Below are 255,662 nucleotides of genomic sequence, written 5' to 3'. Positions count from 1 at the left end.
TGAAAAAAATCCAACCCAATAGTAACCCTTTACATGATGCAAAGTCAAGAGGAAAGTTTATAAATCTTATTTCAGAGTAGAAAGTATGCACATACATTATGGGTGTCAATGTACATGGTAGCAGCTTTACTCAAATCAGAGCTTCTCAATGCCTAGGTTTCTGAGATACAGTCTTGTTCTATATCACCTTAATAGCCTCTTAGAAGTATTTAGGAAACCTGGAGTTCAAACATGCATTCTGCAAACACATGAGTAATTACTTTACAGTGTTAGGACAGCCACCATGCCACTAGGCAATATAAAATTTTCAGCTCCATTAGAATCTTATGGAACCACCATTGTATATGTGGTCCATCATTAACTAAAATGTCGTTATGTGGTACGTGACTGTAATTGAAACCATACAGCACTGCCTTCTCTTACTACTAGTAATATTCATTAGATGTCCTAACGTGTTTTTTGTTTTTTTTTAAAGCTTTTTTAAAAAAATATATTTTATTGATTTTTTGCAGAGAGGAAGGGAGAGGGATAGAGAGCTAGAAACATCGATGAGAGAGAAACATCAATCAGCTGCCTCCTGCACGCCCCCCACTGGGGATGTGCCCACAACCAAGGTACATGCCCTTGACCAGAATCGAACCCGGGACCCCTGAGTCCGCAGGCCGACGCTCGATTCACTGAGCCAAACCGGTCAGGGCCCTAACGTGTTTTTTAATGGCTTGAGGACCTCATTTCATTTTAGCACTGAATATTCCATTTTCTGGATGTATCAGTTTATTTATCCATTCACCTACTGAAGGACTTCTTGATTGCTTCCAAGTTTTGGCAATTATTAATCAATTGCTGCAATCATACATGTGCAGGTTTTTATGTGGACATAAATTTTCAACTTCTGTAAATACCAAAAAGTGCAATGCCTGGATCATATGGTAAGAGCATATTTAGTTTTGTAAGAAATGCCAAGCTATCTTCCAAAGCGGCTATATCATTTTGCATTCCTGTTGTTCCACATCCTCACCAGTATGTGGTGGTGTCAGTGTTTTGGATTTTGGCCATTCTGGTAGGTATGCAGTGACATCTCAGTATTGTTTTAATTTGCAATTCCCTAATCTATATATATAAAAGGCTAACGTGCAAAGTGTCCCCTCGGGACTTTGACTCGGAGACCGGGAGTTTGATCGTTCGCTATGATGTGCACTGACCACCAGGGGGCAGCATGGAATGAAGGAAGTCCCCGGCCAGCAGCTGGCAACTGGTGAAGGTAGGCCCCAGCTGGCAGCCAGAAAGCCCCCGTCGGCCCTGATTGCTGGCTAGGCCTAGGGACCCTACCCATGCACAAATTTTGTGCACCGGGCCTCTAATGTCAAAGATACTCGTAGTTGAGTATCTTTTCAAATTGAAGTCTGTTCAGATCTTTGGCCCATTAAAAACATCAGATTGTTTTCTTTTTTTGCCAAGAATATGATAGAAAAGAACTCTGCATTTAACCACAAATAAACCTTTATTTGCAGAACTCTAAAAAAAAAAAAAAAAAAAAAAGCATTCTGCCCTGGCCTATGTGGCTCAGTTGGTTGGGTGTGGTCAAGGCACATGCCCAGGTTGTGGGCTCAATTCCCAATAGGGGGCATGCAGGAAGCAGCCAATTGATGTTTGTCTCTTACAGATGTTTCTCTCTCCCTAAAATCAATTTAAAAACATATTTTTTAAATGCATTTTGTCATGTCGCTATTTTAATATAGTAAATTAGGAGCATTGACCTAGCCACAGGGCCACATAAGAGGTTATACATGGTAGCAGCTCTGATTTGAGTAAAGCTGCTACCATGTACATTGACACCCATAATGTATGTGCACACTTTCTACTCTGAAATAAGATTTATAAACTTTCCTCTTGACTTTGCATCATGTAAAGGGTTACTATTGGGTTGGTTAAGCAGATGCTTTAGAAGGGAAAGGGATGGGAGAACTATGGCAGGTACATGCTGGGGAGGGGTCAGAAGATACCCATGCTGAATGTAATTCTTATATTTATCCCAAACCAGTCTTGGGCTTCTCCATACATTGGCTTTGTTTTACCCTCTTATTTCCCTTGAAGGTTTAAGTTCAACCACATTCTGTCAACTGTTCTAGTCTCAGTGGTATCTTGTAGTTCTGGTTTATTATAACAAGAAATTGTTCTCTCAAATACAAAAAAAAAGGAAAAGAAAGAGAGAGAATCTGATCTAAAAGAGCAAGGCTTGTAGTGAACTGTGTGATGGGTCCAATGGATCAGGGCCGTGAAAAAGCTACACTGTACAGGAAGGGCTATAGGAAGCAGCTTCATGAGAGAAATGGCATTTGGGCTGGGATTTGAAGGATGGAAATAATTTTGATTTATGGAGATGATTGGAAAGGGCCTTCTAAATAGAGACAACAGCAAGGATGTGATATAATGAGACTAGGGTTGCCAGATGAATAGGGTTCCTGGACCCCCAATTCCAACTTGGGTTTAGGTTTCCCCGCCGCTCCCCCAACAGACAATTCTCAGATACCAGCAGAATGTTCTAAGAATTCAACTCAATTCTGACACACTCTAGCAGGAGAAAGCATTAGATTCTGCAGCATAGGTTAAGAGTTCAGCCCACAACTCCCCACACATGCACATTCAGATACTAGCCACAGTCCAGGCTCTAGCCCCCTCCAACACAGCATGGCAATTGCAAGTCCACGTTGTTGCCGTACTTCTGACCAATTGACTATAGTTTGCAGATTCCCACAACCCTGTTCTCGCATTCAATTAATTTGCTAGAATGGCTCACAGAACTCAGGAAACCATGTTTACTCACTAGATTACCATTCATTACAAATGAAAATAAAGGATACAAATCAATAGCCAGATGAAGAGATACATAGGGCGAGGTCCCCAACAAAGAAGCTTGGGAAATATTCTGGTTCCCCAATGTAGCAACTCCAAAAAAGGGCCAAGGAGCTGTCCTGGGTTTTATGGATCATTACATAGTCATGATTGACTAAGTCATTGGCCATTGGCGATTGAACTCAACCTCCAGCCTGGAGAGATGGGGGAGATGAGACTGGAAGTTCCAATTCTCTAACCTTAGGGTTGGCAACCAGCCCCACCCTTGGGTGGGATCTAAAGTCACTCCTTAACAAAAGACATCTCCTTCACTCTCAACACTTAGGACATGTCAAGGTTTTGGTGGCTGTGAGCCAGGAACTGTTGGTGAAAACCCACTATCTTATAAATCACGATATTGTACCAGATAAGATGCAGTTCAATTTTAATTCCAGATTAGCAACAAATACTTTTTTAGGGTATGTCCCAGATATTGCATGGAAGACACTTGTACCAAAGGATTTGTTGTTCATCTGAAATTCAAATTCACTTGGGTGTGCCCGTATTTTCATTTTCGAGGTCTGGCAATCCTGAATCAGATACTAATGTACCAAGCTTGCCTCCCCTGAGCAGCTGTCCACAAGTGGTGCCACCACCTGAAGTCCTTGGTTTCTAGCCTCACAAACTGGGAAAAGACAGCATGAGAAGTCACTTGGCTCTTCTGTGGACAGGCCTGTACATGGCCCACCTCAACCCTGGCCACATTCCAGTAGCAAAACCAGACAGGTTGCTCCACTCAGACACAGAAGGGCGGGGAAATGTTTTCCTGTGTCCCCAGAGTTCGATGCCTTCTCTGGAGAGCAGATGCGTAGAATGAGAGAAGGGAACATAGCTTTGGCACCAGAGAACTCTTGTGTTTTAATTACTATTCATGAGACTTTGGACCAAATTACACAGTTTTTTTTTTCATTTGTAAAAAAGCCACAATACCCCGCCCCCTTGCAGTATTGTCAGAGTGCAGTGCCTGGCACATAGAAGGCACTGACTGAAGAGTTGTTACTACAGTATTATATTTTGTCATTAAAAATATCTCCATGACTTGCCATGTGTGGTTTTGGTTTCCCCAATAGCGACATAGAACAGCAGTATCAGAATTTTTCATATCTTAGATTTTTCAATCTAAGAAACCATCGATTCCAGTCAAGGCTCAGCAAAGTTCAGTAACTTGGCGAGCCCTTAGAGCAAGTGTCTCAAAGAGCAGCAGGCAACCTGCTCTCAGTCAACAGGGTGAGCCATTCACGGAAAGTCACACATTTCCACATGAATGGTTCAGCTGCAAATAGTTGGGAGATTTTTTTCTTTCTTTTAAATATCAGAATTGTGCCTAGGCTCAAATTTCAATTTCCCACTGCAGTTGCCTGAATATAATCCAGTGAAAGAAAAACCTAAGAAATATTCTTTTCTTTTTTTATCTTTATTGTTAAAAATATTACATAAGTCCTCCTTTTCTCCCCATTGACCTCTTTCAGCCCACTCTGGTCCCCTCCCCAGGCCCTCACCACCCCATTGTCTGTGTCCAAAGGTTATGCATTTATGCATACAAGGTCATTGTTTGATCTCTTTCCACCCACCCTCCCCTGCCTTCCCTCAGAGGTTGGACAGTCTGTTCATGCTTCTATGTCTCTGGGTCTATTTTTGTTCATCAGTTTATTTTGTTCATTGGATTCCACATATGAGTGAGATCATATGGTACTTATCTTTCTCTGACTGGTTTATTTTGCTTAGCAAGATACTCTCCAGGTCCATCCATGCTGTTTCAAATGGTAAGAGTTCTTTCTTTTTTATTGTTGCATAGCATTCCATTGTGTAAATGTACCACAATTTTTTATTCACTCATCTGATGAGCACTTAGGCTATTTCCAAATCTTAGCTATTGTAAATTGTACTGTTACAAACATAGGGGTGCATATATTCTTTCTGATGAGTGTTTCGGGATTTTTAGTATAAATTCCTAGAAGTGGGATCACTGGGTCAAATGGGAATTCCATTTTTAATTTTTTGAGGAAACTCCATACTGTTTTCCATAATGGCTGCACCAGTCTGCATTCCCAACAGCAGTGTACTATGGTTCCCTTTCTCCACAATCTCGCCAACACTTGTCATTTGTTGATTTATTGATGATAGCCATTCTGACAGGTGTGAGGTGATACCTCATTGAACCTGAGAAAGACTCTGATCTTTCTCACTGTTTTCAGCACCATGTGCAACTACTCAGTGGCTGAACTTACCCTCCACAGGTCCTACTCATTTTTTCTAGCATGTATGACACTCCCCATAACAAGAATAAAACACTTCTACTATTCAGATTTCAGCTGTCAATCTGTACCAAAGATGGATTGCTGTGACAACAGACAACCTGCTGGACCACATTTTCCCCTTGCTTTGCTTTTTGGTGTTTTTGGTTTTGAACTTGGTTTCATTTTGCCATGTCAAGGACCCAACAAAGGAGGCTAGACTGGCCATGACCCGACAGCAGGGCCTGAGACAGCCTGTAACTCGGAATCTTCTGTGGTCACTGCATTGTTGGGTTAATGTATCTTTACCATATTTTCCCAAATGACAAGGGAAAGTGAGTGAGTCAGACAGAGAGAAGGGGATGATGTGACATGAACTTCTCAGACATCTCAGCTGTATCACCTATTATTGGTGTGGCCTTGTTCATCTGCCAGTATCCAAAAATGGGACAGGAGCTGAAATAAAAACTTCTCCCCAGGCTTAGGAAAAAAACAGTAATTTCCCCCTTTTAACCCAAAGATGAGGTGGTATGCTATGTAGGCAAATAACGTCTTTCACAATGATTAGCCCACTAGCACCTCTAGAACTAGTTCTTTACAAGTTATTTTCAGTGAGAAACAAGATACCATTCTCTGGTCTAGATATTTCAGGGCCAATTACAATACAAATTGTCCCCCTGCCAGATTGGCAAGTAAATTTGTTCAAGGCTATGTTATAAATGAAATACGTAATTCTACAGGAAGGCTAAAAAAAATACTGTTGACAAGAATGAGACAAGTTTTAGGATTTAGAGTGTTTTTTAGAGCAATATTTGAAAAGATGTTCCCTGGGAAAGAAGCATGATGCCATTCTGTTTGCTGTGTCCCCTGAGGGAGGAGCAGGTGCCCCGAGGAAAAGGCTGCCTTTGGGGTTGACCCACATAGAAGATGAGAAAAGATCATTAGGAGCCACTGAGCCAACTCCTATGCCTCAAAATTGAGGTACACCTTGAACAACCAAAGACCACATTTGACTACCCTTTTTCTTTTTAACAGATGAAAGCATTTCACGTGGTAACTCTTAATAAAAAGACCAACCAGTAAGTCCAGTTCCTCTTATGTTACCCCTCTGAAGTTGGTCATCATTCTTTCTGATGGCCAACTACAAGACAATATACATAGGTTTTATTTCAAATAAGCAGAGAGAAAAGAAGAGAGAGAAGGCAAGTGAATAGAAGGAAATTATTACTTATTCAGATGGAAATGACTGTGGTGATTTCATATTTTCTTTTCACTGAGGCAGGAAGGAGAAGCTATTTGATAGAACAGCTGCTTGCCCTAACTGGTTTGCCTCAGTGGATAGAGCATCGGCCTGCGGACTGAAGGGTCCCAGGTTCGATTACGGTCAAGGGCATATACCTTGGTTGTGGGCACATCCCCAGTAGGGGGTGTGCAGGAGGCAGCTGATTGAGGTTTCTCTCTCTTTGATGTTTCTAGTTCTCTATGCCTCTTCCTTCCACTCTGTAAAAAAGTCAATAAAAATATATTTTAAAAAAAGAACAGCTGCTCTTTCCATCATGAGAGCTAGGGAACCTTTGAAGAGTCACACTGTGCTGGTTTTAATTGTTCAATTAGAAATTATAATTCTTTTTTATTTTTAAATATATCTTTACTGATTTCAGAGAGGAAGGGAGAGGGAGAGAGATAGACACATGATGAGAGAGAAAATCATCTATCAACCCCCCTTCAGTTGCACGCCCCCCACTGGGTATAGAACCCTCTACCTGGAATCGAACCTGGGACCCTTCACTCTGCAGGCTGATGCTCTATCCACTGAACCAAACTGGCTAGGGCTAGAAATTGTAATTCTTGGCACTCTCCCTGTAGGAAGCACGTGCCTTTCTCTTCCCTTCCCTTCCTTCCCCCCTCCTGCTTCCATCCCCGCCCCAGGCAAGTTACCAGTAGCTCCTCATTCCAAAATCCAAGGGCCCTTCCTTTACCTCTATAACTTGTAATTTAAGCCCATTTCTTCTAGGGATTACTTTTTTCTACCTCTGTAATTTACCCAATAAATGTTCTCTTACAAAAAAAAAAAAAAAAGAAAGAAAAGAAAAGAAAAGAAATTGTAAGCCTCAACTTCAACACAAGTTTCAAGAATTTGATTTTTAACCAGTGTGCAGACCACACACAGAACATTACCAAGCACTTCAAAATCTCCCTTTCTTTTCCCCACTCCCAACAGTAACTATATACTACATAATCTACTTAAAGTATAGCTTAAGGTTGCTGTTTTAAAAATTTATGTTAATTAAATAACAAACAATCCGTATTTTTTTTGTTGTTCTGGCTTTTTCATTCAATACATTTATGAAATCAATCCATTTCTCACGCTGTAATTGTCCATTTGCATTGCAATACTTTATTTCCATTGTATGAATATAACAAAAGTTATTTTCCTACTGCTTTGGTTTTAATTACCAGACATTCCTAATACTAATTTTCATGTCTATCTTAATGATTTTGCCTCTATTCAGGAGTATTTTCTCTAAATCAACTTAAAGGGCAGTTATCTAAGGTTGAATCCTTAAATACAACAACCAGGAAGCAAAAGTATAGGGTGTCCTCAAAAACTGTATACATACACTGTGAATAATTATAGAGGCAGTGTTCATTACAACACATTTCATTTTCAAAATCGAACGATTAGCTGTTAAAGTGTGTATACATTTTTGGGGGATACCCTGTATGTGCCACTACTTACTTTTTGCTACAGCAGTTTCTGTTTTCCTTTGCCCGACTACCTTTGATTATTGAGAAACTAGTTGACCATGCATTAGATGACATTAATCTCCTTTTTATTCTTCATGGTGGCCTTTCGCTATGTCAAATGGATTTAAAATTTGGGTTGAATGATTCATGATAAAGTGGTTTCCACAGAGGAATGACTTTCCTTGTTCATTTTCCCCAGATCCTCTGGGAGAATCCAGATTGTTCTTGCATTTTTAGTGAATGAACACTTGCCATCTTGCGTAATCTAATTGTCTGAAACTGCCCACATGCTTACCATCTGAGGGAGGGTTGTCTGCCAAAGGTGTCAGGTTATCTTTCATATGGCTTTAAGAAAGAAGGCATTTTAATCTGAAAACATGGCAACAAAACGCATCTCTCCTGGGTGGCTGGAACTGACAGTTCTTCGACACCTTTATTAAAAATACAATTCACCCGTCCGAAAAAAAAAAAAGAATTTGATTTTTTTAAATGAAATCTTCCCCAAAAATAAAGCTGAAAAGGGTGATTTACACTTTTTATTGCTACCACATGGTTAAATGCAAGAAAACATAAAAAGGAAGAAAAGCCTAAAGAATAGATGTTAGGGTAATCAAAAATGGCAGCATAAGTAAACACCTGTACTTGCTGCCTCTCACAACCATATCAAAATTACAACTAAAAGACAGAACAGCTATCATCCAGAACCGTGGGAAAGCTGGCTGAGTGGAAGTTCTACAACTAGAAGTGAAGAAGACGCATTGAGACTGGTAGGAGATGCAGAGGCACGAGCAGAACGGGTTGGCAACCGGGTATGCTGCTTTTTTTAATTGAGAGGGAGATACAAGCTCCCAATTGCTCTGAACTCCAGTTCCAGGTGAGACTCTGGGGAACCAGGCACATACTGGGAGAAACTGGACTGTCTGGCATTGGGTGGGAACGAGAGGGCGGCTTTCTTTCAGACAGAGGTACTCCCAGTGGTCATTGTTCCTGCACCAGGACCTCTCTGGTGTATAGTTGACAGGCAGCCACTGCTGTTTGCTCTGCCCTGGTGATTCCCTGAAACCCTGCCCTACCCAATTTACAACCCCACCCAAGCTGTGTGCATCGGCTTTTGCATATGAATGGCCTGTCCTTTCTCAGTCTAAAACCTGTCAAGCAGGCAGCAGCTGGGTCAGGGAGCCTCAAAGCTACCAAAAGAAGGCCCAAGGCCCAGCAGCAGCAGCCTGCCTTGCTTCACAGCTAGGCCTCGTCTGGGCACTTCCAAACCGGGTACAAAGAGGAAGAATCTGCAGATCTCTCGGTGGTTCCTGTTGGGTGGCCCCAGGCAGTTGCTGACTTTGCACCTCCTTGGAGATCCAAGAGCCAGTGTACCCAGTGGTCAGTGTGAGACCATACCAGATTACAACTCTTTACATCCATAAGCAACACACTCAAGGGGCAGACTCAGTGAGCACCAGAGCCCCATTGAAGCAAGTCCTGCCCCATAAGGGTGTTTCCTGCATAGCAGCTCTTCCATTGTAGACACAGCTGGTCCTCACAGCCAATGGGCCTGGAGGTCAATCCCTCCTAGTGATACCAACAGCAATCAAGGCTCAACTACAATAAGACTGTGCACACAGCCCACAAAGGGGTGCACCAAGACTGTCCACCTCAGGTGATTGGGGAAGCTGAGCCACTGGGCCCTAAAGGGCACCTATCATACAAGGCCACTCTATTAACACAAGGAAGCAGCCAAAATGCAGAGACAAAGAAACATGTCACAAATGAAAGAAATGGAAGAAACCAAACTACTGGATATAGAGTTCAAAACCACAGTTATAAGATTACTCAAGAATCTTCTAGAAACCTCCAAGGAACTTAGTGAGACCTTCAAGAATCTTAATGAGAATGCCAAAAAAAATGGAAAAGGACCAGTCAGAAGTTAAGTATATACTGACTGAAATAAAGAATAATATACAGAGATTTAACAGTACACTAGAGGATCCCAAGAATCAAGTCAAAGATTTGAAATATGAGGAAGCAAAAAAGACCCAACCAGAAGAGCAAAAAGAAAAAAGAATCCAAAAATATGAAGATAGTGTAAGGAGCCTCTGGGACAACTTCAAGCGTTCCAACATCCAAATTATGGTGGTGCCAGAAGAAGAGAGAGAGCAAGATATTGAAAACCTATTTGAAGAAATAATGACAGGAAACTTCCCCTACCTGGTGAAAGAAATAGACTTACAAGTCCAGGAAGCGCAGAGAACCCCAAACAAAAGGAATCCAAAGAGGACCACACCAAGACACATCATAATTAAAATGCCAAGAGCAAAAGACAAAGAGAGAATCTTAAAAGCAGCAAGAGAAAAACAGTCAGTTACCTACAAGGGAGTACCCATGTCAGCTGATTTCTCAACAGAAACTATGCAGACCAGAAGGGAGTGGCAAGAAATATTCAAAGTGAAGAATAGCAAGAACCTACAACCAAGATTACTCTACCCAGCAAAGCTATCATATAGAATTGAAGGTCAGATAAAGAGCTTCACAGACAAGAAAAAGCTAAAGGAGTTCATCACCACCAAACTAGTATTACATGAAATGCTGAAGGGTATTTCTTAAGACGAGGAAGAAGAAGAAAAAGGTAAAGAGAAAAATTATGAACAACAAAGTGACAACGAATACATATTATCAACAAGTGAATCTAAAAATCAAATGAATAAAACATCTGATGAAAGAATAAACTGGTGAATGTAATAGAATTAGGGGCATGGAAAGGGAGCGGACTAACAATTCTCGGGGGGAAGAAGGTTTGGAAGGTGTGGGAAGAGATTGGAAAAAATCTTATACCTATGGACGAGGACAGTGGGGTGGGGCAAGGGCATGGGGTGGGGTAGGAACTGGGTGGAGGGGAGCTATGGGGGGGAAAAGAGGAACATCTGTAATAATCTGAACAATAAAGATTTAAAAAAAGAAAACAATTTTTTGTTTTCTAAACAAGATTTCTAAACAAAAAATAAAAGTTTATTCTTAAGAAAAAAAAGAATAGATGTTGAATGTTTATTAAAATTTATATATATATATATATATATATATATATATACACTGTGAACAACATAGAAATAGTAACACAAAAAGGGAAAGTTCCCTATTCTCCCTTTCCCAGGAACAACCAGAGTTAATGGCTTAGTGGACAGCTTCCAGATCTTTCTCTGTATGTATGCAATCAAATACAGGTTGAGGGAAGGGTACAATAAGAAAATATGACTATACTTAAGTACTTCCTTTTTGAAATTTACTTTCACTTTTCTCATAACTATATCATGGACATCCTTCCATGCTAGTACTTTATATACCTACTTTATACTTTTTAACTGCCATGTAGGGTTCCACTCAGTGGGTATAATTGCAAGTGAATATAACCCCAACATTTTTGTATTGATTTTTAGAGAGAGAGAAAGACATTGATTTGTTGTTCCACTTATTTATGCATTCATTTCATTTGTTGATTCTTGTATATGCCCTGACCTGGAATTGAACCAGTGATCTCTTGGTGCATGCCTCATTTAATCCTTGTAATTACCACATAAGTAGGTATACCGGCCAGGGCAAGTCAAATGCATTTAGTACACCCAACCTACCGAATTTCATAGCTTAGCCTGGCTGGTTTCTGCTGACAGCATATCGCTTTCACACCATCATTAAGTCAAAAACTTATGACTTTAGCTCAGTTAGTTAGAGCTGTGTCACCATATGCTGAGGTTGCAGGTTCAGTCCCCAGTCAGGGTACATACAAGAACAAACCGATGGTCCTGGCAAGTGTGGCTCAGTTGACTGAGCATTACCTTGTGCACCAAGAGGTCACCAGTTCGATTCCAGTCAGTGCACATGCCCAGGTTTTGGGCTTGACCCCCAATGGGGACTGTGCAAGAGGCAGCCAATTAATGTTTCTCTCTCTTCCTTCCCCTTCCTCTCTCTCTAAACCAATGAAAAAACATTTTTTAAAAAAGAATCAACCAATGGATGCATAAAAAGTGACACAACAGCCAGAACCGGTTTGGCTCAGTGGATAGAACGTCGGCCTGTGGACTCAAGGGTCCCAGGTTTGATTCCAGTCAAGGGCATGTACCTTGGTTGCGGGCACATCCCCAGTGGGGGGCGTGCAGGAGGTAGCTGATGGATGTTTCTCTCTCATTGATGTTTCTAACTCTCTATCCCTCTCCCTTCCTCTCTGTAGAAAACCAATAAAACATATTTTTTAAAAAAAGTGACACAACAAATCAATGTTTCTTACTCTCTCTAAAAAAAAATCAATAATGTTTTTTAAAAATTTAATTAAAAAAAACTTAAGTCAGAGACCTGCTGTATAAGATAAGGGGACGGTGAAGGAAGTGACTTCGATGCATCTGTGCTCATTCGGTGTCATCTGTATGTTCTCCCCATGTCTGCATGGTTTCCTCTGGGGACTCGGTTTCCTCCCACATCCCAGAGAAGTGCACTTGACATTGATGTCCTGCCTGCATTATCCCCTGTCTAGTGAGTGAGGGTGGGTGTGAGTGGCCCTCTGATGGGAGGGCTATTTGTCCAGGGTGGGTCCCCACCTTGGCCCTGAGCTTCCTGGAGGACTCTGGCCGCTCTTGACCCTTAACTGGAATCAGCAGGTTGGAAAATAAGAATCTTACTTGTTTATATTTATCAATAGATTCCAAGAACCTATTGATGCCATTAGGTGAGGACTCACTGTATACCATCACTACCACAAAAATCTGTTATTTTCACCCTATTGAGACATTATGTCAATCGGGAGGGATAATTTCTCCGATACCTGGTTTATTAGTAGGGACCAGTTTACTGAACATTAAATTTAGGGTTTGAATCCTATCTCACCACTCACCAGCCATTTACCTTGGCCAAATCCCAATCTCTCTGAGTCTGTTTCCTTAACTGTATACCAGATTTAGTAATACCTACTTATGTGGTAATTACAAGGATTAAGTGAGCCAGTGCCTGGCCAAATAGAACCTGAAAATAGTCGTTTTATTTTGTGTCAGAAGACCTTGCAAGAACGGAACAATGGAATACAAAATGGGAGGGTTGGTATTAGTGAAGAAGAGAAGCCAGGAGTGATCAGGTGTTTATTAACAGAAAGGTTTAGCTGGGCATCTGAATGAGGGCTTGACAATGAGGAAGTGAAAGAAATGGGGGAGGGGTGGATAATGGCAGAACTGGCCCTGCTGTACCGCCTCCAGACCAAGTGCAGCAGTGAGACCTTGTGGGAGAGCATGCCATTTGGTTCTGTGATTCTCTCCTCAGTCATCAAGGGATTGCCAGGAAAGCTTTTCTTTTAAAAAAAAATTTAAATTGATGTTTTAGAGAGAGGGAGAGAGAGAAGGGAGAGAGGGAAGGAAGGAGAGAGAGACAGAGAGGCAGAGAGACAGAGACTTGTTGTTCCATTGGGGATGGAACACGCAACCCTGGTGTAGTGTGACGATGCTCTCACTCACTATGCTACCTGGCCAGGACCCACAGGGAAAAGCTTCTGATTTGGCCTGAACACTTGGTCAGCCTATACTTTGGGCTCAGGGCAACGAGTGGCTCCTTGCCTCCCCGTCTCCCCACTCTCTACAGCATGCAGTTTAGACCTGAGTGAACACGAGGGCCCACTACCTCTCAGACATGAAACAGGGTGCTTGTGAAATGGAAAGAAATCTTTGCAGGACTGGCAGTTCACCCCAGAGAAAAACGTGTTTTCTAACTGCTTCATCCACACAACAGCAGCTTTGTTCCTGCCCAGTAACTTGTGGCCTTCGGGGATGCTGTGCAGGCCCTCCGTGATCGGGCAGGGAACACACAGTCCTTTGATAATAGCACTTTATCCCGGCCTCTAAATCACAGCAACACACCCATGAAGAATGGTTCAAGCAAACGCAGCCCAGCCTCTGGGTCTGACCCTGAAATGAAGACCCACCTTTGTGGAGAGAAGCACTAGCTTCCTTGGATATTCAAAAGAATCAAGAACTTTGGGACCCTGCATACAGCTGCACTTACCTCAGTTGCTCAGACTAAACACCAGCAGAGAAAATGTGTTACCCATGGAGGCCTTCCTAAGCCCACACTTCGTCACCCGTCCTCTCTGGGAAAGAGAGAGAAAGAAGAAACATCTATCTGTTCCATTTATTCCACTTATTCATGCATTCAGTGGTTGATTCTCTTTTTTAAAAAAATATATTTTTATTGATTTCAGAGAGGAAGGGAGAGGGAGGAGAGAGAGAAAAAAAATCAATGATGAGAGTGAATCATTGATTGGCTGCCTCCTGCACTCCCCCTACTGGGAATTGAGCCCACAACCCGGGCACATGCCCTGACTGTGAATCGAACCTTGACCTCCTGGTTCATAGGTCGATCCTCAACCACTGAGCCATGCAGGCCAGGTTACTCTTATGTCCCATAACCAGTGATGGCGAACCTATGACACACGTGTCAGAGGTGACACGCGAACTCATTTTTTTGGTTGATTTTTCTTTGTTAAATGGCATTTAAATATATAAAATAAATATCAAAAATATAAATCTTTGTTTTACTATGGTTGCAAATATCAAAAAATTTCTATATGTGACACGGCACAAGAGTTAAGTTAGGGTTTTTCAAAATGCTGACACGCCGAGCTCAAAAGGTTCGCCATCACTGCCCATAACTATATTGCTTGCAGGGCTGTTATTGACACAGTAGTTGGCTGTGCTCCAGACAAATGGGATGCTGATCTATTCCCACAAGCCTTTATCCCCATCTTCATCACAAGGAAGGCACTGCCATGTGCTCTCAACCAGAATCTCTTGTCCAAGGTTCCTGGTTTGGTTGACGATGTCTTGCTCTATACAACTTTCGCCATCACAGCTTGAGATATAATGACTGATTTTGGTCCAAGGAACCTGATGGCGAAGAGACAGGTAGCCAATTTGCAACATCAGGATGATTCTTTCTGCACTTGATAAGATGATAAGGAAACCTGCAGACTCTGATCTGGTGGTTTTCTCATAGGGACATTGTAATAGCTTGTCAGGGTCCAGGGAATCAGTGTAAGTTTCTTCCATGTTGGAAATTAAATAGCTGAGTCCAAGTGCTGAGTCAAGACATGCTCTCCACACAGTCGCGTCCACATCCTGGTTGATTCTTGTTTGTGTCCTGACCAGGGATCAAGCCTGAAACCTTGGTGTTTCGGGATGATGCTCTAACCAACGGAGCTACTCAGCCCAGGCTGCAGGTTACTGTTTTATCTAGATGTCTCCAAACTTTCTACCCTCAATGCTTTAATATACAGTATAGTATAACCTAAAAATGTATAGCTGAATAGTAGAATGCTATACAACTGTTAGAATGAGTTAGATCTATATGTGTAGAAACAAAACAATCTGTAAAGTGTGTTGTTAAGTGAAAAAAGGAAGGAGCAGAATGTTACCTATGCTGCCCTTGGTGTTACCGTGCATCTATAAACAGGTGGATGTATGCTTGTGTGTGAATAGAATGTTTCTGGAAGGAGACATAAACTTAACAGTGGGGAATGGACATCTGGGGAGAAGGAACACATGCTGCTTTCCATTGTGTACTCTTATTATCTATTTTTAAAAAGTGTGTGTCATTTTTAAATCAAAAATTAATTTACAAAATATAGAAAACATTGGCTTTTGGTGGGTGAAATCTGCAATGTAAGTTTTCTAACATTGTGGAAATGAGTCTACAGCAGACAGTTTCTCTCCTTCAAACTAGGGTAAGCCACAGAATGGGTCAAGGTTAGCTTCGCACGTCGCGTAAAGGAAGGGGAGGGGTCTTGTGCACCACAGTATACCCAGACACTTCCCACAGAAGGACATGTGCCAAGTGACCTCAATATGCAGATAAAGCTGTTTGAACAAGATGCCCATCTTCAGAGCAGTTTTCCTGGGAGGCACTTGGATGAGCTGAATGAAGCAGTACGACACAGCGAGGCATGCCCCCCAAGTCCACATCCCAGGTCACTTTTACTCCACACCAGGAGGGTTTTTTTGGCACTTGGGTGGCAGGCCCCCTGGAGAGCCCTGACAAAACCACCATCTGACAGCACTAAATGGGCAGAGAGAGAGGCAGGGGAAGGAAGTTCATGGTACATTCCAGAGGATGGAAACACCTAATTATGCCACGTTTCCAAACAGCACACGTAGGCAGATTCTACCTTCTCATGTCAGTAATTTGGAAAAGTGTCAAAGGTGCCACTGGAGACAAAAGCAAGAAAAATAGGGAAGAGAAGAGAAGGTGTGGGGACCACAGGATGTGCTTCCACAATCCAGGGTAAACCTCGCAGCTCACTGACCCAACTTCTAAACCTGTGATTTGTTAAAAGTGAAAATGCTATATTTTATTTTGTTAAAATGAAATTCTGTCCCAAAGCATTTTTTAATTAATTAATTAATTAATTAATTTATTTATTTATTTATTGTTGTTAATCCTCACCCAAGGATATTTTCCCATTGATTTTTAAGGAGAGTGGAAGAGAGAAGGAGAGACAGAGAGAAACATGGATATGTCACATGGATTAGCTGCCCAGGCCTGGGAGGAGCCTGCAACCAAGGTACGTGCCCTTGACCGGACTCCAACCTGGGACCCTTTGGTCCGCAGGCTGATGCCCTGTCTACTGAACCAAATCAGCTAGGGATAAGCCAGAAGTTTTAAAAAATGCTTTGGGCCCTCCCTGGTTTGGTTCAGTGGATAGAACAGCCTGTGGACGAAAGGGCCCCAGGTTGGAGTCCGGTCAAGGGCACATGCCTTGGTTGTAGGCTCTTCCCCGGTCTGGGCCCTGGTCAGGGCTTGTGCAGGAAGCAACTAATCAATGTGTTTTTCTCACATTGATGTTTCTCTCTGTCTCTCCCTCTCTCTTCCACTCTCTAAAAAATCAATGGAAAAATATCCTCGGGTGAGGATTAACCCAAAAAAAAAATTTTTTTTTAAATTCTGGTTTAGCTCTGGCATGTAGCTCAGTTGGTTAGAGCATCGTCCGTATATGTCAAGGTTGCAGGTTCAAACCCTGGTCAGGGCACATACAAGAATCCACCAATGAGTGTATAAATAAGTGAAAGAACAAATAGATGTTTCTCTCTCCTTTCCTCTCTCTCTAAAATCAATCAATCAATAAAAAAGGAACTTCTGGCTCTAGCTGGTTTGGCTCAGTGGATAGAGCATCAGCCTGCAGACTGAAGGGTCCTAGGTTTGATTCTGGTCAAGGGCACATGTCTGGGTTTCGGGCTCAATTCCCAGTAGAGGGCATGCAGGAGGCAGCCAATCAATGAGCAGTTTCAGATTAACAGCAGAATTGAGCAGGAGGTACAGAGATTTGCTATGTGCCTCCCTGCCTCCTCGTTATCAACATCTGGCACCAGAATCCCATTTGTGTGATGTGGCATGATGTTTCTCTCTGTGCCCAGTGTGCCAGATCAGGATCTTTCTGCCTCAACCTGTCCACAGCCAATGTCTGCCTTGGTGGTGGAGGGGAGCCGGGCACCCAATGCTCCTTGTACACAACCAGTTCTGTTTCCACCCCCACTCATGGTCTGACCTTCCGGGTACCTTTTCTCTGCAACTCCTGGTCTTTCTGGGTCCTTGAGCTTGAATGAGTTTGCTTCTTAATGTCTTACCTCCATGCAGGCCCTGAGGTTTCCACTTTCTCTGGCCTGTTAGGTCACTTAGATTTGACCATCTGCTTTCTTTCAAAATTTCATTACCTTCTTTTAACAGCTGATCTTTTTCATTCTCTTTGAACACTTGAGTTTATATTCTTAAATTTTAATCCTTTAATGCCATTTTAGCAGACTTTGGGGAGGGAATAAAGTTAAAGGCATGTGTTCAATCTGTGAAATGTCATCTCAAATTCAGTCTTTCATTTTATTATTGTTTTCCTACTCCCTCCTCAAAGCCCCCCCCCCCCCCCACACACACACTCGCACCCACTCTAATGAATGCCCTTACAGTTCAGCTTCCACTTTGTAAGTATATTTTGAACATGATACAAGATATGCATGTGTCTTTATTTTTACAGTAATGGTATTGTACTAGAAATCTCATCTGTTTCTCGCTTTCTCAACACTGTTTTCAGTTGCCTCCACTTGGCTACATTGTAGTTTAATCCTTCTGACGGCTGCATGAAGGTTACCTCCTCAACTCCTGGCTACCATGTATTAGAACTTGATGAACATTTTATACACCAGAAAATTTTTCCCCCTATGTATGCAGGAATAGAGAGCTGGGACATAAGATTCACACATGTTAAATTGATGAAATATTACCAGATTTCTCTCCAAAACGGCTATGGCAGTGAAACCTTCTCAGAACCCTTGACATCTAGAATATGACTCTCTCAAAGGAGGATATGACAGGCAGCATTTCTCAAACATATGACCATGGAACTTTCTCCTTGAAAAATACCATGAGCCTTCAGTCTTCATGTCTCCCAATACACTGGGGATACTAGGAAGATTACACAGGACTAGAGGAGCAGCATGCTCTTTTGGGAAATGAAGCAACATTAGTAGCTATAAACCCAGCTTTTTATTTGTTTGTTTTTGTTGTTAATCCTCAACGGAGGATATTTTTCTATTGATCTTTTTAGAGAGAGTGGAAGAGAGAAGGGAAAGACAGAGAGAAACATCAATGTGAGAGAAACACATCGATTGGTTGCCTCCTGCACGTGCCCCAATCAGGGCCCTGGCTGGGGAGGAGCCTGCAACCAAGGAACGTGCCCTTGGCTGGAATCGAACCCAAGACCCTTTGGTCCCCAGGCAGACGATCTATACATTGAGCCAAACTGGCTAAGGCAACCCAACTTATTTTTAATCTAACAAAGTCATTCTTATATCCTTCACTGCAGAGTAAATACTTATTTGCTGGCTAATCCATTAAGTTATTTTTCTGTTATTTGAGGAAAGTCAAGATATTCTCCCTAATACTTTGATATATATATATATATATATATATATATATATATATATATATATATTTTTTTTTTTTTTTCCCCCAGTAGGAATCAAGACTAACCTTGGAATTTTTTGCCAGGGCCGTGGGCAACTGAGATTCAGTGGTCAAAATTGTAACTTCTTCAGTAAACACAGGCATCTGTTCCCAAACCACTGGTAAGAATGCCAAGATTAATATTCAGTTCTGACAGGCAGATAACCCTACAGTGGTATAGAGAGGAGAACTGATTTTAAGACTTTAAAATTAAAAGCAGTAATTAGATTTCAAAGGTAAAATGGCTTTGAAAATGAAAAAAAAAAAAGCCCAATCCAAAGTAGGACTATACCATCGCAATCATTAAACAAATAAATCTGGAATTAAAATGTAATTTCTGTGTAGATAGGACCCAGTCTACTTAGCTCACTAAGCCCTAGCTCAGTGCCTGGCACAGAGGAGACACAATAAATAATTGTTGAAGAAATAAATGAAAAAAAATCATCGATTTTTATTTCAAAAGCCTGATAGTGGAAGATTGGATATAAAATGTTAAAGGTATATATTTATATAATAAATGCAACTATGAAAAAATGTTCCCCTAAACCACCTAAAAATATAGGAGATAGAGTCAGGCTAGAAGACCTTTCTTCTGGAGTTAAGGAAATGTAATGTACACCTACTGGAGTATCTGTCCATCCCTCTTTCCTGGGAACTAACCACCCCTCCCACAGGTGTGGATTCCTGGATTTCTGCCACTTGACTCTTTGTCCTAGCTGTTGGATCAAGTTAATCGGATCAAGTTGGACATAGCGCCCAAGATAAGCCAACCAGATTCTCTCTTCTGGAAATTTGATGTTGAATTATGAAAACCGAGATAGTCTAGACCAGTGGTCGGCAAACTGCTGCTCGAGAGCCACATGCGGCTCTTTAGCCCCTTGAGTGTGGCTCTTCCTAAGCCTTAGGAGTACCCTAATTAAGTTAATAACAATGTACCTACCTATATAGTTTAAGTTTAAAAATTTGGCTCTCAAAAGAAATTTCAATCATCGTACTGTTGGTATTTGGCTCTGTTGACTAATGAGTTTGCTGACCACTGGCATAGACCAGTGGCTCTCACTGGAGGTGATCTTTGCCCCCAGGGACACTGGCAACATCTAGAGACATTTTGATTGTCACACTGGGGCAGGGGAGAGGTTGGGTGTTCTGGCATCTCACAGGTGAGGCCAGGGATGTTGCTAAACATCCTACAATGCACAGACCTGCCCTCACCACAAAGAGTGTGAGGCTGAGAAACCTTGCCACAGTGTGAGCACCTGAAAAGACAATGTGTAACTCAGTTGACTGGGGCTGCCAGCTGTCTATACTCCATCCACGGGAAACAGACAGACTTAGCCTGTACAGAGAGAAATAATGAAGAAGTGGTACCAAGAGGAGCTGAGCTTAGATATAGAAATTCCTGATTCCAGTTCCTCCCGGAGACCTGACTACATTTTTGCCCCTTTATCCTTCTAATATATTCTCCTTTTATACTTAAGAGAGCCTGGCATGGGTTTTTGTTACTTAAAACCAAAGTAAGTTAAATTAATACAAGAAACATTCAAGTAAATTACTTTACAGTGACTTGAGAGATATTAAGGCTCATGCAGCTTAGAGACTGGTCAGTCTTCTAGGATTGAACAAATAAATAAAAATGGAATAATCTATTTTCATTACTTTTCCTTGAAAGCCTTGTTGCTTCCCCACAGCTTCTCTACAATTAGGTGCTAGAATGAGTTAAAGTTTTTTGAAAGGTAAAGGGATGTAGAACATGCTGGCATTTTGCTTATGAGTCTTCTGGGAATCAGGACACCTGGCTCACCTGCTCTGCCACTCCACTGAGCCCCACCCCATTCACCAACTCCTAGTCATTATTTACACAGCTCCACAATGATTTCTGTTTTGCATATTGTTTTGTATTTTCATGTACCTCATCAGTCTTGGTACTGATTTCATTTCTCTATATACAGGAATTCAATTGTGATCTAGGGTAAGCCACTGAAATGGTCTTTGATACTTAGTTTCGTTCTGGAAGTTATATTTTTCTTTATCTAAGTCTTAGGAATATTGTGAATTCGTTATTGTGAATTCATTCCTTTGTCCAAACACAAATGGTTTCTTAGTTATTTAGGAGTCCTTGACCCCATTGGGAATCTGATGGTGGATCCTCTCTCAAAAATGTATTTGTGTACTGTCTTTTGCATACAGATCTGAGGGTTCATAGACTGTTTAGAGCCATTATAACTACCTTTCAGCTTATGAACTCTGCATTAAATACTTACTTAGTGTCTCCTATGTTCTAGATCAGGGGTCCTCTAACTTTTTAAACAGGGGGCCAGTTCACTGTCCCTCAGACCGTTGGAGGGCCGGACTATAGTTTAAAATTAAAACTATGAACAAATTCCTATGCACACTGCACATATCTTATTTTGAAGTAAAAAAACAAAACGGGAACAAATACAATATTTGTATTTGCATGTGGCCCGCGGGCTGTAGTTTGAGGACCCCGTTCTAGATGGTAAGGAAAAAAGGGTGAAAAAGTAGAGTTCTACCCTTCAGAGGAATACAGCTTGGTAAGACTACAGAGCAGCAAACATCCAATTACAACCCAAGTTATATATGTTAAGAGAAGGGTGATAGAGAGTACTGTGGTAACCCCAAACAGAACATAATCTGGATTGGGAATTAAAGAAAGATTCCTGGAAGAAGTGACATCTGCACTGAGAATTCTGACAAGCAGAAGAAAGCAAGGTCGAGTAGAAGGATAGGTAAGAACACTGCAGACAGGGAAAAGTATATGTGGAAGGGAAAGAGCCTGGTGAAATGTTCAGATCAGCATTGCTAATCGTCTGTCTGTTGGCTCTCGGCTCCGTTCCTGCTGTATCTCAGGGGGCTGAGTCAGCAAACCACACTGCCCAGATCCCTCTGCCAACTGGTTTCTGGAGAGGTTCTGCCAACGGAAAGCCTTGGTGGATGGCTGGAGGGAGAGAAGCCATGCCCCCCACCCCCCCGCCCCCCCCCACTGTCGGTAGCATCTCCTGTTGTGGCAGCAGTAGCATCCAGTGAGTGGGGACTGCTGGGCCCAGCAGCAGTGGTGGCCTCAGCCATGTCACTGGCTCCAGCCGTGGCAGTAATGGCTGTGGGTGGGCTGACCAGCACAGCAGTCATGAGCATTGGTAACACCGTCCCCCCCTCCTGCTCCAGCCTAGAGTTCCAGGCAGTTCCTAACTCCTGGGTAACCTTATCTTTTTTGCCCCTCTGGCCCTTTCACGTTTTGAAACCAATTCCCTATATTGCCCCTTTAAAATACTTAGAGTGTTTCTGTTTGTCTGACTGGACATGACTAATACAGTAATGAATCAGAAAATATGGTGAGGGGTGGAGGAGGGTTATGGTGAGAGATGTGGTTGACCAGGTAATTGAAGGCCAGATCATTCAAACTCATCTTAGGAAATGATCAGATGTTTGGATTTTATTCTAACAGCAATAAAAATATTTTATTTTATTTATTCAAAGGCAGTTGTTTAAAAAGACAGCACTGAAATATTTAATTACATAAAAATTAAAAATATCTACAGGTCAATAACAAATAAACATCATAAACCAAACCTAAAGACATATTGCCAGTGGGTATTATTTTTCAAATCAACTATGATAGTTTTTATATTCTGAATTTGTTAATGCATTTATAGTTCTATAAGCAAACTATGCTTATTCGACTAAAATATAGGCAAAGGACATAAATTGGAAACTCAGTTTTATAACTTTAGTCAACAACCAGCAATTATTTCTCATCCACATTAACTGCTTGTAGATTTTTTTTTTAGTATTTATTATTTTTATTTATTTTATTTTTTTGTTAATCCTTACTCAAGGATATTTCTATTGATTATTTTATTTTATTTTTAAATACATTTTTATTGATTTCAGAGAGAAAAGGGGGACAGAGACATAGGAACATCAATGATGAGAATCATTGATTGGCTGCCTCTTGCACGCCCCCCACCGGGGATTGAGTCTGCAACCTAGGCATATGCCCTAACTAGGAATCGAACTGTGACCTCTGGGTCATAGATTGACCCTCAACCACTGAGCTACACTGTCAGCCAGGCTCCATTAATTTTTAGAGAGAGTGAGAGGGAAGGAGGGAGAGAGAAAGTAAAACATCAATGTGAGAAAGACACATCGATTAGTTGCCTCATGCATGCGCCCGACGGGGCCAGGGATGGAACTTGCAATCCAGGTATGTGCCTTTGACTGGGAATCGAACTTGAGACCCTTCAGTGCTCGGGCTGGTGCTCTACCCACTGATTAACACCAGCCAGGGATGTTTGTAGATTTTTGAAAGTGGTGACAGGTACATAGGTAATTAATGTGTAGAGCTTGTTTGGTGAATCTTCATCCTTATTACGTTTTCTAGACAACCACACCGGGATACGGCATGGAACATTCCTTATTGCTTTTGCCCAGACAGCTTTGTTGAGCCTGGTGAATGTGCACATCTGAAGTTTCCATATCCTTTATGGCAAATTTTTATATCCCTTTAAGTGCCTGAAGATCACACTTCTTGAAATCTACTCCATGGATGGGCTTGTGAATGTTGATGGTGTATTCTCTGGTCACTACCTCGTTGGTGGCAGAACGGCCCTTCTCACCATCTTTCTATGAGGGAGCCATTATGCTGGGCTCAAGTTGGAAAGCTGGAGACCCATGAAAGATTTTAAATACATGGTCAATTCAGTCACCTTTAATTTTCTTGCCCCCCCCCCCCCTTTTTTTTAGAGAGAGAGGAAGAGAGGGGGAGAGAAACATTGATGAAGAGAACTATCCATCGGCTGCCTCCTGCATGCCCCCTACCAAGGATCAAGCCCGAAACCTGGGCATGTGCCCTAACTGGGAATCGAATCAGCAACCCTTCGGTGTATGGAACCATGCTCAACTGAGGCACACTGGCCAGGGCAGTCACTTTTGATTTTTATGAAGATCATGTGGGTCATAATATGGAGAACAGGTTTGAGACTACCAAATTGAAGGTCAGGTGTCCAATTAGGAAGCGTTTGCAATTATCTAGGAGAGAATTTGATGGTGATCTGTACTAAGTTAGTGGCAGTGAGTTTGAAAAGAAGGATTGGAAGGATTTTTATGAGGTGGAATGGCCAGAACGTAATGGGGTATTATGGCAGATGAAAGATGGCTACAGATTCATTGACTCTCTTCCCATTGATAGGTGGGATCTATGGCTCCTCCTTTTGAATTTGGGTGATTTCTGTAACTGCTTTGACAAACAGAAAATGGTAGAAAGGACCCTGTGCTAGTTTCTGGGCACAAAGAGACCAGAAGCTTCCATTTCTTACTTCTTGGAACTTGTACTCCTGGAACACAACCACCACACTTTGAGAAGTGAAGCCAAATGGAGAGGTCACACACACATAGCTGCTCTGGTTGGCAGGCCCAGCTAAGCTCCCAGCCAACAGCCAGCATCAGCTGTCTGCTGTGTGAGTGTGCCATCTTAGATGTCTTGTCCAGTCTACAGACAACCTACAGATGACCCCACCTCAGCCACTAACTACAACTGCATCATAGAGCCAAGCAATTTTTACCCACTTAAGGCCATTCAGCTTACGAAACCAAAAGAGGCTTTTGTTTTAAGCCTCTAGGTGTTTGTTTGTTAATATATATTTTTATTGATTTCAGAGGGGAAGGGAGAGGGAGAGAGAGATAGAAACATCAGTGATGAGAGAGAATCATTGGTGGGCTGCCTCCTGCATGCCCCACACTGGGGATCGAGCCTGCAACCCAGGCACAATGCCCTGACTGGGAATCGAACCGTGACTTTCTGGTTCATAGGTCGACGCTCAACCACTGAGCCACGCCAGCTAGGCTAGGTGTATTTTTAAGTCACTAAGTTTTGGGGTGGTTTGTTAAACAGCTGGTTTGGGCCCAGGGTGGAACCAGTAACTGCTGAGATGGGGAAAGAGAGCAGATGAACAGTTCCTGGAAGTGAGTTGGATAAATGATCTATCAGAAACTAGGAAATATATATTTTTGGAACTTCATTAAATATTTTTTCTAGATGTCCTATGGTGTTTTATCTTCAGCATTAGCTATCCAGGTTTTAGATCCCTATCATTCAGAACTTCTACACTAATTTTAGTATCTTCTGCCATAAGAGCAGCTGCACTTCTCAAAAGTATAAAAGAGGAACTGGTACCTATTTCATCACATTTTTCTCCTTGTTGATCAAAGGATCAATTTCCAGGTCTCTTTTTCATTCGTCAAGTATTTACTCATTATCTGCCAGGTACTCAGCACTGTTCTGGGTGTTAGGGGCATAACATTGTCACAAGATAGGTAATATTCCTGCCTTCATGGAGTTTACATTCTAATTGGCAGGCAGATAAAAACCAAGAAAAGAAAATGATTACCAACTTGATAAAAAGCAATGAAACAAGTAAGCAGGTGCTGATAGAGCATAAAAGTTGAGGGGAACTTTAGAAAATGTGGTCAGCGAATATTTTTAAGCTGAAACTTAAGGAAGTGGAAAAAACTAGCAGTGGGAAGAGGTGCAGAAGTGAGGGTTGGTAGCTGTGGGAAACACAAAAGTGCAAAGGCCCTGAATGGTTAAAAGCTTGACCAGATTAAGGAACTGAAAGACTAGTATGTTTGGAGTATAGTGAGCAAGAAGACTAGCAAGATGAAGTTGGAGAGAGATGCAGAGGCTGGATTAAACAATGCCTTTTAGGCCAAATTAAAGGATTTGCGTTTTATTCTAAATGTAAAAGATAGGCAAAAGCATGAATACGAACAGATTCACATTTTAAGATAATGGTCAGAACACACAGGGGAAGACTGGTTGAGCAACTGTTGCAGTAGTTCATGACAGAGAAAGATGGCCTGGACTAAGGTTCACTCTAATTTTCTTTTCCCTGGACTCAGCCTGTTGCTTTTTAAAGTGTAGGTGGAGGCTTAGTAAAAACGAATCACCAATCATTCCCAAGTACCCAAGTATAAATAAGACTCCCAGGGGACTCTTGCTCTGTATAAAGATGTGAATTATTTTCTTGTTTCTCTCTCTCTCTCTCTCTCTCTCTCTCTCTCTCTCTCTCTCCCCTCCCCCCTTCCCTCTCTCCCTCTCTCTCTCTAAAAATCAATGGGAAAAAAACCCTCAGGTAAGGATGAACAAAAAAACAAAGTCTCCTATTGGGGGTGGTGCCAGCTGAGCCTGCAGGAGGGGGCCATGCACTTTGTCCCAGTCCCAGAAAATAGCCTCTGAGAGACACACACTCCAAACGTCCCAGCTCCAAGCAGCTCCCCCCCCCCCCCCCCCCCCCCCCCCCCCCCCCCCCGCCCATGGTGCTCAGCTCATCAGGGCAGGGCCAGTGGGACTTGGAAGGGCAGATCCAAATAGTCTGTAGGAGGGGGCAGACACTTCTGCCCCTTACCACCGGGATATGAGGGCTGAATTCCCAAGGGAGATAGGAGTGGCTTCCTTGTGATGTACAGACACAACCCAGCACCTGCCCATCTGATTCCCAGACAAAAGCCTCCCTGGAGACAGTGCTCTGATGATAGTCCCAGCTCTGGGCGGCACTCTGATCCCCTTGAGTGACAGAACTCTGCAGGGTGGGGCCACAGGGAGTGGACACCAGGCCAAGTGGTTTGACAGGTGCGTGTGTGGGGTGCGGGCTGGGTGCTTGAGATGGGGAAGAATGGTTCTCTTTTCACTGAATGCCTACCAAGAACTTCTTCAGAAAAGGAGCACCACCATGCTGATTGCAGCCAGCAGACCCTTCTGCAGGCTGAGCACTGTCTAGGTAGAGTGGCATTGCCAGCAGTTGCAGGACCAGGCAGTGCATTCCCCAGGCTGGTGCTGTAACAATACAAGTGCTGGACCCTGGGCAGGTGGCGTCTGGGTCTCTAGCAGACTCTCCACCCCCCTCCACCCTCCCCCCACCCCCCACCCCTTGCTCCAGACAGACTGAATCCCCACTGACTTTCACCACTAGAGGCTATTCAGGCTCCTTTTCCCATCTCTGTTGCTCTGAGTTGGGGATCCATGTGTGAGGTTGTGCCCCACACACCTGGGGGGAGGGAGTTTTGCAGTCAAGATATCCCTCTGGCTTCTCAGTTGCCACCCCAGGGGTGCAGGGGCCAGCCCTTTCTGTGTATTTGCCCTTCTCATCCGTCTCCATGTGGCTTCTTCTGTAAGTCCTTAGTTATAATATTTCAGTTCAGCTAGGCTTCAGTTAGTTATTCAGGTTGGTTGCTCTATAATTGAGCTTTAAATCTGGCGGTGGGAGCAGGTGAGTGTGGCTTCTACCTATTCTGCAGCCATTTTGGAAACTGAAATGTTTTCAATATTAATGGTGTTTTCCACTTCTCTCCACCAACCTCCTCCTTCCCTCACACCCAAGGTTTTCCTCTATCAGGAACTATCTTCTGTGGCTTTTGCTACATGAACTAATTAGTGGTTTTCAAGCCACTTCACTCTAAACAGTATTTGTTGTCTACCAAGTTCCTTGGCAACTGGAATAGGTGGGGTAGAAGATGCAAGAGAAGACAATAATTTGGAGGCGGGGGGGGGGGGGGGGACTCAATCTGTTGAAGATTAGTCCAGTTTTTTTGTTTTGTTTTGTTCCTTCTGCAGGGCCATAGACTTGAATTGTCAATAAAACTAAACTTTATTAGATTGAGACTTACTAGCTTTAAATTCAGTTATTTCATCCAATGCCTTCAAGTTAGTCAGTAATTTCTTCTGAATATGGATGAAATATCCTTCACTTAAAACATGGAAACATAGTTCAGCTGATATTGTTTTTTAAAAAGTGAATATCAGAGATAGAAACATCAATGATGAGTGAGAATAATTGATAGGCTGCCTCTTGCATGCCCCACACTGGCGTTCAAGCCTGCAACCTGGGCATGTGCCCCAACCAGGAATCAAACCATGACCTCCTGGTTTGTAGGCCAATGCTTAACCACCGAGCTGTGCCAGCAGGCTCAGCTGATATTCTTGAAAGCCTCAACATTCAGCGGCTAATGGCAATACGAGAAAAAGGCTCATTATTGCTAGTGGTTGTTTTTTTTTAAAGGGTCAGTATTTCATGTCAGTTCAAAATATAGGTAAGTTTATAAAAGCAGAGCCAGAGGAATCTCTTATGCTTTCTGCCATGTGAGGACACAGTGAAAAGACAGCACAAACCAGGAAGAGAGCCCTCACCAGACACACCTTAATCTTGTGCTTCCTAGTCTCCAGAACTGTAAGAAATAAATTTCTGTTGTTTATAAGGATATACCCATATATAAAAGCCTAAGCAACTGAATGACCGAATGACCGGCTGACCAGTCGCTATGATGTACACTGATCACCAGGGGGCAGACACTCGATGCAAGAGTTGCCCCCTGGTGATCAGTGCGCTCCCACAGTGGGAGTGCCGCTCAGCTGACTGATGGGTGCCAGACTCTGGGCTCACAGCTGGTGAGTGCAGCTGCGTGGCGTGAGCCTCTCCTGCCTCCGCTGCAGAGGCAGGTGTAGTGGCAAGTGCAGCAGGGCTGGGATGAGTGGGAGCAGCGTGGCGCCCAGCCAGAGTTCAGGGCTCCTCCCCAGTTGCCTGCCATTTTGCGCACTACTACATCCCTTAGGGGATGGATTGAGCCAAAACCGGCAGTCCGACATCCCCTGAGGGGTCCCGGTTTGCAAGAGGGTGCAGGTCAGGCTGAGGGACCCCACTGGTGCACGAATCCGTGCATCAGGTCTCTAGTATAAATATCCATGGTGACTTCTGATTACTTGGAGAGCAACAGCAGTACTTTCTTAAGCCATCATCTGCTTAGCCACCAAAAGTCAGTTACATCCACTATTACATAATTTGTTCAACAGTCTAGTAAACTTTGCACTTGAGTTTTGTCTATTTATAAAAATTTATTTGGTCACTAATGAATACAAATCCAATTAAGTTGTAGTAAACATAAACTGCTTTCCCTCTTCCCAAGAAAGGTGCATTGTCCAATATAACATACCTTCTCAAACTCTCCTTATGGGACAAAGAAACATTGTAAAAAGTTGTTACATTCTTTCTTGAATCTGAATGATTTAACTGTGAAGGAAGGCAGTTCTGTTTAGCAAGATTCAGTTTGAATAGCTCTTATACAGCTGATATTTGATAGTAAATCTTGAAGGAAATACAAACTTTCTTCCTGCTGAGTATGCAGGCCTATCACAGGCTAAAAACTGGTTGTCAAGGTCTTTAGGAAAATCACTTGTATAGGCCTTTATACTAGAGGCCCGGTGCATGGATTGTGCACATTAAAAGGAAATTAATTAGAAGATGGCCAGCAGGGCGAGACTGGGTGGGGCAGTCGAACAGTCAGATGGTCGCTTAGGCTTTTATATATACACTAGAGGCCTGGGGCATGAAAATCGTGCACGGGTAGGGTCCCTAGGCCTGGCCAGTGATCAGGGCCAATCAGGGCCTTCCTTCCCCAGCTGCCGGCTGCCGGCCAGGGCCTTCCTTCGTTCCGTGCCACCCCCTGGAGGTCAGTGCACGTCATAGTGAGCGATTCAACTTCCAGACTTTGGTTGATCTCCCGAGGGGACACTTTGCATATTAGCCTTTCATATATATAGATTTGAGAATACAAGCCTCTGCTTATACCTAAAAAAAAAAAAGGGTATGTGTGTTGGAGGTAGTATGGGACATGAAGGCAAACAAGGGAACTTTTCTTCTATGCTCATGGCCTACTAGTAAACCTATTCATATACTGATTAGTTACTATTTTAATAGTTGGTTTTAGTTATAGCTCTCAGTAGGCACAGACTTAATTCCTAATAAAATCTGGCCTTCCCCCTATTTATGCTGATTATTATTATTATTATTTAATGGTGTAGCAAGTTTATTACAAAATTTGAGAGCCAAATACTTTAATAAGAACCCCCATGGCCCTAGCCAGTTTGGCTCAGTGGATAGAGCGTCAGCCTGTGGATTAAAGGGTCCCAGGTTCGATTCCGGCCAAGGCTACATGCCTGGGTTGTGGAATCGCTGCCTCCTCCCACAGTAGCGGGTGTGCTGGAGGCAGCAAATCAATGATTCTCTCTCATCATTGATGTTTCTCTCTCTCTCCCTTCCTCTCTGAAATCAATGAAAAAAGTGTATTTAAAAAAATAATAATAAGATCCCCCACGAACATGGGAGCAAAGGAGAGCAGGGGAGGGAGAAAGGCTCCAGATAAAGCAGTCTAGTCTCTGAAGTTTCATTCAGGTGGGGGCTGAGGGGTAGACCCACAATAAGGGCAGCCTTTCCTCTTGACCTCCAGGCTGTCCTCCAGGCTCAGCAGGTGTTTTGGATAAGACGCTTCTGAAGGCCATGGAGAAGCTGGATACCCTCCTGATGTGAATCCCATGCAGAAAATGCCTTTGTAGTTTGTACACTTCCATTATTCACTGGACCAAGTGGGGAGGGGGCGGGGAGAGAAACATCGATGTGAGAGAGACACATCCATTGGTTGCCTCCTGCACACACCTGCTACTCAGGTAGGTCCCTTGACTAGGAATCGAACCCACGAACCCACGACCCCTTGGTGCGCAGGCCAACACTCCACCACTGAGCCAGGGAATAGCAATTATTTTCTTTAACATTTCTCTCCTAATGTCTCAGCTTTGTGTAAAGGGAATCTTAAGAGGGATTAGTCTGTGAGGTTTTCCTTCTATAACACTTTAATTTTTACCTTACATCAATGATACTCAGTTCCTATCCAAACGGGGTCATTTAATTAATTCTAGACAGATGTTTACAAATTACAGTCAGTGATTAGGAAGGAGAAAAGAGCATTTTAACAAAAGCTTCCAGTCTATGAGTTAATTATACCCATTTATAAAAATGGTATTAATAATTACTTAAGAAATAATGCCAATAGAACATTTTCTTAGCATAATGATCTCTTTCAGCAAGGTAAATACAGTCACAAAGAGAAGACATTTAATGTAAAACTGTCAAGGCAAAAAAGCCAAGCTTAAAAAACAAAACCGGCAATAATCTTTTTCAGTATGCTACATCAATTATACACATAGCTGTGCCCAACTGAGCATATAGCTTAAAAAATTTGTTTTTCTTCACCCTGTAATTTGCTTAGTTTGGCAGGGAGGTGAACAATAAATTTAACTTGTTCTTGGGAGTAGGAAGGACTTTTTGCTTTACTGTGCCTGGCTCTTCCTGAAAGAGGACTGAACTCCTTAATCCTTTCAATGGATCCAGACAAATCCCGGAGAGCTGCTCCTTCAGATCTTGAAGTTCTTCATCACATCTTCTTGGGAATTTCTTTAATTGCTTTACCTCTGAAATCTCTCCTTGCTGCTCAGAGGCCACGCATAGTTGAGTTCTTTCCAGGTCATCCTGCATGCTGCCTATGAGCACACACCAGCTCATTATTGGGTGCTTACTAGTACTAAGGATTATTTTTAATTAAAAAAAAATTAAAAAATTTATTAACTTGAGAGACTGAGGGTGGGGGAAACATCAATTAAAAATATTTTTATTGATTTCAGAGAGGAAAAGAGAGATAGAAACATCATTGATTGGCTGCCTCCTGCACACAGCAACCTGGGCTTGTGCCCTTACCTGGAATGGAACCCGGGACCCTTCAGCCCGCAGGCCAATGCTCTATCCACTGAGCCAAACCATCTGGGGCCGTTGATTTGTTTTCCCACTTATTTATGCATTCCTGGGTTGATTCTTCTATGTGCCCTGACCAGGTATCGAACCTGCAACCTTGGCTATAGGAACAACGCACCATCTGAGCTACCTACTCCGCTAGGGCCATACTAAGGTTATTTTTTTAAAAGGTTGTTTTTTTTTCTTCTAAATTTCCTAAGGCCGCACGTGGGTGGGCGACACCAAGTAAGAATTACATAGGCCGGAAAAAAAGATAAAAAAAAGTGATTTCTGAACTTAAAACACGTTAGGTTCTCTCGCCTTTAGAAAAGAGGCAGGCTAGAAAAAAAAAAAAGTTGCAAATGACAATCGCTTATGACAACCCCAGGCGCTGCTAAGGGAGAGATCCGGGGCGGGACTCCGCCGGCCGCAGCGGGGGTCAGGCCACTTTACGCAACCTCCCGGGGGGCGGGCCTGACCCGAGCCGGCCGCCCGCACCGGCCCAGACCCCGCCGCCTGGTTCCGGCCCACGTGGCCGGCGCAGGCTCAAAGTCCAATGGAGCCTCGGGGCGTCGGCTGCCACACGGCGGCGGGAGTAACGAACAGGTCAGCCACTCTCCGGCGCCGAGCACGCTTCCTCCCCAGCCCTCCGGGGCGGCGCGTGACCACCTCCGCTCCCAATCACGGTTGGAGCTGACCGAGCGCGGTGCCGGAATCCAAGCCAAGGACGTCCCACCCTCATCCCGCGAGAACTCGGAAAGGGAAAAAATGTTGGGCGGGCGATGGGGAAGTGGCCAATGAGAGAGCGAGAAGGGTATGATGGGCGGCTCTCCGTGCTCCTCCTCTGAGCCCCGCCCGGCAGCGGAGGTCCGGCTCGCCGCCCGCCTGCCCCTCCCCTTTCCGCCCTCCCTCCCCTCCCGGCCCTGCTCTTCTCTTCCCGTCTGAGGTGGCGGCTGGCTTCCCTCCTCTGCAGCGCTGTTCTCCCTCTCCTCCCGACTTCCCTTTCTCCTCGGCCCGAGGCCGGTCTGAGCGCGTGCCCCGCGTCTTCGGGGTGGTCATATAACCCCTGTCCCCCCGGTATCCGGCACTTTCTCCGTTCTCTGGGCTTCTGTCCGCGCCTGCCCCGCCATGAATGAGGAGTACGATGTGATCGTGCTGGGCACCGGCCTGACGGTGAGTGCTGAGTTCTGGGCGGCGGCGGCGGCGCCCTGAAGACGGGGAGGGCGGGCGTGCAGGCCCGGCGCGGGGGAAGGGAACTGGGGCCGGGCCGCGGGAATCCCGGCCTGCGCCTCAGGGTTTCCTTGTGGATCCTCTCGCCGTTCTTCCGTGTCTGTTTTTGGAGGGGAGTCGGGGAAGGGCGTTGGGCTGCCTGCGAGAGGCACGTTCCGCCGCGTGTGGATCGGAGCGGGTCGGCTCTCGCTGTGGAAGGAAAGATGCAAAACTCGCGCAAGTTCGTGATTTGCTGAGCAGTCACCGCGAAATGGCAGTGGGTGGGAGACGAGTTTCACTGCTACAGAAGAGACCCCAGAAAGCCGGGCTTGGGGGAGTGCCTTCCCACCTCCCTGACGGGTGGACGGCCTCTCCCGAGTGGAGACGGAAAAGGCACCGGGCGGGGCGGGGCGGGGGAGGGTGGAAGCCGCTCTCAGTTGCATTTCCTACTCGGCCTGCAGCCCCTGCTAGTCCGTCTGCAGCTGCCGACGCCAGGCTTTGTGACAGGTCCTCGGATAGTTACTGTTTTGTGATTGTTAGAGTTCCGTTCATCCAAATTTTTGGAGAGCCTTAGTTTTCTTATTCCCTCTCCCCCCTCTCTAATGAGGAGCATTATCCATTATTTTTTTAACCACCTTCCAGTCCCACTTACTGAGCGTCCGTAGAATTGGAAATGAGTTTTCTCCAAACTTGTCGATCAAACGCTTTCTCACTTGACCTTTGCCATCTTTTCCTTTTGTTCCGTCTGTTCCATGCCTCCATTGTCTCTTCTTTATGCTTCCCCCTGAGCAATGATTGGTGGTGGATTTCTAGAGGCCAAGTTCTCTACTACAGTGGGGCCTTGACTGACGAGTTTAATTCCTTCCGAGACCGAGCTCGTTAAGGAGCTCATTAACCCAAATTACTCTATCAACTCAATGCAAAAAATCGGCCTGAGAGACAGCTGGTATCTCAAAAAACTCGTTAGTCGGGACACTCGTAAATCAAGGCCCCCACTGTACTTCGCGCTTTAGGAAGTTAGAAGGTAAAGCAATAACAAAATAGAGAGTGCGAGAGTAATGTGAATGGCACTTGTTCCAAAGGCCATGGTAAATTTATTTTTCTGGGTGTCTGCCTGCTTAGAAACCTTTAATAGTATTCTGCAAATAATGCAGGCAGGTGAGTTGTATCTTGTATTTCTCTCTCTTCCATAAGAAAATGAAGACTATTCATCTTGTAGAAGAAATCCATTTGAAGAGGAAGAGAGGACCATTTTCATTATCAAAAAAGTTTTTTGGTCCTGGCCGGTGTGGCTTGGTTGGAGCGTCCTGCCATACACGAAAAGTTTCGGGTTCGGTCCTCCCTGGGCAGCCAATTGATGTTTCTCACATGGATATTTCTCCCTCTCTCCCTTTCTCCCTCCAAAATCAATAAACATATCCTTGGGTGAGGACTAAAAAAAAATTTTTTATTTTGAAATTTGAAATTCTGACTTTGGGCTACTTCATCTTAATAAGATGAACACTGATATATAGTATGTTCTATAGAATCTGACCTCAAAGTTCCAAATAATTTAATGTAACCCACCACTTCAAATTTGTTGAAATATGTTATCTCTCCGGATCAAATTAATGTGTGTTTTTTTCAGGTAACACCCCTAATTCACTTTTAGATTTCTCTAGATAAGAAAAAAACCTTTGAACTTTCATTTGACTAATTTTTTAGTAAGAGGTTGTTAGGAACCAGAATGGCATATATCTGGCCTGTCATTTTTCTGTTTATAGTGATTTGTGGTGAGTGCTGAATACTTATTTCTGAATTCTTCATTATGTTTGACCTGTCCAGAAATATACCTGTGACTGGCTAGGAAATGGTACCAAATAGATGAGGTTACTTACCTACAAAGCTGTTTCGTCATTTTGAATGTGAGATACTAGGTTGAAATTCATTTTTGGTGGTGAGTTGGAAGACTGTTACGTAGTTGCCTAAATGAATAGGCCTACCTACTGCAGGTTTTTTAAAGCTTTTTAAAGTGCCTATTTGGGAGTTTGAACTAAGCTTAGTAGTTTGTGATGATGGATCTTGCCCATTGGCAACATATTGTAAGAGCCAATTAGTTCCACTGTTTTTCCACGGTTATGGCTAGTCTTCAGATTTGCTCTTGATAAAGGTCACTTGAACGGGAACAAATGAGTGCAGATTTGTCATCATGCCTGTTTCTACATGCCTAATTCAGAACATTACTTTGTATCAAAGATGCAGTCTTATTGCACAATGACCAAGTTAAGATAAATACACTTTAGATACTCATTTAGATTGTGATGAGTGGTAGATGCATACTTAACTATAAATCAGACCAGCTTTCTGTAATTTTATAGCTATGATAATACAATAATCCCTATAAACCTTTCTAGATTGTTTCATGAGATATTCTTTGAGAATTATATAAATTCAGAGCAATCACATTATTATCATCATTGATGGGAGCAGCAGTGATGGGATGATTTTGGTAAGTCTTTTACCCTCATTTTTACTGATACAAGGACTTTGGTTACTTAATGTTAAATTAAGAGACCACCAAAGTTAAAAACCTTCAAATTAAAATTAACTTTGAGTGTTTGGAGTGAACAAACCATTTACTTTTTTTAAGTTTTGGTTTATAAATATTTAGTGCCTGTGATTTAAGAACCTAAAAACAGTCTCAGTAATGGGTACCAAATATTACATGATGCCAGCATGTGAAGTATTTTTAGTGCATTTAACTTGATACTTTTAAAATAAAGTGTAAGAAAGTGTTGGAGTTTTTCTGCTTGCCTAGTGTTGTCATTGTTTTGTGTTGGTTGTTAGAAAATACGGTCATATTAATTCACAAATACTGATAGTAACTTTAGTAAAGAAGGTATAATAGTATTTGGTATGAATTAGAGCAAAATTTTCATCCTCTGTCTAGAATAATTGGAATATTTTGTGTAGTAATTGAATTTTCTAAGGAATTGAGAGGGTTATACCTTTAAAGAACTACAACTTTTAGATAAAAGCCTTCCAAGTGATATCATAACTTCTTTAACAAACTGAGGGACATAATTTACTTGATCAGTAAGATTTCACATCATGAGGTTAATTACTGTGATATGCTAGAACATAGTGAAGCCACCGAGACCTAGTGAGGAACTTGGCCCTTCTTACTCAGTAGTCCGAGACTGCTTGGCTTTGTGAATTCTTCAGTCTACTTTTCATATTCCCCTTTGGTAACTTTGCTGTTAGGATGGAGAGTTTTACTTTTCTTTGATTTCAGTGTGTATAGACAGCCTCTGACTACCTAATTTGCTACTTCTGATTGACTCTGAGCTTGGCAGTAAATTCATGAATCTTCTTAAAAGTAGTAAATAAAATAAGGGTAACTAGCACCACAGTGTACCACCAAAATATTTGTTCTACATAGTAATTCTAGTAAGGAGTTATGAATATAAACTGTACTTTAGTGATATTAATCCAGATTATTCTTTGATACAAAGTAATGTTCTGAATTAGGCATGTAGAAACAGATTGTATTTTAAAACATACAATGCTTTAAAGCATTGTATGTTTTAAAAAATTGTTTTACATCTCAGACATACTTTCCTCCTTTCCTCTGATAAAATTTTATGATTTCCAAGAGGAAATCAATTAAAAAAAACTTTTTAAATTGCATCTTAGATTTGCTTGAAAATCCTTGACATTGCTGTGTTAGACTTCAGTAGACAAAGGATTTTACCCATTGAATTTGTGATCTTGGTCCCATATGTCTTACTTTTGGAAGGTAAAAATATCTTGTAGGTAGTCTCTAATTTTTTAAAAAATATATCTTTATTGATTTCAGAGAGGAAGGGAGAAGGAGAGAGAGAACCATCAGTGATGAGAGAGAATCATTGATTGGCTGCCTCCTGCACACCCCACACTGGGGTTCGAGCCTGCAACCCAGGCATGTGCCCTGATTGGGAATCGAACTGTGACCTCCTGGTTCATAGGTTAATGCTTAACCACTGAGCAACGTTGGCTGAACTAAGTAGTCTCTATTTTTAATCAGCCTTATGCATACTGGCCCAAAAGAATAGAAGTAAAATCAGATATTTTAGCAAATAGAAGTAGTAGTGTGGCATTTGTTTTGAAGTATCACTTGGTAAATATTGGTTCACATACATGAAATCTGCAGTTATAGGCATACCTCAGAGATATTGCCAGTGGAGGGTCTTTTTGCCTTCAGTTTGTAAAAATTTCAACATCTGTGAAGCACAATGAAACAAGGTATGCCTGTACCTCTGTTTCCCTTTCATTCATTGTACCTTATTAAAGACTCTCACTGGAGTAATGGCTTCCCCAAATTCTTGTTACCTGTGACTGTTGTGATTCATTATGGGTAATAAGGTAAACACACCTGTCTGTAAGTAGCTTTTCATGTAGGGGGTTAACTATAAGAGTTAATATGAGAAAGTCCTAAGTGCCAGAAGAGAGCTATACATGAGGAATTCAGGGTAATACAGAAAACCTTCTTCAAGAGAGGAAGCTGGGCCCTGGCTGGGTAGCTCAGTTGGTTAGAGTATCTTCCCCTTATACCAGGGTTGCGGTTTAGATTCCTAATCAGGGCACATATAAGAATCAACCAATGAGTACAAATTAATAGTGACAAAAAAGTCACAGGGATGTAAAGTAAAGCTGTAGGAACAGAGTCAATAATATTGCGATAACCATGTATGGTGCCATTGGGTACTAGAAATATCAAAGAGAACACTGTGTAAAGCAAGCATGTCAAACTCAAAGGCTAACAACGGGCCAAATAAACAAGGTTTAAGTTTACATGGGCCGTAAAAAAACAAAAGCTTCAATTTTCCTAGAAACGTAGGTTTATTTCGATAGAGACATGCTGAATACAAAGGGCTGAAATAAATGAGTCATTAACATAAAATAATAGAACATTTTAATAAAAATTAATATTTTTTGACTTCCCAGACACTGAATAACTGCATATATTAATAAGCATAATGCAAATAAACCTATTTTTCTTGTTCTCTGAAAGCAAAATATTTCCTGTTGTGCACACCAAGCAAGTCAGTCCAAGACTAATGACCTGGCAGTTGGCTGCTAAAATAGTCACTGCTAGTATTATTGGAGAGAAATGGTGTGCCTGTGCATAAAGGAAATGAATGCAACACAATAATAGTAACCAGTCATAAGTGAACATTGTAGTTCATTATTAATAATTACGTATAACAGTATATTCTAAAAATTAAGTTACACAATTTTTAAAACTATTTTTACATACCGTTATGTGCCCTTGACTGGCTGGGCTGCAAAAATACTTGTTGTGGACCACATGCAGCCTGCGGGCTGCGAGGTTGACATGCTTGGTGTAAAGTATATTATTGACTAACCACCAAACTACTCTGAAACCAATACAAAATGAAATTGAACTATATAATAAAAGGGTAATATGCAAAGCGACCGAACAGCAGAATGACCGGTCGCTATGTTGCGTACTGACCATCAGGGGGCAGATGCTCAACACTGGAGCTGCCCCCTGGTGGTCAGTGTGCTCCCACAGGGGGAGCGCTGCTCAGCCAGAAGCTGGGCTCATGGCTCACAGCTGGCGAGCGCAGCAGCGGTGGCATACACACACACACACACACACACACACACACACACACACACATATATTTATTGATTGATTTCAGAGAGGCAGGGAGTGGGAGAGAGATAGAAACATCAGTGATGAGAGAGAATCATTGATCAGCTTCCTCCTGCACACTTCCTACTGGCGATCAAGCCCACAACCCAGGCGTGTGTCCTGACCTGGAATCAAACTACGATGTCCTGGTTGATGCTCAATCCTGAGCCACACCGTCTGGGCTTCTCTGGCTTTAATATGCTTTGCTTGTTATTATGTACTCGCCAGATAGGTAATGGTAGATTTTAAATTTCAGTTGTTAATTTTGGAAGATAGTAAAATTTTAGGATCACTAATGTGTTTACTATGCCCAGATATAACAAATTTTTATCGGTGAATACTTTTTATTAGTGAAACTTCATGTTTTAAAGCAAAATTTTAAAGTGTCACATTTGTGCTATTATGTATTTTATTCTTTTGGCAATGTGAAAGCATTCTTTTTCAGAGGAGTTTAGAAAAATTAGTGGGCCTGTGGATTTTTAATTAGCTTTTGTCATATTAGCTCCAGCTGATGCCTTTAAAGGTAGTTAGTATCAGCTCTTCAGACTTAGCTGAATCTTTATATGATTGGACCCTTTGTTAGACCTCAGCCTTCAGTGCTTGCTAGAGGAACCATGGTTTAGTGAGTGGGTCATGCTTATTTGCAATGGAGTGTGAAAAATTATGTATAGAAGTTCTGCAACACTCAAAGTTGCTTCCTGTGATTTTGCTTCCAAAAGTTGAACCCTGAAGTCTACTTTTGTCAGCTGGAAATGTGACTTGTCTCCCGTTTATATCGTAACCAATTTTTGAGATAGTAAATGTTATTCTACTTTCATATAAATGTTACATCATATATGTTAGTGCTTTAGATATTTTTTGGAGTGAATTACTTTCGATAGTATTAGGATTGGTTTTTCTAGGTAAAATGCATTCAGATGTTTATCAAGACATCATTAAGAAAGTGAGCCCTAGCCGGTATGGCTCAGTGGTTAGAGTGTCAGCCTGCCTACTGAAGGGTCGCAGATTTGATTCCAGTCAAGGGCTCGTGCCTCATGTCTTAGTTGCAGGCTGGATCCCCAGCCATGGTTGGGGCAGGCACATGTAGCAGGTAACCATTCGATGTGTCTCTCTCACATCAGTGTTTCTCCCTACCCTACCCCACCCTTTTTTTCCTCTAAAAATCAGTGGAAAAAATGTCCTTGAGTAAGGATTAACAAACAAACAAAGTAAAAGGCAAGCCACAGAGTAGAAGAAGGTATTTGTAATACATATACCCAATAAAGGACTTTATATATCGAGGATATATAATAAACTTTTATATAGCAACTAGTGGCCCAGTGCACAAAATTCATGCACATTAAAAGGAAATTAATTAGAGGAAATATTTTAATATTGCTGTTTGCCCTTTCTCTATAATAGAAGTGTCAGAGATGAAAGGAAATTAGTAAAATGTATATGAAAATCTTCCTCCTGTCAGAGTCTGGGGTGCACCACAGGAAGCAGAGTTAAGTCCCTGCCCTCCCACATTAGCCTCGAAATCATGCAAGACCCAGACCTGGCCACCCCCCCCCCCCCCCCCCATTGGGCTAGATCCAGACCCGGCTGGCCCCACCCCCATCAAGCTCCACCAGGTGGGGGGGCATGGCCTCATGTCACCTGGCCTGGCACTGGAGTGGGGGGTGTGGCCTGAGGTCCCCCAGCCTGGGGGTGCACCTTGAGGTCCCCTGGCCCAGGCCAGGGGGCACGGCCTGAGGTCCCCCATCAAGCCCCTCCAGGCGGGGAGTGCAGCCTCAGGTCCCCTGCGCCGGGGGCATGCCTTGAAGTCCCCGTCAAGCCCCGCGGGGGGGGGGGGGGGGGAGGGGCATGGCCTCAGGTCCCCTGGCGCTGGGGTGGGGGGTGGACCTGAGGTCTCCCAGGCCGGGGCGGGGGGCGCACCTTGAGGTTCCCTGTCAAGCCCCATGGGTGGAAAGTGTGGCTTGAGTTCCCCCATCAAGCCCTGCAGGTGGAGGACATGGCCTGAGGTCCCCCATGAAGCCCCACATGGTGGGGGGTGCAGCCTCAGGTCTTCCAGCCTGGCACCGGGGCGTGGGGTGCAGCCTCAGGTCCTCTGTCAAGCCCTGCTGGGGTAGGGGGCGTGGCCTGAGGTCCCCCCAGCCTGGGGCAGGGGGCGCAGCCTGAGGTCCCCTGGCCTGGTGCCGGGGTTGGGGGGTGGGGAGCATGGCCTGAGGTCCCCTGTCAAGCCCCACCAGGCAAGGGCCGCAGCCTCAGGTCCCCTGCCCAGGCCCAGCACCATGCAGCCTCAGGTCTCTGCTGATTGCTCATTAAGGCTCATTACGGGAACTCAGCCTCCACTGTGGGTGCAGCCATCTTGTGTTATGGAGTCCCTGTCTCTGCTGTGGATGCAGCCATCTTGATGGTCAATTTACATATTCCCTCTTTATTAGATAAGATAAGAAAAAGACAGAAAGCCCATTTTATTTAGTTTTTGATTTTGAGAGTACGTTTAATAAGCTGGGACAGTGAAACAAGGAAGGGCTTAGGATAGAAGAAGCAACAGGACAGAGCCTAGGCAGGGCTGCTTTGGCTCTCTAGAAATTTTATAAGGAAGAAATGAGCCTAGGTGGGGATGCTTTGGCTCACTGGAAAGTTAGAGAAAAAGGGCCTTGGAGACAAGTTCAGGGGTTTAGACCAGTACAAGCTTCCACTCCGCCTATTGCTCCCCTAGTTATAAGTCTCATGGCGACTTAGAGTTTAGAAGATGCGCATCTGAGAGGGAAGAAAGACAAAAGATGTGCGTTTGCTCCTGAGGGGGAGAGTGCCCAGAAAGCCCATTTAAAAAATGGGCAAATAGTCCAGGCCGGTTTGACTCAGTGGTTAGAGCCCTGGCCTGAAAATCAAAGGGTCTTGGTTTCAATTTCTGGTCAAGGGCATGTACCTGGGTTGCAGCTTTGATTCTTGGTCCCAGTTGGGGTGCGTGCATGAGGCAACTAGTCTGTGTGTCTCTCTCACATCCATGTTCTCTGTCTTTCTCTCCTCTTCCTCCCTCCCACTCTTCCTCTAGAGATTAATGGAAAAAATATAATCAGGTGAGGATTAACACAATAATAAATAAAAATGGGCAAATAATTTGAACTTATCAAAAGAGGATACTGTAATTATCAGTAAATTATAAATTTGTTATGGGGTGGGGCCACAACATTAGTAACAAAGAAACAGAATTTCCAGAGGATGAGGCCCAGAAATCAGGATTTTAAAAAGATTCCGAGGTGATTCTAATGTGCAGCCAAGGTTGAGAACCACTGCTCTACAGCTTTGTTATGCAATGTAGTTCATGGATCACCTGCTTCTGCAACACCTAGAACTTACTAGAATTGCAGGTTAGGTTTCACTCACCCAGGATTTTAAAAAAATCAATCTACAGTTTAACATGAGCCCCAGGTGATTCTTATGTTTAATAAAATTCGAGCAGCACTGCCTTAATAGTGCAGTGGTTCTTGAAATTGGTCCTGTATCAGTAGCATTAGTAACTCTTGGGAACTGGCGAGAAATGCAAATTCCCAAGCCCCATCCCCAGACCTACTGACTCAGAAGCTCTGGGAATGGGATTTAGCAATCTATTTTAACAGCCCTTCAGGGTGGTTTGGGTGTGCAAACTGAAGTTTGAGAATCTGCTTATAATTTACATTTCTAAGATCACAGGTGATAGCAACTGGAAAGCACACTTCGAGACCCACTGCTTGCAGGGTTAGCCAAACCTGTAAAGGTCTAGATGGAAAATTTTTTAAGTTTTGCAGGCCATACAGTCTCAACTGCAGGCACAATTACAGTGAAAACAGCCATAGACAATATTTAAACAAATGAATGTGGGTGTTTACCAGTAAAATCTAATTCATAAAAAGACCTGCAGGCTGGACTTGGCTCATGTACTCTGTTCTGTAGTGATGATTGTAAAAAAATTTTGATGACACACAAAGCATTGATCAGTTGTGTAAACATACTGTTGAATTAAAGGTATATATACAAATACTAGAGGCTCGATGCACGAAATTCGTGCAAGAGTAGGCCTTCCTTTCCCTGGCTGCTGCCACCGGCTTCCCTCTGGCACCCGAGACCTGGGCTTCCCTCCGGCTGCCGGCAGGCACCCAGGACCCGGGCTTCCCTTGCAGCCTGGCTTCGTCTGGAAGGTTGTCCGGTCTAATTAACATATTACGCTTTCATTATTATAGGTATTCTACATGAATCTCTTGATTCTGAGTTCAGAAACAGGCAGAACAAATCTTTGCTCTTGGAAGTCATGTGAGTGGCTGGGGGTGGAGGGTGTTACGCCTGGAATAGGGCATGATGGTGGCCTTGTAGGGTGCTTATGTTTTATTTCTTGATCTAAAGAAGAAATGATTTAACCTCTTGGAGTAAAGTTTGAACCTTAGAGTGATTTAAAACATTTAAAAATACTAAAATGAATAGATACAATATGGAGGAAAATTTGAAATACGTGTGAAAAATTTTTATTTTTTTAATCCTCACCTGAGGATTTTTTGCATTGATTTTTAGAGAAAGTGGAAAGGAGAGAGACAGAGAGAAAAACTGATGTGAGAGAGACACATCGATTGATTGCCTCCTGCATGCCCCTGACTAGGGCCTGGAGCCTGCAAATCAAACCCAGGATCCTTCAGTCTGAGGGCTGATACTCTATTCCAGCGGTTCTCAGCCTGTGGGTCGCGACCCCTTTGGCGGTCGAACGACCCTTTCACAGAGGTCGCCTAAGACCATCCTGCATATCGGATATTTACATTACAATTCATAACAGTAGCAACATTACAGTTATGAAGTAGCAACGAAAATAATTTTATGGTTGGGTCACAACATGAGGAACTGTATTTAAAGGGCCAGAAGATTGAGAACCACTGTTCTATTCACTGTGTGAAACCTGCTAGGGCTGTGTGAATTTTTAATATTCAGTTTCAAAGTCAGACCTCTATGTAGGTGGAACAGAGATTGTTCTTTATTATCTAGGGTCATTTGGATAAATTTGAAAAGCACTAAGAATTTTAAAAGGTACATGGAGCCCTGGCTGGTTTGGCTCAATGAATAGAGCATCCGCCTGCAGACTGAAGGGTCCCAGGTTCGATTCTGGCCAAGGGCACATGCCTGGGTTGCGGGCTCAATGCCTGGGTTGGGAGCGTGCAGGAGGCAGCCAATCAATGATTCTCTCAGATCATTGATGTTTCTATCTCTTCCTCTACATTTCTCTCTAAAATCAATAACATATACTTAAAAAAAAGGTACATGGAATTTTCTTTGTTCTTTAAAAAAATAACTCTCTGATCACCAAAACCCCTTGGTATAACAGTTGTGAGTGTATATCCCATCTCTGTGTTTCTCCTCATTAATTGTATTCTTTTTTGTTTTTTTCCCCCAACCTTGATTTTGGTATGTCTTAGTATATCCATGCTTTGTTTACCTTTTTCCTGAGAGTGGTCTTTTATACTCCTGTCACTTTTCAATTTATTTATTTACTTATTTTAAAAATATATTTTATTGATTTTTTACAGAGAGGAAGGGACAGGGATAGAGAGTTAGAAACATCGATGAGAGAGAAACATCAATCAGCTGCCTCCTGCACACCTCCTACTTGGGATGTGCCCGCAACCAAGGTACATGCCCTTGACTGGAATTGAACCTGGGACCCTTCAGTCCGCAGGCCGATGCTCTATCCACTGAGCTGAACCGGTTAGGGCTATTTATTTTTAAAAATACATTTTCATTGATTTCAGAGAGGAAGGGAGAGGGAGAGGCGAGGTAGAAACATCAATGATGAGAGAGAATCACTGATTGGCTGCCTCCTGCACACCCCCTACTGGGGATCAAACCCACAACCTGGGCATGTGCCCTTGACCGGAATCGAACCTGGGACCCTTCAGTTCGCAGGCTGACACACTATGCACTGAGCCAAACTGGCTAGGGCACTTTTCTATTTATTAATGGTTATTCTGGATGCTTCCTTTAGGGCTCTAGTTCTCAGACTCTTCATCTCAGCATCTGTTGACACTTAAAAATTGAGGACCCTGAAGAGCTTTTGTTTATAAGGGTTTTATCTATTAATATTTATCATATTAGAAATCATCACTGAGAATTTAAAAACATTTATTCACTTAAAGATAACAATGATAAATCCATTAGATGTTGACGTGTATAACATTTTATGTTATAACTATATTTCCAAAAACAAAATAAATTTATGAGAAGAATATCATTGTTGTATATTTTCTGCACATCTCTTTAATGTCTGGCTCAAAAGATTGCTGAATTCTCATCTGCTTTGGTGTTCAGTCTGTTGTGATATATTGTCTTAGCTGAAGTAAATGAAGAAAATCAGGCCTCATACAGATGTGTAGGTGGAAAAGAGAGAAGTGTTTTTGTAGCTTCTCAGATTAGATCATGAATCATACCAAAACACGAGTGGCAGGTTTTTTGTGTTTTTTTTTTTTTTTAACATAAATTGCAACAAAATATCTAAAACCACACCAATGAACATTTAGTATTCTATCATATTAAAATCCATTAATCTATCTTGCACTTTGAATTCCTCTTTTATTCCCCCAGCATAATATTATTTATTTTATTTTTTTTGAAAAATAGGACCTTTTTAATCGTAATAGCTACTGTTTTTTTTAATTGATTAAGTTATTACATATGTGTCCTTATCCCCACATTCCCTCCCATCCCCCCCACTCATGCCCTCACCCCCCTGTTGTCTGTGTCCATTGGTTAGGCCTATATGCTTGCATATAAGTCCTTTGGTTGATCTCCCCCCCTCCCCCAGCATGATTTTAAGCATTATTCATTGGTTGTTTGGAAAATACTGGTTTACTGAGTAATGCCAATCTTGAATTGTTGACTCATTTCATTATGCAATACCAGAAACTCGTATTTGTTGATGTCATTGCTGATGCTGTTTGAAAAGTTCTTTTAAGTATTGGGGATCTGACATACGCCCTGGTGGGGGATATAAGTTTTCCAGAATTCAAATTTTCATTAAAAATTTTGACGTTTGGTTTTTGGCAACAAATACTGTCAGTTATTTTGAGAAAATGTCTACCAAATACCTAAGTCTGAGTAATCATAGTTTGTTGTTCAATGGTTCTTTCAAATAAAAATGATGGTCCATGAAAAGAGTAGCTAGTTCATCATACAAAAGGCTTTCCTTGAGCCAGAGTGGCTTTATGTGTACATTTAATAGAGGTAATTTTTTAAAAAAAATGTATTTTATTGATTTTTTACAGAGAGAAAGGGACAGGGATAGAGAGTTAGAAACATCGATCAGCTGCCTCCTGCACACTCCCAACTGGGGACGTGCCCACAACCAAGGTACATACCCTTGACCGGAATCGAACCTGGGACCTCTCAGTCTACAGGCCGACGCTCTATCCACTGAGCCAAACCAGTTAGGGTAACAGAGGTAATTTTTAATGAAGGACATTAAGTGAAATTGGCCTTGCTGTTTCAAACTGTGAGTAACTGATGGTGCAGAATATAATGACTAGCGTAGTTAAGAGCCACTGCCCTAATTCATTTTATCCAATAGTGATCTTATACTATCAGTGCTAATGTCCACAGAGTAAAAAATAGTTTTATTATGAAAATAGTTTTAAAAACATATATTTTTTAGTGATTTCAGAGAGGAAGGGCAAGGGAGTGAGAGAGAAACATCGGTGAAGAGAGAGAATCAGAGATTGGGTACCTTTTGCATGTCCCACACTGGGAAGGGAGCCCACAGCCCAGGCATGTGCCCTGCCTGGGAATTGAACTGTGACCTCCTGGTTCACAGGTTCAACCACTGAGCCATGCCAGCCGGGCATGAAAATATTGATATTTTTTTTAATCTGCAAGTTTTTATTTATTTTAAATCTTTATTGTTGAGAGTATTAAAGATGTCCTCCTTTATTTCCTCAGTGCCCCTCTCCACCCAGTTCCCACCCCACCCCAGGCCTTCACCACCCTATTGTCTGTGTCCATAGGTAATGAATATCCTATCTAATAAAAGACAAAAAGGGTAATTGACCGTACCTTTGCTACGCTTCCCATTGGCTAATCAGGGCGATATGCAAATTAACCAACAAAGGTGGCGGTTAATTTGCATACTAGGCTCCAAGCGGTGAAGTGAAGCCAAATGTACCCGAAGCCTGCTGAGCAGCGAGGCCTCACGGCCCCGACGCCAAGCGGGATCAGCGGAGCCAGGAGGCCTCACGCCCCCGGGATCCGCGGAGCCGTGAGGCCTCACGGCCCCGGGATGGGCAGAGCCGCGAGGCCTCAAGGCCCTGGCATCAGTGGAGCAACAAAGCCTGATGGCTGGGGGGGGCGGGCTCTGGCCGGAGCCCAGCCAGAACGAAGGCCTGGGTACTGGGTGCCAGAGGAAAACTGGTGCCAGCAGCCAAGGGAAGGGAAGGCCTATTGCACGAATCTCTTCGTGCAACAGGCCTCTAGTCTACACTAATAAAAGACAAACATGCAAATTGACCATACCTTTGCTATGCCTTAAGCCACACCCACCAGCCAATCAGAGCGACTATATGCAAATTAACCCAACCAAGATAGCGGCCAGCAGCCACAGAGCTGGAGCAAGCAGGAAGCTCGGTTACCCCAATAATGGAGGAAACCAAGCTTCCCGTCTGCCTCGGCTGGCTCTGAGCTCCACTCAAAGCAACAAAGTTTCAATTATAGAAGGTAAATAAACCCCAGATACCTGCTTTCAGCCAGCTGTGGCCATGGAGCTGGAGCGAGCAGGAGGCTTGGGTTGCCCCTGGCGATGGAGGAAGCCAAGTTTTTCTCCCGCCCGCCCTGGCCAGCTCTGAGCTCCTCTCAAGGCTATGAAGTTTCAATTATAGAAGGTAAGGCCTAACCGGTTTGGCTCAGTGGATAGAGCGTTGGCCTGTGGACTCAAGGGTCCCAGGTTCAATTCCAGTCAAGGGCATGTACCTTGGTTGCAGGCACATCCCCAGTAGGGAGTGTGCAGGAGGCAGCTGATTGATGTTTCTCTCTCATCGATGTTTCTAACTCTCTATCCCTGTCCCTTCCTCTCTGTAAAAAATCAATAAAATATATTTTTTAAAAAAGAAGGTAAATAAATCCCAGAATAAAAAAAAAAGAAAGAAAAAAAGGAGAGGCTGGGAACTTCCGTCTCTGGGGGGGTGGGGAGGCTTGGCCAGCCTCATCCCCTTACCCAGTCTGGCCAGGCACCCCAGTGGGGACCCCCCACCCTAAAGGGGGTGTGGCCAGCCTGAAAACAGCCATCAGCCCCTCACCCAGGCTGGCCAAACCTCCATGGGGTGAGGGTTCCCACTGGTGGGGGCTTGACCAGTCTGCAAACAGCCATCAGCCCCTCACCCAGGCTGGCCAGGCACCCCAGTGGGGACTCTCACTCTGAAGGGGCTGTGGCCAGCCTGCAAACAGCCTTCAGTTCCTCACCCAGGCTGGCTAGGCACCTCAGTGGGACCCCCACCCTGATCCAGGACACCCTTCAGGGCAAACTAGCCGGCCCCCACCTGTGCACCAGGCCTCTATCCTATATAATAAAAGGGTAATATGCAAACTGACCCTAACAGCAGAACCACTGGGAATGACTGGTCACTATGACACACACTGACCACCAGGGGGCAGACGGTCAATGCAGGAGCTGCCTCTTGGTGGTCAGTGCGCTCCCACAGGGGGAGCTCTGCTCAGCCACAAGCTAGGCTGCCGGCTGCCAGTACAGCGTTGGTGGTGGGAGCCTCTCCCGTCTCCTCAGCAGTGCTAAGGATGTCCGACTGCAGCTTAGGCCTGCTCCCCGCTGGCAAGTGGACATCCCCCGAGGGCTCCTGGGCTGCCAGAGTGATGTCTGACTGCCAGCTTGGGCCCAATCCCCAGGGGATCCCCCGAGGGGGTCCCAGACTGTGAGAGGGCACAGGCTGGGCTGAGGAATTCCCCCCTGCCCCAAGTGCACAAATTTTTGTGCACCGGGCCTCTAGTCCATATAATAAAAGCCTAAGCAACTGTTATGGTGGAATGAACAGAACAACAGGTTGCTATGATGCGCACTGACCACCAGGGGGCAGACGCTCAATGCAAGAGCTGCCCCCTGGTGGTCAGTGCGCTCCCACAGGGGGAGTGCCTTTCAGCCAGAAGCTGGGCTTATAGCTGGCAAGTGCAGTGGCGGTGGCGGGAGCCTCTCCTGCCTCCATGGCAGTGCTAGGAGCAGTGAGCCCAGTGGTCAGGAGCAGCAAGCCGGTGGGCGGTAAGGAGCGAGGGGTCCCGGACTGTGAGCTGTGAATGGGATGTCCGCTTACCAGCTGAGGGGACACCCGCAGCCCTGCCCGTGCACGAATTTTGTGCATCAGACCTCTAATATGCATATAAGATCTTTAATCTCTCCCCACTCCCCTTTCCCCTTCCTTCTGAGATTTGTCAGTCTGTTCCATGTTTCCATGCCTCTGGTTATGAAAATAGTTTTAACCTTGGGACCCACAGGGATCTACAGATTACACTTTGAACTCTCCTTTAGGGCTTTATCCTTAAAGTACATCGTATATTGCACATACATGGGTGTTAGTTACTAAAACGTTTCATGAGAGGCTTGAAGAAAATGTATCTGTTTGAAACATGCTATAGCACTTTCCTTCTTTTGAAGATACTATGTTTTCCCTGTAGGAATGTATCCTGTCAGGTATAATGTCAGTGAATGGAAAGAAAGTTCTTCACATGGATAGAAATCCATATTATGGAGGAGAAAGTGCATCTATAACACCTCTGGAAGATGTAAGTATTAGAATAAATTAATATGCCTTTTATACTTTGAATCTTCTACTTTTAATTTTTTTAATATTTATTTCAGAGAGGAAGGGAGAGGGAGAGGGAGGTAGAAACATCAATGATGAGAGAGAATCATTGATCGGCTGCCTCCTGCACACCCTCCACTGGGGGATCGAGCCCACAACCCAGCATGTGTTCTTGACCAGAATCAAACCTGGGACCCTTCAGTCTGCAGTCTGATACTCTACCCACTGACCCAAACCAGCAAGGGCTAAATCCTTTACTTCTGAATCTCAACTTGACTCCTTAGAGGTAATTTTTAATGTTTCATCAAGGGCATTAAGTGAAACTGGCAGTTTTAATTTCTTATTAGATTATCTTTAGCATCATAATTTTCAGGAGCTTCTAGTTTGGGGCTTGCACAATTGAAATTGTGCCCTTTGTTGCCATCTGGAGCAGTTATCTCTCAAAGTTAATAGAAGTTCAACTTTTGATGAAGCCCTAATGTGTGCCAGACACAATGCCAGTACTTTCCTCATGGTTTGATTTATTTTCCCAGTTAGAGATTATTTTTATCCCCATTTTTCAGACAAAATAGTCTCAGTGGGGTTAAAATCACAGAAATGGGTTGCGCACCTAGGTTATATGACTCCAAAGCTTAGTTCCTTTTACCATACTGCCCTGTTCCCTACTCTTTGATAACATGGGTATATGAAGCATTTCCAAAGTGTGTTTTGCTAAATATATTTATTTCTCTTTGTGATATTTGTTCTGCACCCACATGTATGGATATAAGTTGTACTTTTTTAAAAAAAATAGGAAATATAGATACCATCAATTACTTCTTAAATAATGACTTAAAATAAACTTAATATTTATATAAAAAAGTTTTCTTCTATATTCAGGAATACAAAGAAATAGAAGGAATAATACTACTGAATGAGAAACCTCCATCTGGATTGAGTTAATATTTTGCTATATTAGCATGCCTTTTTGTGTTACTGGTTTTGAACCATTGGAAGTAATAGACATAATGATACTTGACCTATTTCAGAATTCATTTGCTAATAATAATATTTTCCTATATAATACTGTTACCACATTTAAGAAAATTAATAATAATATCCAGACCATATTTGAATTTCCCAGGATTCCTCAGAATGTTATTGCTGTATGGTAGTGTTGTTTTTAAACCAGTTTAAACACTGCCTTTGAGTTGTTTTTCCTTGTTCTCTTCATCTACTGAAGTCTCTCCACTTTTTCTTTTTCCTTTTGCAAAGTCCAGGCTAGTTTATAAGAAAGTATTGTTAGCTACTTCCCATTGCATCACATCAACAGGCACATAACATCTGGTTGCCCCACTGTTCATGATGCTAAGTTTGACCCTGGTTAAGATGATTACCACCAGAGCTCTTCATTGTGAGTAATCGGTGGAGTGATGTGCTGGCACCAGTCTTTCCATGCCTAGTACATTTATTAGCTGATCTTCAGTAAGATGAGCAAGCTCACTGTTCTGTTTTCTTTTTCTGTGAATATATGCAAGGACTTAGGGATTTTTATAGAGTATATAAGTACCTACTTTGCTTATTCTGTTCCACCTTAGCAATATGTGAATTTGAATGTTCTCAAATTTTAAACTGTAAGCTTTCATCTAGAGTTTCTACTTATCTCACACAAATTGTAAATTAATTGGACTAATTTTAAATGTCTTTTCTAATATGAAGAATCCAAATTTTATTTTTAACTCCTTACATAACTACAAAAGCAAAATTAAGCCTTTTGATGGCTTTCTATTCAGGAAGGAATGAGTTTAAATGATTTCTATAAATAAGGAGTGTATCTGCAGAACTAATTAATGTGTCATTGACAAATAGTTTCGTGTTCTTGCTTTTCTGCTAATAAAACAAACACTGCCTCTGTAGTACTTGTGTTAACATTCATTAGTTTAGTAATATACTTAGTTTATGTATACATTAGACTTTACTAATAGTTTTACCTGATTCAAAATGAAATGTGCTGCTCTGGCCGGTGTAGCTCGGTTGGAGTGTCGTCCTGTACACCAAAGATTTGATCCCCTGTCTGGCAACCTATCCATGTTTCTCTTTCATGTTGATGTTCTCTCTCCCTCCCCTTAAATCCTCCTGTCTCTAAAATCAAAAATAAAAATAAATGTGCTTGTTATACTTTGCCTCATATACTGGTGTTATTACACCAAAACCATGTCATCAAAAAACAGTTGCATAGTATAATGGGAATTAAGTTTTGTTACATTATAGGTATTTTTGTTTTGGTTTTAGTTATACAAAAGATTTAAAATACCAGGAACACCACCATCATCAATGGGGAGAGGAAGAGACTGGAATGTTGACTTAATTCCCAAGTTCCTTATGGCTAATGGTAAAGAATTCTAACTTAAATTTATGACAGAATCTGATTTAAAACTAGAAACTAACTCCTGACAGAGAATATTATTCCAGGTATGTGGAAATGGATTTTTTTAAATGGTTACAGTATGGTGAGTAATATGCTCCATTAGAGGCGTCTGGAAGCAATAAAAATGGAGAGAAATGGAGGTGACTTCTTAGTGATTGGTTCTGAAGAAAGAAAATTATGATATGATATGACACAATACATATCAAAATTGTAAGCATTTATAACAGATTTTTCTCTTGATGCTTTGGTAGATAACTGGGTCTTTCTAATCTGTTGGCTTTTAAAGTTTTTTAAAAATATTTTTTAATTAGAGGAGTTGAGTATCTTTTTAAGTTGTTGATATTATTGTCTTTTTCTGAGATGACTGGAAAGTCTATGTTCTTTAAAGTATGTGCCACCCTTCCCCTTTTTTTAAAATTTATATTCTGTAATTTGTTTTAAGGCAAAGTTCTTATTTGAATTTTCTCTGAAATAATTTAGTGTTAACTAAATTATTTTGAGGTGAATTGTAAACTCAAAAATTTTTATGTAAGTAATAAAATTATTATTATTTTAATATATTTTATTGATTTTTTTACAGAGAGGAAGGGAGAGAGATAGAGAGTTAGAAACATTGATCAGCTGCCTCTTGCACGCCCCCTTCTGGGGATGTGCCCGCAACCCAGGTACATGCCCTTGACCGGAATCGAACCTGGGACCTTTCAGTCCACAGGCCTATGCCCTATCCACTAAGCCAAACCGGTTATGGCTAAAATTATTTTATTGAAATTAGAAAACATAAGCAGAAAGGAAATAAAATTTATGTAATCAGAATTCACCATCTAGAATTATAGTTAATATATTTTGATGTATAACCTGCCAGGCTATCTATCTATCTATCTATCTATATATATATTTTTTTAAATTTTCTCCCCAGTCATGTTTTTCAGCTGATATACTATGAGCGTTTGTGTGTGTGTGTGTGTGTGTGTGTGTGTGTGTGTGTGTGTGTGAGAGAGAGAGAGAGAGAGAGAGAGAGAGAGAGAACACGAGAGAGAGAGAGCTCATCTGTGTTTATGTGATAAATCTCATTGTATACTTCTTGAAGCGTATTATGGGGATAAAGGGAATGATGGAATGATTTCTTTTTTTAAAATTAAGTATATTTATTGATTTCAGAGAGGAAGGGAGAAGGAAAGAGAGATAGAAACATCAATGATGAGAGAGAATCATTGATCGGCTGACTCCTGCACACCCCCAACTGGGGATCGAGCCTGCCACCCAGGCATGTGCCCTCGGCTGGAATCGAACCTGGGACCCTTCAGTCCGCAGGCCGACACTCTATCCACTGAGCCAAGCCGGCCAGGGCGGAATGATTTCTTAAGGCTTTCCCTTTATATTGCTGATCACCATTAGATTGTGAGACTTCCCCTTTCCCAGTACCTTTACCAAAACCCAGATATCATTCATTTTATTTTTTGTCATTTTGTACTAAAGACAAAATAATTGATTTTAAAAATCTATTTATTAGAAGGTGAAATGATTTCTAGATGTTTATTGGCTTTTATATTCTTTTTTTATTTATTAATCCTCACATGAGGGTTTTTTTTTCCCCCATTGCTTTTTCAGAGAGAGTGAAACAAGGGAGGTGGCGGGGTGGCGGAGGGGCCGGGGGAGAGAAACACCAATGTGTCCCCATAGTGTGAGCCCAGGAATGTGCCCTTGACTGGGAATCGAACCCGTGACCCTTTGGTGTGCAGGCTGACGCTCTAACTGTAGAGCTACACCAGCCAGGGTGGCTTTTGTATTCTTTTATTATTATTGTTGTTATTGTTTTTTATTTATTTCAGAGAGGAAGGGAGGGGGAGAGATAGAAACATCAATGAAGAGAGAGAATCATCATTGGCTGCTTCCTGCATGCCTCCTACTGGGGATCGAGCCTGCAACCCCTGTATGTGCCCTTGATCGGAATCAAACCTGGGACCCTTCAGTCTGCAAGCCGACGCTTTATCCACTGAGCCAAACCAGCTACGGTGGTTTTTGTATTTTTTAGTGAACTGTCTTAGCCTTGTGCTTTTGCATATTTTTCTGTTGAGGTTTTGTGTTTTTTTCTTATTGTTGTAAAGTGCTCTTTATAAAGGCTATACTCTTTAAAAATATGTTTAAAATACCTTTTCCAGTTTGTGATTGGCCTTTTACATTACTGTTGTATTTTGTGTGTGTGTGTGTGTGTGCAAAAGCTTTTAAATTTCATGTAGTCATATAGGTTGATCTTTCTTTCATTGTCGTGATTTGGAAGGGTATGCTTAAAATTTTTCTACCTCAAGGTTATATAAATAGTAATACTTTAAAATAGTTTTACAGTTTCTTTTTTTCACCTATTTTCTATGTAAATTACCTATTTTATTATCCTGTTCTTTGAGAAGTAGAGATTGAAATTTATTTTTTTATCAAAATGGTGAGTCATTTGTCCCTCAGCACCATTTATTTTTTCCACTTTGATTTAAACTTTTATGATATGTTAAATTCTTATATGTGAGGTCTGTATTGTTTTTGACTGATATGTGGACTAACCAATATAATTGTACAATGTACTTTAATATCTGGCTGCATAATGCTCTTGTCATTATTTCTTGTTTTCAAAGAAAACCTTTTTATTTTGACTGCTTTAGTATGCTTTTCAAATGAGTTTTAAAATAATTTTATTTCTAAAAGAAGTTTGCTATTTTTAGCATACCAGAATTTCTTTGGTTTATAGGTAGGTAATATTTTAATTGTATGCCTGTCTTCCCACCCTTCCATTTATTTATTTATTTTGCTTTTTTGTTTTTTGCTTTTTTTAATCTGAAATTAATGTTTGTTTTATTAATATAAATTGACATAGAAACTGTAAAGCATAAATTCCTGAAAATTTTTGCCTTTGATTTGCCTCTCTTTAAAATATAACATGAACTTTAAAGTAACCCAACCTATTTCAGTAGTATTATAATTGTAACCTCATACCTGTAATAATTGTGTAGCTTTTACAAAAGCAAGTTAATGAAGTTATTAACCTTGAAGTTGTACATTAAAAAATACTTCTAAATATGCTAACAAATAGGTATGCATTCTGATTGTCTCATTTAAAATATGGCTTTGGAGACTTTTTGTAGGAGTTATTGGACAATGCTAACAAATTATGAAGCCATTAATATTGGTAAATGTATTTTCTGCTAGTTTTTAAGGGTAGTAGGATATTAATTATAATTTGAATTGTGTGACTTTTATAGGTCAGCTGGTTAAGATGCTACTTTATACAGAAGTCACTCGTTATCTGGATTTCAAAGTGACTGAAGGGAGCTTTGTCTATAAGGGAGGAAAAATCTACAAGGTTCCTTCCACTGAAGCAGAAGCCCTGGCATCTAGTAAGTAATTTTATTTTTTCAGAATGTTAAGGTTTCACAATGGAAAATGACTCTTAGAGATTAAATTTAATATCCCTTACATCAACCACTCATTCGATCAAAAAATATTTATTGAATGTGTATTACATGCCAGACACTATTCTGGGCAGTTGAGAATACCTTAATGAACAGAATGTTCAAATTTTTCTATTCTTTTTGACATTTAAAGAGAGTTTAAATGACCATCTCTATATCATGACCATCTCTATGTCTAGGTCTAGTAGTGCTCTTTTCATAATAATTCATAAGAGCAGTTGGTTTTTTGTGTTTCCTGTGTGTTAGCCTCTGTGCTAAACACTTCACATTCATTTTCTTACTTGGCTTTTAAAACACCTTTATGAAGTAAGTTTTCCATTTTATAGATAAGAAAATTCAGGCCTGAAATCACATAAGTGATTTAAGTAGCAGGATGGGAATTGAAACCCTGGAGGGATTGCTCCAAAGCCTGTGTTCTTAACCGTATTAAGCTGACCTCCTAGAGTCTAGGTCCTAGGACCTAGACTATATTGTCCAACCTGCTGAAAAAGAAAAGAACTCTGATGTGGCAAAACCCATTTTCTAAGTTGGTGCTGTTGCCATTCTCCAAAATCTCTGTTTTTAGGAATTTCTAGTGAGTATGGTGTGATTTTATTCTCTGCCCTAAATTATTTCCTCCACTGGCTCAACCAAAGATTCCTGGTTAACATTTTCTGTTTTGATCTCTTAAATAGCAAACACCCCTAGAAAGGACCTCTGTTCTTTAGGGTGTTGTAGTTGTTGTACAGAGCAGTTTAAGAAAGGACAAATTTGTATAACTAAGGAATAGATGAGTTTTATATACTAGATGTTTTAGAAGTTTAGAGGAGGGAAAGGTTTGGGAGAATAGGAAAAGGATCGATAAATTCTCCAGTAATTTTATTTTGGCATAAATGTGGAAAAGTTTTCTTATTTATTTTGGCAGTTTTTCCTAACTCCATTTATTTACTTCTTGCTATTAGGGGAGAAAATATTGGGCCTAAAATGTTGAAAGACACTATAGCTGGATAGTAAAAAAAAATCCACTAATAGTTTTGCTAGGTTAGAATTGACAATTGGGAAAGGAAGGGAATGGCTCCAAATTAAATTGAAGGGAGATAGTGGTGTAATCATGGGTTAGAAATTATTTTAAATCCTTTTTTTAAAACATATTTTTAATGATTTCAGAGAGGAAGGGAGAGGGAGAGATAGAAACATCGATGATGAAAGAGAATCATTGATCGGCTGCCTCCCACACTCCCCATAGTGTGAGCCCACAACCCAGGCATGTCCCCTGAGCAGGAATCGAACCATGACCTCCTGGTTCATAGTTTTACACTCAACCACTGAGCAACACTGGCCAGGCTGTCTTCCATATATATAAAAGCCTAATATGCAAATTGTCCGCTCAAGAGTTTGACCGGGAGACTGGGAGTATGATCGCTTGCTATGACATATGCTAACCACCAGGGGGCAGCATGGAATGAAGGAAGGCCCCGGCCAGCAGCCGGCAGCCAGGGAAGGAAGGCCCCAGCTGGCAGCTGTAAGGCCCCAATTGGCTCTGATTGCCAGCCAGGCCTAGGGACCCTACCCGTGTACAATTTTGTGCACCTGGCCTCTAGTTTTAAATATTTTAAAGATCCCTAGTGGGGGTATGCGGAAAGCAGCTAATTGCTGATTCTCTCTGATTGATGTTTCTATCTCTCCCTTTCCCTTCTTCTCTGAAATCAATTAAAAAATATATTAAAAAATATATTAAAAAATATAATAAAATATGAAAGTGAGTATAATTGCATGAAGTGTTTTCATAGAACTAGGAATGCAAGAGGTTGAATACATTCCTTTTAAACAAAGTTTGTGCTTTTTATTTTTTATTACCTTTGAGCTCTTACCTATGGATTTATTTTAAAATATATTTTTATTGATTTCAGAGAGGAAGGGAGAGAGAAAGACAAAAACATCAGTGATGAGAGAGAATCACTGATAGACTGCCTCCAGCATGCCCCACACTAGGGATCGAGCCCGTAACCCGTCCAAGTGCCCTGATCAGGAATCGAACTGTGACTCCTGGTTTTAGGTCGACCCTCAACCACTGAGTCACTCTGGCTGGGCTTAATGTATATATTTTTAAGTTAGGTTTATTGAGGTATAATTTATATACAGTAGAATTTACCTGTTTTTTTAGTATACAGTTTGATGAATTTTTACCATATCACTACCTTATCAGCAGCTGTTTTTATATTAGTGGATAGAATTTTGAAGTCAATGGTGGCAAGGAAATTCTAGACAAAGTTAGTGAATGAGATAAGGAAAAGTGTCGAGGTAGGGAAGTTCAAGAGAAATGTAAAATAAAAGAGAAAGATATGAATAAATTACTTTATAGTTTTAACTGGAGGCCCGGTATATGGATTTGTGCACCAGTGGGGTCCCTTGACCTGGCCTGCGGAATCAGGCCAAAACTGGCTCTCTGACATCCCGAGGGGGTCCTGGATTGTGAGAGGGAGCAGCCAGGCCAAGGGACCCCACTGGTACACCATTGGGGCTGGGGAGAGACACGGGATGTTGGTCAGCTGGGGAGGAACCATGGGAGGGCTCCGGGGCATGTCCGGCTCGTCTCGCCAGCCGGTCCCCAGCAGCAAGCTAACCTACCGGTCAGAGTGTCTGCCCCCGATGGTCAGTGCACGTCATAGCGACTGGTTGACCAGTCGACTCTCTGCCCCCTGGTGGTCAGTGCATGTCATAGCAAGCGCTTGAGCGACCTTAGCATGTCATTAGCATATTACGCTTTGGTTGGTTGAATGGCTGACCAGTTGACCGGACACTTAGCATATTAGGCTTTTATTGTATAGGACTAGAGGCCCGGTGCACAAAAATTTGTGCACTCGGGGGGGGGGAAAAGAGGGGGTCCCTTAGCCCGGCCTGTGCCCTCTCGCAGTCTGGGACCCCTCAGGAGATAATGACCTGCTGGCTTAGGCCTGCTCCTGGGTGGCAGAGGGCAGGTCCCATCCCTAGGTGCAGCCCCTGGTCGTGCTCAGAGCAGGGCCGATTGGGGAGTTGGGGCGCCGCCCCCTGTCATGCACAGAGCAGGGCTGATTGGGGAGTTGGGGCACCGCCCCCTATCACACTCAAGGCAGGGTCGATGGGGAGCTTGCAGCGCCATCCCCTGTGACTCACCGAGCAGGGCCAATCAGGGGGTTGGGGCGCTGCCCCCTGTCACGCACAGAGCAGGGCCCATCAGGGGGGTTGGGGCTCCATACTCTGTCACGCACAGAGCAGGGCCAATCAGGGGGTTGGGGAGCTCCCCCCTGTCACGCACAGAGCAGGGCCGATCAGGGGGTTGGGGAGCTCCCCCCTGTCACGCACAGAGTAGGGCCGATAGGGGAGTTAGGGCACCGCCCCCTGTCACACACACGGCAGGGCAGATCAGGGGGTTGGGGCGCCACCACTGTCACACTCAGGGCAGGGCCGATGGGGAGGTTATGGCTCTACCCTGTCACACACAGAGCAGGGCCTGTGGGGCGGGGGTTGGGGTGCTGCACCTTGTCACACACACAGCCGCAGGGCGATCAGGGGGTTTGGGCGCTGCCCCCTGTCACGCTGATCTGGTGCCAGGAGACCTCGCGGCTCCGCTGATCCCGGTGCTGGGAGGCATATTACCCTTTTACTATATAGGATAGAGGCCTGGGGGCCGGCTTGTTTGCCCTGAAGGGTGTCCTGGATCAGGATGGAGGTCCCCACTGGGGTGCCTGGCCATCCTGGATGAGGTGATGATGGCTGTTTGCAGCTGGTCACACACCCTTCAGGGTGGGGGTCCCCATTGGGGTGCCTGGCCAGTCTGGGTGAGGAGCTGAGGGCTGCTTTCAGGCTGGCAGTTGACTGAAGCTCCCAACCGCTCCTTTTTTTCTTTTTCTTTTTTTTCTTCTGGGCCAGCTTTAGCTCTGGCTCTAGCTCTGAGGCTTCCGCTGCTGAAAGCAGGTATCTGGTTTGTTTGCGTTCTATAATCGAAACAATGTATAACTCCAGCTCAGAGATCCCGGGCCGGCTGAAAGCTGGTTTCTGGGGTTTTGTTTAGCTTCTATATTTGTTACAATGTTTCTTGGAGTTGCAGCTCAGAGGCCGGCAAGTCAGGTGGGGAAGTTGGAGTCTGCAGTCACTGGAGCAAGCAAGCCTCATGTTTGCTTCCAGCTGCCTGGCTGCCGGCCGCCATCTTGGCTGACAGTTAATTTGCATAAGGATATGCTGATTAGCCAATGGGAAGGGTAGCGGTCGTACGCTAATTACCATGTTTCTCTTTTATTAGTGTAGATTATAGCTTACATTTACTGAACATGTTTGCCAGCATACATGTACTGTATGCTGTAACACACTCTGTGTGTTATCTAATTTTAGTTTATGTAGTCCTTTATTACAAACCTGTGAGATGTGGGTGCTATTATTTTTTACAGATGGGAAAACAGATATAGCGATGTGAAAGAAAAGCCCAAAGTAGCATAACTTCTGACTGGTAGAACTGGCTGGAAGTCAGATATATCTGACTCAAGAACCCCTCATAGTTGTAACTACTGTACTATATATAGTATATACAGCTTTAAAAAATATTTTAACTGTTATGTACCATCTTATTCTTTTTTCTTCATGGTAAACATTTCTAGTTTCTGTGATTGTTTCTCATATAATATGCTATCTTGATCTCTTTTACACTTTTTTTTGTAAATTCTCTGATTTGCCAAGATGATCCTATCCTATATAATAAAAGGCTAATACGCAAACCAACCGAACAGTGGAACGACTGGTCGCTATGATGTGCACTGACCACCAGAGGGCAGATGCTCAATGCTGGAGCTGTCCCCTGGTGGTCAGTGCGCTCCTATAGGGGGAGCACTGCTCAGCCAGAAGCCCTGAGCTGGGCTCATGGCTGATGAGTGCAGCCATGGTGGTGGGAGCCTCTCCTGCCTCCGTGGCAGCGCTAAGGATGTTTGACTGCTCAGGCTGAGGTACCTCCCTCCCCCTAGTGCACAATTTTCATACACTGGGCCTCTAGTATATAACAATAGTATTGCAAACAGACCAGACATAATACTCCAAATGTTGTCTGCTCTGTGTCAGTGGGACTATTACTTTCCTAGGACAATATACTTCTATTAATGTAGCCCGTTACCATTGCTTTTTTTCCCCTCTCTGTATACACTCTTGGTTCTCGTGATAGATAGATAGTTCATGATGCCAGCTAATTCCAGTAAATAATTTGTTGCTTGGTCAGATGTTATTTTTGTGAAATCAATGAGAAATATATATGATGTCTACAGAATGTTGAACACAATTAGTATGTTCAGAAATGTTTTGAGAAGTTTTCATGAAAAGCTTTGAAAAGCTAAATCTTTAGCTTGTTTATTTATTCTTATTCTTACTGCTGTGAGGCATCTATTTATCTGGAGCACGTTGGCATCAAATCACCTTTGATATCACAGATCTAAGTGAATCCAAGGGCTTGTAGCGGTCTGAGGTAGCTGTGCTTGCTGCACCTCTAATTCTACAATTAGAATTCTATATTGTGTGCCATATCTTAGTTTTTTTATGATACTGATTCTACCCTAAGTTTTTTTTTTTAAATATATTTTATTGATTTTTTACAGAGAGGAAGGGAGAGAAACAGAGAGTTAGAAACATCGATGAGAGAGAAACATCGATCAGCTGCCTCCTGCACATCTCCTACTGGGCATGTGCCCGCAACCCAGGTACATGCCCTTGACTGGAATCGAACCTGGGACCTTTCAGTCTGCAGGCTGACGCTCTATCCACTGAGCTAAACCGGCTTCGGCGAATTTTTAAAATTCTGTGGTTACCTCCTAGTTAATTGAAAAGTTTTTATCTATTCTCAGTGAAAGTACTCTGGATTTTGTAGGGTTTTTTTATGTTTTAAAAGTTTTGGTGTGTTTTTTTGGTAAGTAAACTTCATTGTATAAGTGAATGAATGAAAGTCAAACCTATTTCAAATGAAGGTAAGACACTAAGGGGACTAATTCTAAAAAAAATTTTTTTCTAATTTTTTAATATAATTTTAATATTTTTGTTTTTATGTGGTATACCTAATATAAGAATAAGTCAACTTCTTTTATATTTGCTCCCATAAGATTATATGGATTGAATATATATTGAGCCCTTGCTATGTGCCGGGTACTCTTCTGGGTTTGGGAGTAGGGAGGGTTCAACAGAAAGAAAAAAGTAAACAAAATTGCTTCCCTAATGGAGTTTACATTAGTAGGAGACAGACTATAAGTAAATAAGGAAAAGTCATGATGATAATAATGCTGTATAGAAAGTTGGAACGTGGAGGGAGTATGGGGGGTACAGTTTTATTTTATTACTATTTTTTAAAATATATTTCTTTATTGATTTCAGAGAGGAAGGGAGAAGGAGAGAGAGATAGAAACATCAATAATGAGAGAGAATCATTGATTGGCTGCCTCCTGCACACCCCACACTGGGGATCGAGCTTGCAACCCAGGCATGTGCCCTTGGCCGGAATCGAACCTGGCTCCCTTCAGTCTGCAGGCTGATGCTCTATCCACTGAGCCAGGCCAGCTAGGGCAGGGAGGTACAGTTTTAAATAGGAAGGCATCATTATAGAAGCAGCTGTTATAAAAATTATACAGTAGGAAATATTATTTTAACTCTTTCAATTATGACTTTCAGGATGAGCACTGGATCTCTAAAATGTTTGTAATCACAGTGGTTTTGATGCCATACTGCTAGTAATGGAGATCACTAGTTGGCACCATGCATGACACCATGGAAGGGGCGGAGAAGCTCCTGGAGCACCTCTGCTTGGCTGTGAAACAGTGTCACCAGCCATAATGATGAGGGGAGGGAGGGAACGAAAAAAGAGGAAATGGAGAGGAATTTAAGAAGACACTAGGATTTTTATTCTGGTTTTTAAAAAAAGTTACACAGTAATCCCCAGTAAGCTGTTGGTGGTAGCTGTAGGTTCCAACAGGCAGCGTCCACCAGCATATACCCGATATATAAGCGCATTACAGTGGTGACTCATGTTTCTTTTTTAGTCTTTCACCCAACACCAGACAATTAAACTTGGGTCTTAACTATGGTGCTGATGTGGTGATAGAATATTTCTTTTTAGCGTTATGTCTTTACTGTGTATGCATTCTCTCCATTTTTAAAGGTAGGTTGTAAAATATGTAGTCAGCTGTCACTAATAGCCTTATAATCATTTATAAATTTTTTAAATTGATTTTAGAGAGAGAGAAAGAGAGAAGAGAGAGAAAGAAAAAACCCACCAATTTGTTGTTCCACTTACGCATTTATTGGTTGATTTTTTTATGTGCTATGACCTGGGATCAAACCCGCAAGTTGGCATATCTGGAAGATGCTCTAACCGACTGAACTACCCGGTCAGGTTATGATCATTTGAATTTTCAGTTTTGTTGGTTTCAGTTACAGTCTTGGGAAAGAATGTTAAAAATATCAAAACATTAAATTGTCAACAGATAAAAAAGAAACATTTGAGAATTTGTTATTTTTAAAGCTGTTGTTTTTGGAAGTAGCTGTACAGTTTAGGAAAGGGGGTAAAAGATTGTAAAACCAGAAAGTTTTCTGTTTCTTTGCCCTTGTCTTTCTGCTTGCTGTATACTACTAGTAGTAACTGACTAATAGGAATGTCTGAGGGTTTAATATGTGGTCATTTATAGCTGTATAATGAACTACTTCTTATTGTATAAAGCAGTAAGCTGATGATTTAGGACTTCATTAAAGTGACTAGCAGCATAATCAACATCTAAATACAGATAAGAAGAGGAAGAGTATTCAGAATTTTAGGCAGTTGGCCGAGTATCAATTAGAGTTGTTAAAGGAACATTCAGCTGGATGCCTTCGTGAATAAATAGTTTTTGCAAAGTCATCTTGACCTTGTACCTAATAAGAAACATAATTAGACATACTACATTTAATTAAGTACTGGTTGTTATTGTACTTTAAAATTGAAGACCTTACTGATCTGTTATAATTATGTCAGTTTATTTTAAAGTTGTCCAAACACTCATATCTTAACCATTTGTATGCCATAAGAGTCTATAGAGGCAAGTGGCGGACCTTTTTTAATTAAATTCAAAATAGCGTGGCAGTTAACTGGTTAAATTGCACACTGTGTTAGAAGAGCCTCAAATAATAACATGGCAAATTTAAACTTTTCCTTTCATACTTTCTTTTCTCCAGTGTTCTATTGTGAGTGTGTGCTTTTTGAAAAATTATCTTTTAGGCTTAATGGGGCTGTTTGAAAAACGTCGCTTCAGAAAATTCCTAGTATATGTTGCCAACTTCGATGAAAATGATGCTAGAACTTTTGAGGGCATTGATCCTAAGAAGACTGCAATGCGAGAGGTGTATAAGAAATTTGATCTGGGCCAAGATGTTATAGATTTTACTGGTCATGCCCTGGCACTTTACAGAACTGATGAGTAAGTTTTCTGGTTTTTAGATTTATATATTGTTTGGAATGCTAACTGAATTTCCTACTTCTCCAATGTGGAAATTCTAGCTAAACAAATATATAGCCATGTCATACACTGAAAGAAGAGGTTCTAGTTGCAAATTAATGTTAGAACCTTTTAAGTAAAATGCAAAAGTAATAAGTTGAAATCACTGCAGAAATAGATTTTAAATTGAACACAAGAATGAAAACCGAAGCCTCTTGTAATATTTATTTCCTCTTCTCCAGCTATTTAGATCAACCATGTAGTGAAACCATTAATAGGATTAAACTTTACAGTGAATCTTTGGCAAGATATGGCAAAAGCCCATACCTTTATCCACTGTATGGCCTTGGAGAACTCCCACAAGGATTTGCAAGGTAAGAACCCATATTTATCCTATTTGCTAAAACCCCACTGATTCTGAACTTCATCTCCCACAGAAGTACTAGTGTATGAGATACGGTTGTAAAAAATGAGACAAGATATGCCTGTGAATAATGAGATGGTTTTAATTTTTGAAGTAAAATTCACATACAACGAAACCACAGATCTATAGTAAAAATGTTGAGTTTGATACATGTATAAACTTGCATAATAAAAACTCCAGAATCAAGATAACATTTTTCTCATTCCAGAAAGTTCCCTTGTATCATCTCATAATCACCCCTCCCAAACCATAGTATGTACTCATTTGTGTCTGACCTTTGATTAATATTTTTGAGATCCATTTATGTTGATACACATGCTGGTGGTAGTTCATTTATAGTAAAAAGTATTGAGTATTATTCCATTATGTGAATATCCCCCCTTTTCTCTTATGGATACTTGAGAGAGTGATGTACCACTTTATACTCAGCAATGCCTGAGAATTTTAGTTGCTCCATATGCTTGTCAACATTTGTGTTGTCAGTCTTTTTTTTTTAAATTGTTTTATTGCTTAAAGTATTACAAAGGGTATTACATATGTCCGTCCGTCGTCGTCCCCCCCCCCCCCCCCCCCGCCCCCCCCTTGACAATCCCCTGGGTGTTGTCAGTCTTTTTTAATTGAAACTACCCAGTAGGTGTGAAATAGTATCTTGTTATGGTTTTAATTTGCATTTCTTAAGGACTAATATTGATCACCTTTTCATGAGGTTGTTGGCTGTTAGTATAATTTTGTGGTGTGATTGCTTATGTCTTCTGTACATTTTTAAAGATTGGTTGTCTTTGTGATTTGTAGGAGATCTTGATGTATCCTGACAGCAAGTCTTTTGTCAGATATATATGCATTATAAATGTTTTCTCCCAATCTGTGGCAGAAGCTTTACATTTTTATGTTGTATCTTTTTAAAAAATATATTTTTTTGTTGATTTCCAGAGGAAGGGAGAGGGAGAGAGAGAAACATCAATGACGAGAGAGAGTCATTGTTCAGCTGCCTCCTGCACACCCCACACTGGGGATCGAGCCCACAACCCAGGCATGTGCCCTGACTGGAAATTGAACCTTCCTTCCTCTCCTGGTTCATGTCAATGCTCAACCACTGAGCCATGCTGGGCTCTTTTTTTTTTTTTTCCCCAATGTTTAGTGCTTTTGGAGTCCTAAGAAAACTCAAGAGCATAAAGATGTTCTCCTATGTCTTTTTCTAAAAGCTTTATAGTTTTAGCTTTCTGTTTCAATCTGTGGTTCATCTTGAAATAATATTAGTGTATGGGGTGAGGTAGGGCTCAAAGTTCACTTTTTTCATATCGATAGTTGTTCTAGCACCATTTGTTGGAAAGATTTCTTTTTCTAGTTGTCTTGGTGCCTTTGCAGAAAATCGTTTGACCATATATGTGTCTTTTGTTCCAGTGACCTATTTAATTTCCCTATGCCATTACCTAACTGTCTTGAATTATAGTTTTATAGTAAGTCTTGAAATCACGTAATGCAAGTCCTCATCTTTATTCTTTTTCAAAATGTTTTGGCTATTTGAGGTCCTTTATATTTCCAAATACATTTTAGAACAGGTTGACAATTTCTAGAAAAAGTGCTTGCTGGGATTTTAATTAGGATGAATTAAATCTGTATAGATCAGGAGGGTAGTAAAGAATAAAGGGGACTAAATATGGTGATGGGAGATGATTTGACTTTGGGTGGTCACAATGCAATATACAGATTATGTATCATAAAAATGTACACTTAAAACCTATATGATCTTACTAACCACTGTCATCCAATAAATTTAATAAAAAAAAATCTATAGATCAATTTGGGGGAGAATTATCTTAATAATACTGAGTTTTCCAATGCATGAATTTGCTCTCTTCATATATTTAGGTTTTCTTTGTCTCAGCAGTGTCTTGTAGCTTCATTGTAGAGATCTAGCATTTTTTTTGTTCAAATTTATTCGTAAGTGTGGTTATTTTGATGTTGCTGTTAATGGAAGTTTGTTTTCAGAGTTGTTTGCTGCTAATATACAGAAATATAATTGATTTATGTATACTGACCTTATATCTAGTTTTTATAGATTTCTTAGGATTTTCCTTATACACAGTTATCTCATCTTTGAACAGAGAGATTAGCTTCTTCTTTTACAACCTTTTTGTTCCTCCTTTCCTCCCCCTGCCTTTATGCACTGGCTAGGACTAATAGAAAAATGATGAATAGAAGTTGTGAGAATGGACACCCTTGCTTTATTCCAAGTCTTAAGGGAAATGTTTTCAGAATTTTATTATTAAATGTTTTTTTCTAGATGGTTTTATTAGATTAAAAATTTTTGTATTTGTATCTTGCTGAGAGTTTTTATTATGAAGGGGTGTTGACATTGAGTTAATAATGCAGAGTGGGAGGGAGGGGGAGAAAGAGTGAGAAACTTTGATGTGAGAGAGACATTGGGAGAGAGACATAGAGAGAGAGAGAAACTTTGATGTGAGAGAGACATATTGATTGGTTGCTTCCCCAGTGCAACCCAACCAGAGCTGGGGATCGAACCTGCAACCCAGGTTCGGATTACCCTTGACTGGAAATTGAACCCATGTTCCTTCAGTGCTTGGGCTGATCCTGTAACCACTGAGCAACACTGATCAGGGCTATCCCTTTAATTTTTTAAAATTTAGTTTGTGTGCGTGTATGCATTTGTGTATGTTAGATGTCACTACTAGTTTGTGTATATATAGTGGTTTTTTTCTTTTAGCTATTTTCAAATATTTTCTTTGGGTTATGGCAGTTTCACTAGGATTTGTCTAGGTGTGGTTTTGCTTCGCATTTGCTAAAGTGCTTGAATGTGTAAGTTCATTTTTTATATCAAATTGGTAATTTTTAAATTACTATCCTCTTTAGATATTTCATCCCATATTCTCTTCTCTTCTTCCGAGACACCAATTATTTGTACGTTAGATGCTTGGTGTTATTCCATAGGTCATTGAGGCTCTGCTCATTTAAAAAAAAACCACATTTTTATATGTTGATTTTTATTTCTTTAAATATATTTTTATTGATTTTAGAGGAGGGAGGGAGAGATAGAAACATCAGTGATAGAGAATCATTGATCGGCTGCCTACTGTATACTCCTTACTGGGGATGGAGCCTGCAACCTTGGGCATGTGCCCTGACCGGGAATTGAACCTTGACCTTGTGGTTCGTAGGGAGAGAGAGAGTTCATGCCGGGGGGGGGGGGGGGGGGGGGGGGGGGGGGACATCAGTTTTTTTGCTCCAGCCATATATGCATTCATTGGTTGATTCTTGTATGAGCCTACACTGGGATCGAACAACCTTGGCATATCGAGAGAATGCTCTAATCAACTGAGCTACTTGGCCAGCACTGCTCATTTTTTTGTCTATTTTTTCCCTCTCCTTACTTCATTGGATAATGCCTGTTCATTTGTCTTCAAGTTCACTGACTCTTGTTTCTGTTATTTCCAGTAGGCTAATAATCCCATTCAGTGAGTTTTAATTTTTTTTAATATTATACTTTGTAGATCTAGAATTTCTATTTTCAAATACAGTTTTAATTTATCTTGTGAGATGCTGTGTAACTCATTTTGACTCTCCTATATTTATAACATTCTTGAACATGTATCCTTGAACAAGGATGTTTGCAAATTTTCTTGTTTTGTTTTGTTAGTCCTCAACTGAGGATATTTTTTTCAATTGATTTTTAGAGAGAATGAGAGGGAGGGAGAGAGAGGGGAGAGTGAGAGACAGGGAAACATTGATGTGAAAGAGGTTGCCTCCCACACATGCCCAAACCGGGACCAGGGATTGAACCTGCAACTCAGGTACATGCCCTTATGAGGAATTGGATCCACAATCCTTTTGTGCACGGGCTGAAACACTAACCATTGAGCTAACCACTGAGCACACTGATCCGGGCATCCTTGATCATATTTCTAATAGTTGTCTTTAACCTTCTGCATTTTTTTAAACATCAGTAATAGTGGTCAGTTTATGTTGATTGCTTATCCTCTTTGGATCACATTTTTTTTGTTATATCTTATAATTTTTAGCATATACTGGACATATTTACTGGTACATTGTAGAGATGCTGGAGTCTTTCTCTGAAGAGTATTAATTTCCAAATTGGCAGATAAGTTTACTTTGAATTTTGGAGTTTTGATTTTATGCCTTTTTAAAGGGGGTCTTTTGTCCTTGGCTGACTTATTAGTCCTGGAACAGTAGGTACTAGTGTTTCTGTGGAAAGCCCCGAGTGTCTGCCAAGCTCCTAATTTAATAAGGCAGTTTCAAACTTCAGACTTGTTTGTCCTTATGACCTACAGCTGTAATCTCTGCTCAAGTCTTTTTGCTTTTCAGCTGTTGCTTTTTTGCTGGCTTTCTTGGAGTCTCCCTCATGTGCAAGTACTTCTGGACTTAGCTAAGGATGGAAGAGATTTTACAGATTTGGTGGCTACTGTTTGTAGGATTCCCCCCCAACCCTCAATTTTCATCTCCATTGACAACCCCAAATTCTGTCCTGTGTCATCTTAAGATGATAAGACCACAGACTTTTTCTTCTGTTATAGCTATTCTGTGTTATAAGGCCTGGGGAGTTCTTTTCCTCAGGGGAAGACTCATCCATGTAAACCACATAAATATTTCATCCAGTTGCCTCCTTCCAAGTTTTCCCCCCAGTTTCTGCCTGCGTTTAGTCACTCTCCGGTGCCTCTTGATAGTTTCATTTATATGCAGGAGGATTGGACACATTTAAGCTATTCTTTCATTATTGGTCTGTTTTTTGTTTTTTTTTACTTACTATTCATCATTGAATATGATATTTCATTATTTTTTATAATTGATGCTCTAATGACTTTTAAACTAATGCCTTTTGGAAGAAAATTGAGAAGATAAATATTGCTTATAATTAAGATCTAGGAAAGTAGACTTTAGTAGTTGAAACAATTATAAATTACCAATTGTAATTTAATAAATTTTTTAGGCTAAGTGCTATTTATGGAGGTACCTACATGCTGAATAAACCAATTGAAGAAATAATTGTGCAAAATGGAAAAGTGATTGGTGTTAAATCTGAAGGAGAGGTAAAGTAGCATTTACAATTAAAATATACTGTGTTCTTGTAAAGAAAACTTTATTATCTAATGAGTACTTAAATTTGGTATGGACACATGCTAGATTTCAGACTACATGGATATCTGATTTCTTATAACAAACGTATTCATTATGACTAAGGACTAGTTAATGAGTCTGTGCTTTAAGAAAACAGATCAATACTTTGTTTTGTTGTTTGTTGCTTCCTCTTGAGACTATAAAATATGGATTATGGATGAGTGCTAAGTGGTATATACTGTGGGTTGATGCCTGTCTCAAATTTATTTAAGTTTAGCTTTGTTAGTACCACTTATAATTTATTTGTTGAAATTGAGCTTATTAGGCAATACTGTTTTGTTATTATAATTTAGTAAATGGTTAAATTTTAACATTTTTTATATATATACTAGAGGCCTGGTGCACAAAAATTTGTGCACTTGGGGGAGTCCCTCAGCCCGGCCTGTGCCCTCTCGCAGTCTGGGACCCCTCGGGGGGATGTCCACCTGCTGGCTTAGGCCTGCTCCCCAGAGGATCGGGCCTAAGCTGGCAGTCAGACATCCCTGTGGCAGCCTGGGAGCCCTCGGGGGATGTCCACTCGCCAGGGGGGAACAGGCCTAAGCTGCAGTTGGACATCCTTAGCGCTGCTGAGGAGGCGGGAGAGGCTCCCACCACCACCGCTGTGCTGGCAGCCGTCATCCTGGCTTGTGGCTGAACAGAGCTCCCCCTGGTGGTCAGTGTGTGTCATAGTGACCAGTCATTCCCAGTGGTTCTGCTGTTAGGGTCAATTTGCATAGTACCCTTTTATTATATAGGATAGAGGCCTGGTGCACGGGTGGGGGCTGGCTGGTTTGCCCTGAAGGGTGTCCTGGATCAGGGTGGGGGTCCCGCTGGGGTGCCTGGCCAGCCTGAGTGAGGGGCTTAGGGCCGTTTTCAGGCAGGCCACACACTCTTCAGGGTGGCGATCCCCACTGGGGTGCCTGGCCAGCCTGGGTGAGGGGCTGATGGCTGTTTGCAGGCTGGTCACAGCCCCTTCAGGGTGGGGGACCCCACTGGGGTGCCTGGCCAGCCTGTGTGAGGGGCTGATGGCTGTTTGCAGGCTGGTCAAGCCCCCCAGCTGGGATCCTCACCCTGTGGGTGCCTGGCCAGCCTGGGTGAGGGGCTGTGAGGGCTGTTTTCAGGCTGGCCACACCTCCTTCAGAGTGGGGGTCCCGCTGGGGTGTCTGGCCAGCCTGGGTGAGGGGCTGAGGGCCGTTTTCAGGCTGGCCACAGCTGCGGGCTGAAAGCAGGTACCTGGGATTTTTCTATCTTCTATAATTGAAACTTTGTAGCCTTGAGCGGAGTTCAGGGCAGGCGGGAAGCTTGGCTTCCTCCATTGCCGGGGGCAACCCAAGCCTGCTTGCTCCAGCTCTGTGGCCGCGGCCATCTTAGTTGGGTTAATTTGCATATTTGCTCCTGATTGGCTGGTGGGCGTGGCTTATGGGTGTAGCAGAGGTACAGTCAATTTGCATGTTTCTCTTTTATTAGATTAGATTTTTATTGCTTTGAGAGGAAGTAAGTGGGAGAGAAGAGAGAGGAGAAACATCAATGATGAGAATCATTGATCGGCTGCCTCCAGCACGTCCATACTGGGGATTGAGCCCACAACCCGGGCATGTGCCCTGGCTGGAAAATGAACCGGGACTTCCTGGTTCATAGGTTGATGCTCAACCACTGAGCCATGCCAGCCTGGCATCAATGTTAATTGTTAACATTTAATTTGGGGTTCATCTGTGGAGCTGGCTAGGTGGAGTTTTGAGTAATTTCTCCAATTTGAATTGGATATAAATCAGTTAATTTAAAAAATACATATTTTTATTGATTTCAGGAGGGAGAGGGAGAGAGAGAGAGAAACATCAATGGAGAGAATCATTGATTGGCTTGCTTCTTGCATGCTCCCTAATGGGGATAGAGCCTGCAACCTGGGCATGTGCCCTAACTGGGAATTGAAGTGTGACCTCCTAGTTCATTGGTTGATGCTCAACCACTTAAGCCGCACCTGCCCGGCCATAGTTAATCTTGTTGAAGGACATATTCTGATTCAGTAAATGTTCAGAGGTGGGGCTACATTTTCTTCCAGGCTCTCAGGTGAGGCTGATGCTGTTGGTCTGCAAACCAGATCATTCCACTGCCATGAACTATCGCCTCTTACAAACAGAAATGCTCAAAAAGAAAACTCAGAAACTAAGTTATAAAAAATATATATGTATATACACACACACAAATATTTTCTTTTTTATTGGTTTCAGAGAGGAAGGGAGAGGGATAGAGAGATAGAAACATCAATGCTGAGAGAGAATCATTGATTGGCTGCCTCCTGCATGCCCCACACTGGGGATGGAGCCTGCAACTGAAGCATGTGCCCTGACCAAGAATTTAATTGGCGCCGAACCGGTTTGGCTCAGTGGATAGAGCGTCAGCCTGCGGACTCAAGGGTCCCAGGTTCGATTCCGGTCAAGGGCATGTACCTGGGTTGCGGGCACATCCCTACTGGGGGCTGTGCAGGAGGCAGCTGATCGATCTCTCTCATCGATGTTTCTAGCTCTCTATCCCTCTCCCTTCTTCTCTGTAAAAATTCAATAAAATATATTTAAAAAAAAAGAATTGAATTGGCATTCTCTTTTTTTATTTTTTTAATATATTTTATTGATTTTTTACAGAGAGGAAGGGAGAGGGATAGAGAGCTAGAAACATCGATGAGAGAGAAACATCATTCAGCTGCCTCCTGCACATCCCCTTGTGGGGATGTGCCCGCAACCAAGGTACATGCCTTTGACCGGAATCGAACCTGGGACCCTTCAATCCAAAGACCGATGCTCTATCCACTGAGCCAAACCAGTTAGAGCCTGGCAACCTTTTGGTTCCTCTGTCAGCGCTCAACCACTGAGCCATGCTGACTGGGCAAAAAAAATAATTTGGTATTCCTGATGGTATTCCATGGGTTAAGACCATATAAGCAACACTCAATAGTTGGCCATCTGAACTTTCACTGTTGCAGATCTTTTGTTAACTACCTATGCCTTTTCAGCATAACAGGTGTTTGGGAAATATGGTTAATGTTTTTATTTGCTATCTAAAAGTCCATTTTATTTAAATCTTCACCTGAGGATATGTTTTTATTGATTTTTTTGGGGGGGTGGGGGTGGGGGTTGGGAGGGAGAAACGTTTATCGTTGCCTTGCATAGGGCCCCAACTGGGATTAAACCTTTAGCCTTTTGGTTTACGGGATGATGCTCCAACCAACTGAGCCACCCAGCCAGGGCTCAAAATCCTTTTTATTGCAGCCCCCTTCCCTCCTCCAATTCTTCCTTGCTTCACACAGCTGCTGCTACTTAGGAAATTTCAAGGCTTTGATATACAAGGGGAAGAAGATTATAATATATATCTTTTAACTTAAGTTTTACTTAAAAAGCCTAGTGTTAAAATATTTTGGTCTGTTTGTAATGCTAATACTACTTATGGAACATTTTACTAAGGAGTTGTTACTTGGTACTTCTCATATAATGACAACCCCTAATTATACTTTTTCACTTTATTCCAACAACCACCTTTGAGATTGCAAAAAGCCAGGATGTGAACACTGATCTGCCTAGTTCTAAAACTTCTGAACACTGCAACAACTTTCCTAATATTTGAATAGGATTTAGAATTTAATGAATTTGTTCCAGGAAAATTTGTAGAGATTGTTGTCAGAGCTAGTTTTTTTTGGCAGAGCTAGTTTTAATAGTTACCTTATAGTTCAATTAATTTCTGCAGTTAATGTGAGAACAGTAAGAGATTATATTCATGAGACAATGGCATCAGTATACTGTCTAAAAACATCATGGACACCAAATATTGTAACATCTTTAAATGTTTTGTTACAGATTGCTCGTTGTAAGCAGCTCATCTGTGACCCTAGCTATGTAAAAGATCGGGTAGAAAAAGTGGGTCAGGTGATTCGTGTTATCTGTATTCTCAGTCACCCCATCAAGAACACCAATGATGCCAACTCCTGCCAGATCATTATTCCACAGAACCAGGTCAATCGGAAGTCAGGTAAGTTTTGGAGATAAGCCAGATGTTTGTAGAATTTTGGTAGACAAAATTTACTTTGTATTTTATCCAAAGTTCCCAATTTTATTTGCTCTATTATAGTGAAAAAGCCTTATCTTTTTAATACATGGGAAACAAAGTATGATGGATCCCTTTTAGTTGAGATTCTAAATCATTACATTAAATGGACAAATTAAATTAGCCTAGGAGTCCTGCCTCAGGTTTGTATTCACTGCTTTGGACCCCCGATTCCTCATCTGTGGAATTCAGAGGCTGAACTAAGATGAGTTCAGTTTCTCCAGTTCCAACATTATGTGCCTGTAAAGGCTTAGCTTATTAGTGACCTGACACCACTATTTTGAGATGATGATAGTGGTGCTTCTCTGTCATCCTATCTAATAATAGAGAAACATGGTAATTAACTGTAACTTCGCTACCCTTCCCATTGGCTAATCAGTGAGATATGCAAATTAACTGCCAACCAAGATTGCGGCCAGCATCCAGGCAGCTGAAGCGAACAGGAGGCTTGCTTGCTCCAGTGACAGAGGAAGCCAAGGTTCCCCGCCTGCCGCTGCTGGCCTCTGAGCTGCACTCTAAGCAACTATGTTGCAATTATAGAAGTTAAACAATCCCCAGAAACCTGCTTTCAGCCGGCCGGCCTCAGAGCTGGAGCTGAAACAGTGTTTCAATTATAGAAGCCAAACAAACCAGATACCTGCTTTCAGCAGCCGAGGTCTCAGAGCTGGAGCTGAGCCTCAGAGCTAAAGCTGGCTCTCAGTTCCAGTGACAGCCATCGAAGGTAAATAAATCCCAGAATAAAAAAAGAAAAAAAGGAGAGGTTGGGAGCTTCAGTTGCCCACCAGCCTGAAAACGGCCCTCAGCCCCTCACCCAGACTGGCCAGGCACCCCAGTGGGGACCCCCACCCTGAAGGGGGTGCAACCAGATGCAAACAGCCATCATCCCCTCATCCAGGCTGGCCAGGCACCCAAGCGGGGCCCCCACCCTGATCTGGGACACCCTTCTGGGCAAACCAGCCAGCCCGACCCATGCACCAGGCCTCTATCCTATATAGTAAAAGGGTAATATGCCTCCCGGCACCGGGATCAGCGGAGCGGCAAGGCCTCCTGGCCCCTGGAGCAGCGTGACGGGCAGTGCCCAAACCCCCTGATCGCCCTGCGGCTCTGTGTGTCACAGGGGGCGGGCCACAACTTCCGTATCCGCCCTGCTCTGTTCGTGACAGTGGAAGGGCCCCAACCCCCTGATCAGCCCTCCTCTGTGCCTGATAGGGGCGAGCTCCCCAACCCCCTGATCGGCCCTGCTGTGTGTGTGACAGGGTGCGGCACCCCAACCCCCCCATGGGCCCTGCTGTGTGTGACGGGGTAGAGCCACAACCTCCCCATCGGCCTTGCCCTGTGACGGGGGAGTGCCCCAACCTCCTGATCGGCCCTGCTCTGTGTGTGACAGGGGTAGCTCCCCAACCCCCTGATCGGCCCTGCTCTGTGCGGGACAGGGGGAAGCTCCCCAACCCCCTGATCGGCCCTGCTGTGTGTGTGACAGAGTACTGAGCCCCAACTCCCCTGATGGGCCCTGCTCTGTGTGTGACGGGGGGTGGTGCTGCAACCTCCCCATCAACCCTGCCTTGAGTGTGATGGGGCGGCACCCCAACCCCCCCCAATCAGCCCTACCCTGAGCGTGACTGAGGGTGGCATCACAGTCTCCCAATCCGCCCTGCTCTGTGCATGACGGGGCGGCGCCCCAACTCCCCAATCGGCCCTGCTCTGAGCCCGACCAGGGGCTGCACCTAGGGATTGGGCCTGCCCTCTGCCACCCAGGAGCGGGCCTAAGCCAGCAGGTCGTTATCTCCTGAGGGGTCCCAGACGATGAGAGGGCACAAGTGAGGCTGAGGGACATCCCCCCCACCCCCCGCCAGTGCACAAATTTTTGTGCACCGGGCCTCCAGTTATTTATAAACTTATTAGTCTCTAAGATCAGGATTTCTAAAATTGTAATTCCTGATTTATTTGCTTTAACCAGCAGATTTCATCTACTACCTCTTCCTGAAGTCCTAAATCTTTTATCAAAAATTCAACTAAAAAAAGTTTTTTGGCTTTGAAAAAGACAATTAAAAGCCATCTGTATTTAATTTTTCTGTATAGGAATCCCAATCACAGAAGATTTATTACTAGAATAAAGGGAGTTGTACTCAAGTAATTTTTAAAGGGTTCCCAAGCGGAACCCTGGGTTGGTGAAAGTAACAAAAGGGAGCCCAGTAATTGTTTACTGTTTTTGAAATTAATGTAGTTACTTAGTGGTATACAGACAACTAGACCTATGGAATTATATGAGTTTATTATGCCAACTCAAGAATAGCTTTTGCTGATTTGTAGTTTTATAGTAAATATGTGAGGACTCAATATAGAAGGTCCCCACTTAACAATGGTTTGACTTAACGATTTATCAAGTTAGTGCAAAAGTGATTAACTATACAACCATTGTTTTTTCTTTTCAGCACAGTATTGAATAAATTGATATACTCAACACTGCTACAAAATAGACTGTGTTAGATGATTTTGTCCAATTATAGGCTAATGTAACTCTTTTGAGCACATTTAAGGTGTGCTAAGCTAAGCTATGATGTTTGGTAGGTTAGGTGTATTAAATGCATTTCGACTTCCGGTATTTATGATGGGCTTATCAGGATATAACCCCTCTGTAAGTTGAGGAGCATCTGTACTTAATGAAACCTTTCTTAGCCATTCAAAACCTTTTGCAATGCAATGTTTAGAGAGGCAGAAGACCTCAGAGCAGTTAACATGGTTTGCCAGGTTTCCACAGTTAGCTGGGACAATGCTGGGAAGAGAAATTTCATTCTCAAGTCCAGCAGTTTACTGCCACATAAATCCTTGATCTCCGAAAGGCTAAAAAGTTGCTGAATATTGGCATATTCTATGTATGACCGTTGCTTCCATATACATAGAACTTAAGCTTAGAAGCTACTGTCTATTCCAAGTAATTTTAATTCACACCTCAAAATACGGGTGAGACTGAGTGCACACACCCGATGCCCACGTTTTACAAACCTTGGCAGTGAGATGGCATTACTTGTTTCCAGATATCTATGTCTGCATGATCTCCTCTGCACACAATGTGGCAGCACAAGGGAAGTACATTGCCATAGTCAGTACAACTGTGGAGACCAAGGAACCCGAGAAAGAAATCAGACCAGCTTTGGAGCTCTTGGAACCAATTGAACAGAAGTAAGTGACATGATCATTTATATCAGCTAAAATCCTAGATTAATTTTGGATTTTGCTCCATGGTGGGGCAAACCCAATGAGAAGCAAGCAAGCAACCATCATCTCCACCAATCTCATCCTTTGGGTTTTGAGTTTCAAGCAAAGCAGTGAATGGGTGTGGGATCAGCTCACCTGCTCACTTAATTCTTTTTCTCCTTCAGATTCGTTAGCATCAGTGACCTGCTTGTACCAAAAGATTTGGGAACAGAAAGCCAGGTGAGTGTGGTGATCTGAAAAGGGTATTATCAGGTTTTATTGGGAGATTTCCTTAGTTTCAAGTCTTTCTAATTTTTATTTTCAGATCTTTATTTCCCGTACATATGATGCTACAACTCACTTTGAGACAACCTGTGATGATATTAAAGACATCTATAAGAGGATGACAGGATCAGAGTTTGACTTTGAGGAAATGAAGCGCAAGAAAAATGACATCTATGGGGAAGACTAACAGCAGTACATGTTATCATCTAATTAGGACAGACTTAAAATTGGCAAATAATGCATATTGTATGAAATCAGTATTGTAAGGCCTGCTTTTATAATCCAAACTGGGAGATTGCAGAGCACTGCACCAGTAAATATTCCTCCCCTTTCTAATATCATGTATTAACTTGTATTCATGGAGTGGCTGTTCAGAATTGGCAGGTGACCATATTCTGTACTGTTTAACCAATGCTGGCTTTTTTTTCTAGTGAAGGATAAGTTTTAAAAAAACATTGTGATACTGATACAAAGATCTTGATACAGTATTTGTATCTTTTAATCAGTGTAGCCTTTACAGTTATGTGCTTCTGCTGCTCAAGAGCTGGATCAGTACAATTTGCGTGCCATCTGTCCTTAATATTAAGGAGATTTGAAATCAAATATTCCATAATTTGGGAAAGCATATCGAAGTTTTCACTATAGATTTACATTTTGGTCCTGTCAAGTATTATGATAGTGTCTATGTAGCCTCACCACAGGTTTGGTTTATGTGGGCTTAAAATTCTGAACTCCAGACTTCAGTAGTCATTTTGGGGGAAACCTGTGTGTGTGTTTTAATCTAATTGATGAGAGCAAAGGAGATAGAAAACTATCATAAAGCAGGTAAATGTAGAAGCTTCTATCATATCCCAGGTGTGGCCTTTTCAACGGACCAAGCTGCAATGCAGTATTGATTTGACAGAGCCTCTCCTTCAATGATGTCTGCCTCAAAATGGCTCCAAATGATTTCTGTACTGCAAAATAAAGCCAGACTCTGGAAACCAAGTCCCTCTCGATTGGTCTGTTTGTGCCCTGATGTTTAAGAGCTATAAGTATTGTGCTGGCCATGATGCAGTTGTTTATTCCCTCAGTAGAGCTGAAACTGATGCTAGGAGAGATGCTGGAATGGAACTGTGCTCAGTTACTGACAGCATGTGAAGCTTCAAACTTGGACGGATAGAGAATCAAGTCTGGCTTCATTGTGAGTAAACCCTAAATTATACTCTTGACTCAGTATTACTGTGAAACTCTTGATATTCTTTTTTTTTTTTTTTTTTTTTTTGGTTAATCCACACCCAAGGATATTTTTCTGTTGATGTTTTAGAGAGAGTGGAAGGGAGGAGGGGGGAGAGAGGGAGAAACATTGATGGGAGAGAGATTGGTTGCTTCCTGAATTTGTCCCAATCAAGACCAGGGATGGGGTCTGGTACGTACCCTTGATACGTATCCTTGACTGGAATCGAACCTGGGGCCATTTAGTCTGAGGGCCTACACTCTAACCACTGAGCAACTGGCTAGGGCTTAGATATTCTTAGTAGTGGTTAACAAGTACTCTTTTTTTTATTCAAATGCAAATTACTGCCTTTGATAATTCTGCTTATAGGTAGCATTTGTAAGAGAACAAGTTAATTATCAGATGGATAGGTGCTTTAAAAGATTTTCATGTAATGTAAATTGTAGTTAGAAATTGTTTTTAACTGGGACCTCCTCTCTCTCTTAGCATTATACAGTAATAGCTACCAGACGAATGAAGACATCTTAACTGTATTCTTATAGGCTGAATTTGATTCTTACAGTTATGTCTAAAGGACATATTAGGACACATGACTAATCTGTTAAAGTAATTAGGATAATAATTTAGATTATTATTCAGATTATCTGATTTACTTTAGCTCAGTTTCTCAATCTCACACTACTTGTTTTGGCCAGATACTTCTTTGTTATGGGGGACTGTCCTGTGCATTGTATGATGTTTAACAGCATCTCTGACATCACTTCTAGATGCCAGGAGCACCTCCCTAGCCCGAGAACCAAAAATGTCTCCAGATGTTATAACATATCCTAGGGGACAAAACTGACAGTTGAGAACCACTACTTTATGTCAGGGGTGGGGAACCTTTTTTCTGCCAAGAGCCAAAAGGATATTTCTAACATTATTCTCAGACCATACAAAATTATCAACTTAAAAATTAGCCTGCTATATAGTCAAACATGCAAAATGTACAAACTGGTTAGTATTAAATAGAAATCAAAGATATCAGGACTTTATGTCCCAGGCCAATGGGGTCCAAAAATGATGAAGGCACAATTTCTGTACCATTGTTCTGTGACTTGGTTAAGTGTTAAAATAAAGAAAGGGTGGTATGGGACTGATGGCCTTGGGGTTGGATGTTGGAAGGCTTTTCAGTAAGGGGAGATGAACATTTGAGGTACAACTTGAAAGATGACTATGTTGGACAGATAGCACCTGACAGGTGGTAGTAGTAGGTGCTCAATAAATATTTCCTTTTCCTTAGTAATTTCAAATCAACTCAGTGTTATGATCCTCTTATTAGAATCTTATCCCTGAGGTAAAAAATGGGTTTCTAAGCAAAAGCTAGTGTCAAATAATTAAAACTTATAGTGAGATTGGCACTTTTGTTTGGGTAAGAAGTATACAAAGTAGATGAATGGCTTTTGAAAGAAGTTTCTGTATAGTTCTAACAGCCCCATAGAAGGGCAAGATGGAAAGTCCTATGAATGCCCTTTTTTTCTATGGCTTGCAGCTCAGTGCACATGACCTTGGGAGGGGAAAACAATGGGCGGGTCTGCTGGGACTAAACTGACAGGTGAGGGCCAAAATGATATAAGTGATAGTATTCCTCTGGAACCCAGTCATTCTTGCTTAAGTGGCTTAAGTGATACAACTCTCCTGACAAACTCCAATTTTTGCTATGAAGTCCTTCCAGAAACAATTGACTTTTTAGTTGTCTTTATTAGAAAAATGAAACAAATTAGTTATAAAAACCTGTGTTCCAAATTGATGCTAAATGTCTTACAAATGTTTTTTGCTTGGTTTTCATGTTTAAAGATTTTAATTATTTCTAACATCATAAATAAGTGATTATTCTCAGAGTTGATTTTATAAGTGCACTATTTACAAAATAAGTGGAAAATAACAGTTTATAAATTGGACAATTTTGGAAAAAAGGTTAACTTCATGTAGTGTTTGAATAATAGCAAATGAAACACTTAAGAGATTATAGTCTTTACAAGGGTAATAAAAGCCTTTAAAACAGACTAATATGCATTTCTTAAGTGTTGCTGACATTAACATGCAAAAATAAAGCTATTGGTTAAAATAGACTAATTTTTGCTACAACTGAGTTAACATGTTTATAAAATTATTTTTAAATTCAATTAATAGCTTTAAATTACAATTTAAAACAAAATATTTAACACTGCAACCCAAAGTGAATGTGTCATTGTAAATGAAGCCAGACATTTAAACAAAATGTAAAAAAATGAAAGGAATTTTCCCCTAAGTTGTAGAACATTGATTTGTTTCAATTATGAGAGGGAAGACTTTTTAATGTGTCTTAAAGTTTTTTAAAGAAAAGGGAAAATACTAATTTGTTGTTGGCATCATTGATGTCTAGGCAAGTTACAGTTGAATAACCTGGGTAAATAAAATTGATAATTTCATCTTTAAAACAAAATAACCAACCATTTTATAAATAGTATGCTACCTAATGGGAAAATTTCTATGCATTGTAAAGGTTACATCATCTGTCTTGGTGATCAGGATGAACTGCAGGTGAAAATGCACATCACAGAGAAAATGGGTAATTGGGTTGGTTATTTCATTAGTGGATACTTTAGAATTTCATCCCTAAATAGAGTTATTTTTAATTTACAGCATGATAACACATAAGGTAAAGAACAGAGTTTTTGAACAACTGTTTGCCTCATAGACACAAACGTCAGTATCTTCCCTTAATTCCAGCTGACATGGGAGAGTTGCAGAAGTGTTCTTACCAATAGCTACTCCTAAATGGAGCTGCTACTTTTTGTATATTTTCAATAAAGTTATTTACATCTGTAACAAGGATGCCACTATTTTCAAAGACTTCTCTGGAGACAGGCTTCTCTGTAAAAAGAAAAATATCCTTTTTTTGGTAAAAAATGCATTAATGTACTTTCTAAAAAGTATCATTGACATATAATATTATATTAGTTCCAGGTGTATAACAGTTATTCAACATTTAAATGTACCTTTTTAAAAGTAGCAGAACCCCCTTTGTTTAAAAAAACTTGTGTGAAAGTTCCTAATGTGGGAGGAAAAAGGAGTCTGGTTCTAGTGGGGAAAAAAAAAAAAAAAAAAGTTTGAAGCTTTGGGAGCAGCCCCTTCCATGGGAGGTGGGAAGAGTGCTGGGAAACCACTGATAAATGACAAGAGAGTCATTCCTTAATTTTTAAATGTTTGGTGAAGATTCACATGAAACATTAAAAATTAGGGATTAAGTATAAAACTAAGTAAGGAGATGATGAAACTTAATAGAAAGAAACTGTCTGAGGACTATTAAATAGACAGTACCCCTCACCCAGCCATTATCAGGCTAACAACTGATCTTGGATCTATATCCACATTTATCTTATGGCATTCAATGACTCCTAGAGTTGACCCATTTGGGCATTAACTGATTGATGATATAAAACTGAGGCAGTACTAAGTCTGTATGACTTTACCTGTTAGGAAGACAGCAAACCTGGCATGGATATGCTGAATTTGCAGGTTTAGGAGACATTTTAAATGTTCTGCTTTTGTTGATGACCGAGAGTCACACTGGTGATAATGAAGCAATTCAATGATATTTGCACTCTGGTAGGATTTCAATATTAAGTTCTTCTTATGTGCAATTGAATCCACTCTGGAAAATACATAGAAATGTTAAATTCAGATTCAGTGTAAGTTTCTTTTTTACTGTATCTTAATTTTGTTTTATTCCTAAATCTTCTCTTGCCTTCACTATACTTACATTCCTAGTTTAACTACTTCCCATAAAACCAACTGAGATCCTTTGTCCCTGTTCTTTTCCACCATACACTGGCCTTCCTAGAAGTCATTGTCTTGATGCGCTCTTCAAAACATTACAGGCGCACTATTTTTGCAAATACAGATTAAAAGAAAAAATTGCGCCCTAACCGGTTTGGCTCAGTGGATAGAGCATCTTGCGGACTCAAAGGTCCCAGGTTCGATTCCGGTCAAGGGCATGTACCTTGGTTGCGGGCACATCCCCAGTGGGGAGTGTGCAGGAGGCAGCTGATCGATGTTTCTCTCTCATCGATGTTTCTAACTCTCTATCCCTCCTCCCTTCCTCTCTGTAAAAAAAAAAACAACACAATAAAATATTTAAAAAAAAAAGAAAAAAAGAAAAAATAGCATTCTGATTCCAAGCCGAAGGGACATCTACACATTTATCTACCACCACTTCCAAAAATGTCGCCAGGCAAGCTTCATAGGAATTTCTAGTGGACCTCTTAATGCATTCTTTATAGCAATGGTTCCAAATCTGTAAGTTTCTTTAAAACCCCTGCTCTATACTTCTGATTAAAACAACATAGCAGCTAGATTTTCCTTAGTTTCTCACCTTCTTTTAAATCTTCTTTCTACCTTTTTTCTTACTTTTTTAGAGGAAAATGTTTAACTTTTAAACATCGCTACCTCTGCCCTTGATTCCATCTCTCTAGTCAGTCTTTTCTATCACATTCTCCTTCCTGTTTGCTGGAGAAAACCAGATCATACGTATCCCACCACTGAAGCGACAAGTACTGTTCACATCACAATGGTGAATTTCCTTCCAGACTTATAAGTCAATTTACAATTGGCATCATACTGTACCTAGTTTTAAGATACCAACTTTTCTGTTATATTTCTTATTGTTATAAACAGAAACTCTTTGTATGTTTCTATTGACTGTGTTAAGTTTTGTGTGACATTATTTTGCAAATATTAAAAAATCAGACCCTGGCTGGTATGGCTTAGTGTTAAGAGGGTTGGCTAAGCACAGAAAGGTCTCGGGTTCCGTTCCCAGTCAAATACGTGGGTTGTTTGATCCCTGGCCCTGGTTGAGGCGTGTGCAGGAGGCAACCAATTGATGTGTCTCTCTCCTCACAACCCCCTCCCCTCCCTTCTAATCTCTCAAAAAATCAGTGGAAAAATTAGGTAACAACATTAGCCTAGAGATGGAGTTGAGGCTGGTTTTGTAGTTATTGATAACCATCAATGGCTATAAACCCCTTTGTGATCTTTAAAAGCTAGGGTTTTCTTTTTGTTTTAGTTGTAGATATACTCCCCCAACGTTGAAAGAATCTGATAAGTTTTCTGATGAGCTCTGTTTATGCCAGGTAAGTACAATTTGAAGAGCATGTTACTGTTTTGGCTAACTCTCAGTGAATGCATGGTTACAGCCTGGGATCCTGTTAACTCTTGGTTGTCCTCCTGTCCTAGTGCCTCCTAACTATGAGCCTTTTCTGAACTTCTAAGCCACCTTTCAACATCTCATGCACTTCCATAATTTTGGCTGTTTCATCTGAGGTTTGTTTTCCTTTGGAGAAATCACTATGGTTAAACACAATAATGGACATTTCAGAGATGAACATCCTGGAGTTAAAGCCTTACAACTAACTGACTCCAAGTTTGACCTAAGTCAGGCCTGTCATTGTGTACTCTGTATGAAGTTAGGGCAAGATAATTGAAGTAAAACAGCTAACAGTGCCTGAAACAGTCATTTAACAAATGGCTTGTCAAGTCTGTTCTTTTCCAGTCTGTCTCTGAGCTCCAGGCCTTCCTTTCCCAGTCTCATTAGAACCTGGAGGCACATCTTTTTTAAAAATATATTTTACTGATTTTTTACAGAGGAAGGGAAAGGGATAGAGAGTTAGAAACATCGATGAGAGAGAAACATCGATCAGCTGCCTCCTGCACACTCCCCACTGGGGATGTGCCTGCAACGAAGGTACATGCCCTTGACTGGAATCGAACCCGGGACCCTTGAGTCCGCAGGCCGATGCTCTATCCACTGAGCCAAACCGGTTAGAGCAGGAGGCACATCTTTGATATGGAGCTACTCTCAGACCCAAGTTCCTTTAGCCAAGGAATCAATAAATACTTTTCTTTAAAACAATCCCAGCTGTAGAATGGCAGGGTGGCTCAGTTGGTTGGAGTGTCCCATACACCAAAGAGATTTTGGGTTTGATTCCAAGTCAGGAATAGCGATCTTAAAATATCTATAGTTAAGTTCAGACTCTGCTTACGGGAGGCCATCGATAGATTTTTCCCTCTCACATCGATATTTCTCTCTCCCCGAAGATTAAAAAAATCCTAGCCATATATTTAAGTCTACCAGACCTGAGGCACTGAACCTAACTGCCCTATACCTGGGCTCCTGAGAATTAAAGAGAAAAAACCAACATGATATAGAAAAATGTTAGTTACATGCAAACAAGTGGCTAGAATAAGATGGAACTTGGAGACATTGTAGAAAATAGGTCTACCTTTCATCTAGCGCCAGTATTCCACTTTTGTGTGGAAATTACCTAAAAATCGGTACAGCGGTCTGGTAGGGTTAAAGAGGCTTGCCAATTGGCAATCTATTGTTTAAGGGTAAAATTCAATTTTCCATCCTAGTTATAACTGAGGCAACTTAAAAAGCATTACTGTGGCAAGCCCGTAGTTCAGTTTACTTTTTGCAGTTCATGGTAGCAGAGTCTGAATAACTATAGATATTTTAGGATCCCTATGTCTGACTTCTGTTGGTCTAGAGAGAGCGCTACTCACAGTATATGCCTATAAACTTTTGAGTACAACACAAAACTTTCATTGAATAATATGCCCTGCTATAAAAACAAAATCCCAAAACCAGCCAACAGATCTAAATACTATGTTTAGTGATGCAGGTGATTTCCATTGCAGTACAAACTTAACCTTGAATAATACCAGTCCAGACCACATTGAATATTTCAGGGTGAATCACATGGTATTTCCATATCCCCCTGTCAAAGGGAAGAGAAGGACCCCCGCCCAAGCCCTCACTTGCCATCAGGCCTTACCTTACATCTTCCTTTAGCTTTTTATTTTCCCTGTAGTGAAGCAACCATTTCCATCTTCCATTTCCATTTAGTTTCTCCAGGGCTTTCACAATTTCCTTCAGTTGAACTACAGGATAGAATAAATTGTGTTTTAAGATTTTTGGTTTTCTACTCAAAGGCCAGAATTTATTACTTGTAAAAAAAAACACCTGTGTTTGAGTGTATACCATCATTGATTGCCACTTGTGTGGCTGTATAGGACCCCATATTGCATTTCAAAGATACAGCAATCTATGGCCCCTCGATTCAGCCCTACCTACTCAGACTGCAGTAGGAGAGAGCTCTGCAGAGAAAGCACTGCAATTCCTAGCAATTAAAGCTTTGAATGTACAGAGATCACATAGGAGGTTTAGTTGCAACAGCAAAGTCCATGTTTCTAAATACAGAATCTACAAATATTTTTCACCTCCAATTTCCATGTACCATTCATGTTTGAGCTAGGCAGGTTTTGATCTTACATAAAAGTGTCTGCTCTGTTCTGACAATCTCCTAGGTCAACTCAGGGTTAGGGTCATTGACTGCCCACGCAATGGATTAACTACATATAACTTAAGTAGATCCCCTACCCTGACAGATTCCCAATCTCCAGTTGACCCTTGAACTGATCAGATAAAGTATAAGTAGATGCACATAGCTCAAACTCACGCTGTCCAGGTCAACTATATGAGTGTTCAAGCAGATAATTAACACGACTTTCAGTAACCATTTTTTCAGATTTCCATATCAATAAGGTAGTAAGTGTGACAGCAACAGAAATGGAAGCGGGCTGATTCTAAACAAAATCTGTAGCTGACTTCATTTGGCAAGTGAAGGAATCAAATTTAACAAAACCTCAAATGTGTATGACTATTTTAGCCACAATCCTGAGAGAAGGAACTTAGGAGCTGGTTTAGTGGTAAGGACAATCAGTAAAACAAGGGAGGCTAAGAGCATGCATATTGGGAATGAGAACTATATAAAAAACTGCTTAGCATAGCATAGAGCAAAAATTAGCCTTCTAAAGGTAGAGACTGACATTATTTTGAGTTGATATTTTTCATGAAATAGAACTTAAGAAACAGGAAAGGAAATTAAAAGGCTAACCTAATGTTAAAGTTTCTAATATTCTGTCATCTGACACCACAAAGCCTCCAGTCCGAAACAGCTCTTGGAAGGTGTAATTGAGAACATCTTCAGGGCTGTCTACTCCAGCGAAGATGACACTGGGAAAATGCTTCAGCTTCAGCAAAGAAGGAATCTATTAAACATAAAAGGATCCCACAATAAAGATAAATTTATTGGGTTTTGTCACTTTTCATCTGAGGGTTTCAAGATTCAGGACAGCTAAAAATACTTTGACCTTGATGACTGATAGATAATTCTACCACACATAAGGAATATTAACTCAGTTCATCATAAAACATGTAAATACAGTCTCTATAACTGCTAAGGTTGGAGACAGGGAAGAGTACACCTGAGGCTTTAGGGACCTGTAATCAGGCAGGTAACAAGCTAACACCATCATTCCCTGTCTGCGGCTTCACTTGGTGTAGGTGCTGTAGGGATCGGTTACTACCTCCTGATAGGCTATACCCATAAGTTAGATCTTCTTGGAAGAAGCAATTACTTTTATTCAACTAATAGGTAAATATAACAGAGTTAAGAAAAATTTTATAATTCCTATAAAAGAAAGATTTGTTACTATTAGATGAAAATTTATCAGTATCTTTATAGTTCTGTCTTGGTTAATTATTATGAGTAAAAAAAGGCAGTGACAAGTCTGATAATTATAGAGTAACAAAGGCCTGGAATACATTTCTTTGTAAGAAAAAGGTTATTTTCAAACCTACTTGATGTAAATGTGATGAGATATCTTCATTTTTGATGATGACCATTAGCATATCATTCTCTCTGTGAAAAGCTTGACAGAAGTGCTGAGGTTCAATTTCTGTATGGCCTCCTTTCCTCAGAATATTCTGAAAGATTTAGAAATAGCCATTACTAAAAAAAAAAAAAAATGAATGCACAGAACTTTTATAATTTACCAAGAACATAAAAAAGCACATCCTATTTACTAAATTATATCCTAACAAGGCAACAATAAATGGCAGTTTGTCTTATACTAAGTGAGCTTTCACCTGTGAAAGAAATGACTCCTCAGTATCACTAACAGTTGGGTTTTATAAGTTTATTTCAAAGGCAAAAAAAAAAAAAAAAAAAAAAGCCTTGGCCAGTGTGGCTCAGTTTGGAGCATCATCCTGTGCACCGGAAGATCACGGGTTCAATTCCCAGTCAGGGCACATACCCAGGTTGCGGGTTCAATCCTTGGTCTGGGCACATATGGGAGGCAACTGATTGATGTATATCATATATCACATCGATGTCTCTTTGCCCTTCCTCCCTCTCTAAAAATCAATTTATAAAAAATGCAAAAAAAAAAAAAAGCACTATAGGGTGTTTTATGTCCATAAAGTATCAAAGGCTGATTTTTTTTTTAACCACCAGACTAATATATTGAGTCTCACCCTCTTCAAGGGGATTTACCTTGGGCATACTGTGATGCACTAAAAAATGTTTCTGGTTAAAATGTTTCTAGAACATACTCTTGATTATAATACCCATAACAGCTATGTATTATTTCGAGTATCATTAAATGGATATTGGTTGTGAGGTGAGAGAACAGTCTCTTGATGTGGAGACTTGACCATGAAGATATATGTGCATGGTTGTTAGGCAATGCTGTTACACAGAATAGGGCTGTAATAGCCTGCTTGGGAGAGGGTAAGGTCATTTAATAAAAACATTAACTTTGTCCTTTGTGATTTTGACAGTTTGTTTGAAGGATTCTGGAGGTTTCCATTGCACACCTTGATGTTCCTAGTTATATAAGAAATACTGTATTTTGACTATTTCAGTTCATCACTCAAAATGTATGGGCCATGTATTTTCAAATAAATTCCTACAGGCAAGATTTCTTTTAATGGAGCCCACTAAAATGTCTAAATATAAATCTTTAGCCCTCACTTATTTTAATAATAAATTATTTGAATAAATACATTTTCTGTTCAACATTTTCACCAAACACTGTGGCATTCGTGTTGTGGGCTCTTGTCATGCATTCTGAATTTTGATAGATCTTCCTCATCTTACATATAAATGGGTCATGACATCCCATCATCAACCGAACGCTTCAGGATTCTTCAGGACTGAAGAATTATAAGGATAGCTTTGTGAGCTTTTAGAAACATTTTGCTTTAACAAGATTTTAATCCTGTTTATTTTGTGTCAACTTTCTCACTTGGAGATTAGTTTTATCTTTGCACACAATTTGTTATTTTCTGTTGTAAATAGTGGCCACATGATAAGATATTATGAAACGGCACATTCACTGTTGAAACAGGCATGATGATATCTTGAAATATTCCTACCAGACCTATGATCTCTCCATATGAAAACCATATCATCTGTGCTCTATAAAGGGTGTGAGAACTAAGATATTGCACTGTTGCTTTTGAGAAGGAAGCAAAAAGAATTTAAGTATTCTGTTCAAGGTGGCAAAACAGGGATATAGTGATGATGCTAACTCAATCTGACTTATTTTAGGATATGTTTCAGGAATTATTAGCCAAATAAAATTACAGTACACCCTTAATTTTTCAGACCCTGATTTAATGGACTTCAGATTTAAAAGACAAAATTTCTGGTCCATTTGTCATATGAGTGTCACATGTGAAAATTAACACCTTGTTAATTTTAAAATGCTTTTAACTAATAATTAAATTAACATTTTTTTGTTATTTCATTTTTAGCAAATAGGCCATATGTTGGGAAAAAAACACTAGTGATTTTGTTGACATAAATATTACATAGTTACAGCTATAGTCTAATATTTAAGTCCAAGTGTCACTGCTCATAAACAATGCTGGGCAAATGATTAGCATGTGATCACACCACATCTTGCGAGGTAACTGGGTTTGTTAGCTCACTGTGTGACTTTCTGAAGTAGTTATATAACTCATGCTGGCTGGTGTTCCAATGTGTGCTAAGCCACACCCCAGCTGTGTGCATTTGTTTACTGGAGATGACTGGTGAATGCACACATTTAACCAGACCTATTCAGTATAAATTTAAAATTACAGTAACACATATAGAAAACTTTTCTGTGAAATTAAAGTTTTCATACATAGTTAAATTTAATTACACAAACATGTCTACATAAGTAAAAACGGGTTAACAAATTTGTCAATATTTTAACATACACATTCAGAAAACCTACTTTAATATATAACGGACTTTCTGCTTTAACAGACAGCCCCTTGCCTGAATTAGTCCATTATATTGAGGATTTTACTGTAACTTTAATTCAAGGTAAAAAGGAAATGAATTTTCAGGTTACTTTTGGAGGCTAAGCACCTTCAAAAGGATTGAAGGCTATTTAATACTTTTTCAATAATACTTCTTACCAGAATGGCATGTAAACTGGAACAAAAACTATGGGGGTTTGGGTAGGTGGGTACAGGGATAAAATCTGGCAACCATTTATGAAGTACCTTGGAGAAGAAAATAATCCTCAACAGGAAAATAAAATCTGTTACACAGAAAGATCAGACTCCATAAATTTGGAATAAACTAAATATTTTAAGATCATAATTAAATTACACAAAATAGGAGCCATAAGCTATCTTGAAGAAGAAAGTAACTAACAATGGATAGCTTCAAGTTAAAGCTTATCATCTATCATTTTTCCAGTTCATGCTATAGTCTAAATGCCTTAGCATGATTTCTATTAAGGCCCTTCTAAAATGGCCCTTTCTTGCATCTCTAAACTTGTTTCTTGACAGAACACACTATGCTCCAGGCATGATGACCAGCCTCTTCACTGGGCCCGTGTACTCTTATGGCCCTTTCAGAAACCCTCTCAGGGTTCCCTTATGCTTTTCTTCCTGCAGCACTGAACCAATGACTAAAACTGCCTGCTGTCCCTCTGGGCAGACTTCCAACCCCTGAAGGGAGTGTCTGTGTTACATCCACTGCATCCTCACACCTGCCTCTGGGAAGAGCAGGAAGCTGCTTTACATGTTTCATTAGCATCTACCTGATGTGCCCCTCTGATAACTGTCACACTCATCACATACAACATCTTCAGATGTCTAACGTTACTCAGTAACTCAACATTTACGGACTTAACCAAGTGACAGATAATCTGAAATACAGGACTTCTCAGAAGTACTGACATAAGTGAACTATAAAACAAATCTAGCCAAACATTTAGAACCAGAACACTTACTAGTCTAGCCTTCCACACCTTACACAACAGGTCAACCTTGCTAACTTTAGTAAAATATCCCTGACTCTCTCAAAACAATTTCAAAGCACCTGCACCAATATACTTACCACATTTAATTTTACATTTACATTTATTTTTGTTTCTTTTATCAGTGTTTTTCATTTCCCCTCATGTGTACATGTTAGGGCTCTAAAACAGACACTGAGAAGGACGACTGCCTTCATTTGAACTGGCTCCTGCCACCAGTGGAGGGGGGGTGGGGCATGCTTTGGGCTAGCGCTCCAGGCAGGTGAAGATGGGGCTGGCATGACCAGGGCTAATTACACTTGGGGTAGGAGGTGAGCCAAACAGCAGGTACAAAGAGGGCAATTGAGAACCCTTACAGCTTGAGAAGGAACTGCAAGTGTGACAAAGGTAGAATAGACCTGGTGGTACTGGACTGGAATTGGGGAACAGTGTGCACCTATTTTTATTTTAAAAAGAAACATACAGGTGTTATTTGTACATATAACAGATAGTTCTTGGCTGTTTGCTTGATGGATGTAGATGCAAAGGCATCCAGTAGCACTGAGTTCACCCATTGCCAAGTCTTGATTCTGTGGCAGGCAGTTAGACAGACATGAGCAGAGCAAGGATGATGGGCCAGATACACAAGGTCACCAGGGTGGAAGGTCCCGGGTGCCTAGCAATGGACATTTGTAGGGTCGGATCTCGTCCCCAGGGTGACCTTTCCTTCCCTAGCATATTGTTGGTTTAGACTCCAATCCCATGACATTTCTTTCCTAGAGATAACATCTAGGCCTCAGTTGTGACTCAGGTCCAGGCCCAGGAAAGCAGCAAAACCAGACAAGCAACCCCACAGCTGACCTTAAGACCGGATGCATTGGAGAATGATCCCCTGCCCTGGCACCAACTAACTAATCAGTCGGGGGAGACCTAGACCCTGAAAGGACACACCTGGAAAGCTGATGAATATTCTACTGAGATCTTCCCTTAGGACCTCCCCTGAAATCTCCACCCTTAGGACTGAGGACCCAGCATGCTCTCCCTGGAGCACACCTGCTATTTCCTTCCCCAGTCCCTTCTCTATCCTTCCCAGGCACGTCACCTTTACCTTCCTCAAGGTAAAGCTCCAAGGGCCCTTCCTTTACCTCTATAACTTGTTTTCTAAGCCCATTTCTTCTATGAAACTTCTGCCTCTCTGATTTTCCAAATGAATGTTCTCTTATAGTTTGAGTCTTGGCTCTGAATTCTTTCCTAGCTAGAACTCAAGTTCCAAGGTTGCTGAACCCAGATCTGGTCTGACCCCACTGGTCTAAAACCTGGTGCCATTCTTGCTGCCCACAACAATTCCAAATGCGATTCTTCACTAAAACGAATCACAGCTCCTTGGAGAAGTGGCTGACTTCAAGGCTGAGTGAGGAAATACACAAAATAAGCCTGTAACATCACATGGTACCACAAAGGGAGAAGTTAGCCAAAGAATTATAGGGACTTGTCTAAAGGACACAGAAGCCAACTCTGAAAGGGACTCCCACTAGCTGGGTCTGGGACAATCTGAGCATTAACATAATAATAACCAAATGATAACTTTTGAGTAAAATAATATGGAACATGGGTTCACACTGATATAAGCAAAAGAACAAATGGAAGGGAATGAAAAGATCTATCCTACAGCAGAAGGCCAACTAAGGAATGTACAAGGAATGACAGAATTAGAATACCACGATGTGGCAACCATCACAATATCTGGTTCAGACAAGAATCAATCTGGTGGGTGAAAGTCTCAAGAAGAATAGGATATTTACATAGTCTATTGTATCTCCCACTTACTAATAACTACAACATGCTTATTAACTGTATATTGGAAGGAATTGGTAGAAACTATCAACAAAATGAAAAATGTTAATGCAGTAAAACCTTAATATAATGGATTAATTTGGGCAAGGTGGTGTCTGTTAAAGCCGAAAGTCAGTTATATATAACTAGAGGCTCGGTGCACGAAATTCGTGCACTGGGGATGGGTGGGGGGTCCCTTAGCCCAGCATGTGCCCTCTTGCAGTCCGGGACCCCTCCCTTGTTACTGCCCACCTGCTTGCTTCCTACCGCTTGGCTTGCTGCTCCTTAGTGCTGCCACGAAGGCCTTGGGTCTGCTGGGTGCCGGGCCTGCGGGTTTGTGTCTCTGATACCCCAGCAGCCCCAGCACCAAGGTGGCGGGCCTTGGGGCTACTGGGTACAGGCCCCCTGTTGCGTGTTTGTGTCTTCTATCAGGCCCCCAGCAGCCCTAGCAGCCCCAGCACCACCTAAATAACTTAAGGGAAACTATTTAGTCTTCTTTTAAAAGCAATCTAGTCTAAAAATGAGTTGCAGTTAAGACAGAACAAAGAACATGGTACCTAAGAGTGAGACAGACTGACAGAGGAGAGGCTGGGCACTGATCAGGGGCTTACATGCCAACTGTTCTCCACCTGGGAAATGATGTAAAATCGGTTTCTTTAGTTTTCTGCTTAATGGTCTTCTCCAGCACCAAGGTCAGAGGAGCCGCCTTCCAGCCTGCAGGCTGCTTCTCAGAGTCGAAAATTTTGCCATAGGCCTCTGCCTAGGACAGGACCTCTGAACCCCCAGGGTGCATAAACACACAGGGCTTCCATCAGGCTCCGCTGATCCCGGGGTCGGGAGGCCTCTCGGTTCCGCTGATCCCGGGGCCCTGAGGCCTCTTGGCTCCGCTGATCCCGGGGCTGGGAGGCCTCTCGGTTCCGCTGATCCCGGGGCCCTGAGGCCTCTTGGCTCCCCTGATCCCGGGCCTGGAGGCCTCTCTGCTCTGCGGCTTCAGTGCTGTTTGGCTTCGCTCTACCGCTTTGAACCTGAGTATGCAGATTAACCGCCATCTTTTAGCTTCTATAATTGAAACATTGTATCTTTTGGAGCTGTTGCTTCAGGAGTTCAGAGCCCCGCAGCTGCAGGCGGGAACCTTGGTTTCCTCTATCGCTGGGGCAACCAAGCATCCTGTTCTCAGCTGCCTGGCTGCCGGCCGCCATCTTGGCTGACAGTTAATTTGCATATACTCACTGATTAGCCAATGAAAAGGGTAGCGGTCGTATGCTAATTACCATGTTTCTCTTTTATTAGTGTAGATAAAGCAGGATTTCCAAATGTGTATGCTAAAAAATTGACAAATTAGTTTACTTGTTTTTACTTATTAGACATGTTTGTGTAATTAAAATGAAATATGTATAAAAAATTAACTTCACAGATTTTCTATACTGTAATTTTAAATTTATCCTGAATAGGTTTAGTAAATGCATGTATTCACCAGTCACCATGAGTAAACAAATGCACATAGCTGGGGCGTGGCTTAGCACAAATCAGAACACCAGCCAGCATAAAGTCACCTGAGAAAACAGAACCAATCACCTCGAGAGATTCAGTGTGATCATGTGCTAATCATTCTTCAAACACTGTTTATGGTGACTCTAACTTAAATATGTAGACTTTAGTTGTAGATATGTAATAATTATGTTGGTGAAATTACTAGTGGTTTTTCCAACATATGGCCTACATACTAAAATTTTGTTAAAAATAACAGTGAATTAACAACAACAAAAATAACCTGTTAATTATAAGCAAATTTTGATTAAAAGCATTTTAAAATTAACAAGGTTTTATTTTTCACATATGACATGGACTGGAAATTTTGTCCGTTAAATCTGAAGTCCTTTAAATTGAAACCTGCAAAATCAAAGTTTTATTGTACAATAGGAATCTGACAAAAACAGACACATGACAAGCAAAGACAGTATGATACTGAACTTAAGATGGGGTCTGTGGACTGAACTAGCACAGTGCATTAGTGCTCAGGTCCTGATTTCTAGGGTTGTGCTGTGATCATACAAAACAGTGTCCTTCTTGTTGGGTAATATACACAAGTTGCTTCCTTAGTGCAGCAGTCTCATATGAAGGTAATACATATGTATTAAGAGGTAATGGGACATTATAACTGCAACATATTTTCAAATGGTTCAGAAATGTTAACAATGGGGCATCTGGGTGAAATGTAAATAGTAAGGCATCTTTTAACATTCAGAAATGTTAACATTTCTGCAACCTTCATGAATTTGAAATTATACTTTAAAAGTTAAAACAAAAGAGAGAATACTGTATTTTCTAAAAATTAAGAGAAATTATGAGGGGATAAAATGAGGAAGCTCATGGTAAATGGAGACGGATTCTGGCTCCTGTGAAGTTAGAATTTTACCATGGTTACATCATTTAAAATTAAGTATCATGTTCTTACGAGAACATCAGTTATCCTAAAATTCAAGAAAAAAATACATCTAAAACAGTGGTTCTCAACCTTCTGGCCTTTTAAATACAGTTACTCATGTTGTGACCCAACCATAAAATTATTTTCGTTGCTACTTCATAACTGCAACGTTGCTACTGTTATGAATCATAATGTAAATAACTGATATGCAGGATGGTCTTAGGCGGCCCCTGTGAAAGGGTCATTTGACCGCCAAAGGGGTCGCGACCCACAGGTTGAGAACCACTGATCTAAGACCAAAAGAGGTCCCTCTCAATTATCCATATTAATAAAGCAGTTTTAATTTAAATTATATTTTTATTGATTTTAGAGAGGAAGGGAAAGATAGAAACATCAACGAGAGAGAATCATTGATCGGTTGCCTCCTGCATGCCCCCTACTGGGGATCGAGCCCACAACCTGGGCATGTGCCCTTGACTGCAATTGAACCTGGGACCTTTCACAGGTCTATCCACTGATCCAAACCAGTTAGGGCTTAATAACGTAATTTTTAAAAATCTGCATTTTACCTAAGAACATATTTGTATTTGTATTTGAATTTAAGTATGTCTATACTGGTAACTTTTTGTGAAAATTAGTCATTCCATTAATTCTGGAACATCATACGTATCTTCAAATATAGTACCAAAGATAGATAGATCCTTGCAGCATAACATTTGGTATGCAGATAAAAACTGAGCTGTGAAACTCAAATACCACTTCATATATCATCTTTTTCTGAAGCCAAGAATGCTAAATTTATTATTTTAAGCTAAAATTAGATAGCAATCAAAATAATATAATCTATAAGTAAAAAATCTGTCACCTTACCTTTGTTCTCACAAAGAATGACTTGTCCTCAGTCTCAACGAGGTAAAACAGAAAGGTGCTTTTGCACGCCTCTTTCACGACACTTTTTAGTTTGATGTGCAAACTGTTACACAAGTCTGTAATCATGTCTTCATAGGAGGCTGATCTTCTTGGGGAAGATGAATACATTTCTTGAGATGTGGCTTCTCCAGAACCAACATTTGACTCTTTAACTCGCAAACTGACTTGATTGCCATTCATCACCACCTTGTTGAATTCCGCATATTCATTAAGAATAAGGGAGATATCATTCCGGGATTCCTTCAAAGTACTGTTATATTTCAGTTTGTTGAGGTGGAAAGAAACAGTCTGATTTCTTTTAGAATTTGTAAGATGATTTCTCCTGCGATCACATCTTTCCTTCCAAAAGGAAGAACTGTCTAATTTGCTGGACCTGTGGTGTCTCGGGTGCTGACTCTGTGGCCTGGAGTCTGAGTGCATGATTGTTACCAAGAGGGTACTTGTGCTCCGGGATGGAGGATGGAGAACTGAGGATTCAGATGTTTTTGGCAAAGGGAAAGCTTCAGAGGCAATTTGGAGAGGTGGTTTCTTCAAAAAGTCATTGGTGGAAGACAGAGAAAGCTGGGAATCTCCATTCTTTATAATTTGCTTCAGTTTCTGTTGGAAACGCAGATATTCCAGATCTAAAGTGTTCTGAGTAAGGTTATCTTCTATCTGCCAAGTATTTGTCCAGGAGCTTAGCAAGCCATGTTTAGCAGTGAAATTGCGCTGCCTCCTCAGGCCATGCAAAGTTCTCTTGGTACCTTTGACCTCTTTAGTTATAGTAAAATTAGTGTAAGTCCTGGGGATACCATGGAGATCTCTGATTTGGATGTAACATGGCACGCTCTTTTCTTCATTCTTTGATCCATCAAACCGGTTTCGGGGAGGTATGCTGGTCTCCAACTCTGAAACCTGGGTAGAGTAGGCCCAATCGTCCTTATGACTATTGGTTAGGCTCAGGAAAGAGTCATAACCATCTTTCAAAGCACCTTCTTTCTTGTGACTACATCGCAAAGCACAGGAACTCTCCATGTCTAATTTGAGATTTCTACAATCACCAAAAAAGTCTTGATCAGAGTCTCCGGAAAGTGGTTCATAATGGAAGTCAGAATTCACACTAATATCCATGTCTCCCCCCTGGGTTTCAGAGTCCTCCTCAGTCCTGATCTCCTCACCAGAGCTTTTATTTTCCACCTGCTCTTTAGAGACTCCACAAACAAGAGGAGCACAAGATTTGGGAACAAAAAAGGCAGAAGGCTCTTTATTGACATTTTCACTGGTGACTGCTGTGTTTTGATGAGAATCAGCATATAGATACATGGGGGAAAGTCCTTTATTCGACAGATCTTTTGTTTTGCATGTTGACATATCTTGTGGCATATGGGTGGTTTTTTGTTTGCCTTCTGGAGATGGGGCGTTTGATTCAGAGTCAACACCTCCTAGGTCTATGTTGTTTTCATGTGATTCAGCTTCGGTTTCACTATTCTTAAGCAAACTGGCCATTCTGACTACTGATATTTCCTGTGTTTGAAACCCTGTCTCTACGTTTATGGGTCTTGTAAAATGGGTTACGGTAGCACCACTAGAGGAAAAAGCAAGGTTGGGGAGCTCTGGGTGCCTGTGTGCCTGTGTATTATCAGCTTCATCGACTGAGTCAGAGCTCAAGGACTGAACTTGCATGTAACTGCCTTCATTTATTTTCAAATCACTGCTAAAGAGACACTTAATGCTTTTCGGACTAGTCTCCTGTTTTAACGATACATTCATTATTTCACTTGGACTATTTGTAGAAATAAATGTATCAACCAAAGACTTATTTTCCAAAATCTTTCTAGGACTATATGGGGGCTCACTGGTCTCCAAGGCAAGGTGATTTAAGCCTGAATTTCTGTTTTCTATACTGATTTGCTGCAATGGATTTCCTGACGTTACCAATTTTTCTAGAGAAGTCTTGAAGTCAGCTCTGTAACTGCCAGTTGAGGCAGGCTGGTTTAATTCTTTATTGCAGCATGGCACCTTTTCTGAGAAAGAGAAATCCTCATCATGTTCACTTGGGACAATTTCCTTAGTTACTTTGCCCAGAAGGGTTAAATGCTTATCTTTTCTTCCTGGATGATTATTTAATAGTAGAGGCATTTCAGCAGGAAGTTGTATTTGTGGTACCTGAGTTAGGTTATTTTGTCCCATTGGATGGATAGGACCAAAAGAATTTTCCTTTTCTGTTATGGCCAAATCTACTGATTCAATGTGAGAGAATTTGCGACTTTTCCCACTCTGTGCATCGGGATGTTTTAAACTACATGGAGACACATCCCGAGATGGCTGTATTTCTTCAACTGGTATCTGGGGGTCAGGACTAGAAGCTGGTGACACTTCTTCAATTAAAGAACCAAAGGGAAAGTCTGAAGTAACATTAACTTCCTCTGTAAGCTCAAGGGCAGAAGTATATTTAGCAGAATTCACTTCTTGTGGCTCAATTATGTCTTCATCTATATCCTGGAGTTCTAAATTTGGTAATGGGGCCCCCTGATGTTGCTCTGTTTCACCCGCTGGCATTTCTTCTCTGGGACTTGTAGGTGGTGATATTGTGAGAGTTAGGTCAATGTCAGAATCTTCCTCTAACTCTAGGCTTACCTCCTCTCCATTTATAGATAGGCTGGTTTGTTTAGCAAATGCGGACTTAAATGATTCAAAATTCCTATTTTCACTGTTTAGACCACTCTTGTCACTTTTTAATTCTAAAGAGCCATTTGAAGTATTACTTCTTGATGGAATGCAGCTAAGTGAGTAATTTTTTTCCAACATGGCAGAGGCTGATGGTGAGGCTTCTTCAATCTGTGATGGCTCCAAAATCTCTTCTGAAGATATGCTTAAGAGACTCTTAGGTTGCAGAAAAAGTTCTTGAGAGAGTTTCATTTCTTCTCTGGGTAATGAAGAATTAGAACTTTTAACTAATGGTAATGCCTCCTTTTCCAATGAATTATCAGTTGGCAATGATGAGCCTGGAACAGGAATCTCTTTCTGTAATGAACACATTTCATTATTAGCTAGTGTCTCTCCACTTACTGAGGAGGCACAGAGGTACTTAGTGCCTTTTTCTCCTGATGTTGCTAGAGATAGAATGTCCTTAAGACCTTGTGTTTGTACCTTTTCAAATGTGGATATAGGAAGTCTAAAACTTCTAGCAGGTGATACTTGTTTAAGCAACTCCATATTAAAGACTGTAGGTTTATCAGCTCTATTTGCAATTTCTGCCTGTATTGGTATACATGCATTTTTTTCAAAAGTAAGAGTAACTGGTTCCAGATTAATCATTACATACCCCATATCATCTTTCTTTTCCTGTGTAGGCTGACATTCTTTGTTTTGGGGGCTGCTATGCTCGATAAGGGTCTGTAAACCACTTGTTTTTGCTTGCACTGTTGCATGGAAATTATCGACTTTGCTTTCAAGGGTGCTATACACAGATTTTTGACAAATCACTGACTGATTGCTGATCCCATCACAAGTCTTGGTGAATGTGGTTTGTGTGACTGTATCAAAAGAAGTCACTCTTGTGCTATCAAGTGGCTCAAAGGTTTTATCTTCACCAGGAATAGAAGGCCCATTAATTTGGATACTTCCAGTGTTAGAAAGCACAAGATTAGAAGTCTCTGTTTTATCCGATGACTCTTGTTTGGATTTCCCCTCAATGATCTGAAATGACAAAAGTAAAAAAACAAACTCAAGAGTCAAACAGATTATTTTAAATATTTATATGTGAAGAACAGAATAGAAAAGGATTAATTTGAGTTTGTCCATGCTTTTGAATTTTCTACTCTGTAAGAATAAGACAGGGTAAAGATCAAACAAATCCAACTCTTTTTAGACAGGCTTAAAATACCCCACACATAGGAATTTGTTTTCTTTAAACATAAAACACACAGATGAGATCTCCAAAACTTATTTCACAGCCCATTTTTTAAAAAGGACTTTTAGGAAGAAAAGTGGCTAGCCCACTGACAATTTAAAGACTTGAAAATCTCTTATTCCTCAGCTATCTTCTTTGCTTATAACTGGAGATAATTTCTTTCTCATTGTAATAACTCCTATTCAACAGAGCACAATAAAACATAGTACAGTTTGCATGAATAAAGTGAACCAAAGGGACTGATGGTGAATGTGGATCTGGGTTAAACATTAGGAGAATTACTTCTGGATAATTTTGATAACCTCATAAACAGGTTTTTTTTTTTTTTAAAGGCTGAAACATAGTCTTGTCCAGAATATAATAAAATGGACTGATCATACAATTAACCATATATATTAACCATATATTAACTTTTGGAACATTATGATCACAGACTTCCTGCCATGTCTTGTGACAATCATGTTAAAAGTCAGGACCTGGGTTTCAAACCTCATTAAAAACATCTCTGTCTTAACAGAAAACACTGAGCTGAGGAACTGGCAGTGTGGGAACTGACTACAGGTGAAGTGTAATGTTTCTAAAGCAAAGTGTGATCATTTAAAAGAACTGCAAAATTAAACACACAACTAAAAGCAACATGGCTATTGGTTTCTAATGCCCACTGTGCTGGAATTCTTTTGTGTCCTAGTTTGCCCACTTGTAGAACAAAGGAGTGGTATAGCATTTGTGTGTGCATCTTTAAAGTAAAGGCACAGTATCCAGGAAGATGATGGAAGATTTTTAAATACATGCTATAGAAATTTTTAGAAATCATTAATTTTAACACCATTACTTCCTTCTTAATACTCTATTTTATGTTTGCAAAGATAATTTCTAAAATTAATACTGATGATAGTTAATTACATATTACCACAACAAAAAATACTTTATAAGTAGTACATATATATCGGCCTGACTAAACTATATTTTCTTATTCTAAGGCAGTAATTCTTAACTGGATTTTATGTATCTTTGAGAATCATATGAAATTTATGAACCCCATCAGGAGAAAAATCATATACACACAGAAAACTCATGTATGTAAGTATACACATAAACACACACATATGCACACAGAATTTAACATTAAGAAACAGACCAGTGGTTCTCAACCTTCCTAATGCCGCAACCCCTTAATACAGTTCCTCATGTTGTGGTGATCCCCAATTTCATTATTACAAATTGAACATAATTAAAGCATAGTGATTAATCACAAAAATAATATGTAATTATATATGTGTTTTCCAATGGTCTTAGGCGACCCCTGTGAAAGGGTCATTCGACCCCCAGGTTGAGAACCGCTGATCTAGATGGTATAAATTTGAATCCTGGCTTGACAATTTGCTAACTATATGACTTCAGGCAATTTCCATACTCCTCTATGCCTTAGTTGTCTCATCTATAAGACAGAAAGGAATGGTCCTTACTCATCGGGTTTTGTGATAATTAGCTGAGTTAATGTGAGCCAAGGGTTCAGACCATTATCTGGTCCATAGCATTACGTACATCAGTCTTCATTATGATGAAGACGATGAGCGTCAGGAGACATTCACAGACCCTCTGAGGCTCACCCCTGTACCTGCAAATGCCCAAGTAACCCCAGGTATAGAAACACTGCCTACTCATGTGAAGACAGGCATTAAAGGTAACCAAAACCACACAAAATTATTCTGAAATAAAAATGAGCTGAAAGTTTAAAAAGGCAGGCATTTCTGTCAATCCATTTACTTGGAATTTTGATATACAACTTCTTTGCTCCAGTTAAAATTTGGTGATCTGGCCTGTATTTTCTTTATTTATAAATAGTTATCCACAGACCCATGAGAGGCCTGGCATTTTATTTTCTGTGACAGTATTTTTTTCAAATATAATTTTAATATATTCAATTTTAATTTAATGCTTATCAAAGATTTCTAATATTTACTATTACCACATCTGATCCTTAAACACTACTCTGGGTAAAAGACATAATGAATATTATTCGCCTCTTTTTATAAGAAAAATAAGCTTAGAGAGCAGGTAATTTGTCTCAAATTATACAACAAACAAGTGACATAATTATGGTTGGTTACCAGATCATCTGAACCCCATTATTTTTTACTTCTGTTTCTTCAATCAGGATGACAGATAAGCTCCACCTGCAAACTATGAGCAATACTCATGAAGACTAAGTTTTGGGCATTATAATGACTTACAAAGCTAGAGAATCTACTTCCCTAAAATAAACGAATTTGTTTTGAATGTAATTTTATATATAAAGAAGAAAACTTAAAAAAATGCCAGAATTTGTAGTATTCAGCTTTACTTACCTCATTATTACAAGAATAGATGAAATTCTGCTTTTCTGGAGTATCTGGATGATCCTCTCTTACAAAAACTTCTTTCTGTTCATTCTGTACCCAGAGTTCCAAGCCTCTTGCAGGTGGTTTAATGAAAGGAAGCAAGGAGTTAGTGTCAGGGAAGGACACTTCAGCACTATGACCTCTGGGAGCTTCCTCTGTCTCCAACAAAGGGCCTACAGAACCCCTTTCCACACTGGGGGACTCCTCAATTTCACTGAATTGAAAAGATTCTATTGTGGTATTGATAGACACATATTTGGCAGGGTTGCTGTGTTCTACTACTTTTCGGGTTGATCGTATGACTCTGTTTTGATTGCTGTAAAACAAAGCCACCCACATATGAAGTAAAAGCTTCACTTCTTCCACGTTATCAGGTAAATCAGTGTTCCAGGGCCTGAGATTTTAAAGAAAGAACATACAAAAATCATTGAAAATGGTTACTTTATTATTAACATAAGCAAGTGGCCTTCATTATTAACCTTAATTTTTGAGTTTATTTTTATTTTAAAAATTACACAGACATGCAACAAATAAGTTAAAAAATGAAGTTCATTTAACAAATACTTGCAATGAACCTAATCTACTCGTTTTACTGAGACAGAGAAGAAAACTGAAAATCAAAGCTTTAAGTGACTTCTTTCAAATCACAAAACCCCTAAGTGTTAGAAACATGATAAAAACAGATCTCCCAACAGATTTTTCTTTGATAACATGCAAACTCTCGTGGACACAGTATACCTATTATCTAGATAATGGTTTTAGCAACTGACTTTGCTAAGTCTGGCTTACTCATTTCTACTTTTGTATCTCTCTTCTAATAGTTGGGAAAGTCTAAAAATTAAAATGTATCCGTGGGCAATTCAGTGGAACTATACTATTTTCAGATTATAGTTCTGGAAAACCTCCTGAAACCAAAAGGGGTGACACAAAACAGTTCTGGCCACTGCTAGGCAAAACGATAGCAGAGAGCTGGATTGGGATGAGTCAGAGGGTCTACCAAGCTAGGCTTCAGTTAAATAGGATTAAGGCTCAGAAAACGACCTCATAAATACATGGGAACATACCAGTAAATGTATACTCTTATGAGTGTGAGCTCATAACTCCAGTCAAGGAAACAAATTTGACACAATTTAGTCACTCACATATGAAATATTCCACTAACAGGTAGTTCAATATCATTTCATACAGCTAATGCTTCCTGCTCTTAGTCTATTCATTAGCATGTGCCAGTCACCAAGCAAAACCCAAATGCATGTAACAACTGTTGGCATCGCCTGGAAATTTGTTAGGCCTGTAGATTCTCAGGTCCCATCCCAAATAGACTGAGTTAAAATCTGTAGTTCAGTGAGATCCCTATATGAGTTGTGTACACAATAAAGATTGACAGTCAGTTTCTGAAGCACAGGAACTTCTGGGTCACAGAAGCTAGTAAGTGGGAGAGCCCAAATGAAACACCGCATTAGTCCACACTCCAAAGCCCACACTTTCTGCCACTCTATTACTGCCTTGACCACTTTTTGAGGAAAATTACAGAACCCCCCGCCCCCCCCCATGAAAAATTGCTTACTCATAGCAATCTGATCAGCTTTACAAGCTAGAAGTAATTCTTTGAATGTTTCTTCTGGAATTCAGTCTGTAAAGCATTATTTCTATATCTCACTATTTTACATTATGATCTCATTTAAATATTATAATTCAAAGACTGCAAAGGCTTATGAAGGAGCACCTCAAAATGGCAAGCTATTCATGAGGCTAAAGTTACCTTGCAAAAGTTCTCCATGTGATCACAGATGGTGGCAGAACCAGCCTCATATTCTTTGGTGTCAGTAAACACAACTGCTTGATATTATTGAATCACTGGATTTACGTAAAATACTGCTTTCTCCTTTCCCACAGTTTGGCACAAGTATCTCTGCTCATTATACTTTTTCAATAGGAAATTTACCTCCATTTCATAAAGTGTTACTCCTACTTACCCATGTAATGCTCTTAGTACAGTTTTCTCGAGTGGGTTGTTGGTATATTTGCTGTCTAAGCTGAATACATAGTTTGTTTCACATTTGAAAGTGACCTTGAAGGAGCCGTCACAGCTGAACACAGTACGAGAGCAGTAAAAGTCTCTCAGGCTGGAAGACAGCAATCTGCTCCTGCGCTTGAGTACTGGGTCCTCAGGAAGCTTCTGAATAGGGGAGGTGCTCAGCTGATGCCGAAATGGCATTACTTTTCCCACTGGGGTTCCTGCTTCAGGGCCTTTTGTGCCATTCTTGGTGAAGGCAGGGCCTGGTAACCCTCTCTGCTGTAGCACCTTCTTTGAATGTTCTGCAAGGAGCAGGGCATAGGAATGTTCCACAGCAACAGAACTTTGGCTTGCATCTGAAGTTTCCATTGTTTCCTCAGGAAGTGCCGACTGGGCTTCAATAGGGGTCTGACTGTCAGGAACCAAGCTCTCTTCCTCTTGGCTGACAGTGGAGTCTGATGTCAGATTACTCTTCTTATCAGAGGGGGGCTTAGGTAACACTCCCCTTTTTTTACTTTTAACTCCTCTATGATATTCATGGTCAGATGTATTGCTCAGAGAATGTTCTTTAGAAAGCAAAACATTGCTTTGTGGCAATTCAGAAGAGCAAGGAAGGTTTCTGGGCTCAGATGGTGGTGTGGTAGAGGTAGCAGCGCTTAATGCGAGATCAGCTAACAGGTTTAGGGCCTGGGAGTCACAGTTGACAATGGAATTCTCAGCTGGAGCTTTCTGAGCCACTGTGATGTTTTCTGGTTGAGCTGTATTTATGCCAATAACATCTTCTTGCCCACATAATGACATTTTTGATTGAAGCTGAGAAGCAGTTTCTCCTTTGGCTTCAATATAAAAGAAGAAAAAAACCATAGCATTTGATTTCATAAAATTAATTCCTTGCCATATTATTGGTTAAGTCAATATATTCAAGAAAAACATTGATATGCTGCATAAACTTTATATTAAAATTTTACCATCAGACTGAGGTCTCTTTCTAGTCTCATATCTATTATAATGTAATTACCGGAGGAAGAAGGAAGTCCTAAGGAATGTGCATATTAACAAGAAATCACCCTTTAAAAATGCATGTACTGAACCACACACAAGGCACCCTGCTCAGCTAAAGGAATATACGAACAGCAGAAAATAAGAGTCTTGCCCTCAGAGAGCTTACAATCTTGTGCAAACATAAGAACTTCAAAGTTTGAATTGTATATTATAGTATGATAACATACTTCCTTAAATTATTTCCTTTAATAAGTGATTAAAGAAACCACCTAAGTTCAAAATAGAGATGATTTTAACCATGTTGATATTTAATTATAATATGCAATGATATGAATAAAAAAGTTTAAAGTCATGAGTATTCAGAATAGCTAATTGATTTCATTACCTTTTAAAACTTTAATTTCTACACAAACATTTCCTCTCTACTCTATCTGCAAAGTAGCAAATCTCCTTATCTATTGGTAATTCTTCTCTCTGCAGATAATTAAATCTACCTACTCACTTGTCTTTAATCAGAAAACTGACATTCTTAAGTGGTTTACTTGTATTGTCAGGACATAAATTCAGCTTTCTTAAATGCGGTTATCATGAAGGACAAAGTTCATAACAGGTGTTTTGGAAACATGAAATTCACTTTATGATCTAATGTGTTTATTGATGCTAATTTCACTTTATCTTTGTTAACAGTATGGCTCTTATCACCTATGAATAAGGTGAACACAAAGTATATTGTGTTGAGTTCCAAAGGGTTTGTGTTAATAAATAAGCATAAGCATTTAATTACTGAGTTGCTAGAGGTTCTCAATCATTGGAAATATGATCTAATAATCTATCTTAAGAAATACAAGTAAGAGAATGCCAAAGGAATTACATAAAAAATATAGAGTTCCGTTACCAAAGACTATATTGAAAACTTTAGAAAGAACAGAAAACCATTAGTTTCAGTAACAAAAAGATTGATCCCTCTTAAACTCATATTTCAAGTATAAAAAATGAAACAGATTAGTATAGACAATTAAGAAATAAAAGAAAATTAAGAGATTATTTAAGAGGTGGTAATCTTAAAATTTTAACTTGGAATGTGGCTGCACAATATATACAGACATTTGCAATACAAATCAGCCTATTTTTGAATACACATTTTCAAAACTTCATTTTCTGGACTCACTTTTCTGTCAATACTCAATTGCATACCTTCTTCCTATTAATCAATTAGTCTATAACTACCTGAGAGCCAAAATTCAAATGTCATGGCTAAGAACATAGGTATTATATAGGTATCTATACTCATTTATAAGCTAATTGTAAAGACAGGATCAAACCACATCAAATGATTGAAAAGCAGGATAAATTTAATTCCATAATGTTCTAAAAAACCCAAAAGGAAATGAGAGAAAAGCGAGAGATCAGAAGATCAGAGAAGGAGGAAACCGGGACTGGTGGAGGGGAAGGGCACAGGAGTGAAAAGAGAAGAGGTATGGTGTCTGTGAGGAGGCACTGGCAGGAAAGGGACAAGTTAGGAAAGAGCAGGAGATAAATATGGACCCGAGGAGTAAGTAAGAACACATTAACTGTCTTGAGAGACAAGCAGAGTTTTTTGTATGGATGCCAAAATTACAAATACTGCAGGGCCCTAGCCGGTTTGGCTCAGTGGACAGAGAGTTGGCTTGTGGACTGAAGGGTCCTGGGTTCCATTCCAATCAAGGGCACATGCCCTGGTTGTGGGCTTGATCCCTAGTAGGAGGGCATGCAGGAGGCAGCCGATCAATGATTCTCATTATTGATGTTCTATCTCTCTCTCCTTCTCCTGCTCTGAAATTAAAAAAGAAGAAAAAGTGGGGTTTGCAATATGGTGAGCTTTAAAAAAATATTTAGTCATCAAACAGTATTTTAAAAAAATTTAGAAAAGAAAAAACAAAGTCAACCCATAATACCATTACCCCAACAAAACCGTAGTTTCTTTCTTTGAAATCTCACCAAAAAAGATTTTTTTAAAAGCTAAAAAAACATTAAGAGAGAAAGGAGATCAGGGAAATTAGACAGAAAATTGATAGAAATATAAAGGTATGAGAAAATAAAGTCTTTGTTAAAACAAATTTAAAAAGAAACAATAGGACTCAATACTGGAGATAAAGTAAAATTTATAGATTTTGCAGATTGGAAGAACTGCACTATACAGAGAAAGGAAAAGTTAAGAAGGGACATGGACCTGGGAGAAGAGCTGGTGTGTGTTCAGTTTCAGAGATAAAGTTTGCAGAGAAAATGGAACTTTCAAGTAAAGAGGGTATGCCTAGCATTCAAATCACAGAACTAAAGTAGTCAGCTGACTGTACATATAACTAAGCTTCAGTATCCACTTTGCAAAATTAGGAAAGTAAAACTTCCTTTAAAATAAATTTAATGCCTTTTAAAACCAAACATAGGATTCTGGATTACTATTTTGAACACTCTCTTTAAAACTCCCCTGGGACAAATAAAGTTGCAATTCACTTTTTATAACCAATTATAGTCCAGAAAAATAGTGCTAGATACTACTTGCTTGTGCATTTAGTCATAAAAAAAGGCAAGTTATAACTTTTGTAGACAGTTTATGTTTAGGATTTATGCAAACTAGTAAGTAGGTTTATTTTGTGATACTTGAATCTTTTGTAATTTCCTAATTTACAATGGGAAATCAAGTTACTTGGTCCTATTAATGTTTGAATTAAAGAATATAGGAAGAATTATTGATAGGTTTTTTAACTGTTCTTATATTATTTCCACACACTATATATATTGCAACCTTGATTATTCAGCATGTGGTGTTAAATTTACAGGAAGTGTATTTCTTACCAGGTTGTGGCTGCTTTCTGATTCTGGGATTCTGATTGCCTTTTACTATATTTACCCTCTGTTTTTGTGGCGATTTCTTCACAGGTGGTTTAGCCCTCGGAACAGTTTTGACTGGAGATTTCTCTTGTTTCCTTGCCCTTTTAGGAGTCGTTGCAACTGGAACATCTTTAGAAATAAGAGCTTCTTGGTTTTTCGTATCCAATTTGGTTGTCTGTACAAATTGTGCAGTCAGCACCTCAGCACCTTATATAAAAAAGACACCATTTTTTTAAGGGTAAGGGGGCTCAAATATTTATCAGCGTAGCTTTTCCTTTTATTTATGTTTTTATTTTAGGGCATAACTATAGTGATGGGAAATAAAATTTTGGGTATTTCATTAAAACATACATATTTTAATAAAGCAAGAGTTAAAAGTTTTCATATACATATGAAAATATGAACTTGCTAATGTTGGTCTATATCCCTACTAGGTGGGGAAGAAAAATATTAGGGTAATAACTTTATAAAAACAAGGTATGACTTCAATTTTTCTAAAAATCTCCATGATCTTTTGTAAAGTAAGCCTGGATATACTAGTTCATAGCACTGGGAGATAGATAATTCATTGTACACAAAAGCAACACAGCCCCTAAGAGGTGATATGGTTAAAACTATAACCACACCACATAAAAGAGATTGTATATTCATAAAGTGCCATCTTACATATTTTACTTTACTACTCGTAAATATCTAAGTCTTAATACTACCTCAAAAAATCATTTTTTAAAGACAAGACAGAAAAAAGCACACTGGACAAAGTGTTCACCTGATTTAATTTCCTATAAATCTATTTTAACTGCTCATCTCTTTTAGAAAATGCTCAGCTTTGCTTCTCACATGGAAGGAAGGAAATAGCTAAAGATAGAGGCACAAGAGGAAAACAAAACTAGCGACTATCTGCTTATATAACACAAAAGAAAGTGTTTCAATTTTTTAAGTTAAAAAAAATATAAGTGCTCCCTTTGAGCACTTATTAGTATGTTTTACCCATTTGCTTTGTATAATTTCAGTTGTTTCGCAGCAAAAAAAAATTTAGCCCCAAAGGCATCATCCTATATAATAAATAGGTAATATGCAAATTGACCACCACACCCTCGCACAAAATGGCCGCCCCCACGTGGCCATAAGATGGCTGCCCCCATGTGGTCACAAGATGGTCGGCAGGGGAGGGCAGTTGCGGGGGGGGGGCCAGGCCTACAGGGGAAGGCAGTTAGGAGCGACCAGGCTGGCAGGGGAGGGCAGCTGGGGTGGGGGGGGGTACCAGGCCTTTAGGGGATGGCAGTTAGGGGCGACCAGGCCGGCAGGGGAGGGCAGTTAGGGGCAATAGGACTGGCGGGAGCACTTAGGCGTTGATCAGGCTGGTAGGGGAGTGGTTAGGGGATGATCAGGCTGGCAGGCAGAAGTGGGCAGGGGCAATCAGGCAGGTGAGCAGTTGGGAGCCAGCAGTCCTGGACTGAAAGGGGTCTCAGATTGGAGGGTGCAGGCTGGGCTGAGGGACACTCTCCCTGCTCCCCACCCCCCCACCCCCCAGTGCACGAATTTCATGCACCGGGCCTCTAGTATAAAATAATCACACATAAATATTGGCAAAATTTTAAAATTACATTATACAGAAAACAATATTTCTAATTGAGAACAGAAAATAATACTAAACAGTTTAAGAAATTGGGATGACTGCTGATGAAATGTAGAGAAGATACCAATTTATTTCTTGGGGGTTTTAGGAAAGCTTTAGAATCTCTTAATATTGTACATGTCTTTGGGTCCAATTATTTCCCTCCCTAGTAAACTATTACACATAATAAAGCAGCATATATATTTCTTTAAGGAATAAGACCTAGCATTCCGTTATACATTTTTAGTATAAAGGAATATAAATACATTAAGAATACAAATCAAGTAGGAAAACAATTATGTCTAAATCAAGAGAAAGAAAATAAGGGTAGATGACCAAGACATAGGAGAAAGTTTTAAACAATTGCACAAACAGAAAGGGAAGATCTCTCACAATCCTGAGAGGAAAAACTGAAACATGAACAAGGTGTCCTGCAGGGACTTTTCTGTTAGTGTCACTCAATGCCATGTTTCTCAAATTGCATTCAATAATCCATCGATGGATTATAAAATAAAGTTAATGGGTTGCAACCAGAATTCTTTCTTAAATGAAACAAAGTGGAAGAGAAAATATCAGATTGTATTACACATAGGGTAAATGTCTTTTGAAATTTTTGTTTCAGTCATGTGTGAATTTGTGTGTACTGACTACAAAATAAAACATTTCTTTTTTTATATATTTTATTGATTTTTCACAGAGAGGAAGGAAGAGAGATAGAGAGCTAGAAACATCGATGAGAGAGAAACATCGACCAGCTGCCTCTTGCACATCTCCCACTGGGGATGTGCCTGCAACCCAGGTACATGCCCTTGACCGGAATCGAACCCGGGACCCTTCAGTCCGCAGGCCGACGCTCTATCCACTGAGCCAAACCGGTTTCGGCAAAATAAAACATATTTCTTATAGTGGATGAAATTTAAAACATCTGAGAAACAGAAAACATATGTTGAATTACAGATAATTTATTTAATATCTTAAAGTAAACAGGTTCATACAGAGCAGAAACAATATGGTTGGCCTGGAATTTATTTGTAAGTAGTTGTTTAGTCTGATTCACTGCTTTCTATTGTCATAATTTCCAACATTCTCCTAAATACACACATATACATCATTTTCTCAAACTGTAACAGGCCAAAAATAACTATTTGTTGAACCACAGCGTAAAATCTTAATCATCTAGAATCCTGGGGCTCTGCATATCCCTGATATTTCTTCTCTAAGCACTAAAATTTCTAGAATCAAAATACTATTGATAGGGTGGCACACCTTTTTTGTGTGAAGGGCAGACAGTATGTATTTTCAGCTTTGAAGGTCACTGTTTTTATTCACAACCACACATCTCTGCCAAAGGTATACAGCTATGATGTATAAAGCTGTGATGTAGCCAGAGACAACTGCTTGAGGAGTCCATTGATTACACTTTGCTGACTCCTTCTCTAAGGGGTCATACAGCATACAGTTCCCTACTTTTCAACAAAATACACTACCTATAATCTGAGATGGCTCTAAGGCAAAATCGTGTTGTTTGTTGTGCTATGTTCACTAAAGTGCATTTAACTAGAGACTAAATAGCTCTAGCCTCTGATTATTACTCAATTTTCAGGGGGGCAACAAAGCCACTTGTGGAACTGTCTCAATACAGGCCACTGGATATTCTGACTCAACAGATCTATGGCAGGATCCAGGTGACTGTTTTCAAACTCTGACACACATAAAGGATTAGAAATCCTACCCCAGACTATTTTAGTTTTGAAGGTTCTAGGTATTTCCCCCACCTCTTTATACATGTATAAGCTACTCGTTATTACTTTTTGCTGGTTTTGGTATGCCTGATTTAAATTTTTAAAATTTATTGATGAGAGAGAGAGAGAGTGAGAGAGAGAGAGAGAGAGAGAGAGAGAGGGAGAGAGATCGAGAGAGAGATCGATTTATTGTTCCACTTATTGATACATTCATTGGTTGATCCTTATATGTGCCCTGACCGAGTACTGGACCCCAAATCTTGACCTATTGACGACACTCTTAACAACTGAGCTACCCACAGGGTAAGGGTATGATCTTCATCTACTTTTATTTGTCTGTGGGTAGATAAGACACTGGATAACAATCTTTCTAGAATGGTACATAAATAACTGACAGCTTGAGCAGTTTTAGAGTGAAATACGGCTTTTGGTGGGTGGGCTTTTGAGGAGATATCTTACAGTTTTTTCTATTTCTTGTTTTTAATCTCTACCTTAAACTTAAGCATGCAGACAAATCACCTGGAGAGAAATGTTGTCATTTCTAACAAACTTCTGATACTGCACAGCTGCAGTCCAGTGATCAGACAGGAACAGTGTTAGAATACAACAGTTATTACTAACTCAATCTCCATAAATTGTGCTTACCTCTTTTTCTTTTCTGAGGAAACTGTCCTTTAACTAATTTGAGAGTTGCTGGAGGGGTTGAAGCCCTATTTGCTCTAGCAGGAGTTCTTTTGGGGAAGGGACAGCACAAGTTCACTCTTTTACTCTGTACCACAGGTGGCATGCTGGCCTTCCTCTTTGGCTGAACTCTCAGATTTGATGCTGAATTTAATGGAACTATATTTCTCTTCCTAGCTTTAAACATTTCTTCAGAATTCTTTTTTGTTTCAGTTTCTCTTCTTACTTCTGCTTCTGAGTCAAGAAATTCAGGATCTGGAGTCATAACTAAAGAAAATCCAGCATCACAAATTCCATCTGAAATACAAGGAGACTGTGAACGCTCTGCCAATAAATCTAACGCTGTAGATACTTCCAAAATGTACCCACTAGGATCTGAAAAATAAGTCTTCAACTGAGTTAAAGACTGTACAGGGCACTTTTCAGCTGGAGGAACCAAGTCAAAACCATTGGACATTTTGCCAAAGAACGCAGTCTCTTTTACTCCATCTTGAGAAGAAGTTGTCAATGGATTTCTCTCCATCTTGTACAATTCTTGGAAATTACGCTTTACTAATGTATTTAGACAGATTCCTTCTTCAGTAAATGATTTCCTTGCTTCTAGCAGTGCACAATTAAGGGCAGGTAAAATAGGTATCACCTTCAATGAGATGTCATCTTCAACTTTCAAGTCTTTCAGCCCTAAAATATATGTATATACATTAAAAACCTAAAATTATTAGTCTTTATTTTACAAAAACATGCAGAAAAAAATGCTTACAAAATTATGGGATGGTTAAATATAACACAGTGCTCTCAACAGAAATCTAAACGGAAATTAAAAGACTATGGGTACATTTAATGAATACATTTATCTCCATATATATGTAAATCACATGAGAGAGGAGAGTGGGAATAAGAACTGGAAAAGAATCACTCAAATGCAATCACCAGGTTAGAATGAGGAAGGCTGACCTGCCTCTAGCTCCATCTTATCTGATGAGGAGCTCAGCATGAGCTCAATGTATCATCAAAGCAACAGCAGTGATATTTAGAGTTGGCAGATTTGCTTTTCTATTTTTCAATGAACATTTTCTGCTTTTAAGTGTCTTATTTTATCTCTACCTTATATAATTGACTTTAAAATTTTTTAAATGTATTGATTTTTAGAGAGAAAGAGAGAAACACTGAGTTGTTGTTTCACTTATTTATGTATTCATTGGTAAATTCTTTATGTGTCCGGAGTGGGGATCGAACTCAAAACCTTGGTATATTGGGATGACGTTCCAACCAACTGAGCTACCCAGCCCAGGCTGTTTGAATTCGTTTAAGTTACAAAGCTAACCAAGTGAACTGAAAAAAGTAAAGCCCTTAAGTAAACCCCAAATTCCATCACTCTATCAAGTAAAATTTTTTTAAAAATTAAGTAATTAAACCAAGTAGTCTGTGTTTCACTTTCTCTCCTTAGCTAAAGGAGATATTAGAAAAAAGAATAGAAAGATAAATAAAAATAAACAAAAAATGTGGGTAGAAATTAAAAATTTCTTTCTTTACAGCTTATTAACTAAAAAGTAACAAGTGAAGAAAAAAGGTTTTTATGTACTGCTAACAGTTCACACTATAGTAGTATTCTTCCAGAAAATTTTCATTATTTTAAGAATTTAGAAAGAACCCAGAATGATCTGTAATAGACTATTATAAAATCTATGAAAAAGAACATTTTAAATCTGCTAAGCAAAGTATCTATCATTTAAAACAGATAACCATAGCTAGGACCCTGATAAAAAATGACCATTCACAGAAAATGTCTTAATGAACTAGAGGAGGAGGTGTACACTATAACACAACACTGCAAAATTTATTTAAACAAATCCTGTGCTGTTCAACACTGAATGGTAAAGGCACTAATGTTTCCTATTTATTTCATAATAAAATGAAGTCAGAGCTCTGAGAGAAGGAGGCAGTATGGGATAAGAGTTGGAAGCCAGGTAGAGAGTTAGTTGTTTGACTGTGGGCAAGCTTAAGTCTCAGTTTCCTCATCTTTGAAATAATAATATCTATTTTAAGGGCTGCTAAGTTAGTATACTTAGCATAATACCTAACATAGTAGATGCTTAAAAAATGCAAACAGCATTATGTTGTTATAACAGGTAATGTTTTGCTTTAGTACAAAGAAGTGATGCCCAAGACAGTGCACTTCTCTGCTTTGGGTAACTGAATACGTAAAATGTTAAGAAATCAACTTTAGGAGAGAATCAAGATGGCGGCATAGGTAAACACCTGTACTTGCTGCCTCCCACAACCACATCAAAATTACAACTAAAATATAAAACAACTATCATCCAGAACCACAGGAAAGCTGGCTGAGTGGAAGTACTACAACTAGAGAAATAAAGAAGAAAGTGTATTGAGACTGGTAGAAGGCACAGAAGAGGCTGGCACCTGGGTGTGTCGCTTTTTTAATTGGGAGGGAGATACAAGCTCCCACTTGTTCTGGGGGGACCCAGACACATACGGGAGAAACTAGATTGTCTGGCATCGGGGCAGGAACACGGGGGCGGCTTTCTTCCAGACAGAGGTGCTCGAAGAGGTCATTGTTCCTGTGCTGGGACCTTCCCGGTGCAGGGCTGACTGGCAGCCACTGCTGTTTGCTCTGCCCTGGTGATTCCCTGAGACCCTGCCCCACCCAATTTACAACCTCAACCAAGCTGCATGCAGCGGCTTTTGCATATGAATGGCCTGTCCTTTCTCAGTCTAAGACCTGTCAAACAACCTACAGCTGGGTCAGGGAGCCCCAAAGCTATCAAAAAAAGGCCCAAAGCCTGTACCAGCAGCACCCTGCCTTCCTTCATTGCTGGGCCTCACCTGGGCCCTCTTTGTATTGGGTTTAACAATACAAAGAGGAGGAATCTGCAGATCTCTCTGTAGCTCCTGCTGGGTGGCCCCAGGCAGTGGCTGACTTTGCATCTCCTTGGTGGTCCAAGAGTCAGTGTACCCAGTGGTCAGTGCTAGACTATACCAGATTACAACTCTTCACACCCATAAATGACACACTCAAGGGGCAGACTCAGTGAGCACTAAAGCCCCACTGAAGCAAGTCCTGCCCCTTATAAGGGTGTCTTCTGTACAGCAGCTCTTCCACTGTAGACACAGTTGGTCCTCATAGCCAATTGACGTGGAGGTCAATTCCTCCTAGTAATACCAACAGCAATCAAGGCTCAACTATAACAAGACTGTGCACACAGCCTACAAAGGGGTGCACCAAGAGTGTCCACCTCAGGTGATTGCGGAGGCTGAGCCACTGGGCCCTATAGGACACCTACTACACAAGGCCACTCTATCAACTCAAGGAGACTTAGCAGCTACTCAATACATAGAAACAAACACAGGGAAGCAGCCAAAATGCAGAGACAAAGAAACATGTCACAAATGAAAGAAATGGAAGAAAGCAAACTATTGGATATAGAGTTCAAAACCACAGTTATAAGGTTACTCAAGAATTTTCTATAAACCTCTGAGAAACTTAGTGAGACCTTCAAGGGTCTTAGTGAGAATGCCAAAAAAATGGAAAAGGACCAGTCGGAAATTAATCATACACTGACTGAAATAAAGAATAATATACAGGGGATTCAATAGTAGATTAGAGAATCCAGAGAATCAAATCAATGATTTGAAATACAAGGAAGCCAAAAACACCCATCCAGAAGAGCAAAAGAATCCAAAAATATGAAGATAGTGTAAGGAGCCTCTGGGACAACTTCAAGTGTACCAACATCCGAATTATGGGGGTGCCAGAAGAAGAGAGAGAGCAAGATACTGAAAACCTATTTGAAGAAATAATGACAGAAAACTTCCCCTACCTAGTGAAAGAAATAGACTTACAAGTCCAGGAAGCGCAGAGAACCCCAAACAAGAGGAATCCAAAGAGGACCACACCAAAACACATCATAATTAAAATGCCAAGGGCAAAAGACAAAGAGAGAATCTTAAAAGCAGCAAGAGAAAGAAAGTCAGTTACCTACAAGGGAGTACCCATATGACTGTCAGCTGGTTTCTCAACAGAAACTATGCAGGCCAGAAGGGAGTGGCAAGAAATATTCAAAGTGAAGAATAGCAAGCACCTACAACCAAGATTACTCTACCCAACAAAGCTATCATGTAGAATTGAAGGTCAGATAAAGAGCTTCACAGACAAGAAAAAGCTAAAGGAGTTCATCACCACCAAACTAGTATTACATGAAATGCTGAAGGGTATTCTTTAAGAAGAGGGAGAAGAAGAAAAAAGTAAAGGTAAAAAATTATGAACAATGAAGTGACAATGAATACATGTCTATCAACAAGTGAATCTAAAAATCAAATGAATAAAAAATCTGACGAACAGAATAAACTGGTGAATGTAATAGAATCAGGGGCATGGAAAGAGAGCTGACTGACAATTCTCGGGGGGGAGGGGGTGTGGGAAGAGATTGGACAAAGATCTTACATGCATGTATGCAGTACCTATGGATGTGGACAGTGAGGTGGAGAGGGCCTGGGGTGAGATGGGAACCGGGTGGAGGGGAGTTATGGGGGGAAAAAGAGGGACATCTGTAAGAATCTCAACAATAAAGATTAAAAAAAAAAAGAAATCAACTTTAAAAGCATTTTTATATTGGTTATAGCTTTATAAGTGCTATACATAATTTTATGTTTAAACACATAGACTGTGATTATAAAATAAGAAGGAAAATTTCCTCATATGACAAAAACAAATGACTCATTTAATTTATTGTTCAGCAAACATTTATTATTTTTTATGTGCCTGGCCACTGCTAGGCCATAGGCATACAGTAGAATACAGGAAAGGCAGGCATTAAGTCATATACAAACAAATATTTAAATTCAATTGATAAGCCTGGGGTTCTCACTGAGGTGAGGAATGATGATGGGAATCAACAGTGATATTTAAACTGACACCTGACAGACCTGAGTAACAGACTGGACTAGATCAGAGCTTTACCTGATTTTATTCATTATCCCCAAAATTTTAATACTACAGATAAACAACATATCTGTTTATATATTGTCTGATTAATATCTTTTGCCCTATGGGGGTAAACACCACCCAATAAAAGGGAAGGAGAAAAGTAGTCCAGACAGAGAACTGTAACTGTGCAGACCTTGAGTCCTACTTAGTTGGTAGACTATTATAAAAATTATCTCCTCGCTGTTACAGTTTTTTAAAATATATATATATTTTTATTGATTTCAGAGAGAAAGGGAGAGGGGGAGAGAGAGATATAGAAACATCAATGATGAGAATCATTGATTGGCTGCCTCCTGCACGCCCCACACTGGGATCGAGTGCAACCCTGGCATGTGCCCTGGATTGGAATCGAACTGTGACCTGGTTCACAGGCCAATGCTCAACCACTGAGCCATACAGGCCAAGTTGTAGGTTTTTATTAAGATGATTTTTAAATTAAATTTCAATTATAGTTGACATGTGATTATATTAGTTTCAGGTACATAACTTAGTGATTCAACATTTATATACCTTGCAAAGCAATCACCATTAAGTTTACTACCTTTCACCATATAGTTATTACAGTATTATTCTCCTATTATTGTTCAATACCAAATATTCAGTTTTGAATAATGCTGAATTTGAGGAACATGTGAGACATCTTAAGTGAAAAAGTCAATAAACAGGTGGATATCTGGGTGTGAAGCTTAGGGAAGGCTAAACGTGAAAAGAAGAACCAACCAGGGAGATTAAAGAAAGAGTTATTTAAAGAAATAAACTACATTAGTTACCAGGGTTGAGAGGTTAAGCATGATGAGGATGGAAAAATATGTGACAGATTTAGTAAACTAGAAGTCACTGCGCCCTTACCTGCTGACAGGGATGAATGGAATAAATGTAATGCATGTAGAACCATCGGCTCATCTCCAAAATCTATATAGGATGAAAATTAGAAGGAAAGTTAGGTTGCTGACCTTATAAAATAAAAGTAAGCATTCAAAAAAACTGTATTTTAAAAAAGTTGTCCTTACTTGTTTCTGAAATTAAGGCTGATGATGTAAGTAAAATGAAAACCTCCCGATTTTCTAAGCATTTGATGAGTGCCTTAAACATTAAAAAAAAAAAAGATTAAATTCCTCCCCTCACTCTACCACACCACAAATTCAGTAAATTTTGAGCTCATGAAAAATAAACAAATATGCAAAAAATTTGAAATGTTAGTGTTTATGACAGTGGTTCTCAACCTTCCTAATGTCATGACCCTTTAATACAGTTCCTCATGTTGTGGTCACCCCCAATTTCATTGTTACAAATTGAACATAATTAAAGCATAGTGATTAATCACAAAAACAATATGTAATTATATATGTTTTTTCCGATGGTCTTAGGCGACCCCTGTGAAAGGGCCGTTCCACCCCCAAAGGGGTCGCGACCCACAGGTTGAGAACCGCTGGTTTATGAGAATCAGGACAATTTTGCCTTTAGTATCAGAAACTGCAAGTTCCTTCACACGCAATTAATCTTGGCCCTGTTAGGACTACATATAGTAACTAGAACATTAAGGGTTAATTTTAGGATAGTTTTTAACTACATAATAAACCTATCAAAAAAGAGTAATTTCATTTTTTTATTGAGTTGCTTGATATTTCATACTGCTGCCTAAACAATCAATCTGTTACCATTTAGCTACTACAAATGTAAGGTAAATCAGGCCTATGATTAGCATCTTAAGCTCATGTTTATATACAACATGTCATAGAACCCCAGAACTAGGAAGACTGGAAGATCCTATGTAATAAAAGAATCCTTTCTATAGCATCTGAGAGATAAAAAATAATAGAAAATAACATAATTAGCTGATGCGGCAATGAAAACATGCAGATGAAAATAATTTTTTCTCTTTTTTTTTTCCCTCCACCACAGTCTTCAGTGGAATCTTGATCTAAAACAAAACAAAAAACAACTCCCAAACAAACAACCTTTAAAATTTTAATGTTTACAGTAAATTGGGGAAATTTTGTCCCCAGGTCAGGGCAAGTTATCTAAAAGCTATCATTCTAAATTATAAAAATAACAGTTTCTCTTTTTCATTATGCATCATTTTTAAAGCCAATGCTCATGCACTTTTTAAGTTAAAAAAAACCCAACACACCAAACTAAAAATAATTGTTTTATAAAATGATAAAACATTCTATTGAAAAAACTGATAGGTTAGAAGCCTAAAAATATGGCAAATTGATAAATTAATCAATAAACACTTCAAGTATGAAAAAAGACTTATTTTCTAATTGTTTTAGAACTAAGTTATGACATTGACAATTCACTATTGCAAGTTTCTATAATCTTCTATTACTGCCCTTATGCATTTGATAGTTGACATTTCTGTCTTTTCACAGTCTTTTTAAGTTCCTTGATGGTAGGGACTATTTTCTCTTTTTGCTTCTGGCACCTAGTAAGCACTCAAGAATTACTGAATACATATACCAATAACTACATATACCCATAGCTTTGATATCTATTAAGTTGCAAAGAGGTAGAACTCTTGTTTCATTTTCGATTGATGTAGCAAGTGAAAGTGACAAATTAGCCTCTACATTGTTCTGCATTTTAGTTTTGTAAAATAGATGAAAAATAAAATCCCTATTTACTTAAAACCATACATTTCTATCTTCCAAAAATATGTGCAAACAGAATAAAAATATGCAGTATATGAAGCAAGAAAAGCATGGAGTACTAAGGAGAAAGAACTTAAAGTGATATGTAATTCCTATAACTAATTACTACTACTAAACGGGTTTCAATACTACATCAGGTCCTCGGGTTACGTCGGAGATCCGGTTCTACAGTGTGGCATAAAGCGATTTTCGCCATAAGTCAGAACCCACCTACAGAAGCACCTACGTCATTCACATGGAGCACATACACAGCAGTAATGAAGTGATACAGTAAAAATATTTAAAAGAAAGATAACAATTCCTGACCTTTACTTGTGGTAAGTAAATAATAAAAAACATAGAGCACATATGTACATTCATAGAAATGACAGAACTTTTTTTTTAAAAATAAATGGGAGATGGCGAAATAACCACGAAATGACGTACATCGAGTCCAACGTAACCCGTAACCCAAGGACTGTCTAAGTTAAGAGTGGGGAACATCTGGCCCGAGGGCCATATAAGGCCCAAGAAATCATTTGAGCTGGCCCTCCCATGGAATTAGGGGTGAGTTAATTAAATGTTTGACCAAATATAGCAAGCTAATTTTTAAGTTGATAAATTTTGTATGGCCCTCGAATGATGTTATATCCAAATGGCCCTTGGCAGAAAAAAGGTTCCCCACCCCTGCTATAAGCACTTACAAGTAGTCCCTTCATGAATGCATTTTTTCAAAGTATCTTTGGACTTTATTCCTTTTAGTTTCCAAATATAAAATGGACTATGGTACTTTAAAAACCATAGCCTACAATCCTATAGTAGTTAGTTATCCATTCAGCATCCAATGTCGCCGATTCTAACATTTTGCTGTGGAGCACCACTCCCTGTAGATTGAGTGGAACTAACCTCATACCCAGTTCTGGTAAATGGGTTCTGAATGGTCTGAGCTAATTAGTGTAGTCCATTCCCTTTGCAGTTACTGATTGAGAGATGTGCAGAGATCTCTCTCTCCCCCTGTCTCTCCTTCCCGGTCTATCTTCCTCCTCCCCCCTCCTTCTCTCTCTCTCCCTCTCCATTCCCCACTTCCTCCTCTCCTCTCACTCTCCTCCCTCTTAACACCTAGAATGGAAAAGTTAAGCCTATTAAATCCCTTTATTGTTTAATCCAGCTTAGGTTTCTGTTACATGCAACTTCAAGTACGTTCAAAGCTGCTATACATGTTCGATTTTAATTTATTAATTTTTTTGCTACCTACTATAGGGTCCAGTCCATCATGTCACTAAAGGGCTCAGAATTTGTTTGGTCACTCTCTTACACCTACACCATCTCTTCTGGGATGTTTAGAAATCACTCACTATAGAATCAGCATTTATGCCTACCCTGACACTGAGGAACCCTGATTAACATAACAGAGAGGTCTTTGGATGTTTTTTATTTCTCAGTAGTCTTACTTTCTATACTATAAAAACAGTAAAAACAGCAACTTTTTCCCCCTTTTTTAAACCTATGGATTGACAAAGGTCACTTTTAAAGAGCTATTTCACAAGTGGTCCTTTGATTAATTCAAAAACACTGGGATCTACTCAATTCTGTCATAAAACAAAAACAACAAAAGAATGAGAAAAATTGTCCTCTTATTCTTAAAATTAGGAGTATAAACTGACTAGTGAAACACAAACTAAGATAACAAAGAAGATGAAAAGATCAGTCAATAAATATTATATATATATCAATAAAAATTAAAGGATAAAAATCCTTTCAGTAAACTAGAATAATTTAATCTAGATGCAGCAACTAATAATTAGATATCAAAATCTCAATTTAAGGAAAAAATAATTATTTTAAATTGATTCTTACCAATTGCTTATTTTTAATGACTTCGGTTAGTTTATCTATTTTGTCTCCTTGTTTGTTTGACAATTCCACTTCATACATATTGAAGTACATATCTTGGCAACAGACTAGACAAAATCAGAAAAACAGAACATTTCTTATTTTAAATGCTATTTTATTTTTTAAAATAACCAATTTATTCATTTTATATAATAAAAAGTCAGAAAATTAAGAATACAATTAAAAAATTATCATTCAATGTCCTTGGTTATAAAACACCTTAAAAAAAGTTATACTGTATAGCCTGGCTGGTGTGGCTCAGTGATGAGCATTGACCTATAAATCAGGAGGTCACAATTCAATTCCTGGTCAGGGCACATGCCAGGATTGCAGGCTCGATCCCCAAAAAGGGGCGTGCAGAAGGCAGCTGATAGATGATTCTCTCTCATCACTGATGTTTTTATCTTTCCCTCTCCCTTCCTCTCTGAAATCAATAAAAAATTGAAAACAATGCTCTCATTTATACTGACACGACTATAACAAGGTAAATAAATACTATATAAATAATATAAACATCAATGTTCCATGAATCAATCTAAATGATAGAGAAATTTCCTTCTCGGGTTTTCTGCTTTTCTCCCTTTACTTCGAAGTACATAACTAAACTCTGGGTGATGAGCTAACAATGCAATATACAGATGATGCATTATAGTACAGCACACTTGAAACTTATATAATCTTATTAATCAACTAGAGGCCTGGTGCATGAAATTTGTGCACTGAAGGGGGGGTGGGAGGAGGTGGTCCCTCAGCCTGGTCTGCACCCTCTCGCAGTCCGGGAACCCTTGGGGGATGTCTGACTGATGGTTTAGGGGGAGCGGGCCTAAGGGGTCAGTTGAACATCCTTAGCACTGCCATGGAGGCAGGAGAGGCTCCCACCACCACCGCTGCGCTTGCCAGCTGTGAGCCCGACTTCTGGCTGAGCACTATTCCTCCTGTGGGAGCACACTGACCATTAGAGAGCAGCTCCTGCGTTGAGTGGGATGGTGCCAAAACCGGCTCTCCAACATCCTCAGAGGGGTCCTGGATCGCAAGAGGGCACAGGCCAGGCCGAAGAACCCCACTGGTGCACAATCAGGGCTGGGAAGGGATGCAGGAGGTTGGCCAGCTGGGGAGGGACCGTGGGAGGGCTATAGGGTGTGTCCAGCCCATCTTGCTCAGTCCCGATCAGCCAGACCCCAGCAGCAAGCTCACCTACCGGTTGGAGTGTCTGCCCCCTGGTGGTCAGTGCACGTCATAGCGACTGGTCGACCGGTCATTCTGCCATTCTGTCACTGGGCTTTTATTATATAGGAAGGATTAAAGCTAGACTTTGCAATCTTACATGAAACTACTTTTCACAGTTTCTAGTTGGCCTCCAAGGAACTGAATCACATAGCAACTCTGCATCTTTTACAAATGGCCTTTTTAAGAATCACTTAAGGCAAAACAAAAATGTGTGTATAAGAGGGGGAAATAAATGGAACAAAGCCCAGCACATACACAGTGTATCATTACATTTGAACAAACCTTTTTGCTCCAAGTAATTCTGTTTTCTAAATATAGCTTCTGGTAGTCTTTTTTTCAGAGACGACACTTTCATTACATACTTAAAATCTAGTTCATGTGGTCTGGAAAACAAAACAATATCATATGATGTAATAATCATTGAAATTATATACAGCTTCATATGCAGTATTTGGTATTCTAACATAAATGCTAATAAAAATATTGTCAACCACAAAAAAATTCTTAAATTGGTGAAATCCAGGTCAAATAATACACACACACACACACACACACACACTCTAGAGGTCGGGTGCATGAATTTGTGCACAGGTGGGGTCTGGCTGGCCTGCCAAGATGGGGCCTGATCAGGCAGTGCTGGTGGGTGGAAGGGGCCGCAGGAGGTTGGATGGCCCTGCCCCCGATTGGGGGGACGGGGCTGCTGGGGTCCAGGGCTGGCGGGGGTGGGGGGGGGGGACACACACACGAGAGGTTGGCCAGCCAGCCCTGTCCCTGATCAAGGTGATGGGGCCTATTGGGGGTGGGGCCGGCCGGGGGGGAGGGGCCACGGGTGGTTGGAGGGGGCCGATCGGGACCCCAATCAGGCCAGTTGGCCGCTGTAGTGCGCATCATAGTGACTAGTCATTCCGGTTGCTGGGCTTTTATATATATAGATATTTATAAATATACATTTTCAAATATATGACCCCATAAACTGTGGTCTGCAAATATGTTCACATTTTCTGAGTACACGTATTTTTGGTATAACCAAAATATCCAGATGTATGGAATTATGCATACTGTAATGAGAATTTGCTATGCAAGGGTTGAAAACTTTTGACAATATTGCATTGCCTACCATGCAATGTCACATCCAAACTTTTGTATCATTTCACCTAAATTCTTTTTTCTTCTTTAAAACTAATTTTGAAATATTTATACACTTATAGATGCCTTCTTTTCTCTTAAATATTTCTGTGTCCTTAAAAAAGGACATTTCCTTATAAAACCACAAAACAATGACCAAAATCAAGAAATTAACAATGATATAACACAATTAATTTACCTACAGACCTTATTCTGCCAAATGTCTCACTAAGGTCCTTTATAACGAAAGAAAAACATTTTGTAGTCCAGGGTCCTATCCAGGATGAAACACTGTATTTAGGTATGTGTGTTTAGTCTCCTTCAAGCAGGAACAGTCTTTGTCCTTCTTTAATGACCTTGATATTTTTTTAATATAAATCATTTATTTTGCAGAATGTCTCAATCCTGGTATATCTGTTTCCTCCTGATTAGAGTGGCAGGAATACCACAAAAATGATATGTGTTATTCCATGTGTTTCTTGATGTGATGTACTGAACTTTTAATTCCATTCCTGATGACGATAACTTAACCACTTAGTTAAGATGGTATCTGCAGTTTTTTCTTTCCATTGTAAAACCTATATTTTTCCCTTTGTAATTATTTAGTAAGTTGTGGGGAAATACTGTGAGGTAAGTAAATACCATCAAACTTTCACCTACTATTTTAAGCATCCACTGATTGTGATGTTGCCAATGATGATTTTCTAATTCCATCATTCTGTCTATACTTATTAGTTGTACTCTATAGTGAGGAAGAACTTTCTCATTTATTTATTCACAGAATACTTACTTTATTTTATGGGTTATAATCTCTCTCTCCTTAAAAAAGGCCAATAGAAAAAAAAAAGAATTTTGATAGCACACTAGTTTTGGTCTTATATTTCAATTAAACTATATACACCTATCAATCGTTTTCAGTACAAATTAAGACCAAATTAAAAAAGATTTCATAAAAAATTTCAGAAATGCTCTTCATTATTCTCCAGAAGAAAATACTATAATGTAAATACATAGAAGCTACTCTATTTAATACTACAGTAGTCTAGAAAACTCAACGTGAATATTAGAAAATCAGATACGGCAAATCTTAATAAAGACTTGGTAATATAATTAAGTGGTTATAATTTGCTGTATCTGCTCTAGGCAAATCATTTGGGGGGGGGGGGGGAGTCTAACTTCTAGTACCAAATCATTCTCCTATGTATATATTAAAATACTAAAATTTAAAAACGGAGTTGTCAAAGATTATAAAACAAATTTATTTAAGGCCAAGGTTAGAATTTAGATATGAATTTAGGTCTCCTGAATCATGGTCCTAGATGCTCTATACATCTGACCAAAAAGTACTATAATCCAACACCAAGTACAATTGCTGTATTTCACACCAGTGCCAACAAGCAAGAACTCAAAATGAGAATTTAAAAAAGTATATAAGCAGTAGTAAAGAACACAAATTCAGTACTTACAGCTGGATGGGAACCACTGTACCATAAGAGGACCAAAGAGTTATGTCACACAGCAGACAGCCTTTAATAATTAATTTCCCATTCCATGGGGAGATGAGAACTTTAAGAAATGAGGGTAAGAAAAAAGCAAATTATTTTACTTATGAACAAAACATTTACTTAAAAAAACCTAAAAGAACCAATTAAATAATTCCTTACCATTTTCACTGACCTCAAGTCTAGGGGGGGAAAAAAAAAAGCAATTTTATAAGAGCCAAGGAAACAAATACAGTAAAACAAAATATGTACAGAATTACTTACAAGCTTTTATGAGCTGGTGCCGCCATCTTTTTAGGTTCCTTGTACTGAAAAGCTACAATTACGTAAGGATGAATCTGTCTAGGTCGCTCAATAACAGTGGTACCTGAAAGCTCATACAAGTAATACTAAAAGAAAAAGAATTATAATCAGGGTAACACTATAGTATTCTGTATGCACCAAGTTGATCTCAACCCACCCAGTACTGAAACTTAAGGCATTAGAGGCAGAAATGTATCTTAGAAATGATTTATACCTGACTCAGTTCAAAGGCGCGAAAATGACTCGTCTTGTGAGAAACCTTGTTAGTATTTGCAGCCACATGGCAATCATAGCCAGAAGATGGGCTAATATAGTTAGTTGTATAATTCTCAGACACAAACTTGACTTTTCCCTAGAATAAAAATATTAAGACTAATCAGATGTTTTCAAATAGCAGTAATCTTATTCTAGGATTCATTTATAAGTAGCTTAATAAAGATTTCTATGTATTTCAACTGTGAACTGTGTTAAGCATTAGAAGTATGGTTCTTAGAAAATAATCTTTAAGGCCAACAATAGTTTTAATTATCCATGAACCCCTTAAAATTGCATTTAAAAATCAGGTATGTTTGGGCATCTTTCTGAGGCAGAAGTCCGTTTCTTTTATCACAATATCAAAGGAATACAAATTTAAGAGAACTACTCCCCCCCTTTTGTTAATCCTCACCAAAGGATATTTTTTTTAGACAGAGTGGAAGAGAGGGAGGAAGAGGGAGAGAGAAGGGAGGAGGGAGAGAGGAAGAGAGGGAGAGAGAAAGAGCGAGAGAGTGTGAGAGAGAAACATTGATGTGAGAGGAACACATAGATCAATTGGTTGACCCTGGGGCTGGGGACCGAGCCTGCAACCAAGATATGTGCCCTGACCTGAATCAAACTCAGGACCCTTTGGTTCTTGGCTGATTCTCTACCACTGAGCCAAACTGGCTAGGGCAAGAGAACCATTTCTTTAAAATAAAAATTATATAGCTTACCAAATAGATTGATTATTCAATAACTATAACATAAAAGATGACAAATGAAATCTAAAATTTCAAAAGATGAGTTTTCAAACTGAGTATTAAGTTATCAATTGTAAATTACAGACCAAGATATATCTATTACATCAGGACCCAGAAATTCACCAAGTAGCAAATATATACAAGTGCTTAGCAGACCACTGGCCCGGACTAGTCAATAGTATTTCCCATTATAGACTTGTCTTCATCAAGGTTACATGTCTTCCAGAAAAAGAAGAAAAAAAGCAGTCAAGTTTTTTTATTTCATATCATGAAATAGCATGATTTTAAAAGCTGTTTTAACAACATGATGATACAGATAGGAAAAATAAAAATATACTAAATATATACCAAAATGAGGATGAGATTACAAATTTTATTTTTATTTTTACAAGAAGAATTTAATTATTTAAAAGATGTTTTGTTTTGTTTTTTGCTGTTAAGATTCTGCCTCTTTATTTATAGGACCACGAAAGGCAATTCTCTGGTCAAAGAAGCCAAAGAATGTAAACAGTAAGGAGGGCTGAGAACATGCAGGCAAAAACTAAACAGCAATATCCACCAAACAGAGAGGGGATACAGGGACAGCAGAATTACGGTACTTATTGAGCAAGAGAGGGAAAACTAAGAAAGGAAAAGCAGTGATGAGTGCCAGTGCAACACTAATTTTCCTCTAGTTCTTGGGGACAAAATTTTGAAATACAACATATTTACACTCTTTTAAAAATAAATCAGTTGTTAGATTTATAACCAAAGAACTCAGAAAGCTAAAACAAAAGCAAAAACAAAAAGACCACAGAATATGTCTTCAAAAAATCTACCAACCTATAAAATCAGCACTTTCCTACTACTTGAATGAAAATTCTAATTGCAAGATTCATTCATATTGAACTATTAAAGGGTGTTTAAGAATTTCGAGATCATCAAGTTATAGGTGCCACATAAAGATATAAACAAGGTCTGGATGTTTTAGGGATAAAGAAAATAAAGATTTCTTATTGTGACAATTTAAATCAGACAATAAATGTTTTCTAAATTCATCTCTTTTAACTGTAAGCACACTGTTTTACAAGCAGCTACCTGTTTTCTGTTATTTAATGTCTAAAAAGTGGCATTGTGGCCAGGCTGGTGTGGCTCAGTGATTGAGCCTCGACCTATGAACCAAGAGATCACAGTTCGATTCCCAGTCACATGCCTGGGTTGCGGGCTCAATCCCTACTGGGGTATGCAGGAGGCAGCCAGGCAATGATTCTGTCTCATCATTGATGTTTCTCTCTCTCTCCCTCTCCCTTCCTCTTTGAAATCAATATGTGTGTGTGTGTGTATATATATATATTTTTAAGTGGCATTGTGGGACAGGAGTGAGAGGAAGACTTCACTGAGTACTGTGAAGTCTTTAAAGGTTGTTTTTTTAAAAATGTAGATCATATATTAAACAAACAAAAAATCTTTGTCTTTAAAGGAAAGCAGAAATAGCAATTTAATTTTCTGATTTTGAATAGCTGTCTTTGGTGAGGAGTATGTGTAGCAAATGATCTGCAAATAACATTATCACAGACTGATAACCTTTACTTTTAAAAAGAAAAATTATACCGAAGTACACATTGGCCTTACCTTAATTAGATTACAAATTATAATATAACCAGACTTTCCATGATACCATGGTCTTGCATGAAGACAGTCTGAGTATTTGGAAATGTATACACCTATAAGAGCATAAAATATAGATTAATTTACACTTTTAAAATATTGTTTACACATATACAATTCCAATGTAGGTCTACCCGTAGCTGAACAAGACAAAAGATAAATAAAAGTCAACATTAAAAACTGTTTTGAAACTGCTTACTTAAAAAAAAACACACCTTTATAAGTTATTCTAATGGTATAGAAACATTAGAGCTAAGTAAGACAAAACATATGTAATTGATAACCAATTTTCAATTAGATTCCCAATAATGAAAAAGAAAGTGTCACACATTTTTGGAAAATTCTGTTTGTTTTTTCTCCATGTAATCATCCAGTAAAACGATCTATGGTAATCTGATTCTCAAGTTATTTTCTTAGTAAGTATAGTAACCCCACCTTATCTACAGAGGATACTTTCCAAGACTCCCAGTGGATGCCTGAAACCGTGTATAGTACTGTACCCATATACTGTTTTTTCCTGTACATATATACTTACTAGAGGCCCGGTGCAGGGATTTGTGCACCAGTGGGGTCCCTCGGCCTGTCCTGCACCCTCTCGGAATCCGGGACCCCTTGGGGGATGTTAAGACTGCCTGTTTCGGCCTGGTCTGCGGGGACTGGGCTGAAACTGGCAGTCGGATATTCCCCAAGTAGTAGTGCACGAATGGCAAGAGCCGAGGAGTAGTCCAAACGTGGGCTGGGCATTGCGCTGCTCCTGCTCATCCCCGCCCGGCTGCTGTTCCTGCCGCTGCCACCACGGCCCTTCAGTAGCGCTGCCTTGAAGGTGGAAGAGGCTTGCGTTGTGGCAGCTGACTTGCCAGCCGTGAGCCATGTGTCTGGCACCCGCCAGTCAGCTGAGCGGTGCTCCTGCTGTGGGGGCGCACTGACCACCAGGGGCAGCTCCTGCATTGAGCGTCTGTCCCCTGGTACTCAGTGTGCGTCATAGCGACTGGTCAACTGGTCGTTCGGGTGTTTAGTCATTTGGTCACTTAGACTTTTACGTATATAGATGATAAAGTTTAACGTACAAATTAGGCAGAGTTAACAGATGAACAACAATAACTGATAATACAATAGAACAATGATAACAATCCTATCTAATAAAGAGGGAATATACAAATGCTGCGTGGTTGGATGTGAGGGCAATCTGGCTGCGACATCTGTCACCGCATTGATCGCCAGGGTTGATTCAGCTGATCTGGCTGGCTAGGCGGGTGTCCCCCTCCTCCCTCACCGATCCATGTGCGTCCCTCCCGAAGCTGCTAGGTCGAAGAGGACGACCTCCCCCCCCGCCCGCCCCCCAGGAGAGGACCGGTCTTTGGTCAAGGGTATACAAGTAGCTGCGCTCCCCTACTAGAACCTCCAAACAAGCTCTCACAAATGCTGCGTGGTGCTGGGCCAGGGCAGGGGACCTCAGGCCGAAACCCTGCCCCGGGGCTGGGCTGGCGACCTCAGGTCGCACCCCCGCCCGGTGGGGCTGGACAGGGGACCTCACGCTGCACCCCCCCCACCAGGCGATGCTTGACGAGGGATCTCAGACTGCGCCACCTGCCTGGCGCGGCTTGATGGGGGATCTCAGGCCGCATCCCCTGACCAGCAGGGCTTAACGGGGGACCTCAGGCCACGCCCCCTGCCCTGGCACCGGGCCAGGGAACCTAGGTCTGTGCACCGAGCCCCGGCGCCAGGCCAGGGGACCTGATGGTGCACTGGATAACCTGAAGCTGCGCCCCCCTGCCCAATGGGGCTTGATGCAGGACCTAAGACTGTGCCTCCCACCCTGCGGGGCTTGGCAGGGGTCCTGAGGCTGCACCCTCCACCTGGCGGGGCTTGATGGGGGACCTGAGGCTGCGCCCCCTGCCTGGCGGGGCTTGACAAGGGTGGGGCCAGCCAGGTCTGGATTTTGCCCAATGCGGGTGGGGTCAGCTGGGTCTGGGTCTGGGTCTGGGTCTCGAGTGATTTTGAGGTGCCACTGGTGGGCAGGGACTTGACTCTGGGTCCCACGGCGCACCCCAGACTCTGACAGGAGGAAGATTTTCATATACACTTTACTAATTTTCTTTCATCTTTGACACATCTATTGTAGAGAAAGGGCAAATAGCAATATTAAAATATTTCCTCTAATTAATCCCCTTTTAATGTGCACGAATTTCGTGCACCAAACCACTAGTTGATTATAATAAAGATTATGTAAATGTGGTCTTTCTGCTCTCCAAATATCTTCTTGCACAGCCACACCTTGTTTTATTGCTCTTTGCTACATTATGCTTCACAGATATTGTACTTTTTACAAATTGAAGGTTTGTGGCAACCCTCCATTGAACAAAATGATTTTTTTTAAACTGTGTTATTTATTTATTTATTTACTTACTTATTTATTTTTAATTTCAGAGAGGAAGGGGGAGGAAGGAATAGAAACATCAATGACAGGAGAGAATCACTGATTGGCTGTCTCCTGCACACCCCACACTGGGGACTGAGTCCGCAATCTGGGCATGTGCCTTGACTGGGTATTGAACCGTGACCTCCTGGTTCAAGGGTTAATGCTCAATCACTGAGCCATGCAGGCTGGGCCAAAATCTTAAAAAAGTAAAAAAAATGTTTTTATTGATTTCAGAAAGAGGAAGGGAGAGGGACAGAGATAGAAACATAAATAATGAGAATCATTGATCAGCTGTCTCCTGCATGCGCCCTATTGGGGATCAAGCCTGCAACCTGCACAGGAATAAAACCATGACCTCCTGGTTCATGGGTCAATGCTCAAGCACTAAGCACTAGCTGGGCTGAACAAAATCTTTTGATGCCACTTTCCCAACAGCACATGCTCTCCTGGGGTCTCTGTGTCACACTTTGGCTAATTCTTATGAAACAAAGTGGGGCAAAAGGAGGTTTACAGTTATACATGAACGCACACAGAGTTTATTCTTGTATTATTATATTATTTTCTATACAAACAGCTGTAAACCTACTTTTACCCTACCCTATATTTCAAACTTTATTATTACATTTGTTGTTTATTTGTGATCAGTGATAGTTGATATTACTATTGTAATTGTGTTAGGGCACCATACACCATGCCCATATAACACAGTGAACTTGATAAATGTGTGTGTTCTGACTGCTCCACTAGCCAGCCATTCCCCATTTTTCTCCCTCTCTCCTCAGGCCTCCCTGTTCCCCGACACAACAATATTGAAATTAGGCCAATAATCCCATAATGGCTTCTAAGTTTTCATATGAAAGGAAGAGTCACACATCTCTCACTTTAAATCAAAAGCTAGAAATGATTAAGCTGAGGAGGCATGTCAAAAGCAAAGATAGGCCTCTCACACCAAACAATTCGCCAACCTGTGAATGCATGAGAAAAGTTATTGAAGAAAATTAAAAATGAAACTCCAGCCCAGTCAGCATGGCTCAGTAGATTGAATGTCATCCCATGTACCAAAAGGATGCTGGTTTGATTCCCGGTCAGGGCATATGGCTGGGCTGCAGGCTCGATCCCCAGTAGGGGGCGTGCAAGAGGCAACTTATCAATGTTTCTCTATCATGGATGTATCTATCTTCTCTCCCTCTCCCTCCTCCCCCCTAAAAAAACAAACAAACACAAGGAACAAAAAACACCAACAATAAAAATGTATTACAAATTATATATATACTAGATGCCTGTTGCACGAAGAGATTCGTGCAATAGGCCTTCTCTTCCCTTGGCTGCTGGCACCGGTTTGCCTCTGGCACCCGGGACCCAAGCCTTCGCTCTGGCTGGGCTCCGGCCGGAGCCGGCCCCAGAGCCATTAAGCTTCGCTGCTCCAGCCCCGGGGCCATCAGGCTTCGCTCCGTCGCTTGGAGCCTAGGTATGCAAATTAACCGCCATCTTTGTTGGGTTAATTTGCATGCTCCCCTGATTGGCTGGTTAGCGTAGCGAAGGTACGGTCAATTTACATGTTTGTCTATTATTAGGTAAGATATATATATATATATATATATATATACACACATACACTATACTCCAGTGAACACACAAAAGATAAGAAAGCGTATTAGCCTTATTGATGATATAAAGTTTTAGTGGTCTAGGTAGAAGATCAAACCAGTCACAACGTTCCCTTAAGCCAAAGCAAGACCCTAACTTTCTTCAATTCTATGAAGGTTGAGAGAGATGAGGAAGCTGCAGAAAAGTTGGGCTAGCAGAGGTTGGTTCATGAGTTTTAACCGTTTGAGTCCCAAACAGCGCGATTGCGCTGCTAAGATTTTATGTCGAGAAAACATACGATTCGTTTGAGTCCCAGGGGGTATTGAAAAAACACTGTCGAAGAATCCCAAACAGCGCAACCGCGCTTTCTCTAAATGAATACGAAAAGACCCAAACAGCGTGATAGCACTTGTTTTATTTTATGTCGAGAAATACCAAGCAGCGCGATTGCTGTTTATTTGTGATCATCCATAAGCGATTGCGCTGCTTGGGACTCAAACGGTTAAGAAAGAAACTGTTTCCTTAACATAAAAGTGTAAGGTGAGCCCTAACTGGTTTCCTCAGTGGTTAGAGCGTGTGGCCTGAAGGGCCTTGGTTTGATTCAGGTTAACGGCACATACCTTAGTCACAGGCTCAATCCTCAGCCCCAGATCAGGGCACGTTAAGGAGGGAAGCAATTGATGTGTCTCTCTCACATCAATGTTTCTCTCTCTCTGTCTCTCCCTCTCCCTTTCATTCTCTCTAAAAATCAATGGAAATAAATATCCCCTGGTGAGGATTAACAACAAAAACAACTAAAAGTGCAAGATGAAGCAGGAAGCACTGATGAAGAAGTTGCAGCAAGTTGTACAGAAGATCTAGCAAAGATAATTAACAATGGTGGCTACACTAAATAACAGATTTTTAATGTAGATGAAACAGCCTTATATTGGAGAAAGATGCCATCTAGGACTTTCATAGCAAGAGAATAGAAGGCAATGCTTGGCTTCAAAACTTCAAAGGACAGGTTGATTGTCTTGCTAGAGGTTAATGCAGCTGGCGACTTTAAGTTGAAGCCAAAGCTCATTTATCATTCTGAAAATCATAGTACCCTTAAGAATTATGCTAAATCTACTCTTCCTGTGCTCTATAACTGGAACAACAATGCCTGGAAAACAGTTTAAAACATGTTTTACTGAGTATTTTAAGCTCACTATTGAGACATACTGCTCAGAAAAAAGATTCCTTTCCAAATATCACTGCTTATTGACAATATACCGGTCACCAAAAGCTCTGATGGAAATGTACCATGAGATTATTATTATTTTCATGCCTGCTAACACAACACCCATTCTGCAGATCATGGACCAAAGAGTAATTTCAACTTTCAAATATTCTTAACAAATATATTTTGTAGCTTTGTAAGTTAGGTACTGGAGCTGAGTTGTCCAATAGAACTTTTTGAAAAGATGGGGGGGAAAAGAAATACATTTGTAAGGCTATAGCTGCCATAAATAGTGATTCCTTTTGATAGATCTGAGCAAAATAAATTAATAGCCTCTGGAAAGGATTCACCATTCTAGATGCCATTAAAAACTTCTGTGGTACATGGCAAAAAGTCAGAATATCAACATTAACAGGAGTTTGAAAGAATTTTATTGGAATCCTCTTGGATGACTTGAGTTCAAGACTTCAGTGGAGGAAGTAACTGCAGATGTGAAAACAGCTAGTGAACTAGAATAGAAATAGAACCTGAATCGCTGCAATCTCATGATAAAACTTTAGCAGATAAGTTGCTTCTTATGGATGAGAAAAGAGAGCAATTAAAAAAAAATATATTGTTATTGATTTCAGAGAGGAAGGGAGAGGGAGAGAGAAAGAAACATCAATGATGAGAGAGAATAATTCATTGCCGCTTCCTCCCGCTGCCTATTAGGGGTTGAGCTTGCAATCTGGGCATATGCCATGACTAAAATGGATTCCATTCTTGGTAAAGATGTTGAGGAGATTGTTGATAAAACAGTGGCTGGGATTGAAAGGATTCATTTCAATTTTGAAAGAAGTTCTACAGTGGGTAAAATGCTATCAAACAGGATTGCATACTACACAGAAATTGTTTGTGAGAAGAAAAATCAATCTATGTGGCAAACTTTATTGTTGTCTTGAAGATTACAACTGCTTAAGACTTAGATGATGGTTATTATTTTTTAGCAATAAAGTATTTTATTTTACTTTTTTTGTTTAATATATTTTATTGATTTTTTTTTTTTTTTTTTACAGAGAAGAAGGGAGATGGATAGAGAGTTAGAAACATCGATGAGAGAGAAACATCAATTGGCTGCCTCCTGCACGCCCCCTACTGGGGATGTGCCCGCAACCTAGGTACATGCCCTTGACCGGAATCGAACCCGGGACCCTTCAGTCCGCAGGCCAACGCTCTATCCACTGAGCCAAACCGGTCAGGGTTGCAATAAAGTATTTTAAAATTAAGACATATACATTGTTTTTTAGACAGTGCTATTGCACATTTAATAAACTATAACATATCTTTTACATGTACTGGGAAACAAAAAAAATTTATGACTCGCTTTATTGAGATATTCTCTGGAACCAAATCTGTCTCCAAGGTATGGCATTACTCACCCTTCTTCTTGTGATACAATGGTGGAACCATTCCATAAACAAGATGGCTATTACCCACACTTTATGATTATGTTGCCAGAACACAGGCAGATAATTTTTCTGTTTTTGAAAGCGTGTGGGGTTCTTGGTTCTGCACACCATACCTGGCTTTATCACATGCCCTGCAGCATTACCACATCATACTAGAGTTAATCTGTCCTTTCATGTTTTATACCGTGGTGCCTACTTTGCATTTTTATAAATGTGGGTCCTATTGGGCATCTTTTTCTAGACAAGTCTGGTTTCATCAAAAGTGAAGGTTTGCTTTGGATGGTATACTTTTCCTTAATCAACTTCTTCCATTTTTCTGGAAATGTGGCAGCAGATCCTTCACAGGCTAATGTAGCCTCTTCAGTAATTTTTTAAAATTTCAGTCCAAACCTATTCTTGAATCAGTGTAACCATTCCTTACTTGCAGTAAATGGCTTGGTGCCACTCATTTCAGGGGGTCCCTTGCTAAAGTCTTCATATAGGCTAAATGCTTTCTTGCACAAGACAGTCCCATCGGTTGGAACACATTTTCTGTTCATGTCTCCCACCCACAACTTTAATGCTTTTTTTAATCTTAAGCACTTACACATTGCCTATAACTTTTGCAGTTTGAGGTGTGACAGAAAAACTAGCACTAATTGTTTTGTCCCTTTTCACAATTTCACAGATAGAATATTTGTTCTTATCATAGGTTTTAGTAACCTCAGTATATAACTTTTTTCTTTATTAAATCAAGAACTTTCATCTTCTCACTTAAAGGCAGCATTTTAGGGCTTCTCTTTGGTATATCTGAATTGCTGATATCACTACTCTTAGCTTTGGGGCCATTATTAAGTCAAATAAGGGTTACCTAAACACAAACATGATATCATGACAGTTGATCTAATAACTGAAAGGGCTACAAAGTGACTAATGGGCGGGGAGCATATACAGTGTGGAGATGCTGGACAAAGTGACGATACATGTCATGGGTGGGATGGCACAAAATTTCGTCATGCTGCTCAGAATGATGCAATTTAAAACTTAGGAACTGCTTATTTCTAGAATTTCTCATTTGACAGCAGGTAATGGAAATCATGGAAAAGTGAAACTGCAGATAAGGGGGACTATTATACTCTTATTTAATAACATGTACCAAGGTTTACTATATGGTACGTCTGTGCTAGGCAGCTGTGATACAAAGGGAAATAAAGGAAGGTCCCTGTCTTCAAGCAGCTTATTCTGCTAAACTGTAAATTCTAGTAAAACAGGGGTTATATTTGTTTTGTTCACCATTGTACTTACATCATAGCTCAAAATGTAGTATGTACTTAAGTATTTATCAGACATATTAGAGGCCCAGCATATTGAAAAGAAATTAGAAGGTGGCCTAGCCTGGACATGCCGTGGATCCAACCTCTCGCGGTCCCTCCCTGGCCGGCCGCACCTGGGGCAGCACCGACGCTTAAAGGGTGTCTGTGGACTGAGCGAGGTTCTTCTGGCAGGTGGGGTCCCTCGGCCTGGCCTGTGGGGATTGGGCCAAAACCTACAGTCCAACATCCCCCGAAGGGTCCCAGAGTGCAAGAGGGCACTCTGCAAAGTTGCTATTGCTTGGCAGCTCCTGCATTGAGTGTCTGCCCCCTGGTGGTCAGTGAGCATCACAGCTGGTCAAATGGCTGAACAGTCGGATGGTTGCTTAGACTTTTATATATACAGATATCACATTTGAGGACACACAGAAGTAGAACTAATTAAGTAATTAAATCTGCCTGAGAAAGGAGTTCTTTTCTTTTTTAATTTATCGGTAATATATTTCTATTGATTTCAGAGAGGAAGGGAGAGGGAGAGAGAGGTAGAAACATCAAAGATGAGAGAGAATCATTGATTGGCTGCCTTCTGCATGCTCCCTACTGGGGATCAAGGCCACAACCTGGGCATGTGCCCTTGACTGGAATAGAATCCAGGACCCTTCAGTATGCAGGCCGATGCTCTATCCATTGAGCCAGACCAGTTAGGGCGAGAAAGGAGTTCTTTAGACAGAGAGAGGAAAACAATTCTAGGTAGAGAACAGAGTGAACAAAAGTATGAAAGCATAAAAAATCATAAATTGTTTATAACAGTAGGCCAGTGTTGAAAGCAGGAGAGAAAGGGGTGAAAGCTGAGGTTGAAAAGAAAGCTTAAAACTATATAGTAAATATCCTATCTAATAATAGAGAAACATGGTAATTAGCCGTAACTTTGCTACCCTTCCCATTGGCTAATCAGCGAGATATGCAAATTAGCTGACAGCCAAGATGGCGGCCGGCAGCCAGGCAGCTGAAGTGAACATGAGGCTTGCTTGCTCCAGTGACGGAGGAACCCAAGGTTCCCCGCCTGCCACCACCCAGCTCTGAGCTCCTGAAGCAACAGCTCCAAAACCTACAATGTTTCAATTATAGAAGCTAAAAGATGGCAGCTAATTTGCATATACCAGTTGCGAGGGAAGACTGAGGACAACATGGAGGCCAAGCGGTACAGAAGGGAGCTAAGTAGAGGCCTCGAGGACAGAAAGGGAGCCAAGGCTGCGGAGGTGGGAGGTGGGAGGGAAAACCCAGCCACAGCGGCTGCGAGCAGGAGGGGCAGCAGCTTGGAGGGGAAGGGGCAGAGCCTGGGAGCGGGAGGGGAAACCCAGCAGGAGTGGCTGGGAGTGGGAGGGGAAACCCAGCAGGAGTGGCTGGGAGCGGGAGGGGAAACCCAGCAGGAGCGCCTGGGAGAGGGAGGGGAAACCCAGCAGGAGTGGCTGGGAGCGGGAAGGGAAACCCAGCAGGAGTGGCTGGGAGCGGGAAGGGAAACCCAGCAGGAGTGGCTGGGAGCAGGAGGGGAAACCCAGCAGGAGTGGCTGGGAGTGGGAGGGGAAACCCAGCAAGAGTGGCTGGGAGCGGGAAGGGAAACCCACCACAGAGCCTGGGAATGGGAGGGGAAACCCAGCAGGAGTCGCTGGGAGTGGGAGGGGAAACCCAGCATGAGTGGCTGGGAGCGGGAGGGGAAACCCAGCATGAGTGGCTGGGAGCGGGAGGGGAAACCCAGCAGGAGTGGCTGGGAGTGGGAGGGGAAACCCAGAAAGAGTGGCTGGGAGCGGGAAGGGAAACCCGCCACAGAGCCTGGGAATGGGAGGGGAAACCCAGCAGGAGTCGCTGGGTGCAGGAGGGGAAACCCAGCATGAGTGGCTGGGAGCAGGAGGGGAAACCCAGCAGGAGCGGCTAGGAGCAGGAGGGGAAACGCAGCCTCGGCGGCTTGGAGTGGGAGAGAAGCCTGCCTCAGGGGGTTTCGCTCCCCTCTGCTTCGCTCCAGCCGCTGGAAGCCCTATTCTTGCAGGAATTTTCCTGCAACGGGCCTCTAGTTTTTGTATAATAGCTTAGACTTTATTTTGTAGGCAATAGATACTGATCAAATCTGAGTCTCTAAAGGGGAGAGACAAGAACTAAACCAAACAGAAAAACAATTATAGGAGTTGAGAAAGGAGAGACGGATCCCCCCCAAGGCAGCAGAGCAGCAGTGAGGAGGAGGAAAGGACAGATTTCAGAGATATTCCTGAATGTAGATCTCGCACTTGAAATGTAAAAGACAATGGTGAGAACACTTTGATATAATCAAAGAATAACTAACTAGTGGTCAGAAGTTTAGGTTCCAGTTCCAAGTTTTCCATTTACTAATAACAACCATGTGACTTAGGAGTATGTTACTGAAGAGGGAGGTGGCCTTGGAACACAGATACATAAACCACAGGGTTCTCAAGAAGAGAAAGAACAAGAGCCTCTTAAAATTATATAACACTACTTTAATATAAAGTACTAGAGGCCCGGTGGCCCTGTCTGCACCCTCTCCAATCTGGGACACGTCGGGGGACATCCCCCTCACAATCCGGGACTGCTGGCTGCTAACCGCTCACCTGCCTCCTGCCTGATTGCCCCCCTGCTGGCCTGATTGATGCCTAACTGCTGCCCTGATGGCCCAATTGCCACAAACTGGCCTCCCCTGCCAGCCCTATCGTCCACAACTGCCCTCCCCTGCTGGCCTGGTCGCCCCCAACTGCCATCCCCTGCTGGCCTGGTTGCCCCCAAATGCCCTTCCCTGCCGGCCATCTATGGCAGCCATCTTGTGACAATGTGAGGGCGTTGTGCGAGGGCACAAGGACCACTTAGGCTTTTATTAGTATAGATTACTATTACACACAGAACAACCCATTTCAACTTGAGCCCAAAACTATAAAATACACAGAGGCAGTGGTGCAATTTTATTAGCACCAGTATATGTGTTTAAGAAGAATGTGTATTTGTTAGGAATCTACAGCTTCCACTCAACCACCCTATGAAGCCAGCCTCTCAAAAATCATCAATAAAACCATGGGATTGTAGAAAAATGGCCTTACTTTTTAGTGATGTAAGCTGAGGTATTTACTTGTAATTTACTTTCAAATCCTTCAGCAAAAAAACACACAAAAAAAACAAACAAACAAAAAAAACCACCCAAAAACTCAAACAAACAAACAAACCAAAAAAACAACCAACAAAAACCCCAAATTTTTTTTTAGGAAAGGAAGGGAATGATGCAAAACATCTGTTAGACATACATGATGGGTATATTATACCATGCTCTCTTCCATGGTAGCATCCTATCTAATAATAGACAAACAGGGTAATTGACTGTACCTTCACTACGCCTCCCATTGGCTAATCAGCGCGATATGCAAATTAACCGCCAACAAAGATGGCGGTTAATTTGCATACATAGGCTCCAAGCGGCGGAGCGAAGACTGAAGGTGAGCCGGAGCAGCGAAGACGGAAGACGGAAGGTGGCTCTGGCCGGGGCCATGATGACGGAAGAAGGAAGACGGAAGAAGGACGGTGGCTCTGGCCGAGGCCACGAAGACGGAGGATGGAAGGCAGCTCCGGCTGGGGCCGCAAAGACGGAAGACGGAAGGCGGCTCTGGCCAGAGCGAAGGCCTGGGTCCCGGGTGCCGGAGGAAAACCGGTGCCCACAGCCAGGAGAAGGGAAGGCCTATTGCACGAATCTCTTCATACAACAGGCCTCTAGACTATATATATAAAGAGCCAGGGTCCGTAATGACCAAAGGCTCGACACAACACCAGAAGTCAGAGCTGGGTTGCCATGGCAACCCAGCACTGACTGCAGCAGGTGCTGGGGCAGCGACCCAGCACTGACTGCCAAGGGGGCTATGGATTAGGCCCGGAGAGAGGCCTGCAGAGAGAGAGGCAGGGTCTGATATGCAGCCTCAGTTGTAGCTGTTAATCAGCCGTTGCCTCTCTTTTTCTCTGGGCTTCACCAGCAGCTGCACCTCTGTTTCTCTCCAGGCCTCTGTGGGGCTGCTGATCAGCTCCGCCTCTTTGATCAGGTCCAGAGATAGGCCCAGAGACAATGACTGGCATAGAAACTGACCAATAAGAACCAAATCTGGATGAAATACCAGGAGCCAATGGCTGCCTAGGAGGCGGAGCTTTTGACACGGACTGGCATAGAAACCGACCAATCAGAACCAAATATGGGTGAACTATAAAGGCAGAACCTAAGGTAGGGGCTGAGGAGGGATTTAAAGGGCAACAGCTGTTTGGTGTAAGGTGTAAGAAAGCGGTTCAATTTTTTAATGACCGCTTTGGCAGTATAGTGCATATGGCTGGCTATCAGTCCAGATATAGGGATTATGTGTTTTTGTTTGCCAAGAGCATCTCCTCCTGCTGAAAAAGGCCCCCCCCCGCCATTTAAGCAACCCTATCCTATATAATCTATCTATACTAATAAAAGGGTAATATGCTAATTAGACTGGGTCAACTGGCCATCTTCCGGACGTCCGACTTCCTTTCGGACAAAGCCATGGTGGTGGGGGCTGAGGCAGAGGCAGTTAGGGGTGATCAGGCCAGCAGGGGAGGGCAGTTAGGGGTGAGATCAGGCCATTGGGGAGGAGCGTTGGGGGCAAGATCAGGCTGGCAAGGGAGGTCAGTAGGGGGCGAGATCAGGTCAGCAAGAGAGGGCAGTTAGGGGTAATCAGGCAGGCAGGCAAAGGCAGTTAGGGGTGATCGGGCAGGGAGGCAGGTGAGCGGTTAGAAGCCAGCAGTCCCAGATTGCGAGAGAGATGTCCGACCGCTGGTTTAGGTCCGATCCCTGTGGGACATGCCCCAAGGGGTCCCCAGATTGGAGAGGGTGCAGGCTGGGCTGAGACCCCCCCCCCCCCCCCCGCCCCGTGCACGAATTTCGTGCATCAGGCCACTAGTTTTTCATAAAGGAAAGAAGGATGGGTGTGTGTGAAAAAGAATAGGCAAGAAGAAAGAGGTTTTATGTACCATAAAGTGCCACTGGGTTATGAATTTATCCCCATTCATGTCTTTTAGAAGAGCTGAATGTAAGTTTAAAAAATTTTGTTTTAGACAGTTACCACATGACCCAGCAATTTTACTCCTAGGTATATAACTGAGAAATGAAAACACACACCTATACAAAACTTGTCATGAATATACACAGAACTTTTTATAATAGCCAAAAGGTGGAAACAACCAAATGTCCATCAACTGATGGATTAAAAAAACATGGTATAACCATACAATGAAATATTATTCAGCCAAAAAGGGAATAAAGTACTGGTACATATACAACATGGATGAACCCCAAAGGACACTAAGCTAAGTAAAAGAAAAAAAGTCTCAAAAGATCATATATGACTCCATTTATATACACTATCTGGAATCGGCAAATTCATTAGGCAAGAAGTAGATTAGAGACTACCTGGACTAACGGTAGCTAACAGGTGCAGGACTTCTTTTTAGGGTGATAAAAACAGTCTAAAATTGTGCTGTTGGCTGCACTAAAAAACATGGAATCGTACATTTTAAATGGATATATTATCTGGTATGTTAATTTTATCTCAAAAAAGATATTTTAAAAAAAAAATCAGCAGGAATCTAGCCATGAAGCCCAATCATCTTTCTCACTCTGGATTCTGTAGCACCTGATACAGCTATATATCCCCCCACTTAGATCATTCTGTTTTCTGTAAAACTCTACCTTCTGATTCTTCATCCATTATACTGTTCTTGACTGCTCCTCCTTCTACACCTTCCCCATCCTCCCCTTCCCTCAGTCCCATTCGATTCAAAAGTTCTGTTCTTTGCCATTTTTTCCTTCTATATTGTTCTATGTAACATTATGTTTGGCTTCAACTAACACCAACCCCCACCACCTTGACCTGAAATCTCCATTTCTAATTCCTTTTCCAATTATTCTTACCACCACTACGATATCTTCCAGAAATGCTTATGAAAATATCATTATTTTTCAAATTCAACTCATAAAAGTAGTAGTGTCCAATTACTGAGAGTTTACTAGGTTTGTGCTGTTTTCAGTACTTTACAGAAGCTCATGTATTTTCACAAGAAATCTAGAAGACAGTTTTACCTATCCTATATAATAAAAGGGTAATATGCAAATTGACCGAATGGGGGAACGACCGGTTGCTATGATGTGCACTGTCCATCAGGGGACAGACGCTCAATGCAGAAGCCAGGCTCAAGGCTGGTGAGCGCAGTGATGGTGGCGAGAGCCTTTCCCCCCTCCGCAGTAGCGCTAAGGTTGTCCGACTGACATCCTCTGAGGGCTTCTGGACTGTGAAAGGGCACAGGAACCCCCCCCCCCCCCCAGTGCACGAATGTCGTGCACCAGGCCTCTAGTCTTATATATGATAAAATTGAAACTTAAAGAAATTTAGTGCTAATTTACATTCTCAATCATATGATTTACCTCTTTTATCAGCTTCCAACCAATCTTCTCCCCTTCTGTGTCTCTTTTCTATCAGTAATATCACTGTAGTGTAAGTTTAAATCTTTATTTCCTTTCTCTTACTCCTCACATTCCATAGTTGCCAAGTTTAATTAGTTCTATATATTCTCTATTCCTATTGCCATTATGATAGCATAGAAGAGAGCCTCACTAATCTGAATGACTATAATAATCTCTGGGCACTAAAAGACACTTTCAGTATCTTTTCTAGTCCAACCAACTTTTATAAACAAATTCTGATCATGTAACTTCTATTGGAAAACTTTAGGCTCAAAGCTCATTTATATGATACAGTCTATTCTAAAGATTATTATTTATCATTAATGAAACTGGCTTTTAATGTGGGTATCTTATGAAATAAACTATACCCTACTTCATTTTGTAAAAGAAGAAATTCTTTTTTCTTACCTTTTGCTGGGTCACCCAGAGTGGTAATAGCACTGCTGCCAATACAGAGTCCACGCCGACATACTAATTTTGCCTTTAAACAAAAGACAGTACTTCACTTATCACATTCGTCTTGGGAGAGGTAATGAATGAACACTGTAATCTATAGGCTTTCAAATAAATATAAAATCTTTACACTATACATATTTATGGCACAAGGCAAGTTTATGTAAGGCTACCGCATCTGGTTAATAGTTCAAATTTTTTCATGAAAGCCACCATTTCTGTTAACAAAAATGTCACCAGCAAAACCAAATTAAACAAGATCACAGGTAAGTCCTTTCTTAAAGTTTTCTTTTTCAAATATAGCTTTTGAAATGTTTTACTCCCAAATGTGTTTTGTAGTACGAATCCATAGCACATCTTATTTGGAAGTAGTTGATTAAATAAAATATCCTGGTATTACTATAATATCTTTATATTATATACTAATATTAAACATTCTGTAAGCAAACCTACCATTGTTTTTTTTTTTTTTTAATAATTTTTTTTAAAAATATATTTTATTGATTTTTTACAGAGAGGAAGGGAGAGAGATAGAGAGTTAGAAACATCGATGAGAGAGAAACATCGATCAGCCGCCTCCCGCACATCTCCCACTGGGGATGTGCCCGCAACCCAGGTACATGCCCTTGACCGGAATCGAACCTGGGACCCTTCAGTCCGCAGGCCGACGCTCTATCCACTGAGCCAAACCGGTTTCGGCCTACCATTGTTTTTAAAAAAACCATTAACCCTACTAAAACATCACCTTTGAATGATGTTAAAATTATCTCAAGGTGCCAAACACATCTTTGGGACATACCCTGCACACAGTTTCCTTCTCCCACAAGTCAGGTAAAAGCAACAATATGGATGTTCAATCTTCAAAGATGGGAATGAAATAATTCCAACTAACTAGAATGCTGAAAGTGTCCATTTTATCTCCAAAACTATATCATTTAAACCTGAAAAACCTCCATAAAGAATAGAAAATATCTATGTAAACAATGATACATAATGGAGAAATAGCCATTCCTTCCATTAAAAGGCATTACTGCTACCTAAGAAACCTGTATTAATCCACATCTGACCAGTTTACAAATGTATTTAAGATAAAACTAAAATAGGCCTATAAAAAGTTGCAGAAATCAAATCTCTTTCATAACTAGCTTCACTGTCATTTACATTGCTACTAAACTAAGTAACAAAAAAGGTTGATGAACTGTTAATCTTATAATACTTACTTAAAGTAAAAAGCCAATACTTAAGTTTAATAATTTATTTTGTACATTAATTCACAAATTTAATTTTATACTACCTAATTCCCTTACCTGATTTTCACTTTCAAACAGAAGAAACCCGTAAGTTTCTTGAAGTTCTTCCTGAGTGTAGTTACTGGCTTTTTTTTCTTGGTAAAAAGTTTTGTACTATATAAAGAGAGAATAACCAAATGGTATAAACATGTTATTTTGCCTTGCAAGTTAATTTTAAAAAATGTATCATCTGAATTGCTCCTGCTAAAAGACTAATAAAATTTATTTTTCTATTCTTTAGATTATTACCTTCCAAGTGACTGTTTCCAAGAGTCTTTTATCTAATTTGAAAAGAGCTTAAAAGAACTAGGCTTATATACCCCAAATGATGGTTCTTTAAAGCTAAAATAAAATTAACACACAGACACACTGTGTACCAAGCACCTCACCTCATTTAAGAAAATGTCATTTTTCACCAAAGTCACTTGACTGTATTGAAAACCATGCTCAGATGCAGAGTCCAAGTAAGAAGTATGGAGAATTGAAACTGCCCTCTGGAAGAGAGAGTCTGAACTCAAGGACACTGTCTCAAAAACTGTAAAACACAAACAAAAATAATGCAACTGTTTAAGATAACCAAAGGAAGGGATTAAAAGTGATACACTAAATACTTCATCTATTTCCTTCCTATATAACTGAGACTTTTACCATGTGCTTTGGCGATCATATCTTAATTTAAAAGACCTCTCACATGAAGAAAATAATCTAAATGAATTACAATTTAGGGTGAATTATTTTCAATACAAGAGTAAAATGTACCCTGCCAGATCCCTTATTGCTGTGGTTTAAGCTGGATGTTATAACGTACTGTTAAGTTGGTGGTCAGACCAATGTTTCACATCTTTATGATTTTTTAAACCTATGTCATTATTTTGATAAATTTACCCTTTCCGTCTTCTCATCAAATCCCCACGTGCATCAGTTGAGCTCTTTTTAAGGAGCCTACTATTGCACACTCAGCAAACATATTAGAAATCATTGTATCTTTGGGGTTTCCTCACAAGCTGAGATATGTCTATTGAACAGCTTATGGTTTGTATTATAAAATCATTTTTTCATTTTACAAAAATAAAACTTTATTACTTTTTTAAAGTGCTATTTTCAAACCATACTCATGTGCTATCCACGATATTCTGATATGTCCTTCCCATGAGAGGCATGTTTCCTAATTGAGAATTGCTGACTCAACCTAGTATTTCCCTTGATGTGAGCCTTTGTGCCTTTTGATTTTACAAGTCTTTAGCAAGAACTGAACCTAATAATTTCTCATAATATTTAACCATTTGATTTGTTTACTCCTTTCTATTTATATCTTCTCTACTTTCTTTAACAAGGCTGGGAAGGAGTATCCAAACTGATAATTTATAAATAAGAGAGAGAATGGAATAATTTATATGGCACTGTTAGGTTTTAGTCATATAGTACAAATAAATACATTAATGCAGCTTCCTACTTTTACCAGAACTCTGCAAGTTACAGTTCAAAAGTTAAAGGAAAAAAAAGCATATTATTATTATTATTATTAAAAAATATGTTTTTACTGATTTCAGAGAGGAAAGGAGAGGGAGAGAGCGATAGAAACATTAATGATGAGCGAGAACCATTGATCGGCTGCCTCCAGCATGCCCCCACTGGAGATCGAGCCCGCAACCCAGGCATATGCCCTTGACTGGAATCAAACACGCGACCCTTCAGTCCACAGGCTGACACTCTATCCACTGAGCCAAGCCAGCTAGGGCAAAAGAATATTATTTAAAATTAAATTATTAACAACAAGTAAGAAAAAAAGAAACTAGACTATCACAGAAATGAAAACAAACATTTCAGTGAAATTAATTTGGACTAAACTGTCCTAGCACTTCAATTATAAAGTTAGCTTAAAATGCTTTATAAACAAAACTTCCTAGTACAAACAATGAAAGGTTGTAAACAGCAAGGAAGGAAAGAAGAGAGGATGAAACACTTAAGAATATTCTGAAGTGGTATATCTGATCCATATCAATTCTGTTTTACTTTTTCTCAGTTTCACTTTCTCCTTCACTATTAGTATAATAGTGCTATACAAAATTCTAAAGAGATTAAAATAGCAAAACACCCATGATAATAAAAATTATGGCTTTCTAAAGCTGTATTACTTAAACTAGGAGGTCTATGCATTTGCAAATTCATCTTACAAAAGCTTAAATATAAACCAGAATTCGTTTAAAAATTATAAATTTGGAAACCCGTATTTAATATTTTAAAAAAGCAATATAATATAAAAAATGTAACTACTTTGAGGCTCAATATTTGAGAATATATTGCTTCCAGTGACAGAAACAAAAGTTATCACTGCTTTGAAAATGAACTTTCTATGACTATCAATTTCTCTAAATTCTACAAGATGTTAATAAATAGGCACGTTTTAAGTTTCATAAGTACTGAATACTACTGTATCCCTATTTTTGAGTGTTAAAACACAATAAACTGAAAACTGTAAAAGCAGTGCAATTGAAAAAAAACCACACCTAACAGTGTTTCCCAAATACATGCAGTCAGAGAACACTTTATACCAGTGAGCAGAGTATTGTTCCCAATAAAGCTATTAATAAAGATGATTTAAAATAAAAAAGAAAAGAAAGTAAGTAAAAACAACAACAAAAAATGTAAAGATACAAAAAAAAGGAGAAACAAGTAGGAAAAAAATTACTTTGTGCTTATATATTTTTATTTCTAAAACTATTTCTTTTTAGTTAAAAATGCTCCCCTTTAGGTCAGCATCTTCCAAACAGCAATATATATACAAAAGTAATTCTTTTATGGTTAAAAGGGAAAGCATGTTAAAAGCCATGGTGTTGAAAATCACAGTAAATCTTCAATCTTTCATGACTTCATAAATTACTTCAATTATACTCAAGAAAGCACGAGTTTCCTACTCTATATATAAGATAGTTGAGAATTTTATTGAGGAATCATTTAACAGTATCTCTTCTTACATAATATACTTTCGTTTAAGAATCTAACATAAAACATTATAAGCGGTAAATTAATGGTCTCATTTTTTGCTAAGCAATACACATTATTTATACATTCAAGGTTGTAAGAATATTAGGAGAATGAACAGGGGACTACTGCACAAAGAAACCTAATACATCTAAAAAAGTAACTTGAAAAGTACTTGCCTATAATGTAGAAAAAGTGTCCCTAGGGCTTCAGCGACCAATAGCGAGCACATGGAGAAAATTTAAGTTCAATCATAATGACTCTGGAAATTGAGTTAATATGCTTTCCTGTTGCAACGGGCTTTGGACACATTTCTCTGCTATTTGTGGATTCAATCTAAAATGTTAACTCAAGAGGAGGAGACCAAGATGGCGGCGTAGGTAAACACCGGAGACCGCTGCCGCAAACAACCATTTCAAAAATACAACTAAAAGACGGAACGGACATCACCCAGAACCACAGGAAGGCTGGCTGAAGAGAGACTCTACAACTAGAAGGAAAGAGAACAGCAAATCGAGGCTCAGAGGCGGCGCAGTGTGGAAAATACAAAGGTACCGAGATGCGCGCGCAAAGCGGGCTGGTGGCTGAGGGCGCGGTTGTCGTTTTCTGTCGGGAGTGAGTCTCAGACTCTGGGCTCCAGATCCGGGCGAGTCTCTAGGGACCCAGACTCAAACGGGAGAAGCGGGATTATCCGGCATCAGTTGGAACCTGAGGGCAGCTTTCTCTCCGAGGTTTGCAGCGGCTGCCGGGGTTCTGAGAAGCAGAGCCTCTGGGAACGGGACTGAGCGCGGCCATAACTGCTCCCTCCGCCCGCCCTGTTGAGCCCGCCCTGTTGAGCCCGCCCCGCCCAAACCCTGCGCACAGCCATTTGCCGATCGCCTCAGGCAAAGGCTGGATTAGCGCCTCCCCAGAAGGCAGACGTTTTCCATACAGCTGATTCCTATAGCCAGTCGGCCTGGTGGTCAAATCCCTCTAGTGTTAACTACAACAATTAAGGCTTGGCTAGAACAAGACTGCGCACAGAGACCACAAGGGGGTGCACCAAGAAAGCATAAAAGATGCGGAGACAAAAAAACATGACAGAAATGGAGGATATGGAGCAAAGAATCGCAATTTTGAGGGCTTGCCATAAATTTGTGCAGAGCCTCACGAAAACTAATGAGACCCTCGATGCTACGATAAAGAAATTAGAAAGTAAGCATACACGGACTGAAATAAAGAATATTATACCCAATAGCAGACCAGAGGAGCACAATAATCAAACCAAAGATTCGACAAAAAACACCCAACTGGAAAAGCAAAATGAAAAAAGAATCCGAAAGTGTGAAGATAGTGTAAGGAGCCTCTGGGACAGCTTTAAGCGGACTAATGTCAGAATTATAGGAGTGCCAGAAGATGAGAGACAGCAAGATATTGAAAACCTATTTGAAGAAATAATGGCAGAAAACTTCCCCCACCTGGTGAAAGAAATGGACTTACAGGTCCAAGAAGCCCAGAGAACCCCAAACAAAAGGAATCCAAAGAGGACCACACCAAGACACATCATCATTAAAATGCCAAGAGCAAAAGACAAAGAGAGAATCTTAAAAGCAGCAAGAGAAAAAAACTCAGTTACCTACAAGGGAATACCCTTACGACTGTCAGCTAATTTCTCAACAGAAACTTTGCAGGCCAGAAGGGAATGGCAAGAAATATTCAAAGTGCTGAATACCAAGAACCTACAACCAAGATTACTTTATCCAGCAAAGCTATCATTCAGAATTGAAGGTCAGATAAAGAGCTTCACAGATAAGGAAAAGCTAAAGGAGTTCATCACCGCCAAACCAGTATTATATGAAATGCTGAAAGGTATCCTTTAAGAAGAGGAAGAAGAAGAAAAAGGTAAAGATACAAATTATGAACAACAAACATGCATCTATCAACAAATGAATCTAAGAATCAAGTGAATAAATAACCTGATGTACAGAATGAACTGGTGATTATAATAGAATCAGGGACATAGAAAGGGAATAGACTGACTATTCTTGGGGGGAAAAGGGGTGTGGGAGATGCGGGAAGTGACTGGACAAAAATCATGCACCTATGGATGAACACAGTGGGTGGGGAGTGAGGGTGGAGGGTGGGGTGGGAGCTGGAAGGAGGGGAGTTATGGGGGGAAAAAAGAGGAACAAATGTAATAATCTGAACAATAAAGATTTAATTAAAAAAAAAAATGTTAACTCAAGCTTGACACAAGGTAGGATCTGTTCAAAGTACCCTGCATTAATCTCCCCTTTCTCAAAATCCATTAGAGATACTGAGTATCTGGTTTTGGGCACTTTTTTTTTTTTTAACTTCTAATAAAAGGGATCTGAAAATGATAAACCGATTTCTGATGGTATATCATAGGTATATTTTTCATTCTATAAGCATCTGGTCTGACATCAATTAATGAGATGAACTAATGCCAACAACTCAGGTGTCCCAAAACTCTGACAAAAATCAGCCACTTCTACGCCTCCCCAGAACTTTCATTACCACATCTCCTGTCTGTGCATTAAACAACAGCACTTATCAATAAGAGAAGTGCTCAGATATAATATCTGACATTAAAGATCCTTATCAGTATCCCCTACAGACGGATTGCAAACTACACCTCCTAATACTATCTATGCCTATATACTTTAAGTCTAAGCAGGCCATTTGATAGTTGTTGAAGGAATAGCCTACCCCTTAATCATCTAATTCTAAATGTATTACCTTTACTTTTAATATACTAAAGAATTGCCAGTTTAAGATAAATACAACTTTTTAGAACACAATTTGGTAGGACCTAACAAAAACTTAAAAATGTGCGTATCGAATAACCATTCCATTTATGAGAATCAACTCCTCAGAAACACTAGAGTAAGTACACAGTATATATGTACAAGGGTGTTTCATGCACCAGAATCCATAATAGCAAAAACACCGGAGATAATATAAAATTGCCATCAACAGGGAAACACAATGCATTCACTAAGTAAAATAAACTTGCATATACTGGCATATAAAGATATCTATTATATACTACGGAGTAAATAACATGCATTATATAATGTCATTTTGGTTAAAAACAAAACAAAACAACATTCCAAATTATGTGTTTGAAAGTATACAGATAAAAATCTAGAAACATGGGAAACCAATTTGTTAACAGTGTTTAAACCAATGGTTATTGAGAGTGAGAAATGGTTAAAATGGGAATTTACATTTTTTACTTTATACATACTTCTACAAATTTAGTTTTTTCCTATGTAAGCATATATTACTTCTAAGATATCTTAATTCAGAACCAAGTAAAATACATCATAATTAAAAAATACAAATGAGGAGTATGACAATTTCCCTACAATTTAAAAATTTAATCAATCACTTATCAGTTATGGACTAATGATTTAAAGAAATTTGTAGCTATTGAAAATTATAAATTTTTAAAGTTCTTTCATATGATTAAAATTAAAATTTAAAAAGTTATACTGGTCTACTTTGAATTTATTAGTAATAACTTATTGCATTTAGTTTAATACCCACTGTTTTCTGATATGAACCCTGTCCTGGTCTTCTCTAAGAAAGAATGTAGCTGGGAGGGTGGTCTTAATTCATTTTCACCAAGTATACCCCCAGAGTTCTTGACATAGTCCTGTTTTCTGTTAATGCCATAGATGCTAAAATGAAAAAAGAAAAAATTATATCGTAAAGTGAGTAGTTCGATTTACAGCATATCTACTATATAAACAAATAATTACTGGCATCTAATTTGCATTAGGTACAATTCTGTAATGGTTACCTCCTATGACAACTCTACATAACTAAGGGCTAAAGTTGCTATATAAGCAGTAACACAGATAAAATGAAATGCTTTTCCTTCAATATATTTTTTTAAGTTTTAAAGAAAATTTTGTCCACAGAAATAAATTATGCTAATAAAATCCCTTTTGCCTCTCTGGGGGAAAAATCCTTCAAAATGAAGAGATTATATAATCACATTTATATTCTACTGGTTGAAAATGGCAAAATCAAATAGAACACAAATAAAATATCTCCCCACACAATTTGGTAGTACCTAACAAAAACTTATAAATGTGCATATCAAATAACTATTCCATTTCTAAGAATCAACTCCTCAGAAATACTAGTGTCAGTGCACAGGACATATGTACAAGGGTGTTCCATGCACCAGAATCCATAATAGCAAAAACACTGGCAAAGTCATAAATTAGTCATATGATTCATCGATTCATTAAACACAATTATTACATACCCAATATTAGAAAAAGTCTCGCCGAAACCGGTTTGGCTCAGTGGATAGAGCGTCGGCCTGCGGACTGAAAGGTCCCAGGTTCGATTCCGGTCAAGGGCATGTACCTGGGTTGCGGGCACATCCCCAGTGGGGAGTGTGCAGGAGGCAGCTGATCGATGTTTCTAACTCTCTATCTCTCCCCCTTCCTCTCTGTAAAAAATCAATAAAATATATTAAAAAAAAAAAAAAAAAAAAAAAAAAAAAGAAAAAGTCTCTACAATGAAAACTATTAGACTAGAAAGAAACTAAGCCTGTAAAGAAACTAAGTACTATAAATGTGTAGGAGAATCTAGAACACAATAAAGTGAGTACATAATGGTACAAACAACTAATTTCATTGATATGTTAAGAAAGGTTTCAGAAAGGCAGAGATACTTGAGATCTGAATAAGTACTAAAAACAATAAGCCAAAGAAGGGCATAGTGTATATGTTTTCTAGGCAATGGAACAAATCCAGAGGTAGAAACAAGATACATGTAAGGAACAGCAAGTTGTTTTTTATTTGAGGAATTCAATATGCTTTACAAAAAGCAATTTAAAATCACATGTATCGTTATGTAATTTTACACTTTCCCCCTTGCAAAAGTATTTGAGTCGGAATTGTGTGGATATGAATAGTTTTAAGAAACAGTAGCAATATGATGATATTCATTCATTAAGCAAGTAGATTATATGAAGAAGGGAGAATTAAATTGGGAATCAGGATACCAGGATTCTACTGCAGGCCTATCATTAACTTGTTCTGACACCTTCCTGTGATATTACTGACTGCCTTCCCAATAATAATGCCCCTTTTTCTTCCCTTCTCCAAAACAAGCAATTTTGGTTAGGTATTAGGTGATCCAAAGCTTCAGGAAAGGCTTGGAAGCAGGGTGTGTGTGCATATCCCAAATAATCTAAGCTCATTATGCTAATTTCATTCTCTTTGGTTAGTGAATCTTTTAGGAATAAACACGTGACTCAACTCTGGCCAAGACTCTACAAAGAGAATTCTGGAAAAAGTTTCTTACAAAAGAACAGGAGGAAAAGGTGCACTCTTCCTGACTCCATCCTTTTCTAGCCTTAAGGCTTTATCTGAAGATGGGTTTATTGTCTGAACTCCCAGCACCCAAGATTAGATTGAGCAGCCAACACAATGTTGATGGAACCAAAAAGAAAGAATCTAGATCCTTAAGGAAGTCCTAGAACTGTTGAATGAACAGGAGCTGCCTTGCCTCTGAATCTTTTGACATGTAAAATTAGAGGCCCGATGCACGAAATTCATGCAAGAGTAGACCTTCCTTCCCCTGGCAGCCAGCACCAGCTTCCCTTTGGCACCTGGGACCTGGGCTTCCCTTGCAGCCCTGGCTTTGTCTTGAAGGATGTCCAGTCTACTTAGTATATTACGCTTTTATCATTATAGATTATAAATTATCCTAATTGTTTAAGTCATTTTGATTGGCAGCTGAAAGCACACTATGAACCTTGTTAAATTATTTGTTCTAAGGACTCATTCTATATAATAAAAGCCCAATATGCTAAGTGTCCAGTCGTCTGGTCAGCCATTCAACTAATCAAAGGATAATATGCTAATGATATGCTAAGGCCATCCAACCGCTCGTTAAGACCGTGCACTGACCATCAAGGTGCAGACAGTCGACCAGTCAATCAGTAGCTATGACATGCACTGACCACCAGTGGGTAGACGCTCCAACCGGTAGGTGAGCTTGCTGCTGGGGTCCAGCTGATTGGGACTGAGCAAGATGGGCTGGACATGCCCTGGAGCTCTCCCACGGCGCCCCCCGCCCCCCAGATGGCCAACCTCCCACGTCTCTCCCCAGCCCCAATCGTGTACTGATGGGGTCCATTGGCCTGGCCTGAGGGACCCTCTTCACCCCCAAGTGCACGAATTTCGTGCACTGGACCTCTAGTTTAGTTATAGTTATCTTTCTAAGGCACTTTTCAGTGCTAACACTGTGACTATAAATCTGCCTTACTGAAGGCCTAGTATGTCTGAGGCATTGGGAACTGCACTAGATAATTTATCAAATTCCTTCTTTATTTGTTGCTACAAAGAGACATTTATCCTAGTATTTATTAGCAAGGAAGCACAAAAGTTAATATAACTTCTGTGAAAACTTGAAACTTAAAATACAGCAAAACTTCAATATAACAGATTAAAAATGTTGAATCACTGTATTGTACACCTGAAACTAATATAACCAATATAAGACTGTGTACCAACTACACTTAAATAAAAACTAATTTAAAAATCTATATATCTAAAAGCCAAGCGACCGGAACAACTGGTTGTTGTGACGCACACTGTGGCAGCCAACTGGCCTGATCGGGGCCTTGATCGCTCCTCCCAACCTCCTGCGGCTCCTCCCAGGCTGACCCGGCCCCCAATTGCCCCCTCCCAACACCCTGATCGGGGGTAGGGCCAGCTAACCTCCCACGGCCTCACCCTGACTGGCTCTGCCCCCGATCAGCCCACCACCCCAATTGGGGGTGGGGCCAGCAGCCAACCTCCTGCAGCCCCTCCCCTCAGCCAGCCCAGTCCAGATTGGCCCCATTGGGGTGGGCCGGCTGGACCTCACCCGTGCACAAATTCGTGCACTGGACCTCTAGTAAAGTATAAAGAAGAAAATTTTAAGGCAGTATCACAAACAAAAATAGATGGTGGAACATAAAAGATACTCCCTTTAAAATTAGAAAGACAGTCCTAACCGGTTTGGCTCAGTGGATAGAGCATCGGCCTGCGGACTCAAGGGTCCCAGGTTCGATTCCTGTCAAAGGCATGTACCTTGGTTGCGGGCAGATACCCAGTAGGGAGTGTGCAGGAGGCGGCTGATCAATGTTTCTAACTCTCTATCCCTCTCCCTTCCTCTCTGTAAAAAATCAATAAAATGTATTTTTTAAAAAATGAGAAAGACAATTATCTCTATTAACACTTTCTAATTAATTCTAGGATTTTAGTTGTCAATTCCTTGGCTAAAGTTTCCCTTCTCATTTACTGATCAACTGGAGTTTGTCTTCTAGTTGTTTCAAGAAAGGCTTATATAAAATAGATCTGAAGCCTAGGCTGAAATGGCTCAGTTAGTTGGATGTCCTGTGCACCAAAAGGCTGTTGGTTCAATTCCAGGTCAGGGCATATACATGGGTTGTGGTTTGATCCCTTGTTGGGGAGTGAATGGAAGGCAAATGATCGATGCTTCTCTGTGACAATGATGTTTCTTTTTCTCTCTCCCTTCCCCTCTCTAAGCATGTCGTGAGGATTAAAAAAAGAAAAAAATGTATGAAACCATGAATGTTCAAAACTACTCATCAATAGTCATTATACCCAAAGGAGAGCTTGGCAGGACAAAAAAAAACCAAAAACCAAAATCCTTAGCTCATACTTTTCCTTGAGTATTTTGCATGTGGTTCATTGGTTTTCTGGTGTTGTTTCTGTTCTGCCACCAACCTGCTTTTCTTTTTTCTTTTTAAATATATCTTATTGATTTTTTACGGAGAGGAAGGGAGAGAGATAGAGAGTTAGAAACATCAATGAGAGAGAAACATCGATCAGCTGCCTCCTGCACACCCCCTACTGGGGATGTGCCCGAAACCAAGGTACATGCCCTTGACAGGAATTGAACCTGGGACCCCTCAGTCCACAGGCTGACGTTCTATCCACTGAGCCAAACCGGTTAGGGCTCAACCTGCTTTTCTTTCCCTTTTGATATAATCTTTAGAAAATAACACCTCACCCAAAGATATGTTTTTATTGATTTTAGAGAGGGAGGGAGGGAAGGAGAGGGGGGAGAGGTAGAGAGAGAGAGAGGGAGAGAAACATCAACTAGTTGCCTCCCCTACTCACCCCAAAAACCCACAACCTAGGTATGTGTCCTGACCTGGAATCAAATCGGCAATCTTTTGGTATATGAGAAGATGCTCCAACCAGCTGAACCACCTGGCCAGGACAATATGATCTATTGCCAGCCCAACATTTTTTACCAGAATGTATCTCAGTGCTGGGCCACTTTTCCTTGGAACATGATGCACACTTTCATTAGGCAGATTCAAATATATGTTTATTTATTTAAGGAAAAAAATACCTTCAATTACACATTGTTTTGTTGCATGGTTTTGCTTTTCTTCTTTGGGGGCTCCAGTTTTACATATTTTGGAACTCTTTTGCTGTCTTCTATATCATTACCTCATTATTTACTTTTAAAAAATATATGTTTTATTTCTCATGGTAGTTTTTTTTTTTCATTTTCAAACTGTGACAAAATATACCTAAGATTTCATTTCTACCTTGGTGTTCTTTGCAATGGTGCCCTGTCTCCCATGTGTATCTCATTTATTCTTTGTCTCTGGAAAGGTTTAATCTTTTTCTTCCATTTCTTTTCTGTTTTGCCAGTTCCCATTTCACATCCTCTACTATCTGACTCTTTCTTCCTCAAATTCTTATATTTCTGCTTTGTATCTTTTCACATAAGTTTTATGGTCATTAGTTAATTAATTAATTAATTTAAAAAAATGTTTGTTAACCCTCACCCGAGGATATATTTTTTCCATTGATTTTTAGAGAATGGAAGGGGGAGAGGGAGAGAGAAGGAAGAAGGAAGAGAGAGAGAGAAAAAAAGAAACACTGATGTGAGAGAGACACATCAGTTGGTTGCCTCCCACATGCACTCTGATCAGGGCCCGAGGTCAAACCTGCAACCCATGTATGTGCTCCTCATGGGGAATTAAACCCAAGACCCTTCAATGGGAGGACCAATGCTCTAACTACTGAGCCACGTTGGCCAGAACTAGAATATTCATTTTTAACACAACTTTATTGACATATAATTAACATAGCATGCAATTCACCCATTTAAAGTGTACAATTCCATGACTTTTAGCATATGCAGAGTTGTGCAACCCACTTTATCACCACTAACATTTTTAGAATACTTTCATTACCTCCAAAAGAAACCCTGTACCCCTTAACCATCCTCCTCACCCCTCATTGTTCCCTACCCCAAGGCCTAGGCCATCACTAATTTACTTTCCATCTCTCTAGCCTTGCCTATACTACACCATTTCATAAAAAAGGAATCATACAATATGTGGTCTTTGTGACTGTCTTAGGTTCATTCATTTGTAGCATGTACTTCATTCCTTTTTATGGCCAAGTATTTTATTTCATAGATATATCACATTTTTAATCCAATCATCAACTAATGAACATTTGGGTCATTTCTACTTTGGGGTTATTATGAATAATTGTGCTAGGAACATTCGTGTACAGGTTTTTGTGTGGGCATTGTTTTTATTTCTCTTGGGTATATATCTAGGAGAACTGCTAAATCATATGGTACATGTTTACGCATTTGAGGAAATACTAAACTATTCTCCAAAGTGGCTGTACCACTTTACATTCCCACCAGCTATACATGGGAAGTTTTAATTCTCCACATCGTTGCTGACACTTACCTTTCTGATTACAACCATCCTAGTAGGTATGGAAGTGATGTATTCATTTATTTATTTTTAAATGTATATTGGAATTTTAGGTTACATTTTTCACCTACTTGAAGAGGTGAAAAGATCTTTTTCATAAGATCCAGACAGTAAATATTCTAGGATTGTGAGTCAGACAGTCTCTGTAACAAATAGTCATCTCTGCTGGTGAAGCATAATAGGGGAGACCACACATGATCTACTTTATGGCAATTTTCCCCCCATCATTTGTAGAAAATTGTGGTTCCCCAATTTTCTACCTTAACCTTTTTTTGTGTATGATATATTTGTATCAATTAACTATTGCTTAGTAACAAACCACCCAAAATTCAGTGGCATAATCACAATCATTTACTGTTACATTTCTACAGTATTGGCTGAATTAGGCTTGTAGAGAGAGGAACTGTACACTTTATATCCCTCATCTACCAATAAGCTAGCAGGGGCATACTTTTCTCATGGAAATTCCAGAGGTACAGAGAACAAGTGGAAATACCCAAGTACTGTTAAGGCATATTAGACCTGAAACTGACATGCTGTCACCTCTACCTGATATTGACCAAAGCAAATCACATAGCCCAGTAGTCGGCAAACTGCAGCTGACGAGCCACATGCGGCTCTGTGGCCCCTCAAGTGTGGCTCTTCCACAAAATACCACGTGCGGGCGCGCATGTACAGTGCGATTTAAACTTCGTGGCCCGTGTGCAGAAGTCGGTATTTTGTGGAAGAGTCACACTCAAGGGGCCAAAGAGCTGCATGTGGCTCGCGAGCCGCAGTTTGCCGACCACTGACATAGCCAAACCCACAATAAAGAGGAAGGGAAAGATACCCTTAGTGAGAGGAACTGCAGAGTCATGACAAGAATACAAGTAAAAGCCTGGGGTCCATAACTAATAAAAAATGGCTGGTGTCGCACAGTGGTTGAGCATCGATCCATGAACCAGGAGGTCACGGTTTGATTTCTCGTCAGGGCATATGCCAGGGCTGCAGTTTCAATTCCCACTAGGGGGGTATGCAGGAGGCAGCTGGTCAATGATTCTATCTCATTATTTTCTATCTCTCTATCCCACACCTTTCCTCTTTGAAATCAATAAAAATATATTAAAAAGAAAATGGTGATAGTTGTATGACTTGGTGTATATACTAAAAAAAAACCAATCCAATAAATTGTACACTTTTAAGTGGTGAATTTTTTGGCAGGTAAATGATACCTTTAATAAAAACATGTTAAAAGAACAAAAACCAACATTGAAATGCAATCTACCACAGGATCATATAAATATTGGACATATTTTTGTTATTCTTATGTACATGAGATGACCCTGGACTATTGGCAGAAGGCTCGGGCTGTAGGGAAAACAGCAGTTTTCAGGTTTCTTAGCGTAATAATTTCCTCCTCTGTTTCTGCTTCCAAAGATTGTATCCTATATAATAAAAGGCTAATGTGCAAATCAACTAAATGGCAGAACAGGTCGCTATGATGCACACCGACCACCAGGGGACAGACCCCTCAAGCAGAAGCTCTGAGTACAGCGGCAGTGATGGGAGCCTCTTCTGCCTCCACGGCAGCGCTAAGGATGTCCAACTGACAGCTTAGGCCCGTTCCCTGTGGGCCTAAGCCATCAGTCGGACATCCCCTGAGGGCTCCCGGACTGTGAGAGGGTGCAGGCTGGGCTGAGGGAACCTTCCAAATGCACGAATTTCGTGCACTGGGCCTCTAGTTTTTAAATATGGTGCCTCTGTTGCCACTCCTCTTCTAATTTGCAAGTGAAATCTGGCTCAGGAGGGACTTTACTTCCAGCTTTGGTTTCCTTTTAAAGACCACTGTCATTAAGAGAACTTATCCTTGCTTCAAAGAGCATATACTCACTTCTAAGAGTACTTTGCTAGCATGTTCTAAGAACTCTGGGCTGCCCAAGCACTTCCCAATTCCTCCCTTTCTGTTTTCCTTAATGGATACTATACAGCTGTTCAGTCTTAGGCCAGTATATAGCAATTCTCTCTTAGTCCTTATCTGGGACTGAAGGGTTGCTGGAGATTTCTAAGCCATGCCTCCTCTGCACAACTCTTATCTTTCTCATAGAACTGTTGGAACTTCCTATCATGGCTTTCTGATAGCACTTACAGATAATTTAGAATTTACAGGGTTCTTTTTCTCCTCAATTTGTTCAAAATGCAGTATGAGAGCTGCCCTCCTCCCATTGTTCTTTTCATAAGTAGAAAGATTAGGAACTAATCTGGTCTTTTTCCTTTTGGAAGTGTACATTCAGTTTGGTGGTTTTGTTTAGTTCTCCTGTTTTCTTATCCAGGGCACCAGATAAACAGTCTCTTTCAATGTAGAAACTCATATTCTTCAGTTCTGGGATACAGAAAAATTTCTTTCTACTGTATTAGATGAAGGACCTCATTGACTGGTCTTCTAATTTTCTTATGTTCTCACTCGTTTTTTCTAATTCTTGTGGCTGTTCTATTTTTGGGGAGAGCTTTTCAGGTTTATTATCCAACTTTGTATTAAAATTTTTTTTTTAAGTTTCTGCTGTAAGCCTTATTTTTGCATATAGTAGGTGCTTAATAATTGTTTATGGAATGCAGTTCAACTGGATTGATTTGCTTTTAGGGGCACATCTATATACATTCATGCTTGCTGGTTTAAATCTAGGCATATTAGCCCTTCATGTGTTTCTCCCTTTTCTATCTTAAAGAAAAAAAAAAAAAAAAAAGATGAAGCAAACATTTATTTCCTATTCTTAAGAATTTAAAAATTAAGGATATAAATTGGTGCCTCCTTTTTGGAGGGCATGTTAGTGTCATAAAGCAGCATGTAAAATGTACTGAGGTTGTAAACCAGTAAACTTAACCCTAACAATTTATCCTAAGGAAGTAATTATATATTTCAGAGAAAGATGTATGTACAAGGAAGTTCATCGCAATATTGCAGATAATATTGAAAATTTGCAAACAATCTTAAACGTTCATGGGTAGGTAACTGGTTAATTAAAGAATGGTATGCCCATCTAGTGTGGCCATTAAAATGATGATTCCACTCTATTCTTATTCATGAGGAAAACATCTATTGCATATTGTTAAGTGATAGAAACAGATTATACATGTGTTTGCTATTTTTATCAAATTTTATACATAGGTCACTATATGTATATAATAATAGGTATCTGGGAGAAATTTCATCAAATATTTAAAATGTTTATTTCTTCACGATGGATGATTTTTAATTTCCTCTTGTATTTTTTCATATTATTTACATTTTTCTGGAGTACATATTGAAATTATTTTTAAAAAACAATAAAATGATTTCCCTAGTTTAAAAAAATAAAACTCTGCTGTTACAGACCTTTTTTCTGTTTTCTGAATAATTTATCTCTTTTAAAAATAGAACTTCGCCCTAACCGGTTTGGCTCAGCAGATAGTGCGTCGGCCTGCGGACTCAAGGGTCCCAGGTTCGATTCTGGTCAAGGGCATGTACCTGGGTTGCGGGCACATCCCCAGAAGGGGGCGTGCAAGAGGCAGCTGAATCGATGTTTCTCTCTCATCGATGTTTCTAACTCTCTATCCCTCTCCCTAACTCTCGGTGAAAAATCAATAAAATATATTTTAAAAAAATAGAACTTCATCTCTTTTCTCTCTAGATACTATAGTTTTATTTTGTTGAAGTTTTGTTCTTTACCTGCAATGAATCTATTTCTACCAAGTTCCCTTTATTTCCTACTTGTCTTTTTTCTAAAAACATTTTTATTGATTTCAGAGAGGAAGGGAGAGGGATAGATAGAAACATCCACAACAAGAGAAAATCATGGATTGGCTGCCTCCTGCACGGCCCCTACCGGGGATGGAGCCCACAACCCGGGCATGTGCCCTGACCGGGAATTGAACCGTGACCTCCTGGTTCATAGGTTGACACTCAACCACTGAGCCACGCTGGCCAGGCTTTACTACTTGTCTTTTATGTTGACTTCAAATGGCTAGTGATCCTTAGATGTTCATTTCTGTTTAGGTTGTAGGTACTTCAAACTGGCTGAAAGTTTCATGCACAAAGAGTGCTTCTTGACCAGCAGTCCTCATTCCTGATGGTGATGCAGATATTTAATCAAGTGAACTCCAAAAGTCTTTATCTGTTAAATATTTTGCCATAATTTCCCTGGAAAAGAATCCTTTAATACTTTGATTAGGAGGAAGCATAAGCTACTAATTCTGGAAGCCACACAGAAAAAGGAAGATCTGACTTCAGTTCAGTATGTAGACTTTAACTTCATCCTCATTTTCATTTAGGTGCTTCACGCCTACCCCAGCTGTCTAGAGCCTGCCTAGTTAATGTCTCCTGAGTGTAAACCTTCAGTCTTCTGTCAGGGTAGAAGAGTGGTAGTTGTGTGGAATGGAGAAGGGGATCTAGGGCATCAAAATGACAAAAATCACCATCAACCCTTCTATTTCCACTCCACCATGTGTTGCTGCCATGAGAAGTACTTTGTACATCCAAATCCTGAGCCTTTTCCAGATTCTGTGGTGGGAAACAGCTGGCATCTTGTTGGCTTCTCTCTCTTCAGCCTTCTCCAATCCACTAAGTCATTTACTATGTCACATCTTCTTTCCCGTTTCCCAAATATTGATTTCACCTATCTTTTCCTCTCTCATTCTCCTCATCTTTCAGGATTTGTATCTTTATTCTTTTATTAGAATCTTAGTGGGATTTCCAGAGGGGATGTACAACTGAACACATTAAACTAGAAGTGACTAATTAATCTAAGTTTTAATTTCTTTGTTCAAAAAATGTGGAATATACCACCTACTATGGCAGCTACTATTACCATTATTTTTTATTTTTACTTTTACAAATATCTCATTTTATTTACTTGTGTATTTACAGACCTAATTACACATTAAATCTTCAAGAAATACTTGATTAACTTAAAAAATAATTAGCTTTTAGTGTATACATACTCAATAACTATTTACTAAAATACATAAGAAGTACAACCTAAAGTAGATTTTCAATGATAGCCTCTCAAAGTACCTTCTTTTCTTTCAGAGTACTTATCTAGTAACTAGAGGCCCGATGCACAAAATTCGTGCACGAGGGTGTGGGGGAGGTGTCCTTCAGCCCAGCCTGCACCCTCTCCAATCTGGGACATCCCTCTCACAATCCAGGACTGCTGGCTCCCAACTGCTCACCTGCCTGTCTGCCTGACTGCCCCTAACTGCTTCTGCCTGCCAGCCTGATCACCCCCTAATCACTCCCCTGCCAGCCTGATCGACGCCTAACTGTTCCCCTGCCGGCCTGGTCGCCCCCCCAATAGCCCTCCTCTGCGGGCCTGGTTCCCCCCAACTGCCCTCCCCTGAAGGCCTGGTTGCCCACAACTGCCCTCCGCTGCAGGCCTGATCACCCCCAACTGGCCTCCCTTGCAGGCCTGGTCCCTCCCAACTGCCCTCCCTTGCTGGCCATCTTGTGTCCACATGGGGGCGGCCATCTTGTGTGTTGGAGTGATGGTCAATTTGCATATTACCCTTTTATTATATAGGACTATATATTTACTAGAGGCCCAGTGCATGAATTTGTGCACGGTTGGGGTCCCTCACTCAGTCTGGATCAGGGCCAGCCAGCCGGGGGAGCACACTGACCACCTGGGGGAAGCTCCTGTGTTAAGCTTCTGCCCCCTGGTGGCCAGTGCGCATCATAGCAACCAGTCGGCCGGTCATAATGGTTGCTTAGGCTTTTATATATATAGATGACTTCATTAATACCTATTTTTCTAATAAATCAAGCTCTATGAGGGCAGAAACCATGTCTATTTTGTTTACGTCTAATTACCCAGCATCTAGTCCAATGCCTGGCACATAGGTGTTTAGTAAGTGTGTATGTTGTAAGTGAATGAAAGCATAATATTTATGCTACTTAATCTGTTCCAAAACTAAAAGGAATAAAGCTTCTCAATTCTTTTTTACAAAGCAGTCAAATGTTAATACTAAAATCTGACAAAGAAAGCACAGAAAGGAAACTACAGGCCCATCTCTTAGGAATCCGATATAATAAAAGGGTAATATGCGAATCAACCGGTTCTATGACATGCACTGACCACCAGGGGGCAGACGCTCAATGCAGGAGCTGCCCTATTGTGGTCAGTGCGCTCCCACGGGGAGAGCGCCACAAACCAGGCTGACGGCTGGCGAATGCAGCAGCGGGTGGCGGGAGCCTCTCCTGCCTCTGCGGCAGCTCTAAGGATGTCCGACTTTGGCTTAGGCCTGCTCCCCGGACATCCCCCAAGGGCTCCCTGACTGCTAAAGAGCACAGGCTGGGCTGAAGGTGCACAAATGTCGTGCACCGGGCCTCTAGTATTGATACTAAAATATATGTACAGCAAAGAAAATCCATCAAGATATTAATAACTGAAATCAATTAGGGTTTGTTCTGGAAATGTAAGAACTGATTCGATAAATAGGAAAACCATAAACTAACCACACTAATAGGTCAAAGTAAAAAAAAAAAAAATCACAGAGGAGCTGCTGGGATAAGGGATGAATTAAGAAAGCCAGCCGAAACCGGTTTGGCTCAGTGGATAGAGCGTCGGCCTGCGGACTGAAAGGTCCCAGGTTTGATTCCGGTCAAGGGCATGTACCTGGGTTGCGGGCACATCCCCAGTGGGGAGTGTGCAGGAGGCAGCTGATCGATGTTTCTCTCTCATCGATGTTTCTAATTCTCTATCTCTCTCCCTTCCTCTCTGTAAAAAATCAATAAAACATATTTAAAAAAAAAAAAAAAGAAAGCCACATGTCAGACCTTCAAAATAAAGTTACTACATAATTCTTTCCCAAAAGAAGCCTTATAATATGTAAATTTTTGTTGCTGTACAGTATTTTTTCAGTTATGATTTTTGCCATACTTAATCTTAAAAACAAAATTAAGATGTTCCCAAATAAAAGCTGTTCATTTAATAACATAGAAAAATGTCTTACCATAAATTGATTAGGGGAAAGAAAAGCAGATTACAAAAGAGAAGTATGTGTGTATGTAGTCTTAAAGAGCATGGACCACAATTTAAACAATGGTCATCTTCTGCATAATACCTGTCAAAATCTGATATTTTTCTTGGTTTATTATCCTCCCACCATTTGATTATTAGCTTCACGAATAAAGGAATTTGTCCTTTTCCAGTGGTCAGAATAGTGCCTAATACACAATAAAGTTTCAATAAACATTTATGGAATGAATGAATCTATTTGTTTTCCTGATCACTTCATTTCTCTACTTAAAACCCTTCCGTGGCTTCTTGTTGCTCTCAGATACAATGCACACTCTTGCCATAACCATGTAAAATGTGGCCCCTGCTAATTTCCTACACTCACCTTAATCCACCTTCCCAAGTTACTTCTAGCTACACTAATCTTTCAGATTCAAGCTCTTTCCTCTCTTCAGGCCTTTGCACTGGTTGTTATTTCTGAAGGGAATGCTCTTTCTCCCATTTTGCCCATGGCCTAGCTCCCTCTCTTCCTTTAGTGTAATCTGGAAGTTATCCCGTTAGATAAACCTCTGAACACCCCATCTACTAGTAAACTAGGTGTTTTCTTTAAAGCACTCATTATAACCACAATTGTTTTATCAATTTACTTTTCTGGGATCTATCTTCCCCAAAAAGTAAATGTACGGTCCATAGAGGTAAATACTCTTTATCTTATTCACCAAAGTCCCCCTTGTCCAGCAGAGCCCCTAGCACCACAGTAGATATTCAATACTCTACTCGGGTTGTCTCTGGGTGGGTACAGATAATTTTTTTAAACCTTTAAAACTTTATGTACTATTACCTGAAATGTTACATTCGTATAAATACAATCTGGGGGAAGTAAAGCTATTTTCATTTTGGAAAACAAGATCTCTCATAGTCCTAAGTAGCAACAAGTTAGTTTATTAAATGACAACAAAGTAGAGAAAACAAAATGGAAATAGCACTTCTCATAAGCCAAAACAATAATAAAGAGACCTATAAAACAAAGTGTCCCCATTAAAAAACAGAAACTACAAAAGAAAGAACTCATGTACATGGATGACAGTGTGGCGATTGTGGGAATAAGGGGGGTGGGTGGAGGTGAAAGAGGGTATATAGGGGGGATAAACGGTGATGGAAAAATAATAAAATAAATAAAAAACAGAAAATACTATAGAATGAGAAATGTATGATATTCATAAAAATTTTTAAATGTTTGTCATATACAAAAGTTTTACTGTTTTCTAATATCAAGATAATCATGCAGAGAAGTAATAAAATCTAAGATATACTGGTTGTTATCTGCAGTGCAAAGCCCATTTGGAGTCAGTTTTATATTTCAAAAGATGACCCAAAATATAACAAATCTACACACACAGAAACGCTGTAAGAAGTGATGCCATCTCTCTGGCAGTTCTGCAAGGGTTTCCCCACTACCATACTCACAGAATCCAATAAGGAGTTAGGAACAAAGGCACTCAGTAAACCTTCAAGTACCATACAACCGTGTGTGGCATGTGTCATCACCTCTCTCATGTCGATGGCCCCACCAAAGTCACTCCCTAAAGCCCCCTACAGGTACGGCATTTTAGCCTGTTCCTTCTCTGTCTCCTCGGTACCCAGCGCTTTGGTAGGCAGCTCTGACAGGCAGCTCGCCACCATTTAGGCGCCCCAGGCAGCAGAGGAGAGCCAGAGCTGGGGGTAGGGGCCCGCCAGCCCTCCTCACCTCATGGTGAGTGGGGGAGGGGGCTGTGCCGATGCTCCACCGGACCTGCCGCCAGTGAAGTCCAGTGAGGTGGCCAGCCGCGGGACCAGGCTGCCACGGGGCGGCACGGGATGGCGCCTTTTAAAACTCAACGAGGGCGGCCAACCGCGAGCTGACGAAAGACCTCGGTAGGGGCGTCTTGGGGAGCTGCAGTGTGGTCTGAGTGCAGGCAAGCAAGCATAGTGCCTCTGGTCCTTTGTTTTTGAGGTCCTCCAATACTCAAAGGTGGACGTTATTTTATAATGACCTCTCCAAGCTTCAATTTCCTAGAGGGTCTTGTCCGCAGGCACCCACTAACAAGGTCAGTGTTAATCCCAGACCGAATCTGAAATCCATGTCTTTTCACTACAGTGACCCGCTATTATTCTAACTCATTGCCTCTATTAAAGTTTTACATTATCTTCTAGTAAACTCACAGCTATAGTCATGGGGCTTTGTTGTACAATTTACAAAAATAAAAGGCCTGTTGAATATCCCCAAGAGATGTTAGTGCCACCAGCACATGGGGTTGTGGTGGGGATGCTAGTCCTTCCCACTAAGCAATGCGGCCTTAATAAAACTCACCAAAAATAAAATTGAATGGGGAGGAAAGAATTAAGTATTTGGCCTGATCTAAGGACATCTTTACTATTAACTCATGTTTTAACCAAGTAACTCAAACATCAACATGCATTTGCTAGACAGCATCTGCATTTGCTAGAGATATTTAGTATATCCAATGGTGCCTCTTTTAGAAAAAATGTTTTTTGGAATTATATCTAACTGTGTAAAATAAGTTATAGTTATAAGTAATATGACTTTTTCATTTAACTGTGGGTTACTTTTGTATTTAATATTGTTTTAACATTCTAAAATCCAATCCAACTGCAGCAAGTATTTTTGCATATCAAACACATACTTATAATCTTTTATCTACATTGTATAAAAAGTCAGCAGTTTCTTTGGAAACCACACTTTTCCATGTAAAAACCTTTCATTAGAATCACTTCAAAGTTTACATAGTGACATTTTTAGACATTTTTATATATAAAGTAACTGACCTTTGTTCTGGCTCCCCATTTTAAACTTGGCTTATTAATTTGTGCTTTAGCATTAAACTATCAGTCTGCAATGAAATGGCTGCATTAATGAATTTATTACCAAGATATTAAGAAGTTTTTCCCTCTTACAAGAAAATTTAAGAACAAATTTCTCTCACAATTACATTTTAAGACCTGCTTTGAATTCTTTTAATTATTACATCTGACAAAAGAGAAAGTGATACCTAATCCATGCCACAAGGAAGCTTTTTGTTTTTGAAATTGCAACACCCCTAGATACACTCCATCTCAAACGCCCTGTACACAGAATAGTCCTGTTCACTAACGGTGGCTCACAAAGAAGCAGAAGATAACCACAGGGTGAAGCAGGTATTTGGACTGGTGAAGCCAGGCCTCAAGAATTGGGGTCTTAAATATTCTTTCTCCTAATGAGGGAGCAAGTGTACCCAAAAGTAATAAACAGTCTATTTCACCATGTCTTCACACAGAATATTAGCTAGGGATTTAGTTATTCAATTAAGTATTATTAAAATATTAAGAGAAAACAGAAAGTATGCCCCAGACACCTATCTTATAATGAAAGTAGTAATTTAAAAAAAAGGGACAAATTTAAAAACAAAAAATCCCAACTGAGTTAATCAATAAAAACAGAAGCTGGTTCTTTTGAAATATACTAGATAATCTTTTAGCAAATATAATCAAGAAAAAATTTAAATATCAGGAACAAAAAGAAGGATATTACTACAAATATAGGGAAAAGACTTCTAAAATTAGCATACACTATTTATACTAGTAAATTTAAAAATGTAAGAATATAATTTATCAACACTGGTCTAAATGGAAGAAACATTGGAATAAACAAATTATGAGGAAAAAACGATTAGTCATAGTCCTACCCCTTCTCCCAAAAGACAATTCCCAGAGTTTTATATTTTGGTTTTTGTTTGTTTTTTGATAGAGAGAAAACATCAACTGGTTGCCTCCCATACCCACCCAGACCCAAACCAAATTGCAATGTAAGCATGTGCTCTGACTAGGAATCGAACATGCAACCATTTGGTGTATGGGACAATGCTCCAATCAACTGAGCAACAACACCCAGGGCAAGTCACCAGTTTTATTATCAAGTTTTACTTTTCACTTATCAGATTATCAAAAATCCATAAGTTTGGTAATGCATTCTTTTGGGGAAGCTGTGGAAAACAAAGTCAAAAGCAAAGCAAAAGACCAGCAGAAAAATATATACTATGTTATTTAGCAAAGATTTATTTATACATTAAGATAGATAAGTCAATAGAATATAAAAATGGAAATTCACAATTCAGGAATTATGAATAGCCAATAAATACATTTCAAAGCACCTCCAATGTATAGATTTAAGAAGCCAAATAATCACAAGCAAGGTAAGTACTACAGCAAAACAGCAGAAAACTAAAGACAAAGAGAAAAAAGCAGCCAGAGAAAAAGGTAGAGAGCCTGATACCTGACCTTTCAATAGCAATAATGAAAACCGAAAGACAGAGGAATGAGATCTTCAATGAATAATAGAGAAAGCAGTAAAAATGTGGGAAATGTACTTAAGCACTGACTGTAAAACACAATAACAATTCTAATCAGGTCTCCCTCTGCTAAGAATATTTTTAAAAATCCTATATAATAAAAGCATAATATGCAAATTGACCAAATGGTGGAATGACCAGTTGGTGGGGGGCGGGGCTGGTGAGCAGTCAGTGCCAGGCCAGCCAAGGTGCTTGCCAGCAGGCAGAGGGAGGAGACGGCAATGGGGGGTGGTATTGGACAGCGGTGACCAGCTGCGGCAGAGAGGCAATGGGGGGGGGGGGGGGCAGGGCCAGCCGCCTGGTTGTTTCCCATAGAGGGAGGCCAGACTGTGGCTTAGGTAGGCCTGCTCCAGGAGCACAAATTTTTGTGCACAGGGCCTCTAGTTTAAATATATGATAGTAACACATAGTCATGAAGGGTTGAATGAAGTTCAACTTCTAAGATTCTTATATTGTCTCAGAGGACGGTAGAGATATCGGCTAATTTTAGATTCTGAGTAAGTCAAAGATGCATATTTCTAGGATAACTATAAAATGAAAAAAAGTACACTTTCCAAACTAGTATAAGACAAATATGGAATGATAAACGATATTAAGTCAATATTTAAAAATAAAAAAGGAGAGAAAATAAATATAGAACACCCAGGACAAATAGCACAAAATAGGAGCTATTGTAGTAAATGTAAATAGGTTATATGTCCCAGCTAAAATTGTTTTAAAATTGCATTAAAAAATTCCCACAGATGCTCTTTAAGAGTGAATATGTGGCTAAAGCTCTCTCAGAATACAGTAATCCCTAGATTTTGCATGCCTCAATTTAATAGACTTCAAATTTAATGGTGTAGTTTGTATCTTATGTGAATAATTACTGTTAATTTAAAAATGCTTTTAACCAAGATTTGCTTATAAATAAATAGGGTTTTTTTGTTATTATTTCATTGTTATTTTTAACAAATTTTGGTAAATAGGCCATACTTGGAAAAAAACCACTGTAGTAAGTTCACTGACATAACTAAATATTACATATCTACAACTACAGTCTACATAAATGTAAATCCAAGAGTTTCCACTTGTAAGCAATGTTCAGTGAAAGATTAGCAAATGATCAGCACGTGATCACACTGCATCTCAGGAAATAATTGTGTCTGCTGTCTCACTGTGTGACTTTCTGCAGCAGTTTTTTAAAATTGATTTCAGAGAGGGAGAGGAACAGAAACATCAATGATCAGAGAAAATCACTGATTGCCTACTTACCGCATACCCTCCACGTGACCTCCTGGTTCATAGGTCAACACTCAACCACTGAGCCAGCCAAGCATCTGCAGCAGTTTTAACTCCTGCTGACCTGGTGTTCCAATGTGTGCTAAGCCACACCCCAGCTATGTGCATTTGTTTACTCTCAATGACGGTGAATGCACACATTTAACTAGACACACACAGCATAAAGGTAAAATTACAGAATACATATAGAAAACTTTTTGGTGAAATTAAGCTTTTCCACATACTTAATTTTAATTACATAAACTTGTCTACATCTAATTTGTCAATTTTTTACCATATGCATTCAGAAAAACTACTTTATTATGTAACTAGAGGCCTGATTCACAAAGATTCGTGCAAGAATAGGCCTTCCTTCCCCTGGCTGCCAGCACCGCCTTTGCTCTGGCCGGAGCTGCCTTTCCGCCTTCCCATGCTGCCCAGAGGCCCGAAGTGGCTGGGGTGGTGCAGAACGCCTGTGTTGTCCTGCCCCCGGCGGCGGCTCAGCGCCTGCATATGCAAATTAACCCACCGGGTTTTGTTGGGTTAATTTGCATATTCTCTCCTGGTTGGCATCACGAAGGTACAGTCAATTTGCATATTTCGCTTTTATTACTGTAGATAGACTTTTGGCTTTAATGGACACCCTTTGCCCAAATTAGTCCGTTATATTGAAGTTTTACTGTATTTTAAGTTTCAAGTTTTTACAGAAGTTATATTAACTTTTATGCTTCCTTGCTAATAAATACTAGGGTAAAAGCCTCTTCATGGCAACAAATAAAAGGGAATTTGATTAGTTATCTAGTGCAGTGCCCAATGCCTTGTACATACCAAGCCTCCAGTAAGGCAGTTTGTAGAGTCACAGTGTCAGAACTGAAAGGAGCCTTAGAAAGAGGCTTTAGTATATGTGTTTTATTTTTTTAAATATATTAACACACACAAAAAATATTTGATAGAGATAATCACAAAGCCAAAAAAAAAAAAAATTCAATGAGAAGATAATCCTAACTGATAAGCTACAGGCAAGATGAATTATCAGAAAGGGGGGAGGGGAAACCGGAACAAAAATATGCAATATTAGAAATAAAAAAGGAGATATAATTACACATGCTTCAGACATTGATAGTAAGAGGGCACTTTTAACAACTCTGTGCCAATAAATACTAAAAATTTAGACAATATGGACAGAGTCCTAGAAAAATCTAACTTACGACGACTGACAAAATTTAAAAAAAAAAAAGCCTTAACCAGTTTGGCTCAGTGGATAGAGTGTCGGCCTGCGGACTCAAGGGTCCCTCCCAGGTTCGATTCTAGTCAGGGCATGTACCTTGGTTGTGGGCACATACCCAGTAGGGAGTGTGCAGGAGGCAGCTGATTGATGTTTCCCTCCCATTGATGTTTCTAACTTTCTATCCCTCTCCCTTCCTCTCTGTAAAAAAATCAATAAAATATATTTAAAATAAAAAAAATGAGTCATCCTGTAACCATTAAAGACATTACATCATCACTAGTCAAAATCATCTGCTAGCAAAACTTCAGACCTAAATGGATGCAATGGTAATTTCTACCACAACTGATTATCTACAAGAGAAAAAGTTCAATTATATTTATATTCCAAACTACACACAAGTAACAATTCCAATAATTCCAATTATACAGACATGAAATAAAAAAAATTTTAAATCCAGAACTTCTCATAAAAAAAAACCACCATAGAGAAAAGATATTTGCAACCAACTTCATATACTTTAACCAAAACAATATGCTGCAACAGATTGAATGCAGAAGCAGAACAGACTAGTTATTAAAGATATTTTCAAAAATGTAAAACAAAGCCACTCTTGTCATTAATATATTTTGTTTTGGAAAATAGTTATTTTACATTAAAATGTTATTTATGTTAAGGTGTAATGGATTTATTTTTATTATTGGTGTAAATATACCAAAAGATGCTAGATTCACTTAAAACTGGCTAGTTTTAATGTCTAATATGATATAATCCACGGAAACAACAGGTCTTTGGGGTCCTCAATAGTTTTTAAAAGTGTAAAGGAGGCCTGAGCCCAAAAGTTTCTGAATTACTGAACTATGGGCACATGTTTAATATTTAACAAAAGTAATTTACAGAATATACAGTATGGTTCTATTTAAATAAAGTTGAAAAACAGATAAAAGTAAACAATACAATAAAACTATAAAGGAAGGCAATGGAGTAATTAACACAAAATTCAGAATGACCATGGTGATGGGGCAGAGAATACTTTGCTTCTAGGGAGAGGCACATGCTAAAGGCTTCTAAGGTACTTGCAGTGTTCTATTAATCTGAGTACACATATAATTGTATATTTCACAACAAAAATTATAATATAAGAAACAAGGAAACATACCTATTCTCTTAGAAGGAAAAACTCAAAGGATGTCTCTTCTCAAATTAATCTATGAATTCAACGCAATTCAATATCCCAACAAGATTTTCTATAGAACTTGAAAAGATGATTCTAAATTTCATCTGGAAGAAATATGCAAAAGAAGCGCCCAAAACCTTTTTCAAAATTAAGTATCAAAATACGTTATAAAGTTAGAATAATTAAAACTGTGGTAACAGATATATAGGTCAAAGAAGAGTTCAGAATCCCCCCCCCCCCCCCCCCCCCCCAATAAACAAGCAAAGGATATGACCTGGCCAAAAATGTTTAACTTTCTTGTTACACAAGGAAGATAAAAATTAAAATTAAATTAAATTTAATTTAATTAAAATATTATTTTCAATTACTAGAAAATTAGTAAGATATTAAAGAAATAAAGTTACCATCCAGTACTGACTAGCAGAAAGATAAAAACACACCTTTTGAGCGAATATAAAAGCTACAATCATTTGAGGGCCAGTTAACAGTATTATTATCCAGCATTCTCATAGGGAATCAATTCTACAGAAATATTATCATGAGCATATAAAGCATTGTTTATAATAGCAAAAAAGACAATCACTGCAGCATCCTTATGGAGAAAAAACTTGAAAATAACAAACAGTTCATAAAGGGATGAAAGATTGATTTGATAGATGCCATATCTACTTAATTATACTAGATAGATACCATACCGCATTTATTTATCAAATGGCTATGTCTTAAGCAAGTCTTTAGGTAATGCAGATTTTAATTCATTTAAGCAACCATGTTCGGATTACAGGAGATGCTCATAATACAGCTTTTAAAGAGAACTGGTTATATCCGCCCAGCCATTGTGGAACCATGAACCAAGAGGTCAGGGTTTCATTCCCAGTCAGGGCACATGCCCGAGCTGAGGGCTCGATCCCCAGTAGGGGGCGTGCAGGAGGCTGCCCATGGATGATTCTCTCATCATTGATGTTTCTCTCTCCCTTCCTCTCTGAAATCAATAAAAATATTTTTTTGTTTTTTAAAGAGAGAACCTGGTAACGTTTGGGCAAATGTCCTGAAAACACTGCTCTTTGTCTTTGTGTACAGTCATTTTTTTATTTTTCTTTAGTCTGGGTTATTTACTTATGTACTGAATATACTGTACAGTGCTATCTAGTTCCAGAAGGCAGTTTTTCAATACAAGAGTATTCTTACACTATCAAGGAGTATCTGCTTTGTTAAAAACCTCCTGAGTAGGCTTACTACCAATCTCAGATCCTGTAATATTAAATATCATATACACACCCTTTTTTCAGGAAAACATTGCGGGCCCTCAAATCACTAATATAACTACAATAACACCATAAACTTGTACAACACCTAAGTTTTACCTTACAGGGATAATAAAGAAGGATCAGGGAGGTATATTTAAATTTTTGGATTTCAGACAAACGGTGATTACATTAAACCTGAGTATTTTCTTCAAATTTTGAGGTTAATCTGCCAAGTTCTCCCACAAAATGCGGCTTGGTGCCACTCTCAGACAAACAGCTGGGTTGCATGTACCAACCAACCTAGTATTAAGACGCTACTTCGGTTGTTTGCTAAATAACCCTCCCCATGGACAGACGTCTTCCTTTTACACCTACTTTAAAAAAGAAAGGTCACACACTGCCATGACGTCTCCACAGAAAGCACGTGTGGTTCGGGGTTTATAGAGAACCTTTCGAAAATGATTTAACAGCCAGTCCAAACCAAATAAGCAAAGCTTTAACTGTTTATTATAATGCCCATAAAGATGAAACTGTCCTCTAACAAGCAACTCAGAGGAAATGCTTATACCGTTACAGACTTTCTGCCTCAAAATGGAGAAAGGTAAATTCTGAAACACCATCTATACCAACTTGTAAAATGCTGACTTCCTAGAAACAAATTAGGATGATACTGAGAATGGCCGCAAGTGGTTAAAAAGGGGGAGACATTTAAAAAGCAGCGAAGCAAAAACGACTCTGAAAACTCCATCCTCTCCTACCCCACTCACCCTAGAGCAGGGCAAAGAGGCAAGAGTGCGTTAGTCATTAACCATTCACAAAAAGCATGCAAATACAATTTAAAATTTTTAAATTGCAATAGCTAAGCCACAAACGCCCAAGCAACTGCGCCATGCACCGCAGCCCGGTGTCTAGAAGGTCCACAAAGCGTCCACACCGGGGGAGTTTTACCTGTCCTTTGTGCTGCCGCCGCTGCCGAGATTCTGGGATTCTTCTTCAATGTCTTCCCCATGCTTGTATATGTTTTTTCCGCTCCTCACACTCGCGCTTCCTTTCTCTCGATCCCACCCAGCCACATGTGACATATATTTTCGGACCTTGTTAATAAGCCGCTTTCTTTGTCTCCTTCCCGGCAAGGGAGCCTTTGAGTCTCCTTTCAGCGGGATTCCCCTCCTCCCGGAGAGCCAATGGCCCCTCGACTCCCGGGTTAGCACCAGCTCGTCAGAGGCGCGCAGGACCCTCCACGTCGCAGCCCGTCTCTCTATCCGCCCTCGTGCTTCAGGAGGACGGCCCTGGCCTTGCAGGGCGGGTCCGATGCGCCGGCGGGTGGGACGCGGCCCGGCGTCCAGGCTCGGAGCCCGCCTGAGCTAGTCAGCCAAGCGTCGCCCCTCCCTCAGAGGATCCCAGAAAGGAACCGACCCCGGAGACGCCTCGCGACCTGAGGGAACAAGTCGACTCTCGGTGACGGCGCGGGCCACCGGAAGTAAAACCTCACGGCCTCAGGAAGGGGGGCGGGGGAAGAGAAAGTGAAAATTGAACTGCGGCGTACTTACTGAAGATAGAAGCCAATCACTGAGAGGAGAAGACGCGCAGGCGCAGGCTGAGACTGACGTCCACGCGGCGCTCGCTTTTCGCCTCTGCGCAGGCGCAGTGATGCAGAGCGCTCCGGGATTGGACTACGGCGCGCACAGCGTGCGGGCGGGTCTTCTCGCGGGGCTTGAGCGTCGTCCATCGCGGAGGCGCCCCTGTGACGGGCTGAGGGAGTCCCTTTCCCTATGGTGTGGTCTTTGCCTCTCCTTCGTTGCTCCCTGAAGCTGACCCTGTGAGGCTTGTTTTATCTTGCTTGAAAGTGCCATTTACGAAATCTAGTCCTTATAATTTAATAAATGTTAAATCTATGTAATATTTGTTTACGTGGTTGTTGCTTAGGAAAACACCTCTAGAAGTTTATAATCTGCAGAGAGCCGAAGGGACTACAAATAGAACTCATTCTACACGTGACACCATGAAACAGGTCCTGTGCCACATGTTGGGTGTAGAAATATTCATTAAATGGCATCTCTTCCTGTTTACTGTGGCCAGGTGCTTAATTAGTCATGCACAACAAAAACAGAATTTCATTGCACAAGGCTGCTGTGAAACCAAGCTGGCAATGTTGAAGGATGGGGTTGGGGGCTGGAGGCACAGATACAAGACCTCACTGAAAAGGACATTTCATGTCAAACTTCAATGATAAAAACAGACCAAACTAGTCCTTGGAAGATGTGGAGGAAGAGCTTTTCAAGCAAAAGGACAAAAGCGCAAAGTCCCTAGAAGTGAAATTGTGTTCAGGAACTGAAGAAGGTTGGCTGTAGAAGCAGAGAATAAGATAGATATTGTGAAATACACAAAACCAAAATATACAATTCTGTGCCTTATCACTTATGAAACCACCAACCTGGTCAAGAAATAGGACATTGCCAAAACCCCAGACGCTCTCTCTTGTGCCACCTCCCAATTAATACCCAACTCCTTTCCCTATCACCAAACCAAACCACTACTCTAACTGCCATGGTAATGTCTTCCTTAACTTTTTTATTTTTTTAAAATATTTGTATTGATTACAGAAAGGAAGAGAGAGAGAGAGAGAGAGAGAGAGAGAGAGAGAGAGGAGAGACATTAATGATGAGAATCACTGATTGGCTGCCTCCTGCACGGCCCCTACTGGGGATAGAGCCCAAAACCCAGGCATGTACCCTGTGGGAATCAAATGGTGACCTCCTGGTTCCTAAGTCCATGCTCAACCACTGAGCCACACAGGCTATTCCTTACCTTTCTTAATCGGTTTTGTGGACCCTGAGAAAGAAGGTACCTACTGGTCCCTGAGAAGGACTTTCTGGTAGCTTAACCAGGCTTACATTTTTTAAAAAGCAAAAATATTTAAAAAGCTTAACAGCCTTTTTCACGTGGGGCCTCTCATGCAAACTGCACTTCAGGGAGAAGCTTGCACTGAACCACCTGCCTGCACTGTGTTTCTGCCATCTGAGCCAACCTTTACATAGGAGTTCCTGAAATCCTATTTCAATCAACAGCACTGAGGCTTTCTCCATCCAATAGGAGCTTTGTAGCTATATGTCTATCAGCTTCTTCATCCACAGTTAGAGTGGCTCTATTCTGACCAAAATCGTGACAGGAAGGGGAGCAGGGGGGAGAGAAAGTGAAAGTGTACCAATCAAACTGTGAAGATTTGGAGTGCTCATTTGCATAAGGACAGATCAATCAGGGACTAGGAGTAGAAACTTCTGTCTGTAAGTCAGCTTCTCTCTGGCTCTGGGGAAGCACTTTCTCTTTCCAATGAAGACTGTTTCCCTGGCTGAGCTGAAACACTGAACATCTTTGTCCGAGTAGAGGGACTCAGACCAGGGAGGAGCAGAACAGAGCTATCTAGCTGGAGAGAGGCCTGGTCCCAGGGCTGCCTCACAGCTGTGCTGTGCAAAATTTAGTTGTTTTGCACTGAATCAAGTTTCCTTCTTCATCGCACCCCAAATTGGGGATTCCTGTTGGGGTTGAACGGGCACCAATGAGCATCTGTTGACAGTTTTCTGCATAATTGTATATCCCTAAACTTTATCAGTTAGTGGTTTCAAATTTATGTAAATTGAATGATTTCGTGCTTGATTTCTTTGGGGTAAATTCTGAGACTCATAATTTTGTGTGTACTTATTCTTTCATTTTCATTAGTATACAGGTTATCTCTCACTTGCAAATAGTTTGCATTGTGTCACTTCACTTTTATAAAAGACATCAGTACCTGTTTTCACTAAAAAAATAAAAAGCCATTAGTGTACTAATGTAGCAGGGTGAAATATCATGATGTTTTGGAAAGTGGGGGATTCTCTTTACTTCTCACCATTTCGGCTTATGAAAGGTTCCATAAGGAACATTTTACTCTTTTAGTGGGGGAAATCTCTAAATGTAAGTGTGGATATAGCACATTTTCTTTATCCTTTCTACTGTTGATAGGCATTGGGTTATTTCCAGTTTTTGGCAATTATGAACAATGCTGCTTGAACATTCTTACTCATATATCTTAGTACACACATGCATTTCTGTTGGGTGTATGGCATGTTGATATACTGGACATGATAACTTGGATTTTTATTTCAACAAATATTTCTTTTCTTCCCCCTTCCACGGTTGGCCAGACTTCTCTACCCCATTGATTTGCTTTTGGCCATGTAAATTTTTTGATGGATAGAATATGAGCAGACATGATATGAACAGGAGTCTTAAGGGTCCATGTATAGTTTGATTTGGCTCTTGAGTTCAGATGATGCACATGAGAAGACCATGTATCATGTGCCAGTCCAGTGTGGGCTCTCAGAACAACCATATTTGGAGCAAATGGGAATGCAATCCCATTTACATTAGCAGAATTTTAGATAGCCAAAGATTAATGAGTATGAGAATTAATGCTGTTGTCATAAGCCACTAAGTTTGGGGTAATTTATTATGCAGAATTATTGTGGCAATAAAGAAAGCATATGTTACACTTTAATAGATAATGCCAAACTTTTTGCAAATTGGTTTTACCAAGTTACTTTTCCACAAGCAATGTATGAAAATTCTAATTGCTCTATATGTTTGCCAACACTTTTTTATTTTAGGGACTGTTATGGTTTGAATTTGCATTGCTTCCAACTTTTTTCTGTTTTAAATATGTTTTGCTTATTCTCTTTTAAATGTCTGTATAAATTTTAGATTAAGCTTATAATTTCTACCTAAAAAACAACAACTGCTAGGATTCTGTTTGGGATTGATTTAAATATATAGTTCAATTTGAGAAGAATTAATATCTTAATATTCTATCTTCAAATTCATGAATATAATCTCCCTAGATCTTTAAAAATTTATCTGAGCAATGTTTTTAGTTTTCAGTGTATAGGTCTTGCACACATTATCTTTTTGTCTTGGTGATATTTAAAAGTTTTAATTTACAATGGTTTGTTGCTAGTATATAGAAATAAAATTGACTTTTCCATTTTAACCTTATATCCTGCAACTTGCTAAACTGACATATTAGATCTCATCGCTATTTCTGTATTTTTTTCTTTAATCCTCAATGGATATTTTTTTCCATTGACTTCTAGAAAAAGTGGAAAGGAAGGAGGAGGAGGAGGAGGAGGAGGAGGAGGAGGAGGAGGAAAAAGAAACATCGATTGGTTGCCTCCCACACGCACCTCTACCAGGGCTGGGGAACCTGCAATTGAGGTACATGCACTTGACCTGAAATTAAACCTGTGACCCTTCCTTCTGCAGGCCCAACGCTCTAACTACTGAGTCAAACTGGCCAGGGCTGTATTCTTTTTTTCTAAGACAAACATGTTGATTGCAAATAAAAATACTTTTTTGTTGTTTCAAATCCTATGTGTGTGCACTGTACACTCCTGCAATGGTGCACATGGATCACATATCTGCAGTGCTGGATGTGAATTACTCTCCCACTGGGAAAGAGGTTGTGTCCGCTAGTTTTGATAAATCTATTCCTGTGGACAAAAGTAGAAGTGGGGAAATATAACAAAGAGATACAACATGTTATCTATGTAAAATGGACTGCTGACAGCCAGTACATTATATGTGGGTCTGATGAAATGAATAGTCATCTATGGAGAGCGAATGCTTCTGAAAAATATGGTATGCTTACATCACGAGAACAGGTAGCCAAAGATTATAACTAGAAATCGAAGAAGAAATTTCAACATCATCCTCATATAAAATGTATTACTTGTCACTGACATCTACCAAAAATCCACCTACAGCCAGATTCAAGAACAGCGCATCATGAAAGTAGCTCATTGACAAAGGAAGTGAATGGTATCAAAGAGCAAGACTGGATCTGTGTCAATCATGTCAGAGAAGAAGAAGCAGCTCATAGTAGCAGTTATGAAATAATATTTGGTATTCTTACTAATACTGATGTGTAATTATTTGTTACATTTTGATTTGCAAACTTTACAAATAAAAATATAGTTAATCCTTGAACAACTGGCCAGAGCCACTTAAATGCCACATTTTTAAAAATAAACATACAGTTGGCCCTTCATATTCCCAGGTTGTGCAACCATGGATTTAGCCAACCTTGGACCATAATAGTATTTTCTATCCAAGGTTGGGAATCCGTGAATGCGGAGGGCCAACTGAAGTTATAGGTGTTTTTTTTTTTTTTTTTAAAAAGTTTCTTTTAAAATTGAATTTAGAGAGAGAGGAAGAGAGAGAGAGAGAGAGAGAGAGAGAGAGAGAGAGAGATTGGTGTGAGAGAGAAATATCAGTTGGTTGCCTCCCATATGCATCTTACTTGGAATGGAACCTGAAACCTGGGTATGGGCTCTGACTGGAAATTGAACTGGCAACCTTTTGGTGCACAGAGGACACTCAACCAACTGAGCTACATGGGCCAGGGGTATATGTAGATTTTTGATTGCTCAGGGGGTGGGTGCCCCTAATTCCCAAGTTGTTCAAGGGCCAGCTTGTAGTATAATGAGCAGTTATACTAGTGTAGAGCTTTATTATTGCTCATTTTAGCTTCCCTGAAAAATTATCTTTAAAAGGTGGCCTGGTTGATAAGACTATCCAACATTATATCCTTCATCTGCTTCCTTATTTCATTGAAGAATACAGAGTATTTAAAATTAACTTATTTTTTTCTTGTTAGAAATTGCAAATATACTTTCTGATCTATTATTGTAAACACTACACATATAAATTTACATTTAAGACCAACCTCTCTTGTGTTACCTTTAATATTACTTTGGTTAATTTATTGCAATGATTCTTTCTAAGATTTCACATAACATGTAGAAGAATTATGTCAGTACATTTTCAATGGAATTTATTTTCTGTGTTTTATATTTGGCTTTTTGATAATTTAAAGATGATTAGTCTGCATTTATGTAACTTTTATAAATGACTAGAGGCCCGGTGCATGAAGATTCGTGCACTGGGTTGGGGGGGGGCTCAGCCCGGCCTGCCCCCTCTCAAAGTCCAGGAGCCTTCAGGGGATGTCCTACTGACGGCTTAGGCCCGCTCCCCCTGGGGAGCGGGCCTAAGCTGCAGTCTGGCCTCCCTCTGCGGAAGGCGACCAGGCTGATCAGGAGAAGGCGCCGCCCCCATCACCCTGCTGCTGCTGCCACTGCTGGCCATGGCCACGGTGGCTGCAAGGCCTGAGCCCTGGGCCTCGCAACCCATGAGCCCACGGCTGCCATGAGCCCCAGGCCTTGCAGCCACTGGGGCTCATGGATGCCTGAGCCCTGGTCCTCGCAGCCACCGGGGCTCATGGCTGCCTGAGCCCACGGTTGCTGTGAGTCCCAGGCCTTGCAGCTGCTGTGGCTTTGTCCGGATGGACGTACAGATGGACATCTGGAAGACATCCACCCTAATTAGCATATTACCCTTTTATTAGTATAGATAATAATTATAACATTATCAAGTCACCATATTAAAACATCTTTTTTTTTTCTCAGCTAAACAAAAAAAAAAAAGAAAAGAAAAGAAGAAGTAATACTATTTCTAGTTTCAGATTATATGATATGGTATATAGAAAATCCTGGAGAATCCCATAAAAACCTACTAGTTGTACTAAAAGTTCAGCAAGGTTGCAGTATACAAGATAAATATACAGAAATCAATTGCACTTGTCTATCTTTGAATGAACAATCCGAAGATAAAACTAAGAAAACAATTCCACTTATGACAGCCTGAAGAATAGAATACTTAGGAGTAAATGTAACTAAATCAGTGCAAAATGTATACTTTCAAAACTACAAAACATCTTTGAAAGATATTAAAGAAATGTAAATAACTGGGAAAACATCTCATCTTGGATCAGAAGATTTATAATGGTTAAAATGGCAATACTCACCAGGTTGATCTACAGATTACACACAATCTCTATAATATTCGAAAATGACTTTATTGAAATTGAAAAGCTAATTCTAAAATTCATATGAAATTTTAAGGGACCCAGAATAGCCAATAAACAAGTCTAAAAAGAACAACAAAGTAGATGGACTCATACTTCTTGATTTAAAAAGTTACTGCAGCCCAGCCAGTACAGCTCAGTGATTGAGCATCGACCTATGAACCAGGAGGTCACAGTTCCATTCCCAGTCAAGGAACATGCCGGGTTGCAGACTCTATCTCAATGTGGGGCATGCAGGAGGCAACTGATCAATAATTTTCTCTCATCATTGGTATTTCTATCTCTCCATCTTCCTTCCTCTCTGAAGTCAATACAAAATATATTAAAAAACAACTTAAAAAAAAAACTTACTGCAAAGCAATGATAATCATGACACTGAAGAAAAGGAAACCCTTGTGTAGTATTAGTGAGAATGTAAATAGGAATAGCCATTATGGAAAACAGTAGGAAGGTTCCTCAAAAATGAAAATAGAATTGCCATATAACCCAGCGATTCCACTTTTGGGTATTTATTCAAAGGAAATGAAACCACTTAAACTTGATAAGATATATGCACCCCCAAGTTCATTGCAGCATTATTTATAAGAGTCAAGGCTTTGAAACAACTTAAGTGTCCATTGATGGATGAGTGGATAAACAAAATGACACACACACATGCAAACACACACCCCACTGGAATATTATTCAGATATTAAAAGAAGAAAATCTTGCCATTTATGACAACATGAATGAATCTTGAGGGCATTATAACATGTGAAACAAGCAAGATAAAAACAAATATTGTATGATCTCACTTATATGTGAATATAAAAAAAACACACAAAAAATGAATTAATAGGTACAGAGAACCAATTGGTGACAGGCAGAGGAAGGGGGAGGGGTGCAAAGTGGATGAAGGTGGTCAAAAGGGCACAAACTTTCAGTTATAAAATAAGTCATGGGCAATGAAAACACAACAATCCAAAACCTATGGGACGCAATGAAAACAGTCCTGAGAGAGAAGTTTATAGCTCTACAGGCCTATCTCAAAAAACAAGAAAAAATGGTAGTAAATCATCTAACTCTACAACTCAAAGAATTAGAAAGAGAGCAACAAGAAAACCCCAGAGTGAGCAGAAGGAAGGAGATAATAAAGATTAGAGCAGAAATAAATGACATAGAGACCAAAAAAACAATACAGAAAATCAATGAAACCAAGAGCTGGTTCTTTGAAAGGATAAACAAGATTGACAAACCTCTAGCCAGGCTCACCAAGAAACAAAGAGAGAGGACCCAAATAAACAAAATCAGAAATGATAGAGGCAAAATAACAACAGACCCCACAGAAATACAAATGATTGTTAAAAAATACTATGGACAGCTCTACTCCAACAAACTAGACAACCTGGAGGAAATGGACAAATTCCTAGAAAAATACAACATTCCAAAACTCAATCAGGAAGAATCTAAAAATCTCAATAGACCAATAACTATGGAAGAAATTGAAGCAGTCATCAAAAAGCTTCCAGCAAACAAAAGCCCAGGACCAGACGGCTTCACAGGGGAGTTTTACCAAACATTCAAGGAAGAACTAAAAGCTATCCTCCTCAGACTATTCCAAAAAATTCAAGAGGAAGGAACACTTCCAAGCTCATTCTATGAAGCCAGCATCACCCTAATACCAAAACCAGGTAAAGACAACACAATGAAAGAGAATTACAGGCCAATATCCCTCATGAACATAGATGCCAAAATCTTCAACAAAATCTTAGCAAATCAGATCCAGCAGTACATCAGAAAGATCATACACCATGACCAAGTAGGATTTATCCCAGGAATGCAAGGATGGTACAATATCCACAAATCAATAAACGTGATACATCACATAAACAAATTGAAAGAAAAAAACCACATGGTCATATCAATTGATGCAGAAAAAGCATTTGACAAAATCCAACACCCTTTTTTGATAAAAACTCTCAGCAAGGTGCGAGTAGAAGGATCATACCTCAACATAATAAAAGCCATATATGACAGGCCCACAGCCAACATCATACTCAATGGACAAAAACTAATACCATTTCCCCTAAGAACAGGAACAAGACAGGGATGCCCACTCTCACCACTCCTGTTCAACATAGTACTGGAAGTATTAGCCATTGCAATTAGACAAGAAGAAGAAATAAAAGGCGTCCAAATTGGAAAAGAGGAAGTAAAACTGTCCTTATTTGCAGACGACATGATATTATACATACAAAACCCTAGAGACTCCATCAAAAAACTACTACACTTAATACATAAATTTGGCAATGTAGCAGGATACAAAATTAACCCCAAGAAATCTGAGGCATTTCTATACACCAATAGTGAACGTTCAGAAAGAGAGATTATAAAAACAATCCCATTTACCATCCCACCAAAAAAATTAAGCTACATAGGAATAAACTTAACTAAAAAGGTAAAAGACCTCTACTCAGAAAACTACAGGACGTTGAAAATAGAGATAGAGGAAGACATAAACAGATGGAAGAACATACCATGTTCTTGGATTGGTAGAATCAACATCATTAAAATGTCCATACTACCCAAAGCAATCTATAAATTCAACGCACTTCCCATTAAAATACCAACGGCATACTTCACAGATCTAGAACGAACGTTCCAAAAATTCATCTGGAATAAAAAAAGACCCCGAATAGCTGCAGCAATCCTGAGAAAGAAGAAAGTAGGTTGGATCTCAATACCAGATATCAAGCTGTATTACAAAGCCACTGTTTTCAAAACTGCCTGGTACTGGCACAAGAACAGACATATAGATCAATGGAATAGAATAGAGAGCCCAGAAATCGGCCTGAACCAACATGCTCAATTAATATTTGACAAAGGAGGCAAGAACATACAATGGAACCAAGATAGTCTCTTCAATAAATGGTGCTGGGAAAATTGGACAGATATAAGCAAGAAAATGAAACTAGACCACCAACTTACGCCATACACAAAAATAAACTCAAAATGGATAAAGGACTTAAGACGGGAAACCATAAAAATTCTAGAAGAATCCAAAGGCAACAAAATCTCAGACATATACCGAAGCAATTTCTTCACTGATACAGCTCCTAGGGCACTTGAAACTAAAGAGAAAATGAACAAATGGGACTACATCAAAATAAAAGCTTCTGCACAGCAAAAGAAACCATCAACAAAACAACAAGAAACTCCACTGTGTGGGAAAACATATTTGCCTACGTCATATCTGATAAGGGCCTAATCTCCAAAATTTATAGGGAACTCATACAACTTAACAAAAGGAAGATAAACAATCCAATCAAAAAATGGGCAAAGGACCTAAATAGACACCTTTCAAAAGAGGACATTCAGAAAGCCAAGAGACATATGAAAACATGCTCAAAGTCACTAATCATCCGAGAGATGCAAATCAAAACAACAATGAGGTACCATCTCACACCTGTCAGACTGGCTATCATCAACAAATCAACAAACGACAAGTGCTGGAGAGGATGTGGAGAAAAAGGAACACTCGTGCACTGCTGGTGGGAATGCAGACTGGTGCAGCCACTATGGAAGACAGTATGGAGTTTCCTCAAAAAACTAAAAATGGAACTCCCATTTGACCCTGTGATACCACTTCTAGGAATACATCCCAAGAAACCAGAAACACCAATCAGAAAGGATATATGCACCCCTATGTTCATAGCAGCACAATTCACCATAGCTAAGATCTGGAAACAGCCTAAGTGCCCATCAGTAGATGAATGGATTAGAAAACTTTGGTACATCTACACGATGGAATACTATTCTGCTGTAAAAAAGAAGGAACTCTTACCATTTGCAACGGCATGGATAGAACTGGAGAGCAGTATGCTAAGTGAAATAAGCCAGTCAATGAAGGAAAAATACCACATGATCTCACTCATTCATGGATAATAGAGACCATTATAAACTTTTGAACAATAATAGATACAGAGGCAGAGCTGCCTCAAATAGACTGTTAAACTGCAGCGGGAAGGCCGGGGAGGGCTGGGGGGCAGGAGGGAAGGGCTACGAGATCAACCGAAGGACTTGTATGCATGCATATAAGCATAACCAATGGACATAAGACACTGGGGGGTAGGGGAGGCCAGGGGATTATCAAGGCCAGGGGAAAAAAAAGGTCACATGTGTAATACCCTTTGTAATACTTAAAGCAATAAAAATAAATAAAATAAAATAAAATAAAATAAGTCATGGGGATGTAATGTACTGCATGGTAAGTACTAGTAATAACATTGTTTTGTATATTTGAAAGTTGCTAAGAACCTATATCTTAAAAGTTCTCATCATAAGAAAAAATTTGTAATTGTGGGTGAATGTTAACTAGACTTATAGTGGCGAACATTTTATGATATGTACAAATATTGAATTATTATGTTGTATACCTGAAACTAATATATTATATGCAAATTATATCTCAATAATAAAGAAAAACAAGATCATTGAACCTAATAGGAGGGCCATTGGGGGTGAGATCAGGCCCGCAGGGGAGGACAGTTGGGGGTGAGATCAGGCCATCAAGGGAGGGCAGTTGGGGGTGAGTTCAGGCCAGCAGGGGAGGGCAGTTAGGGGTGATCAGGCAGGCAGAGGCAGTTAGGAGTGATCAGACTGGCAGGGGAGAGCAGTTGGGGGCAACCAGTCTGGCAGGAGAGGGCAGTTAGGGGTGATCAGGCAGGCAGAGGCAGTTAGGGGTGATCAAGCAGGCAGGCAGAGAGGTTAGGGGCGATCAGGCAGGCAGGCAGAGGGGTTAGGGGCAATCAGGCATGCAGGTAGAAGCAGTTAGGGGCAATCAGGCAGGCAGGCAGGTGAGCGGTTAGGAGCCAGTGGTCCCAGATTGTGAGAGGGATGTCCAACTGCCGGTTTAGGTCCAATCCCACAGGGACATCCCCGGCGGTTGGACATCCCCTAAGGGGTCCCCGATTGGAGAGGATGCAGGCTGGGCTGAGGGAAACAATCTCCCCCTCCCCCCTCATGAATTTCGTGCACTGGGCCACTAGTATCTCAATAAAAAAGAAAAATAAGATAATTGAACCTAATAGGCAATAAAAGGATATTAACACAAAAATAGACAAATAAACTATTATTTAATGACTATTTTAAGAACAATTCTGTTTCAGTTTAGAAAAAAATTAACTTGGATCCTATATATTGCAACAAATTCCAGATGAATTAAAAGTCTTAATAACAACAAAATAGAGTAATATACGTATTCTGACTCTTGGTGGGAAAAATATATTCTGAATATTGAAGAAAGAGGAAATGCCTTCACAATATATTTCTGAATACAGAAAACAGGGGTGGGGAAACTTTTTTCTACCAAGGACCATTTGGATATTTATAACATAATTCTTGGGCCATACAAAATTATCAACTTAAAAATTAGCCTGCTATATTTTGTCAAACATTTAAAAAAATATGTCTTTATTGATTTCAGAGAGGAAGGGAGAGGGAGAGAGAAACATCAATGATGAGAGAGAATCATTGATCTGCTGCCTCCTACATGCCCCACACTGGGGATCGAGCTCATAGAGAGCCCACAACCTGGGCATGTGCCCTGACCTGGAATCAAACCTGACCTTCTGGCATAGGTCGACATACAACCACTGAGCCACGCCAGCTGGGTTGGTCAAACATTTAATTAACTCACTCCTAATGACTTGGTAGGGTCAGACCAAATGATTTCAAGGGCCTTATCAGCCCAAGAGTTCAATGTTCCCCACCCCTGACATAAAAGCTTAAAAAAGGTTTTCTGCAATTAACTATTGAAATCAAGTAACAGAAGGAAGAAAAATTACAACATAATAAGCTAATAAGGAATATTTGCTTTTTAATATTTTAGCAAATATTTGCATGCATATATATAGACTTAAGTATATAAATATAAATTTATATTGTATTGCTGATAAATATATATGATATATACACATAAAAATATAAACATATGATCTATACTCATATCTGGATGCTTTGTCAAGGAAGAAATATTAAAGAAAATGCAAACATACAAGCACATGGCATTGTCATGGGGAAAACATAACATCCCATGACAAATGTATTAATTACAAAATGTACTACATTTAGTAAATAAACTTGCAAAGAAAATTCAAGAGGCTAATTGTGGTAGACAAATGGAAAAAAGGGTACAAACACACATTGCTAATACACTTGAAATGTCATTCCTAGGCCTGGAGTTCTCAATTCCAAGCAGCTTTGAATTATAACAGGGCTCCAACCCTGCTCAATACAGTGCCTGTTGACTGGACTGGACATTCAAGTCCTCAGAGAAGCCTCTGCCTGGGCAACCCATCAAACTTTCTGCTCTGTGCTTGTCCTTATGTGTTTCCAGACCGGGGCAATTCCTGATATTTTTACTTTCCAGCCCAAACTAACTTCTACATTTAGTAGGCTCAGGGCAGGTCAGGGTGGGTTAAAGAAAAAGCTCCCTTACTCAGTTGTCAACTGGGACTCATTTGCAAACAGGTTATTCATTACTGTCATGAGACTTGGAAAGGCTTGTTTTTTGTTTTTATTTTTTAACGAATGTGAATGATTTGGAATTTATGACTTCCTGTCAAAAGACGAAAGAAACAGGGAGTATGTCAGCTCCGGCAGGAAGTTCATTTTTAAAGCATGGAGGAACGCTGGAGATTTGCAACGCAAAGCACGGTAGTGCGTTTTAGCAGCTGGTCACGTTTTGCTCTTGGACACATATTTTGCACACGGGCATATGTTTTGCCCAGCTGAGCGAGGCGGCAGCGACGGTGCAGTTGGACCCAGGTGACCACGACGTGGCGCTGGCCCCGGGTCCCGCGAGGCGCGCCCGCACGACCAGGGAACTACAACTCCCGACGCTCACGGCCATCTCCGCAGGAGGCCCTTGTCCCCAGCGCAGAGTCACCCGGATACGGAGCTGGGGGTGCGTGACAGCCAGCGGCATGGAGTCCCGGACTGCAGACGGTTGCTTCCTGGGCGACGTGGGTGCGTGCGGGGCGCCGCGGGTGCTGCGGGCGCGGGGCTCGGGCACCCCGGAGCTGGGGGGTTGGAGCTGGGGGATTGGCAAAAGACCGAGGACCGCCGGAGCCGGCTCTTGGCTCTCGGGGACTGTTGAGGTGCATCAGATGACACTGGCTTTGTGATCGATGATGCGCCCTCTGAATGTGTCTTCTGGGGCGGTTTGATGAGCCCTGTTTGGAGGGTCGTGTCCTTAAAGGAGCGGGGTCCGGGGATCCCATGCTTTCAGACGTGATTTCTGTGCCCCACCCCTTGTCTCCCCGCCGCCCCCCCCCCCCCCCGCCCCCGCCCCAGCGCGTCCCAGGGCTGGTCATCATCGTGACGCAACAACAGTGGGACTTCTGAACTGCAGACTCACCACTAGAGCTCTGGCAACCTTGAGGATACCCAGCGGGATGGGGTGGGGTGGGGGTGGGGGGTAAGGGTGGGAGGGTGGGTAGTCATTGCCAAGTCCGAGGAGAAACTAGGAAATGGCCATGATGGACCAAGGGTAGGGCAGCCCTGGTGGGAGCTGGAACATCTTCCAGGAGCTGCAGAGAAGGCAGTGCGCTGTGTCCTTAGCATCTCCCACACACACCCTGGGTGACAGAAGGAATCAGCTCCAGAGGGAGGATGTGACCTTGAGATGTTGTCACACTGTAAAAAATGAAATCTCGGTTCTTCACTGATTCTTCTTTACCATTTGGGCTACCCAAGAATGAAATAGAGTTGAGGGCAAAGGACATTCTTTCTGGGAGCAAACTTTCCTGCCTCTGAAGTTAAGACTATGGCAGTGGGTGCTCTTCCAGCTTCCCCAGTGAGGCCTGCCCTCCTGCACCTTCTTGGGCCATGCGGGCCAGCTCTAGGATTCTTCACATCACCTTCTTTCTGCCTCCATCCCAGAATCACTGTGAAATGTCATGATTGGCTTAAAGTGAAGGAAATAAAAGTAAAATCACTTTTGGGGGGGGGGGGGGACGATGGCAAATAAAATGAACAGTGAAAGCCTGGAAAGAAAACAAGATCTGAAGTATTTCTACACTGGTAAAAACAGTAGTGGGAGTAAAAGTGAGAAGTCTTGAAGGTAAATTTAGCTTAAGAGGAATTGTGGTCATAGCAAGGCAAATATATTTCAATTGATTTTTGCAAAAGAGCCATCTGCAACATGATCAAAAGCATTTACTAAACATTTATTTTTACGTGGCATTCCACCCCAGACAGACACAAGACTTTGAGCCTGCCAATGTGGTCTATATTTGATTGGATCAGTTAAATAAGCAATGAACAGCTAATCACTGAAGCTGATTAAATTTTTTATTATTTTTATTCAGGTAAAGCATTCAGTAGCACGATATAACTTCTGAGCAAGTGTTTGTGTGTGTGTGTGTGTTTTGCAGAATTTAAGGAATGTGACTTTAAAAGAAAAGCACACTCTAAACTAATAGATACACAGCTTCTGGAGTTCATGGATATTTTTTATTGTTTTACTATATTTCTCCAAGATATGTCCTGCTGACATTTCTATTCTCAACACTAATGAATAAACTGAATGTGTTCAATCCAAAACAACACTGCTATCCCAGCAGAAGTATAGGCCCATCATAGGGTCGTTTTAACATTCTGATCTCAAATTCTGTATGTGTATAGTGTTACAACCAAAGCATGTAAATTTTCCAGGTGTTTTTTTATTTTATTTTAAAATTGATTTTTAGAGAGCAAGGACAGGAGAGAGAGAGAAAAAAACACACGAACATGAGAGAGCTAAACATCCATCGGCTGTCTCCTGCATGCCCCACTCTCCCGACCACTTCCCCCGACCCCACACACACATACTAGGGATCTAGCCGGAAACCCAGACATGTGAACCAGCAAACTTTTAGTGCATGGGACAATGCCCAGCCCACTGAGCCACACCGACCAGGGCAGTTTCCCAGTTTTTAAAATAACACCTTACAGAGGTAAAGATTGTAGAGTCTTACAATATGGTTTTGTCAATAAATACAAAGAATTTAGGACAAGTCACATCCTAAGATGAATCTGGTGTTTATAACATAGCAAATGTAATACAGTGCTATTGACCCAAGATAAGTGTCTATTTGCAAAATTGTAAAGATTCCTGTACTCAGCATTTGTCCTCAAGAGCTTTTGACAGAACTTAATCAGTGTAATCTGATAGAATCAGATAGAAAGAAGGGAGGAGGAAAATGTTTTTCTTTTCCTGTTTCTACCTTCCTAAAGATTTAAACAGCACCAATTGCAGTCTGAAACAGTGTACTGAAGCAAAGGTTGAAAAGTAAGTTCTTGGAGATACACAAATAACTAGCAGTCTTTTAAGGAGCAGTCTTTTAAGGAAATTTGCCTTGGCAAATTTCATTGCATGGTTCCAGAGAACAGAAATATAGGGGAAGAGGGCTCTAAAGCTATGTTTCATTCCGTGTATAGAAGCCCCTACAGTGCCAGAAATGGTGGCCTGCCAGGGATAGGGAGGGATGTCAAGGGATCACTGAATATCACAGATGTAGTGATATGAAGGATCCTATCACTGGTGCTTAATTCCCAGTTCACTGGTGCTTAAGTATGAGCACTACTGGTTAAAGGTATGGGGAGGTCAGTGTTTTCTATACAAATAATTTGAATTCTCTGAATTGCCTTTCATGGTCAATGTAAGTATGAATGGAGATTAGGCCACTTGTAGGCAAAAGCTGAGAAAACACTAAGTTCATTCTCTGAGATCTGCCTTGTTCCCTAGCATTTTAATATACCTACCATTTAAAATGGCCTCTTCCACCTGCTGAGGCTAATGGATGTTCAGAAAGTAGATTAGAGTGAGTGCATCTGTTTCAACATGATTGCTATCAAAGTGGCATAAATATATATATATATATATTGCCTGGTGCACAAAATTTGTGCACTCAGTGGGAGGCGTCCCTCAGGCAGACCGGGAGCCCTCAGGGGATATCTGACTGACAGCTTAGGCCCAATCACCTTGGGGAGTGGGTCAAGGCCAGCATTTGGATATCCTTAGTGTTGCTGTGGAGGTGGGAGAGGCTCCCGCCACCACTGCTGCTCTAGCCAGCCATAAGCTTGGCTTCTGGCTGAGTGGCGCTCCCCCTGTGGGAGCACACTGACCACCAGGGGGCAACTCCTGCATTGAGAATCTGCCCCCTGGTGGTCAGTGCGCATCATAGCGACCGGTTGTTCCACCATTTGGTTGATTTGCATATTAGCCTTTTATTATATAGAATATTTCAGAGAAGAAGGGAGAGAGAGAAATATCAGTGATGAGAGAGAATCATTGATTGGCTGCCTCCTTCATGCCCCCCACCAGAGATCGAGTCTGCAACCTGGGCAAGTGCCCTGATTGGGAATTGAACCATGACTTCCTGGTTCATAGGTCGATCTCAACCACTGAGCTACACCAGCCTGGCTAAAGAAGTATATTTTTAACACACACACAGAAAAATGCATCCTGCTGTAAGATAACATGGAATTCTGTGGGTTGGGTAGTTTGGGATCTCATTCAAAGGTATTTACAGCAAGTCAAATACCAAAAGGGCCCTTTTATTAGGAGTTTTCTGCTATGTGAGACAAATTTCATTGCATGGTTCCAGAGAACAGAAATATAGGGGAAGAGGGCTCTAAAGCTATGTTTCATTCCGTGTATAGAAGCCCCTACAGTGCCAGAAATGGTGGCCTGCCAGGGATAGGGAGGGATGTCAGGGGATCACTGAATATCACAGATGTAGCGATATGAAGGATCACTCAGAACCCACTGGAAAAGAGAACAGGAAGAACTTGTTCAAGGACACAAACCTGAAGTTACCTGAGCTTTTTGTATGTATTAACATGTAAAAAAACCCCAGTGAAATCCATTAGATGTTTGTGAGTTATCAAGCTTTGAGAATTTGACTTTGATGGGTTGGAAAAGTATAGCCAGAAATGAGTATGTCCTGTTTGGGTTAGAGTATATTTAATATGTTTATTAGGGGCCAGAGCCAAGAATTTAACTTTTTTTTAAGGAGCCAGAGCCAAGAATATTAGAGGTGCTGAATGACCTTAAATGGTTTTTGGTTTTGCATTGGGACAGGAAATATATGCCATGTCCAGATGGACCAGTTCCTAGATATGGGACACCCACAAACACACACCCACAAACCTGATGTGGTTTGAGGAGCAGGGATTCCTATGCTGTGTGATCTTAAGCAAGCCTTTTGCTCTGTTTTCTAAAATGCGTTAAATGAGAAATTACAAAGAATTTCTTATTAGTATTTAAAATATAATATTTTATAGATATACTGTACATGGTTTTAAAAAATTAAACGGAACCACAAGATTTACCAGGAAACATTTCTGTCTTCTTCCAACTCCTCCTTGATTCCCACTACCTAGAAGCAACTACTTCAACTCTTTCAGCTGTTTATCTGGTTTACCTCCATTTGTCTAACTAATATGCTCAAAATTCAATTTCCCGACTTTCAAACTTGACTCTCCCAGCAGACATCCTGTTAGGGAAAATGAAGCCCTCACTCACTTGGTGCTCCTCCACTTCCATATGCTTCCCTCCAGGATCCTGTAATATAATTACTTTTTAAAAAACTCATTATCTGGGGTTCACTTTATGACTATGAATATTGCCCACAGCTGCACTCTTTGCTATCCTAGGATTACATTTCTTTCTTTGTATAACTTTTTGCGTTTCTTAGAGGTAATGACTGTTCTATTTGTTTAGTTTTCTATATACACAATTACTAATTCATCCTCAGACTGTCTCTTGGTCTGCTCAGGCACCTCGGTCCGCTGTCTTTCTTGTCTCATGGATGACGGGGGATATAACCTCTACAGCTTGCCGCTTCGTGCTCCATCCGTGCAGGGTGCTCCTGAGACTGCTGCCCACCTGTCATCTTGGAGCCTGCCTTGACCAACCCCTGGGAATTTACATCACTTCTCTTCCACATTGAACCCTAGGTCCCATATCTCTCTCTCTCTTGATATAACTCCCTCATTTCGATGGAACACATCTCCAAGGAATGTGTCCAGAAAGAGTGACGAGGAGGCAACTTATTTGAAATCTTGCTTGTTGTTCCCAAATGTCTTGATTCTATTTCCACACTTCATTGGCAGCCTGGCTCGCTTTGGAATTCTGGGCTGGAAATCCTTTTCTCAGATTTTTTTTTTTTTTTCCAGAGAGGAAGTTAGAGGGATAGAGAGTTAGAAACATCAATGAGAGAGAAACATTGATCAGCTGCCTCCTGCACATCTCCTACTGGACTTGACTGGAATCGAACCTGGGACCCTTCAGTCTGTAGGCCGACACTCTATCCACTGAGCCAAACCAGTCAGGGCCCTTTTTTCAGAATTTTGAAGACACTGCTCCTGCCTCGAGTTTTCAGAACTGCTTTAAGAGATCAGATGCCATTCTGACTCCTGGTTCTTTATTTTATTTTATTTATTTCCTTTTTATTGAATTTATTAGGGTGACACTGGTCAACAAAATTATACAGGTTTCAGGTGCACAGTTCTACAACACATCATCTGTACACTAATGTGTGTTCACCATCCCAAGGCAAGTCTCTATTCATCACCATTTATCCCTATACTGTCTTCTATCTCCTTCCTCTCTTCCCCCAGCAACCTCATTTTTTTTAAAAAAAATATATTTTATTGATCTTTTACAGAGAGGAAGGGAGAGGGTCAGAGAGTTAGAAACATCGATCAGCTGCCTCTTGCACACCCCCTCCTGGGGATGTGCCCGCAACCACGGTACATGCCCTTGACCGGAATCGAACCTGGGACCCTTCAGTCCGCAGGCCGACTCTCTATCCACTGAGCCAAGCCGGTTAGGGTAGCATCCTCATTCTTTAAATGGGATTTTTCCCTCTCTAGAAACTTTTAGGGTTTTTCCTTATCCTTGCAGTACTGAAATTATTTGGCAGTGTGGCTTGGTGTGGGCCCTCTTTACTATATATTAGTATATCACTCAGGCTTCTCACTGGACCCTTCCCATCCAGAAATCATCCCTTTCAATTCAGGGACTTTTTAGTGTAATATCTTTGAGGGTTCTCTTTTTGGCACCCCTGTTAATTGGGCTTTAGACTTCCTGAATGGATCCTTTGTTTTTCTAACTATTTTTTCTTACTGTTTCTATCTCCTCCTCCCTGTTTTGTCCTACTATCTCCCAGATTTTCTGAACTTCATTTTCCAATTCTTAGTGGATTTGTTTTTAATTTTAACTATCATATTTTTTATTGTCAAAAGGTCTTATTCCCTGAATTTTCTTTTAAAATGCTTTTTGCTGTTGTTTCATATTTTCTTTCCTGTCTTCTGAGGTTTCAAAATAGTTTTTTAGATGTTTTTACCTACATTGAACTGGTTTCTTCTGAATTCTTTATTTTTTGTTCGTTCTGATCTCTTTTCTTTTCATATAAAGCTTGGCTGTGCATTTGCAAGAGGCACCACAGAGAATGTTGGGAGGTAGGCTTATTGATTTGATTTCATGCAGGGAGTTTGGGCAGGGACCTGTTTCTCTCAGTGAACTGGAAGCTCTCTGTACACTTCAGTGTCATCATCTGTGGGTATTCCTCCTGCTCCCCCCTCCCAAGCCACCTGGGTATTTTCTCATGGGTGGAGAGTTATTTAGAGCCTGAAGCTTGTCCTAAAACTGGCCTTTAAATAAGACTTGTAAACACACAAACTAAGAAGCCTATTTAGGGCAAATGGAGGTATTCGAAGATACCACACGTAGTGTGAGTTACAAACCCTTACTGAGTACTTTTCTGGGAAAATTGTTGCACGTCATTCTCTTATTTTCTCTATTTAAGGACACTGTGAAATATGATCTCCAATGATAAGAAACTGACACTTAGATGATTTCAAATGAGAAACTTCCCAAAGTCCCTAGGATAGAGTGGGGAAGGTGGAGGATGACCGCTCAGTGGTTAGGATGTAAAGCCCTCACCCTCTGTGCTCTGTGGTTAAGGGAGGAGGAACCAGGGAGGGGATGAGCATTGGAGATGAGCGGCTCTAATTGTGTTCAGGGAGAGCTGCCTGCAGAAAGACTGTGCTGGTCACTAAGAGGCCGCCTCCTCTTAATACCTCTTCCTTTTTTCCTGGCTGCCTTTCTGTTTTTAGCAATCTAGTTTCCTTTCTTTTCTCTTTCTCTTTTGCTTTCAGTTATTCTCTTTCACTTTCTTTTTTTCTCACTTACCGAGTTCTGACTGTTTTGTCCCTATAGGAAGATAGCGTTTTCTATTTAATTTTTACCTAATTTAACATATCTTAAAACCACACTGTAGGCTGTTTGACTCCATGTTTACTGACAAACAATATTTTGGGTATTCATAATTAAGACATTGAAAAAGAACTTGCTGAAAAATCTCTTAAAAAGCAACAGAAAATTTAGCCCCATTTCCTAAGTAAGCGTTTCTACATATAAAAATAAAGATTTCTGTTTTCCCTTGAAAATCAAGGTGACTGCTAATTCCCAGTTCACTAAAAGTTTAATTCAGACTGCACTATTCAAAATTGGTGGCCGTGATAAGCATCATTAAGCAAGCACCCACTTTGTGTAAGGCTTTTCACATATACTAGTGACCCAGCACGCGAAATCATGCAAGACCCTGACCCTCGGGAAATTGCGAGAGACCCGGGACCCAGAGTCAAATCCCCGCCCACCTGCTCGTGCCTTGCTATACATGCAGCACTGCTCACCTGCTTGCACCTCGCCACACACACAGCCTCCTGGTGATCAGTCTTTGGTCGTTACGGCATTAGAGCCACTGGGTTTTTATAATATAGATTGTGTCGTTGGTTCTTATAGCATCTTGCAGAGTAGATATTGTCATCCTTAGACGCTGGACTCTTTGTCCTTATAGGTTTATGACCCTTTTCTTTTTTTTACTCCTTTACCATCAGAGGGATGGGTATACTTTGCCATGTTTTTCTGGAAGTGTTGATTGTAAAGGATTTCTAAGGCCCTTTCAGTTCTTAAATTCACTGGTAGCTTTTACACACAGCTCCTTGTCCTTTGGGGACCTTGTGGGATGAGTCACTGGGGACCTCTGACTTTCCCCTGAGACCTGAAGTTTAGTCCAGGGAGCAGGCCTCAGAAAAGCAACCGTACTATGACTTTAGTGTTCGTTCTTGGCTGCTACGTCTCCCACTCTGGGCTCCTCTGCAGGAATGGCCTGCCCTCCCTTCTATCTAGCTCTGCCACCATTTCAAGAATGTTTACTGGGTATTTGGGAGAAGGGCGTATGCCAGAGCTGGCAGATTATTTTCCATCTGTAGCTGTGGCAGAGAAGGACCTTTCTGCAGCAAGGACCCAGGCTGCCCTAATGATGTACTTGAAACAAAATTCCTGGCCCAAGCAACATCTAAAGGTGCATGGTGGATGTTGACCCCAACTAAACCCAGTGTGTTGGATCAGTTTTGTAGTAAAGGTATTCTCTGAGGCATTTGGAAAACAGTCTGTTAGAGCAGGGCTGCTGTCCATGGAGAGGCCAGCCCAGCTGGGGGAGGAAAGGCCTGGAGCAGGGCCAGGCTCACAGAAGGACTAGAAAAGACAGTGTGGCTTGGGTTCTGGTCTCTGGAGAATTTAGTGGAGCCAATGAATGCTCTGATCTACCTGGGCAGGGGGCCTGCCAGGCCATGTATATCATAGACACAGGCTACCTGGGAGGGCAGGTGGGCCATTGGCTGAAGAGCTGGTGTTTGGACTCAAGGAGCAGGATTCTGGTCTCTGGCTGACTAAGTGGGATGCTGGTACAGTGTCTCTCTGGAAAAAAAAGGGGGGAGGGCAGAAAAAAGGAATACAAACAAGATTCTGATTTGCTGCTTTTCCTGTTGTAAATACTCACACCATGGCTGACTTTGAGCCCCTAACAGTTTCTGGCTGGTGAAATTCTTGGATATTTAACAGTTGGCTGTGTAAGCTGGTAGGAGCTGGTAGGAATGCAGGCTGCAGTGTCAGAGGGCCCAGGAACTGTGCAGGTAAACTCATTATGGAACAAGGCTCATTATGGAACAAGGACAGATGGAAGGGCTGGGACCCAAGACCCAACAGGACTAGCAAAAGTAGTCATGATGATGATGCCATCATAGTCATAGTGTCTGTCATTTACCGAGTGTTTATAATTGGCTGGGAACTGTGAAAAATAGCATCCCTTCAGTTTTCACAGCCACCCTATGGGGTAGTCAAAAATATGTACATTTTATAAGGGAGAAAACAGGCTCTGAGAGGGTAAGTAACTTGCACAAGGTCTCAGAGATTACTGTAAGTGACAGAGTCAGGTGTTGGGTGATTCCTGAGGCTCCTCGTCACCATATAGGTTCTCCCTCAGGGCAGCTGATGCAGAACCACTTGAAGAACTCAACTGGGGCTTTTTGATTCCCAAAGGATAGACTTGGGCCTGGGGCCTTCAGATGTGAGGTGTCAGGGGCCCAGATAAGGCACAGAGGGTGTTGGAGCTGGGAGCCAGAAAGGTGCACATCTGGTGCACAGGCTGAATTAATTAGGTCATTCTGGGGGGTAGAGAGGTAGCAAAAGTGTTTCCAAGCACTGATCATTCCTCCTTACATAACCCTGACTGCCGGTGAAACTCTCTAGTTTTCAAGAGGAAGGCCTTCATTTAGCCCTTCATGAGCTTGGGCTTGCTAGCAGCTGGTCGACCTGAGGAATGACAGGTGTCACTATGACCTCCAACCAAAGCCCAGGCAAGAGGCAGGAATAAGCTGGATGCAGCTACCAGCCTGGAGCACAAGTGCCCAGATGCTCTTCCAGGACTGTGACCTTGGCTCTTGTTACAACAGACTCCTATGTAATTGATGCTCTGGCGCCTGGCTCAGTGCCAGGAGCTGGGCAGGCCTGTGAAGGGCAGGGAAGGTGGTTATACTTTGGCAGGTGGGAGGTGGAGGGAGGGCAGACACAACTGCAGGGGGAAGGCATTGTCTGGCAAGTCAAACCTGCTCTGGAGAGTATTTACTCATCCCATACCTGTGTGTCAGGTGCCCTGCTGGAACCAGAGGGTGGGCTTGTCCTATCCTAGAGATGCTTGAGGAGGGAGGGGAGAGGAGTGCAAATGAGATGCAGTTGTGAGGGTGTGCACGGCTAATGGTACAGAGATGGAATAAAGAAGGGAGTGGGTGGGTGGGCTGCACGCTGAAAGGCTTCTGAAGGAACAGACGTTCCACTGGGTCTTACTGGGTGAGGAGGATTTACTCACTCAGGCAGAAGCTGTGGTATGGGAAGCTAGGGAGTGCATTTCCATAGGGAGGCAGGGACAGCAAACACAAAGGCACAAGGCCTGACCCTCTGTGAGCTATGTGAAGTTCATTATAATTAGAGACAATTGTGTGTGTGTGGGGGGGGGGGGGGGGGGGGAGCAGGTGATGGGAGGGACAAAGGTGGTAGTGGGGAGGGGAGAAAGACTAAGAAAACAGGTCAAGACTCCATCCTGGAGGGCCTGTGTGCCTGGCTTGTAAAGGAGTGTGGATTTTATCTTGAAAGAAGGGGCAATTGAAGGGTCCTGAGGAGGCCCCACACGATCCACTTATGATTTAGCTGCATCAGAGGGAGGGGGTGAGGGGAGGGGCCCAGGGGAGGTATGGGAAGACTGGAAGCCGGTGTGATGGGACTGAGGGATGGTGATGGGAAGAGGGAAGCTAGGAAACCAATTAAGTGGCAGGGCTGGGATTTAGGGGAATGCTCATCCCTGAGGGAACTTGCCAGAACAGGAGTTCTCAGGTTTCTAGGGTGGCCCCTCTCCCAGGGGGATGGGGCATCATGTCACAACTGGGGTTCAGGCACAGGGCTGGAAACAAAGCCTGAGGTCAGGCCTGGCAGTGGCCTAATGTGTAGTGTTTTCTCGTGCTCTCCCCACTGAAGGCAAGCAGATGCATCTCTTTGCTTATGGTTAATAGGTCCCCGCCTTTTCATGGGGGAAAGCCGAGCTTTCCCTGGAGGGAGGGCCAGCGCTCAGTCACACTGCTTCGTGGGGCACCATGCAGCCCCACATTCTTTATGTGCAGGTGGTTCTCCCCTCCCCTTGCTTCTCAGCCCTTCCTAGAGGCTGTTGAAGTCACATTCTTCCCCTCATCCCTCCCCCCCCATAACTGTCCCCTGTTGATGACAGCCTGTGGTTGGTACCAGCTGCAGGTGACAAACTCCCCATCCTCAGGGACTCCACCATCTTTTTGTTACTTTAAAAAAAATACAATTTTTAAAGTTTTAATTGTGGTTTAAAAAAACCACACAGAAATTGTTAAGATGCTATAGTTTAAGTGTACAGTTTAGTAATGTTAACTATGTGCACATCGTTGAGCAACCGATATCCAGATCTTTTTCTTCTTGCAACAGTGAAACTCTGCACCTGTGAAACTGCCTTACTCCCCTCCCCTTGGCAACCACCATTCTACTTTCTGTCTTATGAATTCAATGACTCTTATAAGCGGAATCATATAAGTATTTGCTTTTTTATGACTTTTTAAATTTAATTTAAATTTATAAAAATATTTTTATATTTATTTCAGAGAGGAAAGAAGATGGAGAGAGAGATAGAAACATCAATGATGAGAGAGAACCATTGATTGGTTGCCTCCTGCACACCCCCCACCAGGGATCGAGCCCACAACCCAGGCATGTACCCTGATGGGGAATTGAATTCTGACCTCCTGGTTCATAGGTCAACGCTCAACCACTGAACCATGCTGGCCAGGCTTTTTGTGATTTTCAAAAAATTTTATTTTTAATATGTTTTTATTGAAGAAGGGAGACGGATAGAGAGATAGAAACATTGGTGAGAGAGAAACATCATTGATCAACCATCTCCTGCACAACCCCTACTGGGAATCGAGTTCACATCTTGGGCATGTTCCTTGATCAGGAATTGAACCCATGGCCTCCTGGTTCATGGGTCAATGTTCAACCACCAAGCCAGACAAGCCAGGCTCTTTGTGACTTTTTAAATATCACTTGGAATAATGTCCTCAAGTTTCATTAATGTACCATGTGTCAGAATTTTCCTCCTTTTTAAAAGGCTGAGTAATATTCCATTGTATGGATAAACCATATTTCTTTATCCATTCATCTATCCATGGCCACTTGGGTTGCTTCCACTTCTTGGCTATTGTGAATAATTCTGCAGTGAACATGGGGGTGCAGATATCTCTTCAATATCCTGCTTTTGGTTCATTTAGATATATACCTAGAAGTGGGATTCCTGGGTCATATGGTAAAATCTTTAATTTTCTGAGGAACCAGAATACTCTTTTCCATAGTGGCGGTACCATCTTATATTCCTCACCAACATTTATTTTCTGGTTCTTTTCGTTTGTTTGTTTGTTTTAATAGTGGACATCTTAATGGATGTGAGGTGATATCTCATTGTGGTATTGATTTACATTTCTCTGATGATTAGTGATGTTGAACATCTTTTCATATACTTGCTGGCCATTGTATACCTTCTTTGGAGAAATACCTATTTAAGTCTTTGCCAATTTTTAAATTAGATTATTTATGTTGTTGAGTTACAGGCATTCTTTATATATTCTGGATATTAACCTATTCAGATATATGATTTGAAAATATTTTCTTCCATTCTGTAGGTTGCCTTTCAATCTGTTGATCGTGCCCTTTGATGTGCACAAGTTTCTTTTCTCTGCTTTGTTATCGCACCTCCTGCTTCTGATCTCTGCCCTCCATCACTGCTGCTGGTTACCAGTAAGTTGCATTTCCTCTATAGACTAATCATAAAGAAAGAAAATTCAATTTTTTTTAAAAAAAATTATGTCCAGACTTTATAGTTTCTTTTAGTAATTCCATTCATTCATTCATTCATTCAGTTCATTCAACAAGCGGGTGGATATAAGCATCTCTGTTAAGCTATATTCTGTGACAGATGCTGTGAATGCAAAGCCAACAAGTGATGTTTGTCATAGACTCACTGCAGCCCTTCTCCTCCGTGATGCTTTCCTGACTGGCTCTGGATGCTTGGGTGGTCCTGCTTCCAACTTCCTTTAACTTGAAATGTTCCTCCAGTGTTGCAGTCATCATGCTTTGAATTATTTGTACACCTCCCTTGCCCATGACAGTAAACTGCTTTTTGTCACATCTTATTCATCTTTGTACACGACAGTGGAAGTTGCTACATCTCTTTAGGTAACTGCTGGATGGATGCATGTGTGAGCCATGCCAGGCTGCCCACCACTTAACCACAGGTCTCCCCAGTGCCCAGCCTTTCTGAGCAGCACCTCCCTTTCTGCTGCAAGACCCAGGGCCTCAACTTGCTCTCTTCATTTTAGGGTTGCAATTGCTCATTCTGCCGTTGGAACATTGCTCCCCTTAGATTCTCTTTAAAGTGATCCATAGCCACTTTTCGTTACTTCCCAAGACAGGCCTGCAGGTGACTGTCAATTACCTGGGAAATATGCTGGGGCCCTTTCTTGAGATGGTAAGTAGAAAGTACCATAAGCCTGGCTTATATATTTTTGTGGAAATTAAATATTCCGCCATATTTCAGCTCTTTCTTTGTTTCTCCCATCCCCTATTATTGAGTCCTCATTTCATGGGGTTACATAGGCTCTCTGGCTAAAGGGAAAAGTAGATAGGTACAATTAATTGTGGGGGGGGGGGGGGTAAAATACTACAGATCAATAGTATTTATTGGGGGGGGGGGGAGCTCAAATGGGAAGCTGCTAACCCAAAGTGGACTGAGGTTTCAGGGTGGGCAAGGCCTCCTGGAAAAAAAATAACCATTGGATTTCAGTCAAGAAAGGTGCAAGTAGGTTATCTAGAATGAGTGGGGAGAGGTGGGGGTGGAGGGGTCGGGGAGAAATGAATTAAAGAAGTAGAGCTGGGGAGCAAAGGGGTTCTTTTCAGAGGAAAAAGTATTGTCTAAAGCAGTGGTTCTCAAAGTGTAGTCCCCAGACCAGCTGCATTGGCATCATCTGGGAGCTTGTCGGAAATTCAGGTTCTCAGGTTCCATCTGAGACCTACTTACTCAAAAACTCTGGGGGTGGGCTTAGTCTTCTAGGTGATGCTGGTGCTTAAGTATGAGCACTACTGGTTAAAGGTATGAGGAGGTCAGAGTGCTGTGTTCTGTGTACCTCATTCTCTAGAGCTGAAGGTAGGTGTTGGGTAGGGAGTGATGAGAAGAGGCAAACTATTGCATAAAAAAGAGGGATCGGAGTAGTGCCATGCTAGTTGAACATGTATTTTATGAGATTAGAATGCAAAAATAAATAATTGTAGTTTTAGGTGATTGAAAATGAAAACACAACACACCAAAACTAAACAGATGGAGCTCAAGCAGTACTTAGCGGAAATTTATAGTAGTAAACACCTGTATTAAAAAAGAAAGATCTCAAATCAATGACCTAACTTTCCATCTTAAGACATTGGAAGAAGAGAAAACTAAACTTAAAGCAAACACAAGGAAAGAAATAAAGATTAGAGAGGAAATTAATGAAATAGAGACCAGAAAACAATATAGAGAATCCACAAAACCAAAAAGTTGGTTCTTTGAAAAGATCAACAAAATTGACAAACCTAACTAAACTGATCAAGAAAAAAAGGAGAAAAGACTCGAATTACCAAAATTAGAAATGAAAGAGGGACAGTACTGTGGACCTTACAGAAACAAAAGGATCATAAGGGAATACTATGAACAGTGGCAGATTAGTCAGCTCAGGCTGCCATAGCAAAAAAACGACAGATTGGGAGACTTAAACAACAGACACTAATTTCTCACACTCTGGAGGCTGGCAGTCCAAGATTAAGGTGCTAGCAGGGTTGGTTTCTCTTGAGGCCTCTCTCCTTGGCTTGCAGATAGTCATCTTCTGTCTATGCCCCTACAAGGTTTTCCTCTATTCATGGACATCCTTAGTGACTCTCTGTGTGTTTTAATTTCATCTTTTTATAAAGGCTCCAGTCAGGTTGATTAGGACCCATCCCAATCGTCTCACTTTAACTTAATCACTTCTATAAAGGCCCTATCTCTAGATATAGTCATACTAGAGGCCCGGTGCACAAAAATTTGTGCACTCGGGGGGAGGGGGGACCCTCAGCCCGGCCTGTGCCCTCTCGCAGTCTGGGACCCCTCGGGAGATAACGACCTGCTGGCTTAGGCCTGCTCCCGGGTGGCAGAGGGCAGGCCCAATCCCTAGGTGCAGCCCCTGGTCGGGCTCAGAGCAGGGCTGATTAGGGGTATGGGGCACCGCCCCCTGTCATGCACAGAGCAGGGCAGATCGAGAGGTTGCGATGCCACCCTCAGTCACGCTCAGGGTAGGGCCGATTGGGGGGTTGGGGCACCGCCCCCTGTCACACTCAAGGCAGGGTCGATGGGGAGGTTGCGGCGCCACCCCCTGTCATGCACAGAGCAGGGCCCATCAGGGGGTTGGGGAGCTCACCCCTGTCACGCACAGAGCAGGGCCGATCAGGGGGTTGGGGAGCTCACCCCCCCATTAGGCACAGAGCAGGGCTGATCAGGGGGTTGGGGCACCGCACCCTGTCACAAACAGAGCAGGGCGGATAGGGAGGTTATGGCCCCGCCCCCTGTCACACACAGAGCCACAGGGCGATCAGGGGGTTTGTGCGCTGCCCCCTGTCATGCTGATCCTGGTGCCGGGAGGCCTCACGGCTCTGCTGATGCAGGTGCTGGGAGGCATATTACCCTTTTACTATATAGGCTAGAGGCCTGGTGCACGGGTGGGGGCTGGCTGGTTTGCCCTGAAGGGTGTCCTGGATCAGGGTGGGGGTCCCCACTGGGGTGCCTGGCCAACCTGGATGAGGGGATGATGGCTGTTTGCATTTGGTCACTCACCCTTCAGGGTGGGGGTCCCCACTGGGGTGCCTGGCCAGTCTGGGTGAGGGGCTGAGGGCTGTTTTCTGGCTGCTGGGTGACTGAAGCTCCCAACCGCTCCTTTTTTTCTTTTTTTTTCTTTTTTATTCTGGGCCAACTTTAGCTCTGAGGCGTGGCTCCAGCTCTTAGGCCTCAGCTGCTGAAAGCAGGTATCTGGTTTGTTTGGGTTCTATAATCGAAACACTGTTTCAACTCCAGCTCTGAGATCCTGGCTGGCTGAAAGCAGGTTTCTGGGGTTTTGTTTGGCTTCTATATTTGTAACAATGTTTCAAACTGCAAGCTCAGAGGCCGGCAAGTCAGGCGGGGAACGTTGGAGTCCTCCGTCACTGAAGCAAGCAAGCCTCCTGTTTGCTTCAAGCTGCCTGGCTGCCGGCCGCCATCTTGGCTGGCAGTTAATTTGCATATCACCCTGATTAGCCAATGGGAAGGGTAGCAGAGTGACACCAATTTGCATGTTTCTCTTTTATTAGTGTAGATGCTGAGGTACTAGAGCTTAGGGCTTCAACATTTGAATTTGGGGGTGGTGAGGGGGACATAATTCAGTCCATAAAAAATTGTATGCCAACAAGTTAGATAACATGGATGATGTGGAGAGATTCTTAAAAAGGCACAAACTATCAAAACTGACTTAAAAACAGAAAATATGAATAGATCTATAATAAATGAAGAGATTGAAGTAGTAATTAAAAAACTTAACATAGGAAAGCCCAGACCCAGATGTCTTCACAGGTGAATTTGACCAAAGGCCCTTATATGCCGCCAAAGACCAATTACATTATTCTTCATAAATTCTTCCAAAAGTTAGAAAAGGAGAGAATATTTCTCAACTAATCCTAGTATTGCCTTTATATCAAATCCAGACAAATACATTGATCACAAGAAAAAGGACGCTTATGAACACAGACACAAAAACCCTCAACAAAATGCTAGAAAAGCAAATCTAGCATTATATAAAAAATATTATGCACCATGAGCAAGTGGGATTTATCCCAGGAATGAATGGTTGGTTTAACATTTGAAAATCAACATATTACCCCATTTTAATGGAATTAAGAAAAAAAGCCTGCATAATTATTGCAATAGATGCTGAAAAAGTATTTGTTAAAATCCAGCACCCTTTCACTAGAAATAGAAGGGAACATCCTCAACCTGATAAAGGTTATCTACACAAATCCACACTAACATCATCTTTAACTGTGAAAGACAAAGCTTCCACTCCAAGACCAGGAACCAAGCTTGGATATTGGCTCTCATCACTTCTGTTCAATATTGTGCTAAAAGTTCAAGCCAGGGCAACCAGGCAAGAAAAAGAAATAAAAGCATTCAGATTAGAAAGAAAGAAGCAAAGCTATCTCTGTTTGCAGATGACATGGTTTTGAGTGTGGGAAATCCTGAGGAATCCATTAAAATTGAGTCACTAAAACCTGGTCCTTACTTTCAAGGCACTTCCAAGCAAGAAGGGGGACAGTGTGAATGAGTATACATGTGTGAGTATTGTGGGAGAAGTGTTTCCCAGAGAGGAACATACTTCATCTGAGTTCATGTAAAGTATGTAGGTGTCTAAACAGGAGATTGTAGGATGGATGATTGGGGTGGGGAGCAAAGGTAGGTATTTCAAGCATAGAAGAATATATGCAAGGAGACTCAATGTGATGAAGCAGGGTCAATAATGAGCTGTGAGTGTGGCTGGGGAGTTGGATTTGTGAGGCAGTGTGGGAGATAGGTCAAGGAGGTGAACAAGGCCCTTATATGCCTCCAAAGACCAATTACATGATCGTGTGCGGTGTCTGGGTTTCGTCAAGGGTCTCTGGACTTGTACTTGTGTTCATCTCATTTGGATAGAAGTGGTGTGATCTCAGCACCAGGTCTGTCTCTTTTCCAGGTTTCTGGGTAGAGCGCACCCCTGTGCATGAGGCTGCCCATCGCGGTGAGGCCTTGGAGCTGCAGCAGCTGATTGAGAGTGGCGCCTGTGTTAACCAGGTCACAGTGGACTCCATCACACCCCTGCACACAGCCAGTCTGCAGGGCCAGGCACAGTGTGTGCAGCTGCTGCTGGCTGCCGGGGCCCAGGTGAGCAGCCCTTTAGGACACCCATGGAGCCTGGCTGTGGCTGTGGGCATAGATGGTACCAGTTCAAGGGATGGATAGCGGGAGGAAAATACAGGGTTTGGGATTTGCATCCTGTGATTTGCAAATGCACCAGGAGCAAAGAAACCACTGCAGAAGACTGAGCAGGAAAGGAAGGAGGAAATCAGAATGGGGTGTGGTGGGAGCCCAGGGAGGGGAGAGGAAGTCTCTGTGTCAACTGCACACTCAGACCAGTAAGTATGGTCATGGGCTTGGCTGTTAGGGGGTGACTGGTGGCTGAAGAGAAGGCAGTTTTAGCAAAACGGTGGAGGGTGTGCCCTCCTCTGCACTAGGAAGGGGGCAGGCTGTCTGGAGGGCTGGCAGGACCTTGGCTCAAGAGCTGCTGTTTGGGCTCAGAGAGCAGGATGATTAAGTGGGACGCTGGCACATTTCCCTGGTAAAAAGGAAAAAAACAAGATTCTGATCTGATTTGCTGCTATCCCTGGTGTAAGTACTCATGCCACACTGATTTCAGCCTCCAGTGCTTTCTGGCTGGCGGAATTGCTGGATGTTTCATAGTGGCTGGGTGAGCTGGGCCGGACACCATTGGGCTGAATGGTGTTGGGGCTCAGAGTGAGGCTGAAGTGAAGATCGTGCACTGCTTACTCTTTCTCAAAGCTTGGCATTGAAAGCAGGTCAAGAGGAAGTGGAATAAGCTTCCGCATGTAACCAGATAGCAGCTGAATTTGAATAAGTCCTTAGCAGAATCTGCCAGTTGAGAGCTGCCCTTTTCCTGCCCTATGATTTTCCAACTAGAGGAGGCATGTTAAGCAATTTCAGGCACTCCTAGCTGAGGCTGTAATTAAAGCCCCTTTTTATGCCCTGCCTGCTTCAGCTGGAACCTGGAGCTCTCCCTACTGGCTCTGTGCATATTAGGTGCTGGGGTGGTGGTAAGAGTGAGTCTGAGTTGATTCTGCCCAAGAAAGAAAAGAGCCACAGGCTTAGGAGGCTAGTAGGTGATCCCAACCCTAGTTCCTTTGATCCCTAACTACCTCCCCCACCTGACACGGCGCCTCAGCACATACTAGAAAACCCAAGAACTTCTTAGAAAAACTAAGAAGTGTCTTTGCCCAGATGAATGTGCATCAAGATGAGAAAGCGCATTTCCTCCTTGATCCTGTAACACTTATTTCTCCCTCCCCACAAGGTGGATGCTCGGAACATCGATGGTAGTACCCCCCTCTGTGATGCTTGTGCCTCTGGCAGCATCGAGTGTGTGAAGCTATTGCTCTCCTATGGGGCCAAGGTCAACCCACCCCTGTACACAGCCTCCCCACTGCACGAGGCCTGCATGAGCGGTAAGTCAGGTGGAAGGGAGCTACATGGATAGGAAGTGGGAGCCATTGGCTGGCCCAGGAGAGCTGCTGGTATCTGGCTATTGGTTGTTCCACCAAGGAAATGCTCATCTTTCCTTCTGGAGATATAGTCCTCACCCAGGACTAAGGGGCTGTCGTTTCCATGATAGGATTCTATTTCTTAGCAGATGCTCAGTGACTCTCAGACACTAACACTGGAGATGGGTCTACTCTGCAGTCTCTCAGTCTTTGCTGTCATGTTGCCTTGTGAGCACCTAACCTAGTTAGGAGATGAGACCCAGACAACATCTCTGAGGACAGGTACTCTTTAGAGGAGGGGAAGCTGGTCCTTCAGGCTCAGGGAGCAGGTGGGATTTCAACTGCTCTCCAAGAATGGATGGACTTCAGATGGTGGAGGATAAGAGGAAGGCTGTGCACAGGAAAAATGACATTGAGTCCCATTGAATCAGAAGCGCCCAACAGACAAGCAACAACAGATAAGACTGGAAATTTAGGGCAAGGCCAGCTGGTGGAAAATTTTTAAATGACAGACTAAGGATTTTGGATTCCAGTCTTGAGCAAAGGTTGCAAACTTGTAGCCTATATTTTGATTGACCAGTACAGTGTATATCTTTGTTGTATTTCATTGGGGTGTGTGGTGTGTCCTCCTCTGTGTCTTCATGCAGGGACACTGTTCTCTGCTGCCTCACACCCAATTCCCATAGCTAGGTCCCCTTTCATCATTCTCAGGCACTAGGGATTACTATAGGCAGCTCTTGAAGGTTTCGGAGCAGATGTTGAATGACTGGAAAACAGCATTTTTGAAAGGTTAGTTTAGTGGCCACCCATGTACAGTGTAGAGGAGGAAAAAATTTAATCTATCTTAGATTCACTGGCTGGGCCCCACCAATTAGGTGACAGGGAACCGATTAACAAGAGAAAACAGAAGTTTGTTAATGTGAGTAGTGCATTGTGGATAGGCATGGGAGAACTTGGCAAGGTGTCACACAAAGGGGTGGTTAAAGTTTGGGCTCATAGAACAACTAGAGGCCCGGTGCACGACATTCGTGCATGATGGTGGGGTTTCTCAGTCCAGCCTGTGCCCTCTAACAGTCCGGTACCACTCGGGGGATGTCTGCCTGCTGGTTTAGGCCCACTCCCCGGACATCCCCTAAGGGGTCCTTAGCACTGCTGCAGAGGCAGGAGAGGCTCCCTCCACTGCTGCTGCACTTGCCAGCTGTGAGCCTGGCTTCTGGCTGAGCAGCCCTCCCCCGGTGGGAGCACACTGACCACCAGGGGGCAGCTCCTGCGTTAAGCATCTCCCTCCCGGTGGTCAGTGTGCATTATAGCAACCGGTTATTCTGACATTTGGTTAATTTGCAAATTAAGGTTTTATTATATAAGATCAATTTTTAGGAAAATGACAAGACAAAGGAAAAGGACTTTGAGCTTCTAGGATGTCAGGTTGTGGGGAGGCAAATAAATGGAGGAACTAATGGTAGATGGGGCTAGTTTTAGCAATTCTAACTAAAGTTGTCTCTGGTGATTATCTTTTGTCCTTCCTGGTAGATAGGGGAGGGAGACACCTTTACAAATATATATCCTTATTTTAGGCAATTTGGGGGAGGGCAGAGAGCTTTTCTTCTATCTGTTTCTTCTCAATTGTCATAAGCTCAAAATAAACATTATGCCAAAATCATATTTTGGGTTACCCTTCAATAGACTGAAATGATGGTGGTGGTAAGGGATATCCTGGGAGTGAAGAGATGAGTTGGGAGTCATCACAGTGATCCAAGTGCAAAACTCTTAGAGTCCAACTGGATGGATTCATTTATAAAACAGAGAAGAATTAATGGGCTTGATATAAGGGAGAGGAAAGCATGGGGTCATAACCTACTCAAGGTTGAGTAGGGAGTAATGGCTGAAACAGAAAGGCTGGGAGGATGTGCCCCTAGGGAGGGGTGAGAGAGGGCCTGGTAGTGATAAGACATCCAAACAAGAATGGCCAGCAGACAGCTGTAGATGAGGGGCTAGGTTTCAGGACTAGAGGTGGAAACTCGGTAGCTACTAACTGGTGGTGTGATCAAGAGATGTGAGAGGATGAAATCTTGTACATGATGAACCTTGACCCTAACCCATGTTAAAGATACCTGGAGAGGAGCCAAGGGAAGAGGCAGGAAAGGTGTCCATGAGCTGGGAACCCCTGGTAAGAAAGTTTAGGTAGCTCACCGAGGAGGCTTGGACTGGGGGATGCCAGCAACTTTATGTCAACAGCTTGAGAGGCAGCCCTGAAGGGGGAGCACTTTCTCTCCCACTGAGGAACTGGGGAGCAATGAAGAGAGTCTTCTCTGGCTGTTCTGAAGTGGTATTTCCCAAACTTTCTGTTTTCCCAGCAACAGGGCCAGCTGTGCACTCCCTGTCTGCTGCAGCCAGGCAGGTTTGGGGAACTGTTGTGCCTTCAGGAAAAAGGACAACTATCCACTTGCTCTAGGGCCACATGGGATCATGAACTGCTCTTAGCTTGTGATGTAAACCTGATTCTCCTCTCTGCCCCTGCAAGCATGGGGCTTACCTGTTCTAGCCATCAGTTCTGTCATGCTTATTATTTCTAATGTATATATTAGTGATATTCAACCAGCGTGCCCTAAGAATTTTTAAAACATGCAATACCTGACTATTTAGTCAAGGGCACTGACCTCTTTTCCTTTAGATGGTCAAATAAAAAAAAACTGACAACAGCCAACACAACAATAGTCATCTGGAGTGAATGCCCTGTCATGGAAACATATAGATCATAGAATAGAGTTGCATTTTATTGGTCACATTACATAATAAGGTTGTGTCTGATTGGTTAATTCTTGGCACCAGAATCCTTATACATGTGCAGGCACCTGGTTTTTAAAAAGTCACTTTGCCCTGGCCAAATGGCTCAGTTGGTTGGAGCATCTTCCAGTACATCAAAAGGTTGTGGGTTTGATCTCTTGTCAGAGCATATATGGGAGGCAGTTGGTTGATATTTCTCTCTCACATCAATGTTTCTGTCTGTCTCTCCCTTCCTCTCTCTTAAAAAAAATCAGTAAAAACATATCCTTGGGTGAGGATTTTTTTTTTTAAAAAGTCACTTTGGAGCAAAAACTAGGTAATTACTATTATATATTTTTGGAAATTGATAAAAATTATACCTATTTTTTGGCAGATTGGCAAAAAATATAATTTATTTTTTGGTGTGCCCCAGAATTTTAGTTATTAGTTTATGTGTGCCATGAGATGAAAAAGGCTGAAAATCACTGGTATATACTATATATTCATTGACAGTTTTAATTGTTTTCCATTTCTCTTAAGGAAGTTCCGAATGTGTGAGGCTTCTAATTGATGTTGGGGCCAATTTGGAAGCACACGATTGCCATTTTGGGACCCCTCTGCACGTTGCTTGTGCCCGGGAGCATCTGGACTGTGTCAAAGTGCTGCTCAATGCAGGTACGTTGGTGTTTCTACCTGCTCTGTTCAATGCATCTGCACTGCTCAAAGCAGGTGTGTTGGTGTTTACCTGAGCTGTTCCATGCAGGTTTGTTGTGTTAATGTGCACAATGTGCCAGCTGAGAGCTAAATGGTGGAGTCAGCTAAGGTTTGAAACTAGCTCTCTCACTGACCAGCTGAGAACTTTGGCCTCAGTTCTATATTTGTAAAACAGGAAATATAAAAACCTATTTTGCGGGCTTCTTGGGATGATTTGTTTCCACAATACCTGGTGCATTGTAGTGCTCAACAAATGCTAATAATTATTTTTAGTGGCTACAGGGAACCACCCACAAGACCTGTCTAATCAAGTTGCTATCTAAACCAAAAAGAGATGGGGATCCAATGGAAAATGGGGTTGGCAGCTTTTGGAATCCAGGTTATTGTCAGGTGTTCTAAAAATACTCAGGATACTCTTGTAAACATGGTACAATAGGTAAACACTGTACTCACCTCCTCCAACGACCACCTCAAAATCATAACCAAATTATGGAACCCATCATCATTGAGAACTCCCTGAAGATTAGATGAACAGAAGTCCTGTAACTAAGGATGTACAGAAGAAACTACATCAAACTGTGTTGTAGGTGGCAGGAAAGGTACCAGGTGTTAGTCCAGTGGTATTAGACCAGACCTGGGTTCAGCAACCTCAGTAGTACTTGAGGTGTGACCAGGAAAGAATTCAGAGCTAAAACTCTTATGAATATAAGAGAACATCTATATATATAAAAGCCTAATATGCAAATTATCCCCTCGGGAGTTTGACCAGGAGACCAGGAGTTCGATCGCTCGCTATGACATGCACTGACCAGCAAGGGGAGGCGTGGAATGAAGGAAGGCCCTGGCTGACAGCTGGTAGCTGGGGAAGGGAGGCCCCGGCCGGCAACTGGAAGGCCCTGATCGGCCATGATCACCAGCCGGCCTAGGGACCCTACCCATGCATGAATTTTGTGCACTGGGCCTCTAGTTTATTTATAAAATCACAGAGATAGAAGAAGTAGTTTGTAGAAGAAGTGGACTGAGGAAACAAGTTATAGAGGCAAAGGAATGGCCCTAGGAGCTTGGGAGTGAGGAAGGCAGTGGTAATGTGCTTGGGGAGAAAGGGAAGGGAAAGGCACAGGCATGCTCCCAGGAGGGAGAATGTGTTGGGTCCTCTGTCCTAAGGGTTTTAAAGGTGGAGATTTTAGGGAAGGTCCCAGGGGAAGATCTGAATAAAATATTCAGCAGCTTTCCAGGTGTGTCCTTCCAGGGACTCCACTGATTGATTGATTGGCACCAGGGCAGGAAATCATTATCCAATGCAGCTGATCCTGAGGTCACCTGTGGGGTTGCTTATCTGATTTTGCTGCTTCTGGGCCTGGAGCTAAAATACAATTGAGGCATAGATGCTATCTCTAGGGAGGAAAGGTCAGAGGGTCCAAACTGCATAACCAGTGAGTCTTATTAACTTTAAGTTGTCACTTTTAAGTCTTTTCAGTGAAAAAGATTAATTTTGTGTAAGGCTGGTCATGGTGGCAGTTTTTATTGTTTATACAATGATAACATATTTAGATTAGAAACAGTCATAAGTCTTCCAGCCAAGCCACTGATCAGATGGTTGGATCCCACTTCTATCAGTCTAGGGTATCTATGTATCATTACTATTGAGATTTTAAAGATTTTACAGTGCAACTATCCTCAGCTTTTAAAATAAAGATTTGATGGTGCACCAACCTTCTGCAATCCCATTTTGCTTTGCAATCAGGATTTTGATAATGAGCAGAGTGCCTGGTATATATGTGCTCAGTACACCTTCATTCATGTTTTTAGTCCCTTTTGTACCAGAAGGAGAAGAAAGAGAGCAAGGGATTTAAAACCTATTTGAAGTAGTGGCTATAGGAGAAAGGATCAAATTAGTAGTTCTAATCCCAATATCCTCTCTGCAATAGTTAGGACTTTAGAGAAGTGATTTCTCCTTCATAACTAATAGGAGACCAACTCCACCTGGATGAGGGGCTTTATTTCTTGGTTCGGGTAACTGAAAGGATCAGAACTAGAGACAGTTTCAGGGTCAGTTTGACTCAGGGTTTCAAGCATGTCATCAATTTTCTTTGAATTTTGCGATTCTGCTTTCCTCAGTGTTCACTTGACCATACTTCTGGTGTCTCCAGTGGGATAGGATGGATACAGCAGAATTGGGCTGAAATCTGAATGCTTCACTTCATGAAGCTTCTGATAGCTTTCTCAGAGGAGTGAAAACTCTCCCAGATGTCTCCTGCACACCTCCCCTTATGTTCCATCAACCTGAATTGAGTCCAGGGTCCAAACCTTTTCCAGTTCCTTTGGCTTGACTCTGCAAATTCCAATTGACTTGGGTCTAGGTGGGAACAGGGATGAGTCCAATCAGGGCCCACAGGGAGCTGGAGGTTAGGTCATCCTGCTCACTCCCACCCCAGGACTGCACCCCACACTGCAGGGTGGCAGTTCAGTGGGGTGGGGTTGGAAAAAAGTAGAAAGGGGACCATATGGCCTGAAGCAGGGGACTTGGTAATTTTTAAAGGGAGTTTCCATACACCTGGGTGCTTGAGTGAGGGATGAACAGAATTCTCCTGGGACAGCTTGCAGTTGTTGACTGCCACTGTGCTGTCAGCTCTAGACTCAGTCCTTGCTATTTTCATCTCAGATGCTCTCCTGTACATCCTTCTTAGACCACATGCAGTCTTTTACTTATTTAACAAAACTAGTATTTAACTACCAGAGGCCTGGTGCACGAATTCATGCACATTAAAAGGAAATTAATTAGAAGAAATATTTTAATATCGCTATTTGCCCTTTCTCTATAATAGAAGTGTCAACCAAATTCACGATGGACAAAACACATGCATGCGATTGGCACAGTGAGAGCTTTATATATAGATAAACTTGTTTAATTAGACCTGCTTTGTGATTTAGCTAAACTTTTTCCAGCCCAGTGAAGCACCCCAACTTCTCTTTCAGGTAATTGTCAGCAACACAGCAGTAAATATCAACATGAAGCAGATTATTATTGTAGATCATGCAGGGAGAACAAAGGGTGAAATATTTAACTGCAGCAGTGTTTGACTATATTCTGCATGGTGAGAAAACCTAAGTCATTTTCAAGGTCCACCATTTCTTACTTTTTTCCAGTTGGGTCAAGTTTCTAAACTTTCTAGATCTCCATTTTCTGGCTAATGAAAGAAAATAGGATTCTACCAAGTTTCCTATCTACCTACTCCAGGACTTCTGTGAGGATCAAATGAGATGAGGCATGTGAAAACGCCTCACAGACATTTGGTTAAACTGTAAATGTTCGCACCTGGCTATAAAGCAAGTTGTGTTCCTGGGCTGAAGAAACTCCAAGGAGGCTAGTCGCTAGGGAGAGGAAACCGGGCGTGCTACGTGACATCATTACCCGGTGCCCACAGACACCGTTTCTGGTCTGGTCTGGTCTGTGGGCCGCATTTTGCACCACGGGGTCTTGGCAGTGTTGGCTGTGATTTGGTGGAGTGTTGCTCTAGGGTGGTGGTGGGGCCTGTGTCCCACTTGGGGGAAGCCGAGTGTTGCTTTGTTGGTGCCAAGTCCCTGGTGCCATTTCTCTGTAAATGGCCAGTGTGCGTCACAGCAGCTCCTGCGTTGAGCATCTGCCCCCTGGTAGTCAGTGTGCATCATAGCATTTGGTTGGATGGTCAGAGGGACACTTAGCATATTAGCCTTTTATATATAGACTAGAGGCCCGGTGCACAAAAATTTGTGCACTCGGGGGTGGGGGGTCCCCCAGCCCGGCCTGTGCCCTCTCGCAGTCTGGGACCCCTCGGGAGATAACGACATGCTGGCTTAGGCCTGCTCCCGGGTGGCAGAGGGCAGGCCAAATCCTTAGGTGCAGCCCCTGGTCAGGCTCAGAGCAGGGCTGATTGGGGAGTTGGGGCGCCGCCCCCTGTCATGCACAGAGCAGGGCGGATCGGGAGGTTGCGATGCCACCCTCAGTCACGCTCAGGGTAGGGCCGATTGGGGGGTTGGGGCGCTGCCCCCTGTCACTCACAGAGCAGGGCCAATCAGGGGGTTGGGGCGCTGCTCCCTGTCACTCACAGAGCAGGGACAATCAGGGGGTTGGGGCGCTGCCCCCTGTCACTAACAGAGCAGGGTCCATCAGGGGGGTTGGGGCGCTGCCCCCTGTCACTCACAGAGCAGGGCCCATCAGGGGGTTGAGGAGCTCCCCCCTGTCACTCACAGAGTAGGGCCGATAGGGGAGCTGGGGCACTGCCTCCTGTCCCTCACAGAGCAGGGTCGATCAGGGGTTTGAGGAGCTCCCCCTTGTCACTCATAGAGTAGGGCCTATAGGCGAGCTGGGGCACCGCCCCCTGTCACACACAGAGCAGGGCAGATCAGGGGGTTGGGGCGCTGCACCCTGTCACACTCAGGGCAGGGCCAATGGGGAGGTTATGGCTCTACCCTGTCACACACAGAGCAGGGCCGATCAGGGGGTTGGTGCGCTGCACCCTGTCAAACACAGAGCCGCAGGGCAATCGGGGGGTTGGGGAGCTCCCCCCTATCAGGCACAGAGCAGGGCGGATAGGGAGGTTGTGGCCCCGCCCCCTGTCACACACAGAGCAGGGCCGATCAGGGGGTTGGTGCGCTGCACCCTGTCACACACAGAGCCGCAGGGCCCATCAGGGGTGTTGGGGCTCTGTACCCTGTCACGCACAGAGCAGGGCCGATCAGGGGGTTGGGGCACTGCACCCTGTCACACTCAGGGCAGGGCCAATGGGGAGGTTATGGCTCTACCCTGTCACACACAGAGCAAGGCCCGTGGAGGGGGGTTGGGGCGCCACCCTCTATCACCCACAGAGCAGAGCCGATCAGGGGGTTGGGGCGCCGCCACTGTCACACTCGGGGCAGGGCCGATGGAGAGGTTATGGCTCTACCCTCTCATACACAGAGCAGGGCCGATCAGGGGGTTGGTGCGCTGCACCCTGTCAAACACAGAGCCGCAGGGCAATCAGGGGATTGGGGAGCTCCCCCCTATCAGGCACAGAGCAGGGCAGATAGAAAGGTTGTGGCCCTGCCCCCTGTAACACACAGAGCCGCAGGGCGATCAGGGGGTTTGGGCACTGCCCCGTCACGCTGATCCCGGTGCTGGGAGGCATATTACCCTTTTACTATATAGAATAGAGGCCTGGTGTACCGGTGGGAGCTGGCTGGTTTGCCCTGAAGGGTGTCCTGGATCAGGGTGGGGGTCCCCACTGGGGTGCCTGGCCAGTCTGGGTGAGGGGCTGAGGGCTGTTTTCCGGAAGCGAGTGACTGAAGCTTCCAACTGCTCCTTGTTTTCGTTTTCTTTTTTTATTCTGGGCCAGCTTTAGCTCTGAGGCCTCGCCTCTGAAAACATCGATACAATGTTGCTAAAGCCCGGCTGAATGAAAGCCGGTTTCTGGGGTTTTGTTTATCTTCTTATTTGCAACATAGTACATAGTTGCTTAGAATTGTAGCTTAGAGGCCGGCAGCGCAGGTGGGGAATGTTGGAGTCCTCCTTCACTGCAGCAAGCAAGCCTCATGTTCGCTTCCAGCTGCCTGGCTGCCGGCCGCCATCTTGGCTGACAGTTAATTTGCATAAGGATATGCTGTTTAGTCAATGGGAAGGGTAGGGGTAGTACGCTAATTACCATGTTTCTCTTTTATTAGTGTAGATAGATGGGAAATATCACACACACAAAAAAGTAGAGAGAAGAGGACACATATGGATTCTTTTCAAGGTAGTGATTCTTAACTTTGTGGGAGGCTGGTCACAGACCCCTTGGAAAATAAAATGATTTTCTGACCATGCCTCTAGAAACATAAGCATTTGGGCACTTTTGCACTGGCTGTATGAAAGGGTTTGTCCCTACTTAAGGAGCTAAGCTGGGCAGGGGAGGGGGGGGGGCATGTGTGCCTCAGGGGTGAATAGGAGGCTGTTGATCATTTGTGGGAAGTGAAGCCATGTTGCTGAGCTGCAGATGATTTTTGCAGAGGAGGAGTGCTGGGGAATGGGAAAGTCCTGTTATTACTGTGTGTAATTTTTAATCTGACAACTGGCAGTAAATATTTAACTCTGCTGGAGGTACTGCGAGGAGCTAATTGAGCAGAGTTTGCTTGTACCTTCCCAGCACAGGACTTGTCACATGTTTCTCAGGTAATGTTTCAGTCAGCATAGCACTGAGCTATGTGTGCCTGCTCTGCCCAGAAACTGTGTCAGGTTCTTGGTGTGCTAAGCTGGTGACAGCCCCTTGTCTTTGCTGGCTAAGGTTTTACTCAGCCCACTGCAATCCCATTTTGCTTTGCAATCAGGATTTTGATAATGAGCAGACTTTGACCCATTTCTCTGAAGCATGAAGTTGAGATTTTTTAATGCCCAGATGGCATTAGCGCTCTCTCTCTCTCTCTCTCTCTCTCCCCCTCCCTCTCAGTTCATGATGATCACTAGGCCCCACAAAGTCACTCTCCCCTTCCCCTGTTCCCCTCTGATGCTTCTCCCTTGCTTCTTTCCTCCGGTCCCCCATCCCACCATTCTAATGTATTCTATTTATATATGTTTTGTAAGATACACATTATTGAGCGAGGCATGTGTTTTTAATGGACATAAATGGTATTGTGTTATATTTCCTATTTTTTTCACTCAGGCATGTTTTCAAGACCCACCCATGTTGCCCTGTGTACCTCTGATCTGCTGTTTCCAGCTTCTGCGGAGAATGCCAGCTTCCCTCTTAGTCACAGTCCCTTCTTTATATCCAATCAAATAATGCCAAGAATACATTTTTAAGAGATCCTATTTTGTACCTTGGGATGGCCACCTCTTGGAAAGAGTCACCCTGCTGAGGCCTTGTATATTGAGAAATCACATGGGATAGAAGGGGAGGTGTGGTTTTTAGAGCTATTTCTAGGCATAGTTTTCTCCTTGATCGTGAGAATAGCTTTACTTCTCCTGTGCCCCTTTCTCTGTCACTAAGTAGAGACAATCTTTTTCATTCCCTATTGGCAAGAATATCTGTAAACTGCTCGTGGTTATGGATGACTTTGTTCTTTGCTTCTTGTGTTTTAAGTTTTCTAATATATGCACATGGTAACTGTTTAAAAAATAAATGTTATTTTGAAAACCTGGGGGAAATAAAGAAGAATATTGCAAGAATTAATGACCTGAGAGAAAGCTACTTGAATTTTAGATTTGGTAGACTTTACAATTTATTTTTCATTACAAGTTTGTGTTTAGCATTCAAATTCATATTCGCATTATGATTGCAACACTATACAATTTTTTTTCACATAAACAAGTATTGGAATAATACCCCTGATGTAGTACAGTGGTCAGACTGCAGGGAAAATGTTTCTTTTATTTAATGTATTGCTTTTAAATATTATTTTTATAATACACATCTGCCAAATTAAATAATTAGGGAATTTAGCTTTCTTTCTAATTGAGGGATTGTTTTTCCTCACCTGGCTTCTGAGTTTGGCTGTGGGAAATGGAGAGAATTTCTCTTCACTTGTGTTATCATGATGGAGTGCTTGCTGTATTCTAGGATCATACAGTGAACACTGTCATGAACAAGTTTGTATGTTTTACTAGGGGCTTGAAACTATTTTAAGTCAGAAATCAGAAAGAAGAATTTTTCAAATATTTTTGAGCAGTGGGACTAGAAAATTTAATAGCCTTATACGCTCTTAAATCTTCCTATTTTGGCCTTCTAAATTCATCCTTACATGGTCACATGCTGGTGACCTGATTTTTAAAAACCCCACTTTAATGGCATTTTATGATTATCATTTGAATCTATTATTGGAGGGAAAATGTCACTGATTCTGAGCTATTTGTTTGAGTTCTTTAAAATACTTTTCTCCAAGGAATCTTCATGCACTGATGGTGGGATTATAAATTGGTGCAGACACTATGGAAAACAGTATGGAGGCTCCTCAAAAAACTAAAAATAGAACTACCTTATGACCCAACAATCCCACTTTTTGATATTTATCCAAAGAAAACAAGAACACTAACTCAGAAAATGTATGCCCCCACCCCCATGGTCACATAGTCAAGATATGGAAACAACCTAAATGTCCATCAACGAATGGATGGATAAAGAAAATGTAATATATATATATAATACAGCCATAAAAACAAGGAAATCTTTCCATTTGCAACAACATGGGTGGACCTCAAGGACATTATGCTAAGTGAAATAAGTCAGACAGAGAAAGACAAATACTATATGATTTCACTTACATGTGGAATCTAAAAAATAAACAAGCAACAAAACAGAAACAAATTCATAGACACAGAACAAATTGGTGATTGTCAGATGGAAGGGGTGTTGGGGGACTGGGTGAAAAGATGAAGGAATTAAGAAGTACAAATTGCCAATTATAAAAATAGTCATGGGGATATAAAATACAGCATAGGGAATACAGTCAATAATATTGTAAAGATTCTGTATGGTGTCAGATGGGTATTAAACTTATGGGGGGAGATATCACCTCATAAGTTATATAAATGTCTAACCACTATGCTGTACACCTAAAGTAATATAATATTGCATGTCTACTGTAATTGGAAGGTCTGACCCCATAAATGCAAAAAACAAAAACAAACAAAAACCTTTTTCTTTTTTTTTTTTTTCTTTTTTTTTTAATTAAAAATTATTTTTTTATAATTAAAGAGACAATTCTGAGATGCATAAACAAGCATTCTGAATAAAAACCTTTTTCTTTATCCCCTTTCTCTATAACCTCCTTATCCACTTAGGAGCAAACTGTGAAGAACTTGGCACTTTCTTTTTATTTCTAAAAAAATGGAATCTATTGAAGTGATATTGGTTAATACAATTATATAGGTTTCCAGTGTGTAATTCTATAATACATCATCTGCATATTGTACTGTGTGCTCACCACCTCACATCAAGTCTCCTTCCATCACCATTTATCCTCCATTTATTTTACCCTCTCCCACCTCCCCCCACTCTCTGGTAATCACCATACCGTTTTCTGTGACTGTGAGGTGTTATTTTTTTTTTAAATTTTATTCCCTTTACCTTTTTCACCCAGCCGCCCAATGACCTTCCCCTCTGATTGCTGTCAGTCTGTTCACTGTATCTCTGAGTCTGTTTCTATTTTGTTTGTTAGTTTATTTTGTTCATTAGATTCCACGTAATACTCTCCAGGTTCATCTGTGCAGTCACAAAAGGTAAGATTTCCTTCCTTCTTTCTTTCTTTCTTTTTTTTACTTTATTTTTATTGTTGACACTATTACAGGTGTCCCTATTTCCCTCTCTTTTGCCTACCTCCACCCAGCCACTGCCACCCCCTTCCCTCTGACCATCACCACACTATTGTATGTGTCTATGGATTATACATGTATGCTCTTTGGCTAATCCCTTCACCTGCTTTCACCAGTCATGCCCTTCCCCTTCCTCTCTGACAGCTGTCAGTCTGTTCCATGTATCCATGCCTCTGTTTCTATTTAGTTCATCAGTTTATTTAGTTAATTAGGTTCTACATATAAATAAGATCATATGGTATTTGTCTTTTTATGACTGGTTTATTTCACTTAGATAATAACCTCCAAGATTTCTTTCTTTTTTATGGCTGAGTAGTATTCCATTGTGAAAATGTACCACAGCTTTTTATCCTCTCATCTACTGATGGGCACTTGGGCTGTTTGCAGATTTTGGCTATTTGTAAATAACACTGCAATGAACATAGGGGCACATATAGTCTTTTGAATTAGTGTTTTGGGTTTCTTCAGATATATTCCCAGAAGTGGAATCACTGGGTCATAAGGCAGTTCCATTTTTAATTTTTTGAGATAACTCCATACTGCTTCTCACAGTGGCTGCACCAACTTGCATTCCTACCAAAAGTGCACGAGGGTTCCTTTTCTCCACATCCTCACCAACACCTGTTGTTTGTTGACTTATTGATAGCCATTCTGACAGGTGTGAGGTGATATCTCATTGTGGTTTTAATTTGCATTTCTCTGATGATTAGTGACATTGAACATCTTTTCATATGTCTATTGGACATCTGTATGTCCTCTTTGGAGAAGTGTCTATTTAGGTCCTTTGCCCATATTTTAATTTGACTGTTTGTTTTTTTGTTGAGTTGTACAAGTTATTTATATAATTTGGATATTAACCCCTTTTAAGATATCTCATTAATTGCCGGAAGCTGGTCCTGGACCGGCTTCCGGCAATTAATGAATATGTTCTCCCATTCAGTGGGTTGTCTTTTCATTTTGCTGATGGCTTATTTTGCTGTGCAAAAATTTTTAGTTTGATGTAGTCCTGTTTATTTTTTCTTTTGTTTCCCTTGTCTGAGAAAATATATAAAAAATATTGCTACAAGAAATGTCTGAGATTTTACTGCCTATGTTTTCTTCCAGGATTTTTATGGTTTTGAGTATAACATTTAAATCTTTAATCCATTTTGAATTTATTCTTGTGTATGGTGTAAGAAGTTGGTCTAATTTCACTTTTTTTGCATGTATCTTTCCAATTTTCCCAAAACTATTTGTTGAATAGACTACCTTTACCCTATTGTATGTTCTTGCCTCCTCTGTCAAATATTAGTTGACCATAAAGGCTTGGGTTTATTTCTGGGCTCTCTATTCTGTTCCATTAACCTATATGTCTATTTTTATACTGCTAACATGCTGTTTTGACTACTATGGCCATATAGTGTAGTTTGATATTAGGTAGTGTGATTCCTTTACCTTTGTTTTTCTTTCTCAAGATCACTGTTGCTATTCGGGGTCTTTGGTGGTTCCATACAAATTTTTGAAACAGTTTTTCTGGTTTTTTGATGGTATCTTGATGGGAATTGCATTGAATCTGTGGATTGCTTCGGGAAATATGGACATTTTATTTATTTATTTATTTATTTTTTAAAAAATATATTTTTTATTGATTTTTCACAGAGAGGAAGGGAGAGAGATAGAGAGTCAGAAACATCGATGATAGAGAAACATCGATCAGCTGCCTCCCGCACATCTCCCACTGGGGATATGCCCGCAACCAAGGCACACGCCCTTGACCGGAATCGAACCCGGGACCCCCCAGTCCGCAGGCCGACGCTCCATCCACTGAGCCAAACCGGCCTCGGCATGGACATTTTAATAATGCTAGTTCTTCCTCTCTATGGACAATGTATATGCTTCAACTTATTTGTATCTTCTTCAATTCCTTTCTTCAGTGTCATATAATTTTCCAAACACAGGTCTTTTACCTCCTTGATTAGATTTATTCCTAGGTATTTTATTCTTTTTGAAGCAATTATGAATAGGATTTTTTTTTTTTAGTTTCCCTTTGTGATAGTTCATTTTTGGTGTATAAAAATACAACTGACTTCTGGATATTTATGTTGTATCCTACTACTTTACTGAATTCATTTATCAGTTCTAGTAGATTTTCTTTTTTATAAAATCTTTAGGGTTATTTATATCCAATATCAGGTCATCTGCAAATAATGATAGTTTTACTTCTTCCTTTCCAATTTGGATGCCTTTTTTCTTTTCTTGTCTGATCACTGTGACTAGGACTTCCAGTACTACCTATACTAATAATAGAGGAATATGCAAATTGTCTGAGATGCCTTCACAGTAACAGTAACGACCTAACAGCAGGTTGTGTGGGGCGACCAGGCCGGCAGGGGGGTTAGTGAGGGACGACCAAATGACTGAACAGTAGGCTACATGAGGCGACCAGGCTGACAGGGGGGGCAGTTGGGGGTGATCAGGATGGGTGTGGGGGCAATTGGGGTGACCAGGCCAGCAGGGGGACAGTTGGGGGTGACCAAGCTGGCAGGGGGGCATTTGGGGGTGACCAGGCTGGCACAGGGGGCAGTAAGGGGCAACCAGGCTGGCAGGGGGGCAGTTGGGGGCAGTAAGGGGTGACCAAGCTGGCAGGGGGGAGAGTTGGGGATGACCAGGCCAGCAGAGGGGGGCAGTTGGGGTGACCAGGCTGGTAGGGGGGTAGTTGGGGGTGATGTGGTTGGCAGGGGGGCAGTAAGGGGTGACCAGGCTGGTAGAGGGGGGCAGTTGGGGGCAACCAGGCTGGCAGGGGTGGCAGCAAGGGGCGACCAGTTAGGGGAGATCAGGCCAGCAGGCAGAGGCAGTTAGGGGAGATCAGGCAGGAAGGCAGGTGAGCAGTTAGGAGCCAGCAGTCCCGGATTATGAGAGGGATATCCGACTGCTGGTTTAGGTCCGATCCCCAGAATTGGGCCTAAACCGGCAGTCGGACATCCCCCAAGAGGTCCCGGATTGGAAAGGGTGCAGGCTGGGCTGAGGCCCCCCCCGCCCACCTGCACAAATTTAGTGCACCGGGCCTCTAGTGTTGAATAAGAGTGGTGAAAACAGACATCCCTATCTTGTTCCTGATTTCATTTGAACTCCAGAGTGTTTGGGGAACATCACCTATTTTCCCTTTGAGCTTCCCTTTTGTAAAATAATATTTCTATTTAAGGAACATTCATTCATTCATGCAACACACATTGTTAGAGCCTCTGTGTCTGTAGTGTGTGTGCATGTGTGTGTGTGTGAATGCATGTGCAAGGACAGGCAGGAGAGCTTGAGTAGTTAAACCTGAACTTCTAGTCAGGACCCATGGGGACAGACTGCATAGGGCATTAGCACTGCTTCATAACTTACAGGGAAGTTTTGTTTAATTTTTCTTCATTTTTGTTCTATTTTGAGTTACATTATTATTGACTAGAGGCTCAGTGTATGAATTCATGCACCAGTGGGGTCCCTCAGCCTGGCTTGCAGGATCAGGTTGAAACTGGCTCTCCGACATCCCCTGAGGGGTCCTGGATTGCAAGAGGGTGCAGGCCAGGCTGAGGGACCCCACTGGTGCACGATCAGTGCCGGGGAGGGATGTGGGAGGTTGGCCAGCAGGGGAGGGACTGCAGGAGGGCTCCAGGACATGTCCAGCCCATCTCGCTCAGTCCCAATTGGCCAGACCCCAGCAGCAAGCTAACCTACTGGTCAGAGTGTCTGCCCCCTGGTGGTCTGTGCACATCATAGTGAAGCAGTTGGGCAGCCTTAGCATATTATTAGCATATTATGCTTTGATTGGTTGAACCAACAACCGAACTCTTAGCATATTAGGCTTTTATTATATAGGATACCTTTCTTTAGCTTTTTATGTCATAAGAAAAAAAATAATCACTGCTTTTGGATTTTTGAAAAAGATTTTGTAAAGGTTGCAGCAGAGTCTGTCTTGATTTTGTTTCCTCAATGGGGATTGTTTTTGTAGATTGTGCTGGATGAAAAAAGTCAAAGTTGATGTTTATCTCGGCTCCAAGTTCTCTCCTTGGTGATACTTGTTTCTGTTTTACCGGCAGGGGCCAATGTGAATGCAGCAAAGCTTCACGAGACAGCCCTTCATCACGCGGCCAAGGTGAAGAACGTGGACCTCATTGAGATGCTGATTGAGTTTGGAGGCAACATCTATGCACGGGACAACCGGGGAAAGAAGCCCTCTGACTACACGTGGAGTAGCAGTGCCCCTGCCAAGTGCTTTGAGCACTATGAAAGTGAGGCCAGGCTCTCCTTGGTGTTTGAATGATGCAATGCATAGTAGAATAGCACATGACACTTATGCACCAAGCTCTGCTCTGACAATATATTAGGTCCTTTATGAGTAAATAAATAATCTCAGACTAAGTCCATATGAGGCTGAGAATGTAGATCCAACCCTCACTGTTCAGGAAACGATCTGGCTAAGGACAAGATGTCTTCTTTGTAAATAAATTTTTTAATGAGTTTACATAGAATTAGAGTCATAAGAGGCTTCAAACACCTATCAGTTGAAAAAAAATGATTTATTCAAATTTTTGCCAGCCCTTCCTAACTCAAATCCATTATGAACTTAGAGGCACATTCCATCCCTGTCTGTCAGCTAACCATTTCCTGGAAGATAATGTTTCTTTTACAAATAATTTGGGGGACAAAGTAACACAGGAAAATGAATTTCATCAGTAATTTTTTTTTAATTTTTCCTTTCAAAGACTATTGTATTTTAAAATTTTTCATAAATTGAGAAAACTCTCTCTGGTTAATTTATATTTTTGTCAAACACAGATCATTCTAAAAGGCAGGTCCTCAAGGCCAGGCTCTGTTTTGCAAATGTCCCTATGATTCATCTGCCAGGGACCTCCAGGTATCTTCCATTGTTGGCCCTAGCTTGCTCGCACTGTGAGCCCCAGCTCCAGGCTTGTCTGTGGTCCTGAGGTCCTGACCCTCTGCACTAGGATATGCATTGTGTACTCTGCTGGAGCTGGGATGTGCATCAGTTCTCCTGAGATCTGTTTGTGCCCTATAGCCCTCAGTGGCCTGGTACAGCAGGAGCTGGCAGCCTAGACCAGTGGTTCTCAACCTTCTGACCCTTTAAATACATTTCCTCATGTTGTGACCCCAACCATAAAATTATTTTCATTGCTACTTCATAACTGTAATTTTGCTACTGTTATGAATCGTAATGTAAATATCTGATATGCAGGATGGTCTTAGGCGACCCCTGTGAAAGGGTCATTCGACCACCAAAGGGGTCGCGACCCACAGGTTGAGAACCACTGGCCTAGACTATAAGTCTCTTATTTGTCTGGAAGTTTGACAAACAAGGCTACTAGCAGTAGATTGGTGCATTGCTGACAAATCCCTGTGCTAGGGTTATAACATTATGGGGCAAAAATCACACACACACACATGCACACAAAGCAAAAACCTTCACCCGCCCTCCCCCCCCCGCTTCAAATGAAATCCCTCTGGACATCACTGGAATTCCATTTCCTGCTCTTGTGTCCTTGGGCCCTGGCTGTCCTTCCTGGTAGCTTTCAAGAGAATGCTTGTACGGCATGTCCTATTTTTAGGGAAGGGAGGTGTTTCCAGTTCTTGATATTTTTTAAAAATATATTTCTATTGATTTCAGAGAGGAAGGGAGAGGGAGAGAGAGATAGAAACATCAATGATGAGAGAGAATCATTGATCAGCCTCTTGCACACCTCCTACTGAGCATGTACCCTGACCAGGAATCGAACCATGACCTGGTTCATGGGTTGACGTTCAACCACTGAGTCACACTGGCTAGGCCAGTTCTTGATATTTTTTAGGTTGAAGGATGTTAATCTATGTTCAACTATGTTAAGCTAACCTCATGCTCTTCATGTTCCCTTTTTACAGAGACACCGCTAACCCTGTCGCAGCTCTGCAGGGTGAGCTTGAGGAAGGCCACCGGTGTCCGAGGGCTGGAGAAAATCGCCAAGCTGAACATCCCTTCCCGGCTCATCAATTACCTTTCCTACAACTGAGCTGCAGGCACGGGAGGCAGGAGCAGGCTGGTGGCACCCTGGCTGCTGGCCTTGCCGAGCTCAGTGTTGTTTGTCTGAAGCCCTCAGTTCCTATAGATAGAACAACGTTCCCCGAATCCCCATTGACTGTTGAGCTTCATCTTCTCCATGGACTCCTGGAGAATACTTCCAAGGCATTGGGAAGGCCCTGCCATAGCTTCTGCTGGGGCCGTGGCCCTGTGCTGGCTCTTCTGGAACTTGGCTCTAACTCTGGCATTCCCAGCGTCCAGCTGTCCTCTTTTCACTGACCTTCTTTAGAAGGACACTCAGGAAAGACTGTTCTGGGAGCACATGGGAAGGCCAAGCAGGGCTGGGGCCCAGGCTACTGCTGTTGATTTCCACAGGTCTGGGAGGTCCAGGGGTGCGGTGCCATCTCTAATTCATTCAACACTACGCAGCCCGGGGGGCCTCAAAGGGACAGCCTGAGCCACAGGGGGTGGGCCTGTGGGAGATGAGGTCCTGACCACGTGGCCTGGGATGGATGCATTAGTGACATCATGCCACTTGGATGCTTTTTTTCTGGAGCCAAGGGTGGGCACTTTCCAAGGCCCACCTCCACCCAGGTGTACCCATTACTCAGGGACTTTGTACGGGTTTTATGGGAGAAGCTCAGGGTCTTCATTCCCCACAACCAGCACAGTGTTTCACAGGAAATTTTTCTTCAGTTTTAGGTCTCAACTTAAAACATTTATGTGAGGGATAAATAAATTTTCAGAAGATATGTAGGTATGTACGTAGGTAATGTGAAGGGGTGTTAGCACATTACCATGAGCAGTCATTTCCAATGTGAAAGATTGTTAGAAAATGCTTTGGAGATTATTTTTAATCATTTTATGGTTGCCAAATGAAGTCTTCCCTAAATTTTGTTAATTCCTTGAAGTTCTGAGATTGGTAGAAGAGGTTGCCAGCACCCAGTGGGTATTATCAACCATTGATTGGTGCATTCTGTAGATATCTGTGGAACATCTATTATGCTTATGGCATTTTCTCGGTGCTTTGACCTGGATAGGAATCAGACTCATTATTATAAGCTGGGGAAAATAGAGTTTTGCAATCTGTTCCTATAGTAATAGAAACAAGTAGTTCTACATCATAAGTCATATGGTGAACTAGTAAGAATATTCAGATTGCAGTTGTCTGCCTAAGATTCTGTATTGTAATAAAAGCAAACAGAAAACCAGGGAATGAAACTAGGTAATTTTGCATAATTAAGTTCAGGTATATTTGGTTTCTGGGGAAACAGAGAAGGTGCCACTTGTGAACACCCCAGAAATGTGGACGTTACCACATTCTTCCAGAGAGTGTAGAATAGAGTGAGCCTGAACTGTTGTCCAAGGTAATGCCAAGTGTGCTACACAACCAGGAGTGTCTGCACAGGGTTATTTGGGTGGGGCCCCAGATTTGATGGTAAGTTTCATGCTGGTTGTACAGTTATTTCCCATCTCACTGTTCCAGCCATGGTTACATCATTCTATGCTGAGAGTAAGAGCCAGTCCGATTTGGTTACAGGCTTAAATACAAGTTCTGGGTAAATCATTGTTTCTGTAGGTACTAATAACAATGGGGGAAAAAAAGCATTGGGTTCTGCCCTTTAATCTTTGTAACAGAAACTTGCCTCTAGCAATAAGCTGGTAACATTTCCATAAGTGGGTGCACAGAGTACAGAATCGCAGCCCCACGCTCGCTGCTCAATAAAAGGTGTTTAATAGAGTCCATCCTTGTGGTCATACGCTCTTTTCTTGTTGGGAGCAGAAACACTGGATGAGCTTCATCCTGTGTGGGTCCAGAGGGGCTGCTGTCATCTTCCCCATACTTTGGAAGATCAAGTTATACGTCTGTGCCTGTCTGATTCCCATCTTCCTGTCTCTCTCTTTGTCTCCTACTGCTGATCTCAGTGCCACCATCATGTGGGAAATACTGCCCAAAGGATCAGCTGATGAAAATTTTAGGCCTCCTCCCAGTCTGTACCCCACCCCCACCCCCAGCTTTACTGAGCTGTAATGGACAAATAACCTGCCTGCACCCTTAAGTAGAGGTGTGACTCTGGACAAGTTTTTCCACTCCTCTGCACCTGAAACTTCCCAGCTGCAGAAGAGGAATAGAAGGTCAGACTTTGATCATTAAAAGGATGTTGATGATCAACCACTAAATATTACAGATGAGAAATGAGGCCCTGCTAGCCTCATGGGTTTTTTGAGGCTGAAACTGGGTTATTAAAAGATGCTCTGAAAAGTATAAAGTGCTCCCTAAATCCAAAAGTTATATGGTTATGACTGGACTATGGTTTTGTTGGTGTTTATAGACCTTACAACTGTGTGAACAACTCCCTTCTGACTTTGGGATAGTGCCACATACTTTAGGAAGAATATGTTCAAAAGACCTTTCAGTTTACATTTTAAAATTCAATGTGCAGATTTCAAGAAGACATTTGCAACACAGATAAATGATTGGTAACCAAAATATATAAAGATCTCTTATAAATCATTAAGAAAAAGATTAACAACCCAATAGGAAAAAACAAAACAAAACAAAACAAAACCAAAAAACAGCAAAGACTATGAAGAGGAAATTTACAAAAGAAGAAGCCTCAAATGTTCCCTGACAGGACATTTGGTAACAAATGGCAAAAATGATACCATTACATACCATCAGCTTGACAAATATTAATAGGTCTGACAGTTGCTTTTTTCCCAAATTTAAAATCATTTTTATTTTTCAATTTTAGTTGATATACATTATTATATTAGTTTCAGGTATACACCCAGTGATGTAGAGATTATATAACTTACTAAATAATCATCCCATAAATAGTTATTAGAATATTATTGACTATACTAGAGGCCCGGGGCACAAAAATTTGTGCACTCGGCAGGGGGTGGGGGGGAAGGGGAGGTCCCTCAGCCCGGCCTGTGCCCTCTTGCAGTCTGGGACCCCTCAGGGGATGACCACCTGCTGGCTTAGTAACGCTCCCTGGGGGATTGGGCCTAAGATGGCAATCAGACATCCCTCTGGCAGCCCGGCAGCCCTCGGGGCGGGGGGCGGGGGTGTCCACTTGCCAGTGGGGAGCAGGCCTAAACTGCAGTCAGATATCCTTAGCGCTGCTGAGGAGGCAGGAGAGGCTTCCACCACTACCGCTATACTGGCAGCCATCAGCCTGGCTTGTGGCTGAGCAGAGCTCCTCCCATGTGAGAGCACCATGACCACCAGAGGGCAGCTTCTGCATTGAGTGTCTGCCCCCTGGTGGTCAGTGTGTGTCATAGTGACCAGTCATTCCCAGTCTTTCTGCTGTTAGGGTCAGTTTGCATATTACCCTTTTACTATATAGGATAGAGGCCTGGTGCACGGGTGGGGGCCGGGCTGGTTTGCCCTGAAGGGTGTCCTGGATCAGGGTGGGGGTCCCACTTGGGTGCCTGGCCAGCCTGGATGAGGGGATGATGGCTGTTTGCAGCTGGTCACATCTCCTTCAGAGTGGGGGTCCCCACTGGGGTGCCTGGTCAGTCTGGGTGAGGGGCTGAGGGCCGTTTTCAGGCTGGCGGGTGACTGAAGCTCCCAACCTCTCCTTTTTTTCTTTTTCTTTTTTTATTCTGGGATTTATTTACCTTTTATGGCTGTCACTGGAACTGAGAGCCGACTTTAGCTCTGAGGCTCAGCTCCAGCTCTGAGGCCTTGGCTGCTGAAAGCAGGTATCTGGGTTTGTTTAGCTTCTATAATTGCAACATTGTTTCTTAGAGTGCAGCTCAGAGGCTGGCAGCGGCAGGCGGGGAACCTTGGCTTCCTCCATCACTGGAGCAAGCAAGCCTCCTGTTTGCTTCAGCTGCCTGGCTGCCGGCCGCCATCTTGGTTGGCAGTTAATTTGCATATCGCCCTGATTAGCCAATGGGAAGCATGTTGGAGGTACGGTTAATTACCATGTTTGTCTAGTATTAGATAGGATTCCCTATGCTGTACTACGTCCCCATGACTATTTTGTAACAACCAATTTGTACTTGCCAACCCCTTCACATTTTCCACCCATTTTTCCTAACCTCCCTCCCATCAAAATACAATCTGTATCTATGAGTCTGTTTCTGTTCTGCTTGTTTGTTTATTTTGTTTTTTAGATTCAATTGTTGATAGATATGTATTTATTGCCATTTTATTGTTCATACTTTTTCCCTTCTTCTTAAAGAAGTCCCTTTAACATTTCATATAATACTGATTTGGTGGTGATGAACTCCTTTAGCTTTTTCTTGTCTGGGAAGGTCCTTTTTAAAAATATGTTTTTATTGCTTTTAGAGAGAGGGAAGGAGAGGGGGGAGAGAGAAACATAGATCTGTTTTTCCCCACGCCTCCTACTGGAGATTGAGCCCACATGTGGGCATGTGTCCCAATTGGGAATCGAACCAGAGACCCTTTGTTGCATGGGATGGTGCTCAACCAATTGAACCACATTGGCCAGGGCTTGGAAGGTCTTTACCTGTCCTTAGATTCTAAATGATAGCTTTGCTGGGTAGAGTAATCATGGTTTTAGGTCCTTGCTTTTCATCACTTTGATTATTTCTTGCCAATACCTTCTGACCTGCAAAGTTTCTGTTGAGAAATCAACTGACAGTCTATGGGAGCTCCCTCATAGGTAACTAACTGCTTTTCTCTTGCTGCTTTTAAGATTCTTTCTTTGTCTTTTACCTTTTGCATTTTAATTATGATGTGCCTTCCTGTGGATCTCTTAGGGTTTATCCTGTTTGGTACTCTCTGCACTTCCTGGACTTGTATGTTTATTTCCTTCACCAAGGTAGGGAAGATTTGGATCATTATTTTTTTCAAATAGGTTTTCAATTTCTTTTTTTTTTTTTTTAAACTTTTTATTTTATTTTATTTTTTTAATATATTTTATTGATTTTTAACAGAGAGGAAGGGAGAGGGATAGAGAGTTAGAAACATCGATGAGAGAGAAACATCGATCAGCTGCCTCCTGCACACCCCCTACTGGGGATGTGCCCGCAACCAAGGTACATGCCCTTGACCGGAATCGAACCTGGGACCCTTGAGTCCGCAGGCTGACGCTCTATCCACTGAGCCAAACTGGTTAGGGCGGTTTTCAATTTCTTGATCTCAGTTTCCTCCTTCCAGCACTCCCATGATGAGAATGTTGGTATGCTTGAAGTTGTTTCAGAGGCTCCTTCCACTATACTCATTAATTTGGAATCTCTCTCTCTCTCTCTCTTTTGAAGTTCTAATTGGGTGTTTTTTGCTTCCTTAAATTCAAAATTGCTGATTTGATTTTTGGCTTCACCTACTCTACCGTTGATTCCCTGTAAATTATTCTTCATTTTAGTTAGTGTATCCTTCATTTCTGACTGGTCTTCTTTGATGCTGTTGAGGTTCTCACTAAGTTCATTGAGCATCTTTACAATCAGTCTTTTGAACTCTGCATCTAGTAGATTGCTTGTCTTCATTTTGTTTAGTTCTTTTTCTGGAATTGTATTATATTATTTCATATGGGATGTGTTTCTTTGTCTCCTCATTTTGGTGGCCTCCCTGTGTTTGTTTCTACATATTAAGTAGTGCTGCTACACCTCCCAGGCTTGGTAGAGTGGCCTAATGTAGTAGATGCCCTGTAGGGTCCAGTGGCACAGCCTCCCTGATCACTCAAGCGGGGCTATGTATACCCTTCTCTTGTAGTTTAGCCTTGATTGCTGTTGGCATGTCAATAGGAGGGATTCATCCCAAGGTTAATCAGCTGCAAGGACTGGTTATGACCACTGCCCACTGACCTTTGATCACTATGGAGGATCAACTGTACAGAACACAGAACAGGACTTTCTTCAGCGTGGCTCTGGTGCCCACAGAGTCCACTCCTTGAGTTTGTCACTTGTGGAGGTGGTTGGGTGGTGATGCTTTGATGTGGTCTGAAGCAATCCACCAGGTGCGCTGGTTCTGGGGCCTCCAAGGAGGTACAGGCCAGGTCAACCACTGCCTGTGTTCTTCCTGGGACCACTGCACATGAGCTACAAAGCAATCTGCAGATGGCTGCTTCTTGTGCTAGGCTTGCAGGTTCCCAAGTGAGGCCAAGCTGCAAACTAAGGCCAGCTGGGGCTACTTAGTGAGAGGTATGGGGCATGCTGAAGCCAGATACTACTTGTTTGAGAGATTTTAGGAAAATCTGAAGCATGAGCCAACATAGGCCATTCTTATGGAAAAGCCACTGGAAACAGGTCAGGTGGGCCTGAAAGTTGGGTGGGGCAGGGCCTCAGGGAATTAACAGAGTGAGGTGAACAATGTGAGTCAGGTTGATGGAGACTCAGATATGGCACCTTTCTGCCAGTTCTGTGAGGGGAGAGCTCCACAATGGCCTCTGCCAGCACTTCTGTCTAGGAGAAAGCTCTTGCCCTGATGTCAATAATTCATTTTCTCCCTGAATGTCTCTGGTTCCTTTCAAGCTTCTTGCCCAGCACTGGAACTCAGGGGGAGTGAGTCCTAGTAAGTCCATGCATGGACCATTTAAGAGGAACTGCCTGGGACTTCCTCAGTGCTCCATTTCCCTGTCTCAATCCACGCTGGTTTTTACAGCCTTATGTTATGGACACTTCTCTTCCTGGCACTGGAACTCTGAGATGGGGGGCCTGGGGTGGGGCTGAGACCCCTTGCTCCTCAGAGTGTACCTCTGCAGCTGAAATATCTCTCCTGATTTTTATCTGCCGTGTGTTTGTGGGACTAGCTCCTTCCTAGTCCCTGCCTCTTTTACCAGCCTCAGTGTGGCTTTTTCTTTAATTTCCTACTTGTAGGACTTCCATTCAGCCAGATTTTAGGTGGTTCCAAAAGATGGTTGTTCTGTAGTTTAGTTGTAATTTTTATGTGGTTGTGGGAGGGGGTGAATAACTTATTTACCTATGCAGCCATCTCGACTGGAAGAGGTCTGACAGTCTCTTAATGTTGATGGATCACACGGGCAAATGGGAACTCAGCTTGCTAGTGGGGTATAAATTGATTCATGCATTTTGGAGAGCTATTAGATGATATCTAGTGTAAGAAATAAGGCGAGTCCCCCAATTCAGGGGTCCTGGTAGAACACAAAACATACTTGGGAGCCAGGCAGCAAGGCAAATATCTTCTATGTAGAAGGGTGTGCACACATGGTCTGGAAGCACACGCACACCGAGCAGGCGGTCTGCTCAGCTTTATAATCCCTGATGCACGTGACCTGTCCCTCACGCTTGATGGGAGCTCAGGCGCACAGTCTTGCTCGATTGGCTAACTCAAAAGGAGGGGTTGGCCTTTGCTGTTTCAAGATGGTGGCCCCAAGGGGAACTGCAAGTCATGCGGCCAACATGGCGGCTGCCAAGTCATGCAGCCCAAAACGGTGGCTGTCTAAACTGTTCTTTGACAGAAAAGATGATTTGTTTATTCTCACATCTAGTACCATTAAAAGTGCATAGCACATGTGCCTAGTACTTCTACTTTTGTAAACATACCTTAAAGAAACTCTCAGACATATCATAAGAAGAATGTGTAGATATTTAGTGCAGCAATTTGTAATAGTAAAAGACCCCATCAGTAGAAGAGAAGCTGTGGAAGCTATTTGTATAATGCCTATGTGCTACAAAAGTTAAGATGAATCACAGTTATGTGTTTTAATGCTAATAGATCTAAAAATTATAAGAGCAGATGAAAAAAGTTGTCAACCTATTTATACACAACACAAATCTATTTGTATAAATTAAAAGACAATACAGTGTAGGTATCTGAGGATACCTATGCTTGTAGTAAATGTATAAAATCATGGAACCCACACGCCAACATCCTGCTATGCTTACCTCTGGGTGAGGAAGGGATCTGTGACTTGGGAATAGAAACAAAGGAGACTTCATCTCCCTGTGATATTTCATTTCTTAGAAAAAGATAGGAAGCAAATATGAAGGATGCTGCTATTTGTTCCTGGTAGGTGGTGAATAGATGCATGCATGCCATTCTCCTTTTTCTTTTCTTTTTTTTTTTTTTTAATATACTGCTTTCCTTTTAATTCATGTTTCCTTCTTAGTTGCCGCTTTGGTAACAAATAGGTCCCCACCTCTCAAGAATATTGCATCTGAACAGGCTGAGCCAGAGCCAGTGTGAACACAGGCCCTAGACCAGGGCTTTTGGAATAACAAGAACAGCAAAACTAGCTTTTTCTTCCATTAGAAAGGGACTGTGAGTCGGAAGGTCCAAAGTTCTACTTTCTAAAAAGAAAACCTGGAGCTCAATATAAAAAAGAAAACCAAAATCTATCAGAAACGAAGCATAGTACCTCATATACTCAAGGTCAAGATGGTTTTTGAGAAATAAGTATCTGAGTATCTGGCCTCTTCTATTAGGAATAGCCCCATTCCAGCATTTTTAAAGGAAGATGTTTTTGTTTCTATTTCATTTCCCAAACAGGTATAAAATCTACTAAAAGGGAGATAATCAATCAGAATAAATCAGCTCACTCATGAGAGACACTCCTAGATAACGATTTTTGGTTGCTGAGAGTATTCAACACATTATTTCAGAGTGGCAAATTTAGAAATAATCTGAAAAGAGAATTTGAAAGTGGCAGCCACAGTCACTGATAGAGTTATGTGAGACACACAGACATATAACTCCTCTTTTCTTTTTAATCAGTGTATATGGCAAGGGGCCCAAACCCCTGATCATCAAAATAAGTTATTTCGTATATTACAGTGCAAGAACAATAGAGGGAAAGACTTTCTTGTGGAGTGACTGAAAGGCATTTGCAAAAGATTGATATCACTCTGAGATGGAAGGCCTGGAGCCAGTGCTGCAGCATGGCCCTCATTAGCTTGACCCCTCCTATTCTTTGGTTGTGGTGGCCTTAGTTAGAGCTGCCTTTTCTAAACATTCTGCTGGCTTCTCCTCCTCCTCCCCCTCCTCCTCCTCCTTATCTTGGGGATAGAGGTCCAGGTATTTCTGCATGCATTCCTGCATGGCCCAGAACTGGTCTACACAGTCTGATCCTTTGAGATCCTCCGTGCTATAGTGGAAGCAGGAACAGGCTGACTTGAACTGTTCCCCACAGGGGCCACTAGCCATTACCCCAAGGCACGGGCAGTACCAGTTAATGTCTCCATTTGGCAGGATCAACCCGTGCTCCTTGTATGGATCATTGGGATCGTCAGCCACCAGCTCTGCATTGCTTGGAGTTTCATGGTCTTCTTTGGTCACAAATATGATTTGATCCTTCCCTTCCTGCCAGCAGTAGGCCATGGCAGCAGCCATGTTTTGGTATTCTTTTTACAACAAAAAGAAAATGTACAGAGGAGGGATAAAGGGCAGAAATGTCTTAAAAACTAGAGAAAGATACCTGTGTGACAGTTGTAAACTGGATTCTGTTTAAGAATACCTTTCAGCTTTTTATTGGCTACAAAGTCATATTTTGGGTTAAAAGGTTTTGTATTCCATAATAGGTGCTGATGCTTTTTTTTTTTTTTTTTTTTTAAACCAACCTCATTTTTAAAATGAGGAAACAGGTTGTAGCTACTTTCTTTGATATGCTAGACTTTAAAAGCCCTGAATGTTCTCTGTGGCACACAGGGCCTGCTTGCATCTCAGAGAACGGAAGTGTCAGGTAAAGTCCCTTTTCCCTCTCTCTGGTTAGTCTGTCCTGCTTGGCATGACTCACTCCCTAGATGTTGTGAACCTTCTAAATGTGGCTTTGGGCCAAATCCTATCCCTTGGAGCAAGCATGTCAAACTCAAAGGCTAACATGGGCCAAATAAAGAAGGTTTAAGTGTATGTGGGCTGCAAAAAAACAAAAGCTTCAAGTTTCATAGAAACGTAGGTTTATTTCAATAGAGACATGCTGAATACAAAGGGCTGAAATAAATGAGTCATCGTTAACATAAAATAATAGAACATTTTAATAAAAATTAATATTTTTTTCTTGAACACTAACTTACCAGACACTGAATAACTGCACAAGTTAATAAGCGTAATGCAAATAAACCAATTTTTCTTGTTCTCTGAAAGTGAAATATTTCCTGTTGCACACACCAAACAAGTCATTCCAAGACTAATGACATCGCAGTCGGTTGCTAACATATTCGCTGCTAGTATTACTGGAGAGAAATGGTGTACCTGTGCGTAAGGGAAATGAATGCAACATGATTATAGTGATCAGTCATTAGTGAACGTTGTAGTTTGTTATTAATAACTAGTGGCCTGGTGCATGAAATTCATGCACATTAAAAGGGAATTAATTAGAGGAAATATTTTAATATTGCTATTTGCCCTTTCTCTATAATAGAAGTGTCAGAGATGAAAGAAAATTAGTAAAATGTATATGAAAATAATATACAAATTTATTAATAAATACATAATAACAGCATCATGTCCCCTGGCTGGCGCTGGGTGGGGGATGCATCCTTACATCCCCTGGCCTTGCTGTGCACGCAGCCCCGCCCACCCATGCCTGCCATGCATGCAGCATGGTGTGAAGGTGTCATGACCATTTGTATATTAGCTCTTTATTATATAGAATCATGTATAACAGGATATTGTAAAAATTAAGACATGAAATTTTATTAAAACATTTCTTACATACTGTTATATTGGCTGGGCCACAAATATTCATTGTGGGCCGCATGCAGCCCACAGGCTGTGAGTTTGACATGCTTGCCTTGGAGAGATGGAAACCAGTTCCTCTAAACTGAGGAACCATTTCACAGCAGGCAGACGCAGCCTGCTCTGGGCGCTGCCTGCCCTCTGCAGGTGGGGTGAGGAAGGTGTAGGGAGGAAGTGGGTCACCTAGCAGCACCTTCTCTCCTGTCATCCCTAAGTCCCCTCTGGTCCCCGGGGGAGGTCACTGCCCTTTCCCTAGCTGACATTTTCACAGAAATGCCACGTGTCATAACCCATCCATACTTCCAGATGAGTCTGCACAAAACTTTGAAGTTGTTTGGGACAGAAAGAATGCTTTGCATGTCCATTTCCTCCCCTGTTTTGTTAGAACTACTGTGCATGCTTTCTTTCCAGGGGGCAGTACTCATTACTTCTGAGCAGTTGAATTTATTTACAAAAATGACCCCAAAACTGGCTCTAAATACAAAGCCCACCAGCTCACTCATGTTATGGGCAGCTGTGCTGTCTTACAGACATAAGTTGGGATGGGATCTCAAGGGTATAGCAAGTTGGAAGGGCCTTCCCACCCTCTGGGCAGCACTGTAGCATTTACTGTTCTCCTATAATGGTCTGGAAAGTACTTCCAGACCCTGGAGTCTGCTTTTTCTCTTTTCTTAGTATTGGTGCCACATGGCATTGACAGCTAGGCCTCAGTTATGTTGTCATGAAAATCTTGTGATCTTTGGCAATTTGAATGAAAATATGTCTTAAGTTGGTCCAATCTAAATAGGGTGCCTCCTAAAAGCCGAATGTCTTAAACTCATAAAGATTCATGACAGCTCTCTCTCTCTCTTACACACACACACACACACACACACACACACACACACATTTATTTATATAAAACTTTACTTTCTAGCAGCTGGTCTCCAGGTGTGCAGTTCTTGTCAACCACAGACTTCAGAGCTGAAAGAGAATTTGCAACTGAACTCTGAGCCAGAATGTACAATTCGTTTAGCTCTGTTTTCTGTGTGATCAACAAGGAAACTCCCATTGCTTCTTGGTGTTAATTTGAATCCTGAGGCTTATTCTGCTGTTAGAGACAGAGGTTTAGATGAGATAAGAAGAACATTCACTCATTCCTTGGGCCGCTTTCTCCATCCATCCATCCACCCACCCATCCATCTATACGTCCATTTATCCTTTCTTTCTTGTTCTTCATTTTTAAGCAATAATTCTATTTTAGGTACTCTGCTTGGCACTAGGATACAAAAATAAAACAAATCAAAATGAAACAAACCAAAAAACCAACATAAACACAAATTTTGGCATTGAAGGACCTCATTGTTTCTCAGGAAGCAGACCAAGGACAACTGCTGTATCTAGAAATGAAGCAACAAACAGGAAGGAAGAGCTAACTCTGCTTTTGGGAGAGAACAGAGAGATGACCTTGATTCTCTTTCTCAAATCTTGGGATAATAAATTCAATTGCATAAAAAACCTGTATTTTTATATTTACAGTGCTGTGTAGTTTACAAAGCTTTGTAAGTGATATGGGAGGCAGTTACAGACATGAGCAGAGTAGGAACAATAGGCCAGGTACAGAAGGTCACCAGGGCAAAAAGCCCTGGGTGCTTAGCAATGGCCAAATTGAGAAGGCGAGTATTGTCAGGTGGGACCTCATTCCCAGGGTGACCTTTCCTCCCCTAGCATATCACTGGTCAAGCAGTTTGGACTCTCCCCTGACCTTTTCTCCCTTGGTAGATTGCTAGTCATGTGGTAGATCCCTTAGAGGAGGAGCAAGGGGGCCAGAGAATAGCCTCATATGACCCCCATACAAGCCCTTGCATGATCACTCCCTTAAGCCTTAGGCCCTCAGGACAATGAGGTTCTGGCCCGAATGAAATAATCTTAAGAACAAAGCTTCAGGTTTATTGACCACAAAGATAGGGTCAAACTAGAGATAACATCGAGGCCTCAGTTGTGTTTCAGCTCCAGGCCCAGAAAAAGCAGCAAGGCCAGGCAGGACAACATCATGGCTGATATCAGGACCAGCTGCAATGATTAATTACCACTTGCCCTGGTGCTGACCAATCAGTGGAGACCAACATCCTGAGAAGACACACCTGAAAAGCTGATGAATATTCTATTGAGACTCTCCCCTGTCACCTCCCCTAAAATCTCTGCCTTTGGAAAACAGATAAAACCCCTGAAGACAAGGACCCAGAGCATGCGCTCTCTCTTGAGCATGCCCACACTCTTTCCCCTCTATTCCCCCAAGTGCATTTTCTTTGCCTTTCTTTCTCATAAGCTCCAAGGGCCCTTCTTTCACCTCTGTAACTTGTTGCTGAATCCATGCAGTCTCGCTGTCTCTGTTCTACAGTTCATTTCTTCTACCTCTGTGACTTTATAAATAAATTTCACTTGTATTTGAGTCTTGCCTCTAAATTCTTTCTTAGCCAGAACTCAAGAACTGAGGTCTAACAATCTGGTGCCAGTTCACTGTTAACATAAGGACCTGGGTTATTGATGGCACTTCCTCAGAGTGAGTGTGAGATACAAAAGACTCATTGATGTAGCTTCTCTTTTGTTTCGTCCCTTTCCTTTCAAGCACAGAAATAAGAGAATGACATATATGCCCATTTTACATGTGTAAAGAGTTTACTGTAACCTCTTCTTATCCTTATGGTTTCCAAAGACCAGGAAGAGAATTTTAAAAAGGGCCAGATGGGCTATAACAAGGAGCATGGGGATTTTACCTACAGCCTGTGGGAATCTACACCTTGTGGAATATGTATGGGTGATTTTACATAATTGAAATGAAATGAGCCATGAAAAAAAATCTATCACAAGCCACCTTCAAAGGGTCGAGCGTTAGTTTTTCTTTTCTTTTGGAGAATCAGAGAGGTCCCTTGCTTCCTATAAAAAAGCAAAGAGCATAAAATTTTATTCAAGAAATATAGCAACAATATGATTTAGTTTCATATATCCCATATCCCAACTGGAAATGGGATAAGGAGGGTAGCAAAGGATGTAGGATGGAGACACTGAGGAAAGGAATGGAAGAGAGAGGGTGCTGATTAGCAAATGGGGGGGTGTGGTACTGGGCCATGTTGTGAGGCTTACCAAGTCTACTGACTGCCCTCTGTGGTGTCACCAGAGGAATGACAGCCAAAGCTCTGCAGGGATGGGAACTTTCCATTCAGAACAGGCTGATGTAGGGTGGAATTTTGGAAGGATATAGCGCTGATCAGGGCAATATTATCTGAAAGGATGGATGACTTCAACTCAGATCCCCACATCTGCAACTCCTAGGCCTAGGTAGCTGCACCTGAAATGCTATGAGGCCTCCCTAGATCATCTGACCTAGAGGTCCTAAAACAGGGTAGCACAATTGCCAAAACTTGATGAAGCAGAATGACACTTCTAATAAAAAGGAGACTGTGACCCAAGACAGGGCCTTTGGTTTTTATTGAAACACCAATATTTTCTTCATGGAAGCAAATATTACAAGTTCCTATGCTAGCCTACAACAACATATTTCTTTGCATTCCAGAAACATTTAATTGATTGCCTGTGATGGCTAGAGTATTCTGTAAGGATCTGCCTAAGTCACAGAGGAATAAAACCTGGAGGAAGGCAGCCAGCTAACTGCATACATGAAAGCTCTGCTCAGGGTTTCAGGAAGACCACTCAGGAGTGAGCAGCTACTTCCCATAGAGAAGTACATGGAGCCCAGAGGCTGGATGGTGACGGAACATGACCAAATCTACTTGAGACTATACAATGTAAAGTACTATTTCAAATATTGGCTTTTGACTTACGTTTTTAAAAAATTTATCTTTACTGTTGAAAGTATTATAGATGTCCCCCCTTCCCCCCATTGACCCCTCCAGCACCCCCGTGTCCCCCCCCCCCCCAGGCTTTCACCACACTATTGTCTGTGTCCATGGGTTATACATATAAATTCTTTGGTTAATCTCTCCCCACCTACCCCCGCCATCACTCTGAGATTCATCAGTCTATTCCATGCTTCTATGTCTCTGGCTCTATTTTGTTCATCAGTTTATTTTGTTCATTAGATTCCACATATAACTGAGATCACGTGATACTTGTCTTTCTCTGACTGGCTTATTTTGCTTAGCATAATACTCTCCAAGTCCCTCCATGCTATCTCAAAGGGTAAGAGATCCTTTTATTTTACAACTGCATAGTATTCCACGGTGTAACTCTACCATAGCTGTTTTATCCACTTGTCTACTGATGGGCAATTTGGCTGTTTCCAGATCTTAGCTATTATAAATTGTGCTGCTATGAACTCAGGGTGCGAACATTCTTTCTGATTGGTGTGTTGGGTTTCTTAGAATATATTCCCAGAAGTGGGATCACTGGGTCAAATAGCAGTTCCATATTTAATTTTTTGAGGAAACTCCATACTAGTTTTCATAGTGGCTGCACCAGTCTGCATTCCCACCAGCAGTTCCTAGGGTTCCCTTTTCTCCACATCCTTGTCAGCACTTGTCATGTAAATAGAAACAACAACAACAACAAAGCTGGGTAGCAATATTCATATCTGACAAAATAGACTTCAAAATGAAGGCTATAACAAGAGACAACAAAGGTCACTACATAATACTAAAGGGATAGATCCAATAAGAGGATATAACCGTGGTAAACATATATGCACACAATATAGGAGCACCTAAATATGAAAAAATACTTTTGGAGGATTTTAAGGGAGAGATCAACAGCAATACAGTCATAGTAGGGGACTTTAACACTCCACTGACTTTACTGGATAGGTCTTCCAGACAAAAAATCAACAAGGAACAGTGACTCTAAATGACACACTAGATCAGATAGATTTAATTAACATTTATAGAACATTTTATCCCAAAGCTGCAGAACATACATTCCTCTCAAGTGCACATGGGTCATTCTCAAATATAGATCACATGTTAGGACACAAAACAAGTCTCTACAAGTTCAAGAAGATTGAAATTATATCAAGCATCTTCTTGGATCACAATGGCATGAAATTAGACGTCAACTACAATAAAAACACTCAAAAACATTCAAACACATAGAGGCTAAATGGCATATTATTAAACAATGAATAGGTTACCAATGAGACAAAGGAAGAAATAAAAAACTTCCTGGAAACAAATGAAAATGAACACACAACAACCCAAAATCTATGGGACATAGCAAAAGCAGTCCTGAGAGAGAAGTTCATAACACTACAGGCCTACCACAACAAACAAAACAATTCGTTAAATAAACATTCTAATACTACAACTTAAAGGATTAGAAAGAGAACAAGAAAAGCCCAGAGTAAGTAGAAGGAAGGAAATAATAAATATCAGAGTGGAAATAAATGACATAGAGACTAAAAAACAATACAAAAGATCAATGAAACCAAGAGCTGGTTCTTTGAAAAGATAAAAAGATTGATTAACTTTTAGTCAGACTCATCAAGAAACAAAGATAGAGGACCCAAATAAATAAAATCAGAAATGAAAGAGGTGAAGTAACAATTGACACCACAGAAATACAAAGGATTGGAAGAAAATACTATGAACAACTATATGCCAACAAGCTGCACAATGTGGATGAAATGGACAAATTCAGAAAAATACAATATTCCAAACTGAATCAGAAAAACTGGATAGGCCAATAACAACCAATTAAATTGAAGCAGTAATCAATAAAATTCCCAGAAAACAAAAGTCCTGGTCCGGATGGCTTCACAGGGGAGTTTTACCAAACATTCAAAGAACTAACACCTATACTCTTCAAACTACTCAAAAAAAAAATCCAAGCATTATTGTAATTCCAAAACCAGATAAAGACACTACAAAGAAAGAGAATTACAGGCCAGTATCCCTGATGAACATAGATGCTAAAATCCTCAACAAAATACTAGCAAGTCTGATCCAGCAATATACTAAAAAGATCAAACACCAAGTGGGATTTATTCTAGGAATGCAAGGCTGGTACAATATTTGCAAATCAATAAATGTGATATATCACATAAATTGAAAGACAAAAACCACATGATTATATCAATAGATGCAATAGATTTGACAAAATCCAGCATCTGTATTCTCAGCAAAGTGGGAATAAGAGGAATTATACCTCAACATAATAAAGGCCATATATGACAAACCTATAGCCAACATCATACTCAATGGGCAAAAATTAAACTATTTCCCATAAACAAGACAGGGATGTCCACTTTCCCCACTCTTATGATTTATGTTGAACTTGAGAAAAAGCAGGAGGTGGTTGGAGAGGCAGGTAGAAACTTTGTTCTATCCAGGCCCTCAACTGATTGAATGAGTCCCACTTACATTGGGAAGGGTGCTCTACTGGGTCTAGCATTTACCAATTCAAATGCTAATCTCATGCAAAATCACCCTGACAGACACCCACATGATAATGTGCTACCTGGGCATCCCTTGGCCCAATCAAGTTGACACATAAAATTAACCAACACATTTCTCATAGAAGCTCATCCTTGGCATTGAAAAGGTTTTAGAAGTTTGTAACATGGGTTGTTTCTCTAATGTGACTTCAAAGTAGAGGTGATTCCTTCTCCTTGGCACAGGTGTGCTTCCAGGACTACTGTACGTCACCAGAAAGTGCAGTCTGGGGCCAAGAATGAGAAAGAGAGAGAGAGAGAGAGAGAACAAATGAATGAGAATGAAAAATAAGTTTCTCAAAGTTGGATGAGAAGGAAATGAGTTATGGATTAAATAGGTGTTGGAAATTTGGTCTAGCATAGCTTAGTTACTATCTGGAGTAATGGTCCAGGGCAGGATGCCTCAAGGTTGGTTAGGAGGCTGTTTCCCATTGTGGACCCTGCCCTGAGCTTCTCACAGGCTTCTACATCTGGAAATGTGCTTTGCTGATCTTGAATACAATTGTGTCTTTCTCTCTGCCACTATTTGTTTAGACTCCCAGCTGCTGCCAAGTATTTGATCCTCAGAAACTGAGCACCATAATTGTATGTACTTTGTGCTGACAGATTGTTGATTACCTCAGACCAGGTGTGAGTTATTATTTTCCACAGGACTTCCCAACCACAGGCAGAAATGATTGATGGATGGAAGAGATCCAAAGACACCCCCAAAATCTCTATTTTATCAGTAAATACCACCATTAATTGTTTTCTTTTCTGTTTTTTATACAGTAATCCCTTGGTATCCACAGGGGATTGGGTTCAAGTCCTCTGCAGATACCAAACTCTTAGGATGCTCAAGTACTGTTTTTTTTTTAATCCTCACTCGAGGATATTTTTCCATTGATATTTAGAGAGTGGAAGAGAGAGGGGAAGACAGAGAGAAATATCAATATGAGAGAAACACATCAAATGGTTGCCTCCTGTACAAGCCCCTTGATTGGAATTAAATCCGGGACCCTTCAAGTCTGCAGGCTGATGCTCTATCCACTGAGCCAAACCGGCTAGGACTCAAGTTCTTTATGTAAAACTAGAGGCCTGGTGCATGAAATTCGTGCAGGGGGGCAGAATCCCTCAGCCTGGCCTGCACCCTCTCACAATCTGGGACCATTGGCTCCTAACCACTCACTTGCCTGCCTGCCTGATTGCCCCTAATCACCTCTGCCTGCTGGCCTGATGCCCCTAACCGCCTCTGCCTCGGCCCTCACCACTGTGGCTTTGTCTGGAAGGACATCCAGAAGATGTCTGGTCTAATTAGCATATTACTCTTTTATTAGTATAGATGATGTAGAGTATTTGCATATAACCTACACACAAGCAACCTCCCGTCTACTTTATTATTTTAAAATATGTTTTTATTATTGATTTTGGAGAGAGGGGAAGGGAAAGGGAGAAAGGGAGAGAGAGAGAGAGACATTGAGTGAAACATTCCTTGCAGCAAACATAGATTGGCTGCCTCCTGCAGGCCCCCTACTGAGAGTTGAGCCCACAACATGTGCCCTGACTGGGTGGGAATCAAACTGGTGACCTTCTGGTGCATGGGATGATGCTCAACAACTTAGCCACACCAGCCAGTACTATTTTTATTTTTCAAGTCGATTCTAGAGAGAGAAGAAGTGAGAGAGAGAGAGAGAGGGAGAGAGAGAGACATTGATTTGTTGTTCCACTTATTTATGATTCTTTAGTTGATCTTGTATGTGCCCTGACTGGCAATTGAACCCACAACCTTGGCATAATGGGGACAACACTCTAACCGACTGAACTACCCAGCCAGAGCCCTCTGTATACTTTAAATCATCTCTACATTATTTATAATATCTAAAACAACGTAAATGCTATGTAAATAGTCATTGATACTATATTGTTTAGTGAATAATGACAAGAGAAGAAGTCTGTACACATTCACTATAGACACAGTCATTATAGGCCTAACTCAGCTGTGGGCAAACTACGGCCCGCGGGCCGGATCCGGCCCGTTTGAAATGAATAAAACTAAAAAAAAAAAAAGACCGTACCCTGTTATGTAATGATGTTTACTTTGAATTTATATTAGTTCACACAAACACTCCATCCATGCTTTTGTTCCGGCCCTCCGGTCCAGTTTAAGAACCCATTGTGGCCCTCGAGTCAAAAAGTTTGCCCACCCCTGGTAACTACACAGTACACGTCAGCAACAAGGTAGCTTTTCCCCCAGAATATTTGTTGATTCGAGGATGGTTGAATTGGCAGATAGAGAGGGCCAACTGTATTTCCAAGTGAATTAAGGCCCTTTGTCAAGTTTGGCCTCGGAGCAGCTTCATGAGGCGAAGAAGAGCAGTTGCCACCATCTTTCTGCACGAGAACACTGAGCGGTAGAGTGAAAACGTAACTTGGGAAGTGACTACATCCAAATTCATGGCAGGATGGAGTCAGTGGCTCTTCCTTTTGGGAACTTGCCAGACTGAGGCCTTGCCTGAACCCTATTTCCTCAGGAGGCTCTTTTGCCTAAACTGTGACATCTGGTTCCCTTAGGAAATCAGAGTGCTTACCTGGGCTTGTGGCATTTTCCCAGGTGGACACCGAGGAAGGCATTGTTTCTGACGGTGCTCAGGAAAGTACAGCCAGAGCAGGGACCCACCCCTGCCCAGTGAAGACAGGATTGTTTTTTCTTACATGGCTTCAATAGCATCCCCTACAAGGCCAGAGATGACAGCTGCTAATACTGTGTGTGTGTGTGTATGTATGTATGTATGTATGTACCATCTATCTTTCTATCTCACCTGTCTATCTATGCCAGTGGTCAGCAAACTCATTAGTCAACAGAGCCAAATACCAACAGTACAACGATTGAAATTTCTTTTGAGAGCCAAATTTTTTAAACTTAAACTATATAATTAGGTACATTGTTATTAACTTAATTAAGGTACTCCTAAGGCTTAGGAAGAGCCACACTCAAGGGGCCAAAGAGCCGCATGGGGCTCTCGAGCTGCAGTTTGCCGACCATGGGTCTATGCATTAATAGACATTATTGAATTCCTAATATATGGTCCTGAACTGGATACTGGAAAGGGGGATGGAAAGCTCCCCTCTAGGACCTGCGTATCTAGGAGGGGATAAAAGATGTGTAAATAGTATCAACACCAATCTCAATAAAAGCCAAAATAGAGTGGATGCCTGACAAGAGGATAAATGTGCTTCAGATTTTTAAAAAAAATATAAGTATTGGAAGATGCTTCATGGAGGAGAGAATTTTGAATTGAACTTTGAAAATTGGATAAGATTTAAATAGAGGAGGGGGAGAGTGAAGGGTGTGGGCTTTACTAGCACAGGGAATAGGGCAGGCAGACAAGGGTGGGGAATAGGAATGCTTAGGCGCTATCATCTAGGGTGTGTTGGACTGTGAAGAAACCCCCAGTCTCAAAGAGGAATGTATTCTCTGACAGAACAGAGTCAGCTGTGGGGCAGGCTCCAGGATGACCTGAGTCAATAGCTCCGGGATGTTGTCAAGCACATGGCCCTTCCCTCAGCTCTGCTTGGTGTCCCAGGTTGACTGCACCCTCCAGGGAGCAGAAAGCTCTGCAGTGATGCCAGCTTCACACCATGATGGACAATGTGCAGAGGAAGATGTGAGATCATCTCTTGTCTGTGGTCCTTGTAGGGTGGGAAAACTCCCTAAATCTTTCCAGTAGGCATTCCTCATATTTTTAAATTCTCACTTGAGGATATGTTTTTATTGATTTTTTAGAGTGGGAGGGAGGAGGGAGGGGTTATGAAGGGAGAGAGGGAGGATGAGAGAGAGGGAGAGGGAGAGAAAGAGACAGAAACAAACACTGATGTGAGAGAGAAACATCAATCAGTAGCCTCCCATATGCATCCAGACTGGAGATCAAACCAGCAACCCAGATATGTGCCTTGACCAGGAACCAAACCCACAACCTTTTGGTGTATGGGATGACATAGCATCCAATTGAGCCACTGGACAGGGCACGTTCCTTATCTTTTTACAGTTCCCTCACCCACCACTCAGCAGACATTGAGCAGATCTGTATTAATATCCACTCCTGGAACCAAGGTATTACTGAGATTTGCTTAGACTAATTATTGGGGTGAAATGGGTGTGGGGGTCCATTGTGGCCCCCACAAAGGGAGTGCTAGGGAAGAAAAGAAAAGACCGCCTACTGTGGCACAGTAAATATGGTGGCAAGGGAGGTGGGTCCTCAGTGCTGGCGGAAGGAGGCAGGGGAATTCTGACCTGGAGACAGAGGGGATTGTCTGAAGGATTTTACTCAGGGAAGGAGAGGAGTAGAAACACGTGTGTTTTGCAAGACAGGAAGACAAGGGGAGACTGGAGGCATGAGGGGTGTTAGAAGTTCTTTGAGGAGTTGCGGGGAGAAGAGGAGGAGAGATTGCAGAGAGGCAGAAAAGTGAAGGTTGTGTCTGCCAACTCAGAGACAAAATTGACTGGACTCAGTGACTATGTGGATTATGTCTGGGTGGTGTTGTTGGCCTCATAGATTCAAGTCTGAGTTTCTGGGGAAATGGTGATGCCATAAAAAATCGAAAACAGCCCTAACTGGTTTGGTTCAGTGGATAGAGCGTCGGCCTGCAGACCGAAAGGTCCCAGGTTCGATTCCGGTGAAGGGCATGTACCTTGGTTGCGGGCACATCCCCAGTGGGAGGTGTGCAGGAGGCAGCTGATCGATGTTTCTCTCTCATCGATGTTTCTAACTCTCTGTCCCTCTCCCTTCCTCTCTGTAAAAAACCAATAAAATATATTTTAAAAAATCAAAAACAAAATAAGGGAGGTCAAGAGATGGAGCTGTTTGACCAGTGGCCACCCCTCACTCAGCCTAGGACCCTGGGCCACTTCCCACTTGGCAAACACATGCTGTCCCCTGACTGGGGAGCTCTAAGTTCCTCATTCCTTGCTGATTCTACCTGTGAAAGTCATTTTGACATCAGAGGGTAGAGAGTGAATTTGGGGCTCCCAGCAGCCTCTCTTCAATACCTGGAGTTTCCTCTAGGCAGACGTATAGCTGGGGAGAGAATCAGATTTTCCCTTCAAATCCTGGGGACAGTCACTGACCCCCAGGCCACTCTCTTTCTGGACTTGGAGGTAGAGATCCTGCTATCCAGTCTTCCTTGCTCCCAAGATTATGACAGTCCTCTCCCCTTAACACCTCCAAGCCCAGGAGAGACCAGACTGAAATGTCAAGGAGAACCTATTGCAAGTTTGGTGATAATGGAAGAGCAGAGGTCTGCCTGTATCACTCCCAGGCTGCCTCTGGGGGGTGGACTCCCTGTCCCACTCCTCACCCTCTCACTCTCCTCAGATCTCCACCTCTCAGCCTTTCATCTGGATAGAGCCCCAACTAAAGAGGGAAGAGGAACTATTCCTCTGTTCCCACCAAAGGCTCGCCTTCCAAGTCCTCTCCCATCTAGAACAGGGATGTCCTCCCAGGACAATTAGTGAGAGTGGCCACCATCATTATGGGAATCCCATGCTACACACAGAGGTCTGACTGCTCTTAAGCTCCTGACAAGAAAAGCACAATAGTGTGCCTGGGGTGCACCTCCTAATAGTGTGGATTATTTGGTCTTGAGTAACACCATAGCAGAACATCCACAGCAATCCCAAGATGGGAACCTATCCAGCGCAGCCCAGTTTTTTCACTCTTTCCTGTAAAAATCCTGGAGCCGGTGCTGTCCTCTTGTGAGTGGGGTTGCTCAGGGTGGAAGGAATGGGACTCTCCTCCCTAAAAGACTAAGAGCTCAGTTTGGACCCTGTCCAATCCTCTATTCTTAAGTCTTTGTATTAGTCAGGAGACGCCAACGGCAGTAACAAACAGCCCCAAATCCCAGGGCCTTCATAGGAGAGTTTATTTTTCCTTCATGGTACAGAGAACATGAGTTCATGGGGAGGAGGGTGCTCTGCTCCTTGCCGCCATCAGGGACCCAGTGTTTGCCACCATCTGGGACCTTGGAATTCTTCCCTGAATCTTCTGGTCCACAGACAGGGGAGAAAACTATGTGGAGGAGATACCACTCTCACCTGCCTCAGCCTGGAGGTGCCACACATTGCTGCCACTTATAGCCTACTGGGGAGGACAGGATCTACCTAGAAGGAAGGATGCTGACAGTATCTGTATCTGGGTGGTAGGGCGATAAAAACACGAGTATGGGTAACAGCTAGTCTGAGTCTGCCACAGTCCCCGTATCAGGCAGAACAACATGTGTATCAAAGTGTGCAAGTGCGACCTCCTTCTAAAACTGCCCCCCGTTATGCTGGCCTGAGAAGATCCACCTTGTTTAAGGTCTGGACCATCCTCCTTGGTACCTGGTACATATGTCACATGGAAGGAAGAATAAGGATCTTCTCACCACAAGGGCCAAGAAGTGTCTGTGTTCTTTTTGGAGCCAGATTTTGTGTTGTTGCTGCTGTCTTCCATTTGGGGTAAAGCACAGGTGCCATTTTCCTAACCTAACACTGAGTTCCAGCCCTGTAGGACATTGGGTGTACGAGAGGACCAGGCCACCAGGCAGAGCAGAGCAGAGCCCATGTCTTCTCTGACATGGCCACTTGCCGACACAAGGAGAAAGGAGACAAGAGAGTAGAAACAGTCCCATCTGAGTTCAGGCTGAGAAACACTGTTTTCCCAAAATAACATAATCTCAGGAAATCAAGCATTAAAGGAAGACAGTCACTGACAGTCCAACACACTTCACCTGGAACAGTTCGGGCACAGCAGCATAAATGGACAAAGAAAGCTCTAAACTGTGCCTCATCAGTGTGTTCTTCTCCCGCACAACAGACGAGGGCTGTTTAATTTAGACCAGAGAGAAGAGGTTAGAGCAAGTGAATGTGCATCTCTCAGTCTATGCCAGCTTCTCAAATGGAACATCAATCAAGGAAAGTCGGGGGATGGATGGGCCACTCTAAACTTAGGGAACGTGCCGGCCACGGCTCAGCGTCTGAATGTCCTGTCCTCTAGGCCTGGGAGCTAAGCTGCTTGCTGTATTATGTTTATCTTCCTGGAACACTTACTCCAAAGCACTTTGTGGTGTATTTATATGCTGTCTGAGTTGGCTCAGGCTGCCATAACAAGATGTCACAGATTGTGTGGCTTATATAACAGGCATTTGTTTACTCACGGTTCTGGAGGCTGGAAGTCTGAGATCAAGGTGTCATCGGGGGCGGTTTCTCCTGCGGCCTCTCTCCTTGGCTTGTAGTTGGCGCCTTCTCCCTGCGTCCTCACATGGTCTTCCCACTGTGAATGCCTCTCTGGTGTCTCTTCCTCTTCTTATGAGGACGCCAGTCTTATTGGGTCAGGGCCTGCTGCCATAATTGTATAACTCTAAGTGCCTGAAGAGTAAGTACTATTATTAGTATATTCATCAGAAAGAAACCCGACTTCGTGTCTTACACATAAGACTGCTTATTTTTACATAATAATTCTGGGGATGGGCAGTTACACCTGTGATTTAGAACAGAGGTTGACAAATTTTTCTTTAAAGGGCCAGATAATAAATATTTTCAGTTTTTGGGGACCTATAATTTCTTACGCAACTACTCCACTCTGTCATTACAGGGCAAAATCAGCCACAGACAAATGAATGAGCGTAGCTGTGTTCCAATAAAACTTTATTTACAAAAATAGATAGTGGGCCAGATTTGATGCCCAGGCCATAGTTTGCCAACCCCTGGCATAGAAGCTCAAATATGCCAGGGTCAAAGTTTTTACAATTTTCTTGTCTTTCCCTCATGATTCCAATATAGCTGTTATAGCTCTAGCTATCATGTCTGTGTTCCAGGCAGGAAGAAAAGGAAAGGAACAGAGACAAAGGGGTGTCTGCTGAATACGCCTTGTTTTCTGGAGGTCCCACCTAATAGATTCTGTTTTTTGTTTTTTTTCTCACTGGCCTCCCACATATGCAAAGAAGACTGGGACATACCGTCCTTTTTTCTTTTAGTTTGGGCACATTGCCATCCCAAATAACATGTTTTCTCTTATTAAGAAAGAAAGAATACATAATAAGTACTACATAGTAGCTCCTACTACCACTGCTTTTTTTCTTTTTTTTTTTTAAGTCTCCAGCCCAGCTGGTGTGACTCATTGTTTGAGCCTTGACCTATGAACCAGGAGATCATGGTTTCATTCCCAGCCAGGGCACATGCCTGAGTTACAGGCTCGATCCCCAGTGTGGGGCATGCAGGAGGCAGCTGATCAATGATTTTCATCATTGATGTTTCCATCTCTCTCCCTTTCTCTCTGAAATCAATAAAAATATTTTTTTAAAAAAATTAAATTTTTTTTAAAAAGTCTCCAACTAATCAGTCAATACTAAAGGCTGTTCATTTTACTTGTTTCTGGTTACCTCAAACTTCTTTCCATTATGAAATACTTAGAGGAGAATACAACCTTCATGGTCTAACTGCAAAAAGACTACTCAAATTTTCCGATCCTCATTAAAAAAAAAAAAGACACACAAAAAAATCAATAACTCCTTTCATGCTACATCGATTTCCAGGTGGAGAACAAAGAAGGAAAGAGGCAGGAGACAGAGGATGCTGTGTAGTGCCGGCACAGCGATGATTGTTAGCAGCTGGAGAGTAGAGAAGGAAGGCAGCTGTGCCTGCGGGCATGACTGATGATGTGTGATGGGAACCAAGAACTATGTCCATGCTTGGTCAGAGTCTGGGGAAGCAGATTCCATGACATCTCTTGACCATCATTTAAATGCTCCCTCACCCAAAAAGTATTTATGAAAATGCAGGAGTTCTTGAGCCCCCAAGTTTTGCTCTGCTTTCTGTCTTCCCAAAGTAGAGTTGAGACCTTGCAGACACTCTCCTGGTCCTCAGTTACCTTTCATCATCACCTTCTAACAGGCCACATCTCTAAATACAGTCACATGGGAGGTTGGGGCTTCAACATGTAAATATGGGGGGATACAATACAGTCTGCAACAGGCATGCATAGCAATGCATCAAAAAAAACATGGATTAGTTGAAGACTAACATTGCCAGAGAGGAGAGTTGGAAAGGGAAGGGGCCATGGTCAAGATGGCCCTGTGCTATAGAAAGTTACTCAACTCACAGATCCACAGAGACCCATGTCCTCCTGGGACTTAAAGTGTAATAGTCTCCCTCTGTTCTCCTTTCCATTACCCTTTCAGAGAATGAGTGTTGTGTGTGTGTGTGTGTGTGTGTGTGTGTTTATTTTTAGTCTATGGTGACAAGGAGAGGATGAGAAGATGCCTTAAGTTAGCATTAGAATCCAGGAGAGGAACTGAGGCATTCTCACCTCTTGGTTAGATGTGCCCCCAAGACAAGGCTGTGCCTACATCTTGGGTTCAGTCAACATGAAATTAAAAGAAAGCCCATGGCGCCTTCCCTGGCAGGGGGCCCTCCACAGGTTACTGGCTCCAAACACAGCCCCTTCCGTGTGTTATAGCGAGTGAGTGAGAAGAAGGAGTGTGGGCGAGCGAGCCAGGTGCGAGCGATGGCGCTGCTGGGCGGCCGTCTGGGGTCTTGGCGCGTAGCCTGCCGGGCAGCCTCTACCCGCTCCATTTGTGCCTGTATGGCTGTGACAGTACCACGCTAGCTCTTTGTGAGCTTTTACACCAACTGATTTTAGTCTTCACCTTCCTCCACTCCCCCTCCGCCACCCCATTCTGGCCTCCCTGCTTGGCAGGGGCCTCCCGGGGACGTTTTGCAAATGGAACTCTGTCGTGTGGGCCTGTGGCTTGATGTTTGTGCTTGGATTTTGGTAATACCAAGAGTTATTCGATATATCAAGTTCTTTTTTAAATAAAAAAATAATAATAAGTAAAAAAAAAAAAAAAAAAAGAATCCAGGAGAGCTGGTGTAGAATAGGAGACCACCATGTACACTTTGAGCCTTTCCCCCTGATTTAGGAGTGGCCTTAGAGGGTGGTTTGAATCTCTGGTTTTTATGTATCTATGTATCTTTGGTGGCTCTCTCTGACATCGACCTTGGAAGTCTAAGATCGAGGTATTGGCTGATTTGGTTTCTAAGAGGACTCTCTTCCTGACTTGAAGATGGCCACCTTTCTAGTGCGTCCTCACCTGGTGATGAGAGTGAGCTCTGGCCTCTTTTCCTCTTCTTGTAAGGGCACTAATCCAGCCATAGTTCCACCCTCAGGGCCTCATTTAATCCTTTTTATCTTCCAGAGACTCCACCTCTAAAACCATCACATTGGGGGTTAGGGATTCAGCATAGGAACCTTGCGGGCACAGACATTCAGTCTGTAACATTATTATTATTAAGCTTCTATTTCTGAGCACCTGCTGTGTGTCACAGTAGTTGTATCAGGGAAGTATTTCTATCATCCCAGTATGTCCGATGAGAAAATCCTGAGAGGTTAAACCATTTACCCAAGATTATATTCTAAGGAAGAGGTGATGGGAGAATAGGGACCCCCATGTAGCTGACTTCTAGTTTCTTCTTGCTGCTTCAAAGTGTGTGTGGTCCCACAGTCTGTCTGCCCAGCCCTCTGAATTTTCTCCTCTCGAGGCCAAATGTCTTCCTTCCTACCACTCTTTTCCATATGACGTCACCTTCCTGGTTGCTTGGTTGTCTGCCCTGCCTCAGAGAACTGATGAACAAATGACTGATCACGCTCCTTAGCTCTGGAAAAATAGTTGTACTTTAATAAGGGATTTCTGGAGGTACGGGGCCTTTGGGCCCACATTATAACTACTGTGGGCACTAGACACTTTTGCTTTCGTGGTCTTTTCCTTCAGTAAGAAAAATTTAAAGATATATTTTACAATAAATGATTTAAGAATAAAAAAAAGAGATATATTTTACAACTGTGTTGGCACAAAGATGAACTTAATGCAGTCTGGATTCATTATTATGATATATATATATATTTTTTTGCCTATAATGTTTGACTTAGAAAACTGTACTTGGTAGAAGTAACTTTTATTTTTATTTTTATTTTTTATTTTTTTTAAATTAAATTTTTATTGTTCAGATTACATTTGTTCCTCTTCCCCCCCCCCCCCATAACTCCCCTCCTTCCAGTTCCTGCCCCACCCTCCGCCCTCACTCCCCACCCACTGTCCTCATCCATAGGTGCACGATTTTTGTCCAGTCTCTTCCCGAATCTCCCATTCCCCTTTCCCCCCCAAGAATAGTCAGTCCATTCCCTTTCTATGTCCCTGATTCATTATAATCACCAGTTCATTCTGTACATCAGATTATTTATTCACTTGATTCTTAGATTCACTTGTTGATAGATGCATGTTTGTTGTTCATAATTTGTATCTTTACCTTTTTCTTCTTCTTCCTCTTCTTAAAGGATACCTTTCAGTATTTCGTATAATACTGGTTTAGTGGTGATGAACTCCTTTAGCTTTTCCTTATCTGTGAAGCTCTTTATCTGACCTTCAATTCTGAATGATAGCTTTGCTGGATAAAGTAATCTTGGTTGTAGGTTCTTGGCATTCAGCACTTTGAATATTTCTTGCCATTCCCTTCTGGCCTGCAAAGTTTCTGTTGAGAAATCAGCTGACAGTCATATGGGTATTCCCTTGTAGGTAATTGAGTCTCTTTTGCTGCTTTTAAGATTCTCTCTTTGTCTTTTGCTCTTGGCATTTTAATGATGATGTGTCTTGGTGTGGTCCTCTTTGGATTCCTTTTGTTTGGGGTTCTCTGCGCTTCTTGGACCTGTAAGTCCATTTCTTTCACCAGGTGGGGGAAGTTTTCTGCCATTATTTCTTCAAATAGGTTTTCAATATCTTGCTATCTCTCATCTTCTGGCACTCCTATAATTCTGATATTAGTGCGCTTGAAGCTGTCCCAGAGGCTCCTTACACTATCTTCACACTTTCGGATTCTTTTTTCATTTTGATTTTCCAGTTGGGTGTTTTTTGCTTCTTCGAATTTCAAATCTTTGGTTTGATTCTTGTGCTCCTCTGGTCTGCTATTGGGTATAATATTCTTTATTTCAGTCCGTGTATGCTTACTTTCTAATTTCTTTATCGTAGCATCGAGGGTCTCATTAGTTTTCGTGAGGCTCTGCTCAAGTTTATTGCAAGCCCTCAAAATTGCGGTTTTTAGCTCCATATCCTCCATTTCTGTCATGTTTTTTGTCTCCGCATCTTTTATGCTTTCTTGGTGCACCCCTTGTGGTCTTTGTGCGCAGTCTTGTTCTAGTTAAGCCTTAATTGTTGTCATTATTATGATATTTTATTTTATTATTAGAGGCCAGGTGCACAATATTTGTGCACTGGGGGGTGGAGGGGAGTCCCTCAGCTCAACCTGTGCCCTGGGAGCCCTCAGGAGGCTTAGGCCCGCTCCCCTGGGCCTAAGCCGCAGTCAGACATCCTTAGTGCTGCCACTGCAGAGGCGGGTCGCTGCACTCACCAGCCATCAGCCTGGCTTGTGGATGAGCAGCGCTCTGCCTGTGGGAGTGCACTGACCACCAGGGGGCAGCTCCTGCATTAAGCATCTTCCCCCAACTGGCCAGTTCGAATCATAGCAACCAGTTGTTTTGCCGTTCGGTCGAT

General features: G+C 41.4%; 3 protein-coding genes and 3 pseudogenes across 6 annotated transcripts; 2 read left to right on the top strand and 4 right to left on the bottom strand.

The window, feature by feature from the left end:
• Positions 1–14,611: 14,611 nt before the first annotated feature.
• LOC139021073 (gametocyte-specific factor 1 pseudogene) lies at positions 14,612–14,941 on the bottom strand (annotated as a pseudogene).
• Positions 14,942–23,140: 8,199 nt separating this feature from the next.
• Positions 23,141–23,537, bottom strand: LOC139021002 (large ribosomal subunit protein eL31-like; annotated as a pseudogene).
• An 8,892-nt stretch (positions 23,538–32,429) lies between these two features.
• Positions 32,430–77,614, top strand: GDI2 (GDP dissociation inhibitor 2). Its single transcript, XM_070391419.1, has 11 exons — positions 32,430–32,680; positions 49,062–49,169; positions 51,461–51,560; positions 54,845–54,979; positions 63,285–63,483; positions 63,744–63,875; positions 68,889–68,988; positions 72,901–73,072; positions 76,183–76,327; positions 76,528–76,582; positions 76,668–77,614. The coding sequence occupies exons 1-11, from the start codon at positions 32,636–32,638 to the stop codon at positions 76,812–76,814; spliced, it is 1,338 nt and encodes a 445-aa protein (XP_070247520.1). The 5' UTR covers positions 32,430–32,635; the 3' UTR covers positions 76,815–77,614.
• Positions 74,887–174,421, bottom strand: TASOR2 (transcription activation suppressor family member 2). 4 transcript variants are annotated; one of them, XM_070391390.1, is made up of 24 exons: positions 173,925–174,421; positions 150,471–150,604; positions 144,326–144,471; positions 143,955–144,050; positions 142,603–142,675; positions 127,698–127,789; positions 125,303–125,440; positions 125,050–125,174; positions 124,948–124,967; positions 124,750–124,849; positions 122,441–122,541; positions 120,896–120,999; positions 117,416–117,488; positions 117,255–117,317; positions 111,365–112,081; positions 107,324–107,566; positions 103,449–104,325; positions 101,440–101,866; positions 95,140–98,877; positions 86,569–86,694; positions 85,823–85,976; positions 84,701–84,806; positions 81,338–81,519; positions 74,887–80,738 (listed from the first exon to the last, which is right to left on the bottom strand). In XM_070391390.1, exons 1-24 carry the CDS (start codon positions 174,056–174,058, stop codon positions 80,623–80,625), a joined length of 8,085 nt encoding a protein of 2,694 aa, XP_070247491.1. In that variant the 5' UTR covers positions 174,059–174,421; the 3' UTR covers positions 74,887–80,622. The 4 variants fall into 4 exon arrangements, with proteins under 4 accessions (XP_070247491.1, XP_070247515.1, XP_070247500.1 ...); XM_070391414.1 differs by lacking the exon at positions 111,365–112,081; XM_070391399.1 differs by lacking the exon at positions 150,471–150,604.
• Positions 174,422–187,802: 13,381 nt separating this feature from the next.
• ASB13 (ankyrin repeat and SOCS box containing 13) lies at positions 187,803–227,820 on the top strand. Its single transcript, XM_070391380.1, has 6 exons — positions 187,803–187,938; positions 205,687–205,874; positions 207,079–207,229; positions 210,569–210,703; positions 224,102–224,293; positions 225,939–227,820. The coding sequence occupies exons 1-6, from the start codon at positions 187,896–187,898 to the stop codon at positions 226,064–226,066; spliced, it is 837 nt and encodes a 278-aa protein (XP_070247481.1). The 5' UTR covers positions 187,803–187,895; the 3' UTR covers positions 226,067–227,820.
• Positions 227,821–234,916: 7,096 nt separating this feature from the next.
• Positions 234,917–235,330, bottom strand: LOC139006336 (mitochondrial intermembrane space import and assembly protein 40 pseudogene; annotated as a pseudogene).
• Positions 235,331–255,662: the final 20,332 nt, after the last annotated feature.

The sequence above is a fragment of the Myotis yumanensis genome, unplaced genomic scaffold (assembly GCF_028538775.1).
Source record: "Myotis yumanensis isolate MYYU_CA2020_CCGP unplaced genomic scaffold, mMyoYum1.0.hap1 SCAF_1, whole genome shotgun sequence".
Classification (NCBI taxonomy): Eukaryota; Metazoa; Chordata; class Mammalia; order Chiroptera; family Vespertilionidae; genus Myotis; species Myotis yumanensis.
The sequence above is the reverse complement of the archived record's forward strand: the minus strand, read 5'-3'. Positions and strand labels throughout refer to the sequence as shown.

What these genes read in the sequence shown, in the direction of transcription:
- ASB13 (XM_070391380.1), top strand. Translation starts at nt 187,896, where the DNA reads ATGGAGTCCCGGACTGCAGACGGTTGCTTCCTGGGCGACGTGG. An exon ending in TTGCTTCCTGGGCGACGTGG is followed by an intron (nt 187,939 to 205,686) that starts GTGCGTGCGGGG and finishes TCTCTTTTCCAG; the next exon opens with GTTTCTGGGTAGAGCGCACC. An exon ending in TGCTGGCTGCCGGGGCCCAG is followed by an intron (nt 205,875 to 207,078) that starts GTGAGCAGCCCT and finishes CCTCCCCACAAG; the next exon opens with GTGGATGCTCGGAACATCGA.
- TASOR2 (XM_070391390.1), bottom strand. Translation starts at nt 174,058, where the DNA reads ATGTCACATGTGGCTGGGTGGGATCGAGAGAAAGGAAGCGCGAGTGTG. An exon ending in TGTTTGAAAGTGAAAATCAG is followed by an intron (nt 142,676 to 143,954) that starts GTAAGGGAATTA and finishes TTTTGTTTAAAG; the next exon opens with GCAAAATTAGTATGTCGGCG. An exon ending in GTACTAAGAGCATTACATGG is followed by an intron (nt 101,867 to 103,448) that starts GTAAGTAGGAGT and finishes TTAAAATCTCAG; the next exon opens with GCCCTGGAACACTGATTTAC.
- GDI2 (XM_070391419.1), top strand. Translation starts at nt 32,636, where the DNA reads ATGAATGAGGAGTACGATGTGATCGTGCTGGGCACCGGCCTGACG. An exon ending in GCACTTTACAGAACTGATGA is followed by an intron (nt 63,484 to 63,743) that starts GTAAGTTTTCTG and finishes CCTCTTCTCCAG; the next exon opens with CTATTTAGATCAACCATGTA. An exon ending in ATTTGGGAACAGAAAGCCAG is followed by an intron (nt 76,583 to 76,667) that starts GTGAGTGTGGTG and finishes TTTTATTTTCAG; the next exon opens with ATCTTTATTTCCCGTACATA.